This window comes from Rana temporaria, chromosome 9, assembly GCF_905171775.1.
Source record: "Rana temporaria chromosome 9, aRanTem1.1, whole genome shotgun sequence".
Lineage (NCBI taxonomy): Eukaryota > Metazoa > Chordata > Amphibia > Anura > Ranidae > Rana > Rana temporaria.
The window spans coordinates 39,614,832-39,903,189 of NC_053497.1; the positions used below are offsets into that span (position 1 = coordinate 39,614,832).

Below are 288,358 nucleotides of genomic sequence, written 5' to 3' on the forward strand. Positions count from 1 at the left end.
AACTCAACGAGGAAAAAAGAGAACAAGTTCTCTTTTTCCTCGACGGGAGACTCAATTTCCTCGTCGTGTTCCTCGTCGGGCTGGTTTCCGACGAGAAACACGTTCGTGTGTATGCTTAGAAACTCGCACATGCTCAGAATAAAGTATGAGACAGGAGCGCACCTACGGTAAAAGTAGCGTTCGTAATAGAGATAGCACATTCGTTACGCTGTAACAGACTGAAAAGTGCAAATTGTCTCTTACCAAACTTTTACTTAACACGCAGTAACATGAGATTAGCAAAAGCAGCCCTAAGGGTTGTGCCAGTGGAATCGAACTTCCCCTGCCGTAGTATGTGTTGTACGTCACCGCGTTTGAGAACGACGAGATTTGGTCTTGACAGTGTGTACGCAAAGAAAGCTTGTCAAGTTTCTCGACAAGCCTAACAAGGAACTCGTCGAGGAAAACGATGTGTCTTTTCCGACGAGTTCCTCGTGGTCTCTGTACGAGGCCTTACACAGCACAAAGGAACAGATCTAAGGTTGTCAATTACAGGTGGTGTGCTGAAGCTCCCTCCCAGTCACCTTTTGTATCTCTTGGTGTCAAGAGAATGTTGCAGAAGTGATTAAAAAAAAATCAGACCGCAGACAAAAATGACACTGAGGCCTCGTACACACAACCGAACATGTCCGATAAAAACGGTCCGCGGACCGTTTTCATCGGACATGTCTGCTGGGAGGTTTTGGTCTGATGTGTGTACACACCATCAGACCAAAATCCCCGCGGACAGAGAACGCGGTGACGTAGAAGACACCGACGTTCTCTGACACGGAAGTTCAATGCTTCCACGCATGCGTCAAATCAATTTCGGGGCGCTGGTTATACGTCATAACCAGCGGACATGTCCGATGAGTCGTACTAACCATCGGACATGTCCGACGGACATGGTTCCAGCGGGCAAGTTTCTTAGCATGCTAAGAAACTTTTGTCCGCTGGAAACCGGTCCGCTAGGCCGTACACACGGTCGGACATGTCCGCGGAAACTGGTCCGCGGACCAGTTTCAGCAGACTTGTTCGGCCGTGTGTACGAGGCCTAAGTGCTCTTGTAGCGCCCTCTACTATAGGTAGGTATAGAGGTAAGGTTTTTTTTGTGATAGCTGGCAGGCAGGTACATTTAGGCAGGCCTATTATGCATGCTAGGCCTGCTTGTTTTGATCTGGGGGGCAGGGAGTGGTTAGTGTAGCAGTGGGTGTGACCACCTGTCCTTTAGTTCTGCTGTTCCGTGATAGGCGGAAAACACTCGGTTTCCCAGAAAACATTGTGTTCAGTGTTCCGCCTATCACGATCACCCTCTCGTTCGTGATAGACGAGAGGACGAAATGGCGATAGTGATAGATGGAAAACTGAACACAGTGTTTTCTGGGAAACCGAGTGTTCCTCCTGTGTTAAGTGTCCGCCTATCACGATCTCCCTCTCGTTCTCTCGCCTATCACGAACGAGAGGGCGATCGTAATAGGCAGAACACTGAAGACAGTGTTTTCTGGGAAACCGAGTGTTCTGCCTATCGCGGAACAGCACAAGGAGGAGCGTGATTTTTTAAAACTGTATACTATAGTATGGTCTATGTCATAGACTTGGGTACACAGATCGGATTCTGCAATGGGCACGGTGAGGTGAGGCTGCAATTGGCACAGTGAGGTGAGGCTGCAATGGGCAAGGTGAGGTCAGGCTGCAATGGGCACAGTGAGGTCAGGCTGCAAAAGGGCACAGTGAGATCAGGCTGCAAATGGGCACAGTGAGGTGAGGCTGCAAATGGGAACAGTGAGGTCAGGTTGCAAATGGGCACAGTGAGGTCAGGCTGCAAATGGGCACGGTGAGGTCAGGCTGCAAATGGGCACAGTAAGGTCAGGCTACAAATGGGCACGGTGAGGTCAGGCTGCAAATGGGCACAGTAAGGTCAGGCTACAAATGGGCACGGTGAGGTCAGGCTGCAAATGGGGACGGTGAGGTCAGGCTGCAAATGGGCACAGTGAAGTCAGGCTGCAAATGGGCACGGTGAGGTCAGGCTGCAAATGGGCACAGTAAGGTCAGGCTACAAATAGGCACGGTGAGGTCAGGCTGCAAATGGGCACGGTGAGGTCAGGCTGCAAATGGGCACAGTGAGTCCAGGCTGCAAATGGGCATTGTTGACCCTTATTTCCGCTTACAGTAGCTGCTGCATTCTCACCCTCGGCTTATACTCGAGTCAAAGGGTTTTCCCAGTTTTTTGGTGGTAAAATTAGGTCCTCGGCTTATACTCGAGTATATATACGGTAAGTAGCTGGCGTACACACTATAGAGGGATAAATATCCTGCTCTGTTTTTTCATTATTATTATAGTTAGATAAAAGTGGAAAAATATTATAACAGTATGGGTATTGAGAAGCATAGACCTCCTTCCATTTCAGAGTGCTAAGATCTGCGCTGTCACGCTGGTAAGGATAGCATATGGGGGTCGAGGAGGAAGCCTTCTGTAGAAACACTTTAACATGGCCAAGGTAACAAGGCCTCTTTAAGCAATCATTGTGGCCACAACTTTTTTGCTTAACATGAACAATTTCCCTTCCAAGAAATCCGTGTCCTCTGCCTAGGAATTGCTGGGCATTATCGCAATTGGGTGTAACTGTTGTTTTACAGTCTGAAGTGACGTTCTAAAGCTGGATTGCTGACCCACCCGAATGACATAAGGGAGACCCTTGCACAGAATTAACCCTGTCCCAGCTCGGTCATTATATACCAGACAGGGACAGCTGTCATTTAACTGAGATCACCATCCTGTGAACATCAGAAGACATCTTTGTGATACTACAGCTTTCCAATCCATATGTGGTGGTTGCATTAGCTTTCTTTCTACAGTCTGAGAACATGTGTACTAGGTACAGAAAATACTGCTGATCCTTCCAGAAGTGCAGTGTCCATAGCCGCTCACTGTATCACTCGGCGCGCAGCGTCACTGGATGTAATTGACAGCAGCGCCAGCCAATAGCTGCGCTGCTCTTAATGCATCCGCTCTAGCCAATCAGCGGCCAGGCTGAGCGGCGAAGAGGATCTCGTGACCGAGCGCGGGAATTTCGAGGGGTCAGGTAAGTATATCAGGGGGGGGGGGGGGGGGGCGGCGGCAGCATCAGATGTTTTTTCACCTTAATGCATAGATTGCATTAAGGTGAAAACATTTTTTACTTTACAACTCCTTTAACGTAAAACTTTTTTAGAGAGGAGAGGGATTAGAATCTCTTAGCTAGATTCAGATAGACTTAGGCTGGCGTATCAGTAGATACACCAGCCTAAGTCAGAATCTGCGCCCACGCAAATTTAAGCGTATTCTGGTAACCAGATACGCTTAAATTAGGCTAAGATACGAGCGGCGTAAGTGTCTTACACCGTTGTATCTTAAAGTGTAATTTTTAGACTGGCCGCTAGGTGGCTCTTCCATTGCGGTCGGCGTAGAATATGTAAATCACTAGATACGCCTATTCACGAACGTACGCCCGGCCGACGCAGTAAAGATACGCCGTTTCCATAAGAGATAGGCCGCCTGAAGATAAACATGCCCCCTAGGTGGCGTAGCCAATGTTAAGTATGGCCGTCGTTTGCGTAAGTCGTCCGTGAATAGGGCTGGACGTAATTTACGTCCACATCGAAACCAATACGTCCTTGCGGCGTACTTTGCCGCAATGCACAATTGGATATGTACACGGACGGCGCAATCACGTCAGGCCACACCCCATTAACATAAAACACGCCCTCTCAGCCAAATTTGAATTAGGCGCGCTTACGCCCGCCGCATTTACGCTACACCGCCGTAACTTAGCAGGCAAGTACTTTGTGAATCATGTACTTGCCTCGCTAACTTACGGCAGCGTAGTGTAAATGCCATACGCTACGCCACCGCAACTATGCGCCCGCCATCCTGAATCTAGCTATCTGTCAGTTTTTATTGCAGTCTGTGTCCCCGTTAAGGAGATTCACTCTCTCAATTTGTCCTGTTTACCATTATCATCGAAAGTGAAAGTAAAAGAAAATGCCAAATGGTGGGTTGTCCCCAGAAAAGTAATAGAGGGGAAATCTTCCAGTGGGGACACTAGTTCTGGTGACCTTGTGGCCCCCAAGGAATTCCCCTAATTTGCAGGGATTTCCTCTCACTTCCGATTTGGCTATGGGACTGGAAATGAAGGGAAATCTCTGCAATGGGACACTGATGGAGAGAAATGCCTAGATTCACGTACGTTGCCGCAACTTTGCGGCGGCGTAGCCTAAGGCATTTAAGCTACGCCGCCGTAAGTTAGCGAGGCAAGTACATGATTCACAATGTACTTGCCTGCTATGTTACGGCGGCGTAGCCTAAAGCGGGCAGGCGTAAGGGTGCCAAATTCAAATGTGTGTAAGGGGGGCGTGTTTTATGTTAATAAGGCTTGACCTTACGCTTTTGAAGTTTTTCTTTACTGCGCATGCGCCAGGCGCCTACACTTCCCAGTGTGCATTGCGGCTAAGTACGCCGCACGGGCCTATTGATTTTGACGTGGACGTAAACAACGTAAATCCAGATTCACGGACGACTTACGCAAACGACGTAAAAATTTTGAATTTTGACGCGGGAACGGCGGCCATACTTAACATTACTATTCCATGTAGGGCTAGGCTCTAACTTTAGGCGGCCTATCTCTAACGTAAACGGCGTAAAAGTACTGCGTCAGCCAGGCGTACGTTCGTGAATCGGCGGATCTACACATTTACATATTCTACGCCAACCGCAATGGAAGTGCCACCTAGCGGCCATCTGAAATATTGCAATCTAAGATAGGACGGCGCAAGCTGTCGTATCTTAGATATGTTTAAGCGTATCTCTGTTTGAGCATACACTTAAACATAAGTCGGCGTAGATTCTGAGTTAGGTCGGCTTATCTACTGATAAGCCGGCCTAACTCTTACAGAATCTACCTAAATAAGTCTGACAGGGGTTAAAATGAACAAAAAAAAAATGTTGCCAATAGTTTATTTTTCTATTGTTGAGTCATGGAATGTTTTGGAAGAATTTTTGGAGCTCTAGTCTCATTATTGTTGAGAACCACTGGCCTAGAGATAGACTAATTATTTTAGGTATATTTTGGTTTGTTACGTACTGTAATTTTATCATTTCTTGTCTCCGCAAAATACACTGAATGCACTTTTTTTTCCTTATCCCCTGTAATCTGGTGTTTGGTTTCTGTTTGAGAGGTAAATCAGTGAAAACTAAATCTGTTCCTGCTAAAACACTGGGCTGTTTACCTTGGTTACTGATACTGAGTGCTCCGGGGAGAAAAAGCATGACGTACAGTAGCGGGAATTCGGTGCGCTGTATATTGATTTATGTGTAAAGGTGTACAAAGAGGTCATGTAATGATGTAGTAGTGTGTATTCTGGGTTCTGTGTATGCAGTTCAGGGTATTGTGACATTTGGGACTTGGGCTCTGTGGCCCAGATTCATGTAGATTCGCCTATCTTTAGGCGGGCGTAGCGTATCTCAGATACACTATGCCGCCGTAACTTAGAGCGGCAGGTCCTGTATTCTCAAAGAACTTGCGCTTTAAGTTACGCCGGCGTAGTGTAACTGGCCCGGCATAGGCCCGTCTAATTCAAATGTGGAAGTGGTAGGCGTGTTTTATGGAAATCAATCGTGACCCCACGTAATTGACGCTTTTAACGAACGGCGCATGCGCCGTCCATGGATGTATCCCAGTGCGCATGCTCCAAATTACGCCGCAACTACTCAATGCTTTCGACGTGAACGTAACTTCCGCACAGCCCCATTCAAGGACGACTTACGCAAACTACGTCAAATGTGAAAAATTCTACGCTGTTCCGACGTCCATACCTAACATTGGTACGCCTCATCTACGCCTCATAGAGCAGGGGTAACTTTACGCTCCAAAAAAGCCTTACGTAAATGACTTAAAAAAATGCGCCGGGAGCACGTACGTTTGAGAATCAGCGTATCTAGCTCATTACCATATTCGACTTGTAAATCGACGGAAGCGCCACCTAGCGGCCAGCGTAAATATGCAACTTAGATACGACGGCGTAAGAGACTTACGCCGGTCGGATCTAAGACAAATCTATGCGTAACTGATTCTAAGAATCAGGTGCATAGATACGTCGTCGTAACTCTGAGTGTGAGGCGTCGTATCTGGAGATACGCCGGCGAAACTCCTTTGAGAATCTGGGCCTGTGTATATAGGACATGCTGTAGTAGCGTGTATACTGGTTTGGATGTAGTAGTACTCTATGTACTGTATACTGGATTTGGGCTATGTATATACAGGAGATGGTGTAGAAGTGTGTGTAGTGGGCCTGAGTCATTTGAATACACGTCTTCGTGTTTTAGTCTATAGTATGTTTTGGATCTGGTGTGTGTATATGACAGCCTTTCTCAACCATGGCTCCGTGGAACTCTAGGGTTCCTCCAAAGGTTTCAAGGACTTCCAATATCTGCCTCCCAGATAAGTAAGAACTGACACCAATTATTTTTTGATATCTGTATATGGGCATTCTTCCCACTGACCACCAGTGTACAAAGCTTTCTCCCCACTGACCACCGATGTAAGAAGCATTCTTCCCATTGACCACCAAGGTAGGGGCATTCTTTCCACTGACCACCAAGGTAAGGGGCATTCTTTCCACTGACCACCGAGGTAAGGGGCATTTTTCCCACTGACCACCAAGGTAAGGGGCATTTTTCCCACTGACCACCAAGGTAAGGGGCATTTTTCCCACTGACCACCAAGGTAAGGGGCATTCTTCCCACTGACCACCAAAGTAAGAGAACCTATCTTCCTATTGACCCCCAATGTAAGGATCATTCTGGCCACTTACTGCCAATGTAAGAAGCATTTTTCAACTATCTACCAATGTAAGGTGAATTATTTCCACTGATCGCCAATGTAAAGAGTGTTCTTTCCACTGACCACCAATGTAAAGAGTACTCTTCCCATTGATCACAAGTATAATGTGAACCATCTATCTTTGACCACTAGTGTACGGAGGTCCTTTTCCCACAATGTAAGTGACACTTTCCCAATGGGTAATGGGTTCTTCATTGACCTTGAATGTAAGGCCCCGGACACACGAGGAGACATGTCCGATAAAAAAAGGCCCGCGGACCGTTTTCATCGGACATGTCTCCTGGGAGCTTTTGGTCTGATGTGTGTACACACCATCAGACCAAAATCCCAGCGGACAGAGAACGCGGTGATGTAGAAGACACCGACGTTCTCAAACACGGAAGTGCAATGCTTACACGCATGCGTCAAATCAATTCGACGCATGCGCGGGATTTCGGGACGCTGGTTACACGTCATAACCAGCGGACATGTCCGACTAGGTGTACTAACCATCGGACATGTCCGACGGACATGTTTCCAGCGGACAAGTTTCTTAGCTTGCTAAGAAACTTTTGTCCGCTGGAAACCTGTCCGCTAGGCCGCACACACGGTCGGACATGTCCGCGGACCAGTTTCAGTGGACATGTTCGACCGTGTGTACGCGGCCTGAGACGTAACTTTTCCACTAACCACCAAGGTAAGAGGGTCCTTCTCCTACTGATGGCTGATCTAAGGGGCCCTTCTCTGGTTTATAAGGGGGCTCTTCACTGACCTCCAATGTAAGGGGGTACTTTTCTATTTACTACCAGGAGTATTAATCCTCTGGCCACCAATGTGAAAAACAATACAATTTTCACTGCAGTTCCTTTCTGGCCATTTGTAAAATATTTGTATCATATAGAGCAACCATGGGTGTTAAACATGTGAAGAATGCCACATTCCATATTCATTATTTATTTGCTACTTACTATTCACTGTGATATACCATGAGATGTAGATATAATTATTTGCAGGAATTCTAAATCTGAAAGTTATTTTAAGGGTTCCTCTGTGTTAGGAATGTAGCTGGCTGCTGTTAAGAGTGGGTTGCGCATTCTTGTGCCCAATCTCCTGCTTTACCCCCCGCTTTCCTGATTGGCTGCCATGTTACAGAGCAGCTTGTGTGAGATCTTGTCCGCTTTTTCTGTTTCTCTCTCTGCCAGGCTGCTTTCATTACAGAGCGGTTGGAGGAACAGGCTGTGTCCCTCTCACCCCATGCTTCGTGAGCACTGAGACTTCTGGGACAACTGAGTTGCAAGCATATGGGGCGGACCTGTTGCATGCCAGTAGTAGCGAGTGGAACTACAAAGCTTAATCCTTTGCTGCACACAGATAATGCAATAGAGACTGCTCCTTACTAGCAGCCCATCAGACATCCATTACACACTCTTAAAGGGACAGCTTAACGTGTACCACCTTACAGAAGGGCCCCAATACAAGACAGCTAATACTGACAATTAGGCACCGGGTACTTTGCAGCCACCCACAGGGGTATCCCTTTGTCAAGAACGCATTCATCCACCCACTATTGGGGTTGTATGCGTAGTGGGCACACAGGACCTTTATTTTTTGGGGGGGTTAGTTAATAACAATATGCTTAACCCTGTTTGCACCAGTTATAATTTGGTTTAGCATCACTACAGTTCAGTGCCATTCTATGGGTCAGTGTGCACATTATCTAGTACAGCATCTTTACGCGTGTTAAATTGCTTGTTTATTAGTTCATGCATTGTGTAACTGCATTGCCATAATACATCCTTTCAATCTACCATGCAGTTGTTGTGGCCTATTTTCTGTGCATTATTAAAGAGCGGTAGCATCATCTAAGTTACACAGGTGTGTCAGTGGGGACCAAGCAGCTTAAAGGAACACTAAAGGTTTGTTTTTTTATTAGATCAATTGATTGCTGTAAGCTAGAGCATTTAAATATCACTTACCTTGTTTTTCCTTTTTGACCTCCAAAATACAGTAATCCAGGTTTGAAAATGCCATTTCCTGTCTCTCCTCTTCTTGCTTTCCACCAGCATCTGAGCTGTTTTGCATGGTGGAAAGCAGAATGTGCTCACCCCCTCCCTATGACTACAGCCCTGCATGAAGATGCTCTCTTATCCCTCACAGGCATGGAGGCTAAGCCTAATGGGAACTGTAGTTCCCATTAGGCCGTTATGTATCAAGAATGAATGCGCACCGCAAACCAGGAAGTCAGTGAGAATAATGATTCAGGAGTGCTGGATGTGAATAAAACAGCTTGATTTCAACAGGTATCAAACTAGTTATAATGCAAAACATTACTTTTTACTTTATCAGCTACTGTCAGACTTTAATTTAAGAGGAAAATATTTTTGTCTTTACAACCCCTTTAAAGAGTTGGGCAGAACTGGGTTCCCCACTCCTTCACAGCCAGGCAAAAAATATGTAAATAATTATAAATAATTATAACAAATAATAATATAATTATAATAAAAATTATTCAATAATGTAATCAACTCAAAATCTCTGAAATGTTCTCAGTTGCAGAATTGTCGCTGTCATTACTTTTATTTTTTTATGACGAATTTCCCCACAAATCGCTATCGCACAATTCTGCAAGTGATTATAATTTATTATCGCTGTTTTCTAGCTGCTCTAAAACCATTTTTGACATAAAGGGACACTTTTGGTTGCTATGAACAATATATAGTTTGCAGGCAGAAAGAACAGTTTTTATTATATAAAAGAACATGTAGGACACTGGGCAGACCACTAGGGACAAGGGGGGTGTGCATTTTTTACATACAGTACTGTAATCTATAAGATTACAGTATACTGTATGCAATGTGTTTGTTTATGTTTTTGAATTTGGCGCCGTTCTCCGCCCCCGTGCGTCATAACGTTGCAGGGAACGGAGATCGGCGGCACACAGAGGCACTGTGTGAATCGAGCGAGCACCCGCTCGCTCACACAGCGCGGTGGCATCGCTGGATCCAGGGAAAACGTAAGTAAACACTGCCTGTGGATTCAGCGAGGCAAGCCCGAGTCTGACTCAGGGTTACCGATCGCAGCAAAAAAATGTAACCCTGAGTCAGACTCTGGAACACCGCCAGGGGGGTTAAGTATGCAGATCAACCCTCCTGGCCTCCCCCCTCTAGTTTCTAGAAATGTCTTCAAACTTCCAGAACCAGGGGGAGACACCAGACCCTGCCTGTATGGCCCCGTACACACGTCCGAGGAACTCGACATGCCAAACACATCGAGTTCCTCGTCGAGTTCAGTGTTGAAGCCGCCGAGGATCTCGGTGGGCCGACTTTCCTCATTGAACAACGAGGAAATAGAGAACATGTTCTCTATTTGGCCCGACGAGTTCCTCATCGGCTTCCTCGCTGAAAAGTGTACACACGACCGAGTTTCTTGGTAGAATCCAGCTCCGATCGAGTTTCTGGCTGAATTCTGCTGAGAAACTCGGTCGTGTGTACGGGGCCTTTGAGTCATTCAGCCTGACCTGAAGGAAACCCATGACCCAATTTAGACTCACAAGTTAAAGTGTTACTAAATCCACAACAGTAAAGTCTGTCAGTATATGCAGCATAGCATGCTTGTTATACTCACTTTGGAACTTAAGGGGTTAATCCTCTGCATTGTGTAAAAAGGCTTTTTTTTATCCCATATGCACAGATCCTTCCCTCCTGCACTGTCTATCTGGGGAAAGCCAACTAACACAGGCACTCAGGCACTCAGTTGTGTCTTTTATGCTGGAGAGAATATTTTCTTTCCTTTTTGATCAGAGCTAGCCAGGTCACATGATATTGACATCACACATGTGGGCATGTATACAGGCTGAAGTGGAAATCTCCTCCTACCTGAACTCTCAGCACTGGAGAAACTGTGCAGTTTATCACTGAATGTGGTATATAGATCAGCCGAAAAGGTATATAATGGCAAATTATTAATGTAAAAAAAAAGATTTATAAGCTGTGGGCTCTGTTTTGGGCAGATGAACTATTTTCATATTACTGGGTTTAGTAACACTTTAACTACGAGCAAAAACATACATTTTCCTACACTTACACTAGTAGCATACTAGAGGGCGCGACATAATAATTATAGGGCCCGCAGCGCACCGGCGTAAAAAAAGAGTGCTCATTCAGAGTTCGATTTGAGATCCCACGTCCTCTGACAAACAAATAAGGACAAATATTTAGCAAGGGCATGAAAATACACCCTTCCATTACATACCCGACACTCACACACACACATGCAGGATATACAGTATATATACATAATCATAACCATGCTGCAAATGAAAAAAACATATACATAAACACATACACTGCATTCATCCATGTACATGAATGGGCACACAACTCTCACAAAACAGACACACTAGGGTTAATTTACTAAACGCAAATAGACTGGCCCGGATTCAGAAAGAAGATACGACGGCGTATCTCCTGATAAGCTGTCGTATCTCTGAGTCCGGCCGTTGTATCTATGCGCCTGATTCATAGAATCAGGTTACGCATAGATATCCCTAAGATCCGACAGGTGTAAGTGACTTACACCGTCGGATCTTAGGCTGCAATTCCAGGCCGGCCGCTAGGTGGCGCTTCCGTATTATTACGCGAGGAATATGCAAATGAGGACTCACGCCGATTCAGAAACGGACGACCGCCCGGCGCTTTTTTTTTACGTCGTTTGCGTTCAGCTTTTTCCGGCGTATAGTTACCCCTGCTATATGAGGCGTAGCTAATGTTAAGTATGGCCGTCGTTCCCGCGCCGAGTTTTGAAATTTTACGTTGTTTGCGTAAGTCGTTCGCGAATACAGATGGACGTAATTTACGTTCCCGTCGATACCAATAACGTCCTTGCGACATCATTTAGAGCAATGCACTCTGGGATTTTTTTGGGACAGCGCATGCGCAGTTCGGTCGGCGCGGGGGCGCGCTTAATTTAAAGGATACACGCCCCCTACCCGCCGAATTTGAATTCCGCCAGGGGATTTACGATACGCCGCTGCAACTTTACAGGCAAGTGCTTTGTGAATAAAGCACTTGCCTGAAAAACTTGCGACGGCGTAACGTAAATCAGATAGGTTACTTGGATCTAAAGATCCGCTCACCTATCTGAATCTAGCCCACTGTGTACTTTGCAAAGTGCAGTTGCACTCTACAAGAGAATTGTCTCCAGAGCTTAATAAATGAGGTGAAGCTTCACTTTGCAAAAGAAAAGAAAAAAAAAACAACATTTTTCTTGCACGTGATTAGATAATGGAAGTCAACAGAGTTTCCCCTCATTTACTATGCACTAGTGTAAATTACCTTTGCAGGGTGCAACTGCAATTGCAAAGTCTATTTACCTTTAGTATATCAACCCTATTGCACTCATGTTTGATACACACACACACTGTGACATGTACCCCATACACACAACATATACACTGACATATACACCACCCATGTATACATACACATGTACACACAGCGCACTGTTTCCCTCTGGCCTCCCTCCCCGCTCGGCCCCCTGCTTCTTTATTCCAGGCTTTTTTTTCTCATACTCTCCCAACACACTGAGGAATTTCTAGGTCAGATCCGTGCGTCTCGCTGAGTTCTCAAACCCTGTGTTATTATCCTTCCCCCCTCCCTCCCCTTCTTCCCACCGGCCTCCACCCTGTGTGTGTCTGCCCTCCTCTTTGTTTACCTACTCCCATGCCCATCAATCCTGCTTCTTGTATTCCTAGTAGCCCTATTTACCCCCCTGATTATCCCCTGAGCCTTCTTCTCACATCAGTCACAAATGGGGGGAAGGGGGGGTACACAATTAAAGACGCAAAGCGCTGCATATGTGAATAAGGCGCTGCTTTTGAGGTGCGTTACCACTGAACGCCATATAAAGTGCTTTTTCAAAGATGCAGCAAACAGGATTGTAACGCACAGCGCCTGGATTCCACCTAAGATGTACAGATGTGAAAGGTTGGGGCCTAAAAGGCCAGAGAACCACCTCCATGGAGAGCAATGCAAATATGATGTGTGTACTTGATGCCTCACTTTGAATACAAATAGACACAATCCTGCTGGTTCACACAGCTTACACTTTGTTGTAGTTTACATCAAAATCATGCATCTTTTGAGCCACTTTGTAGGAAATATGACGTGAGTGTGAATACATCACCATCTCTTCCCAACTATGTTTGTGTGTATACCGTGTTTCCCCGAAAATAAGGCCGGGTCTTATATTAATTTTAGTCCAAAAAAACACACTAGGGCTTATTTTCAGGGTAGGGCTTATTTATTTACGCTATGTACATTAAACAAAATGTAAACAACATTTATTCAAATACCGGTACATTTCCCTTTGAACCATTGGTCCTAATCTCTCATTTACAGCAATACATGGTACGGTAGCTCTCCCTAAACAACATTTATTCAATTACAATCATGTCATCCTCTTCTGGAATATCATCAATACTCTCCAAACCCCGATTGCCATCCTAAAAATTCTGTGTCCTGTCCTCCCCCCCCCCCCCCCCCCCCCTTATCAGGTCAGGAGTCCGTTTTTTAGATAATTTATTCTGGTACTGTGGTTCAGTGTAGTTTTATACTGGTATGGTATAAGGGTAAAAGTACCTGTTTACAGCTTTTACCAGTATTCTCTCTTCTCTGATGAATAGAAGAAGTTCGGCTGTGATGACGTCAGCGCGCTCGTAAGCCCGCTCCGTGCACTAGAGAGGGAGGGGGCGCAGACGTCCGCGGGAGGAGAGGAGGAAAAAGAAGAGCCAGTGCACTGGTGGGAGGAGGGGAGGAAACAGAATAGCCGAGATCCCTGGCTGACGCTGACGCGAGATCTCGGCACAAAAGGAAGCAGCAGCAGACATCAGCCGGGAGGAGAGAAGAGGACCTCCGGCGGGGCAGCGGTGGGTGCAAACATGTTTGTCTTACCATAGCAGCAAAAGGGAAACATTAACAAGCATTTAAATAGTTATTTTTCGGAGATTGCCTAGGTCTTATTTTCGGGGTTGGGCTTATATTACAGACTGCCCCGATAATCCAGCTAGGGCTTATTTTCGGGGTAGGGTGTATTTTCGGGGAAACACGGTATGCAGGGAATGCATTTTTTTTGTGCAAAAAGTACACAACTATGCAATGTGAATGGCAGCAGGTCTTCTGTAGTTATTTGTCCCTTAGACCCCTTTTACACTGAGGCATTTTTTAGGTGTTTTAGCGGTAAAAATAGCGCCTGTATCCACCATATCTAAGGCTCTACTACCATCAATCATACCTCCCAACTTTCTGAGATGGGAATGAGGGACACCAATCAGCAAAAGTATGCAGGCATAGGACATACCCCTTGGCCACGCCCCCTTAATGGAGAATTGTACAAAAACAATCAAGATTGGTTAAACCCACAAATACTTGAAATCACTATTGTATTGTTGACCTTATAGTTAAAATATTGCTTCACGCTAGAATTTTGAATTTATTTATCACTTATTATAAATAGCGCCCCCTTATTACTATACACCCCCCCCCCTCTCTGCCCGTCACCATCCGCCTCACAGCCTATCAAGTCTCACTCTCTGGGCCCCGGCTACTACTGGGTGGGGAGCAGAGGAAGATCACTCCGCCAAGGGAGGCAAGGAGATAAGCAGGCAGGCGGCTGGCCGGGACTTGAGCCAAGGCAGAAGAACATGTGAGTGGAGCTGGATGGGCATGCACCTGAAACTGAAGAAATATTCCCTCCGCTCCGACCAGCACATGATCATCAGAAAGGGGCACGGATAATGGAAAAAAATACCCCCCCCCCCCCCTAAGCTAGTAGGAGCGGTGGAACTGGGGTGTGTAATTCACCTTTTTTTTCTTTTTTATTCTACACTGACTGTCTTTGAAATTGCCCCAGCCCCTGTTTAAAAACCAATCCGGGGACAAATCCCAGGGACAAACTTGGTCGGGGACAGTGGGGGTAATCCACAAAGATCCGGCGTAACTTAATTTTTTCCATTAAAGTTACACTGCCTTAAAATTTCTACCTAAGTGCCCGATCCACAAAGCACTTACCTAGAAATTTTGGGCTGTGTAACTTAAATTCCGCCAGCGCAAGGCGTTCCTATTTTCATGGGGGCGATTCCCATAGCGCGAAATTACGTTATGCCAAGCTTTGTGGATTGCGACGGGTCAATAAAGTTGCGTCGGGAAAAAAAAAAGATACGGCGCGAAAAAAAAATTCAAAATTAAAATAAAATCGCGTCGCTGGACAGAAAGGTATGTTTTTACAAGGTGTAAACAGTTTACACTTTGTAAAAGCAGCCCTAATTTTGCGTTTGCAAACTAAAACTTACGGAGAAAAAACGAAGCTAAAAAGCTTTGTGGATCTCCGTAAGTGCTAATTTGCATATCCGAGGCGGCATTTCGACACGAAATGCCCCCAGCGGCGGATGCGGTACTGCATCCTAAGATCCGGCAGTGTAAGTCCCTTACACATGCCGGATCTTCGTCCTAACTATGGAAAACCGATTCTGTGGATCAGTTCCATAGTTAGGAACAGGGATACGACGGCGTAACAGCAGTTACTCCGTCGTATCTCTTTTGAGGATCTGGCCCAGTGTCCTCAATCCAGGAACTGTCCCTGAAAACCGGGGATGTCTGGTCACTATAAGTGATTATATCAGTGACTGTGTTTCCCAGTAGGTTTGGTGTACAAACTGTCTTAAACCCTGTACACACTCTCGGTTATCTCAGAGGTAAAAAGTCCTCCGAGAAAACATAGGGGAAAGCCGAGAACCCGTCAGGAAAACTGCCATGGAGCTTTGCCTCGCAGTCTTTCCCATAGGCAAGTAGTAGATCTGGCGAAAAAAGAACGCCGGGAATCCCGACGAAATTTGAGAGCTGCCTATTGAACTTCATTTTTTCTGGCTCGTTGTATGTCACCGTGTTCTTGACGTTCGGAATTTCCGACAACATTTGTTTCCACTTTTTACATTGAAATAAATAGACATTGCTTCCGAAGCGCCCGCAAAAGCGCTTCAGCAGCGGGTGCTTTTAACCTTTTCTTTGGCTGCTAGCGGGGGTTAAAAGCACCCTGCCAGTGGCCGAAATGCGCTGCTAAAACTACAGTAAAGCGCCTCTAAAACTAGCGGTGCTTTACCACTAATGTGGAGCGGCTACAGTGTGAAATTGGCCTTATTTACATTTTTCTTTATTTTTCAAAGAATATTTAGACTTGAGGCTGAGCTTTTTCCTCTCACCAACAGAACCACCCCCTTAAAGGAGTTGTAAAGAAAAAAAAAATTCACCTTAATGCAATCTAGTTCATTTGCATGTAAAGGGAGGTGTCCCAATACTTTTGGTAATCTAATGTATGTGCTGTTGTGCTTTGCATTAATGTGCACGTTACCACAGCGCATAGATGTGCAGGGGACATAAGGTAGCCAGTTAGAGTACAAAATACTTTTGGTTTAACTGCTTGCCGACCAGCGCACGACTATATACGTCAACAGCTTGGCGCAGACAGGTAGAAGGACGTATATATACGCCCCCTTTAAGATTGCGGTATTGTGGACGCGCGCCCTCCGCAAGCTCCGTGAGCCCAACCGCCGGTCCCGTGAACTCCATCGCCGCAGGGATACCCGCAATCGTCTCTTGGTGAGGAAGAACGGGGAGATGCCAATGTAAACAAGCATCTCCCCGCTCTGCCTAGTGACAATGACAGTGATCACCGCTTCCTGTAATCGGAAGCAGTAATTACTGTTTTGTCACACATAGCACATCCCCCCTACTGTAAGGTTCACTCACTAGGGCACACTTAACCCCTACATTGCCACCTAGTGGTTAACCCCTTCACTGCCAGGGTCATTTTCACAGTAATCAGTGCATATTTATAGCACTGATCGCTGTAAAAATGACAATGGTCCCAAAAATGTGTCAAAAGTGTCCGATGTGTCCACCATAATGTCGCAGTCATGATAAAAATCGCGGATCGCCGATAATTACTAGTAAAAAAAAAATATTAATAAAAATGCCATAAAACTATCCCCTATTTTGTAGACGCTATAACTTTTGCGCAAACCGATCAATAAATGTTTATTGCGATTTTTTTTTATCAAAAATATGTAGAAGAATACGTATCGGCCTAAACTGAGGAATACATTTTTTTATATATTTTTGGAGGATATTTATTATAGCAAAAAGTAAAAAATATTGTTTTTTTTTTCCAAATTGTCGCTCTATTTTTGTTTATAGTGCAAAAAATAAAAACCGCAGAGGTGATCAAATACCACCAAAAGAAAGCTCTATTTGTGGGGGAAAAGGGACGTCAAATTTGTTTGGAAGCCACGTCGCACGACCACGCAATTGTCAGCTAAATTGACGCAGTGCCGAATCGCAAAAAGTGGTCCGGTCATTTAGCAATAAAATGGTCCGGGGCTGAAGTGGTTAATAATTTTTTTGGTCTTATTAACCACTTGTTTACTGGGCACATATACCCCCTTCCTGCCCAGGCGAGATTTCAGCTTTCAGCACTGCGTCGCTTTAAATTAAAACTGCGCGGTCGTACGACGTGCCTCCCAAACAAAATTTACGTCCTTTTTTTCCCACAAATAGAGCTTTCTTTTGGTGGTATTTAATCACCTCTGGGGTTTTTCTTTTTTGCGCTATAAACAAAAAAATGGCGACAATTTTGAAAAAAAAACACAATATTTTTTACTTTTTGCTGTAATAAATATCCCATAAAAAAAAAACATTTTTTTTTCTCAGTTTAGACCGATACGCACTGTACATATTTTTGGTAAAAAAGGAAATAAGCGTATAGTGATTGGTTTGCGCAAAAGTTATAGTGGCTACAAAATAGGGGATAGAATTCTGGCAGTGGCCGGAGGACGCAAGGACGTCAAAAGACGGCGTCCCGGATTTATAGAGCCACCTGGACGCCGTCTTTTGACTATATGCCGGGTCTCAAGTAGTTAAGTATTGATCATCTTCTGGAGGTGTATGGCAAAGGTGTGTCGCGTTTTGACCCTGTTCCTAACTCAATGGAGTTGGGAGGTAGGTCATACCAATTTGTTGAGCTGCAGAATATTTCTCCAGAAGAGAAAGGTTGATCTCCACGTTGTAAGCTTGCACTCAGCTTTATATAAGACCTGAGATGCCTCTTGGAAAGGATCTCTGCGTTGGAATGCCACAGTTAATTCATCCCACCAGTGATAATAAGATTTAATGCGACCTAATGTCTGCAGCAGCTGGCTGATCCTCCCAACAATTCCAAACAATGTCTAGAGACAGGGTGGTCCTCACTCTAGCTGCTGTTTATGACAAGTGTAAAGGTGACCGCGCATTTGAAGATTTGTGATGCACCCAAATTTGATTATATGGAGAAATTATAATATGTGTGATTTATTCCAACTCCATCCTATGCATTAAGGTGAAAAAACATCCGACGGTACCGCCCCCCACTGAACCCCCGTTTTACTTACCTGACCCCTCGAAAGTCCCGCTCGCACCCACGTGATCCCCTTCAGCTCGCATTAAGGTGGAAAGCTTTTGCGAGGAGGAGCCGAGACAGCCGCCGAGGGACCCCAGAAGACAGGGTTAGGGGACACTCTGTGCAAAACGAGCTGCACAGTGGAGGTAAGTATAACATGTTTGTTATTAAAAAAAAAAAAAAAAAGTTTGCCTTTAGTGACCCTTTAACCTGTTAGTGGTCATAACGTTATGGCTGATCAATGTATACATGCACATTTTGTAGCTATTGAATATTATTGCTGCATATTTATAAGCTTCTTTTATATCATGGATGTGTATATTTATGTTTAGTTATTGGAGTACATTTACTGTAGCACTTTAATGATATAAATGACCTTAAAGCGGGGGTTCACCCTAAAACATCGATATACAGTTACATCCAGCATACTGATGACATCAACAGTATGCTGGATTTTTTTTTTTTTTTCAGCTGTACTTACGTTTTTTTGCGTTCTATTCACCCGGCTTCCGGGTTCTCGCTCCCCCGGGGAGTAGGCGTTCCCAATACGACGCATAGATGATTGACGTGCGGGTAAAGCGCGTCACCGCCTTCCGAAAATATCCGAGGGGGACTCGGCACTTTACGGCGCCTGCGCAGTCAGCTCTACACGGCAGGCGCTGTATAGCGCAGTAAAGAGCCGAGTCCCCGTCGGATATTTTCGGAAGGCGATGACGCGCTTTACCCGCACGTCAATCGTCTCTTGGGAGGATCAACACTCACTCCCAGGAGACATTGCGCAGAGCTCCCCGTCGGGGAAAAGGAGCGACACGCCCACTCCCCGCAAGGAAGAAGACCCGGAAGTGAGGCTGAAGACAGGTAAGTTTACACATTAAAAAAAAAAAATTACAACGCTACAAGCCTTTATTAAGGCTGGAGATAGGTTAGGTAAAAAGTTAATTTTGAGGGTGAACCTCCGCTTTAACCACAGCTCTGGAAGGTTTTACCCCCTTCATGACTAGGCCATTGTTTGCTATTTAGCACTGCGCTATTTTAACTGGTATTTGATTGATCATGCAACGCTGTACCCAAACAACATTTATACACAAATAGATCTTTCTTTTGGTGGTGTTTGATTACTAATGTTTTTGTTGTTGTTGTTTATTATACAAACAAAAAAAAAAGTTCTACTATAAAACATAAACAATAATTAAAATAAATGCATACATGACTTCATAAACTTTGGACAAAATGTATTCTGCTACTTGTTTTTTATAAAAGAAAAATCCCAATGAGTGTATATTGATTGTTTTTTTTTTGTATCTTGTTTGGGGATAGATATAGCAAAAAGTAAAAAATATTGCATTGTTTTCAAAATTGTCGCTCTATTTTTGTTTATAGCGCAAAAAATAAAAACCGCAGAGGTGATCAAATACCACTAAAAGAAAGCTCTATTTGTGGGAAAAAAAGGACGTAAATTTTGTTTGGGAGCCACGTCGCACGACCGCGCGATTGTCATTTAAAGTGTTGCTGTGCTGAATCGCAAAAAGTGGCCTGGTCATTTAGCAACAAAATGGTCTGGGGCTGAAGTGGTTAAAAGACATCTCTCTCTCTTTTCTGTAGTGTTGCGATAATGTCCCTGCCTGTGGGAAAATGTGTTAGCACACAGAATGGGCAGCGCTGTTCCTTTGACTGCAGTCCGTGGCATTGTCCCAGCCAGCACACATCCAGGAAAGCTGAGTCAGAGGAGACGCGTGTGAACCACCGCCGAGTCACCCTTCTCCTTTCACCCCACAGCCAGCCATGGCCTTTGTCTATTGTTCTCCATGCCCACAATTCACCTGAATGTCAGAGGAGCAGCTTCACCATCCATCTCTCCGCTCTCCCTGCTCCTCACCCCCCAGGATAATAACTCACCAAGTCACTCGCAATTCCCGACACTCAAAGCCTTATAAAACCCAAAAGCAAAGATTTATTACAATGCAGCTTACCAAATCTTAAATGTGATTGCTGCATTTGTTTTCTTTTTTTTTAGGCTTTCTTTCTTCTATTTTTATCTGGTGATCCAGTAGCCAGTCTGTTGATTTTCAGAAGAACAAGTTCTCTTGCAGTTAGAGGGACTAAGAATTTACCACTGACAGGGTTAATTATAATGATCAGCTTTTGTTTATTTGCGTAAAAACCTTTATCCCAATAAAATAAAATAAAATTGTTGTTGTATCGAGAAATGCCCCTTGTCGAAAAATGGCTCCGATAGGTCTGTGTGTGCGCAGTACGCAACGTCACATGTCAATCAGCTTGCGTGGCGTCAACACTGCGCATGCGCAGATCGTCGGAAGTAGTATCTGACGACAGTGGCGACCCATCCATTAGGGGTGCCGCCACCCCTTATATGCAGTGGATATGCCGCGGTCGCCCCCGATTCATGTGTCCGGCCCCTTTCAGTTTGCCGGGCGCAAAAATACCAGCAGACGTTTTTATTTTAAGCACCTGATTAGAGCCAGAAGCTCTAATAGGCTTCAAAATAGGGTGGGCAGAGAATGCGTCCGGAGCCCACCCAGCTGTGTTGCAACAGCGAATGAATATTCGGTGTTGCAACACTGATCCTCCTCCCGACCAATCGGGAAGCAGGTATGAAACCCGTTTCCCGATTGGCCAAAACGTCAGGCCAGGGCCATCCTAATGCAAGGGCACTCCTGGGCACTACCCAGGGTCCCCAGGTACATGGGAGCCCCACAATAATCTTGCATTACATCATGCTTGCCAACTGTCCCGGGTTTGCTATGACAGTCACACATTTTACTAAACTGTCCTGAGAAGCTTCCCAGAACCTTTACTGTGCCCTCCTGATCCCAGTATTGTGCCCTCCTGACCCCCTCTGTACCAGGGGAGGATCCAGAGTCTATTCTCGGGAGAGGCACTACCAGAAAATATTTTTTTGGGGGGGCAATTTATCAGGGAAATGACTGGTATCAGCGCTTCAATGATCACAGTACCATGGTTGTTATGATGTCAGGATGATTGAAGCGCATTATTTCTATTATTACATTGTAATATAAAATTAAATGGTTCAACTCACCATAATGCAGAATCAGTGGGAGTCCTGAGTGTGTCACTTGCCACATCCCCTGCCACACATTGTGGATTGTCACTTGCCACACGTTACAGATTGTCACTTGCCACGTCGCCTGCCACCTGTTGTGGATTGTCACTTGTCACACATTGCAGATTGTCACTTGCCACACATTGTGGATTGTCACTTGCCACACGTTGTGGATTGTCACTTGCCACACGTTGTGGATTGTCACTTGCCACACGTTGTGGATTGTCACTTGCCACACGTTGTGGATTGTCACTTGCCACACGTTGTGGATTGTCACTTGTCACACATTGCAGATTGTCACTTGCCAGACATTGTGGATTGTCACTTGTCACACGTTGCTGATTGTCACTTGCCATGTCACCTGCCACAAGTTGCGGAATGTCACTTGCCTGCCACCAGATGCAGATTGTCACTTGCCACATCACTTGACACATGTTGCGGATTGTCACTTGCCACGTCACCTACCACAAGTTGCGGATTGTCACTTGCCCCGTCACCTACCACAAGTTGTGGATTGTCACTTGCCCCGTCACCTACCACAAGTTGCGGATTGTCACTTGCCCCGTCACCTACCACAAGTTGTGGAATGTCACTTCCCTGCCACCAGATGCAGATTGTCACTTGCCACATCTTGCAGATTGTCACTTACCACCTCACCTGCCACACCTTGTGGATTGTCACGTGCTAAGGTGGTGTTTTGCTTGTCAGAGTCAGGCAGCAGAGAGATGATGTAATCTCCCTGCTGCCTGCACAGTGAGGGCGGAAGTTACTGCAGGGATGCAGGGCGGGCGCAGGGCGGTGAGAGATGATGTCATCTCTCTGCTCCCCCGGCCGCCGACTCATTGACTGTTTAGCCGCCCGCTCACCCACAGAGCTGCCCAGCTGACTGCCCACTCTCTGACTCACTTGCTGCAATGCCAAGGCCGCCCTGCCCGCCCACACACCGAGGCACACTGCAGCCCAAGCTGTCACCCGCCCGTGGAGCCGTTCACTCTGTCACTCGCCCACCGAGCCGCCCTCTCAGACTCTCAGCCACCCGCAACTAAAACTAATTTCTCGGGGGTGGCAATTGCCCCGTTGCCCCCACTGGATCCGTCCCTGCCCTGTACTGTGCGCTTCAGCATTCCCCCCTGTACTGTGCCCTTTTGTGTTGACTAGTCTTTGATTTATGGAATGTTTTCCTTTTGTAAAATAGATTTTATTGAAAGTACTAATGAATATATGTGTAATTCTATCAACTATTTATTTTTATTTCTTGAAAGTAGGTGTGTAAATTGGGGCAGGGTAGTAGGGGCCCCAGGGCATTACCTATTGGGCGTCTAGAGCCCAGGAGGAGCAGAGAGGAGACACACTGCGGAAGCAGCTCCAGGAGAGGACAACACCGAAGCAGCTTTCCCCTGAGCCCGCCACGCTTAAGGACAGGGCTGGAAGATGGCGGCATCCAGGACAGGTAAGTGTCCATTTATTAAAAGTCAGCAGCTGCAGTATTTGTAGCTGCTGGCTTTCAATATTTTTTTTACGGTGGAGCTCCGCTTTAAGGTGGCCATACACTCTACAATCGGCTTGTACATTTTCCTTTAGATTCTCCATCGACTATGTAGTATAAGGCCCCGCGGAGGATCTTAGGGCTTGTCCTACGTCACTGTGTCTTCTTGTGAATAAGCTGCGCTGCCTTCTGGGAAATGTGTGTATCCCATTCACAAAGCGCCGTGCGAGTCGTGCATGCGCAGTAGGAAACGGGCAGTGAAGCCGTAAGGATTCACTACCTGTTTCCCTTAGTAAGGACAGAGGCGCCAGGACCGAGCAATCGCCAGCGACAGGGACCGACATCGTGGGCGACTAGGACAGGTAAGTGTCCTTATTGAATCCTGCTTTAAGTTCCACATTAAAAGGTTAAATGTTTCCTCCGTTTCCTCCGTTCTCTCCATCCCATCACTGCAGTCTTGGTAAAGTTGGCATACACTGTAAAATCATAATGTGCAATCCCCAACTCCAAAACTATGTAACATATGGACACACTATTGTGAAAAGTATTGTGTTTACACTCACATGAAATTTAATATGGCATCCCAGTCTTGAGAAAGGTACTACCGTAAAACCTTGGTTTGCAAGCATAATTCGTTCCAGAAACATGCTTGTAATCCAAAGCACTTGTATATCAAAGCATTTTTTTTACAGGATACAAAAGAGAAGAGAGGCGCCTCTAAGTGTAGCAATAAGTTGCTAAACGTTGTACCTTCATTAAATGTAATCATATTGCTACACTTAGAGGCTCCTCTCTTCTTTTTTATACTTAGTTGTGACATGAGGCTACTCTTATATCAAGACATCGCTTGTATATCAAGGCAACATTTATTAAAACATTTTGCTTGTCTTGCAAAATGCTCTTAAACCAAGTTAGGCTGCGTACACACGATCGGTCAAAACCGATGAAAACGGACTGAAGGACAGTTTTCATTGGTCCAAACTGATCGTGTGTGGGTTCCATCGGTCAGTTAACCTTCGGTCAAAAAAATGAGAACTTGCTTTAAAATTTAACCGATGGACGCCTAACTGATAGGTCAAAACCGATCGTTATTATGCAAAAGCATTGGTTAAAAACCCGCGCATGCTCAGAATCAAGTCGACGAATGCTTGGAAGCATTGAACTTCGTTTTTTCAGCACGTCGTTGTGTTTTACGTCACCGCGTTCTGACACGATCGATTATTTAACCAATGGTGTGTAGGCACGACGGACCATCAGTCAGCTTTATCGGTTAACCGATGACAACGGTCCTTCGGACCGTGATCATTGCATGGACTGATCGTGTGTACGCGGCTTTAGGCCCTGTACACACGATAGAACATGTCCGATGAAAACGGTCCGCGAACCGTTTTCATCGGACATGTCCGCTGGGAGATTTTGGTCTGATGGCTGTACACACCATCAAACCGAAATCCCCACGGACAGACAGCGCGGTGACATGGCGGTGACGTTGACGCCGCCACGTCACCAAACCAGGAAGTAAAATACTTCCACGCATGCGTCGAATCCATTCGACGCATGTGGGAGATTTCTGTCCGCTGGTTAGGTGTACTAAACAGCGGACATGTCGGACGAACGGGTTTCCAGCCGACAAGTTTTAAAGCATGCTTTATAACTTTTGTCTGCTGGAAACCTGTCTGCTAGGCTGTACACACGGTCGGATCTGTCCGCTGAAACTGGTCTGCGGACCAGTTTCAGCAGACATGTTTGATCGTGTGTACAGGGCCTCAATCAGGTGTTTTATCGGGTTGAGGTCAGGACTCTGTGCAGGCCAGTCAAGTTCTTCCACCCAAAATGTGATCATCCATGTCTTTATGGACCTTGCTTTGTGCACTGGTGCGCAGTCATGTTGGAACAGGAAGGGGCCATCCCCAAACTGTTCCCACAAAGTTGGGAGCATGACATTGTCCAAAATTTCTTGGTATGCTGACACCAGTAAAGTTCCTCCACCCCAAACTTGCTCATCCTTCTTTGTACATTGGTCCAAATCATTTGATGAAGGGGTGATTATGGTGTCTATTTACCTGGCTTAACATCACCTCCCCCAGTCACCCCCCTCCCCCCACACAGTTAGAACACACCTAGGATACACATTTAACCCCTTCCTCACCCCCTAGTGTTAACCCCTTCACTGCCAGTCACATTTATACAGTAATTAGTGCATTTTTATAGCACTGATCGCTGTATAAATGTGAATGGTCCCAAATTTGTGTCAAAAGGGTCCGATACGTCCGTCGCAATATCGCAGTCCCAATAAAAATTGCAGATCGCCGCCATTACTAGTAAAAAAAAAAGAAAAAGTCATAATTCTGTCCCCTATTTTGTAGGCGCTATAACTTTTTTACAAACTTTTTTAAATTGGGATATTTATTATAGCAACAAGTAAAAAATATATATATATTTTTTTAAATTGTCGCTCTTTTTTTGTTTATAGCGCAAAAAATAAAAACCGCAGAGGTGATCAAATACCACCAAAATAAAGCTCTATTTGTGGGGAAAAAAGGACGTCAATTTTGTTTGGGAGCCACGTCGCACGACCGCGCAAATGTCAGTTAAAGCGACGCAGTGCCGGAAGCTGAAATTTCGCCTGGGCACGAAGGGGGTTTATGTGCCCAGTAAGCAAGTGGTTAAATCACGGGGAGAGGGATACCAACAAAGAGAATGAATGGACGACACATTCCATGCATTGTATCTGTCTGAATTGTATTGATCAGTTTGATTCCTAATGACTAACAGACCTTTCTTGTCAGACGAGTTGGAGGATTAAGTCCTCAGAGTGCCACACATGATGTCCCCTCACTCATTAGCTAGTTAGGAGATTGAATAACTGAGATGCCTCTTCACTTCCAGCCTGGACACTGGCTCCCCTCTACCTCCAGGGACTGCATCAAAGGTTCTTCCTTGCTGCAGGCATCTTTCACACCCTTTGCTAAGGGAGTTAATCATGTTTTTGTAACCTACAGGGTCAAGAGATCAGTGTCACCTGGTGAGAGGGTCTGTCCAGAGACAGCCACATAGCGTTATGTTTAATAGATTAACTTCACTTTTTAACTTGGACATTCAGGACACATGCTGGCCATACACAATCACATTTTCATTGGCCTATTAAACCAATTTGTACCAGCAACTGTTCAAAAATAAGCTTGTCCTGCTGGACCTAACTTGACGTGTTGCCTAAACAATATAGGGCAAAGCAATATGTTTACTGTACGGTAATGGTGGTCCCACTAGAAGCTCTCCTTCCCTTTGCTTCCCCACCGCTAGGAGAGAAGATATAACCAGTACTTCTGGAAATGATGCCGATGCAACTGTCCCTTCCTATGTGATGGCTCTGGTGCTTGGTGTTTGGCCAGTTATGCACCCAGCACTGTCACATGGAGGCAGTGAGAAGGTACTTAGTCCTGTGTATCCCCAAAATCAAGACTTGGGAGCTAAATGGGGTAACCCTTTTCTGTTCTGGTGGCCAAATGTGGTGGTGCAGGGGCGGACTGACCATTCGGGCACTTGGGCACTGCCCGAGGGCCCCATGTCACTAGGGTGCCCCATCAGGGTTGCCAGCTTCAGTAAAATCAGGGACAGTATGTAAAAATCTGTGTTTTTTTAAATATGCCAAGATTATAGCTGCCCCGCCTCTCCAGTACCTTTTCAGTGTGTGTATGTGTATTCTGTGTGTATGTATACTGTATATGTGTATATTGTGTATGTATACTGTATGTGTGTGTATACTGTGTATGTATACTGTATGTGTGTGTGTGTGTGTATTACTGTGTGGCCCCATATTCTATTGCCCGGGGGCCCATAATCTCCAATTGCCTGGGACCCCCATGAGTTGTCAGTCTGCCCCTGTGGTGGTGGGATGTGAAAGAAAGGTGAGTATAAGTTGCTCGGCCCGACCTAATGAAAGCTGTGATAGCAGGCTGCCAGCCCAACAAACTGTGGCCATTAAACTCCCTGCAGCCATATGTAAGAGACAGGGATGCTGGCCGATAGCATAATCAGAATATGGCCATATTTCAACAATATCATTGACTAAATATGATCATGTGGCCATGTTAGGTCAATGATGTTACTAGCATCCCGCCACTTTGTTCCCCATGCTGTGGGGTGGGGAACTCTATGGCTGAAGCTGGTTGGGTCAGTGGCCTGCTATTATCTAAGGCCCCGTACACACGACCGAGTTTCTCGGCAGAATTCAGCCAGAAACTCGATGGGAGCTGTATTCTGCCGAGAAACCCGGTCGTGTGTACACTTTTGGCCGAGGAAACCGACGAGGAACTCGTCAAGCCAAATAGAGAACATGTTCTCTATTTCCTCGTTAGTCAATGAGGAAACTTGGCTCGCCGAGATCCTCCGCGGCTTCACAAGGAACTCGACGAGCAAAACGATGTGTTTTGCCCGTCGAGTTTCTCGGACGTGTGTACAGGGCCTGGCAGTTTCCCATGGGTTTGGCCTGAACGTTGGTGCATCACTTTTCCTGATCTCTGAAAAATGCTAACTCCTGGCTTTCACGCTTATCCATTGGATTCCTTCTTTGGCACAGACCTGGAACAAGTATGCATATCAGAATATCAGAAGCTCTAGCTTCCCTCAGTTTCTATGCTTAGATGGGATCAGTAACTGTGAAAACATTAAAGCAAAGGCAGAACTACCAGAGTTGCAAAGGTCACGTTCTGCCACTACGGGGAGGGGGGGGCAAAGTCATGTGGCTTGCTTGTGACTTTCTGGCGACTTTGTGACTTAACGTTGCAGTCTATGGCACTCAAATCACACAAATGTCGCAGGGGCTTATAAAGGGCACTGCAATGGGAATAAAGGGCCCCGGGATCAATGGGTAGGGTCCCGGGCCCAGAAGGAAGGTCCCAAAGCTTGGAGGAAAGGGCCGGGTTCAGAAGAAGGGGCAGTGGGACCGATGTAAAGGGCCCCGGCGGTCAGGGGGCGTTTATTGTTTCTTGCACCGGGGGGGCCTTAAATGTTCTAGTTACACCGATATATTAAAGGAAACCCTTCCAGTGAAAACCATGCAAATGTCTATTGCCTGGGCATCATCTTGACCCTTTGGCTTCAGTACTTTGAATCACAGGCCAGGAACAAGCATGCAGGTCAACAATTCTAACTCTGTAGGCAAAAGGGAAGGACTGATCATCAATCTGAAAACCAGCTTGTAAGTGGAAGTCCCTTGAGCTGGTATAGAGATGATTTGAAAAGGGGAAGAAGGACGATTAGGAAAAACAAGTTGCATGAATGAATTTCATTTTCCTCTCAGGATATTTCACAACTCATTCATTGAGTTCTCTAAATACAGAAATAATGTAAATTACGTACCTCCTAACTTTTTGAGATGACAAAGAACAACACCCTTCTGTAAAATGTATGTAGGCAAATGACACATCCCTACCCCACCCCTAATTTTGTAGACCAAGAAGAGTTCATCCGTAAAAAACAATAAATACAATAATTTAGAGGTTGGATATGTAGCACTACCCCCTGAGGAGCTGCTGAAATTTTGGGCGGCGTGTTACCTCGTGGCTCCTCCGAAATTCCTAGGGGTGATTGATGTATAGTACAGGGACAAGGAATGTCCAGACAGGTGCTCTTTGCTGTGCTCTTTATTACCCAGCCGGGTAAAAACAGTAAACTTGTGGTGAGGAAAGTAAAGCTGAAGAAGAAGGACAATTGCAGATTCAGGCGTAATCATAGGAAACAGTCCTGCTCCCAAACGTAACCCTTCTTAGCACCGCTCCCGCCGGAGTGGGTCTAGCGTACCCGGACAGGCCTCTCTCACTGACCAGGCAGCCGGAGTATCACTCGGACAATTGTAGGAATAAGTCTCTGCCACAGACCCTCCTTGGTGAACTTGAACTTGGGAGAAAGTCTCTACCACAGACCCCTCTCAAAGAGCCTCAGAAGATACCTCTGCCACAGGTCCCCTCTGGGTTGAATTCCTGGAGATATGCCTCCTTACTTGAGTTACGTCTGGATCTCCTTCAGCTTGTCGCCCAGGTACCGACTGACAGATGATCAATCCCTCAGTGTCCGGCTACCTGTGATTCCCGGTGGTTTCATCCAAGACATATTGGACCGCCTGCCTCTCAATGGCGCTCCTCAGACCGACTCCCCACCGAACAGAACCCAGCTTGGGATCTTCAAAAGAGGGAACCCAGTCGCTCACTGGATCCCCATTGCTGGTTCAGATGCTCCGGGCCATTATGGTCCCGGAACCAGGAACACCGCGTGGCACGCACGCCCCGGCCGGGTAGGCCATGGCGCCAGGGCGCTGTAATGTGGCCACCCTAAAGGTGGGTGCCACACTCGACGAAGAAGACCCAGAACCAATGGCGTCTGCCCCATAAATACCCCTCCCAGCATGCACAGCGAGGACAAACCCTTGTGATTGGCTGCTGGGAAAGAGCACCCAAATCTTGACTCCACTACTGCCACCTGCAGCACCAGGGCTCGAAAAACACCCCGATACAGCAGAATGGGCTCACAGCACAGCCAAGCTGAGACAGAGACTGCATAATTGCTCTAACAATCAGGATCAGAGTTTAAAGGGGTGTTCCAGTCATTTTTTATGTTTATTAAAAGTCAGCAGCTACAAAAAGTGTAGCTGCTGGCATTTAATAAACATACACTCACCTGCTCCACGTTCCAGCAAAGCACCGGCTGGGGCTCCGCTCCTCTCTCCCCCTCTCCGGCCGGCGTCTTCATTCTAAGTGTGGGCACCCGGCCGTGACAGCTTTCGGCTTTTACGGCCGGGCACCCACTGCGCATGCGCGAGCGGCGCTGCGCCATCCAATTGGACAGGTGATCGCCTGGGACCTGTCACGTGTCCCAGGCGATCGCCTACAGGGAGAGGCTGCAGAAAGGCGATTAGGCTATTCGCCTTAGCAGCCCCTCGGCAGAAGGAGGAAGTGGGACGGGAAGTCCCACTCCTCCTAAAGCCCCCACTCCCCCCCCAAAAAAAATTACATGCCAAATGTGGCATGTGAGGAGTGGATTAAGCGGAAGTTCCACTTTTGGGTGGAACTCCGCTTTAACTACACTCTGATCTACACATAAATTTAGATAGCACCAGTACTATATAGTACATAGGCGCTACAGATAAAAAATATTAGTGCAGGATTTTTTTTTATAGAGTTCTATACAGCAGACCAAAAAGAGAGACAACCGAGGAGAAAAGTGAGACGAAGAATGAAGATGAAGAGATGAAGAATCTGGTGTGAAAAGATGGGACAGTGAGGTTGATTTACTAAAACTAGAGAGTGCAAAATCTGGTGCAGCTCTGCATGATGGCCAATCAGCTTCTAATTTGGGCTAATTCAATTAAGCTTTGACAAAATAAAAACTGGAAGCTGATTGGTTTCTATGCAGAGCTGCACCAGATTTTAGTAAATTAACCCCATTCTCTTCAAATAAGGAGCAATTAGAGCTATGAAAGTATAAATTCAACTGATTAGGAGTCTAATGCCACGTACACACGACCGTTTTTCATGACGAGAAAAATGCAATTTTTTTAATTAGTCATTAAAAATGATCGCGTGTAGGCTCCAGATTTTTTTGCTCGACGAGAAAAATGGGCATTAAAAATGTAGAATTTGCTCCATTTTTTCTCGTCGTTTTTCACGTTGTCGGGAAAAACGGTCGAGTGTAGGCTTTATCGACGGGAAAAACGTGCGTGCTCAGAAGCAAGTTATGAGAAGGGAAATTTGCATAATCAGCCCAAAGGGTCGCACCATTCGAATGAAACTTTCCCTTTATAGTGCTGTTGTACGTGTTGTACGTCACCACGCTTTACTTGAGCATTTTTTTTCACGATCGTGTGTGTGTGCAAGGCAGGCTTGACAAAAATCATGTCGAGAACAACTTAGTTTTTTTCCATTACATGAAAGTCGGTTGTGTGTATGCGGCATTAGAACGGCAGATTTATTATAGTGCAAAAACACTATAGAAACACTGTAGCTGCTGACTTTTAATAAGCACACTTACCTGTCCAGGTTGCCCGCAATGTCGGTCACCCGAGGCAGATCCGTCCCTCAGACCAGGTCTAGGCGCTGCCATCCTCACTAAGGGAAACAGGCAGTGAAGCCTTACAGCTTCACTGCGTATGCGCGAGATGTGCAGGCTATTTGTGAATGGGAACACCGTCCTGTGTGTCCCAGAAGGCAGCGCGCCTCCATTTCCCAGGAGGCAACGGCGAGGAGAACACAGAACCTCACCGCGGAAGAGTAAGAGGCAGATTAGGAAGATCTGCCTAGTAACAGCAATTTGTGATAAGTATAAAAAAATATATATATATATATTTTGCCTATTTAGCAAATTTTTTTTTTTAGGGTGGACCTCCACTTTAACCACTTAACGACCGCCGCATGTATTTGTCCGAGGGGGGCCCCCCCCCCCCCCCCGGTACATGCGGCAGTCGGAAACCCGCGGGGAGCGATCCGGGACAAGGGCGGGGCTATTCGTTTCTAGCCGCCCCCTCGCGATCGCTCCCCGGAGCTGAAGAACGGGGAGAGCCGTATGTAAACTCGGCTTCTCCGTGCTTCACTGTGGCGGCTGTATCGATCGAGTCATCCCTTTTATAGGGAGACTCGATCGATGATGTCAGACCTACAGCCACACCCCCCTACAGTTGTAAACACACACTAGGTGAACCCTAACTCCTTCAGCGCCCCCTGTGGTTAACTCCCAAACTGCAACTGTCATTTTCACAATAAACAATGCAATTTAAATGCATTTTTTGCTGTGAAAATGACAATGGTCCCAAAAATGTGTCAAAATTGTCGGAAGTGTCCTCCATAATGTCGCAGTCACGAAAAAAATCGTAGTAAACAAAAAAAACTATCACCTATTTTGTAAACGCTATAAATTTTGCGCAAACCAATCGATAAACGCTTATTGTGATTTTTTTTACCAAAAATAGGTAGAAGAATGCGTATCAGCCTAAACTGAGGGAAAAAAAACTATTTTATATATGTTTTTGGGGGATATTTATTATAGCAAAAAGTAAAAAATATTGCATTTTTTTCAAAATTGTCGCTCTATTTTTGTTTATAGCGCAAAAAATAAAAACCGCAGAGGTGATCAAATACCACCAAAAGAAAGCTCTATTTGTGGGAAAAAAAGGACGCCAATTTTGTTTGGAAGCCACTTCGCACGACCGTGCAATTGTCAGTTAAAGCGACGCAGTGCCGAATCGCAAAACCTGGCCTGGGCATTTAGCTGCCCAAAGGTCCAGGGCTTAAGTGGTTAAACTTTAACAATAAAACCTGGAAGCTGATTGGTTTCTATTCATAGCTGCACTTGATTTTGTATTTTAGTAAATCTTCCCCTATGTAACATGGAAAACACTGTGCATGTGTTTCTGATTCAGATTAAAAACGCACTGAACAGCATCTGGTGTGAACCAGCCCTAATGTTTTACATATTCCATAAAGCACAGTGTAAAATTTAGGTGACATGCTCATATGGGAAATACATTTAGTCCTCCTGGACTCTCTGACAGGTGTAAGAGTCACCGCCGTGTCATAATTGCATCACGATGGCAGTTCAAGTGCAGATCATATGAGTGCTCCAGAGCCTAAACTTCCCAAATCTGACACTTTGAAAACTGTAAATCACTTTGCAAAATGCACAGCTGCCTCTAAAACACATTGGTGTGACTGTAGAATGGTATGTTGTGCCTCTCTGATCTCCTGTGTTCTACTCATTCCTCAGCCTCCTCCCTCCCCTCTTCAGCTTCTACATAGGAATGCTTCCTTTGCTATTGTACAAAATCTTCCAGTGGGTGTGTGTGACTCACAAATGGAAGGGCAGACTCCAATGAGCATAGACAATCCTCCCTTCTCCCTCGCCCTCCCCATCTAACGTGCACTCCCCAACTCACTTTCCACAACTTCTCAGCTATTGGAGACAGGGAGAATGTCCCCTTTCATCGTTAAAAGTTAACTTTGTCATTTCTTGTGGCCATTTAAAAGCTTTGACCTGGTGCTTTAGTCGCTGGTGGCTTTTCAGACCTGCTGTGATTTGGATTTACAAACCTTCCTGGAGACTTTAACACTCGCTTCTGGTTTGTTGTGGATTTTGGGGCATATTTGAGTTCATTGAATACATCGTTTTTGGAGAACTTTTTGGATTTTTGTCTTCGATGAGGAGTTAACGTCTGCTGAGCCATACGGGGACTTACAAAGGGAGAACGCCTCGTCTCCGGGATGGGGTTAACGTTTGGGGTGCTCTTTCTCCTGGGAATTCTCAGGGCTGTGTTGGCACAGAGTGGTGAGTACAAACAAAGCCATTGTGTGCTGATTAGAGGACCAGTGACAGGGAGACAGTGTGAAGAATGTGTTGTCTGAAGTCTAGACAGATAAAAAAGAATGCTTTATGTTCCAAAACTTCTACCTGCTTCTTGTATACTGACTTCAGGTCACAAAGCTGTCACTTGCTTACGTACAGACAGACAGACATAGACGTCCTACAGGTGGGAAAATTGGGCCACCCTTTCTCAACAAAGGGTTTAGTGATGGCCAATCTGACAGATGTGGGCAGTCCACTCAGGTGATGACTTCCAATAGCTTGAGATTGGTTATGCCACATATATTCACCCATACAATCCTTGAAAGATCTTTCATCACATTGAACAATAATATCTAATTGTTGACTCATCATTATAGATAACTTAAACATGTGTGTACATCTCCTTAGTCAACCAGGGTTCTGTGGAAAACTGTGGTTTCTCCAGAGGTTGCTAGGGGCTCCTTGAGAAGTGACAGATTGATTTCATGCCTACACTGACCACCAATGTAAGGGGGACTTGTACATTGACCACCAATGTAAGGGGGACTTGTACATTGACCACCAATGTAAGGGGGACTTGTACATTGACCACCAATGTAAGGGGTCCCTTCTACATTGACCACCAATGGAAGGGGTCCCTTCTACATTGGCCACCAATGGAAGGGGTCCCTTCTACATTGACCACCAATGGAAGGGGTCCCTTCTACATTGGCCACCAATGTAAGGGGTCCCTTCTACATTGACCACCAATGTAAGGGGTCCCTTCTACATTGACCACCAATGTAAGAGGGACTTCTACATTGACCACCAATGGAAGGGGTCCTTTCTACATTGACCACCAATGGAAGGGGGACGTCTACATTGACCACCAATGTAAGGGGGACTTCTACATTAACCACCAAGGTAAGGGGTCCCTTCTACATTGACCACCAATGGAAGGGGTCTCTTCTACATTGGCCACCAATGGAAGGGGTCCCTTCTACATTGACCACCAATGGAAGGGGTCCCTTCTACATTGGCCACCAATGGAAGGGGTCCCTTCTACATTGACCACCAATGGAAGGGGTCCCTTCTACATTGGCCACCAATGTAAGGGGTCCCTTCTACATTGACCACCAATGTAAGGGGGACTTCTACATTGACCACCAATGGAAGGGGGATGTCTACATTGACCACCAATGTAAGAGGTCACTTCTACATTGACCACCAATGGAAGGGGTCTCTTCTACATTGGCCACCAATGTAAGGGGTCCCTTCTACATTGACCACCAATGTAAGAGGGACTTCTACATTGACCACCAATGGAAGGGGTCCCTTCTACTTTAAAAAGATATTGATAAGATAGAGCGAGTCCAGGCGCGGGTAAAAAAAACGGTGAAAGGTCTGAGGGATAAAATATGTCAGAAGAGAATTCAGGTAATTAATATATAAAGTCTGGAGGAAAGAAGGGAAGGGGGAGACATGACCACCAATGTAAGGGGGACTTCTATACTGACCACCAATATATGGGGGGCTTCCACACTGACCACCAATGTAAGGGGTACTTTTACACTGACCCCAATGTAAGGGGGCTTCTACACTGACCACTAATGTAAGGTGGACTTCTACACTGACCACCAATGTAAGGGGGCTTCTACACTGACCACTAATGTAAGGGGGACTTCTACACTGACCACCAATGTAAGGGGGATTCTACACTGACCACTAATGTAAGGGGGTCTTCTACACTGACCACCAATGTAAGGGGTACTTCTACACTGACCACTAATGTAAGGGGTACTTCTACACTGACCACTAATGTAAGGGGGACTTCTACACTGACCACTAATGTAAGGGGGACTTCTACACTGACCACTAATGTAAGGGGGACTTCTACACTGACCACCAATGTAAGGGGGCTTCTACACTGACCACCAATGTAAGGGGGTCTTCTACACTGACCACCAATGCAAGGGGTCACTTCTACACTAACCACCAATGTAAGGGTTACTTCTAAACTGACCACTAATGTAAGGGTCACTTCTACACTGACCACCAATAGAAGGGGTGACTTCTACACTCATCACTAATGGAAGGGGCCACTTCTACACTGACCACCAATGTAAGGGGTCACTTCTACACTGACCACCAATGTAAGGGGTCGCTTCTACACTGATCACCAATGAAAGGGGTCACTTCTACACTGGCAACCAATGTAAGGGGGGACTTCTACACTAACCACCAATGCAAGGGGTCACTTTAAAATATATTGATAAGAAAGAGCGAGTCCAGAGACAGTAACAAAAATGATAAAAGGTCTGAGGGATAAAATAGATCAAGAGAGACTTCAGGAACCTAATACACACAGTCTGGAGGAAAGGGGCATGATTGAAACCTTTAAATACATCAAGGGGGTGAATAAGGTTTAGGCACATCACCTTAAACTAGCAGGAGGAAAGTTAAAAACTAATCTTAGAAGGTATTATTTTATCGAAAGGGTAGTTAAAGCTTGGAATGGACTTCCAGCAGAGGTAATGAGCAGAGGTAAGTGGATTCAAACATGCTTGGGACAAACATAGATCAATGCAAACCAAATTAACAAACAACATAAGAATACAAAAACATGTATAAATAACAAAAATAAATAAAAATAAAGGGCAGACTTGATGGACCACTTGGCCATTTTTTCTTCTGTCACTTTCCTATGTTTCTACACTGACCACCAACGTCTGAGTCACTTCTACGCTGATTACCAATGTAAGGGGTCAATTTTATACTAATCACCAGGGCCAGTACAATTTTTACTCTGTGAAGTTGATTTACTAAAACTAGAGAGTGCAAAATCTGGTGCAGCTCTGCATAGAAACCAATCAGCTTCTATGTTTTATTGTCAATTTGTTGCCGTAGAGCCGGTTCACACTACCGCGACCTAGTTGAAGTTAGAAGCTGATTGGCGGAAAAGCACAGCTGCACCAGATTTTGCACTCTCCAGTTTTAGCAAATTAACTCCTATGTGTTTCTTTTCTGGCTATTATTATTATTAATACTAATAATTTAATTTAATTTAATAATTACTTTTATTTAAGACTTCCCTACTGAAGGCACTTACGTGCCATGAGCTGTAAGGCTAATATTTTTAGTGGGAGATGCCTGAGAATGAGACCTAATGTACATTTGTATCAAAAGAATCTGAGGCATTTCACAGAACTTTTCAGGCAACATAGTGATTGACAAGCAGCAAAGGGCGCCTTTCTCACATAACCCCTTTCCTGAGGAAATTGTCTGTGTTCCACCAAAACATTGATTGTCATTTAAATCACCACTTCTTCACCTTACAAGTTCTGTGAGGAGCTCAGATTCCTTCATACCATGAGAGTTACACCCAGGCTGCTGCTATTCAGCTTTGTGTCAGTGCCTATTCATCAATGTTATTGCATCTAAGTCCATGTGTTTACATCTATATAGTAAAGAAAAGTAGCCTTGTAGCAAAAAAAACAAACACAAAAAAGTAATTAAAAATGAAGCTTGCTCATACTTCAATCTTGCTTACAGTGCCAGGATTTGCCGCTGAAGGCCCCAAAAAAATTCCCATGCAAATTCCAACTTACCCTTACAGGGTTTAAAAAGCTACCCCAGTGTGTCTGTGTTTGGATCTAGGAATTGGCTATTCAGTCAAAAAGTGTTACATTGTGGGAGGTCGTACACACATACCGCCATACTTCGAAGTACCAAGTGTCTGTGGAGGCTCTGGTGGCAGATCTTGTTGGCATGGGAGCAAGACAAAGCCACCTCATCCCCTTTCCCTTTAAACCCGCACATATGAATTACACAGGTTCTTTTTCTTTTCTTTGCTGAATTACTTTAACCACTTAACCCCCGGACCATATTGCTGCCCAAAGACCAGTGCACTTATTGCGATTCGGCACTGCGTCGCTTTAACTGACAATTGCGCGGTCGTGCGACGTGGCTCCCAAACAAAATTGGCGTCCTTTTTTTCCCACAAATAGAGCTTTCTTTTGTGGTATTTGATCACCTCTGCGGTTTTTAGTTTTTGCCTCTATAAACAAAAATAGAGCGACAATTTTGAAAAAAATGAATATTTTTTAGTTTTTGCTATAATAAATATCCCCCAAAAATATATAAAAAAAACGTTTTTTTCCCTCCGTTTAGGCCGATACGTATTCTTCTACATATTTTTCATAAAAAAATATCGCAATAAGCGTTTATTGATTGGTTTGCGCAAATGTTATAGCGTTTACAAAATAGGGGGTAGTTTTATGGCAATTTTATTAATATTTTTTTCTTACTAGTAATGGCGGTGATCAGTGTTTTTTTTCCGGTACTGCGACATTATGGCGGACACTTCGGACACTTTTGACACATTTTTGGGACCATTGGCATTTTTATAGCGATCAGTGCTATAAAAATGCATTGGATTACTATAAAAATGCCACTGGCAGGGAAAGGGTTAACACTAGGGGGCGGGGAAGGGGTTAAGTATGTCCCTGGGTGTGTTCTAACTGTAGGGGGGTGGCCTCACTAGGGGAAATGACCGATCTTCTGTTCATACATTGTATGAACAAAAGATCAGCATTTCCCCCCCTGACAGGACCGGGAGCTGTGTGTTTACACACACAGCTCCCCGTCCCTGCTCTGTAACGAGCAATCGCGTGTGCCCGGCGGCGATCGTGCCCGCCGGGCACGTGCACGGGAGCCGGAGGCGAGCGGGGGGTGTGCGCGCGCGCCCCTAGTGGCCTGCGCGAGAGCCGACGTAGAGCTACGGGCTCTCGCGCAGGGGAGCCGACTTGCCGCCGTAATATGAAGGCTTCATGCAACAGCCGTGCCTTGATCAGCAATTGTTCCTTTTACGTTTCGCCATATATATGCTGCATCACGAAATGAGAAGAACAGTGTTTGTCTCTTGGCCTAGTGTTATTTTTAAAGGGGTTGTAAAGGTTCATTTTTTATTTTCTAAACAGGTTCCTTTAAGCTAGTGCATTGTTGGTTCACTTACCTTTTGCTTTGATTTCCCTTTTAAATGTTGTTTTTCTTTGTCTGAATTTCTCACTTCCTGTTCCTCCTCAGTAAGCTTGCCCCCATCATCCGAGCCGTTCTGGCTGGGGGTTAGTCAGAGTGCTCGCCCCCCTTCCTTGGGACTACATCCCTGCGGGGAGACGCTGTGCTCTTTCTTTGATGCTGTTTTCTTTCTTTGTCTGAATTTCTCACTTCCTGTTCCTCCTCAGTAAGCTTGCCCCCATCATCCGAGCCGTTCTGGCTGGGGGTTAGTCAGCGTTCTTGCCCCCTCTCCTGGGACTACATTCCTGTGTTCACAGCGTCACCGCACAGGGATGTAGTCCCAAGGGAGGGGGCGAGCACGATGAGTTGACTAACCCCCAGCCAGAACGGCTCGTATGACGGGGACAAGCTTACTGAGGAGGAACAGGAAGTGAGAAACTCAGACAAAGAAAGAAAACATTTAGAAGGGAAATCAAAGGAAAAAGTAAGTGAACCAACAATGCACTAGCTTAAGCACTAGCTTAAAGCGGAGCTCCACCCTAAAGTGGAACTTCCGCTGATCGGAACCCTCCCCCCCTCCGGTGTCAAATTTGACACCTTTCAGGGGGAGGGGGGTGCAGATACCTGTCTAAAGACAGGTATTTGCACCCACTTCTGGGCACACAGTCTCGGGCAGACTGCGGGCATGACGTCACCTCCCATCCCCCCACCCCTTGTGTTCTGGGAACATTCGGCTCCCAGTACACAGCGGGAGCCAACCGGCAGGCGTAGCGCGACTCGCGCATGCGCCGTAGGGAACCGGGCAGTGAAGCCGGAGCTCTTCACTTCCTGGTTCTCTCACCGAGGATGGCGGGGGGCAGCAGAGTGACGAGCGATTGCTCGTCCTCTGCTGCAGACGGCGCTGGACTCCAGGACAGGTAAGTGTCCTAATATTAAAAGTCAGCAGCTGCAGTATTTGTAGCTGCTGGCTTTTAAAGCGGGAGTTCACCTGAAACATTTTTTTTAACATTAGATTGATGCTCATTTTGCCAAGGGGAATCGGGTATTTTTTTTTAAATCAAAGCAGTACTTACCGTTTTAGAGAGCGATCTTCTCCGCCGCTTCCGGGTATGGTCTTCGGGACTGGGCGTTCCTACTTGATTGACAGGCTTCCGACAGGCTTCCGACGGTCGCATACATCCCGTCACGAGTAGCCGAAAGAAGCCAAACGTCGGTGCGGCTCTATACGGCGCTTGCGCACCGACGCTCGGCTACTTTCGGAAAATCGTGACGCGATGTATGCGACCGTCGGAAGCCTGTCAATCAAGTAGGAATGAGCATCAATCTAATGTTAAAAATTAACTTTTCGGGTGAACCTCCACTTGAATTTTTTTTTTTCAGCGGACATCCGCTTTAAAGGAACCTATTTAGAAAATAAAAACAAACCTTTACAACCCCTTTAATGAAACGGGCAGATTTCTCTTTGCTTGCAAGTCTTGATAGGAATTCTGCCAGCCATAGAATAGGCATACAGCAACCAATATTTGCAAGTGATTCAAGCATTGCCGTTTGTGATCGTTGTCAGTCTGCTCTAGACACCATCATGTGCATTAGAAGCACTTGTTGCCTCGGGCAATTTTCCAGCAGGTTGGGAAATCGGAGATCATGAGTGATTGTTATTCTGTTTCTACAGAAGTAGGAAAACACTCCCTGTTTGGTTTCTGGATTGTCTCAAGAACTAAAGGTGAATGCTTTACCACGGCCTGGTCAAAGCCTTGAACTCAGACCAACTGAGAATCGGTGGTACTCTTCGGTAACGTTGGTGCACAAGCATCATCTACATAACCCTCTTTCTTCTCTAAGAATCATCTACATAACCCTCTTTCTTCTCTAAGAATCATCTACATAACCCTTTTTCTTCTCTAAGAATCATCTACAATAACTTGAAAAACCTGTAACAAATCTGCCAGGAAGAACAGATCAGAATCGCTCCTGGACAATGTAGAGTTAATACATATGTAACATGAGTGACAGCTTCAGCACTCCTCTACCTCTAATACATATTGATGGTATACAGGTAGACCTCCCATCGACAATAGATGGGAAAAAACGATTCAGTCTCAGGTCACTCAAGAAGACACACGTGGGGACTCAATGAGGTTGGACGCGAATCGTTTTAACCATAAGCGAAATGGGGGTTTCTATACTGTTATCCCCTGTACACACGATCGGATTTTCCGCCGAAAAAATCTTGGATGGTTTTTCCGACAGAATTCTGCTCAAGCTTGGCTTGCATACACACGGTCACACGAAAGTTCTCTGAACTGTCGACCGTCAAGAACGCGTTGGCGTAGAACACTATGACGAGCCGAGAAAATAACCTTCAATGCTTCCGAGCATGCGTTGAATAGTTTCCAAGCATGTGTCGGAATTTTGCATGTCAGAATTGCTACAGGCGATCGGATTTTCCGATAGGAATTTCTTCTGTAGGAAAATTTGAAAACCAACTCGGAAATTCCGCCAGCAAAAGTCAAGAGCATACACAAGGGCGGAATTTCTGTTCAAAAGTTCACATCAGACTTTTGCTGATCGTGTGTGCGGGGTATGAGGCCTCGTACACACGACCGAGTTTCTCGGCAAAAAACAGCAAGAAACTTGCTGTTTTGTTTTTTTTTGCCGAGGAAACTGGTTGTGTGTACATTTTTCGACGAGGAAACTGTCGATGAAATCGACGAGCCAACAAGAGAGAATGTTCTCTTTTTCCTCGACGGGGTTTGTTGGGGTTTCCTTGCTCTCCGTGTCTTCCTGCTCCATTGATACCCTGGTGTTGGAAGGAATGGAAGTTAGGTGAAATCTCCCCACAGACAGCTATAAAAACAATGCGAAGGTTCTGACTAGTGTTGAGCAGAATACGCCATATTCGATTTCGCGATATATCACGAATATATAGCCGAATATTCGAGAAATATTCGCTAAATTCGAATATTCGTGATATTTTATCGAAATAAAATGTTTGCGAAATTTCGCTATTGCGAATGCGAAAATAATTGCGGAATTTCGACAACTGCGGTAGGAGCCCTCTGATTGGCTCAGAATATTCGTGATATTTTATCGAAATTTCGCAAAATGCGAATGCGATATTTATTGCGGAATTTCGACAGCTGCGGTAGGAGCCCTCTGATTGGCTCAGAATATTCGTGATATTTTATCGAAATTTCGCAAAATGCGAATGCGATATTTATTGCGGAATTTCGACAGCTGCGGTAGGAGCCCTATGATTGGCTCAGAATATTTGTGATATTTTGTCGAAATTTCGCAAAATGCGAATGCGATATTTAATGCGGAATTTCGACAACTGCGGTAGGAGCCCTCTGATTGGCTCAGAATATTCGTGATATTTTATCGAAATTTCGCAAAATGCGAATGCGATATTTATTGCGGAATTTCGACAACTGCGGTAGAAGCCCTCTGATTGGCTCAGAATATTAGTGATATTTTATCGAAATTTCGCAAAATGCGAATGCGATATTTATTGCGGAATTTCGACAGCTGCGGTAGGAGCCCTCTGATTGGCTCAGAATATTCGTGATATTTTATCGAAATTTCGCAAAATGCGAATGCGATATTTATTGCGGAATTTCGACAACTGCGGTAGGAGCCCTCTGATTGGCTCAGAATATTCGTGATATTTTATCGAAATTTCGCAAAATGCGAATACGATATTTATTGCGGAATTTCGACAACTGTGGTAGGAGAACTCTGATTGGCTCTGATGCAAAAGAAGGGCGGAGAAAATAATCGCGCGATATTCCGATTGCCGAATAATCGCATTGCGATTTTTCGGCAAGATAAAATGATCGCTTCAGCTACTCGGCCCAAGGTCTCTAATCATACCAGCAATGCTTTTAGACGTCGATGGAGATCTCTAGGATGTGATCTGTTCTAAAAATAAAATTGAAAAAATTTGAATATTCGGAATAGCGAATATTCACCGCGAAATTCGAAATATATCGCGAATACTCGAATATGCCATATTCGAGCCGAATATTCGCAATACGAATATTCGTGAGCAACACTAGTTCTGACGATTACTACTGAAAATAAATAAATTAAAAAGTTTGGCATCAGATTTGGATGGACTAATCCTTTAAATATACAAAACCAAAAGAATCGTTTTCATGGAATTCCACTTGAACTGTTTCATTACTTTTTTTGATAAAGGTCCCTTTATCCAACAAATGTAACGACACCTTCTAATATTCTCTGGTTTAGATTTTTTTTTATAATAAAACCTTCATCTAATACAATGTCCTACTGTAGCAGTACAAAAATAGAAAGTGCGTTTTCATGGCCAGCTGGTGTCTTTGTACCTTGTTAGCACGCTCTTAGTGGTCAAACTGTAACAAAAGATAGGCATAGCGAGATGTGGGGGGTCCTTGGCCTTGGAATTGTTTCAACATTACTAAATATTTCTGGAGAAAAGTATGCTGGAAGATTGGCACACATTTGCAGATGCCTGTAGAAATAAAGTTGCTAATACACTTAAAGGGGTTGTAAAGGTAAAAAAAAAAATCCCATAATAGCTTCCTTTACCTTAGTGCAGTCCTCCTTCACTTACCTCATCCTTCCATTTTGCTTTTAAATGTCCTTATTTCTTATGAGAAATCCTCACTTCCTGTTCTTCTGTCTGTAACTACACACAGTAATGCGAGGCTTTCTCCCTGGTGTGGAGAAAGCCTCTTGAGGGGGGAGGGGGTGAGCAGGAAAGTCAGGACACTCTCTACTTTGCAGATAGAGAAAGGAGCTGTGTGTTAGTGGGCGTCCTGACACTCCTGCTCGCCCCCTCCCCCTCAAGAGGCTTTCTCCACACCAGGGAGAAAGCCTTGCATCACTGTGTGGAGTTACAGACAGAAGAACAGGAAGTGAGGATTTCTCAGAAGAAATAAGGACATTTAAAAGCAAAATGGAAGGATGAGGTAAGTAAAGGAGGACTGCACTGAGGTAAAGGAAGCTATTTAGGGAAAACACATTTTTTTCCTTTACAACCCCTTTAATGTCTAAACCGCTGGCAACAAAAGTGAGTACTAAAGGCAAATCCACTTTGCACTAGAGAACGATCTGAATACAAACATAAAAATATATGGCCAGATTCAGAGAGAGCGCCGCAACTTTAAGACGGCGTATCGTATCGTATTTACGCTACGCTGCCTTAAGTCAGAGAGGCAAGTACTGTATTCACAAAGTACTTGCCTCCTAACTTACGGCGGCGTAGCGTAAATGGGGCCGGCGTAAGCGCGCCTAATTCAAATGAGGATGGGGGGCGTGTTTTATGTAAATTACTCGTGACCCGACGTGATTGACGTTTTTTACGAACGGCGCATGCGCCGTCCGTGTACATATCCCAGTGTGCATTGCTCCAAAGTACGCCGCAAGGACGTATTGGTTTCGACGTGGACGTAAATTACGTCCAGCCCTATTCACGGACGACTTACGCGAACGACGTAAAATTTTCAAATTTCGACGCAGGAACGACGGCCATACTTAACATTGACTAGGCCAGCTATTTTTTCATGGAATAACTTTACGCTGGAAAACGCCTTACGTAAACGGCGTATCTTTACTGCGAGGGGCGCACGTACGTTCGTGAATCGGCGTATCTAGGCATTTACATATTCTACGCCGAACTCAACGGAAGCGTCACCTAGTGGCCAGCGTAAATATTGCACCCTAAGATACGACGGCGCAGGCTGTCGTATCTTAGCTAGGTTTAAGTGTATCTCAGTTTGAGAATACACTTAAACTTAGGACGGTGCAGATTCAGAGTTACGTTAGCGTATCTACTGATACGCCGGCGTAACTCTCTCTGAATCTGGTCAATAGCACAGAAAAATGTAAAAGTTACAGTAAAAACTACTTTCAGATGACTTTTACAATAGTAACCTATAAAGCGCGCTCACTAAACATACATTGTATCCCCCGTTATGGATGATCTAATGCCTAAAGCTAGTTACTGTGAATGGACACCTAAATGTATATACTGTACACCCATTTCACAGTCGGCCATTTCCCTATCAATTCATTGCTCGAGAAAGGCAACAATCTCCCCAAACTAACAATCCATTCAACTCGAGTTCTGTTAATAATCACTCAGCTTTGTAAAATGATACAAGATACAAACTGGTTTGGTGACATGACAAGCTGGTGACATGACACAGAATAAAGGACAAAGGGGAAAAAAAGACAAATTCATAACTTTGCTAAACTCAACAGTTTACTACAAGTTGAAAACATGCTGCAGTTTGCTTTGATCATCCCGGATGGAAATGCATTGGTGAAGTTTCATCGGTCATGAACTTTTCTTGCAACCTTAGAACAATCTTCCCTTGTATGGCGCATGAATGGTGATGCTGGCGGGTCACAGAAGTTGGCAGGGATGTGGCGGGTTGGACTTTTTCAGCCAACTTTGTAAATATCTGTATTAATAAAGTAGAATGGAATGCTTAGCCCAGTTCCCACTACACCAATAGAAGATGCAGAGAGTTCCTAACATTGACCAAATAACAGATGTCAGGTGGACTGACTGCCAGGGGGCTTTTCTGACCAATCATATCAGATCCTGAAAGTCCACTTGAAGTCTTACTTATTTTTACTTTATACTTGTAATTCAGATCTTTCTCTAGTGGCTGATCTGCATATCAGTCATGCGCTCAGTATCTGTGCCAAATATCTGCTAATCCAAAATATAAAGAAGTACCGTATTTATCGGGGTATTGCGCGCTCCGCATTCCTGTGGAAAAAAGATTTTAGTACTTACAGTTTTGGTGTCTTGCGCGGCGTCCATCGGCGGCCTCGTCGGGTCCGGTGTCCGTCTGCGGCTTCGGGTGTCCTCTTCGGCGGGTCCGGCATCCTTCTGTGGTGTCCAACCCGCTCGATCCCCGCTTTCCCGCGCCGAGTTTGAATACTGCGCCGGCATTTACCGAGCGCAGTACACTCGTGTATAGTCGGGCAGGCTCGGCTACTCTTGTGCTCACGTCCTGTACGTCCAGGACGTGAGCGCGAGAGGAGCCGAGCCTGCCCGACTATACACGAGTGTACTGCGCTCGGTATATGTCGGCGCAGTATTCAAACTCGCTGCGGGTATCGGCGTATATCGCGCACCCACGATTTTGCCCTGAAAATTTTCAGGGCAAAAAAGTGCGTGATATACGCCGATAAATACGGGTACGTTTTCTCCTTCACTGATGGGCACTGATGAGCAAGGATTAGGTGGCACCAATGAGGTGGCACTGATATGCAGCACTGATGGGCACTGATATGCGGCACTGATGGGCACTAATAGGCGGCACCAGGGCAAAAAAGTGTGCGGTATACGCAGATAAATACGGTATGTTATTTCCAGTTATATAAGTTAGACTGATATACGAAATCTGGACATGCAGGGCTTGATTTACTAACGGCAAATAGACTGTGCACTTTGCTCCAAAGCTTAGTAAATGATGTACACCTTCACTTTGCAAAGAATACCCAATCACGTGCATTTTGTGCTTGCACATGATTGGATGATGGAAGTCTGCAGAACTTCTGCTCATTTACTAAGCTCTGGAGGAACTGTACTTTGCAAAGTGTACAGTCTATTTCCCTTTAGTAAATCAACCCCCGCTGCAAATTCCCTGATGAGCTAGCTAAAATGTACTCTATGGGTGGTCCTGACAGCACCCTCCCATACAACATCCTTTGATTAACCACTTGATGCCCGCCATATAGTAAAATGACGGCGGCAAAGTGGTAGTGTAGTATGATGTGTAGTATGATCGGATTTCATATGACGGCGATCGTTTTTGCGGCGTGTCACTCCGCAACTCCGATCTAGGTAAAGAGTCTCTGACGGAGACTTTTTACCACGTGATCAGCCGTGTCCAATCACGGCTGATCACGATGTAAACAGGAAGACCTGTTAATCGGCTTTTCCTCACTCACGTCTGACAGACGCGAGTAGAGGAGAGCCGATCGGCTGCTCTCCTGACAGGGGGGGTCTGTGCCGATTGCTTATCAGCACAGACCACCCCACAGATGCCCACCCAGGACCATCAGGGATGCCACCAGAACTACCAGGAATGGCCACCACTGATAACCACCTGGTATGGCATCCCTGGTGGCCGTGGGTGGCAATGTGTGCCCACACATGATGCCAATCAGTGCCCACCAGCAATACCAGCAATCAGAGGTGGCTGGAACTCTACTTTAAGGTTACCGCATTCAAACAGATATGTATACACATAACTTTAAAAAGATAATAGTTTGCTTTCATATCTATGGTTATCTTTAGATCACAGCATATACCCCTAGCTAAGCATTGTCATGGGTGATAAAGTTTATCAGCAATATTTTTTTTTTTTAAGTAGATCTCTGCAGGGGTTTGCAAAAACCCCACAGTGGATGTGTTTGGGAATAGATCTACTCCTGCCCTGCATCAAAGGTAAGGATTCTCAGGTCACCAAGGAGGCCAAGGGAATATCCACTCCCAAAAATGGGAAAACGTTTTGCTTTAAAGATAAAAAATAAAGCAGATTCTCTGTAATCCTTGTGCGCATCAGTTGGGAAAAGTTTCCTATGACAGAAAGGGTATTATATTTCTTTCTCTGAATATCGTGGACCTGAGAACCACCAACATCAGATAAAGCAGAGGTGCCTGTACCATATAATTATTGGCTAAGAGGGTTGTCTCCGTACAATCCATTACACCAAAAGAAAGCAAAAATTGGAAATAAAATCTTCTTGTGGCTACTGCAAATGTATTAATCATATATATAAAAGTACCCTTCCCCAAAGAGGAGGAAACCCCCTCTAAAGATGTAAAGACTTGAAGTGCTGTGCTCCCCGCCCCACCCCCCCTTAGACAGAAATTCCTCTGAGTCTCTAATCCCCCTCAGCCTTCAATGTCTCCCAAGGAAAACCCTGGCTGGACCGTGGGACCTGAATGAAAAATGCTTATGCAGGGGAAAGCAACAATGGGGGGTTTCCTCCTCTTTGGGGAAAGGTACTTTTCCAGGGGGGCATAGGGAAGGGTTTATGGGTGACACTGATGTGTGCCAGTGTGTGTTTTATACTATTTATACGTATCACCCCTTGTGTACATAGTGCAGATGAATTTAGTTGGGCTCCACTGTAACCAGAGGAGCCAGGGTTAAATTATTGTTGTTAGCTGACAGGCTATGAGGGCTAGGTCTCTGCTGCCTCCCTCTGGCTTCTGGAACTTCGGAAAGTTCTGGAACTAAGAGGGTGGAGAGACAGGGATATGGCCTGAATATGCATGGGGTCTCTTCCAATCCCTGGGTGAGGATGACCCAGAAGGAGGAGAGATGACCCTTAAGTATTGTGGAGCCTGGCCATGTGGGAGCAGAGTCCAGGATCCAGAGGTCTGGAGGGGACCCCTGTGCTGGGGGGCTCTACCTCCAGGAAGAAGGGGCCAGACAGGAAGAGACTGAGAGAGAGAGAAGGCAGCAGAGGAATCTTCACACCATTCAGCTAGGCTTAGCTGAGCCACTCTGGGAGCCATTGGGACCTGTCCAGCAGGAGGTCTACTCAGAAGTCACCATATGTGCTACATGATCTTTACAAGGGACTGATGGGGGACCAAAATCCAGAGGCCCCTAAGGGGGTAGTGCTACATATACTACCCCCTTAGGTAATGTAATTACCAAAAGTATTGGGATGCCTGCCCTTACACGCACATGAACTTTAATGGCATTCCAGTCTTAGTCTGTAGGATTCAATATTAAGTTGGCCCACCCGTTGCCGTTATAACAGCTTCAACTCTGAAGAGTTGAAGCTGTTATAACGGCAATGGGTGGGCCAACTCAATATTGAACCCTACAGGCTAAGACTGGGATTCCATTAAAGTTCTTGTGTGTGTAAAGGCAGGTGTCCCAATAGTTTTGGTAATATAGTGTATATTTTCTATATGATGAAAAAAATTGTGGTAGATACAAGAAGGTGTAATTTTCAAATTTTTGCTTTATTTTGTTTTATGATACTTACTTCCCCAGTTGCCTGTGCCTTCTACTCTTTCCGTCCTTTTCAATGCTACACACTCTTCAACGTGTATTAGTTTCAGGAGTGTTGGGTGCCCATGTTCTGTGCCGCACATTGTGGTTCCATCATCCAACCCCACCTACATCATTATAGAGTAGAACAGTGATGTAGGGGTATGGGGACTCAGGATGTAGTGGGGGACACAGCCATCCGATCCGACACTCTTGGAAGTGTCAAATGCTGAAGATTCTATTAGAGGCTGCAGTGCTGGAATGGAACAAAGGTAGGAGACGCTGGTTGCCTGAGAGGTACTAATTCTTGTGTTAGGGAAACAAATACATCGCTTCCCTAACACTGACCCGCCTCTCAGCCAATCAGGTTGCTCAGGTCTGGTTACCTGTCACCTGATTGGTTGAAACAACAGGTGCCGCAATTGGATGCCCGATTGGAGGAGAGGATGGGAGAAGTGTAGGAGACATGAAGGACACCGGCGAGCGGGCGGGGGGCACTCTCACACTGGCAGCATTTGGCACAGTGGCAGCATTTGATGGGCCCACTGGCAGCGTTTGATGAGCACAGTTGCAGCATAAAATCGCACAGCCGCAGCATTTGATGGGCACAGTTGTAGCGTTTGATGGCACAGTCGCAGCATTTGATGGGCACACTGGCAGCGTTTGATGGCACAGTCGCAGCATTTGATGGCACAGTGGCTGCAATTGATGGCGCAGTCGCAGCATTTGATGGGCACACTGGCAGGGTTTGATGGCACAGTTGCAGCATTTGATGGCACAGTCGCAGCATTTGATGGCACAGTGGCTGCAATTGATGGCGCAGTCGCAGCATTTGATGGGCACACTGGCAGCGTTTGATGGCACAGTTACAGCATTTGATGGCACAGTCACAGCATTTGATGGTACAGTGTCAGCTTTTGATGGCACAGTGGCTGCATTTGATGGCACAGTGGCTGCAATTGATGGCACAGTGGGAGCATTTGATGGCACAGTGGCAGCGTTTGATGGGCACAGTTACAGCATTTGATGGCACAGTGGCAGCGTTTAATGGCACAGTGGCTGCAATTGATGGCACAGTGGCTGCAATTGATGGCACAGTGGCAGTGTTTGATGGGCACAGTCACCGAATTTGATGGCACAGTGGCAGCGTTTGATGGCACAGTGGCAGCATTTGATGGCACAGTGGCAGCATTTGATGGCACAGTGGCTGCAATTGATGTGTTTTTTTTTTTTTTAGTTTGTTTGCGCCCCCCCCAAAATGTTTTAGTACCAGCTGCCACTGCCCCCTGCATAGGGTTATTGAATAGATTCACAGACTTTTCTGCAGTGCAGTGTCCTTTGTTTGGAGAATACAGTTGTGTATTACCACACAGCAGATTCATCCCATTAATGAAGACTGTCTCATTCAGCTGCACGCTCTCCCACACTTTGTGTACAGATGGCATTATCGCAGAAATCTTAGTCATTTTTTTAGTAATGCAAACAAGCTGAATGAGTGTGCTGCCATGGATCTGAGTCATTTCCCAACATCTCCAGTTCAAAGCTCCTTCACGGTTTAGGGGAACTCCAAGTCAATCTAACAAAAGAAGACTTTCTACCTTATAGGGTACTGAGCGTTTTGCTTTTCTGTGTTATGTGCCAGAAATCACTGAATAGTAAATGTGAAGAAGAATGTTATATAATCTCTGCAAGATTATTCATTCAGAAGCTGGAAACTGAACAGAACTATGTTCACTTTTACGGCATAATTATTGGTGAACGTTGACCGAAAATAGGCATATCTACTGATAAGCAGCCCATAGAATAGATGACTCGATTTTCTTTCCTTCCACCCAGAAAGATAATCGCTTGATTTCCCCACCAACACAATTATGCTGCGTACACACGATCGGACATTCCGACAACAAAACCGTGGATACATTTCCAACAGATGTTGGCTCGTCTTGCATACACACGGTCACACAAATGTTGTCGGAAATTCCAAACGTCAAGAACGCGGGGACGTACAACACTTTGACGAGTCGAGAAAAATGAAGTTTCAATAATTCTGAGAATGCGCCAAATTGATTCCGAGAATGCGTAGAATTTTTGTGCGTTGAATTGTGTACACACGGTTGGAATTTCCGACAACAACTTTTGCTGTCGAAAAATTTGAGAACCAGCTCTCAAATTTTTGTTGTCGGAAATTCCAACAGCAAATGTCCGATGGAGCATACACACAGTTGGATTTTCCAACAACAGGCTCACATTAAACATTTGTTGTCCGAAATTCTGACCGTGTGTACGCGGCATTAGTGTTCAATGGGAATGCCTCCCCCAGCACTATTGTGTTTTATTGTGTTGGCCGGCAGAGCACAATAATTACTGGTAGCGGCTATAGCCAGCCGCAGTAGTGAAATGTAAAAAATCCGGCACACTGCTTGTACTCAAGTCAATAGATGGTTTGGGTACAATCAGCTTGCCCTTACATGGATCAAATACTGGCTAAACCAGCCGAATTTCAATCCATGTATTGCTGGCTTTATAAGAGATGCCAACTCCACATGGGCAATAGTCAAGCTGTAATTCACTGCTACATACAGTAAGAAATGTCCTCAGAGGCGGCTCTAGGTTTTGTGAGGCCTTAGGCCTCACACTATAGAGGGATATGCTTTGTTCATATTTCATGTCTGAGGCCCCGTACACACGTCCGAGGAACTCGACGGGCAAAACACATCGTTTTGCCCGTCGAGTTCCTTGTGAAGCCGCCGAGGATCTCGGCGAGCCGAAATTTGCCATTGAACAACGAGGAAATAGAGAACATGTTCTCTATTTCCTCGCCGAGGTCCTCGTCGGCTTCCTCGGCCGAAAGTGTACACACGGCCGGGTTTCTCGGCAGAATTCAGCTCCGACCGAGTTTCTGGCTGAATTCTGCCGAGAAACTCGGTCGTGTGTACGGGGCCTCAGGCATACAAACACTTTAAATAAATAAAGGTAATAAAGATAGAGAATTAAATAATCAAAGGTAGAGAATAAGGTACCCCTAGTGATATAATGGTTGGCTCTGAGAACAATTGTACTGTATGTCTATGGGCTATAGCTATGCAGCCACCTCCGTTCTGAGAAATCTGGGGAAAAAACTTGTTAACAAGAATAAATTTCCCAGGAGATCATTATTATTGCTGAGATAAGACTCAGTCCAGGGATGTGCACAGACGGCAACGATGTGTAAACTTGGCTGGTGTCCAGAACAATACACAAGGTCCAGCAATCTGAAACTTAAACCGCCTTATATCTAATGGTATTTTAACTTTTACCTGCAGTGAGTTTTCTTGTAAATTTAACCTACATTCACCCAAGAGCAATTGTGATCTTCAAGAAAATCCTCTCTAAAAAGCCTTATGCCTTGTACACACGATCGGAATTTCAGATTAAAAAAGTCAGACTGACTTTTTCCGTCGGAAATTCCGACCGTGTGTATGCCCATCAGAGTTTTTCCATTGGAAATTCTGAGGAATTTCATCGGAGTTTACATAGAGAACATTGCCCCAGACGAAGACACGTTATCCCGTTTCGTAACGCGTAGGGATTGGACGGGAGGACGTACACCTGGAGTGACGTATGCTGGCGCTGTGAACGCCGCTCGTTTTAAAATTTTTGCTGCACTGATTTCTTGTATTTAATGGAGGACTGGCTGAGATCATCTACAGAGGACTGTCAGTGAGATCTATAGTGGATGCACCTAACCATTGGCTTGGAGGTAAGAGTCCCGGGAGCCCAGGGAGGGATTATTACATCCATCTGTCAACACTTCTTATCTTTTTTTTTTTTTTTTTCCAAATTCCTTTATTATATTTTTTCTAGACATTACAGTAAATACAACATAAAATCAACATATAGACTAACAACATACATGGTCTCGATTAGGTACCCCTTACACTAATATAGATAAAAGAGATAAAAGGGGAGACATCTTCAGACGGTATTTCTTCTAGGATATTCCTTACCACTTTGCCTCTAGATCTAATTTTTCCCATTGCATTCTTTATGAGGAGCACCGGGTGAGAGGGCTCCAAAGCCCCTAATGGAGGGGGGGCGGGATAGGTGGGGGAGATGGGGGCGTGGGGTAACGAGGCATTAGAGAGATAAAATAATAAAAACAAAAACAAAGATGGATGAAAGAAAGAAGAAAAAAAAAAAAAAAAAAAAGAAAGGAAATATACATATATACCCATATATGCACACACACATACACACATATATATATATATATATATATATATATATACATATACATACACATATACGTATACATACACATACACACATACTTACACACATACCATTCACACACATACCCAAACTAACATACATTCCAGTTCCTTCTCCTTCCATACCCCCCTCCCCTAGATCATGAAAGGTAAGTGCTTAGACAAGAATATACTATGGGGGATATTTCCCCTTGTTGTGTCAATACATTAAATGTGAGAGAAAAAAAAAAAAAAAAGAAAGAAAAAATATGTAAAGACAAATTAAAGGAAAAAATATATCTAATAAGAAGGGGAGTAGAAAAAAAAGGCAATTCCCCTATTAGTGCTAGACAAAAAAGAACATAATTAATCTAATTAACACATGGGGGGATAATTCCCCTTAATTGTGTATACTCTACTAGAAGGGGGGAAAAAATAAATAAATAAATAAATAGATAAATAAATAAAAAGAGGCAAAACAAAAGGAAAAAAAAAGAAAAGGGGAGAGAAGGAGTTTAATTATCTTCCTCCCCCCTTTCTTTTAAGGGAAGCCGAGTTTCCCTACATTGTGAAAGGTGTGAGGGAGAAAAAAAAATACAAAAATTATTCCTAGGGGGAAGAATTTCCGCCTATTGTGTATTAGGGGTGAGGTGGGGGAAGGGACCAATCCATTATATGATATAATAATCATTATTGTGTATATCATCAATATTATTAGAGTGCAAACACACATATAGGGGTAATAAAAAAAGGAAGAAAAATTCCCCTATATTGTGAGAGGTAAATAAGAAAAAATATTATATGGGGCATAGTCCCCTTGTTGTGTATATTCTCGTGTAGGAGAGAAGGAAGGGAGGTGGAGAAAAAAAAAAAAAAGAAGGAGAAAGAGAGAGGAAAAAAAAAGGAAAAGAAGAAGAGGAGAGAGAAAGAAAAAAAAAAAAAAAGGAAAAGGGGGGGGGGCCCGAGAAGGAGGACAATATCTACCCCTCTCCCTCCCCCCTCCTCTACTCCCCACCACTCCCTCCCTCCCCATCACCCCCTCTCCCAGCCCTATACTCCCTCCATCTCCTCCAGATCACTTCATGTCTTGATCTTAAATCCACATGGAAGGACCACAATTCCTCCATCAGTTTCATTTTATCAATTTCTTGAAACCACTCTCCAATCGAGGGTGCTTCTTTTTTCCTCCAGTTTCTGGGGATTAGTGCCTTGGCTCCATTCAATAAGAATGGGACCAAGGAACCTCTATACTTTATCCTGGGCAGACTCGTAGTATGAAACAGACATTCCCATGGATCATACCTTATTTCATATCCACTTATTTTTTTAACCAACGCCAATATCTCCCTCCAATATACCTGTATGAGGGGGCACTGCCACCATATGTGGGCATGGGTTCCCTCCATCCCACACTCCCTCCAGCATAGGGAAGAGGCCTCACTACTCATTCTGTGTAATTTCATTGGAACAAAATACCATTTAGTAAGTAACTTATAGTTGGTTTCTTTTACTTTTGCATCCATCGATGTGGCCTGGACATAGTCTAATACCTGTCTCCTCTTTTCATTGGATATCGTTTGATTAAGTTCTATTTCCCAGTTCTCTATTATTTTCAGTCTCCCTAGTTCTATCTTGGTTGTCAGCATTTTGTAGATACCTGATATTCCCTGTCTTCCCAATTCTCCTTGGGTCATATATTTTTCCCATTGATTTAATTCATTCATAGCTCGCAGGGGTTTTGGCAAAGTACCCACAAAATGCTGGACTTGTCTGTACCTCCACCTGTCCCCTAGGGACAGACCGTATCTCTCTTGGAGTTCTGCCAACGAGCAGAGTACATTACCCTTCAATACATCCTTCAGTTTTAGAGTGTCCGAGGTTGCCCACTTCAAGTACATCCCCCCTCCCTTGCCCGGTGGGAAGAAGTCTGTACCCGTAAGCGGCAACAGCGGGCTATTATACAGCCATTTTTTTGTCCTACAGACCTTATCCCAAATTCTAAGAGTTTCTTTTGTTATTACAGGAATATCCTGAGGCAGTCCTCTGAATTGCCGCGGTACCCATATTGTATCTCCAAGCTCTTTTTTACTTAAACTCTCTTCGACTTCCACCCACTTTTTTTTACTTCCACCCTCGGCCTGGGCCCAGTCTGTAATCCTCCTTAATACCGCCGCCTCATAGTACCTTTTAAAGTCCGGCAGCTGCATTCCTCCTTCCTCTTTAGGTCTAATCAGGGTCTCTGCTGCTATACGGGGCTTTTCCCCCTCCATATAAAACCCCTTATTATCCTTTCTAGGACTTTAAAATAAGTTTCTGGTATTTTTATCGGAAGTGTTTGAAAAACATATAGAACTTTAGGTAGAATCATCATCTTTATGGTATTAATCCTTCCCCACCAAGATACTCTGTCTATACTATATCCTTTTAACTCTGATTTTACTTTATTCAATAATAATATATAGTTGTCTTCATAGAGATATCTTTCTGTGCTGGACAGGAAGATACCTAGATATTTCATCCTCCTCTGCTTCCATTTAAATGGATAGAGGACTTCAAGTTCCCTGCGATCTTGTGGGCTTAATGATATACTCAAAATCTCAGTTTTTTCTTTATTAATTTTAAGGTTCGAGATCTCGCCATATTGTTCATATTCCGACATTATCCTGGGCAGTGTCTTCCTAGGATTAGATACAAATAGCATCATGTCATCCGCAAATGCAGATATCTTATGCTCTCTTCTCTCCAGTCCTATCCCTTCTATTTCCTGGTTCATCCGTATTGTTTCCAATAATGGCTCTAATGATAGGACGAATAAGAGGGGCGATAGCGGACATCCTTGCCGGGTCCCATTAAAAAGTGGGAAGCTGTCTGACAGGGTGCCATTCACCCTCACCTGGGCAGAGGGTTGTGAATACAAGGCCCCTATCCACCTCAGCATACTTGGGCCCAATCCTATATGGGATAGGTTCGCTAACATGAATTGCCAATCCAACCTGTCAAACGCCTTTTCGGCATCTAAAGACAGGAATACTACTGGATCTTTATTCTTTTTCACTTTCTGTATCAAAAATATCACTCTTAAAATATTTTCTCTCGTTTCTCTCCCAGGTATGAACCCTGCCTGGTCATTGTCTATTAGACCTGCTAGGAGTGGTCTTATTCTCTCGGCAAGGATTTTTGAATAGATTTTTATATCCACATTTATCAAAGATATGGGCCTATAACTGGCACAGAGGGAGGGATCCTTGTCCTCCTTCCCTATCAAGGTTATGTGCGCATTCAGAGCCTCCTTACGTATTGCCAAGCCCTCCCCTATAGAATTCATGTATTTCTGAAAGAATGGAGCTAATATCCCCCCAAATCTTTTATAATATAGTGACGTATACCCATCTGGGCCAGGACTCTTTCCCATTTTAATACTCCTGATCGTTTGGGTTATTTCCTCTTTTGTTATTTCTTTCTCTAGATTACTTATTACTTCCTCTGCTAGGTCTGGGGTTTTAACCTTTTCTAAATATTGTTTAATTTTCTCCCTTTTATTCTGAGCTTCTGTGGCCCCTTGTCCTTTGTTCACATTATATAGATTTTGGTAATATTCATAGAATATTTTGGTTATTTCACTAGTGGAGTGTCTCACAACCCCATTTATATCTTTTATTTTCAGTATAGAGTTCTGTGTGTTTCTTGGTTTTATGGTCCTTGCTAGCAGTCTCCCCGGTTTATTACCTAGGGCATAAAATTTGTTATTCATGTTGTTAAATATCCATTTTGTTTCCTGTTCCAAGAGGTCACGAAGTTCTTCTCTCTTTTTAGTTAGTACCTTTAGAACTTGCTCTTCCTGAAATTCTTTGTGCTTCCGTTCGAGGGCCTGAATTTCTTCTAGTAATGTTTGTTTCCGTGCCTGCCTAATCTTCCTCCTCTTGGCTTTTTCTGCTATCAGCCTCCCTCTCATGTATACCTTGTGCGTTTCCCAGAGCGTGGATGGGGCGATATTTTCAATATCGTTTTCTTTAAAGAATACAGACATGTCCTTTTCTAGGTCCTCGGCTGTTTTACTGTTGTTGATTAGGGACTCATCTAGTCTCCACACTGTCTGTCCAGCCGGGATCTCCCCTGAATCCAGGGACATCACCACTGGGGCATGGTCAGACAGCGTTATCGATTTTATTTCTATCTTTATCAGTCCTTCAAGCAGCCGATGATCTAGCAGGACATGGTCGATTCTTGAATATGACTCATGAACCGATGAGAAATATGTAAAATCCTTGTCTTTTGGGTGGAAGATTCTCCAAGCCTCCACCAACTGCATCTGATATAGTTTATGTTTAATCATTCTAAGGTATTTCCCTTCTGACCTCAATGACACCGGCTGGGTATCTAGTAATGGATCGAATACAAAATTTAGGTCGCCAGCTAGGATCACCATACCCTCTCTAAATCCTTCTAATTTGTTCAAAATTTTTCTCAGATATACGGCCGGCCTTACATTGGGGCAATATACATTTACCAATGTATATCTCATATTCAATAAAGTACCCTTGACAAATAAGTATCTTCCATCAGGATCAATTTCTTATCTGAACAATTGGATATTTAGTAACATCAGCAGCTCCACCTCGGCAGCTTCTTTATTTAATCATTTTATGACTGTTTTGCACAGTGTCACTCTAGCATTTGCTAATGGTGGCATTTTTCACTCATTCATTTAATATTTTATTTATTTATTTTTTGGACTCTTTGCACTTTAATTGTCGGTTTGTCCGTATATTGAGCTTGTGAGCTCTCTTATGTATATCATTTACTGTGTTTTTTTCACGTATTTGCATTTTTCACTTACCATGTGTGTGTGATAGGTTGCGCAGAATCCCATTTTATCTTACATAGAGAACATGTTCTCTTTTCCTCCGATGGAATTCCGATGTGAGTTTGGTCGGGCAAAAGCCTGATCGTGTGTACGAGGCATTAAACGTGTGACAGGGTCAGATAATTTCTCATTTATTTCATGGTGCAGCCATCAACTCAGGAATTTCCATGCCGAAGTTATCAGGTTCAGGCATCAGAAGCTCCCATGTGGCCTTGTCCTTTGTCCAACAAGACCAGTTTGACAAGCCCTATTCCTTGGGGGAGTCTGAAAAGTTTTATGTGCACCAGACAACTTTCATATATTCTGCTGACAGGACGGAGATAAGCCATTGTTTGGGGTCTGTATTCTCCCATTAGAAGATTGGCAGGTAAAGTGCAAGGAAACAAAAAAACCTTTTACCTTAATTTGCAAAAAGTCAGCCGGAGAAAAGTACTACTAACGAAACTGACAAAATTGTGCAAGACATACTTCTTCTTTCTGTTTTTTTATAGATGTTGTTTTTCTAGTTTTTAACCTCAAAATTTCATGTGACTGTTTCCACTAAGTTGACTCTATATGCAATTATGGGTTTTCTGTGCATGAACTACACTATATTACCAAAAGTATTGTGACACCTGTGTTTACATGCACATGAACTTTAATGGCATCCCAGTCTTAGTTTGTAGGGTTCAATATTGAGTTGGTCCACCCTTTGCAGCTATAACAGCTTCAACTCTTCTGGGTAGGCTGACCACAAGGTTTAGGAGTGTGTCTATGGGAATGTTTGATCATTCTTCCAGAAGCACATTTGTGAGGTCAGGCACTAATATGGCATGTGAAGGCCTGACTCGCATTCTCTGCTCTAGCTTATCCCAAAGGTGTTCTATCTGGTTGAGGTTAGGAATCTGTGCAAACTAGTCAAATTCCTCCACCCCAAACTCGCTCATCCATGTCTTTATGGCCCTTGCTTTGAGCATTTTGGGGATGGCCCCTTCCTGTTCCAACATGATTGCGCACTAGTGCACAAAGCAAGGTCCATAAACATTCCCATAGACAGACTCCTAAGCCTTGTGGACAGCCTTGCCAGAAAAGTTGAAGCTGTTATAGCTGCAAAGGGTGGGCCAACTCAATATTGAACCGTACGGACTAAGACTAGGATGCCATTAAAGTTCATGTGCACGTAAAGGCAGGAGTCCCCTTTTGGTAATATAGTTTATATATATAATACCATTGTAAACTTTTCAGAGTAAAAATTGTATACTTGCCATCATGAGAGATACACAAGAGCTGGTTGACCTCCTTCTGAAAATGCTATTTACTGACTGCTGTATTCATCCTTAGGTGTGTCAGTTTTTGCATAGTTGCACTGATCCAGTATGGACCAATGTAAGTATGCATGTTCCATACCTGTGGGATTCCATTAGAACAGGGGTCTCCAAACTTTTTAGTACATGGGCCACATATATTTTACAAATATTCGCTATCCAAACAAATCAGTTCCCTACTTTCATATTAGAAGTCCCCTCATCACATTAGAATCATCCTTCACATCAGATGTGATATGGTGCACAATGGCTACGTTGTTAGTGCTTCCACCGAGCAGTACTAGGGTTAGTTTGAATCCCAACCATGGCACTAACTTTGCAGCGTTCTCCCTGTGCCTGCATGGGTTTCCTCCCACCCTCTGGAGACATTCTGGTAGGTTAATTGGCTCCTGTCTAGATTGGCCTTAGTATGTGTATGTATGAATGTCGGTTAGGGATCTTAGATTGTAAGCTCCTTGGGCGCAGGGACTGATGTGAATGTACAATATATGTAAAGCGCTACAAGTTCCCACTGACACTATTCATCAATCAGCTTTGGGTGCAGGCGCCGTCATTGTTAGTAAGGGTTTCCTACTGCGCATTCGCGAGTCACTCTGCGCTTTCTAAATGGGTGAAGAAATGTCCTCAGCACACCAAGGATTCCTCAGAAGGGTCCAAAGCTTTATTCACACAATACATATACAGCAGGGCTCTAGTCCTGCGGAAACGCGTGGGAACGGAGTTCCTGCACTTTTTTCACAGCAGGAACGCAGTTCCCTTTTGCAGGACTAGAGCAGCCGAGAGCAGCCGAGCCACCCGAGCCAATCCTTCACTAAGTGGCGATGCCCAGCTCGAGTCACTGTCAAGGGAAAGCGAACCTTAGTAATCCTGTATGTTACTGGCCGCTTCCTGTATATGGATTCATTGGGTAGTGTGTGGGTATTCCGTCACTTCCTCGATGCCGCAATGTCTCCTGGGAGCTTTTGTCATTGTTCCCAGGAGACATTCCAGAGGTCTGCCGCGAGTTATCGCGGGATTTAGAAAGAACTTGCTTAAAAAAACATGCGGTTTAGTAATTATGCATATGAGCGTATCATTTTTTTTTTTTTGGTGGGGGTGTGGATCTTGGGTGGGATTTCCCACACTTTTCCCCCCAGGACTTGACCCCTGATTTACAGCCGTATATGTACTTTGTGTACTTTGTGTATAAAGCTTTGGACCCTTTCAAGGAATCCTTGGTGTGCTGATGACATTTCTTCACCCTGATTATCTACAGTTTCCAGCTGGTGGTCATTACAGCACCCAGCATCACTACAGGCATTTCCAAGAATGTGTGCACTGGGAATATTGTGTTTGTGCTTTTTGAATGGTCATGCCATCTTCTGGGACCTATGTGTGTCCCAAAAGGCAGCGGGGGGAAGGAGGAGGAGCCGAAAATGTTGTAGATCACCGATCGGCGACCTTGCCTGGAAATGGGACTGGGTACCGTTCAAAACCAGGTACCTGCTTCCCCCTAAAAAGTGCTAAATGTGGCAGTCGAGGGAGGGAGGGTGCAAACAAGAGAAGCTGTGCTTTAAGGAGCATTTTTGTTTGCACCCTTTTGGGTGGAGATTTGCTTTAAGGAGCATTCTTCCCAATGACCATCACACTAATGTATCATGAGTTGTATATATGAATGAATGAATGACTTGTATAGCGCTACACATGCAAACTGAATCGCCTCTAGGCGCTTTTTCCAGCCAGTGTCTGCTTGGCCTGTGATACTATATACAGTATAGTATCACAGGGCAGCACAGTGGTGTAGTGGTTAGCACTTTTGCTTAGCAGCAAAAGAGGCACTGGTTTGAATCCCAACCACAACACTACCTGCCAGAGTTATCACGTTCTCCCTGTGCCTGCATGGGTTTCTTCAGGGTATTTAGGTTCCCTCCCTCAGTCCAAAGACATGCTGGTAGGTTAATTGGCTCCTGTCTAAATTGGCCCTAGTATATGAATGTGAGTTAGGGACATTAGATTGTAAGCCATACCTCCCAACTGTGCGGGACTTTCCCGTAATGACAACTGTTTCCCGCATACCCGCAAGAGAGTATATTTTCCCGCATAGGAGGAGGAGGAAGAGGGGGTCTGAGGTCCCCCACCCCCGCTCCTGAACTTCAGCACAGGAGGAGGAAAAGGCAATTAACGATGGGGTAAGAATTTTGGCACCCCCCCCCGCTCCACAAATTTATTGTCAGTTAAAAATAATTTTGGCATCCCGCGGCAAGATTCCCCCCAACCCCCCCCCCCCCCCCGGGCCAAACAACATTACTGTCCCGCAGCTCAGTTCAATAAGATGGGAGGTATGTTGTAAGGGACTAATGTGAATATGCAATATGTAAAGCGTACGAGAAATAAATCATTTTTAGCAGGGGTTCCCTGAGACCAGAAAATGATTTCAAAGGGTTCCTTTATGAAAGGTTGAAAGAGGCCGATCTATACAGTGATAACAATCAAAACTTTTCCTAAGTCATTATCTTTATAGTGATAAGATTGCACCATATTGTATAGTAGTAGGAGTTATCTGTGCTGATAATCATCACTCTGTTCTATGTATTAACAAGATAATAAGAGCCTATTGAATGTCCCAACAAACACGTTGCTTCGTAACACAATGGAAAGTCTTTGGATCTGTTGAGCTCGTAGTAATCTTTCCTAAGGTAGAATTGTGTGGAAATTATTAGACAATCAGCTTGCAGTCTATGTTGAATGAGTCAGTAGGTCTTTGGCAAGGCTCACCCAAGCCAGTACATGAGGAAAGCCATTCATTATCACAGAGAAAAGAGTGATTCAACTACACAGAGTTATCGGTCAAAGGCTCCGGCTCTCTTCACAAAGTTACTCCGGGACAATGACATCTCTACACACAATGTCCTCACAGCGAGCCTGCTGCTAGAAGTTCATATGAGTACAAGACAAAAGAATATGAATGGAAACATTCCGAATACGTTAAACCCAAGTCTTATTGGTGGAAACTTTAATGTTCAGTTCAGTAAGCACTGATTAATTATTAGAATTTTTTTTTTTTTTTGGAGAAACAGTTTTGGATTAATTTTCCTTTCATTACACTTTTTAAAATTAATACATTTTTAAAATGATGTATTATATCTTCAAATAGCATCGTTAAAGATACAAAATAAAGTAGATTCAAACACAATTACTAAAATTTCCTACAAGCACTAACATTTTCTTTAGTTTCAAACGTTTATTTTTCTTTTTTTTAATCTGCAATTTTTATTACAAAAATTAAATAATAAGGGTATTCTGTGCTCTACCAAACTATACCCACTATAATAGCTTCTGTATCAATATCACTGATGATATTAACAAATTAATGAATACATAAATAAATTATTCTCGGTCGTTTACTAATATGTTATTTATTCACTTAATATATAAAATAAGTTTTATTTATTTATGTTATTTAAAGTGCTAATAAAGTCCTATAACAAAAGATTGGGCCCCCAGTCAGTTTTTTTGGATTCATACTTACCTCGGTGGATGGAGCATCAGACCAATGCTCCATCTGTCCCCCGGCGTCTGTACACTGAGAATCGAGCCACGAACATTGCTGCTGGCTCGGTTCTCACAGATCCCCGAGATGAAAGAGGCTGACTGTCAGTCAGCTCCTTTCCTCTCTGCTTCTCCACTCTCATTGGAGCGCTGAGCCGTGGAGGGGCGGGGAGAGGCTGTCTCAGTGTCTCAGTGGCTCGCTGATACTGGCAGATCCCGTCTTGGGAAGTTGTGATGACGTCCTGCCCTGACTGATGGCAGTGACGTCAGCAGAGAGAGGACTTCAGACCGCTCTCTGCTGAAAACGGGTCACAGGAGTGCAAAACTCCCGTGACCATTATGCCGTACACACGATCAGTCCATCCGATGATAACGGACCGATGGACCGTTTTCATCGGTTAACCGATGAAGCTGACTGATGGTCCGTCGCGCCTACACACCATTGGTTAAAAATCCGATCGTGTCCAACGCGGTGACGTAAAACACAACGACGTGCTGAGAAAAATGAAGTTCAATGCTTCAGAGCATGCGTCGACTTTATTCTGAGTATGCGTGGATTTTTAACCGATGGTTGTGCCTACTAACGATCGTTTTTTTTACCATCGGTTAGGAATCCATTGGTTAAATTTAAAACAAGTTGGCTTTTTTTTAACCGACGGTTAAATAACCGATGTCGCTCACACACGATCGGTTTGAACCAATGAAAACGGTCCATCAGACCATTCTCATCGGTTTAACCAATCGTGTGTATGCGGCATTAGGAGAAGCCCAGCCTAAAAAGCTCAAGCTGGACTTCTCCTTTAAGTCATAAAGTGTTATGCCGCGTACACACGATCGGAAATTCCGACAAGAAAAGTCCGATGTGCGCTTTTGGTCGGAAATTCCGACTGTGTGTATGTCACTGTCACTGCTGTCAGTGCTTCTATCTTCTCCGGTCTTTTTTCCAGGTTCTCACTCTCTAGCCATTTGAATAGCCAGGCTGCGATTATATCACTTGCGCATGCGCACATGAGTCACAGTCATGGAACAGTGCTCTCAATGGATGGCATACGTTCAGTCCACCTGAAACCTAGACAATATTCAGACACTAATGTGGCTCAGGACAGAACTTGACAGGAGGGTGAGGGGGCACTATGTGTGTCACATTACTATTCTCTTTGGCGTTCCCAAAGGTGTCCCAGGTCTGTTACAATCCTATACTTTATACAAAAAAAAAAAGTACCTAGTATGTGGGTGTTTAGACTGACTGACTGGAATTTTATGCATACATTTTGTGTCCCTGGAAATCCCAAATTATAATAACATTGCCTAAACATCTATTCACCAAACAGTTCATTGACATTCAGATAATGTTTTGGTTGAACTACATGGACCAATATCATAAATCTATCTATCTCTCCATTTCTCTATTCTAGATATCTATTTCACAATGAATCCACTGAATGTCACCTCCTCACTTGGGAAGGATATTGTTCTTCGATGTACTGTAAGTGGAGAAATGGAGCCACCTCCAGATGTGGAATGGCTGAGGGATGGACTAACTTTGGCCTTTGCCGACACTAACCAGATCCAGATGCCAGAAGATGATGACAAATGGCTGCTCATCAGTGAATTGAGGTAGGTGGAATGCTTAACACTGGTGCCGGGTCAGTCATCCTGGTGAAAATCTGGTGATGAGTGACGAGAGGTGGCTAAACAACCTGTCACTTTTCTAAAACATGTCTAATAAACTACCAGTCTTGGATTTTGGAAGATCCTTCCCTACATTAAAAATAAGCTACGTGTGTTTATAGACTGTGCACTTTTAGCAACCGATAACTTTAGGGGTTCATTTAGTGTTAGGGTTAGGTTAGAGGAAATTTATAGCATAACAATGATTCTTGATCTGCTACTAAATCTGCCAATACTAGTTGCCTGGCTGCCATGCTAAGCATTTTGCTTCTGCATTTTCAGTCATATAAGGACTTCTGAGTTTACTGATTTGAATATCTGTACAGTGTCCTCGACACAGAAGGCGATGAAGCCATTAGGTTAATGCAAAAGCTAGGTTACTAAAAGCTAAATAAATGTATTTAGTTAATCCCGAAATTCGTTTTTATTTATTTTGTTTCGTAAAAAAATGCATTCGTCCGAAAATCCGAATTAATTAGGGTCAAATCTGTCATTGAAGGCTTATGGTGTCTGTTGAATGTTCTGAGAAGATTCGACGGAGCAGCTAAACTGTACGATGCCGTAATCGTACATTTCCGGTTGAATGTTCCGCCTACAAGCTATAGAAGAATTCTAATGTTGTATGACACTAGTAATAATTATATTTATAAATTATTATTACTAGTCAACCAAAATTAGAATTCTTCTATAGCCTATGGGTCGAGCATCTGACCAGAAATGTATGATTGTGGCGTCGTACAGTTTAGCTGCTCCGTCGAATCTTCTTAGAACTTTCGACAGACCCCATAAGCCTTCAATGACAGATTTGACGTTTGTATGTTTTTCACCACTTCGTCGAATCTTCGTCGTTCATGTCGAATGGTCTACCCCAACACTGTCTCTATAATGTCAAATCTTTCCTCTCTATGTAGAATAATCTTGGACTAATAGAGTTAGGTTAGGCACATTCGACCGCAGATTCGATAGACGCAGATTGTTATTCTCAGCGTCATGTCGAATCTCCTATCCATATCAAACTGTTGTAGCAACGAAAAGAAAGTATTTTTTATGTCGGATATTTCGGATTTCGGATTCTGCGCGTTCGCTTTAGTTTGTTAAAACGATAACGAAAATACCCGAAATTCGGACGAAAATGCATTCGGACGAAAACGAATGCACAGGTCTAGTAACTAGTATCTTCAGAAATTGGCCAGCAATGGAAGTTTGTGATATAATGGTTTCAGTATTCTTTGAGTCACAGTCAAATCTCTTGATTGGCACACTCACTTGAAAACAATCAAAGCCAGTGGAGCACTTGGCAGCCAAGCAGCTAGGGTTTTTAAAGTGCAAGGCCAGGAATGACTGCCTGCATATTGCTCTTTGATTAGGCTTCCTTAAAGTGTAACCTTCCTCAGGGCCTCTGAGGAAGAGGGTACTACCCATAAAACACATAAGCCAGTTGGGTCTAGGAGATGTCCTCCAAAGCCTAGGAGCATTTGGAGTGGACAGAACAACGTTGATACTTTGATGAGCCTTGTTTGTTTTATAGTCTGTAAGTAGATATAGGCTGAATGGTTATTGGGATAATGCACTAGGCTGGTGCACTCTTATGCCGTGTACACACGATCGGATTTTCCGTCAGAAAAACCTTGGATGTTTTTTCCGACGGAATTCCGCTCAAGCTTGGCTTGCATACACACGGTCATACAAAAGTTCTCTGAACTTTCGACCGCCAAGAACGCGGTGACCTACAACACTACGACGAGCCGAGAAAATTAAGTTCAATGCTTCCGAACTTGTGTCGAATAGTTTCCCAGCATGCGTCGGCAGAGCTTTTTTTCTCAGAAAATAGGTGCAGGAACTCAACCACGACCCCGTTCAGATTTCACAAACAGTAGAGTGGTCTTAAAGAGGCATTAAATACCAGGATTGCATTACACACAGAGTGCAGAGTTCAGGGGGGGTTACATACAGAGTGCAGAGCTGTCACTTGTAAACACAGAAACCAGACTTCTGTGTTTACAAGTGATTTTGGTGAGCAGGCACCAAAGGGTCTGAGCCAAACTGAGTTCCCCCAAGTTCCCCCTGAAAAAAAGCCCTGTGCGTCGGAATTTTGCATGTCAGAATTGCTACAGACGATCGGATTTTCCGATAGGAATTTTTTCCATCTGAAAATTTGAGAACCAGCTCTCAATCTTTTGTTGGTGGAAATTCCAACAGCAAAAGTCTGATGGAGCATACACACGGTCAGAATTTCCGTTCAAAAGCTCACATCAGACTTTTGTTGTCGGAATTTCCGCTCAAAAGCTCAAATCGGACTTTTGTTGTCGGAATTTCCATTCGAAAGCTCACATCGGACTTTTGTTGTCGGAATTTCTTGTGGTGTGTACGGGGCATTACTTTCTTAGGTACTTCCTGTCCTAGGCCTGTTCTAAGGTAACAATGCTTACCCAATGGGGTGTGCTTGGATTAGCAATGTTTTCATCCTAGAACCGTAAGTATGTTAGACCTACAAAATACCTCTCCCTCATCTCCATTACATAGAGATGCAGTGTTCTTTAGATCTCAGAAGATAGCTGGGAAAGCTGATAACATTGTTTGAAATATTAGTTCAGGTCACAGGAAGTTTCAAAGACACTGCAATTTTTTGGGTGGGATCAATGAGTATTTGTACTGTAGACTTTGTATTTGCAGAAATTGTTCTTAGCCTGATGAAAAAGAACCAATGCAGTCACCATATCTTAGGAGGCTAGGACCAATAGGCTGCAATATATAAAGCTTTCATTCTTGGGTTTTATATATCCTGTAAGTCCAGCCTGCATACCATAAATAAAATAAAATAACCATATCAACTTTCATAAAAAATAAAATAAACAAGTGCAAGCCAGAGGTAATTAAAGGATATCTATTTAAATATTTAAAAACTCATGAAAATCATCTTTGATGTCTTTTTATTTCCTGGGTGAAAAGGTCGAGTGTCAGAAATATCATTTAATATCTTGTTAGGGCAACTATCCTAGTGACGGGCACATAGCATGCTATAAATATCAACCTGACCAGTCATCACAATAAGCTGTATGTTATGTGGAAATTCTCTAAGCCGGTACTGGAATGCAAGTATTAACATATCTAAGTGCGGGGAATTTCAGTTCTGTAAACATAAATGGTTTGGGTAATATGTTGGAGGGACTTGGATTTCAGAGAAAGTAAAGGACACGAGGTCAGAGCAGAATGTGGAAGGAAAATGAAGTAAGTCTATGTGAATGAAGCAATGGGAATAGCTGAGTCTGGGCTGGTCCTACCATACACTTTTGACCCCATGATTCTCTTCTATTCTTACGTCTAAACTCGCACTGTCCAGATTTTATATTTCCTTCCACGTTAATGGTTGTACAACCCAATCAAAACATTGTCACTGTACTCAAAAGCGGCACTGCAGATATGCCTGTACTAGAACACGCCTGGTTTTTATTGTCTTATATGGCCAGAGGTTTTTAATTAACTACTTTGATGTATTGTGGGCTTCCGTGGTCAGATGATCCTGAGATTTTATTGGATGTAGCATAGCTTTTATTAGGACCTAGTATCAAACAAAGTCACCAAACACTACCCCCTTCCCAATTCAATTAGTGTTTGTACAAACACCTATAAATTTTGAATATGTATCTTTTTACCCACCCTTTAAGGCCCCGTACACACGGTCGGACCGAACCGATGAGAATGAACCGAAGTTCAGTTTCATCGAACCAAACCGACCGTGTGTATAGGCCATCGATCTGTTTTCCTTCGGTCCAAAATTTTAAAACATGCTTCAAAACCGAACCGATGGACCGCTGCCCCATCGGACCAAACCGATGGTTAGTACAGAAAAGCATTGGTTCAAAACCCGCGCATGCTCAGAATCAAGTCAACGCATGCTTGGAAGCATTGAACTTCGTTTTATTCAGCATGTCGTGTGTTTGACGTCACCGCGTTCTGACCCGATCGGATTTTGGACTGACGGTGTGTACACATATCAGGCCGTACGGCCACTTCAGAGGTGAACCGATGAAAACGGTCCGACGGACCAGTCACATCGATTTGGTCCGACCGTGTGGACAAGGCCTAAGACATCAAAATAGAGCCTCGGCATGATCAACATCTAGTATGTAGCGCCCTGCTCCCAATGACCAGGAGCTATGTTAAATTTAGAGGGTGTCTGAGCTGGTAGTTTAGCTCAGACTTTGTTAATTGGGGTTAAATCAGCCTCTGTCCTGGCTATGGCTATGCCTGGAGGGATTTTCCTTTGTTTGCCTGTAGGTGGAGGTACCACCACAGGCCACTGTTGGAACTAAGGCAGGTCAAGGTATTGGGTGTCTTTCCTCGGGAACAGCCCAGTTGGAGTGGTGTCCCTGCTGGGCATGCTGGGGAAGGAAACTTAAGGGGCTATACTATACGACGCCGCAATCGTACATTTCTGGTCGAATGCTCTGCCCACAAGCTATAGGAAAATTCTAATGTTGTATGACTAGTAATAATTATATTTATTAATTATTATTACTAGTCAGCCAACATTAGAATTCTTCTATAGCCTAATGGAGGAGCATTTGACAATAAATGTCCGCTCGCGGTGATCGTATGTTTTTAGCTGCTTCGTCGAATCTTCATGTCTCTATAATGTCAAATCTTTTCTCTCTATGTCGAATCTTTATGTCTCTATAATGTCGAATCTTCGCTCTCTATTTCGAATAATCTCGGACTAATAGAGTTAAGGTTAGGCACATTCAACCGCAGATTTGATCGACACAGATCGCTATTGTCACCGTTATGTCGAATCTTCTATCTATATAGAACAAAACGCAAATAAAGCATTTTTTATGTCGGATTTTGGACTCTGAACATTCGTTATCGTTTGTTAAAACTAATTTGAAAATCCCCAAAATTCGGACGAAAATGCATTCGGATGAAAACGAATGCACATGTCTACTGTTTTCTTCCCTAACATGTGTAAAGAATTCTGAGTTTACTGAAATCTTACTATTTGGTGCATTCAAAAATCTGTGTACAGTAATTATACACTAATGGTCTTCTGTCAGTGTCAATCCTCTTCTATAAAAGCAGCAAAGTCTCAGAGGTCATTTGGCCTTTCACATCTTGCTCGCGTCCCTGGCTGGCCTTCATATACTTCTATTGTTAGATTAAGAGCTAAACTACATTTGCAATTGTAATCTCACGATTCAGAGTTTTGGCAATGACCTCATCTGCATCACATTGAGTTTCATATGTTGCTAATTAAATGTTTGCTAAAAACAGGTTTAATCTCACAGTAGTGAGAGATTAATAACTCTTTTAGTTTTGCCTTTGTGCTAAATGACCTGCTATATGCTGGCATCATTTTGTAGTGTTACTCTAGTTTTTATTATTGTTACTGCTTTTTTCTTTTTTTGGTTACGCTCCAATTTTTTATTGTGCCATACCCATGGCTGTTGATTTTTGTGACAACACTTTACATACAATCATAGGTGTGCGCAGCCTTTGGCATTAGGGTGTGCACCCCAAAGCTCAAATACACTCTACCGATCACTTACAATGTTCATTCAGAAAGGGAAGGGGCCTGTAAATGGCATATTTACTGGCCCCTTCCCCCACTCATAGTAAAACATCCACAGCAACAACCAGTGGGAGAGGAGGTGTTACGTACCTGGTATGTTTAGAGTCTGGTTGTAGGAGGCCTCTCTTACGGCTCTGGTTCACGAGCCACTGAAGTGGGAACAGCGGACTCGGAGCACAGCGGGGTAGGAGTGCCGATGCAGTGATGAATAGATGTAGGTGGCTGAGTCTCTCTGGCGGGAAGGTGCAGACGGCACTGAGGCAGAAGAGGGGGTCAGCGACCCTGACAGGTGATACGACTGCAATGGCAACAAGCTGATGAAGAAAGCAGATAAATAGGAAGCAAGAAACAGCTGGGTCAGGCAAGCCGGGTCACAAGGGATAATCAGATGGTTCAGATGCAGGTAACTGAAGCGTAGTCGTGGTGCAAGCAGGTGGGTCTGGCAACGGTGGGTCCAATCAGAAGGGTAGTCAAACAAGCCGGAGTCAGGGATTAGAGAGATACGGATAGTCAACAAGCCGGGTCAAGGTTCAGTCAGTAATTCAGGATCAGGTTTCAGGATCAGGTTTCAAGTGTAAGTTCACTCCAAAACTGCAGATCAGGCAGCAATGTGTTTGAGTCCAGCAATGGCTTTTAAAGTGTGCTTTGGCGCCAAAAACGTGCACACGCGCGCTCCCGCTATCGTGCATGCGCAGGCGTGCGGGAAGTGCAGCGGTGTGTCAACATGGAGGAACCCTGTTGTTTCCTCAGAAACGAGGATGGATGAGGCTGGGAGGTAAGTCCCTGACAGGAGGGAAGCCGGCAGTGCTGTGGGGGGAAGGAGCCAGGTCAGTGGGGGAATCTGTTCTGCAAAGGGTGATTAGGGTGTGCCTGGGCACACCTGGCACACCCTGTGCGCACGCCTATGCATACAATGCTCCTCATATATAATATATTAACCTAATCTCCAATTGTAATAAATTGTTTATATTGATTGCATTCTTGGTGCTGTATCCCTCACACTGCTGTGCTTTCTCTCTGCGCCTCCATATTGAATTGGCTGTTAGATTTGACCATACGACGTCTATAGTGGTTCCTCCATCCTGTTATCAAAATAAATCTATAATTGTATAACACCTTTTCTTTTTATTGAAGCTATTTCATTTGTTCTTTTTCAGTATTCACTCTCTTGCGCTGTCAGACTCAGGCTGGTATCAGTGTTCTGTCTCCGATGGGCAAAAAGCAGTGCTGTCTGATGCAGCGTTTTTGCAGCTAGAAGGTAAGACGGCACCTGGGGTCTGTTTAAAGTACACAGTACACAGTCTACACAGGAGCTAAATCTAGGTACTATATGATGAACAAACCTAATGAAGCCTTGAGGCGATTCAGTTCGCATGTGTAGCGCTATATAAGTTATTCACTCACTCACTCACTGACTCATGAATTGAGCAAATAACTTCCTTTACCTCCCATAACTGAGCCAAATCCTCCTTCGTTTATGTATCACACTCCCTCCCTCCCAGACACTGCAGCTCACAGTGGGAGGGTTTTAGCAACAGAGGCAGTCCAGAAAGCAGTTGGTGGGACAAGGTATGGCCAGATTCTGATTGGCAAGCTACAGGTTTGTCAGTTAGCAGTGACAATGCTGAAAGCCACCGATGTAACTTTTTTCTTCTGAGTGTAGTACAAGATACAGCCTACATGAGAGCAAAAACTCTGCACTGAATTTAGGAGCAGTGCAGCATCATTGCCACTGCATTAGGTGGAGTTCACTGGAAGGATCAACAGTTGTTTTTTGGAATTTGCAGGAGACTAAAGCCTAGTACACACAACTCGTTTTTTTGATTGACAGTTCAGGTTGGAGCCGTTGTACTAACAATCTAATATTAGTACAGTATTCTCCCCTGCTGTACTATTGTCTTCTGACAGGCGGACGCCCCCTCCAGAACACTCATCCATTGGCTGAGAGCACTTTTCCGGAGCTGGTTGGCAGGCCTTTTTCAGTCATGACTGGGCACATGTCGACCGGTTTCTATTGAACCAGCCGATTCCGTCCAACATTTGGCCCGTGTGTATTAAGCTTAAGAGACAACTGTTATGGGTGCAGCAAATATTGTTTTTTCTATGGGAGGCCATAGTTCTATTTTAATCAGAAGTAAAGTGGATCCAACAATGAGCCTTAGGCCTCATGCACGCTAGATGTTATAATAACTTAATTAAAACACCAGTAGATTTGCAGTGAGTTTTTCAATGTTTTCAACATTTTTGCAATAACTTTTTTGGCGTTTTTCAGTGTTTTTTAGCGTTTTTTTTTTCAACGGGATCAAATACATTTAAAAAAGCTGACGAGCCGCGTTTTTACGCATTTGTCTGCGTTTTTACGCATTTTTAGACGTTAAAGCATTTTTACAGCTGAAAAACTCCTCTCAGAACCCATTAGTTGTTTTTTTTTTTTTTTTTTTTTATGTCCAAAAACGTCCAGTGTGTATGAGGCCTTACAGTTACACAATGACAGGAAGAAACAATAAACTACCTAGCAAACAGCTCCCTGGTAGTTTATTGAGAACTTTGAGCCGACAGCTGCAAAGAATGTCAGTATTTGTAGTTCACCCATTCACATCACTCTGAATGAATTAATTGTAACAGCGAGTGTGGGGAGAAGAATCTTGTCTCACTGTCACTAGGGGAGGCAAGTCGGGGAGAGGCTGCAGCTGTGAAAACATGTTACATGCTCCACCCTAAAAATGGGTGGAACATGTAAAATGTTCCCAAGGGTGAACTTATCCTTTAAGGAAGAACTGCCTGCTGTACTGCTCTCCGCAACAGAACACATGTTAACACGTATACGTTGGTGCACCACAACACATTGCAATAGTGTGAATCCAGCCCTAGGAAGGGCGTGAAAACAATCTGGTTTAGTATAGAATTATAATAAAGTGATTTAATACTTTAAGGATGTTTATACTGAATTCTGTTCTAAAATTAGGTGTCCTGAGACTCTTACACACGATCGGATATCTAATGGAATCTAATCCGATGGATTTTTTCATCGGATATCCGATGAAGCTGACTTTTATCAGTCTTGTCTACACACCATCGGTCAAAAATCCGACCGTGTCCAACGCGGTGACGTAAAACACTACGACGTGCTGAAAAAAATGTTCAATGCTTCTGAGCATGCGTCGACTTGATTCTGAGCAGGCGTGGATTTTTGACCAATGGACTTCCACACAGTCAATCGTTTTTTTCTATCATTTTTTTATCCATAAGAAAAATTTTAAAGCATGTTCTATTTTTTTTTACCGATGGAAAACAAACCAATGGGGCCCACGCACGATCGGTTTGTCCGATGAAAACGGTCCATCGGTCCCAATGCATGAGGCTCTGTTTAGGGTAAGCAGTAGCAGTAACATTTACAACACCCTTAGTAATCTAACATGGACATCTGCATCACTATTTAATGGCCTTAAAATATTTTTGGGTGTGATTGTATTGAGACGGGGAGAGCTTAGTTCATAGGAAGAGTGACTGATTGGGAATTAATAGTCTGACAAAAATACCTTATAATTTAGTTGCTCTTTATCTTATTAATTTTGTGTTAAAATACTTAGGCCTTGTACACACGGTCAGTCAAAACCGGTGGAAACGGACTGAAGGTCTGTTTCACCAGTCCAAACCGATGGTGTGTAGGCCCCATCGGTCAGTTATCCTTCAGTCGAAAAATTTAGAACTTGCTTTAAAATTCAACCGATGGACGCCTAACTGAACGGTCAAAACCGACGGTTAGTATGCAAAAGCATCGGTTATAAGCCGGCGCATGCTCAGAATCAAGTCGACGCATGCTTGGAAGCATTGAACTTAATTTTTCTCAGCACGTCGTTGTGTTTGGGTCACCGCGTTGGACTCGATAGTTTTTTTAACTGATGGTGTGTAGGCACATCAGATCATCAGTCAGCTTCATCGGTTAACCGATGAAACGGTCCTTCAGTTCGTTCTCATCGGATGGACTGATCGTGTGTACAGGGCTTTAGATATTTGTTTTAAAGAACTATGCATCCATAAAGCAAAGTACTACAGCTATAATATTATCACAATTTGGTTCACCCAGGTTTGCCAATGTTCATCGATGAACCAGAGGACATGCATGTCTACTCCGATCTGCACTTTAATCTGAGCTGTGATGCTCATGGACCTCCTGACCCTGTGCGGGTAATATGGCTGCAGAATGGTGCGCCTCTCAACTCTTTGACTGATGAGCTTGCATTGACACCTTCATTGCTTCGAGTGAGAGGTAAGAGGCCTGAAGAACAAGTCTGATCATAAATGTAATGAAGTCTGTCTAGTTGTGTATGGCAGTGGTACAGTCTTGAACTGGGGTAGTCATTGAGTAATGCATAAAGCTTGGAGTTGAATGATACTCATTATTGGCTAACATAACTTATTAAATGTGCAAGCTTTCAGGACATATTAGATCCCTATCATCAGGCGTCATTAAATTCTGGAAATGGTTCTGAAGCTTATATATTTATACACTGAGTTCTCTTCCGTTTGTAACTGTGCATGAATTGAATATGTGGTTTTCAGGACCATTTTTAGAATTGTATGAAGATTAAAGAATGGAACTGTTATGAGTGTCACAGACAGAAGGCCATCGCCATTTGGTGGCAGACTCTCACTCACCAAACATACATAAGTGGTATATTAAGTGAATTTGGTGCAGAGTTATTCACTTTAAGGTTATCACAGATAAGGGGGCACTCCCAACATCTGAAAGAAAAGAGATTTAGCCTCCAAATATGGAAAGGCTTCATCACAGTAAGAGCTGTGAACATGTTGAATAGACTCCCTCAAGAGCTGATTCTGGTCAGTTCAGTAGATTGTTTTAAAAAATGCCTGGATTCTTTCCTAAATGCACAAAATATAACTGGGTACTAACATTTATTTCTGGGAAAATCCAATTGCCTCTTGGTTGATCAGGAAGGATTTTTTATAATTGGATCATGCTTTATTCTTTCTTTTTGCCTTCCTCTTTATCAACTCTATAGCAAAAGTGAGAGTCCTTAGAAGGGTGGAACTGAAGGGTCTAAAGAGCCACCTGGCCTTCACCAAAGCTCCTGATGGTGGAGATGGGTTTGGCTGCTGACAACTCCCAGGTTGCGGCCCTCTGACCCACCCAAGCAAGCAGGTTTCTGGAGGCTGAGTATGATAAGGCAGGGACCAGTTTCCTGTAAGCACAGATATTCTATTCTTTTCATGACGAGAAATATGCAATTTTTTAAATTGGTCGTGAAAAACGGTCGTGTGTAGGCTACAGAGCATTTTTCTCAACGAGACAAATGGCCTAAAAAAATTTAGAACATGCTCTATTTATTCTCGTCGTTTTCCACGTCGTTCTTTTTCATGTCGTGGAAACCGGCTGTGGTGCTGGTTGAAGCAGGAAGCCACCGGCTGTACAGGGAGGGCAATAGCCGGCTCTAGAGCATGGCACAGGAGTGTGAAATGATGCAGTGGATCCTTGCATCTGCCCACCGCAGTACGAGAATATACTTCCTCTGTTTGTGTGGTGATATCTGAATAATGCCTGCAGCTACAGGCATCATTCATATATGACCGTCTTCAGCCAGCGATTCTGTGCACAATAAGAATGATCAGAGCGGCAGTTCCGCCGCTTGATCGTTCTTATAGGCAGCGGGAGCGGACTCCCCCCCTCCCGCCGCCATCCGGTGCTTCTCCGGGCTCTCCCGTGCCATCGGGGTCCGGAGAGCGAATCGGCCAGCGCTCGCTGCAGAACCATAGAGATGACTGGTGACCAGGCGGTCACAGTCATCTCTATGACCGTCGGAGGCCCGGGCGCAACGTTATGACGTCACACCCGTTACCCGGAAGTAAACAAAGCCGCAATCGCGGCTGTCGGTGTGAGATCGGTGAATGTGTTTTCACCGATTTCATGATTGTAAGCCTGGAGGAGAGATGTGAGGTCTTATTGACCCCACATCTCTCCATAAAGAGGACCTGTCACACTGATTCCTATTACAAGGGATGTTTACATTCCTTGTAATAGGAATAAAAGTGATCAAAAAAAAAATGTAAAAAAAAAAAAAATGAAGTAAAATAAAAATAAAATGAATTTTTTTTTTTTTTTTATAAAACGCCCCTATCCCCGGTAGCTTGCGTGCAGAAGCGAATACGCATGCAAGTCCCGCCCACATATGTAAACGCCGTTCAAACCCCACATATGAGGTATCGTCGCATGCGTTAGAGTGTGTGCAATAATTATAGCACTAGACCTCCTCTGTAACTCGAAAATAGTAACCTGTAAAAAAATTAAAGCGTCGCCTATGGAGATTTTGAAGTACCGAAGTTTGGCGGCATTCCATGAGTGTACGCAATTTTAAAGCGTGACATGTTAGGTATCTATTTACTCGGCGTAACATCATCTTTCACATTATACAAACAAATTGGGCTAACTTTACTGTTTTGTTATTTTTGAATTCATGAAACCGTTTTTTTTTTCCCCAAAAAAGGTGTTTGAAAAATTATTGCGCAAATACTGTGCGAGAAAAAAAGTTGCAATGACTGCCATTTTATTCTCTAGGATGTCTGCTAAAAAAAATATATATAATGTTTGGGGGTTCTGATTAATTTTCTAGCAAAAAAATTGTGATTTTTACATGAAGGAGAGAAGTGCCAAAATAGGCCCGGTGGTCAAGTGGTTAATAACTTAGGTTACCCAATAAACAGTATCGCTCAAACTCCAAATTTTCTGGTGGTGTATAGAAAATAATATGAGTATTTTTAGCTTTAGGATTGTGACAAATATTTTCCATTTTAAGAAAACAGTGAAATGATGGATTTATTTTTGGTAATAATGTTGGACACTCTTTGTGTATTCACATACCATGAAAGTCGATAGTGTGTTAAGGTCTGATAGTTTGCCATCATTCCATTATGCCTTGTAGGAACATGTCATGGCATTTAAATAGACAATAGCAAACTAATTAGTGATCTCATGTACACTGGCTTACAACAGATTTGCTTCAAGCAACGTATTGTCAAAAGGAACTGTGAGCGTTCAACAATCACGTTATTGTTACGTATGCATAAAGGAAATGTTGTTTTAACATGTCTTAATTATTACGATATATAGTCGAGGTTATAAAGTCATTTCCCTTGCTATTTCCGAAGTTTCTTACTGTAAGTTAGCAAACACACGGCAGTGCTTTGGTTGCTGACAAAGAAACAATTATTTTGACACAATACACACATTCTATAGAACTTCTTGTTATTTTATTATATTTCAGTATGAGTTATTACATAATTTAAAGTAGATTAAAGTAGAGCTCCTGCTTTCTTTTTAGTTTAGGGTAGAGCGGGAAAAGATTAGAACAACTGCCATGTTTTTACAGCTTGCATAGAATAATAGGATGTTTGTAAGGCTGTAAGGGATCTAGACAACTTTCATAAGCAGGCTTCTAACTATAGAACATAGAATTAAAATCCAGGATTATGCACCTATCTTGATTGCTCTTGCAATATAAATCTAAGCCTTGATGAAGGGGGTTTGTGCATAGCCCCAAAATTCATTGGTTGTCAGATCTTGATACACATTGCAAAAAAAAATCATATCTGGAACATTCCTTACAAAAGGCACTCTCAGGCCTTGTACACACGACCCGACATGTTCGATGAAAACGGTCCGAGGACCGTTTTCATCAGACATGTCTGCTGTCAGAATTTGGTCTGATGTGTGTACACACCATCAGACCAAATTCCCCACGGACAGAAAACGCGGTGACGTGGCGGCGACGATGACGCGGCGACGTGCGCGAACCCGGAAGTTCAATGCTTCCACGCATGCGTCAAATCACTTCGATGCATGCACGGTATTTCGGGCCAGCGGACATGTCCGATGAGTCGTACTGACCATCGGACATGTCCAACGGACAGCTTTCCAGCGGACATGTTTCTTAGCATGCTAAGAAATTTTTGTCCGCTGGAAACCTGTCTGCTCGGCCAGGAATCCGGTCCGCTAGGCCCTACACACGGTCGGACATGTCCGCGGAAACTGGTCCGCGGACCAGTTTCAGCAGACATGTTCGGTCGTGTGTACAAGGCCTAATCCTTTTACTCCATACAAGATGGCTCTCCAAGCAACCCCTTTGGGGCTCCACTGGGCAATAGAGAGTCAATGTACCATAACAAGCATTTGGTTTATCCATGACTTGGAGTTTACCACACCACCACCCAAAATCCTGTTTTTTTACTCCTGACCATGTTCTGTGAAACGGGAAGAGAGGGGAGGTTCCCCGAATGTGGATGAAAGCTGTATTAAAAACTGGCAGAAATTCTAACTCTTCTACACTTAAAAATTATTTATTTGGTGTGTTCGACCCCCCTTAGGCCCTTTTCCTACGGGTGTCTCAGCAGTTGATCCTGGATTGATCCTGGACTGATTACCTGCTATGTCAATATGGAAATGGATGCCACATATGTTTTTCCAACGTTTCTCCATCTTGTGATGGAGGAAAAAGAGACCTATGAAATCCCAAATGGTGGCTGGATGTAAGCAGATGTTGGTCTGCTTATATTTGGTTAGACCACTAAAAGCAACCCTGGACACAAACTTATGAGCTGACCTGAACACACCTAGATATGGGCGGATATAGGTGGACACACATCCACTTACCTCAGGCCACCCATACAGATATATTGCAGTCTGTTTTTGATCTGTGTAATTACAGGTTGAAAACAGACTACCAAAATGTCCATGTGAAAGGGACCTTTCTTTCTGATCTTGCAAAGGAGCAAGAAGTGAAAGTTTCCCCAAGCGGACAGAGTTTTTGACCCTTGTCAATGCTATTCACAACTTAGGGGCCTGTGCCGATAGTAATTGGCTTGTGTTGATTGGGAAATGTAGCTCTTAAATAGGCTCTTACCTGTTATGGGTTATAGGACTTCTGGGATCCAATGCTTCCTCTTGGGCCATTTTCAAGTCTTTCACTACCTTGACATCTTGATGTTGGCTTATTGCCCCCTTATTGCCTATCCATATATACATTCTTTTTCCTTATGCATAACATGGTTGGAAGAATGAAATCACTTCTACTTGACTTTGTAAGTGCCATATCTAGGACAGGCAAAAACAAGACCAGACAAGGAGATTTCAATACTAGACCAACACTAGAGTTTCCCGGAGTTCTACGAAGATGGTGCATTACTCTACTCACTTTTTTCACCCAAAGTTAAAAGAGTTCTATTTCGTTAAAATAATGTGAATATGAAACATTATCTCCTAAGTACACTGGCAGAGGCCCGTGGAAAGGGTCCATAAGAGTTGATGACTGAAAAAGGCAGAATCATTTTGGCAGACCCTTTGAGCGCCTTAGTGATGTAATTTCCTGCTTAGCATTGATCAGCTGGAATTATCTAACTGACCGATTCCATCACTTTCCTGGGGGATTTACTAAATCATGACCTGCTGGAGGTACTTCTAAAGGGCTGAGATCCAGAGAGATGCTAACAATTAGGATGGTCAGGGAGGACAGGAGAGCGAGCCTTTCGTTCTCTGCTCAAGTTACTTCTTCCTTGTCGTGACTGCCTTCCAGGGACTTTTCAGTCTTATCCTATTCTTAGAGCTCTTATTTCTTTGTCTGTTTTTTGGGGGAAATTCACAATTTCCACTGACATCTGTCTTCAGGGAATAAGGAAAGCACAAAATCTGCAGAGCTGGCAAGGGGGAGGGAGAAAAAACCCAAATGTAAACCAAAAGCACATTGACTGTCCAGAGGATGAGACACGTCAATGTACTCTAAATCAATTTATTTACTAGCACTTTACCTTGTTTGTTATGGTGATGAGCAGTTTGTACCATTAACAAGAACGCCTGAGTCATTCCAGACTTTATTAATACATGCAATGTTTACTGGGACAGACCATTGTGTAACCAGCGACCAGCAAACAATTGCAAGCTGACTTAAATAAGACATCCAGAACTTACAAACATGTATATTCTCGTCCTAATAAAGCTTACAAGAACAATAGAGTAGTAATTAATCACAGCCATTTAGAAATTAGCTTTTCTTATTTTATTAATTTGCTAAAAATTGCATTCTTGATTGGTCTGATAGTCTATATGATGGTAATAGCCAATGGCAACACAAATGCATTCTGTGCAGGACAAAGGCCTACCATAAATGTAAACCCTTTATTCATTTATTCATAGTGACTGGCCTCGGGTAATTCAATAATAATACAGTAATAAACAAATCCTCTTACATAAGTTGTACTTGTTCGTGTGCGGCCCCCTCTTTCCTACATGCATTCAAAGTCCAGAATTTATAAAGCCTATCTGAGCTGTAAAAAAAAAGGAACTAAAGTTACACTCTGCAGAGCTTAGTGAGAAGAGCTCTGAGAGCTGATTGAAGGGAGGGGACACACCCCCTTCACACAGCACACACATAGCTGGGGCTGTCAATCAACTCTCTCCCCCAGTGCTGGGACAAGGTCATCTGGAGCCCAGGATCAACATGCCAATTTGCAATCTGCAAGCTCATCCCCTAAGCATAAATGCCCCCTCCTACAAATCTGCCACTGCTGAAATCCCGCACCCTCCGCCCCCAGCTCATGTCCTCTCAAAAACCCCCAATTATCCCTACTAACACAAACCCCCCCCCCCCCAAAAAAAAAATATATATATATATATATATATATATATATATATATATATATATATATGTATATATATATATATATATATATATTTCCCCTCTACCATATTACTTTTATAGCACAACCCCCCCCCTCCCCCAAATCAGCACCAAATTTGCCCTCTTAAAAAAAAATGTACTCCCTGCCGCTTCCCAAATTTCCCTTCTCAAGGCAGATCCCCTCGCACCAATCTCATTGTGGTAACCCTCCCCATCTCACATGATACCACAATGCCCAGGGCAGCTGCTTCTTCTGCCCCCCCCCCCCCCCCTGTCCCTGCCCTGCCCATCCTGCCACCTTTTTTCTCTTGATTTGAGGAAAATGTGTCAGACGTGACTTAAAGTGGATGTAAACCCATTTTTTTTTTTTTTATGTCACAATGTAGAGAATACGATTTCCTATCATCTATGCCCAGTCTTGCCACACAGCGTTAACCCAGCTCTGAGAAATCCTCTTTTTATTGTTCAGTGAAAATTAACAGACTTCCAGATAAAAACCTGTCTAAATAAAAATTTCTTTCCGTCCCCTTGCTTCGAGTGACATACATTACCTCTCACAATGAACTGTGGATCACCCCCCATATTATAATAAACATCCAGGAATGTGCATGTGTCCAAGCTAGTGCACGAGATATGTAAAAACCCTGTCACTTGAAGCAAGAGGACGGAAAGGACTTTTGGGTTTACATCCACTTTAAGCTGATAGTAGAGGAACAAAACAGCAGACAGAAATGACACTTAGGCCGCGTACACACGGACGGACTGTCCGCTGAAATCGGTCCGCCGGACCGTTTTCAGCAGACATGTCCACCCGGAGATTTCTGTCTGATGGTTGTACACACCATCAGACAGAAATCCGCGCGTACACGATATGCGGTGACGTGGCCGCGCCGTCGCCGTGACGATTACGCGGCGACGTGCACGGCCCTGGAAGGTCAATGCTTCCACGCATGCGTCGAATCACTTCGACGCATGCGAGGGATGGCGGCCGAGCGGACATATCCGGTGAGTCTGTACAGACGACCGAACATGTCCGACGGACAGGCTTCCAGCGGACATGTTTCTTAGCATGCTAAGAAACATTTGTCCGCTGGAAAACGGTCGGCTGGACAAATGTCCGCTGGAAACCTGTCCGGTCGGCCGTACACACGACCGAACATGTCTGCTGAAACTGGTCCGCGGACCAGTTTCAGCAGACATGTTCGGTCGTGTGTACAAGGCCTGAGGCCGCGTACACACGGTCGGTCCAAACCAATGAAAACGGCCTGAAGTCCAGTTTCATCGGTCCAAACCGACTGTGTGTACGGCCCATCGGTCTGTTGTCCTTCGGACAAAAATTTGAGAACTTGCTTTAAAATCGAACCGATGGACGGCTGACCATCGGTCCAAACCGAAGGTTAGTACGCAAAAGCATTGTTTCAAAACGCGCGCATGCTCAGAATCAAGTCGACGCATGCTTGGAAGCATTGAACTTCGTTTTTTTTCAGCACGTCGTGTGTTTTACGTCACCGCGTTCTGACACGATCGGTTTTTGAACTGATGGTGTGTTGGCACATCAGACCATCAGTCTTCTTCAGTGGTGAACCGATGAAAACGGTGCGTCGGACCATTCTCATCGGATGGACCGGTCGTGTGTACGAGGCCTTAGTGGTCTTATTAAAACAAGTACACACTATAGAGGAATGTTCTTTGTTCATATTTCATGTCTGAGGTGTACAACCACTTTTAACCACTTAACCACCAGCCGCCGTCTACAAACGGCGGCAAGGTGGTTGCTTAACTGGGGGTCGCCGTTCTGAAACGGCGCCCACCAGAAGCAGTAATGCGCGCCGCCTCGGGCGCGCACACAGAAAATTCTGTGCGCGCCGGGTCTATGAGACCCGGCGCTACACAGATCACGGTAATTGACCGGCAACGGCGGTCTTTTACCATGTGATCGCGCCGTCCAATGACGGCGCGATCACAGGTAAACAAACCGGCGTCATTTGATGACGCCGGTTCCTCCCTCCTCTCGCTGTACCGATCGGTACAGTGTGAGAGGAGAGCGCGGATGGCAGCAGCAGTGTGGGATGGATCTGTGACTATTGCAGTCACAGATCCATCCATCCCTGCTCAGCCATCCCTGCATTAACCCCTGCAATACTCTGCCTTCCCTGTGCAATACTCTGCATTAACCCCCTGCAATACTCTGCCTTCCCTGTGCAATACTCTGCATTAACCCCTGCAATACTCTGCCTTCCCTGTGCAATACTCTGCATTAACCCCTGCAATACTCTGCCTTCCCTGTGCAATACTCTGCATTAACCCCTGCAATACTCTGCCTTCCCTGCGCAATACTCTGCAATGCTCTGCCTTCCCTGCGCAATTACTCTGCAAAACACCCGCGCAATACTCTGCAAAACACCCGCGCAATACTCTGCAAAACACCCGCGCAATACTCTGCAAAACACCCGCGCAATACTCTGCAAAACACCCGCGCAATACTCTGCAAAACACCCGCGCAATACTCTGCAAAACACCCGCGCAATACTCTGCAATACCCCCGCGCAATACTCTGCAATACCCCCGCGCAATACTCTGCAATACCCCCGCGCAATACTCTGCAATACCCCCGCGCAATACTCTGCAATACCTCCGCGCAATACTCTGCAATACCCCCGCGCAATACTCTGCAGTACCCCCTGCCAGTACTCTGCAGTACCCCCTGCCAGTACTCTGCAGTACCCCTTGCGCAATACTCTGCAGTACCCCCGCACAATACTCTGCAATACCCCCGCGCAATACTCTGCAATACCCACGCACAATACTCTGCAATACCCCACGCACAATACTCTGCAATACCCCCCGCACAATACTCTGCAATACCCCCCACACAATACTCTGCAATACCCCCGCACCATACTCTGCAATACCCCCCACACAATACTCTGCAATACCCCCCACACAATACTCTGCAATACCCCCCACACAATACTCTGCAATACCCCCGCACCAATACTCTGCAATACCCCCCACACAATACTCTGCAATACCCCCGCACCATACTCTGCAATACCCCCGCACCAATACTCTGCAATACCCCCCACACAATACTCTGCAATACCCCCCACACAATACTCTGCAATACCCCCGCACCAATACTCTGCAATACCCCCGCACCAATACTCTGCAATACCCCCGCACCAATACAATGCAATACCCCCGCACCAATACTCTGCAATACCCCCGCACCAATACTCTGCAATACCCCCGCACCATACTCTGCAATACCCCCGCACCAATACTTTGCAATACCCCGGCCAATACTTTGCAATACCCAGAAAATACTCTGGGGAAAAAAATTTGTTTTAACCACTTCCCGCCCACGTCATATGAGGTCCTTGACTTTGTGCAGGGATATCTAAATGATGCCTGCAGCTACAGGCATCATTCAGATATCATTTTTTTCAGCCGGCGATTCTCTACACCATAAGAACAATCATGGCGGCTGTTCCGCCTCTTGATCGTTCTTACGGGAGGCAAAAAGGGACGTCCCCACTCCCTTCGCCCTCCGGTGCTTCTTCTGACTCACCGCTGCGATCGAAGCCAGGATCGTTTTTTTTCTAGTTTTTTTTCAGGCTTCCCAGCCTAGAGGTGAGATGTGGGGTCTTATTGACCCCATATCTCACTGTAAAGAGGACCTGTCATGCTATATTCCTATTACAAGGGATGTTTCCATTCCTTGTAATTGGAATAAAAGTGATCAAAACATTTATTTTTGGGGAAAAACGTGTCAAACTAAAATAAATTAAGTAAAATGAACAATAAAAATAAAAAAAAATATTTAAAGCGCCCCTGTTCCCGCGTGCTCGTATACAGAAGCGAATGTGTACGTAAGTCCCGCCCACATATGAAAACGGTGTTCAAACCACACATGTGGGGTATCGCTGCGAACGTTAGAGCGAGAGCAATCATTTTGGCCCCAGACCTCCTCTGTAACTAAAAACATGTAACCAGTAAAAACATTTAAAACGTCACCTATGGGGATTTTTAAGTAGCGAAGTTTGGCGCCATTCCACAAGCGTGTGCAATATTGAAGGGTGACATGTTGGGTATCTATTTACTCGGCGTAACTTCGTCTTTCATATTATGCAAAAACATTGGGCTAACTTTAATGTTTTTTTTTTTAAAAAGCACAAAACTGTTTTATTTCCCAAAAAAATGCGTTCGAAAAATTGCTGTGCAAATACCATGCGCGATAAAAAGTTGCAACGACCGCCATTGTATTCTCTAGGGTCTTTGCTAAAAAAGCATATATAATGTTTTGGGGTTCTATGTAATTTTCTAGCAAATAAATGATGATTTTTCCATGTAGGAGAGAAATGTCAGAATTGGTCTGGGTGTTCCAGAACGCCTGATGGTGCTCCCTGCATGTCGGGCCTCTGTATGTGACCACGCTGTATAAAAGTCTCACACATGTGGTATCGCCATACTCGGGAGGAATAGCAGAATGTATTTTGGGGTGTAATTTGTGGTATGCATATGCTGTGTGTGAGAAATAACCTGCTAATATGAAACTTTTGTGGGAAAAAAAAAAAAAAAAAAAAAAAAAAACCTTGATTTTGCAAAGAATTGTGGGAAAAAATGACAACTTCAAAAAACTCACCATGCCTCTTTCTAAATACCTTGGAATGTCTTCTTTCCAAAAAGGGGTCATTTAGGGGGTATTTGTACTTTTCTGGCATGTTAGGGTCTCAAGAAATGAGATAGGCCGTCAGTACATCAGATGTGATCAAATTGATCAATTTTCAGTAATTGGTACCATAGCTTGTAGACCCTATAACTTTCACCCAGACTAAATAATAACCAAATTTTTATTTTTATTTTTACCAAAGATATGTAGCAGTATACATTTTAGGCCAAATTTATGAAGAAAAATTCATTTTTTGCAAAATCTTATAATAGAAATGAAGAAAAATTCATTTTTTTACAAAATTTTCGTTCTTTTTTCATTTATAGCGAAAAAAATAAAAACCGCAGAGGTGATCAAATACCACCAAAAGAAAGCTCTATTTGTGGGAAAAAAAGGACAAAAATTTCATTTGGTTACAGTGTTGTATGACTGAGTTATTGTCATTCAAAATGTGAGAGCACCGAAAGCTGAAAATTGGTCTGGTTATTAAGTGGGTTTAAGTGCCCAGTTGTCAAGTGGTTAAAGAAATAATAAAAACAAACTGCAAGACAAAGGCATAATGAGCTAGTATGCACTGCTAGTAAATAGAGTCCACCTGTGTGCAATTTAATCTCAGTATAATTACAGCTGTTCTGTGAAGCCCTCCAAGTTTTTTTAGAGAACAAACAGCTTCATGAAGGTCAAGGAACACACTAGGGAGGGATAAAGTTGTGGAGAAGTTAAAAGCAGGGTTAGATTATAAAAAAAAAATATCCCAAGCTTTGAACATCTCACAGAGCACTGTTCAATCCATCATCCGAAAATGGAAAGAGTATGTTCATTGTCATTTTCACAGTAATCAGTGCATTTTTATAGCACTGATCGCTGTAAAAATGACAGTGGTCCCAAAAATGTGTTAAAAGCGTCCGATGTGTCCGCCATAATGTCGCAGTCATGATAAAAATTGCTGATCGCCGCCATTACTAGTAAAACAAAAATTATTAATAAAAATGCTAAAAAACAATTCCCTATTTTGTAGACGCTATAACTTTTGCGCAAAGCAATCAATAAATGCTTATTGCGATTTTTTTTACCAAAAATATTTAGAAGAATACGTATCGGCCTAAACTGAGGGATATTTTTGGGGGATTATAGAAAAAAGTTAAAAATATTGCATTTATTTCAAAATTGTCGCTCTATTTTTGTTTATAGCGCAAGAAATTAAAACCGCAGAGATGATGAAATACCACCAATAGAAATCTCTATTTGTGGGAAAAAAGGGGCATCTATTTTGTCAGTTAAAGCGACGCAGTGCCGAATCGCAAAAAGACCTCCGGCCTTTAAAGGGGTTGTAAAAAAAAAAATTCCCTGAATAGCTTCCTTTACCTGCAGTCCTCCTTCACTTACCCCATCCTTCCATTTTGCTTTTAAATGTCCTTTTTTCTTCAGATAAATCCTCACTTCCTGTTCTTCTGTCTGTAACTCAACACAGTAATGTAAGGCTTTCTCCCTGGTGTGGAGAAAGCCTCTTGAGGGGGCGAGCAGGAGGGTCAGGACGCTCACTAACACACAGCTCCTTTCTCTATCTGCAAAGCAGAGAGTGTCCTGACACTCCTGCTCGCCCCCCCCCCCCCTTTAAAAGGCTTTCTCCACACCAGGGAGAAAGCCTCACATTACTGTGTGGAGTTACAGACAGAAGAACAGAAAGTGAGGATTTCTCAGAAGAAATAAGGAAATTTAAAAGCAAAATGGAAGGATGAGGTAAGTGAAGGAGGACTGAAAGGTAAAGGAAGCTATTTAGGGAAAACATTTTTTACCTTTACAAACCCTTTAAAGCGGAGGTTCACCCTAATTTGAAAGTTAGCATTAAACACAAGTGTATGTATTGAAATGTATTCGCTGTTCAAAAAAATTAAAATCGATTCCATACCTTTGTTCTCTCCTTTGAACCAGGCACTTCCTGGTTTGGCTCCCGCGGGACTGGGCGTGTCCCTTCGGCTGCGATCACCGCATTGATTCCTGGGATACACACACTTACCTTTTCATCAGCTGCTCAGTGCACGTTCTGAGCTATCGCTGATAGAAAAGATGTTGTGTATGTCGTCACAACGGGGCGTGTCCTTTACAGGACGCCGGCCGTTGTGATGGCAACTGTGTAGTGTTGACGGCGCCGCTCGCCGCCAACACTGAAAATGCACGGGATAGAGCAGTGAATGCTGGGACATCAGCATTCACCGCATCCCGGAAGGATTTGCTCGTGGGCTTCAGAGTGCCCACAAGCAAGATGGAAGCCTCCATCCTATATTTTTATAAATCATCTTTTGCGGCTGAATCAGAATGCTGGCGGCTATAATATTAGGACATTCGAGTACCCTATTATCTAAGGCAAGAGCGCCAGAAGCATCTGAAAAAAATATATATATTTCCGCGGAACCCCCGCTTTAAGCTGACAAATGGTCCAGGGCTTAAGTAATTAAAGGAGCCTATTTAGAAAAAAAAAAAACCTTTACAACCCCTTTAAGTGTGGAGAAACTCAGGTGTCCGGCACATATCCCTGACCTCAATGCTACTGAACACCTTTGGGATGAATTGTAATGCTGAATGCAGGCCAGGTCTTCTTATCCAACACCAATGCCCGGCCTCACAAGTGTTCTTTTTGCTGAATGGGCACAAATGACGACAGACACCCTGAAAAATCGAATGAAAAGCCTTCACAGAAAAATGGAGGCTGGTATACCTGCAAAGGTGGGCCAACTCCATACTAGTGCTGATGATTTTGAAATGGGATGTCCAACAAAGTCACGTAGCTGTCCTCAAACATTTACTCTACATTTAGATCTATGCTAAATTTATTTTCTGACCGGCAAAAATTGTTCAGCCCTTTAAATGGTAGACAGGCCAACAATATCATATGAGGAAAAAATGTAGCGCTGTGATACCATAGAGACACTGGGCCAGATTCACAGTGGAGATACGACGGCGTATCTGCTGATACGCCGTCGTATCTCTGTTTCTATCTATGCGACTGATTCATAGAATCAGTTACGCATAGATAGCCAGAAGATCCGACAGGTGTAATTGTTTTACACTGTTGGATCTTAGGATGCAATACCGCGGCCGCCGCTGGGGGGAGTTTGCGTCGTAAACCAGCGTCAGCTATGCAAATTAGAAGTTACGGCGATTCACGACGGATTTTCGCGTTCGCTACGTCGCCGCTAGTCTAGTTTCCCCGTCGCAAAGTTAGTCGTCGTTTTAGGTGCCCTAACTTTAGTCAGCAAGCGTATTGCTGTCTAAAGTATGGCCGTCGTTCCCGCGTCAAAATTAAAAAATCGGAATTACGCTACGCGCGTCGCCGTTCGAAAAAATGACGTCACGGCGCGCAATGCACGACGGGAGTTCTGAAACGGAGCATGCGCGGTAGGTCCGGCGCGGGAGCGCGCCTAATTTAAATGGCACACGCCCATTTAAATTGGCCCGCCTTGCGCCGGAGGCCGCCGGCGTAGATTTTCATCGCAAGTGCTTGGTGAATCAGGCACTTGCGATGAAAAATTGCGGCGGTGTAACGTATCTACGATACGTTACGCCGCCGCTCTTCTATGTGAATCTGGCCCAATGATTTCTCTTGGAGAATACTAAATCAATAGTCACTGTACTAAAACAGTGATAAAGTGCCAAAAACAAACAAATAATGGTGAAAAAAGTGAATGAGCTGGTGTTAAAAGATACAACCAAAAATAATATAAAATTAGAAAGTCCATCCAAAACTAGTGAGATGAAATAGATGATAGAATGACCACGTGGATCCTCAGAGACAAAATATCACTTTCTAAATGAAGATAAAATTGCGCTTACCAGAAAGCGTGGATCTGCCTGTCAGCGACAGCAGATCAATAAGGCATGAACAATCACGGGGCATACTCTGCTCGGCTTCCTGAGACTGGATCGAAGGTAGAAAGGATCTTCAGTGGAGGGCCATGGATGCACGTATCCCGGATAGATGTCCTGATTATCCCAAGATGTCCGCTCTCAAGAGTAGATAAGGGAAGGTAGTGGTGAACCCCTTGAGGGGTAAGATGGAGTGGAATGGAAAACTCCAAACAGCATGTGGGGAAGAGAAGGAAAACGCAGCCCCAATGGTGCAGGTCAAAAAATATAGGTTTTATTTGAATAAAACCAGCCTATACATTAAAAGTGATCACAAAATATAAAAGGGGCAATATGAGAAATGGTAAAAAAAACAAGTCCTACGCGTTTCGTCCTAAAGGGACTTCAACTGGGGCATGATGCACTTACAGGCAGATCCACGCTTTCTGGTAAGCGCAATTTTATCTTCATTTAGAAAGTGATATTTTGTCTCTGAGGATCCACGTGGTCATTCTACCATCTATTTCATCTCTCTAGTTTTGGATGGACTTTCTAGTTTTATATTATTTTTGGTTGTGTCTTTTAACACCAGCTCATTCACTTTTTGCACCATTATTTGTTTGTTTTTGGCACTTTATCACTGTTTTAGTACAGTGACTATTGATTTAGTATTCTCCAAGAGAAATCAATGGCCCAGATTCAAGTAGCAATTGCGCCTGTGTAACCATAGGTTACACAGCGCAATTGCTTACTTGCTCCGGCGTTACGAATGCTCCTGATTCAGGAACATCGTAACGCCGACTGCAGCCTAAAATCTGCGTGGCATAAGGCTCTTATGCCACGCATATTTTAGGCTGCATTCTTGCGATGGCCGCTAGGGGGCGCTCCCATTGTGCTCAGTGTATAGTATGCAAATTGCATACTAACACCGATTCACAATGTTGCGCGAGCCCTGCGTACGCAAGTTACGTCGTTTCCGTACGGCGTGTTTAGCGTAAGGCTGCCCCTTCTAATAGTCGTTCCCGCGTCGCGATATTTGAATGTTACGTCGTTTGCGTAAGTGATTCGTGAATGGCGCTGGACGCCATTCACGTTCACTCTGAAGCAAATGACGTCCTTGCGACGTCATTTGCCGCAATGCACGTCGGCAAAGTTTCCCGACGGAGCATGCGCTCTACGCTCGGCGCGGGAGCGCGCCTAACTTAAATGATTCCCGCCCCCTACGGGATCATTTAAATTGCGTGCTCTAGCGCCGGGCAATTTTGCCGGCGCGCCCTCGCAATTTACGGAGCTACTGCTCCGTGAATCGAGAGCAGCGGAGCAAATTTGCGGGGGGGCGCAGGGCAAAATCGTTGCCCTGCACCTCCGCAAAAAAAGCGCAATTCTCTTTGAATCCGGGCCATTGTCTCTATGGTATCACAGCGCTACATTTTTTCCTCACATCACTGCTCAATGTTTGTCATATTGTAGTGTGGCTGCTTTAGTTTACATTTTTTTGGTTAGCGCAATATTTCAATATTTCAATATTATATAGTAGAGGGGTGCTGGGAGTTCTCCTCCCTGTGTGACGTAACTGATCTGACCACAAGGCAGCTGTGTTGTTGTCGCCATCCATTGCTCTGCCTAGGGAAGGGAGGGGGGGGTAAACCAAGGTCTGATCAATTCCAGATGTTCCAGTTTCTCTGCAACACATCTGGCAGAATGTAGAGAATCTGGTACCCAGCTGATTGGCGGGTGGGGGGGGTTGTATGTTAGGAGTCCTAAGTCCAGTAAAGGTGATAGGAAGGGTGTGAGTGAGGCCTGCTGTGTGTCTTCCTTCTGCCTCTTCCCGTTCTGTATCCCTTCTCTCCATCACTCTACGCTCCCTGCATTCATCTTCAGTCATTGTCTGATCCGCATTCCTCTCTCTGTGGTATTTTCCCTTTCTCAATCTCACGCTCTCTGGGCACAGTTATTATTAAAAGCATTTCCTCCCAGCTAAAAATACACGCAGACAATTGCTGTTTATTATGAAAAGCGTAAAAACGCTCTCATTAACCCAAAATATTCCACATGGCAATAATAATGTAACAATACAAAGTACAGACAATGTTCACATACCACCACAGCAACGCTATAGCGACAGACTTATTTACTTTTTTCCGTCAGAGTTTAGAAATAGAACATGTTTTATTTTCCGATCGTCTGTGTGGAAATCAGAATCAAGTCGACGCATGCTCGGAAGCATTGAATTTTTCTCGGCTCGTCGTAGTGTTTTACGTCACCGTGTTTCGGGCGGTCGGAATTTGGTCTGATAGTGTATATGCAAGACAGCTTAAACGAAATTCCGATGGAAAATTCCATCGGATTTTATCCCACCTGAAATTCCGATCGTGTGTACAGGGCATAAGTGTATTTTTTTAAAGAGGAAGTCTACATTATTTTTGTATTACAGTGTTCCATTCCCCATGGGACAAAGTCCCATCTTTCTATGCATTGTGGAAAGCTAGCTATGTGATGAGGCAGAACACCACCCCCCTCCCCTTCTTCCATGGCCATTCGACAACGCAGCTACCAAGGAGATGGCTGCATTGATAGCGGGCGCTTATTTTCAGCTCCAAGGACTTGCTCAAGACAATGGCCAAGGGGAATGCAGAAGGAAGGTGGATGTGTCAATCTCTAGTTCCTCTTCATTCCTCTTGCCTTGCCTTGGGCATGTGCTTGGAACCAGAGATAAGCGCTAGCTATCAATGCGGCCTTCTCCTTGCTAGCTGCATTGTTGGATGGCCATAGGGATAAGGGGCAGTTCTGTCTGACTACATAGCTAGCCTTCCACAGCACATAGAAATGGTATAAAGCAGTAGTCATCAACCCTGTACTCAGGGCCCACTAACAGGCCAGGTTTTATGTATTATGTTGGGGAGATGCAGACTAGAATACTGCAATCACTGAGCAGCAAATGATATCACCTGTGATGTATTTCAGTTATCTTGAAAACCTGGCCTGTTAGTGGGCCCTGAGGACAGGGTTGATGACCACTGGTATAAAGTACTACCAAGTACCTGTTTGCATGGCTTTCCTCCGAAAAGCCAAATTGTAATGTCAAGTAAAGTGGAACCTGACTGAAACCATACTATTGCTAAGGTAATGACGGTTCCCTCATTGTGTCTGCAACATGTGTTAGTCTTCCAATCAGCCTTGTATGCCTGTGGAACTCCTTGTATTGTAGACACAGGTTTGAGGATACTTGACCCTGACTTCCCTACAAATAGGGTCTGTAGTCAGCGGATCGCACCATCTGCTGCGCCTACTACGCCGACTCACCCCTTTTATCCCGAAAGAGGACATTGCAGTAGTGGTGGGAACAATCATCAATTCCAGACTAGACTACGCAAATGCCCTCTATCTAGGACTCCCCAAATACCAAATCACTCGTCTGCAAGTCGTTCAAAACACGGCCGCTCGATTAGTGACTGGCAAAAAAACATGGGAATCAATCTCACCTTCGCTGAGATCCCTTCATTGGCTGCCAGTAAAAGACAGAATCACTTTCAAGGCACTCTGCCTAACGCATAAGTGTATTCACGGAAACGCCCCCCAATACCTATGCAAAAAAATAAAAGCCCATAACCCAAATCGCATTCTGCGATCCACAAATCAAAACCTACTCCAAATACCCAAAGCCAGATACAAGTCCAAAGGAGATCGAAGATTTGCAGTCCAAGGACCTTGGCTGTGGAATGCGCTACCAACTACCATCCGACTGGAGTCGGACCACTTGGCCTTCAGGAGAAAGATTAAAACCCATCTCTTCTGAGGTCAAGTGGGGTTCCTTCCCCATGGAATGGAAACAGCGCCCAGAGGCGATTCAGTTCGCATGTGCTGCGCTTTACAAGTTTTTCACTCACTCACTCACTCACTTCTGCCCAACAGTGATGAGCTTGGATTCGGGTTTCTGTTCAGTCCAAATCCAAGTTTGACCAAACCCAGAAGCTGTCATTGTTGGGCCAGTGAGGTGCAGCAGAGGATTCCTCACTCTGCAGATGAAAAACACAAAGAGGCGACAATGCTTGCACATGGCTGTAGGCAGATGCAGGCTGAAGTATATCCTCCAACCTAAAGGTGGGATCACGCTGTCTCTTCATGTTGGTAGGAATCCAATTAGGAGGAAATGTCCCCTATATTGGGCTCTGGACAGCCATCTTGAGGTGGATAGTGATCCGGGTGGATGCTGAAGTCCCACAAGATCTGGGAGGCCATATTGATGTAGGAGCCCTATACACATAGGGGGCCAACATCATTTGAATCTAGCAACAGTTAACACTAACACCACCCTTCAATGAAGCACTCTTCTGACTTTTATCATTCAGAAGTACAGTCTACCTTCTTACCAGTATTCTGCAGGCAAGGAAACCGTGTTACTCACAGCTTCTGTGGTGCCAAGACTATAATTGACTGTTGTGCCCTTGTGGCTAACTATTTAATTTGTTCATCTCTAATCATTAAAAACAGTGCCAAGCCAACCTGTCTCCTGGTTCTTCCATAAGTCTTGTACACCACCTAGGCCTTGCCTACATGGTTATATTATGTCAATGATGTCACAGGCATCCCTACCCCTGCGGCAGCTGCGGAATAGAGAACATTCCACTTGCCGCCCATTGGTCCAGCAATGATCAATAACTCTCTGGTTCAGAATGAACCCAAGCTCATCCCTACTGCTTAACTCAAGATGGAGCACCACACTTTCTGGTACCACATCCTTTCTCCCCCATCAAATTCTGAGAATCTACTGCTCACTAATTTTCTGCCATTTACCAGCTTAATGATGGGATGGGGTATAATATTGACTTGGGTAGAAGTTGGGGGCCCCAAGTTTAACAAAGTTCATGGGTCTAAGGAGTTCCACAAAAGATTGAGGATTTATTTCAACACTCAAACTGGGATCTAGGGGGCACCAAACGGTACTTACACCATGGCACTGTTGCTGCCATAGAATTTTTTAAAGCCAGATCAGGTTGTGTTTAATTTTCTTCTATCCAAACTGAGGCAGGGATGGATGTAATTGTTTTTTTATTGTCTGTAAAGTCCTGTAGAAAAGTGCCACTGCCATATAAAAGAATAAAATAAATTAGAAGAGAAGGGTGATTTATTTTTAATAAAGACTTGGCATTGATATTCATTATTTGTTACACTTTAAGCCTAAGCAATCATAGATTAAAGTTATGTTAAAGTATATTTACACAAGACAAACAGTCATGCTTGTGATTCCTTTACGCCTCAACGGTTAATAGCAGAAAGAGAATTGAGCAATGAAGAATTAATAGAAAACAAAGGATTTGTTGATCCCCATCTTGGTATACAGGGAACATAACTAGGTGACTACTGGGCCATACCACGTTGCCATACCAAGCACCCTTGATGGTCAGAGGAACTAAGGGCCTGATCCTCAAAAGGGATACGCCGGCGTATCTACTGATACGCCGTCGTATCCCTGTTTCTATCTATGGAACTGATCGACAGAATCAGTTTCACATAGATAGGCAGAAGATCCGGCATGTGTAAGGGACTTACACTGTCAGATCTTAGGATGCAGTACCGCAGCCGCCGCTGGGGGCATTTCTCGTCGAAATGCCGCTTCGGGTATGCAAATTAGCACTTACCGAGATCCAGAAAGCTTTTACGCTTCGTTTTTTCTCCGTAAGTATTAGTTTGCTGTCGCAAAATTAGGGCTACTTTTACAAGGCCTAAACTGTTTACATCTTGTAAAAGTAGACCCTTCTACCCCGCGTCGCTGTAATTTTTTTTTAAAAAAAAATGTTTTCCCGCCGCAACTCGTTATTTTTTTTTTACGCCCGTCGCGATTCTCAAAACCCAGCGCAATGTAAAACCGCGCAAAGCACGTCGGGAGTGGGAGCGCAGTACGTCCGGCGTGGGAGCGCGCCTAATTTAAATGGGACTCGCCCCATTAAATTAGGAACGCCTTGTGCCGGACGGATTTAAGTTACACCGCTCAAAATTTCTAGGTAAGTGCTTTGTGGATCGGGCACTTAGGTAGAAATTTTGCGGCGGTGTAACTTAAATAGGAAAAAATACGTTGCGCCGGGTTTTTGTGGATTAGGCCCTAACTGAAGATTTCCCAACTTGTTTAGATCTAATGCTAATAAAAAAGCAAACTACATATTCTGTGCATGCTCTGCATTCTCTCCCGAAGATGCTAGGAGCTGTGCTGTGCAGTTAGGAGCATTCAGTTAGTTTATTAGTTTGAGAATCACCATAGCAACAATTACATTTCAAAATTGTGAGGAGCCAGAAGAACAAAACAGTTACGTAAAGGTGGAAAGAAATTGAATTAAAAGGAAAAAATGAAAAATGTCACAGCTAAAACTTCTCAGAAAAGAAGACCTTGTGCAGCGGCTTGACCAATACTCCTCCTTTACCTCACCCAAGCAACACATAAGATATCAAAACAGGAGTTTAAGGGTGAAAGCAGCCTTTTATTAAACCAAATGGTATAAATCACATATACAAAACATACAAACAACAGTCAGTACAGTCTGAAAATTCAGAGCACCAAGGTCCTTATAGGTACCACTACTTCAAGTATCTGTAACCAAAAGTAACCAAAAGCAGGGCTTTTTTTCAGCGGGAATGTGGGGGAACGCAGTTCCGGCACCTCCAGCACTGAATGTATGTACTGGAAAAGGGTGCTGGAGGGTTTATTGATGCTGGCTGCTGGGGTACCTTTTGTCACTGGTGGGGATCTGTTTTGGGGTGGGGGTCCATTTTTGCTTGGTAAATCTACTGTTGCTGGTGGGGAGGGTCTTATCTTGCTGGAGGGTCAATTATTGCTAGGTGGGATCTACTGTTGAGGAAGAGGTCTATTGTTGCTAGAGAGTCTATTGATGCCGGGTGCCAATAAATCTGTTATTTCTGCTAGGGGTCTATTGTTTCTGGGGTGGTATAGTGTTGTGGGGAGTCCATTGTCGCTGGAAAGTCTTTTGTTGTGTGGGGGTCCATTGTTGCTGGGGTGGAGTTTGCAAGGTATCTGTTTTACTAGCTTTATTGTTTTCATTACCAAAATCCATAGAAATTACTGAGTAGCACAAAATACTTGGTTCTGTATTCTCTAAAAGGTGCTGTACTGGAAGGTGGGTAGGGGGTGGAACCAAGGTGTGGTGGTGCTAAGAGATGGGTAGGGGGTGGAACCAAGGTGTGGTGGTGTTAAGAGATGGGTAGGGGGTGGAGACCAAGGGTAATTCGGAAGGGTGGAGTTCCTGCACCTATTCTCTGAGAAAAAAAGCCCTCACCAAAAGTAACCAAAAGTAACCAAACTTAGTCCTCCAGCCACAAAACACTGACTCGGAAACAACACCACTACTAGCAGATACAACCCAAACAAACTACAGGGAGCCGTACTCAAGACGGGTATCTAATAATGTACATTCATCAAGCACATACAAGTACCTTGTACTCCAACAGCCGCAATAACAGGCCACCAAGGGAACTAGCCCAAATATATATACCCAAGAACTTAACCACAAAAGGGGAAGGGAGGGTGGAAAGTTGTCCCGACGTAATCTCTCTCCTGAGTGAAGACCTCACTAGGATCCTCCTACTGGTTGACCCCTCTCATTTCCTCCCTTCCACCAATCTGGCAAGTGTCCCCTTACTGTTCACTTTAAAACCTACCTAAAATCTCCTACCGGTCCAAACCCCCCTTTTAACCCTGTCATGTCGGCCCTCCATATAGGTTTGTTTCTCTAACCCCGAGTCTTACTTTATAAGTCTCTGACCTAGACCAAGCATGCAACCAAAGAAGAACTCCTGCTCTGTATACTTTCTAGGTCAGTCACTCAGATAGCAATAAATCCATTAGATAAGTATGACAGCCAAGCAACTAGCAGCTTCATAAGGGGGCTGAGATTGAAGCCATTGGAGAAAAATCACAGCCAGGCAACTAGAAGTTTCATAAGGAAGTCAGCTATTTGAAGCCAATGGATATGACCCACAACTGGGCAACTAGCATATTTATAAGAAGGTCAGCTTTTGAAACCATTGCATTAGAATGATAGACAACTGACAGTTTAATAACGCGGCCAGCTATTGAAGCCATTGGATAATAATCACAGCCAGACAACTATCTTTTTATAGGGAAGCCAGTTATTGAATCCTACATCTTCTCAGCACAGGATTCCTTTAAGGTTTTCTTATGTGTTTGGTTCAGGTTTTGCACGCCTGGTCCTCCCCATTCCTTGCTGTGGAGGCTGATATAGCCGGTGACGTACTAGTAGTTTGTCTTTGAATGTTTCAGCTATTAGATCATATTGAATGGAACAGTTAGACTTGCCCTCCTAGTGAAAGATTTGGAAACTATATTCCTTCCCGAGTAGACCTTATATTTTCATCACAAGCCAAAACTAATACTCATTCAGAGAGCAGGGCAAGGAAAGGTGCCAATTGTGCCATCCTCCCACATAAAGAAACATACAGAGGTGATGTAACTGGCTCTGAGGCCCCAGTGCTCCTAGTAAATGATATGGATGTGATTTGGGATCTCAGTGCTTGTCGCCATTGTATCCATTTTCTGCACATGATCATGTCTCTCGGGTTTGGTAAAAAAATATATCAAGAAAAGAGTTATTTTATATATGCTTTTTATGTGCAAAAAAAATACCTGTTGATTCTGCCAGAAATCTTATAAACTGTAATGCGAACAGAAGAAACAACATGCCAAATAGACAATTCAAAGTTCACATAATCTTTATTCTTGAGAATAGTGTCACAACCGATAAAAAAAACAGTAGCCAACACCTTTCAGGAGCCAACAAAAAATCCCCCTTCAGGGATAATGTATGGATTATGTAATTTGTGCTTTAGCCCCAAAAAAGGGGAATATTTTGGCCCCCAAAATGCATTGGATACTTTTTTCTATTGGTTGTGACACCATTCTCAAGATTAAAGGTTATATGGACTTTTGAACAGATTAATTGGTGCTTTGTTTCTTTTGTTTATAAGTGTATAAGGAAAATGAATGCAGCAACCACATCCAAGGACTGATAAACTGCAATATTCTACATGTTTATTCTTGGGTTTAAATGAGATTGATGAGATGAGTATGGGTGTATATTCCGGAAATGCTTTCATACCTGTGCAGTCCTGTGAGTTCTCAGTACGAAAGGCCTGTAAGATGGGCATCTTTGGAGGTTGAAAAAACAAAGGGATTTGAGTCCAAAATGGGGACTTTCCATTCGTGAAACTGAAGCCTCATACACACGACTGTTTTTCCCGGCAGGAAAACTGCCAGGAGAGCTTTTGGCAGGGAAAACCGGACGTGTGTATGCTTCCTCGCAGTTTTCCCATCAGGAAAACAGCTGGGAATTAGACATGTGCACAGAATTTTTTTTCGTTTTTTTTTGTTCTGTTTCGTATCGTTCCGTAGGTTCGTTCCCGTTCGTTTTTCGTAAGACGCCCGTTTTCCTGTTCGTTCCCGTTCGTTTTTCGTACGACGCAATTTTTTCGTATTCCGATCGTTTCGTATTTTGGTTACCGTTTTATTTTCGTACATGCGGGATGGTTCGTTATTCTGTTTAATTCATGTTCGTTACTTGTTAGACAATCATTTTCGTGATTTTTCGTCATTTTGTACTTTCGTAAATATATTGCGGGATTCGCGGCACTTTCAACACGCGGCTCATCCATATTAACTATTGTTAAGCCCCATACACTTGGTCAGACTTTTTTACCACAACAAACATAAAAATGATCGTTTTACCGAACGTTCGTTCGTTTTTAAACTCCATCAGAAAACCATTTTTGGGTTCCAGGTTCAAAAGTCTGGCCAACTGATCTCTCCCTTTAGACGAAAATCCACAGAAAAGTTTATTTGGCTTTACTGTACTACTGTACTCAGCACAAAAGAGAAGCTGCTTCACTAACTAACTACACTCACTGCCCATTCAAAAAAACGAAAATGACATCTTATAACAAAAGATTTGCATTCTGTATTTTGAAAACAAATTACGAACAGAAAAAAGGAATTCAGAATACAGAATACAAATCTTTTGTTATAAGATGTCATATGAACATACAAACAGAAAAAGGATTCAAACAAAATACAGAATGAAAATCTTTTGTTAGAGGTCATATGAACAATGAACATACGACTGAAAATCAAAATACGAACAGAACAAGGATTCAAACAAAATAAAGAATGCAAGTCTTTTGTTATAGATGTCATATTCGTTCTTTTGCCGTTTTCGTTTTGTCATATTTTATTATTTATTATAGTATTTGTCATACATCGTTCATTCGTAATCCCGTCGTTTTCGTATTTTGGTGCTTAAATTTTTTCGTATGTACACATTATTCTGCGGGTACGAAAATGAAAATTTTCGTACGAAAATAACATTCGTACGAACGGGAATGCACATATCTACTGGGAATCCCGTCGGGAAAATAGAGAACCTGCTCTCTATTTTCCCGTCGGTATTCCCGGCGTTTTTTTTTTTCACCAGATCTACTACTTACCTATGGGAAAGACTGCGAGACAATGCCGATGGAGCATACACATGGCCGGGATTCCCGGCCAAAGCTCCATGGCAGTTTTCCTGCCCGGTTCTCGGCATTCCTCTCGGTTTTCTCGGCTGACTTTTTACCGCAGAGAAAACCAAGCGTTTGTACAGGGCTTGTTAGTTGGAAGTTTGTGATAGTGAATACCGGTACCTTGCAGTATTTTAAAATACCCATTCTCTTCTCTCTAGGTATGAATAAAACATCCCAATTTTCCTGTGAAGCTCATAATGGAAAAGGTGTGACCACATCCAGGACTGCAACAATTAAAGGTATACTATATAGGCTAATGGAAGGTTAGACAATGGATCATACTGTATAAAAGTTACAGTGGTAGATAATTCACATAATGGGAGACAAAACAGACCGAGTGGCTGAGATCTGTTATTTTATAGAATGTCCAATAAGGATCAAATCCTGGATAGACAATGGCCCAGATTCAAGAAGCTATTGCGCCCGCGCAACCATAGGTTGCGCGGCGCAATAGCTGTTTTGCTCCCGCGTAGCGAATGCCCCTGATTCAGGAACATCGCTACGCAGACTGCAGCCTAGGATATGACAGACATAAGCCTCCTTATGCCTTCATATCTCAGGCTGCATACTTGCGTTGTCCGCTAGGGGGCGCGGCCATTGTGATCGGCGTATAGTATGCAAATTGCATACTACCACCGATTCACAAAAGTTGCGCGGGCCCTGCGCACGCAAGGTACGGAGTTTCCGTACGGCGACTTTAGCGCAAGGTTGCTCCTGCTATAGCAGGGGCAGCCAATGCTAAAGTATAGCCGCCCTTCCCGCTCGTGAAATTTAAATTTCACGTCGTTTACGTAAGTGATTCGTGAATGGCGCTGGACGCCATTCACGTTCACTTAGAAGCAAATGACGTCCTTGCGACGTCATTTGCCGCAATGCACGTCGGGAAAGTTTCCCAACGGAGCATGCGCTGTTCGCTCGGCGCGGGAGCGCGCCTAATTTAAATGATTCCCCGTCCCCGGCGGGATCATTTACATTAGGCGCCCTTACGCCGGGCTATTTAGCATAGCGCCCGCGCAATTTACGGAGCTACTGCTCCGTGAATCGCGGGCATATCAAAATATTTGCGTGGGCGCAGAGCAAAAATCGTTGCCCTTTGCCCACGCAAATATTGCGCGGATCTACCTGAATCTGGGCCAGTGTGAGTGGGTGGAAATCAGATTATGTATAGTACAGTGTGTGAGCATGGGGGGGCTGGGGTAGTTGTGGCTATATCTTGTTTTAGTCTTGTGTGTATGGGGCAGATTCTGTAATGTACAGTTTTCATGGGGAAATTCCTATATTGTATACGTTGTTTATGGGGGAAGTTGTGTGTTGTTCAGTATGCATGTTATACTGTCAGAACCAGTACAATGGTTAGCTGGGGGGCATTAGACCACAAACTGTTTAGGCAAGGGTGTTAGATTCTGTATATTACAGACTTGGTGGGGATTGGGTAAAGTTGGGTCATTTCCTGTATTGTATAGTGTGGGTGGGCAGGTGGTGGCATGAGATCCTACTTGCACAGCGTGGGTGAAAAAGAGTGAAGTTGGGTTATATTCCACCAGTGTTTGGGGGTAGGTGGTGACTATAGATCCTATATTGTATAGTGTAGATAAGTAGATATGTAGGTTGCGAAATTCGATCATATATTGTACAGTGTGAGTAGGTAGGGATGAAGTTGAGTCATGTCTCTTATTGTACAGAGTGGTGGGTAAGTGTTGAAGATAGGTCCTACCTGAATAGAGTGGATGGTGAGTGGATGGGGGTGAAGTTGGGTTATATCCCTTATTATTGTACAGTGTGTGTGGGTAGGTGGTGACATTAGATCCTATATTGTATAGTGTAGCTATGTAGGTTGCGGCATAAGATCATATATTGTATAATGTGGGTAGGTAGGGATAAAGTTGAGTCATGTCCCTTATTGTAAAGAGTGTGTGGGTAAGTGTTGGAGATATATCTTTCTTTTACAGTGTGGGTGGATGGGGATGAAGTTGGGTTATATCCATAGGTGTGTGCAGCTTTTGGCATTAGGGTGTGCACCCCAAAGCTCAAACACACCATACTGATCGCTCACGATGTTGATTCAGAAAGGGAAGGGACCGTAAACTACATACTTAATGGCCTCTTCCCACATTCATCCTAAAACATCCCCGCAGCAACAACCGGCGGGAGAGGAGGGAAGCCAGCAGCACTGCAGGGGGAAGGGGGGAAGCCAAGGCAGTAGGGTGAATCTGTGCTGCACAGGGTGATTAGGGTGTGCCTGGGCACACCTTGCACACCATGTGCGCATGCCTATGGTTATATCCCTTATTGTACAGTAAGGATGGGTAGGTGGTTGCACTAGATCCTATATTGTATAGCAAAGGTTGATAGTTTGTGACATTAGATCATATGTTGTACAGTGTGGGTAGGTAGGGATGAAGTTGGGTCATGTCCCTTATTGTACAAGGTGGGTGGGTAAGTGGTGAAAATAGATCCTATTTGTACAGTGTGGGTTGGTGGGGGTGAAGTTGGGTTATATCCTGTATTGTACAGTGTGGGTGAGTGGGGGTGATGTTGGATCATGTCTCATATTGTATAGTGTGTGTGGGAAGGTCCTTGTGTTTAATCCTATATTGTACAGTGTGTGTAGGTGGGGGTGAAGATGGATTGTGTCCTGTATTGCATAGTGTGGGAGGGGAGTTGATGGCGTTAGATACTATATTCTACATCTTGGATGGAAGGGGGTAAAGTAAGGTTATATCCCTTATTGTACAGTGTGAGTGGGTAGGTGGTCATGTTTGATCCCATATTGTAGTGTTGGTGGGGTTGAAGTTAGATCATGCTGTATATTGTATAGCATTGGTGGGGAGTTGATGTTTTTAGATCTTATATTGTACATCTTGGATGGATAGGGGGGGGTTTGGGTTATATCCCTTATTGTACAGTGTGGATGGGTAGGCAGTGATGTTAGATCCTATATTGTATAGTGTGGGTGGGGTTGATGTTGGCTTAGGTCCCATATTGTTTAGTGTGGGCGGGTAGGTGGTCGTTTTTGATTCCATGTTGTACAGTGTGGGTGGGGTTGAAGTTGAAGCATGTCGTGTATTGTATAGTATGGGTGGGGAGTTGGTGGTATTGGATCTTATATTGTATATCTTGGATGGATAGGGGTGAATTTGGGTTATACTCCTTATTGTACAGTATGGATGGGTAGGCTGTGATGACGTTAGATCCTATATTGTATAGTGTGGGTGGGGCTGATGTTGGATTATGTCCCATATTGTATAGTGTGGGCGGGGTTGATGTTGGCTTAGGTCCCATATTGTATAGTGTGAGCGGGTAGGTGGTCGTGTTTGATCCCATATTGTACAGTGTGGGTGGGGTTGATGTTGGCTTAGGTCCCATATTGTATAGTGTGGGTGAGTAGGTGGTCGTGTTTGATCCCATATTGTACAGTGTGGGTGGGGTTAAAGTTGGATCATGTCGTGTATTGTATAGTATGGGCGGGGAGTTGGTGGTATTAGATCTTATATTGTACATCCTGGGTGGATAGGGGTGTATTTGGGTTATACTCCTTATTGTACAGTGTGAGTGGGTAGCAGGTGTTGTTGGATCCAGTATTGTACAGTTTGGATGGGTAGGGGTGGAGTTGAGTTACACTATTTTCCTTATTGCACAGTGTGGGTGGCTAGATGGCGGTGTTAAATTGTGTAATGTACAGAGGGTGGGGGGTGAAGTTGGGTATAATCTTGTATTGTATAGTGGGGGAATCAGATCCTGGATTTTGCAGGGTGTGGTGGTGGGGTTTATTTCCCCCCCTCTCTGTCAGAAGGTAAAAGGTACGTCTGCCCCAGAGTTGGGCATTAAATGATAGGGTTGCTCTCACCGTGTCTGTATCTTAATACAGGCCTGATTGTGCAGATGAGTTCCTGAACCTTACATTATGGAGGGATATTAGTCAGGGTCCAGTTATGGTGGGGCAGACCGAACCCTTTTGTATGAAGGGTTACACAGTAAGGTGCCGGTATAAAGACCGTTTCATGAACCCACGACCTGCGGCTTCACGCTAATCATTCCCACCTGTCAGCAGAGCTGGTGACACATCCTTGTGGAAGATTCTTGCTGGAAGAATGTGGCTGATTCATTTGTTTAGATCCAGCATGGTCTGACACAGTGCCCACTAACTCCGTTGGCATCCGCGGGAGGAAAGGAAGGGGGGACCAGGCTTATGTGAACTTCTACATATCTGCAGTGATTCATTGTATCACAATTTCCTTTCAATAAGTATTTGTCTCAAACCATAACACGCTCCTTCCCCACCTGCTGTCTCCAAGCTTTGAAATATATTTGTATAACAGAACCATCAGAAGAACGGGATTGACTTCACTGGCTGCAGTGTCAAATATTTTTACACCAGTCAGAGAAGAAGAATCTATCAAAAAATGTAACCTTGGCAAATCATATTAAATAATTCATAATTAGAACAATATGAGGGTGTGTCTCGCTATCTGAATATATTAGATGTTAGTGCAAAACTCAAATTTTAATAAAACTTTCCATTTTGCAGCTTTGGGGATATTGGACTAACAATGTGGCACAAAGTGCAGCAAGTTATTGCAACCAATTAAAATTCTTCATAGAAACATGTTACAAGTAAAACACAAAGACTGTCATTGAGATCTTCTGCAAATGCTGGTTGGATGGCAGTCATGCTGATCCTCTGCTTTGAAATTTTTGAGTCACTAACCTAGAACAGTGTTTCTCAATCCCCTGTTGGGCCTCCCTCCTTCCGACCCTCCGGGCAGTTATGGATTACCTAACATCCCACAGTCCCTCCCAGCTCCCATAGTGCCCCCTAACCTTCCATAGTGGTTTGCAGTGACCCTTAACCTTCCACAGTACCCCTGACCTCCTTAGATCCCTCTGAGCCCCACTGCTCCCCAACCACCCACAATGCCACCCAGCAACCTGCAGTTCCCCTTAGCTTTCTGCAGAGCCCCCCGTAGTTCCCCCAATCTCCAACAGTTTCCACCAACCAACCCACACCCTCAGGGCTTTATAGTCCCCCACAATTACCCCCAGAAACCTCAACCCCCTAAATCACTTTAGAACACCCATTTCCTTACAATGACTCCCCAACCACCCACAATGCCACCCAACACCCTGAAGTGCTCCGTAGCTTGCTGCAAAGCCACCTGCCCCCCTACCTCATGGTTACCCCATTTCCAACCCCCCCCCCCCCCCCAGGGTCCTGCAGTGTCCCCACAGATATCCACAGCTCCCTCCAGAAACCTCATGCCTTTGAGGCCACAAAATCTGCTGCAGCGTTCCCTAACTAACTCCAGAGCCCCAATTTTCATTTCCCCATTTGGCTCTCTTGCTCCCCTCTCAATACTTCACCTAATCTCCAAGAGTGTCCGCCATCCCTCTTGGGGCCCTACAGTCCCCTACAGTTACCCCCAGCTCCCTACAGAATTTGTATCCCCTACAACGTCACAAAGTCTGCTGCACTATCCCCTAACTTCCTCCAGAACCCTTATTTCCCCACAGTGACACCCAGCCTATTCTCAGCCTTCTAGCATATAAACTCATATCTTTTATTCCCATACTTTTATAGTGGGTGTATAAACTTTTTTTTGGAAGAATTTACTGAGCACTGGTCTCAATAAGTCAGAGAACCACTGACGTAGAACATGTATGCAGATAAGCACTTTTGATCCTCCTGACTTTCTTGATCTACATGCTTGTTCCAGGTTAGCGGGGCCAGTGGATCAGATAAGTCACCCATAAACTGGTATTTTCAGAAGGACATCAGCCATCGTAGCATCCCCTGCCCCATGCTTCTTCCATTTCACTGATTTAATGGTGTAGTGCTACTCCCATTGGAGCCTCTGGGATTTTGCCCAGGTTCGTTCCCAGTGGATTGCCCTGCATGAAAAAAATGGGCATTATTGCCTATAGCAACCAGAATTATTTTTTTTAAAAGACTCCATAAAATGAAACATCGTGGCACTTGATTGGCAGCTATGGGCAAAAATTTCACTTTTCTCTCAGTTCCCTTTCTCTATCAGACACATTGGGCCAGATTCACAAAAGAGATACGACGGCGTATCTCCTGATATGCCGTCGTATCTCTGTTTTAGGGCCGTTCTAACTATGCGACTGATTCATAGCATAGCTAGCCCTAAGATCCAACAAATGTAATTGAATTACACCGTCGGATCCTAGGATGCAATACATCGGCCGCCGCTGGGGGGAGTTTGCGTCGTAAACCAGCATCGGGTATGCAAATTAGCAGTTACGGCGATCCACAAAGGTTTTTCCCGTCGTTACGTCGTCGCAAGTTTTAGATTCCCGTCGCAAAGATAGGGCTGCTATTAACATGGTGTAAAATTACTCCACCATGTTAAAGTATGCCCGTCTTTCCCGCGTCGCTTTTGAATTTTTTTGTTTTCCCGGCGTAAGTACGTTACGCACGTTGCGATTCTCAACACGACGGCGCGTCGTAATTTTGCGCAAAGCACGTTGGGAAACTTGCGACCGGAGCATGCGAAGTATGTCCGGCGCGGGAGCGCGCCTAATTTAAATGGTACCCGCCCCATTTGAATTGGACCGCCTTGCGCCGGACGTGTTTACGATACACCGCCGCAAGTTTCCAGGTAAGTGCTTTGTGGATCGGGCACTTAGACTGAAAATTTGCGGCGGTGTAACGTAAACGGGTTACGTTACGCTGCGCCGCAAGTACGAGAATCTGGCCCATTGTCCCTAGCATTGTTTTATCTAAATGGTGAGATTATATTGTGCCAGTGATGTTTTCTATTAATGATGTTTCATTGTTACTAAGCAATTAACCATGTATCTGCCGATTGCAGTTCTACCAAGGAAACCGGTGGACCTAAAACTGGTGACACAGAATACAACAGAGCTGGAGATATCATGGCTTCCTGGAGAGAGTGGAGCCCACCAGGTGTATGTGTGTACAGTGCAGGTAGGGGACACATCGTTACAGAAGCTATATTGATCTAATATTCATTAACATGCTATAAAATATTTTCAATGGTATGGATATTTTTACAAAGTTACATTGATCCAGCTTGGACCGATGTAACTATGTACAGTGAAAAGAAACCCCACCACCACACCACAGTTTTTGTTTTATACAGCTGTATTTACAAATGCAACTTATAACATCCAAGTGAATGATATAACACCAACATGTAAAAAAAAAACAGGATCACTGAGTTGGAAAAAGGATCACCCCCCTTGTGTTAGTATTTTGTTGGACCACATTTTGCTTTTATGACAGCCTTTAGTCTGTTGGGATATGTCTCTACTAGCTTTGCACATCTACAAAGCTAGTATATTTGCCCCCTCTTCTTTGCAGAATTGTTCAGCTAAATTTGATGGTGACTGTTTGTGAACTGCTGTCTTCAAACCATTCCACAGATTTTCAATGGGGTTTAAGTCTAGTCCCTGCCTAGGCCATTCACCTTTTTCTACTTTAACCACTTAAGTCCCGGCCATATTGCTGGTCAAAGACCAGGCCACTTTTTGCGATTCGGCACTGTGTTGCTTTAACTGACAATTGCGCGGTCGTGCGACGTGGCTCCCAAACAAAATTGGCGTCCTTTTTTCCCACAAATAGAGCTTTCTTTTGGTGGTATTTGATCACCTCTGTGGTTTTTAATTTTTGCGCTATAAACAAAAATAGAGCGTCAATTTTGAAAAAAAATAATATTTTTTACTTTTTGCTATAATAAATATCCCCCAAAAATATATAAAAAAACTATTTTTTCCTCAGTTTAGGCCGATACATATTCTTCTACATATTTTTCGTAATTTTTTTTGCAATAACAGTTTATTGACTGGTTTGTGCAAACGTTTTGGCGTTTACAAAATAGGGGATAGTTTTATGGAATTTTTTGCGGCACTCCACTCTTACAGTATTTTCTAACAATCAATGAATTGACTGCATAGAGCAATGTCTCCACATAAAAACCAACCTTCCCTGATGCTTTTTACCACTTGCTCACACCAATAGGTTGTTCTTTCATATTTTCAATGGAGAGTGGAGACAGACTATCATGGCCAGTGCCAAGTTGTTCATGTCCCATAGATGCCAGTTTTTAGATCTATGTCTAGATCCAGTCTATGGACCTGTGTGTGTTTCTAGTTCAAGGTCCATGAGATGAATAGGAGTAGACTAGAAATAATTGAAATACAATGTGGAAATGAATAAAGAAGTTTACATTTCGACCATAGATACGCTTTAACGTTTTTCAGATCCCTCTTAAATCTGAAGCATGCTGGAGTTCTAGGATAGTGACAGTTTAATGGGTCAATACTTCCTGCAAACAGAGTTGGCTAATTCCATCAACTGACCTGCCATTAAAATGAATAACCTTTGCCTTTTCCACTTCACACATCTGTACTGAGTATGTGCTTGCCACATAATGGGAGGTAATGGCATTGTCACATTCCTTGAGATACGTTTCTGGAGAGCAGTGAGGGATAATGTTGGTCAGACATGGGACATCATTACTCACTGGTAACAATAGTGCCTGCTGAGAGTCCGGAATACCTTTAGGCGATCTGTCTTTTATCACAATCCATGCAATGTGTAGAGGGAGGGCGATGAAGTACTTGCAGACTGGCATGTTTAGTAAGTAGCAGTGGGATGAGTGTGATGAGTGTAGCCTGAAGGATCTTTACCTACCAATACAAACGTTGAGTAGGGCAATTATTTTGGATACATCAAGTTCGTTATTTTAGTTGCTAATAACTATTATGTCTGAGCAACAAGCTTCTTAGGAGTCATGCACACTGGATGTGTTTATCGTTGCTCCTAGGGGCGTCTGGTACTTGTTTTGTTTTTTTGCATCTGAATGCCCCTGCATGTTAGCCTAGGGCAGTGATGGCGAACCTTGGCACCCCAGATGTTTTGGAACTACATTTCCCATGATGCTCAACTACACTGCAGCGTGCAGGAGCATCATGGGAAATGTAGTTCCAAAACATCTGGGGTGCCAAGGTTTGCCATCACTGGCCTAGGGGGTTAATTTACTACAGGCAAGTAGACTGTGCATTTTTTAAAGTGCAGTTGCTCCAGAGCTTAAAGTAGTGCAGTGCCACGTCCTGACTGTAGTAGGAAAATTAATGTTGGAGGAAAACAAAAGTGGACTTTATAGGCACTAATCCTTGAAACAAAGGTATGTTTTATTGACGCAATCCCAAAAAGGCTATTGAATCAACATTACAGTGGATATTTATAAAATACATTAAAAACAAGAAAATAATTCTCACAAAAATGCCTCCTCTTCCTTACATACCGTGTTTCCCCGAAAATAAGCCCGGGTCTTATATTGATTTTGGCAACAAAAGACACAGTAGGGCTTATTTTTGGGGTAGGTCTTACTATGTAATGTGCTGTCTTCTCTTCCCCTATCTCTACCTGCCTGTTAGGAATCCCCAGTGTGAACTTAGTTAAAATGCTTGTAAAATCTTGTAATCCACTCTATTACTGTAGTATATAATGTACAATGTGTGTGTTTCTGTAATATAATTGTGCCAAATACCTTCATTATAGCACCGCTCTGCGCTTTTGTGACCTGCCGGAGCTCTCTTGCCTGCATTTATATTACAGAAACACACACATTGGTACATTGTGTACTACTGTAATAGAGTGGGTTATAGGATTTTACAAGCATTTTAAACTAGGGCTTATTTTCGGGGTAGGGCTTATATTGCAGTCCTCCTGGAAAATTACACTTGGTCTTATTTTAGGGGTAGGTTTTATTTTCGGGGAAACAGGGTATTTAGAATTTATTTTCGAAACCTTATGGGATAACTGTCCCTCTTACTTGAACACGCTGCTTGATGCTTGCAACATCCTTATTGACCAAAGAATCTGACCAGCATATTTACCTTTTGGCGCCTGTTTGGATAGATTCCCAACTGCCTTATCACCAGGACCGTCCGACAAAACAGGTACTTGATCTACCATAAACAGTACCTCCTACCAGGTTCCATATCTAACCTTATCCATTACCGTGGATGAAATATCAATAGCTCCTGAAGAAGCGATCAACCGCGAAACATGTAGAGCTTGTTTGAAACCTACCGATACACATGTTAGCTATCAACAGTTGTTGATGTCTCCTTTGGACCAGTATTGGTTTAATATTAATGCTTTGTGAAATTATTACAAATTTTTTTGTGACAATTATTTTCTTGTTTTTAATGTATTTTATAAATATCCACTGTAATGTTGATTCAATAGCCCTTTTGGGATTGCGTCAATAAAACATACCTTTGTTTCAACGATTAGTGCCTATAAAGTCTGCTTTTGTTTTCCTCCAACATTAATTTTCCTAAATTAGTAAAGTTGTTGACTTCATAGGGACATAGGTCCTCAATGTGTAAACAGACAATGAAAGAGGAAATGTTTATTGCTGAATGCAACTTCTTACTTCTGCATTCATTCAGGACATGTATAGAAAAACGAAACTATTTTTGGGTATTGTTTTTAAGAAAACTTTTTGTGTAATGTGTCACAGAAGTGCTTTCTGTTTAGGTTCACTTAAGGTGGAACATTTCCTTTAGACTATTATGAAATTTGAAAATGTGCAATACAGTCAAATCATGTGGACTGGTCATGTAATGTCATAGATCAGGGGGTCTGCAAACCTTCTAAACAAAGAGTCAGTCCTTCAGATTCAGGATAAAGGCAAGCGAAGGTCCACATCCGGCCCCTGGGCCCCAGTTTGGAGACCACTGTTATAGATGTAATGTCTATTTAAAATGTAACATATTTGTAATTGGCCAGTTCATATTAAAGGAGTAATATATTAATGTCTATATAGGATATAATATAATTATATTAGGATCATGTGCAGTGGTAAAGTCATAGTGGAGATGTAATGTTCTATGTCTTTAAAGGACAAAATAGAACAGTACACTTTGCAAGTGCAGTTGCTCAAGAACTTAGTGTAGCGCCAGGTTACTTCCAAGTACCGGTGCTGACAAAATTTAAGGGATAATCAGAGTATAAGTGGCTCTGATTTCGATTTCAATTCTAGAAGGGGCATCTGTTTCGGCTTGGCTGTGCTGTGGGCCCATTCTGTTGTTGCTGGGGTGTTATACCACCCCGAGGCAACAGGTGGCACCAGTGGAGTCGAGGTTTGGGTGCCTCTTGCCAGCAGCCAATGAGGAGAGAGTGTTCTCTCGCAGGGCATGCTGGGAGAGGGTACTTCTGGAACAGACGCCTTTGAGGCGGGGGTCTTCTTCCGGTGTGGCGCCCACCTTCAGGGTGTCCACACCTCACGGCTCTCTGCGAAATGGCCCACCAGGCCAAGGTGTGCGTGCCACGCGGTGCTCCTGGTTCCGTGACCATGATGGTTCGGAACGTTTAAGCTGTGGCGGGGCCCCAGTGATCGACTGGGTCCCCAATCCTGAGAAGATCCCAAGCGTTGTTCCTTTGAGGGAAAGCTGTTCGGTGGGGAGTCCGCCTGAGGAGAGCCAAGAGAGACTGGCCTTCCAATAGGGCCTCGACAATCCACCGGGGATCAAGGTATCCAAACACTGAGAGGGTGGACGTTGGTCACCTGTCAGTCAGTACCTAACTGCAAACTACCTGAAGGAGATCCAGGCACAAAGTCTACTGGGGAGAATTGTTCTCCATGATCTAAGTTATAGGGAGGGTCTGTGGCAGAGACTTTCTTCCCTCAAGGTTCCAAGTGATACTCTGGCTGCCAGGTCGGTGAAAGAGGCCTGTCCAGGTACACTAAACCCACTCTGGCGAGAGTGGCGACGAAGAAACAAAGTGGTTGGAAGCAGGACTGTTTCCATATCGTTATACCTGAGTCTGCTATTTCTCCTTTTTCTACATCTTTACCCTCCACTGAAAGTTTTATTGTTTTACCTTGTTGGGTAAATAAAAGTGCAAGAGAAAGACACCTGCTATGTGGACATTCCATTACTATGGCTCTCATCAACTACCCTAGACGGCAGAGTCACAGAGGTAACAGGCCAACCCATTCAATAACCGGCGGCTCCTTCGGGGGTGAACGCTACATTAGTATATGAAGAGAAGCTCTGCTGACTGATGTAGCACCCTGATGTTTAGGCAGGGCTGCTGTTAATTTTTTTTGCCAGGCGATAATTGCCTTGGCCAATTGTTAGGAGATCAATTGATTTCCCCCTAATTCTGGAATTGCTGCACATCTCTCTTCTGTCACTAGGTGGCCTGGTATCTGGTGACATTGGATAAGACAAGGGCATAGCAAGGACAGATTAGGCATGAATGGTGTGTCTCAGCCAATGGGCATGGATTTTCTTAGCTCCCTTAGCCTGCTGGGAGAGCCTATTTATTTGGGTGGAGTCAGGTGATCAGGGCTCTGTTCCACCTGGACGGCTGTTGCCCTGGGCTGCTAGGCCGTAACCCTTAGGCCTATCCCAGGACAATCTGTCTGCTAGGCTGTCTGAGGGCCTATCCATAAGTAGGAGAGCAGCATAGGGTTGGGACTGTGGGCTTGTAGTCCAACCAGAAGTAACGGTTCCGCCAGCCGGGGAAACAGTTGTGGTCGGAGGTAAAGGGGAAGTGCCAAGTCAGGGACTCAGCGGGACAGCATAGGTGACGCTTGTGGTGCATCTGTGAGGGCCAAGCCAGGGACCCAGCGGTGAAGTGGGGGTGACGCTTGAGTAAAATACTGAGTGCTAACAGTGGAAGAGCTCAGGGCATCCAGTGTCTATTGGATCTGAAGTCTAGTGAGAGAGACTGGGAGCTCATTGAGTGAAGACCCACAGTGAGTGATTGTGGAGTAAGCTGAGAACTGTTCATGTTGCAAATAGTTGGATACAATTTACAGTTAGTAATTTTACAAGACTGTTGCCATGGGGGACAGTGTCCTACCTATACAGAAGGGGTGTCCAGCTGGAGTCCTTCACCTATATAGTTGTTTGCCTATAGAAGTCTCTGAGTCTGCCAATTAACATTGCATCTATCTAAGGGTGTCCTGGCCCTAACCCTCTCTCCCACTGTTCTGTCAAGAGACAATCAGGGGCGAACTGACCATTGAGGCACTCGGGCACTGCCGAGAATATGTAAATGACGTAGATACGCCTATTCACGAACGTACGCTCGCCCGTCGCATGTAAGATACGCCGTTTACATAAGGCGTTTTCAGGCGTAAAGATAAACCACCAAAAAGATGGCGCAGCCAATGTTAAGTATGGACGTCGGACAGCCTTCGAATTTCACATCGTTTACGTCGTTTTCGTAAGTCGATTCAGAATGGGGCTGGGCGTAGGTTACGTTCACGTCGAAAGCAAGGAGTATTTGCAAAATGATACTGAGCATACGCGCGCATGCGCCGTACGATCGGCGCTTCATTTACATGTATGGTAATGAATCGTGAATTCATTACCATACAACACGCCCCCTACCTGCCTATTTTGAATTAGGCGGGGTTACGCCGGGCCATTTGCGCTACGCCGACGTAACTTAGGAGGCAAGTGCTTTGTGAATACAGTACTTGCCTCACTATCTTACGTCGGCGTAGTGCAAATGGGATGCACTACGCCTACCTAAAGATAGGCGGCTGTACATGAATCTACCTAAATCAGTTTTGGAGAATTGAATTCCACTTGCAAGTTTTGATTTCCTTTGCCTCTCGTGTTTCCTCATTTGCTGAACCACCGCGGTTTCTCCGGGGCTTTACACGAATTTATCTGGATGAGGAAGAGTGACAACAATTACTTTGTATTCTAATCATAGGGAACTGTCAGTGAAACGTTGTGGTTTAATGACATCATTAATACAAAAATATACAACATTAATTATAAAATATGTGTTGAAGCGGTATATTTATATGTGACTTTCACCAAACATTCACTGGTAGTGAATCAATCACTGTCATTTAACCACTTCATCATGTCCTGCCTTAGCACATAATCGGCTGGATGGGAGCAGCACCAATGGGGCGTACCCATACGTCCTCCCGCATTGCTTAGCGACAGGAACTGTGACCCGCTGTCAGACGAACGCTGATTGTTGTATGCGGTCGCTGTGCGTAATCCTGGTGCCATTGTGATCGCACAATGCTGGCATTTTTTACTACTGTATGAGATCTGTTATTGGTCACAGTGATCACATGGTACCAGAGCCAATCACAGTGGCCCTGTACCATGTCATAGCTGTGACCAATCACAAGGATTGATGATTGAAACCTCTGTGCAATCTTTTAACGATTGCCTAGTGATCATCACTGTAATAAGCAATCACATAACAAAATCCTGATCACCCCCGCAAAGTAGTACAGAGTCACTATGATAACACTGCACTGCTCTGGTGACAGTATGTAAAAATATATATATATTTATTGTAAATTCTATTAGCCTGATTCACAAAGAGTTACGCCGGCGTATCAGTAGATACGCCATCGTAACTAGTAATCTAAGCCGTCGTAAGTTTAAGTGTATGCTCAAACTGAGATACACGTAAGCCTAACTAAGATACGACGGCCTACACCGTCGTATCTTAGGGTGCAATATTTCCGCTGGCCACTAGGTGGCGCTTCCGTTGAGTTTGGCATAGAATATGCAAATGAGTAGATATGCCGATTCACGAACGTACGCTTGCCCGTCACAGTAAAGATACGCCGTTTACGTAAGGCGATTCCCGGCGTAAAGTTAGTCGAACAAATAGTTAGCCTACTCAATGTTAAGTATGGCCGTCGTTCTCGCGTCAAAATTTGAAAAATTTACGTTGTTTGCGTAAGTCGTCCGTGAATGGGGCTGGAAGTCATTTACGTTCACGTCGAAACCAATACGTCCTTGCGGCGTACTTTGGAGCAATGCACACTGGGATATGTACACGGACGGCGCATGCGCCGCTCGTAAAAAACGTCAATCACTTCGGGTCACGAGTAATTTACATAAAACACGCCCCCCTCATCCTCATTTGAATTAGGCGCGCTTACGCCGGCCTATTGATGCTACGCCGCCGTAACTTAGAAGGCAAGTGCTTTGTGAATACAGCACTTGCCTCACTTACTTACGGCGGGGTAGCGTATATGCGATACGCTACGCCGCCGCAAAAGTAAGCCGTCCTACCTGAATCTGGCTATATAACTTTTACATGGACTGAAAATGATACACTGATTTGGGTTATGTTTAGAAATGTAGCAGAATACATTTAGAAAACTGTAAAAAAAAGATTATTTGTTTGCACAATTTTATAATAGATATAAAAATATTTAATTTTCAGTATTTTTCTTTTCTTTATATAGCAAAAAATAAATAAATCAATAAATAAAAAACCCAGTGGTGGTAAATACCACAAAGGGAAATCTCTATATTTCTAAAAAAAAAAAATGATAAAAATGTAATTTGGGTATAGTGTTGCATGACTGTGTAATTGTCATTCAAACTGTCACAGCGTTGAAAGCTGAAAATTGGCCTGGACTAGAAGGGGGTGAAAGCGCTCCTTCTCTCTCAATGGCAAAGGTCGGCAGGATAAATGGAGGAGAGAATCTTACCAGCTGGGACACATTAATAAAAAACTGGCAAAGGCTCTAACCTCTTCTATTGTATATTCTTTAAAGTTCAAATCCAGGTAATAATTGTTTAATAAAATACAGTGAAAACTCAGATTGGGAGTAACGCGGTTAACAAGCGTTTTGCAATACGAGCACTGTTTTTTTTTTTAAATCCTGACTCAGTTTGCGAGTGTTGCCTCGCAACACAAGCAGGATTCAAGCCACAGCAGTGTGCAGTACCACATTTGGCCTGAGGTGGAGGGGTTCCGTAGCTGAGCGGAGCCGCTCAGAAATACTCGAAAAACCTCAGAAATACTCAGTCCCCAAGCCTTTCCAAGGCTTTCCGAGTTCAGCCGAGCTGTCCTCGGGCCTTTCCGAGTGTTTCCGAAGCTCTCCGGCGCCCCCCACCTCTGGCCACATGTGGTATTGCATGCAATTGAAGTCAATGCAGAACAAATTATCTTCGTTTCCATTGACTTCTATGGGGAAACTCGCTTTGATATGCGAGTGCTTTGGATTACGAGCATTCTCCTGGAACGAATTATGCTCGTAATCCAAGGTTCCACTGTATGGTAATAAGGGCTCCTTCACATGGGTGGCTGGGCCCAGGTGGTTGAGCCATGGTTTTACCGCTTCCAAATACCCTTCTGAATAAGGCAATGCAGACACTCAGGGCTCTACACATGCAACAGCCACAATGCTTTGCTTCACAGCCACATCAAAAATGAAACAGCATGTCGCTTTCGGCAGGCAATAACATTGACAAATGTTACCCATTGAAGTGAATGGGGCTCGCTGCAACTGCCCTACAACAGTGTGCAACGCTCGGGTTTGCATTTTCAGGTTTAAAACAGGTAGTAAGGAGGTGACATATCGCCTCCTTACCGCCTGTCAAATACCCTCTAAAAAAGCAATCCACCACTGATCACTTTTCAGAGGGGTGGCAATAATAGAGGCACATTTGAACGTCTTAATATGAATGAATATCTTCATACGTATATTTGTAGTACTCATCAAAAAATCAAATATGCAGCCAAAAGAATACTGCTATTTTCTTCACAAAGTTATTTAAAAAAAAAATGATCTGTACAACATTGCATGTGGCATGTATCTAACTCTTGGTATTATTTCCTTAGGCTACCACACCTCACAACCATCTTGGCCTGGTGCCCCACCACAAGATCTATAACCAGAACATCAATGTGCCCCCTTATAGCCACGTGATCAGTGGCCTGGCTCCCTATACAATATATGATGTCCGTGTGGCCTGTCTGAACAGTGAAGGGGTGTCCCACTGGACTGAATGGGTTGCTATGGAAACCATGGAAGGAGGTATGAAGGAGTGGCCTATGCTGAAAAATATATGCAGTGGAATTCAATAAAGCATCTATTGCATTTTCCTGGTTGTATTGGCCTTTTAAAACATCCTGTTAGGTTGCTAGGTAGTTAGACATATTTCGTTTTTGGCTCCTCTGTAATCAGTGGAGCAACTGTTGATTGCTTTTGGTTGTTCTGGGTTACACAGGCTGCAGGCTGTCCCCTGAAACCGGGGATGTCTGGTCACCCTACTTTAAGTATCGTTGCTTGTGCTGACTTTTTTATTTTATTTGAACTAAACCTAGACTTTAAATATTATTTTTTCATTGGTTTCACGGCTTATTTTAAAATCAGCAACTTTTATTGAAATTACAGCTGCTTCTATAAGTGTACCAGCTTCTCGGTGTACCACGTCAACATTCTTTCCAAGTATCTCTGTGTTGTCTGTAGTTTTTTTCTTTTTTCTGTCTCTGTTTCAACCATCATGTAATTCTGTTTTCTCTGTGTCTGTGTTTCTCCTGGCAGAGGAAGGAAAGCAACTGAACCTTTCAGAGGGGCTCCTATTCAGCTCGGGCCCCCAGGTTAATTAGTATACAAGACACAAGCATTTCTGTCTGTGTCAGCACCCTTGCCACAATTCCGGTAGTGGTGGGCCCAGCGTCTCTCCACTTCTCCTTCTGATATGTTCATTTATTTCACTTCACTTTTTTTTTTTTTTTACCACTTTTCTTTGTCTGAATGTCTTTGCCTTTCCACAGCTCCAGAGTTGTCATTGCGTGACTAGAAAGTAAAATGGAAATAAGTGATTATTATGATACACAATGCAGGGAATTCCATAAAAAGGTCTCAGGGAGTTGAAGAGGGTTTAACCCCCCCCCCCCCGTAAAGTTTGGCTGGAGTCCTTGGCCAAGGCAGGATTCCCCACCTGTTGTGCTTTAGTATATTTTGATGTGAAATAGGGACATGTGCTAAGTTTAGAAGCACACCTAATTACAATATATGTCAACCTCATACTTGGCAGATTCGCTGAGTGGTTTTGGCTTTCACGATGACGCATGTGAATTTTAGCGCATTGGTTTATTTGATAAGGCAGTGAGAGGAGTAATGCTAAATATGTAAAGCAGGGGGGTCAAGCTCAATTTCAGTGCAGGCTGCATCAGCATTATGGTTGCCCTCATAGGGCTGGTTGTATCTGTAAGACTATATAAATGTATCTACTCTTTATCATTAAAAATAATTGCCTCTGCATTCGATTATTATTGGTTTTAGTAATAACTTAAGACTTAAAGCGGTTCTCCACCCTAAAGTGGAGTCCCGCTGATCGGAACCCGCCCCCCCTCCGGTGTCACATTTGACACCTTTCAGGGGGGAGGGGGGTGCAGATACCTGTCTAAAGACAGGTATCTGCACCCACTTCCGGCCCGGCATTCTCGGGCAAAAGACGGGCATTCCGTCATATCCCGTCGCCCCCCCGTTGTGTGCTGGGAACACACAGCGGGAGCCAATCTGCGGGCGCGGCGCGACTCGCGCATGCGCCGTAGGGAACCGGGCAGTGAAGCCGCAGTGCTTCACTTCCTGGTTCCCTCAGCGTGGATGGCGGGGGGAGCAGCAGAGAGACGAGCGATCGTTCGTCCTCTGCTGCGATCGACCCTGGACTCCAGGACAGGTAAGTGTCCTAATATTAAAAGTCAGCAGCTGCAGTATTTGTAGCTGCTGGCTTTTAATATTGTTTTCCCATGGCACATCCGTTTTAAGCTGTGAAGGAAAGATGCAGCCCACCACAGAGCCCACTCACACAACTGTAGCAGATGATGCAAGTCTGAAAAGGAGGGTCGCACTCGCACACCTTTGGTATCATCCACAAGAAACTTAATTGGTGATTGAAAGACAGAATGTCGTTCTGCCATTGTGTTCTGTCTGAGCAGTCTCCAATAAAGTTTCTAGTGGGTGATACCAGCAGTGTGCAATCATCCTTTTCAACTAGCAGAGAATTGTATTAATCACATAATAATTATAAGCATGTGTCCAGAGCAGCCCCCCTTCCTTATATCAGATGCCAAGAGCCCTCCCACCATCAGAAGTCAAGTATCCCCTGCCCTTCCTTACATCACAGTGCACCCCCTTTACCTTGTGCTTCTGCAGGAAAGAAGCTGGGGGTGTCACTGGGAAGCAGAAAGTGCAGGGTCTGTAGAAGACCAGAGGAGGACTGGAGTAAGCTGCCAGAGACTGCTGAATGCTGAGACCAGGAGAGGCAGAGACGAGAGGGTGGCCAACTTGTACCAATATGTGCATCACTTCACCACGTGCTAAAATGTACTGCACTCACCAGAAATAGTTGACTTCTTGTTTACACAAAAAAGTTAAATAGAGTCTTTTATTGTATACACCTCCAGAAGTAGGACCAGTACTGTGATGCAGAAACCATATGCTCAATCAGGTAAGTATCCTTAGGTAATTACTGGCCGCCAACTCTGCTTGTCTCCAAAGTCCTCCAAGAACCATCCAGTGTTGACAAAAAAGAACATCAAGGAGAAGGGAGGCCTCCTATAGTGAAATACTGTTTATTAAGACCTTAAAATAAGGTACAATTACAATAGGTTAAAATGTGTTGGGCATTCATACAAGTGTACCAAGTAGCACTGCTGGCGATCCAGCGTGCGTTTCACCCTACCAGAAATGATATAACCAGAAGTCGCATCCACCGCATTTCATCACACAGATGCAAAATTTGCTTTTACTTGTAACCTTTTGTTGGTTTCTTACAGCATCTGCACTTATAGTAGAATAGGGGTTTCACATATACATTTATTCACTGGATGTTTTTTGCTTTATAGATGGGTGGATGTCTGCCCAACCTGTCAAGTGTTGGAACCCATGTTAATTTGTCCACCAGACACCATTTTGCTGGATACACACTATACAATTTTCTGTAGATTTTTTTTCTTTATAATATGAGGTCAAACCTTAAAGGGGAGTTCCAGGCGTTTTTAGTGTTTATTAAAAGTCAGCAGCTACAAAAAGTGTAGCTGCTGGCATTTAATAAACATGCACTCACCTGTTCCAGGGTCCAGCGACGTGCCGGCCGGAGCTCCGTTCCTTTCCCCCCCCCTCTCCGGCCACTGTCCTTCTTGTTAGTGTGGGAACCTAGCCGTGACAGCTTTTGGCTTCATGGCCGGGCACTCACTGTGCATGCGTGAGCGGCGCTGCGCACTGTGAGTGGTCAGGCGATCGCCTGGGACCTGTCACGTGTCCCAGGCGTTCGCCTACAGGGAGGGGCCGCCAAAAGGCGATATGACATATCGCCTTAGCGATCCCTGGGTGGAAGGAGGAAGTGGGACAGGATGTCCCACTCCTCCTGAAGCCACCACTCCCCCCCCCCCAAAAAAAATGACCTGCCAAATGTGGCATGTAAGGAGGCAAGAAGTGGATTAAGCGGAAGTTCCACTTTTGGGTGGAACTCCGCTTTAAGAGTTTCAATTTGTATGCAATCAGGCAGGCCCTTGCACTACATGGTTTTGGTAAATCTAAAGGAAATTAGACTACACAAGTTGTATAGTGTGTATGGGGTCTGACTCTGTACTTGAGTAGAAACGAATTGGGAGCATTTTGGGGATTTACTAGTTGTTGAATCTAACTAATGTAGCAATCTGTGCATTATGTTAACTGCTAATTCAACCTAATCATTTAGAAGCTCACAGTAATTTTGCAGACTATGACCACGTTATCTGTACAATTGCAGAGATGTCCACATTACAATCAGTAGGTTAATCCATTATACAATCCAATCCAATCCAATCCAAAATTGCCTTTATGTGACTGAATGTTCTTTGTCAAGATCCCTCATTCATAGTAGACTTTTGTTCATTCCTGTAGTTCCATCTGGTCCACCTGAAAATGTCACAGCAATAAAGAATGAAACTGTTACCGTTGTGACGTGGAGGGAGCCAAGACCCCCCCTAAATGGTGTATTGAGAGGGTACAAGCTGGCATACCAACCAAAGGACCAACCAGAGGTATCAGTACTGTTCTGTGTGTGTATTTGACTTGTGCTACTACAGTATACCTGGCTACCTGTTTACCTAACCCGCACGTAATGTTCTATTTTAGGTTGTGATGGATGCTGGGCTTAACAGTGAGGTGACCTTGGAGATTGTCCATGAGGTGCATAATCTGACAGTGAGGGTTTCTGCCTATACAGTTGCTGGTGATGGCCCATGGAGTGATCCTGTTATTGCCACTTTCAAAAATGATGGTAAATATTAGCTATAAAAGATTGGTCTATGATCGTTTTATGCTTTACAGATTCTTATGTATTATTTTGTTTTTCTTACAGATGCATATTCTCCTCAAGGTGAGAGACACAGCAAGCTTGGAATGTGTTTTCTGTGTAGGCTTTAACGTTGTATCATTGTCATTTTGTCTTGCTGCTGAGGGTAGGATAGACCTCTTTTATTTGAGTCACCCTGCAATTCAGGGCTCAAGTCCTGCGGGAACGTGTGGGAACGGAGTTCCTGCACTTTTTTCACAGCAGGAACGCAGTTCCCTTTGCAGGACTAGAGCAGCCGAGAGCAGCCAAGCCGCCCGAGCCAATCCTTCACTAAGCGGCGATGCCCAGCTCGAGTCACTGTCAGGGGCAGGCGAACCTTAGTAATCCTTTGTTACTGGCCGCTTCCTGTATATGGATTCATCGGGTAGTGTGCGGGTATTCCGTCACTTCCTCGATGCCGCAAAAGCTCCCAGGAGATATTGCGGCATCGAGGAAGTGACAGAATACCCGCACACTACCTGATGAATCCATATACAGGAAGTAACATAAAGGATTACTAAGGTACAGTGGATCGAAAAACAAAAACATGTGGTTTAGTAATTATGCATATGAGCGTATGATTTATTTTTTTGGTGGGGGAGTGGATCTTGGGTGGGAGTTCCCACACTTTTTTCCCCAGGACTTGACCCCTGCTGCAATTGACGATTCAGACTTCATGCCTCATAGTTTCCTTCTGTCTGTGTCCCCCTTCCATTAGAAGGGACAGGCTCCATGTGTCTTAGCTTTCTTCTGTCTGTGTCACCCCCCATTGGGGGAACAGAGTCCATTTGCCAAAACACGATCCCATTCATGTCACCCTGCAATCGGTGGGATAAACTTAATTTTCTATAGTTTCTTTCTGTCTGTATCACACTGTCTTGAAAGGATAGACTGTCTTTAATACTGTAGCTCTCTTGTATCTTTATCACTCTTCAAAGGAAGAGACATAGCTCATATCCCATGGCTTCATAAAACATTTCTCTTTCCACACAGCAGTCAGAGATATGGCGTCCTCTGCTTTTTCCTGGCACTGGTGGTATGTGGTTCTGGTAGTTGCGGTGGCAATATTTGGCGCTATCATGCTTGCTATCTTCCTTGCTCGGCTTCGAAGGAAGGAAACCCGATATGGGTAAGTGCTAATGCTTTTGGGTATAAATGTATGAAGGATGTTTGACTGAAATATATATTCCTGATGTTCTTTCTGTGTATCTATAGAGAGGCCTTTGAACCAACTGTAGAACAAGGAGAATTTGTTGTCCGATACCGAGTGAAGAAGTCATATAGCCGACGAACCACAGAAGCTACCTGTAAGTCAGCCATATATCACCATCTAAAAAGTTATTGCCAAATCATCCCAGAGGGTGAAAAACAAAGTATTATCCGAAGGCATGTATTTGTAGTGGTACCCCCGTAGAGGCTTCTAAATAATTGTAGATTGTCTGTCACCCTGCCCATCCCTGCATTCACTTCAGGCACTCTGAGGCCTCGTACACACGACCGAACATGTCTGCTGAAACTGGTCCGCAGACCAGTTTCAGCAGACATGTTCGGTCGTGTGTACGGCCGACCGGACAGGTTTCCAGCGGACATTTGTCCAGCCGACCGTTTTGCAGCGGAAAAATGTTTCTTAGCATGCTAAGAAACATGTCCGCTGGAAGCCTGTCCGTCGGACATGTTCGGTCGTCTGTACAGACTCACCGTACATGTCCGATCGGCCGCCATCCCTCGCATGCGTTGAAGTGATTCGACGCATGCGTGGAAGCTTTGAACTTCCAGGGCCACGCACGTCGCCGCGTCATCGTCACGGCAACGGCGCGGCCACATCACCGCGGATCGTGTACGCGCGGATTTCTGTCTGATAGTGTGTACAACCATCAGACAGAAATCTCCGGCCGGACATGTCCGCTGAAAACGGTCCGGCGGACCGTTTTCAGCGGACTGTCCGGTTGTCTGTACGAGGCCTGAGTCATGAATCAGCTATAACTTGGATGGGAATGGGAAATATGGGATGCCCAACGTGAATAAAAGCATTTAGTTTTGGGACCAACTATGTACACTCCCTGTACATACTCCTTCAGCTTCCTCCTGCACTTCACTTCCTCTTTAATCTTCTAGTCTTTCTCCTCCTGCACATCGCTTCCTCTCTAATTTTCAGGTCTTTCTCCTCCTGCACATCGCTTCCTCTCTAATCTTCAGGTCTTTCGCCTCCTGCACATCGCTTCCTCTCTAATCTTCAGGTCTTTCTCCTCCTGCACATCGCTTCCTCTCTAATCTTCAGGTACAGCTAGCATAAAGTTGTTAAGCCTGACACTGACTCAGCAAGGCCTTAGCAATTGCCTTTTGCAGGCAGTGATCCCAGACCCCTATGGTATAGCAAAATAGAAAGTTTCTGGTGCTAGCTGTCTTACGTTCCACTACTGATCCCAGTAAGCCATCTTCAGGCCCTACCATACCTCCTGGCTGCAGCTGCCTCTTTCCACTACCCTTTGCACCACAGTCCACACTTCTGGTTCTGCACCCATCTCAGGCTGCAAGCTCCCAGTCCTCTCAGGCGTGCCTCTCCAGTCCTCCTGACTGTGCCTGACTCACCAGCCCTCTTGGCTATGACCAGTTGTCCACCCTGGAGTCTCTTAGTAGTGCTCTCTCTTACTGTCCTCTCCTTGCTCTCTCTTGTGCCTCCAGGACCTCTTCATGCATTCCTGAAGGTGGTCCCGACTTAACCCGAGCCCAGGCCCAAGGTCACCCCCCAGACTGGGGAGCTCCCTCAAGGGCCAGACAGCCTCCACACTCTCTCACTCCAGCTCTGCCCCTGCCAATCCAGGTTGGGGATTGGTCAGAGCTCCCCTAAACTCCCCAGACAGCCCCACTTCTCCTGCCCTCTTCTCTTTCCAGATCTTTCTAGCAAGCTCTAGAAAGAGGAGGGAGGTCTCAGTAAAGCTGCCTGTGAGTCACCAGATGCTATCCTGAGCCACTCCCAGCCCAGATCAATACAAAACAAACAGGCTTAACTGCAAGCTAGGCCTTCCTAAATGTACCTGTCCTAACAAAAATCCTACCTCTAGCACCTACCTACCTAGAGGGCGCTACATATTTTTCTGGGGGTGGTTGCATACAATATACAGGAATCACTCTTGAGGTAGGGTTCAGTATCAATAAGGAGGACTGGATCAAACCATAAAAAGGACACCTTTGCTTCATGGTTTAATTTGCTGTGCCTCAACCACTGATTGAGAGCAGTCATAAGCCATCCACTTTTTAGAAAGTGTGCTTTACTAGCAGATGGGTACCCACTTCAGACCTTGTAACAATGGCAATACAAAAATGTAGTATTTGACTGCATGCCTCATGTATGCTTACTTGACATGGAATGGTACGAGAAGATCTATATACTCAGTAAAGTGTTGAGTATATTGAGTAGAAGTGTTGAGTAAATATGTCAGCACTATTCATATGTTTTGCTGAAAATTTTCCAGCAGGCTCCTTCAACAGAAATCAATTAAACATTTAACTTTTGTCAAACAGAGTGGGGCAGGCAAGGCCACCCACTGAGTACATTTTGCCCAGTTCACTCACTGTATTGCCAGGTTAAAGTGTAAGTAAAGTTTTTTTTGTTCACTTGTACCTACAGATAAGTCTTTCCTGTAGGTACAGTGAATATCACCTAAACTTGCACTGTTTCAGAGATATTCACACTGCTTCAGCCGGTGACGTCACTGGCACATGCACTCTTAAAGTGGTTGTAAACCCACAAAAAAGACATAGCATAGCATACTAGCTCATTATGAATTACTTACCTTAGATCAAAGCCCCTGCAGCGGTCCTCGTACATACATTGTCAGTTATAACAATCTGGCATTAACATAAAAATTAACATTATGATATGACAACACAATATGAATACAGAGCAATAACAAAGAAAAAAATAAGAGGTAACTTGCCAAACATGTTTTTTTTTTTTGTGTACAATTACTGCCACCTGCAGTAATCATTGTAGTCTGGTGGCGGGTAAACCTAATGCTGTCAGAATACAATAGCATAGCAGGAGGGATTCCCCCATAAAAACAGACTGTATTGATGGGAGAATCAAGTTGTTTTTATTCATTCAACCCGTGATTGAAGATGGAAGTGGATGTAAAGCCACTCTCATCCTTTCTAAACTACTGCCATAGTGCTGATCTATAAGGATATACATGCCTCCTGCATGTATCCTTACCTGCCAAATGTTTCCCCTCTGTCTGTTATAAGAACTGAAAAAACTGCAGATTCTGTGGGTGGGTCTGTTGTCTGGAGCTCTGTGGGTGGAGTTGTGATGTCAGTAGACTCCCCCCCCCTCCTCTACACTCCCCTTGTCAACATGCATTTTTTTCTGTGTATTTCTTACACTCAATTCTGCTATGATCACTAACATCCAGTCAAAATCAATCCAGAAAAGTAACCAGATGACTTCAGAAAAGGAGTGGGGGTGGAAATTAAAAAATAATACCTGTCTGAGGCTGTTCATAAGATATGTAAATAACCTGTCACTGACAGCAAGGGGGTGGAACGGACTAAGGTTTTTCTCTGTAAGTCCGTTTTATTTCACTGAACAATAAAAGAGGATTGTTCAGAGCTGGATTAACTCTGTGTGGAAAGACTGGGCACAGATGATAGGAAATCTTATACTGTACAGTGTGACATAAAAAAAATAAAACATTTTTTTGGGGTTTACATCCACTTTAACCACTTAAGGACCGCCTCCTGCACATATACGTCGGCAGAATGGCACGGCTGGACACAAGCACGTACAGGTACGTCCTCTTTAAGTGCCCGCGACCCGGTCCGAAGCTCCGTGACCGCGGGACCCGTGGACCCAATCGCCGCTGGAGTCCCACGATTGGTCCCCGGAGCTGAAGAACGGGGAGAGCTGTGTGTAAACACAGCTTCCCCGTTCTTCACTATGGCGCCGTCATCGATCGTGTGTTCCCTTATATAGGGAACCACGATCAAGGACATCACACCTACAGCCACACCCCCTACAGTTAGAAACACAAATGAGGTCACACATAACCCCTTCAGCGCTCCCTTGTGGTTAACCCCCAATTTAAATGCATTTTTTGCTGTGAAAATTACAATGGTCCCAAAAATGTGTCAAAATTGTCGGAAGTGTCCACCATAATGTCGCAGTCACTAAAAAAAACACCGATCACCGCCATTAGTAGTAAAACTATTTTTTTTTTATAAAAATGCAATAAAACTATCCCCTATTTTGTAAACGCTATAAATTTTGCACAAACCAATCGATAAACGCTTATTACGATTTTTTTTACCAAAAATAGGTAGAAGAATACGTATAGGCCTAAACTGAGGATTTTTTTTATATATATATATATTTTTGGGGGATATTTATTATAGCAAAAAATAAAAAATATTGCATTTTTTTCAAAATTGTCGCTCTATTTTTGTTTATAGCGCAAAAAATAAAAACCGCAGAGGTGATCAAATACCACCAAAAGAAAGCTCTATTTGTGGGGAAAAAAAGGACGCCAATTTTGTTTGGGAGCCACGTCACACGACCGCGCAATTGTCAGTTAAAGCAACGCAGTACAGAATCGCAAAAACTGGCCGGGTCCTTTAGCTGCATAAAGGTCCGGGTCTTAAGTGGTTAATGTATGGACAGCCTTAGTTCCAATAAGTAGCCCATTCTTCTAATTGGTCTCCCTAAATGGGCATCTATAGATTGAGTGAAATGGTGAGGAAAACTGAGAAAAAAAAGAGAGGGTGAAGAATAGTTGGGGACAAGAGATAAAGGCATACATGGGGTGCTGGCTAGAAAGGGAAGACACGGGGCTCAACATGAGGGTTGCAATTTTTCCCCAATCCCCCTGCCCACTTCTTCCTGACAGGTTCATTTTAATTATGGTTCCCTTTCCCTAACCATAACAATTAGGATTGATTGAAGGAAAGTCAGATGGTAAGCAGTGTACCAGTAGTACAGGGCTGAATTTTCTGGACGACGTGTGTCCTTGTTAATTGTCAAGTCTCCGATTACTGCTGTACTGGCGTGTAGCCTAAATACCTTCAAGGATGAAGTCAGCTACTTACAGATAGCCTCCAAAAAGTCAGAAAAACACTGAGAACATTTTGTTTATTTCTAACAAAATACATTTCAATATTGAGCTTAATGCTGTCTTATGTAAGATATGAATATTTTACGGCTGCTGACTGCTCTTGGTCATTGGCAGATGTCAAGAATAGGCCCCTGAGTGTATTTGGAGGAGAAGGACAGAATTACGGAGAAGGTAGCTGTGGGATAGGTGGGGTGCCCAATGGACCAGATATATGTCCAAAAGATTTGAAGGGGTCTGCAGGGAATCTGTCTGCACTTGGGCCATTTGGCTGAACATCAGGAAATTCCTGCTCATGTTTTGTGTTTAATAGAAAAGGACAGAGACAGCTCCATAGTTACTGCGCAACCCTCCTCCCGGCTATGGTCACCCCGTTACTCCAGTGAACATCTGTTGTGGCTTCTTAAAAGCCAGAAAACTGGGTTTCTAGGAATTAAATACTGTAAACCAAGAAGCTATTGGGGTTTTGTGCATAAATAAAAAGCTATTTTGCTATAGTCATTTTCCAGATGTTAAAGAGAGACTTAAGCCTCGTACACACGACCGAGTTTCTCGGCAAAAACCAGCAAGAAACTTGCTGGGGTTTTTTTTTTGCCGAGGAAACCGGTCGTGTGTACACTTTTCGACAAGGAAACAGTCGAGGATCTCGTCGAGCCAAAAAGAGAGCATGTCTTCTTTTTCCTCGACTGGAATGGGGAAATTTGGTTTGCCGAGATCCTCGACAGCCTAACAACGATGTGTTTCGCCCGTCGAGTTTCTCGGTCGTGTGTACTAGGCTTCATGCCCTGTACACACGACTGGTTTTTCCATCGGAATAAACTCGGGTGGTTTTTCTGACCGAATTCCGACGGAATTCCACTCAAGCTATCTTGCATACACACGCTTACACCAAATTCCGACTGTCAAGAACGACGTACAACACTACGACGAGCTCAGAAAAATGAAGTTCAATGCTTCCGAGCATGCGTCGACTTGATTCCGAGCAAAACAGATTATAGCGCACACATGCAAAAATTACATTTATACTGCAAGGCTAGTTAAAAACACCTGAACATATTCAAAAATACGGGGGTTTGGTCACACTATATGGTCATATAGTGCTAAGCCCACTTACTGCGACAAAGTACCCCGAATTAGTGGGTCCTAACCTGTTAATAGAATGGAAGAACCTAGTGTATCAACTTTAGGAAATAAACTCCTCTATATGGGAGAACTGAAGGGATTCCTCCTATGTACTGGTGGCCACTAATAAGAGGTAATGAAGAGGGGGAGGGGTGCTCCAGTCCAAGAGACCTGGTCAGGGTCTATACAACATACAAAAACATACTTAGGGGGCACACCGTAAAAATGCTATACATCTAATGCCGCGTACACACGATCAGTCCATCCAATGAGAACGGACCGATGGACCGTTTTCATCGGTTAACCGATGATGCTGACTGATGGTCTGTCGCACCTACACACCATCAGTTAAAAAAACGATTGTGTCAGAACGTGGTGACGTAAAACACAACGACGTGCTGAAAAAAACGAAGTTCAATGCTTCCAAGCATGCGTCGACTTGATTCTGAGCATACGTGGATTTTTAACCGATGGTTGTGCCTACTAACGATCGTTTTTTTCCCATCGGTTAGGAATCCATCGGTTAAACTTAAAACAAGTTGGCTTTTTTTTTAACCGATGGAGCCCACACACGATCGGTTTTGACCGATGAAAACGGTCCATCAGACCATTCTCGTCGGTTTAACCGATCGTGTGTACGCGGCATAAGATGGTGCTGCTATAAGACCAGAGACAGTACAAAACAGATTATAGCGCACACATGCAAAGTGGCTAGCTAAAAACACCTGAACATATTCAAAAATACAGGGGTTTGGTCACACTTCATTCCGAGAATGCGTGTTTTTTAGTGAGTCGGAATTCCATACAGACGAACGGATTTTCCGATTTTTTTTCCATCGGAAAAATAGAGAACCTGCCCTCTATCTAATTCCGCGTACACACGATCGTACCTGTACACACGACCAAAAGCACATCAGAATTCCGACTAAATTCCATAAAGTAAAATAGAACATGTTCTATATTTAAACTCCAATGGGATTCATCAGAATTTCCGATGGAATTTCTCCGATGGGGCATACACACAGTGTTTTTCCGATGTCCGAAGTCAGACGGACTTTTTCCATCGGAAATTCCGATCGTGTGTACGCGGCATTAGTCCATCGGAAATTCCGACGGAAAAAGTCAGATGGGGCATACACACAGTCGGAATATCCGATGAAAAGCTCCCATCGGAAATTCCGACCGTGTGTACGCAGCATAAGAAGGTATGGTTAATCTACATCAGAGGTGTGCAGCCATAAGTATAGCTCGCCTCCTATCCTGATGTCAAATATCAATCAGGATACCCCCAATTCACCTTATTAAAAGGCAATGCCATTCAAAATTAAATGGATCTGTATACATTGTAAATGATGCATAATTGAATTGATTTACCAAAGGCTAAAAGGCTGTTCTCTTTGCAAGGGAAGTTGCACTTTGCAAGGGAATTTTCCCAAGAGATTAGTGAATGAGGTGAAGCTTTGCTGACTTCCATCATCCAATCATGTGCAAGTAAAATGCTGCGCACACACGACCGTTTTTCATGACGAGAAAATTTTAATTTTTTAAATTGGTCGTGAAAAACAGTCGTGTGTAAGGTCATTCTGCAAAAGAAGAAACTTTCTTGCACAAAACATGTGCCTGAGTTTTTGTAAAACATTTACTGGACGCTGCTATGAAATATGAAGGGCTTCTGGAAAACTAATTATATAGATGAATAACTTGTTAATGTTCTTTGCATTTTTTTATATACATTTGAGAAAAAAAAAGCCTGGTGTCTGTTAAAGAGTTTCTGAATTGGATTACGACTGTAAGGCCATAGTCCAGGGCAGACCTTGAAATTAGATCATTACACTTCTATACAACATTTCATTTGAAATATATATTTATTTTTAAAAATATCTTTATTAACTGCTTAAGGACCGGCTTACGCATATATACATCGACACAATGCCTCCTGTGGGCAGATCAACGTGTATATACGTCCCCTTTAAGGTGTGGCATTGTGGGCGTGCTGCCAGCTGCGCCCGCCGCAAGCTCTGTGACTCCGACCACGGGTCCCACGGACTCGATGTCTGCGGGGATACCCACGATCGTCTCACGGAGAGAAAAGATGGGGAAATGCTGATGTAAACAAGCATTTCCCCATTATTCCTAGTGACAGGACACTGATTACAGCTCCTTGTAATCGGGAGTGGTGATCAGTGTCATGTCACACATAGCCCATTCCCCCTACTCTTAGAAGCACTCCCTAGGACACACTTAACCCCTTCAGCACCCCCTACTGGTTAACCCCTCCACTGCCAGTATAATTTTTACAGTAATCAGTGCATTTTTATAGCACTGATCGCTGTATCAATGACAATGGTCCCAAAATGACGTCAAAAGTGTCCGATGTGTTCGCCATAATGTCGCAGTCACGATAAAATATCGCTGATCGCCGCCATTACCATTAAAAAAAATAATAATAATAGAAATGCCATAAAACTATGCCCTATTTTGTAGACGCTATAACCTTTGTGCAAACCAATCAATAAACGCTTATTGCAATTTTTGTTTTACCAAAAATATGTAGAATACGTATCGGCCTAAACCTAAATAATTTTATGGAATATTTTTGATAGCAAAAAGTAAAAAAAATATAGCTTTTAAAAACTGCAGAGGTGATCAAATACCACCAAAAGAAAGCTCTATTTGTGGGGAAAAAAAGGATGTCAATTTTGTTTGGAAGCCACGTCGCGCAATTGTCAGTTAAAGCAACACAGTGCCGAATCGCAAAAAGCGCTTTGGTCTTTGGCCAGCCAAATGGTCCAGGGCTTAAGTGGTTAAAAAGCTTGTCTTTTGTTCCTCTGCTGAAATATCTGTTGTCAAGTTAAAACATCTACACATTAACTGTTTGTTTAACCCTCAGTAAACCGGCTTGGAATCAGTGATGACCTGAAAGAGAAGCTCCGGGATGTTATGGTGGACCGGCACAAACTCACCCTTGGAAAGACCCTGGGAGAAGGTTGGTAAAGCCACTAATAGTAAATGTTCTCCTCATTACCGGAAATATCCATAAAGCTATAAGGAATGTCTTGAGTTCTTCAAAAGCACGTGCATTCAGATTTTGAGCTTAGTGTCCCCTAAGCCCCTTCGGTAGAGACCATGTGGACAGTGCTTTGGCATTGGTCGTGTGACCAGCCACTGTAGACAACATTGGGCATTCCAGGAAAACTGGTAAACATAACTTTAAAGTAACCACTTATAGGTTTGGGTCTAACTATACTCTGAGGCCTCGTACACACGACGTTTTCCTCGTCGAGTTCTTGTTAGGCTTGTCGAGGAACTCGACGAGCCAATTTTCTCTATTCCCGTCGAGGAAAAAGAGAACATGCTCTCTTTTTGGCTCGACGAGTTCCTCGACAGTTTCCTCGCTGAAAAATGTACACACGACCGGTTTCCTCGGCAAAAAAAATCTCCCACCAAGTTTCTTGATGGATTCTGCCGAGGAAACCGGTCGTGTGTACGAGGCCTTAAAGTATGATATACGTAGATGAGTAACATTTAAAAAATCATTCTTATACTTGATTTATACATGTGTAAAATGGGGCAAAAGTTGGAGCTTACTTATCTGATTCGTATGGTAACTAGAGCAATTCAATATTAGCCCCTGCCTGTAGGGACTTTGTGAGAGGTCAAGCCTGAATACTGATATATCTATAAGCTTTTGTTTTCATCACATGATCAGCTGCCTTTGGTTGACAGCTGATCACGTGGAAAAGGGCCGGGATCGGCCCCTTACTCGGATCTGTGATCACCTGAGTCTCAGTGACTTGGGTGATCACAGTGCGCGCCGTGCACGCCCTGCAGGTGTGCACGGGGAGGACGTCTATTGACGTCCTCCCGGCATTTGGGCTCCGCGCTGTAGCCGTCATTCGGTTATAGCGCGGGCGCCAAGTGTTTAATAAACTATTTTCCTAATTATTTGTTTGTACCTACATTTGGTTGCCTCTAAAAGTCCTGACCCTCTTTGGGGGACCCCCCTTTTTCAGTTTTTCAGTAAAACTGCTTTTCACATCTCCTGGACTCAAACAAACATTTAAAGTGGAGGTTCACCCGAAAAACTATTTTTAACATTAGGTTGAGGCTCATTTTGTCAAGGGGAATCGGGTGTTTTTTTTTAAATCGAAGCAGTACTTACCGTTTTATAGATAGATCTTCTCCGCCGCTTCCGGGTATGGTCTTCGGGACTGGGCGTTCCTATTTGATTGACAGGCTTCCGACAGGCTTCCGACGGTCGCATACATCGCGTCACGAGTAGCCGAAAGAAGCCGAACGTCGGTGCGGCTCTATACGGCGTTTGCGCACCGACGTTCGGCTACTTTCGGAAAATCGTGACGCGATGTATGCGACCGTCGAAAGCCTGTCAATCAAATAGGAACGCCCAGTCCCGCAGCCCATACCCGGAAGTGGCGGAGAAGGTCGCTCTCTAAAATGGTAAGTACTGCTTCGATTTAAAAAAAAATTACCCGATTCCCCTTCACAAAATGAGCCTCAATCTAATGTTAAAAATTAAGTTTTCGGGTGAACCTCCACTTTAACTCTTGTAGTGCAGGGGCAGCTTTGCCTGGAGTTTGGCTTTCAATTTTCATAATTGCCTTACAAAGAAAAGCAAACTTTTTTTTATTTTTTGCATAATGAACAAAGAAAATATATACAGAACATTACATTCTTCATAATCCCCTGTGCAACCTGTCTGATTAAAGCGTTAGAGCCGCTTGGAGTAATCTCTACAGAGACTGGCCTCCAGCATTTCAGACTTCCTCTAGGAATTGACATTGACTTTGTATTTAATGAGATGAGTCCCTCCTGTCTGTTGCATGTTTTCCTATGTGTGGGAACAGTCGCACAGTAACACGAGCCTCGCAAGCTCCATTTCCGTTCTCTGTCTTATCCTACACAGTCTGGAAAAGCAATCAGAAAACAGTCCTTGTTCTAATGGCTTCCTCTGTCTCCCTCCTGGGATCATGGACTCCAGGCAGGCCTGGCCCTCTTATTCCTGCAGGGCAGCTTGTTAACCCAAGGGCTGCTGACTTTTTATGTATCCCAAGGAAGGAACAACTTCTGTTATGTGTATCAGTCCCAGCTAACATAAGTCTGCACCATATGTATTAGACATCAGGTATGTTTAGTGCCTGTGAAGAGTATAGGTCCCTCGGGGTCAATTTATGGCAATATAATCTGAGACTGAGAGTAGAATAAAAATGTGTTTTAAAGGAAATTGTGTCTTTTTTATTACTTACTGTATAAGTATGTACTGTATGTATGGATATGTGATTGGCTTACTTTATTGTCGATCATCTATCGCATTTGTGTGTGTGGCAAAACGCAGCTGCTCCTCTACGTTCTGTAGCCAAGTGTGCGTTTCAAGCGGTGGAAATGAGGTCATCAACCAGAAGTTGATACAATTTATTGTGACACACATATGATGATTATTATTTATGCACAGAGCACGTTGGGAGAATTATTACATTCATTGTACTTTATTAAAGGGGATGCAAAGGTTAGTTTTTTATTTTCTAAATAGGTTCCTTTACGCTAGTGCATTGTTGGTTCACTTACCTTTTCCTTCGAAATTCCCTTCTAAATTTTTTTTTTCTTTGTCTGAATTTCTCACTTCCTGTTCCTCCTCAGTAAGCTTGCCCCCATCATCCGAGCTGTTCTGGCTGGGGGTTAGTCAGCCAGAACAGCTTACTGAGGAGGAGCAGGAATTGAGAAATTCAGACAAAGAAAACAAGGAAAAAAAAAAACATGTAGGGCTAGATTCAAGTAGGGGCACGCATTGTTACGGCGGCGTAGCATATCATATTTACGCTACGCCGCCTTAAGTCAGAGAGGCAAGTGCTGTATTCACAAAGCACTTGCCTCCTAACTTACGGCGGCGTAGCGTAAATGGGGCCTGCGTAAGCGCGCCTAATTCAAATGAGGATGAGGGGGGCGTGTTTTATGTAAATGATTGGTGACCCGACGTGATTGACGTTTTTTATGAACGGCGCATGCGCCGTCCGTGTACATATCCCAGTGTGCATTGCTCCAAAGTACGCCGCAAGGACGTATTGGTTTAGACGTGAACGTAAATTACGTCCAGCCCCATTCACGGACAACTTACGCAAACAACGTAAAACTTTCAAATTTCGACGCGGGAACAACGGCCATACATAACATTGGCTACTCCACCTAGGGGGCAGCTTTATCTTTACGTGGCGTATCTCTTACGGAAACAGCGTATCTTTACTGCGACGAGCAAGCGTACGTTCGTGAATCGGCGTATCCAGTCATTTACATATTCTACGCCGAAATCAACGGAAGCGCCACCTAGCGGCCAGCGGAAAAATTGCACCCTAAGATACGACGGCGCAGGCCGTCGTATCTTAGCTAGGTTTAAGTGTATCTCAGTTTGAGCATACACTTAAACTTACGACGGGCTTAGATTCCGAGTTACGTCGGCGTATTTACTGATACGCCGGCGTAACTCTTTGTGAATCTAGCCCTTAGAAGGGAAATCAAAGGAAAAGGTAAATGAACCAACAATGCACTAGCTTAAAGGAACCTATTTAGAAAATAAAAAACAAACCTTTACAACCCCTTTAAGCCTCATAGATAAGCCCCATATATGCAAAGTTTATTCACTATTACTCTGCACTTTATTTACTTATTTTTAGGTAGCACTGCTCTCTTTGTCTTGTTTAGTTCAAATAAATAAAACAGTGCAGCGCTAAATGAATAAATGTCCATATGCGGGAACATTAGCCCCAATATTATGTGTTCATTAGGGATGAGCTTTGAGTTGAACCCATGTTCGACTCGAACATCGGCTGTTCGGCCTTTCGCCAAATTTCGAACATTATGGGCCGTTCGTGCCAAATTCGAGTGGCGTGTCACGGCCCATAATTCCCTGATGATTGGCCAAGCATGCACTATGACCTGCATGCTTTGGCCAATCACAGCGCAGAAAAAACAGAGAGCCATAATTGGCCAAAGCCAGGGTGGTTTTGGCCAATTATGTCTTAGGGGGTTTAGTACACACCCCACATTATAAAATGCTGCCTGTGTCGCGGCCTTGTGTAGTGTGTTGCGGCGGTGGTTAAAGACAGAGAGAGAGAGAGAGTGTCATTTAATTTGAGTTAGATAGAGCAGGCAGGCGAGTCAGTTAGCTTCAGTTACAGTGTGTAGAGGATATATATGCATCCCAGGTGTTGTATAAATATTTATACACTGTATTCAGTTTAGCTAGATCCGTTCCTGTATGCTTTTCCTAATATACTGACAGGCAGGCAGGTGATTGTGCTAGCTGCAGTATTTTCACTTAGTGTACTGTGTCCTTTGCACCTAAAGCTACCTGAATACAATTGCTGGTGTTCTCATACTAATACAGGCAGGGACCTTCAGTATTTTGATTTATTGTCCTTTGCACAGGACCAGACATTACATTAAAGCCGCAAGCAGTTTTAAACTACCCTTTTTCCTATAGAAATGTCATTTTGTGCAGGAACAGTTCTAAACACGGGAAACATGTGCCACTTCACAGGCATAATATAGACACCCAGCAGGTACGATATTTAAAAAATATTTCACTTTTCTGTTCACTTTAAGCATCATTAAAATCACTTGCATTGATAGATGTCCCCTGGGGCAGGACCCAGTCCCCTGACCCTTTTTAAGACAATAACTTGCATATTAGCCTTTAAAATTATCACTTTTGATTTCGAACATCGCCTGGGGTTGTAAAGATCACGCAAACTTTTGGTCCGTTTGCAGGTTCTGGTGCGAACCGAATTGAGGGGTGTTTGGCTCATCCCTAGTGTTCAGAATTATGCTAATAAAATCCATGACTAAGACAGATGCAAACTGACCATTGACCCCCTACACCTACCATAATATTGTATGCCATATTAAATAACCAGACAACGCCCTTTTTTGGAGTAAAATTGAGGCGATTAAGTTCGCATTTGTTGCGCTATACAAATTACTCACTCACTCACTCAAAATTGGCCATAATAAAATTATTAGCAAATAACCATAAACATTTTATTTACAAACAATAATCTCCCATATAGATCTTAACCACTTAAGGATCAGGCCTGTTTTTCAGACTCAGTGTTTACACGTTAAAAAACTATTTTTTTTTGCTAAAAAATTACTTAGAACCCACAAACATTATCCATTTTTTTTTCTAACACCCTAAAATGGTGGTCATTGCAATACTTTTTGTCACACTGTATTTGCGCAGCGGTCATGGAATGGCATCAAACTTTTACCCTTAAAACTCTCCATGTTTTAAATTACAGAGGAGGTCTAGGGCTAGAATTATTGCCATCTTGCCTCACTCGTATGCATGCCCAGCACAAGAAAGGACCCGATCGCCTCCGCCGACGGCGGAGGGCACGGGAGAGCAACGGGCGGGGGGCCCCTCTCCCGCCACCGATAACGGTGATCTTGCGGCGAATCCGCCACAGAGACCACCATTATTGTTTACAGGACCGCCGCCTGGAGAGATGGATACTGGATTGTGGCAGCAGCTGTGGAGGATGTATATAGTCATGCGGCAGTCCTTAAGTGGTTAACCATGTTCTTGATCTTTTAAGGCACGTGACCACACAAGGTCCCAAGTCGCAACACACCAACTCGAGGATGATACCAACACTCCGCCTTCCAACACTGATACCCATATCCAAATGCCCACTTAAACCTTGGTTAACTGGCATTTTACTAAGGACCCCATAGTCCCAACCACCACACCACTAAAATATTCACTGCCAATCGTCCATTCCACAAAAAAGGTCCGGGAAGCTGATTCCTCGTCCGATGACCTCCAACTGACCACCGGACACTTGGCACCTCCCTATCTAACCTGCAAAACCCCTCCTGGCCACCCCCACCAAACTGACCAACTCAAAACACTGGGTTAACCCCTTGTGTCCTAATTGCCCTGCTTCCCTGTCATGCCACACCTACGCCTATTTCTGATTCTTTTTTGCTACGAGCTTCTCTTGCAAGTGATTCCGTGAGAGACCTTCACCACTAATAGTGCTAGCAGCTCACCTCCCAGCGTGGACCCCTGAGACCAGGGTCACAGGCGTATTCCCCAACGGGGTATTAATGGCTGAAGATAACACGGGGCAGTGCTGACATAAACAGATCCCTCTCACTGTGCTCCAATGGACTCCAGGCAAAATGGCAAAAGATGTCCGATTTCATAAATATAACATGGAAAAAAAAATGTACATAGTGCTCTCTGCCATATATAGATTTACTGAATACAAGAGAGAGTAGCACTTACAAACAGGGCACTGAATCCCAGTGCCTGGTGTTCAAGCGTGTGTTTGTATGGATGCTATCAGCACAACTATAGACACATAATATTGGTGCTAATGTTCCCGCATATGGACATTTATTCATTTAGCGCTGCACTGTTTATTGGATACCTAAACACCAGGGTGCTCCACTGATAAGAATGGTTTAGTATATTCTGCGAAGGTCAGGAAATGTGTTTTCACTCTGCTTGCTATCCGAGAATTTTTGTACTTATTCTGATCACTTGTGCTAAAATGTGAGTTGCTTTTTAGGGGAGCAATTAAGATTGAAAAGGCAGTTTGGTAGGTTCACAAGACTCTTGATTATTTCAGAGATACTTTGTGGCCCAAATACATAAAGAAAATGTATTTTATTCCTCAGGAGAGTTTGGTTCGGTCATGGAGGGTCAACTAAACCAAGATGACTACATCCTCAAGGTGGCTGTGAAGACCATGAAGAGTAAGTACTGTAGTAGTGGCTGTGTGTCACCCATCATTGGTAGAGTCAGGCGCCATCTCTCATAGCTTCCTTCTGTCTTTGGCCTCATGCGCACTGGGCGTACAGGTGCACCATCCAGTTCCGCTGCCGGCAGCCTGTCAAACTGAGAGGCTGACAGCTCCTGTGGCTGAAATGTCCCTTGTGGTATTCTTTCTTCAAAAACCTACTAGCGTATGGCCAGCTTTAGGTAGAACTTACTGAGTGGCATACAGTCAGTTGGCAAAAAGATTGACAGTCTATTAAGATATATTTAGCATTTCATGATTTCACTTAATGCAGGTTTAGGTCTCATTGTTCCCTCTTTCTGTACATCGCTATACTGTAAAGTAATGGTTGCAACAATGCCACAATGGGCTTTTTGATCTTGTCTTACAGTTGCCATCTGCACCCGCACTGAGATGGAAGACTTTTTAAGTGAAGCTGTCTGTATGAAAGAATTTGATCACCCCAACGTCATGCGTCTCCTTGGTGAGTGGTGTGGTTTCGATCCATAACTTATTTTGACATCTATAAGGCACATGTATTAAACATGTATTAAATCATAGATAGGTGGAAGCAGAAAATGACCAAGCGGTTTACTGAGGGGAATCAGGACCACCTTCATTCTGTTACTGTTCCCTCTAGTGATCCCTCTAAAGATCTATATAGTGGAATCAGGACCTCCTTCCTCCAGTTTCCACTGCTGTCACCAATCTTTTGGCCACGCCAAATCATGTTCAATGTTACAGACACCTCCAGGAATATAAACGCTATTACCAGGGGCAGACTGACCATTCAGACACTCGGGCACTGCCAGAGGGCCCCATGCCACTAGGGGGCCCCATTAGGGTTGCCAGCCTCAGTAAATGCAGGGACAGTATGTAAAAATCTGTGTTTTAAAAAAAAAATCCCAATATTATAGTTGCCCTGCCTCAACAGTACCTTTTCAGTGTGTGTATGTGTATTCTGTGTGTGTATATTGTGTGTCTGTGTATACTGTGTATGTATACTGTGTGTGTGTGTACTGTATGTGTGTGTGTGTACTGTGTGGCCCCATAATCTATTGTCTGGGGGGCCCCATAATCTCCTATTGCCCGGGGGGCCCCATGAGTTGTCAGTCCGCCCCTGGCTATTGCCAATCTTTGTGTCATCATCACCTAAAAGTCATACCTTGCCCAACAAACCTTGAAAATACTTTATTATGACCACTAGATGGAGCAGAAAAGCATTTCCCTCATTCACGCATTCGATCTGCAGAGAATGTAGCCTAAGAACATTTATTTTTTCACCATTTGTACAGAAAAAGCTATGCAAATTTTTTTCATAAACACACTCCATAATTTCAGCTTCCAATATCTCTAGATTTCTAGGTCTATTTATTTACTAACGATAACTTCTGATTTTTTTTTTATTATCTTCTCAATTTGAATTGCCCAGATTTGTGACAGGTTTAGTTTAAACAAGGCTCATTGCATTAAAGGGTAACTCCACTTTTGTGGGGGAAAAAAAATAGCAAAAAGTTATAATAGAGCATACATTACTAATAAGCATCAGAAATAATGTTATGCAGAATCTGACATAACAAAAATGTAAAATATCAAATATCTATAAGTCAGACAGAAATCTTTATTGGATGCCAAAAAAAGACAGCAAATCCCACTGACTTCTAGTAGAGAAAATGAATCACATGAACACATATTGCGGAGTCTTCTCATTTCTGAAAGACTAAATTTCACAGATGACTTCACTGATCTGTGTGTTCCTGAGATACATTTCCAGGAACGCTGTGTACTGTGATTGTACAAAAACAACAAAAATCTATTTTTATTGCTCTTATGTCAGTGGAAAGTGATAAACACAGAAAGTTTCATATTTATTGCCAGGATCCCAATCTGGTAGGATTTTTGCCTTGCAGCGTCACAAGGGAACTCGATGATATATAGGGTGACCACATTTCCAAACTACCAATCAGGGACACCCTCCCTTCCCAAAAATCAGCTTGTGCTGTAACGAATCACAGCACAGTGATTGGACGCAAGAGGCGGGATTTATGATTTCTCCAATCACAAGCAGGGGGCAGGATTGTGCTCTTCCAGGCATTCCTGGCCAGGGCAAGTACTGTCAGTGAGTAAAGAGGTGATGTGGCGGCCTTTTTTGGGGGCATTAATTTGGCTTGGGGGGTGGCTGTGCCAGTTTCATTCTGGGACATTGTATTGTCCTGGAATGAATGTGCCCGGGACAGACCTGCAAAATGCGGGACTGTCCCGGGCAATCCAGGACACGTGGTCACCCTAATGATATAGTGGCGTCACTTTGATTATCACTTACAGGATGTCTTATTACATGTAAACCTTGTGTAAAATGAATGCATTGTTTTAAGTGGTTTTAAAGTAGTACAGTAGTAAACCCCTCAGCGATTTTTAGCTTAACCCATTGAAAACAATAAAATCAAAGGTTGATATAGCTGATTTAATTTTAGATACCTTACTTCCATCTAAATGGAGCCTCATTGGGGAATCTGCGCCGCACAGGGTGATTAGGGTGTGCCCAGGCACACCCCCTGCGCACGCCATTGCCCACACTGCATGTTAGGTATCAATCCGATTTAAATCCAACATGTTCAGATAATAAAGCTACTTTTTTTTATCTTGTTATCTGTTAACATGACTAAAACTTATGGTAAATGATTATGCATAGGAATGAGTGGTTAGATTAGCGGTAAAGCCCTACAAAATGCGAAGCCACTGATGTATGATTCATTTTGGGACACTCGGTTAGGGGAGGCAAGAGCCTAGAAAACTGTGTCCTTTGTTGCCATCTAGTGACAGAAGTTGTGTACTACGCTATACTTCATCATCTATCGGAGGATTTAGCCCAGTCCACCCTCCTTCTCAAAGCAATCTATCATTTACTACAGCAGATCCCCAGATTCTACTGAAATATTTTTCTCTGGTTAAAGCCATCTGATTTTGGGTGGGTCTGCATTACCAAAGTGTTTTTCAGTCTGAGCCAGGATGTGTTTTTATTACAACATCGTTTTACGCAGAAACTGTACCCGTCCCAGTACAAAATGATTAGTAATAAAGTGATGAATAGGTTGTAAAACAGCTGTGCTATATCATGTAAAAAAAAAAGATAAATGGCCACAATATTTTTTAAAAGGTTGCAAAACAGTAAGAGCCGGTTCACACTGGGGCAACTCGTCATGCGACTCAGCCGCCTGACAAGTCGCGTTCCGCTCTATTCAATCGAACCGTTCTAATAAGAGCGACGCAAGTCGCTCCGACTTAGAAAAAGGTTCCTGTACGACTTTGGGGGCGACTTGCATTGACTTCATGATGTCGTCTTGAGATCGCCTTGCAGGGTCGCCCCCAAAGTCGTGCCACCCCTGTGTGAACCGGCTCTCAAGTGTTTCCTATACAAATAAGCACTCTTTTTTAACAAACAATGAAAAAGGGCGCTCCTTGACAACTCAAACAATTATGAATAGCAGTGATAAAAACCAACCAGCGACCCCTTTAAGGCTATTTTCACACTGAGGCGGTTTTCAGGCGTTTTAAAGCTAGAAATAGCCTCTGAAAAGTGCCTCCCATTCATTTCAGTGTGACTTTTCACTTGTGGGGCGTTATGAAAAGTTCCCAAAACACCCTTTCCATTGCAATGAATGGGCAGCGCTTCCAAAGTGACTTAAAAGAGATTTGAAAGCTCCACAAAACGAGAGTTTTTACCCTTTTCTTTTGGGTAAAAACCGGCCCACTAGCAGCCGAAAAGCGACGCTAAAATAGCGCTAAAGTGCCGCATAAACGAGGAGCGTTTTTGTGCTAACAGATGGGCATTCCAGTGAGAAAGTAACCTAAGGCCCCGTACACACGACCAGTTTCCTCGGCAGAATTCAGCTTCCGACCGAGTTTCTGGCTGAATTCTGCCGAGGAAACTGGTCGTGTGTACACTTTCGGCCGAGGAAGCCGACGAGGAGCTCGACGAGGAAATAGAGAACATGTTCTCTATTTCCTCGTTGTTCTATGGGAGCTCTCGTCCCGCCGAGCTCCTCGGCGGCTTCAGGGCTGAACTGGCCGAGGAACTCGATGTGTTTGGCACGTCGAGTTCCTCGGCCGTGTGTACGAGGCCTAAGACCCCTCTCACACTGCCTTACTTTCTGCTTTCAAGCAATGCATCCAGCTTCTTCCCAGCAGCAGCATAAGGAAAGGGGGTGCACTGTGATGTAAGGGAGAGTGGGAGACTCAACTTCTGATGGTGGTGGGGGGGGGGTTGACATCTAATGTAAGGGGAGGGGATGCGCTGGACATCTAATATTACAGATACAACCAACCCTTTTGAGGGCAATCATAATGCTGATGTGGCCCACAATGAAATTGAGTTTGACACCCCTGTCCTAGGGTGACAACGGCAATCCCCTATAGTTACAGTACAGCATAGGCGTGTGCAGGGGGTGTGCCAGGTGTGCCTGGGCACACCCTGATCACTCTGTGCAGTGCCAATGCACTAATCAATATGTCATTCACCAGCCCCTTCCTTTTCTAAATAAAAACAGTTAACTTAAAAGCTTTGGGGTGCACACCCTAATGCAATAGGCTATGCATACCCATGCAGTACAATGAGAGTTGTCACCTTAGGACAGTATATGTGTTACTGGCAGGATCATCAGGTGAAAATAAAGAGAAAAACTAATGCAGAAACCACATCTAAGAACTGGTAAGCTTCAATATAGTTGATTTAATTTTTGTGTTTAGATACACTTCAGTGCAGGTCAGTAAGTCTATAAATGAAATGATTTTCACGTTTTCCTTATGATTGCACAGGCTTTATGAGTATCCATTTGCTTGTTGATATTGGCACAGCAAGTTAAGCCCCGTAACACACGGGCAGAATGTCGGGAGACATTTGCCGGTATAAAAAATAACGGCCGACATTCTGCCCGTGTGTATGTCTATCTGTCTGACGGACGTGCTGGAAAACCAGCAACTGACCGACCCAGGATCAGCGATTTCAGCCAATGACAGAGAGCGCTGATCGGAGTGTCCTATCAGGGTGGGGCGTCCCCCTGTCAGAACACAACAAGCTCAGTGTGGGAGATCACTGAACTAAACTTGCCTGGTTAGTAGAGTCTCTCCGACCGGAGCTGACAGTTATTTTTTTCATGCAATCCGCGGGGTTGCGTGAAAAATAAACTGTAGTGTGTACCCGGCTTTGGAGCTGTCTACACGTACTATAAGTAAATGCAATCATTTATCAATCACAAGTACCAACAAGACACGTAGACGTATCTCACTTGGTAGAACAAGCCCTTTAGGAGCTTTAAAGTATAAAAGTGTTAAAAATAGGGTTGTCCAGATACCGATACTAGTATCGGGACCGATACCGAGTATTTGCGGGAGTACTTGTACTCGCGCAAATGCTCCCGATGCCTGAATAGAATACTTTTTTTGTATTTATCAACATGTTCTATGAAAATTCTTTGAGTTTTTTACTACTGCGTGACAAGAAAACAAAACATTTTTATTCATTTTTACTCATTTTTATTCTTTTATAATGTCTTGAGTTAGAGTTCTTCATAATTCTAAAGAAAATATCCTTAGTCTGTATTGTGGTTTGAAAACTGTCACATGACATTTAAAAAAAGTATCGGTATTCGGTATCGGCGAGTACATGAAAAAAAGTATCGGTACTTGTACTCGGTCCTAAAAAAGTGGTATCGGGACAACCCTAGTTAAAAACACTGTTTGTTGATCTGTGCTCCTGTCTGTCTCGTTGTCATAGGTGTGTGTCTGCAGAATACAGAGAATGAGGGTTACCCGTCTCCGGTGGTCATTCTGCCATTCATGAAGCATGGAGATCTGCACAGCTTTCTGCTGTACTCACGGCTGGGTGATGCCCCACTGGTAGGTATATGGCCTGACACCTTCCTTCAGACTTTAAAAACATTTAGCCAGATTCAGTAAGACCGGCGCATCTTTAGTTCAGTGTAGCGCATCCCATTTGCACTACGGCGACGTAACATTGTGAGGCAAGTACTGTATTCACAAAGCACTTGCCTCCTAAGTTACGTCGGTGTAGCGCAAATGGCCCGGCGTAACCCCGCCTAATTCAAATTAGGCAGGTAGGGGGTGTGCTCCATGTAAATTACCCGTGACCCCATGTAAATGAGGGCCGTTGGTACGGCGCATGCTCAGAATCACGTCGCAAATACTCCTTGCTTTTGACGTGAACGTAACCTACACCCAGTCCCATTCACGTACGCTTACGCAAACAACGTAAAATACGACGGCTGTTCCGTTGTCTATACCTTGCATGGGCTGCGCCATCTTTTTGGTGGTTTATCTTTACGCCGGAAAAACACCTTACGTAAACAGCGTATCGGGCGCAAGTACGTTTGTGAATAGGCGTATCTTGCTCATTTGCATATTCTAGGCGTAAATCCACGTACACGCCCCTAGCGGCCAGCGTAAATATGCAGCTAACATACGGCGGCGTAGGAGACTTACGCCGGTCGTATCTTAGCAACATTTAAGCGTATCTCAGTTTGAGAATACGCTTAAAGATACGACGGTGCAGATTCTGACTTACGACGGCGTATCTACTGATATGCCGTCGTAAGTCTTACTGAATCTGGCTAACTGTGTATAGCCTGGGGCTAGTATACAAGGGCCTTTCAGGATGCAGGGCGCATTCTATGGCGGTTTTTTTTTATTTATTTTTTAATCACCTGAATAGAGCCAGAGGCTCTAATAGGCTTCAAAATAGGGTGGGCTCGGAAGGGGGGGGCAGAGAATTGCGTCTGGAGCCCACCCAGGTGTGTTGCGAATGAATATTTGCTATTGTAACACTGATCCTCCTCCTGGCCAATCGGTAAGCGGGTCTGATACCCGCCACCGATTGGCTAAAAGGACAGGCAATCCTATTGGTTGCCTAGGAGGAGGAGACAGACAACAGAAGTGAGGAGAAGACACAGGAGCCGCTGCCCTGATAATACATTAAGGTAAAAAAAAAAACGTTAGGCTTTAGAACCACTTTAATGAGTGCAGTTGTATTTTGGATGACCTCTTAACCACTTCCATACCGTAGGACATCATATGACGTCCTGGACTTTAGTGGGTAATATCTGAATGATGCCTGCAGCTACTCGTCACGCTCGGGTACCTGGAAGTAAACAAAGCCGCTATCGCGGCTGTCGGCATGAGATCTGTGAATTGTGTTTCCCAATCTCATGCTTTCCGGCCTGGAGGAGAGATGTGGGGTCTTATTGACTCCGCATCTCTCCCATAAAGAGGACCTGTCACGATATATATATGCCTATTACAAGGGATGTTTACATTCCTTGTAATAGGAATAAAAGTGATCCAATTTTTTTTTTTTTAAAGTGTAAAAATAAAAAAAAATAAGTAAAAAAATAAAATAATAATAAAAAAATCTCTGTATGTGGTCGCTGTAATTGACATGTTTTATGCAATTCTTTATGATTTAATAAATATGTATTCTTATTTTTACCTCCACAATGTTTACAAGCCTCATTTAAAGTCCCAAACTTCCTGCTTGATAAAAAAAAAAAAAAATTAAAACGCCCCTATCCCCGGTAGCTCGCACTCAGAAGAAAACACACACGTAAGTCCCGCCCACATATTTAAATGCCGTTCAAACCACACATGTAAGGTATCGCCGCGTGTGTTAGAGCGAGAGAAATAATTCTAGCGCTGGACCTCCTCTGTAACTCTAAACTGGTAACCTGTAAAAAGATTTAAAGCGTCGCCTATGGAGATTTTTAAGTACCAAAGTTTGCCACCATTCCATGAGTGTGTGCAATTTTAAAGCGTGACAAGTTAGGTATCTATTTACTCGGCGTAACATCTTCTTTCACATTATACAAAAAAATTGGGCTAACTTTACTGTTTTGTTATTTTTTTAATATATGAAACCGTTTTTTTTTCTCCAAAAAAAAGCCTTTGAAAAAATTATTGCTCAAATACCGTGCGAGATAAAAAGTTGCAATGACCGCCACTTTATTCCCTAGGATGTCTGCTAATATATATAAACATTTTATATATATAAACATATATATAAAATGTTTGGAGAGAAGTGCCAGAATAGGCGCGGTATGGAAGTGGTTAAATACCATTATGGTCATATTACGAGATATATGTATGCTCTATATCTATACTGACCCCGTATATACTCTATTAGGCAGATTCAGAAAGCTTTAGGCCGGCGTATCAGTAGATACACCGGCCTAAGTCAGAATCTGCGCCAACGCAAATGTAAGCGTATTCTGGAAACCAGATACGCTTAAATTAGGCTCAGATACGAGCGGCGTAAGTGTCTTACACCGTCGTATCCTAAAGTGTAATTTTTAGGCTGACCGCTAGGTGGCGCTTCCATTGCGGTCGGCCTAGAATATGTAAATGAGTAGTTACGCCGATTCACAAACATACGCTTGCCCGACGCAGTACAGATACGCCGTTTACGTAACGCACTTTCAGGCCTAAAGTTATTCCATCAAATAGCTGGAATAGTAATGTTAAGTATGGCCGTCGTTCCCGCGTCGAAATTCGAAAATTTTACGTTGTTTGCGTAAGTCGTCCGTGAATAGGGATTTACTTCATTTACGTCCACATCGAAACCAATAGTACCGTGAGGCGTACTTTGCCGCAATGCACACTGGGATATGTAGGCGGACGGCGCATGCGCCGTTCGTAAAATACGTCAATCACGTAAGGTCACCCCCATTACCATAAAACACGCCCCCTCAGCCTAATTTGAATTAGGCGCCATTATGCCCGCCCGATTTACGCTACGCCGCCGTAACTTAGCAGGCAAGTACTTTGTGAATCATGTACTTGCCTCGCTAACTTACGGCGGCGTAGTGTAAACACGATACACTACGCCGCCGCAACGATAAGCCTGCCTACCTGAATCTAGCTATATATCTATACTGACCCCATCTTAATTATCATTCAACAGTTCCTTCCAACACAGACGCTAGTGAAGTTCATGACGGATATAGCGAGCGGCATGGAGTACCTGAGCAGCAAGAACTTCATCCACAGAGACCTGGCGGCCAGAAACTGCATGTAAGGACCTAGAGGAGGGAGGGAGTGTTTGTTCTGGGCTACCAGTGCTAGACCGGGACTAGAAGGTTTCTTTAAATGTTACCAACGTGCCTAAAAAAGGAAATGTCTTTGCCGTTGCCTGGAAAATGACCACTGTCTTCCCTTCATTCCTCAACTATAGTCCATTCTAGGGTTAACTCTAATTGGTTTATATGATACAGATCATTTTTTTTTTAATACATTGATGGAACCCAGTGGTTTTCCATCTCAGCATGGTCTACTAAAGCAAGGAAGCACACAAAGACTGTCATCCCCATCAGTCCCTATGGGCAATTATATTTTCCAGTGTGTTCCTGTAGACCAGGCTTGTTTCCCATGGTTCCGCTCTACTTTTCTTACATGACGCCTTATTTTTAACCATTTCATATCCCCTCCCGGAGGCAATTTATCCGGGTTTTAATATAGGGTGGTCACTGTGATTGGCTATCACAGTGGTCTGTACTACTGTCTCCTGTTCATAAACAGAGCTGTCTGTGGCAGCGTGGTCACTGTGGTGGGAGTGAGTGAATGAGCTCTCAGCATAGAAAGCTTATCTGCCATGGACACATATATGTGTGGTATGTAGCCGTTAAGCCCCACCCTCCTTGCCACGGCACATATGAGTTACGCGATTGGCAAGAGGTTATCTTGCTTCTTCTACTCTTCTGTATATAATGGTTTGATGGTCTCCACTATATTGTACTTATTTGTTGTGTCTTCACAGCTTCTCATTCATTATTTTCCCTTCTCATCCATCACCCATTAAGAGTTACTGCTAAAAATACAATTTGCCCATTCACAGTGGAGTCAGCCATTTTGCAGGCTAAAATAGAATGACAAAGTAACTTGCTGTACAGTAAAACCTTGGTTTGAGAGTAACTTGGTTTTAGAGCGTTTTGCAAGGCAAGCAAAATGTTTAAATAAATGTTGCTTTGATATACAAGTGATGTCTTGATATAAGAGGAGCGTCATGTCACAACTGAGTATAAAATAGAAGGGAGGAGCCTCTAAGTGTAGCAATATGGTTACATTTAATGAAGGTACAACATTTAGCAACTTATTGCTACAATTAGAGGCGCCTCTCTGCTCTTTTATACTCTGTAAAAAAAATGCTTTGATATACAAGTGCTTTGGATTACAAGCATGTTTCTGGAAGGAATTATGCTCGCAAACCAAGGTTTTACTGTATTAGTATTTCTTGTTACTAGGAAAATAATCGGCTCCATCGTTCTGTTAACTGATTAAACCATATAAATGACACTTTATTACTTTAGTACTTTATTACTAATCCCAAACTTCTTACATGTCTTCAGCGTCACGTCTCATTAGTCTTATTGCCTCCACCCAGGTTGAATGAGAACATGAATGTTTGTGTGGCAGACTTCGGCCTGTCTAAGAAAATCTACAATGGAGATTATTATCGCCAAGGCCGGATTGCCAAAATGCCAGTCAAATGGATTGCCATAGAAAGTCTAGCAGACCGTGTCTACACCACCAAGAGTGATGTGGTGAGTATGGCATTCTGATAGGGCAGGAGCCTAGGTCTTTGCAGGGACCATGTGAGTGAAAATATTGGGCAGCCTATGGTTCTGGTTCTAACTACGGTATAGTTTGGGATTAGGGTTGCCACCTTTTCTTCAAGCCAAACCCAAACACTTTAGCGATACACAGCAAGGGGGAACATTCTGGTCTCTGTTGTAGAGAGGAACTGTGATGCTCACCAAAGCCCCCCTTACATCTGAGTCCCTCTTGCCTTAAGGCGGCCATACACGGTTCAAATTTTCGAAATCATTTTCTTTCGAAAATCGTATCAAACAATTTTCGTACGAATTTCGCACCTTTAGTAGGCTGCAGCCGATTTTTGTGCGGCAAAAAAATTTGAGAAATCCGACATGTTGATAATTTTTTTGAAAAACAAACGATTTTCTGATCAATGATGGGAGAATCGTGCGAGAAATGTAATAGAAAAAAAACCCGCGCATGTGCAAGAAAAGAATATTCCCGGAGAGAAACAAATATTCCCAGAGAGAAACGAATATTCCCGGAGAGAAACGAATATTCCCAGAGAAAAAAGAATATTCCCAGAGAGAAACAAATATTCCCGGAGAGAAACGAATATTCCCGGCAACATGAATATTTTGTCGGCCAAATTTAGAAAATCAATGGTGGCATCATAGCATCACAAAAAAAACGAACTTTCTGATTTTGAAAAGAAAATTTGTTCGAAATTCGACCATGTATGGCCTGCTTTAGTGTACTCACTTAAGTAAGAGAGAGAAGGCAGGGAAGATTAAAACTTAAGTCAAAGACAGTGGAATCTTGAGCTCACTCACCCGAGGATAGAGGCTCAGACATCGTCACCTTTGATCCACCATGTACTGTATTTTCTAGCTGCTGGGCTTCAAATGTTCTGCCCTCACAGAGACAGACACAGAGGGGTAGGGGCAGAACCAGGAGGAGCAGATCGAGCCCTCTCTTCTTTCCTGTAAAGAGTGTAAGGCCTTGTACACACAACCGAACATGTCCGCTGAAACTGGTCCGTCGGACCAGTTTCCGCGGACATGTCCGACCGTGTGTAGGGCCTACTGGAAGCCTGTCCGTCGGACATGTCCGATGGTCAGTACGACTCATCGGACATGTCCGCTGGCCCGAAATCCCGTGCATGCGTCGAAGTGATTCGACGCATGCGTGGAAGCATTGAACTTCCGGGTTCGCGCATGTCGCCGCGTCATCGTCGCCGCCACGTCGCCGCCACGTCACCGCGTATTCTGTCCGCGGGGAATTTGGTCTGATGGTGTGTACACACATCAGACCAAAATCACCCAGCAGACATGTCCAATGAAAACAGTCCGCGGACTGTTTTCATTGGACATGTCTGGTCGTGTGTACGAGGCCTCAACCACGCTAACCCAAAAAGCATGTGTGTTATGTGTTGCAGCGTATACACACAAGATATGTATTAAATACACAAACTAATGTGAAACTGGCGTGAAATTAAATAAATGAAAAGGTGCTGCAATTAGTTAATAGTTTGAATAGAGAACTAAGTGATAATGTGAAAAGAATAAATGTTAATGCGCAACCTAAAGTCGCATATCCCAGCGACTAAAACCAAACAAAAAATGGTATGTAAATGGTGTATCTTATATGTGTTTAAACCATAAAATACAAATAATAAAAAGTGATTCCTGAAATAAAAAACGTTATCAACGCAGGATCTGACCCTCAGAGATCGTAATTATGCAAGTCCATACAAAGGTGGCTTAATTACATAGGGTACTGAAGGAAACAAGGTGACAGTCCAAACAAAGTAGCAAAAAGCAATAAAAGAAGAAAGATGAAGTCCGTGAAGGGTACACCACTCTGACAGCTAGGTTGCAGACAGTCGCTACAAATCTTCAGAAACTAGACACTTCTCCTATATAGATAAGGTGGCAGCTTACCGGAACGCTGATAAAAATCAGCTCAGCACAGGATAATTCATCTGGCTCCACTCCTCTGTCGGGGAACGCCTTTGATTGTAGTCCCGGGACCTTCAGGATGGATCACTGGAATCCTGCGTACACTGGCGCCGTCTCCTCTCAACAGAGGGGGTTTATTTAGTAAGCCACAGGTGAAGTGTTGCAAAAAAGAGAAGAAACTTCATGGTGCAGTAAAAAGGGGCTTGCTCTTTATTATTGAGCAGGTATTACGCATCAAAAAAGTTTACAAAACACGATCTTCAAAAAACAAACAGAAAACACTGCTAGTGCCTCAGCTCACGCCTAAACTAGCAGGTGTGTAACGTCTGAATCCTTAGCTCCACCTGACGCTGCGTTTCTCCTGTATGAGGCGTCCATTGGGAAAGGAGGCCTCCTTTCCAAGTGGACACCTCATAAAGTTGCATACAGGAAATAATTCAAGCAAGAAAAATGGTTGCAGAAATTGTAGGCATCAAGCACATAGGTGATCAGCGCCACTTCCAGGGCACCCTCCTCACCCATCAGACATATTCAGCCAATGCTAAAGGGGGGAGAGAGGGGGAGGTGAGAAAGACAGAGGGGTAATAGAGAGATCCGATGATGCCGACATTAGTACTAATTGCAGGCAAATTAGGCGGCCGCGAGGCCTCTGTAAGTGTGAGGCCTTTGGCGACCGCCTAATTTGCCTAATTAGAGAGCTGCCTCTGCATAGATTTACTATTGCGTAGCAAAATGGACAAACAATATACCACAAGTACAGTGCTAATACCACCCATCAGCGGATACTGAAACAAAAATTCCAGGCTCAGAGGGGCAGAGATGTGCAAAAGAACAGACAGATGTCTCACCAGCCAAGGCTCAGCAAGAAATCTGCCCACCGCTGGCTGACCTAAGTATGTGATGATGTCATGAGGTCTGGAACTCTTCAACTTTAGTGGAAAGAGAGATAAACATGTTTCCTGCAGCCAATCAGATATATTTGTGCAATGTATAATATTTCCAAAATTGCTGCATTTATCAGTGAGATCATATGACTTCAGATTGCACAGGATTTTTATAGCTGCTTCTTGTTATTTTAACCCAGTACAAAGGGTCCTCAATTCCCTTCAAGACAGGGTTCTAAAAGTCACATGTAATTCAATTTCTGCTTAATATAAAATTGTTTCTTGAACAGCATGAAAATGTCGTAATGAGGTACCCTACTTATACTAAGGCTCCATGCACACTGGAAGCTAAAAAAATAACTATAAAAAACGCCAGTAGCTTTGCAGGGAGTCTTTCAACGTTTTTTAGCGTTTTTGCAATAGCGTTTGTTAGAGTTTTTCAGTGTAGCGACTTTCAGCTTTTTTTTTCAATGGATAAAAAACCGCAAAAAAACGCTAGCGAGCAGCGTTTTTGAGCGCTTTTAAGCGTTTATTCAAGTTTTTCTGCGTTTTGCGTTTTTTAGCGGGGTTTTTTTTTGCCAAAAAACGGCACCTTGAATGCAAATTTCTGTCGTTCAGAAAAAAGCCCATAAACTCCATTGCTCATTAACAATAAAAAATGTCCAGTTTATGGGCTTTTAAAAAAAAAAGCCAAAACGCCAATAAACTACAGTTTATCAATAGGGATGAGCCGAACACCCCCCCCTCCCTTCGGTTCGCATCAGAACCTTCGAATGGACCGAACGTTCGCGCGAACATTTAGAACCCTATTGACGTCTCGAAAGTTCGAATTCAAAAGTGCTCATTTTAAAGCCTAATACGCAAGTTATTGTCGTAAAACGTCTTTGAGAACCCGGGTCTTGCCCCAGGGAACATGTATCAATGGAAAAAAAGTTTTAAAAACGGTCGTTTTTTTCAGGACTCCTGAAAAAACGACCGTTTTTAAAACTTTTTTTCCATTGATACATGTTCTCTCAGGCAAGACCCGGGTTCTCAAAGACGTTTTCACAGGCATACTATAGACACCCAGCAGGTACAATATTTAAAGGAATTTTTTTTTTTTTCAATTTAAGCATCATTAAAATCACTGCTCCTGAATCTTTAGGTGCAAACTACAGAGGACATGGCCAGTACACACCAAGTAGCTTTAGATGCAAACTACAGAGGACACAGGCAATAAACCACGTAAGAATACTGCAGCTAGCACAATCACCTGCCTGCCAGTAAATTAGGAAGAACTGATCTAGCTAAACTATACAGTGTATAAATATATGTACAACACCTGGGATGTATATATATCCTCTACACACTGTAACATTAACTGACTAGCCTGCCTGCCTGCTCTATCTACCTGCAAAAAAATGACACTATCTCGCTGTCTCTCTCTGGCCCCGTACACATGACCAGTTTCCTCGGCAGAATTCAGCTTCCGACCGAGTTTCTGGCTGAATTCTGCCGAGAAACCCGGCCGTGTGTACACTTTCGGCCGAGGAAGCCGACGAGGACCTCGGCGAGGAAATAGAGAACATGTTCTCTATTTCCTCGTTGTTCTATGGGAGAACTCGGCCCACCGAGCTCCTCGGCGGCTTCCACACTGAACACGCCGAGGAACTCGATGTGTTTGGCACGTCGAGTTCCTCGGCCGTGTGTACGGGGCCTGAGTCTTAACCACCGCAACACACTACACAAGGCCGACTTTTATAGTGTGGGGCGTGTACTAAACCTGGCTTTGGCCAATTATGGCTCTCTGTTTTTTGCAAGCTGTGATTGGCCAAGCATGTGGGTCATAGTGCATGCTTGGCCAATCATCAGCCAGCGATGCCGCAGTGAATTATGGTCTGTGAAACGTAACTCAAATTTGGTGCGAACGACCCGTTTTGTTCGTATTTCGACAAACGATCGAACATACGATGTTCGAGTCGAACATGAGTTCGACTCGAATACGAAGCTCATCCCTACTGCCTATTAATGGTTAAAATCTCAGCTGGTTCCTGCTGAACCGGCCAACATTCAAACTGTCTATGGTCAGCCTCAGGCCCCGTACACACGTCCGAGAAACTCGACGGGCAAAACACATCGTTTTGCTCGTCGAGTTCCTTGTGAAGCTGCCGAGGATCTCGGCGAGCCGAAATTTCCCATTGAACAACAACGAGGAAATAGAGAACATGTTCTCTATTTGGCCCGACGAGATCCTCGTCGGCTTCCTCGGCCAAAAGTGTACACACGACCGGGTTTCTCGGCAGAATACGGCTCTGATCGAGTTCCTGGCTGAATTCTGCCGAGAAACTCGGTCGTGTGTACGGGGCCTTATAATTTGCCACAACCCCTATAACTGTCACATTTGTTGGGCAGCTTGCTTTGCATGTAAAGTATATAAACAAAGGTAGGTGGAACAAAAATACTGAAAATATATATCGAATGTCATCATTACATATATTGACTGCATTGTTTTATGCCCCATACACACGAACGGAAACTCCGCTTGCAAAAGTCCGATGTGAGCTTTTGAACGGAAATTCCGACCGTGTGTAGGCTCCATCGGACATTTGCTGTGGGAATTTCCACCAACAAAAGATTGAGAGCTGGTTCTCAAATTTTCAGACGGAAAAAATTCCTATCGGAAAATCCGATCGTCTGTAGCAATTCCGACGCACAAAATTCTGACGCATGCTTGGAAACAATTCGACGCATGCTCAGTAGCATTGAACTTAATTTTCTCGGCTCGTCGTAGTGTTGTACGTCACCGCGTTCTTGACAGACGAAAGCTCAGAGAACTTTTGTGTGACCGTGTGTATGCAAGCCAAGCTTCAGCAGAATTCCGTCGGAAAATCCATCCAAGGTTTTTCAGATGGAAAATCCGATCGTGTGTATTAGAATATAAGTGAGTGTGGACCTTCTAAATTTGTGTAAATCGGTATCCCTGTTTAAACTGACCGACCTGAATGTCTTTTTTTTTTAGTGGTCCTTTGGTGTCACCATGTGGGAGATTGCCACAAGGGGCCAAACACCTTATCCTGGGGTGGAGAACAGTGAAATTTATGACTACTTAAGACAAGGGAACCGGCTGAAGCAACCTCCGGATTGCCTGGACGGATTGTAAGTGATATATTGCTGTACTACTTCCAATTCTGAAATAAAACTCTGGCCAAAATTGTTGCAGGTTTGGAGGATTTCCATCAACATTTCTCCAAAAAGGGATCATGCTGCGGATTTTATTGTTACCCAATCAAGCAGCCAAACATTCAGAATTGCTGTGGAAATCAATCCACCACCTTTGACAGCCAAAATTTTCAAGTGGCAATTTGGCAACTCAGAATTGGTAAACGATTGAAGAAGCTGGGAGTACAATGATAGGGATCATTCAGTTACATTTAACCTCTTTGCTTTTACAATTGCTGATAAATTGCCATATGTATGGCTGGTGCAAGGGGCGAATTATTCTTGAAAGGAACAAGTATCTAATAAAGAGTGTGTACAGGAAAGTGAAGCCATTGGGGTTGATTACCTAAAACTGGAGAGTGCAGAATCTGGTGCAGCTCTGCATAGGAACCAATTAGCTTCCAGTTTTTTTTTGCCAAAGCTTAACCGCTTGCCGACCGTATAATGTAAATATATGGCAGCAAGGCGGCTCACCTGTGCCAGATCACGTACTAGGTATGTGATCTGGCACATACCTAGGGGGCGGGCGTGCGCCACCGGCGACCCGGGTGTGCTGTGATTAAACACAGATGCCGATCAGCGGGTGCCGACCAATGAATGACTGCCGGCACCCGCCAATCATCAGGAATTCATACAGGACAGAGCCCTGCCTATGTAAACAAGGCAGAGCCCTGCCCTGTCCGTGGGGAAGTAATGCATTTTTTTTCCCTGCAGGGAATAAAATACATTACTTCCCTTAGTAAAAGCAGCACATATAGTAAACACAAATACTAGCTAGGCACACATTAACCTCTTTGATCGCCCCTGATGCTTAACCCCTTCCTAGCCAGTGTTTTCAGTACAGTGACAGTGCAAATTTGTAGCATGGAATAAAGTCATTGTTTCCCAAAAAGTGTCAGAATGCCCACCGCAATATCACAGTCCTGTTATAAATCGCTGATCGCCACCATTACTAGTAAAAAAAATTGAAAAAATTAAATTCCGGTATTTATACCATAGTTTGTAGACACTATGGCCCGGATTCACAGACAGCGGCGCACATTTATGTCGCCGTATCGTATCTCCTTTACGCTATGCCAACGCAGCGCAGAGAGGCAAGCACTGAATTCACAAAGCCAGTGCTGCCAAATCTGCGCTGGGTTTCCTAGGCGTAAGCCGGCGTAGGTGGAAGTGGGCGCGAGCCATGCAAATGAGGCGTGACCCCATGCAAATGATGGGCCGAGCGCCAGACAGATACGTAAAATGAACGGCGCATGCGCCGTCCCGTGGACGCATCCCAGTGCGCATGCTCAGAAATACGTCGGAACTACTCCCTAAGATACGTCGGATCACTGCCTACGGCGTGAACGTAACCTACGCCTAGTCATATTCACGTCCTACGTAAACTACGTAAAATACGTCGGCTTGTGTTCCCTGGTGCAGCCCTTTGCATGGATGCTGCTCCTTTATGGGGCATAACTTTACGCCGGGCGTATGACTTTACGCGCACTGCGTCGGACGGACGTATGTTCGTGAATCGGCGTATCTCCCTCATTTCCATATGTGATTAGAAAATCAATGGGAGCTCCAAATACGTCCAGCATAAATATGCGCCCACTCTACGCCGACGTAGGCAAGTTACGTCGGTCGGATGAAGCCTATTTTCAGGCGTATCTTAGTTTCTGAGTCCGGCGCATAGATACGACGGCGCATATTTGCACTTACACGGCGTATCTGGAGATACGTCGACGCAAGTGCTTTGTGAATCCAGCCCTATAACTTTCAGGCCCCGTACACACGGCCGAGGAACTCGACGTGCCAAACACATCGAGTTCCTAGGCCAGTTCAGCCCTGAAGCCGCCGAGGAGCTCGGCGGGCCGAGTTCTCCCATAGAACAACGAGGAAATAGAGAACATGTTCTCTATTTCCTCGTCGAGCTCCTCGTCGGCTTCCTCGGCCGAAAGTGTACACACGGCCGGGTTTCTCGGCAGAATTCAGCCAGAAACTCGGTCGGAAGCTGAATTCTGCCGAGGAAACTGGTCGTGTGTACGAGGCCTCACACAAACCAATATACGCGTATTGGGATTTTTTTTTACCAAACCCATGTAGCAGAATATAGTACATATTGGCCTAAATTTATGAAGAAATTCGATTTTTTTTGTATTGGGTGTGTTTTATAGCAGAAAATAATAACGTTTTTATTTTCAAAGTTGTTGCCCTTTTTTTGTTTATAGCGCAAAAATTAAAAAAACTCAGAGGTGATCCAAAACCACCAAAAGAAAGCTCTAATTGGGGGGAAAAAATGACATACTTATTATTTCACAAAGGCGCATCAAAGTCCTGTATGCTGCATCTCTTTTTCATAAATTGCACATTCTAATATAGTTTAATTGCAGGGCACCTAAAAACACACGTAAAACGCACATAAAAATGCAAAACAGAAAAATGTTACTGTACTGATGTGATGCGGGCCTAAAGGAAGTTGGAAAACTAAACTTAATTGACAGATCGCCAGGTGAAAATATAAGAAAAAAAGCCTAACAAAGAAAACAAATGCAGTCACCACATTTAAAGATTGGTAAGCTGCAACATAATACATTTTTTGGGGGGGTTAGATACACTTTAAGTCACATGGAACAAGCATGCATTTGCCAAAGCCAGCAATGAATTAAAGCTGTTGAGTTGCATATGGGCAAAGCAGCCAAGCAATTAGCATTTAAGAAAGAAAAAAAATCAGTAATAGCAGCATATTTTTAGCATAGGGGTCCTTTGAGAAGGAATACTTATACAGTAAAACCTTGATTTGCAAGCATAATTCGTTCCAGAAACATGCTTGTAATCCAAAGCACTTGTATATCAAAGCATTTTTTTTACAGGGTATAAAAGAGAAGAGAGGCACCTCCTAAGTGTAGCAATATGTTGCTAAATGTTGTGCCTTCATTAAATGTAACCATATTGCTACACTTAGAGGCTCCTCTCCTTTTTTATATTCAGTTGTGACATGACGCTACTCTTATATCAAGACATCGCTTGTATATCAAGGCAAAATGTATTAAAACATTTGCTTGTCTTGCAAAAAGCTCTCAAACCAAGTTACTCTCAAACCAAGGTTTTACTGTTAATACTGTATATATAAAAAAAAGTTAAAGCTCAGTAGAATGGCTTGTTGCTGACACCCAGTGGGCATAAGGGGTACTACGTTTGTTTGGATGGCTCCCAATGTTGACGAAGCCCATGATAGCAGCATAGATTGCTATGAAGTTGTATCTTTGTATGCAAGAACAGCAAGGACAGGTAATCATGCATTGTTTATATATAGTTAGTAAATACACTCTAGAAAATCTTAAAAGAGGGTTACATACAATTTTTTTTTATTATAGCCCCCATGCACACTGGGTGTTTAGTCCTGGGTCATGGGGTTCCAGCGTTTACATGCGCCCATTGCCAGAATCTTTATAAGTAACTTTAGTATAATATAAGCATAAATTGGATGCTAAGAATAACTAATGTTGCAGTACATTGGCACATTAACCACTCTATCATATGGGTTCAATCGGTGTAGATTTTTGGTACAGCCATTGTGGCATTTGTATAAATAAATGGTGATTCTGCGCAACATATCACACTAATGGAATAGTGATATCACATAAGCAAGATAAATGTAAGAGCTGACAAATAATCAGCATATAGTATTAAATGCAAAGAGAATAGTGAGTCCAAATATAAATATATATATACTCAAATAGTGAATAGTGAGTCCAAAATATATAATACTCATAAGGCGAATGTGCAAAAATATATAAAGAATATTGTGCAAAAAAAACCGGAATGGAAGTTCAATCCCAATAGTAAACACAAATCAGCTGTCAGGGCAGATATTCTGAATGCACTGGATGAAGGTGAGCACCAGCTCTATGGTGTGAGTGCACGGCCGTGCGATAGAAGATAAACCAGATCCCTGGCTGAGCTCCCGGGACTCTTACCTCTCAGCCCTCCTAAATGGGCATTGATGTACAGGTCACTCGCAGCCTTCTATGGGTGGTCCCTGATGTTTCCTCTCTTGATCTGATGGATCCTTCCTTAATTGGGACAGATGCTCCTCAAAACCAGATGGATGATGTGGGTTATAAGAGAGAGAGAGAGGGGACTCCCATAGTGAGGTAACGTTTGGTGCAGGTAAAATATGTTTATTGAGGAAAAACCTGCACTTACATTAAAAGAAAAATAAAAGTGCAACGAGGAAACAAACAAGCGGCGTTTGAATCGCCAGCTTACGTCACTCCGGGTGTACGTCCTCCAATTCCTACGCGTTACGACACCACGTGTCTTCGTCTGGGGTGACGAAGACACGTGGTGTCGTAACGCGTAGGAATTGGAGGACGTACACCCGGAGTGACGTAAGCTGGCGATTCAAACGCCGCTTGTTTGTTTCCTCGTTGCACTTTTATTTTTCTTTTAATGTAAGTGCAGGTTTTTCCTCAATAAACATATTTTACCTGCACCAAACGTTACCTCACTATGGGAGTCCCCTCTCTCTCTCTCTTATAACCCACATCATCCATCTGGTTTTGAGGAGCATCTGTCCCAATTAAGGAAGGATCCACCAGATCAAGAGAGGAAACATCAGGGACCACCCATAGAAGGCTGCGAGTGACCTGTACATCAATGCCCATTTAGGAGGGCTGAGAGGTAAGAGTCCCGGGAGCTCAGCCAGGGATCTGGTTTATCTTCTATCGCACGGCCGTGCACTCACACCATAGAGCTGGTGCTCACCTTCATCCAGTGCATTCAGAATATCTGCCCTGACAGCTGATTTGTGTTTACTATTGGGATTGAACTTCCATTCCGGTTTTTTTGCACAATATTCTTTATATATTTTTGCACATTTGCCTTATGAGTATTATATATTTTGGACTCACTATTCACTATTTGAGTATATATATATTTATATTTGGACTCACTATTCTCTTTGCATTTAATACTATATGCTGATTATTTGTCAGCTCTTACATTTATCTTGCTTATGTGATATCACTATTCCATTAGTGTGATATGTTGCGCAGAATCACCATTTATTTATATTCCTGTTTTATGTCATGTAAACATAATTAGGTTTTGCTGCACTATATATTTTTGGTGGATTCACTCATTTAGGATCCATTTTAGCGCAAAAGCACTTGTCACTTTATCCATTGTGGCATTTGTGTATATTTACTACAGCATACAATTATATATAAATATATATATATATATATAGTATATGAACTATTCCCAAAGGTATTCCAATCTCTGTATCTTTTGGATACATGTTCCATGAGAATAATCTCTGTGGCATTGATGGTTACAGTAAGCATGACTTTTAATACATTTTCATATAGTTTTGTCTTAGATGAAGGTGACAGCTCACTCACCTAGACACCTATGTTGGAAATTTGATAAATGTTCGAGTTTAGGAATGCTCACAATATTTCATAGTATGAGATTGTTATGTATGATTCTACATACTGATAGCTGTGCCATAATTGATATCAGATGGGTCAGATCTACAAGTGCCATCTGCAGTGGGTCAGAGCCAGCTGATGACATTTTCCATTCCTGGTCTGAAAGTCATTAGACCACATCCTGTTCTTATGCTGGGAAGAAGCTGACAAGAGTTTGCCTGCATAATTTTTTGGAAGTCCAGGCCACATGTTTACCAGTAGTAATTGCATACATTGATGCAGTGGTTTTATCCACATTAAAGCTTGCTGTCATCATTTTCTCAATGTTATCCATAGTGAATCACCCAAAGCCACAGCATCTTTAAAGCTGTGGTTGGCAGAGGTCTGAACATGGTAGACTAATTGTACTTTGGAAACAAACTTGTGGGTGCACCTGCTGGAACCTCAGACAGACTTTAGTCCTCGCCTAGTTCAAGAATTATCCTTACTGGGTTTCTAAGCACATTAAAATAGAACCACTGCCAGGTTATAATTTATGTCTGCACCCACATTGAGGGGATTATAATTTGGAGGTTCTGGGACAGAAAACCGAGAAAAATTCAAAAGTTTACCATTTTAACCAGATTATGTAAACTAGGGGTAAAACAGTAGAGGTAAATCCTCCAATGGCGACACCTGTTTTGTTGACATCAGGGTGAGGTTTAGCCCTGGTTCACACTGGTGCGTTTTGACATGCGATTTGACATGTCAAATCGCATGTCAAAACGGCGGCAGTTGCCGGAAATTGCACAGTCCTAATCGGTGCGACGCCGCATCTGCGGCGCTGCACCGATTTCAAAAAGTAGTTTCGGTACTACTTTTTTTGATTTCGGCCCACGATTGACATCTCTGCAGAAAAATCCACAGATGTCCCTGTAATCACGGACAAAATTTGAGGTGAAATCGTGCGAGTTCGGCTGAACTCGCATGGCTTCACTCCTGCAGCCCAGTGTGAACTTTGATAGCTATGATTAAGCATTGACACTCAATGCGAAACGCGTCAGCTGTTTATCCCACTGTGTGCTGATATCTGTAGTGCATTTTTTCCTGTACCCAATAAAGGGCACGTCTTTTTTCAAGTTACTGGAGTGCGGCTGTCCATATCCTTATTGCTTTTGCACATCCTGTGCATTGCCAGCACCCATCTGCTTCTGAGTGGACATCAATTACCCTAGTGAGCTCACCTGGAGCGGCAGCTCTCTTACCTGTTAGAAAAATATCCTTCCACTTGTATTCATGCCTTGTGTTGGGCAGTCCAAAAGGTGGACAGAGATTTAAATAAACTTAAAAGGTTTTGACCTTTTTTCTGGCTTCTGATAGGCCTTGGATACAACAATGGTGAGATCTTCCATCATAGCTGCTGACATTGTTCTCCCCCACCTCTTATTTGTGGATGGAATTATCCATTCAGAATATTTTCACTCTTCCTATAGTATTTTTCAGAGTATAAAATACCACTCCAACAGAGAAAGCCCTTATGAAGTCCATATTAGGTATGCAGACCCAAAAACTCAAGCAAAAGTATCTCAGAAATAGTTATCCAGATTCAGAGAGGTTTACGCCAGCGTATCAGTAGATACGCCGTCATAACTCTGAATCTGTGCCGTCCTAAATTTAAGTGTATTCTCAAATTGAGATACACTTAAATCTAGCTAAGATACGACGGCGGGTGCTGTCGTATCTTAGCTATCTATAGGCCGGTCGCTAGGGGCGTGTACGCTGATTTACGCCTAGAACGCGTAAATCAGCGAGATACGCCTATTCACGAACGTATGCTTGCCCGTCGCAGTAAAGATACGCTGTTTACGTAAGGCGTTTTCAGGCGTAAAGTTAGTCCAACAAAAAGCTGGCCTAGCCAATGTTAAGTATGGACATCGTTCCCGCGTCGAATTTTGAAATGTTTACGTTGTTTGCGTAAGTCGTCCGTGAATGGGGCTGGGCGTCATTTACGTTCACGTTGAAACCAAAAAGTCTTTGCGGCGTAATTTGGAGCATGCGCACTGGGATATGTCCACGGACGGCGCATGCGCCGTTCGTAAAAAACGTCAATCACGTCGGGTCACGATCATTAGCATAAAACACGCCCACCCCTTCACAATTTGAATTAGGCGCGCTTAGGCCGGCACATTTACGCTACGCCGCCGTAACTTAGGACGCAAGGGCTTTGTGAATACAGCACTTGCCTCTCTTACTTACGGCGGCATATCGTATATGAGATACGCTACGCCGGAACAAAGAAGCGCCGCTCTACCTGAATCCGGCTAAGTGTCTGCAAAAATTACAAGAAACTGGGTTGTTTAACACTCTAACATCCAGCAAACTTTAGCTTAGGGTGTAATGTCCAATGTAAGGGACCAAACAAAATGTTGCATCAATGCTTTTCATTTCTGTTATTCACTTACCACTGCTATGTACATTATATGGAACGACTAGTCAAATTGCATCTAATGCAAGAACTATTTTTTGTTATTTCCTCAAGGTATGAATTAATGTCCAGTTGTTGGCAGCTGAATTCTAAAGACCGCCCCTTATTTGAGACCCTTTACAGGGAATTGGAGAAAATCCTCAAGAATTTGCCCCCAGCCAAAGATCCTGAAGAGATTCTCTATGTCAACATGGAGAAGCCTTATTCGTCTTCCATCACTGAAGATGGGGAACTTGGAGCTGTGGGTGGTCTGGATGCAAAGGATTTCGGGGATGACATTTTCTCAAAGCCTAGCGCAGTCACTGCAGAGATTCACCAGCCTGAGAATACCAACCGTTATGTTATGTGCCCAGGACATGAAGCCACACGTTTGGTTACAACAATGGATCATCCACGCTACAGTTCAACTGTGGAAGAAGGGACATTGGAAGAGTTATTGGCTGGTCACGGATTCAGATAATACACTGAAACCTGACAAAGTCTATTTTTACAAGACTCAGAATATTGACGCTATGTTTCTAACATCATTTTCATGGAGATTTAGCCTTGTCATAGAGTACTTACTTTTTAACCAGCCATCCTCAATCCACAGAAGCATTACGTAGCAAAATGTCACACTGGTCTTCCAACTATAGTGTCTTTATATAACCACTATTGTCGAAAAAAGGAAATATAATACCTTAATGGTTTCTACGGACAGAGACATGCGACCAAAGTCCAAGTGTGACGTCTATGATGGTGCTCTCATGGCAACTCTTTATAATGTGGTACGAAGAACCATGTAAGGGAATATGTATAAAGCTGAAACAATTAAGAGACTCAAGCATTCCATTAAGTTAGTGTTTCATAATTCCAGAACTGAAACAAAACAGGTACAGAGCATTACAATTTCCAGCACACAAAAATGAACTGAATATCCTCCTAATGGAGCTTCTGATTTGGTGATCCAAATGGGTTTACCAATTCAAAGTTGGTAGTGATTTTTTTAAGGCACTTCATTGTTGTACCATTAGTTTTGTGGTGTTCAGTTTCCATTCATTTGTTTTGAAGGAAGTAGTTTAGTTTGTGAATTGGTTGAAAGGCCAATATTTCAAAAAAGTGTTTGCCCAGTTATACAAGTCTACTTATAGAAGCTTTCCACCGTCAGTTATTCAAGGCTACAAGGCTGTACAATCAATATTGAAATCCCAGTTTCCTTATAAAAACAAAAGTCCTTTCACTGTGTGTGCTTGATAAATACGGCAGTTGGAGGGGGGGGGGGTTTAATTATTGGGACAAGTACATGTGTGGCTGTCAGAAAACACCTAGACCGATCTCTGTTCTTATGTCAACATTGATCATGTATATACCCTTAGCCACATAATCTCTGTAGAATATAAAGGATCTTAGAGACATAGTAGAACTTACACAGAGTTAAAGGGTTTAAAGTGTGTCACTTTCCTAAATGACATCTGTGAGCACAATAATAATCAGTATTATGATCACAATCTACACTGAGAATGAAATTGCACTATTTGTTCTCTTTCTACCATGGCAATAAACGAATGCAGTCAGGGAATGACAGTTAAGAAAATGGATCTATTTTTATATTGCTTCTACTGTTGGTGGAACAGATTTAACGCATCTTTCTCCGTCTACATGTCACGTTACAATGGGAGGGAAAAATCACCATTTCTCATAACACCCCTGGTGTTACCCTAGATTGGGATGGCCAGTCTTCATGTATCCTAATTCTCGCCTATGCCACCTTGCACAAGAAGGCGTAGATTACCTTTCTCCATCTATGTTGCCTTGGTTTGGGAAGAATTTTTTTTTTTCTTTTAAATGTTTGTGTTCTGTTTCCACGTTTTTGTATTTGAGTTACACAGGCAAAACCAGCTAAATGACACTGCCATATACCTATAATCTGTTTGGTTTTCGGTGTTCCCTTTTTTATTTGATTCCTTGGTCCTCAGTCAGGATTATAAAGTTTACAACAGTTATGGGCTACCTGTAGGCCTTCAAATACGGAGGAACCTAAAGTTCCAGAAACTCATTGTAGTGAGTAGACTTACAAGTGTATTCACTTAGCTTTTTAAAAAAGTTTGATTTATTAAACCTGGAAGAAAAAGATTCAACTAAACTTCCTAGTCACTAAACATGCCCCAATCAGATGTACCCCAGTATGTCTACTTTAATACAAACCTATAACTTGTTCAATAGCACCATCTCTTTTGTTGTCCAGAAATGTAAAACAGTTTGGACGTATGACTATAAATTCTATGTGTACTCCTGCAGTATCCATCATTGAATGGGAGAGGTAAAGTCCTCTTGGTGCTGTATAGGGAATAGCACTATGTCTGACATAATGGACTTTACACTTTACTATCCTCCCTTTCAGAATGCCACTTACTATTAATGACAAGTCCACCAGAACTGATATTTGAGTTTGAATGGGCACCAGTGGGTTTAAAGGGCAACCATCATCTGACATCCCTTTGAGAAGCTATTGGCAAATCTCCTGGTTGTTTATATCTGCAATGTAGGTGTATTTGTTTATTCTCTGTTAATAAGAATCCATTTGGGAAACTTAACATTTTACTTTGCCTTAGTACCATCGCCAATTACGTTTTATGTTTGGCACCCGAACATAAAGTACCAGAGCTAAGTGTCTTATTCTCTGTACACACGATCAGGCTTTTGCCCGGCCAAACTCACTTCGGAATTCCGACGGAATTCCATCAGAGTAAAATAGAACATGTAACTCTATGTAAACTCTGATGGAATTCCTCGGAATATCCAATGGAAAAACTCAGATGGGCATACACACGGTCGGAATTTCCGATGGAAAAAGTCTGTCTGACTTTTTTCATCGGAAATTCCGATCGTGTGTACGAGGCATTAGAAACATGCCTTGTGTAACACTGGAGAAGGGGACAAGTGTAGGATCAATTAGATTTTAACTTCAGTTTACTAATCTTCACTAGAAAAGTGGTATTTGAAATCTTTTGGTGATAGTAAAGAACTCCTCAATTCTCAATATTTTCATGGTTTACACGTTGCAGATTATTTATTGGTCCCGTAATGTTGTAGATCACTAGTCAGTTGGCTGAATTTTAATATTATTCTTTTCAGCTGTCAAAATGCCTGATATTTAAGGTATTGGTGGGCTCTGTTGGGCTGAATCACTCACTGGCTACTTATGGTTCTCATGAACATTTTAGCAAAGTGTTGATTCCTGCTATATTCTTCTCCAAAAAAACAATGGCTTGAAAAAAATCTTAAAGGAATATAGGCAATCAAGTACAGGGGTCTCATCAATGGTGCACAAAAATATAAAAGCCAATAGAGGTCAGCCCACCAGAGTCCTTCCAAAACTGAATGATGACTATTGAGTGACTAATTCACAATATAATTAATGGCATGAGTGCAATTTGATTGTTACCATGTTAATGAAAATATATGCGTGCAGAGAAACCTCTTTTTGGGACAAAGTGACATACGTTACAGATAAAATTATTCAAAAGTAGAACATTTTGTTACTTTTTTACAAGCAGTTTTGTAATAATGTACTGTATATACCTATGTTTTTGTATATTAAATGAAATATATATTTCTGTACACTTAGAAAAGCTTAAAACATCAAATAAATGCGTATTTTTCATCAGCTTACGTTATAATTGGTATTTATTTAAAAAAAACCTGGCAAATGTATTGGTGTTAATGCCCATAATCAGTAAAGAAAGTGCTTTTATTTATTTCACAGAGCTTTATTTATATTTTAACCAACTTAACATACAGGGCATACAGTGCCTTGAGAAATTATTCATGCACCTTGAAATTTTCCACACTCTGATACCACTAACTAAAATCTAGTGGAAACAGTTGTCTTCAGAAGTCACCTAATTAGTAAATAGTCTACCTGTGTGTAATTTAATCTCAGTATAAATACAGCTGTTCTGTGAAGCCCTTAGAGGTTTGTTAGAGAACTTTAGTGAGCAAACCGCATCATGAAGGCCAAGGAGCACACACCAGACAGGTCAGGGATAACGTTGTGGAGAAGTATAAAGCAGGGTTAGGTTATAAAAAATATCCCAAGCTTTGAACATCTCACAGAGCACTGTTTAATCCATCATCCGAAAATAGAAAGAGTATGGCACAACTGTAAAACTACCAAGACATGGCCGTCCCCCTAAACTGACAGGCGGGGCAAGGAGGGCATTAATCAGAGAAGCAGCCAAAAGACCCATGGTAACTCTGGAGGAGCTGCAGAGAGCCACAGCTCAGGTGGGAGAATCTGTACACAGGACAATTATTATGCACTCCACAAATCTGGTCTTTATAGAAGAGTGGCAAGAAGAAAGTCATAAGAAGTCCTGTTTACAGTTTACGAGAAGCCATGTGGGGGACACAGCAAACATGTGGAAGAAGGTGCTCTGGTCAGATGAGACCGATATTAAACTTTTTGGCCTAAAAGCAAAGCGCTATGTGTGACGGAAAACAAACACTGCACATCACCCTGAACACATCATCCCGACCGTGAAACATGGTGGTGGCAGCATCATGTTGTGGGGATGTTTCTCTTAAGCAGGGGCAGGGAAGCTGGTCAGAGTTGATGGGAAGATGGATGGAGCCAAATACAGGGCAATCTTAGAATAAAACCTGTTGAAGACTGCAAAAGACTTGAGACTGGGGTGGAAGTTCACCTTCCAGCATGGCAGCGATCCTAAACATACAGCCAGAGCTACAATGGAATGGTTTAGATCAGGGGTCTCCAAACTGCGGCCCGAGGGCCAGATGTGGCCCTTTGCTAGCCTTTATCCGGCCCTTGGGGCACTATTCCTCCCACTGACACAAACAATGGGGCACTATGTTTTTCACTGATACTAACGATGGGATACTATTCCTCCTACTAATACCAATAATGGGGCACTACTCCTCCTACTGACCACCAACCCCTGAGGCCATATTTATTCTCACTGATGCTGGGCTTAGTAATGGCGGCGATCTGCAATTTTTATCATGACTAAATTGTCCTGTCTAACAGTTCACCTTAAAAACAGGGGTTTCGTTTGCATGCATTTGCAAATACATGTGTAAGCTGCAGAGGCTGCGACAAGACACTCCACTCCACCCCTTCATCAAATAACACACGGTACAAACAATCAGCAACTGCCCCAACCTAGGACTGGCCTTAACAGTAAGGAGCACATGGAAGGGATATTCATTTTGAGTAAGACCTGCAAGGCCAAGTAGTTAGCAGTTAGCTTTGCAGTACTGGGACCATGGCTTTAATTTTCTCCAGGTGTTATATCTGCTTAGAGTTTGCATGTCCTTCCTGTTATTTTGTTGGTTCCACTAGGTCAGGCATGTCCAAAGTCCGGCCCGCGGGCCAATGGCAGCCCGCGTTCTGGTTTAATACGGCCCCCCTGGTGATTTGCATATATATATATATTTTGTGGCCACAAAAGATATATACCGTATTTATTGGCGCTGCCTTGGAGGGGGCGGGCGAGTGCCGTCAGATTACATACAGGAGAATCTCCTGTTTACTCAGCGGCGTCTGTAATAGGAAGTCCCGTCTTCTGGGCTGGCGTTGGGTGACTGTTCTGTCTATCATAGGAGACATGACTTTGTATTAAAGGGGCCCTGGGGAAAACCGGAGATTCTAATTTATGTAATCTGTTGGTGTTCGTTCTGCCCCCTCACTTTCCCCTCTGAGGCTGGAGATGGGCATCCATCAGGTTGCACTGATGGCTACGGTGAGGCTGCATTCATTGCAACGGTGAGGCTGCATTCATGGCAATAGTGAGGCTACATTGATTGCAATGGTAAGGCTGCATTGATTGCAATGGTAAGGCTGCATTGATTGCAATTGTAAGGCTGCATTGATTGCAATGGTGAGGCTGCATTGATTGCAATAATGAGGCTACATTGATGGCAATGGTAAGGCTGCATTCATGAAAATGGTGAGGCTGCATTGATGCCAATGGTGGCGCTGCAGATGGGCACTGATTAGGCTGCATTGATGGGCACTGATCCTTATTTTTCTGATGAACGTGATGGTTAAGCACTGGACAGCGATGATCCCCTTACTGCCTCCAATGATCCAACCACACTGGGCAAATAACATTGGGATAGATTTACTAAAACAAATAGATCCCGTTACAGGTGCAGTTGAACTCATTTTCCCCAGAGCTCAGTAAATGTGGTAAAGTTCTGCTGATTTCCATTATTTAATCATGTGTAAAGTGAAGCGTCACCACATTTACTAAGTTCTGGTAAAAATGCACAGTCTGTTTTCCGGTAGTAAATCCACCCTATTTCTTCCAGTATTATACAGGAATCTTTTACCCAACTGTGGGTTTTGTAGCTCAGTGGTAGTGCCAAAACAGTGAGTTTACTCCTTGCCAGGAGTACTTTTCAGGGCTTTCCTGCCCACTTTTATTTAAAAGAAAGTTCAATGTTTTTATACAGGTATGTCTTCTTACGCAGGGGGCTCTCACCATCAGTCAAAACATAATACTTAGACTCCTGGCTTTCTTGGCAACTTTGCTGCTCGAATTAGTACCCTTTGGTCTTTCTGGCCATCAAACATTTCTACATGTACCTCAGCTCTGTGTCTTTCCTTGCAGCTCCCTGCTGCTTTGCCTCTCATTGACTCTCTCAGGCTCGAGCTTTGGCCGTTCCTGACCTGGGCGGCACAGTGCAGATGTGCACCTTTCACCGCTCCCTTCACACGCTGACCCCCTCTTGAGAGTGGGGTCCTGACCTCTAATTCTGTTACTCATATGAAGCCAACACACACCTGTGCCATTAGTGTTTGCAGAAATAAAAATGGATCCGTATCCTCTCAGAGAAACCCAGGTGTCGGCAATGCACAAAGCAACTGTAGAAAGAAATGTTTGGACAGCCGCACTCTGGAAAAACCTTCTCGGTTGCCTTTTATTGGTAAAAGTATTCAAACACCACACATCACAGCAAAGACAGGGGCATACAGCTGACGTTTCGCACTATCAATCAGTGCTTACTCATGAGTAAGCACTGATTGATAGTGCGAAATTTCAGCTGTATGCCCCTGTCTTTGCTGTGATGTGTGGTGTTTGAATACTTTTACCAATAAAAGGCAACCGAGAAGGTTTTTCCAGAGTGCGGCTGTCCAAACATTTCTTTCTACAATTGCTTTGTGCATTGCCGACACCTGGGTTTCTCTGAGAGGATACGGATCCATCCACATACCTTATTGGAGCGGTGACTATCATCTCTCTGTGCCATTAGTGTGCTTGTTTCCTACAAAATCTGGCCCAAACCACCATATTAAACAGTAGAATGGGTTGGAGCTGCCACACAAGTTTCATTTATCTGCCAGAGCTATTAGCAAGCAATTTTTTTTTGGTGCCGGACTCATTTAGGGCTTGTTTACACAAGTGTTGGTCCTCTTAAGAACGATCCGAGGTAGAAAGATGTTCATTTTGACAAGCAGTGAGGAGGCTTTATGTCATCTCCTCACCTCCAGTTTAAACCCCTAAAATAAGGTGACCAGATATTTAAAATGAAATCTGGGGACTTATTTTTTTTTACTAGTAATGGTGGCAATCAGCGACTCTCGGCCCGTTGAGGCCCGCCGCACAGCCTGTCAAGTTTTACTCTCCGGGCCCCCGGCTACTACTGGGTGGGGTGTGGAGGAAGATCCCTCTGCCAGGAAAGGCAAGAAGATAGGCAGGCAGGCAGGCGGCTGGCCGGGACTTGAGCCAAGGCAAAAGAACATGCGAGCGGAGATGAATGGGCATGCACCCGAAACTGAAGAAATATTCGCTCCGACCAGCACATGATCATCAGATAATGGAAAAAAATACACCCCCTAAGCTAGTAGGAGCGGTGGGGTGGAGGTGTGTAATTCAGATTTTTTTCTGCACTGACTGTCTTTGCCCCAGCCCCTTTTCAAATCCAATCCGGGGACAAAACCGGGGACAGTGTCCTCAATCCGGGGACTGTGCCCTGAAACCGGGGATGTCTGGTCACCCTACCCTAAAACCCTGCACCACCCCATTGCAACTGCACATGTAGGTGGGGCCTAGGCCCAGGGTATCCAATAAGGGGGAGACCACACACACACACTTGATGTTGTAATTAACCTTGTAGAATATACTGTATACAGTTTAGCTGTAATGAAGAAAGAAAGTTTTGTTGTAGGCACTTTAATAAGGCAATATAGTAGTTGGTATTTATACAGCTTGGACCTGTATTACTGCAGGACGGCTTCTGCTGGTGGGGGTGGCAGTTTAAGGTGTACTGGGGCGGCACCATAATGCTGCTGAGACGAGCCCCACATTTCTGGTCTGGATACCGGAATGTTTCCTGAACTCAGGCATTGTCTCTGAGCTGTCCCTACTCACCAGGAGCCTCTGCTGCACATGTACTTTCCCTCATCAGCAGGTCTCCTTGACCTACCACTCATTCCAGGCATGCCCAAATGACACAGAAGACTTTATATATAAGGTTCCTGGGCAGGGCCTCCAAAGGTTTCAGCTTAACCCAAACATAGCATGCAAATCTCATTGAAGTCAATAAAGGGCAAATTCTCCTGCATAGGTGTACGCAGCCTATTGCATTAGGGTGTGCACCCCAAATGTATTAAAACATTGACGGTGTTAGTAGGGCAGGGGATAGTGTCAGTAGAGCAGTGGACTTGTCAGTAGGGCAGAAGTTGGTGTCAGTAGTTTTTTATTTTTACTTTTTAAATATTTTTAAAAAAAAATTAGGATCTCCATTGGGGGGCTTTGGTGAAATATCAGTAGGGGGAATCTGTGCCACAGGAGGTGATTATGGTGTGCCCAGGCACACCAGCAAACACCCTCTGCGCACTCTATGTGCTCCTATTAAATTCTGGTAATTTTTGCAGCCAATAGGCAAACTATTGTCATAAAATAGCATAGGAAGCTGGTCATTGCAATAGGGGACATCAGAACAAAAAATAATGTATTTTAAATTACTGTACAGCAGGGAAGAGGGTCCTTTTAATGCGACTTTGAGAATGACATGGAAAAAACTTACATACTTGGGAGATGCTTTCAAGCTGTATGTGGTGCTACGGAATAGTACTCACTAACCAGGGTGAGATCCTCATAGATGTGCTCACATTTCAAAATCTGCAGCCCGCTGCCTAGCCACTCTCTGCTCTGCCTGTGTCTCTTTTGCCGGGCAATACAGAAAACATCCCCTCTGCTCTCATTGGTCAGCCACAGTGGCGCCTTTGCAAAGCATCCTCGTTGCTAAGCAGCAGGTCGACTCTGTCAGGTTAGCCTTTTCAGTATTGATTAGGGATGAGCCAAATGTACCTGGATCAGAGAGTTTACAAAACACAACAAAGGTCCAGATGCTGTATCCAAATTTCATTGAAGTCAATGGGAGTCAAATGTTAATAAATAATAATGGCCATTTTCTAGGCTAATAGGCAAGGCATTTTCAAGTAATTCACATGGTTTGTACCCCTTATCTCCAGGAGGCATAGTGGTATGACCAGAGACACGGTGTGCAATAGTGGGCTTTGAACTGATGGGCATCAGTGAATTTAAGGTATAACAGAAGGAGTTTATTGCTCACAGTCAGAGAAAGGTGGTAAGGTCACAGAAAATACCTGAAATAGCAGACTAGCAGACTTCACTGAAAAGGGAACAAAAGTTCTCACAGTCTTCACAGATTCTTGGCATCTGCCACCTGGAGCTGCAAAAAAAAAAAAAAAAAAGCTGCAAAAAAAGCTACACTATAACCACTCTCAGTACAGCAACCCCAATGTTGACAGTGTTGAACTGGACCGCACTGTCTAGCCACTAAACAATATGTGTGGCTATTGTCTCTCAAATGTTACATTCTAATTTCCCTTTCAAGACAAAGCATGTATTGTCTCTCCCTCTCATATTGTGACCTAACCAAGCTGCTTAAATACTACTCATCCACCGCCAAACACAGTATTAGTGGCAATTTTCTTTTAGTTAGTACACTTAAATTTTTATTGCAAGATAAAACTTGCCTTGTCCCTTTCTATTTGCTCTTAGTCAAGTGTTTGGGTACTGTCCTGATGCTAACTAATTTCTATTACACAGATTCCGGAAGTCTATACAATATTTGGTTTAATTTGGGAATAATTGAGGATGCAGGGATGGGAGTGGGGTTTGGGAATGTGGGGTTGTGGTTTGAAGTGCTTCTGTGTACTGTTTTTACATTTTTATTAAAGACATTGCAGATTGACACTGTGTTACAAGAAGAACACAGACTATACTAATAAAGTATTTTGTCACTGGCCAATTAGTGTAAAGTTGAGGACTTTTTTTTCTGTTGGGTAAACTTTTCCAGTAGCGTTTAGATCTGTTGTGGCTGCTTCTTCCATTGGTCAAGTAGTTCAGGTCTATTACCTACTGATAAAAAAATAGGTGTTGCAGCCAAAACTATCAAAAAAGGTATTTTATTTTAGGTTGAGATGAATCAGATTTGATTTCACATCCAAAATAAGTGATAAAAGATCTCTATTGCTGTCCGTGATATTCATACTGTTTTATAGCACCACATACAGCTTAAAGGAGTTGTAAAGGAATTTTTTTTTTGCCTAAAATTAATGTCTGCAAGGTAGACAGACAGAATAGTGTAATGATTCTGTTAAAAAAACGAGTAAATACCTATTAAATTCCTTCATCTATGTTACCTCCGACGTTCTAGTTTATGTTCTCTCATTCACTTCCTGGTTTGCGGCGCTAATTCATGTAAGAACTACATTTCCCAGTATGAATTTCGCCCAGTAATTCACACCTCCTTGAAGTCTCTAACACGTAGAGAGCATCCTACCGCACAGATGTAGTTCCCAGGAGAGGGTGAGCACGTTACTGACCACCGCAGTAAAGCCTCCCTTCATGGTGGTGAGTAACAATCAGACAAGCAGGAAGTGAACAGAACAGAGAAGAAATAGAGCAACTTCTGAGCAAAAACGATCAATGAGGAAGTGAAAAGAGGAATGTCTGCAGGTAAAGGATGCTTATTATGAAGGAAAAAAATATCCTTTACAACCTCTTTAAAGGCATCTCCAAAGTATGACGTATGATTGTTTTTTCCATGTCACCCTTGAAGTTGCAATACATGGACCCTCTCCTCGCTGTATTGTATTTTGAATTTTTTATTTGTTTTGCTTTGGTAGATGTCCCCCTGTAGCAGTGTTCAGCTCAGCGTGCCCTTTTTGGCAATATCTTGCCTATTGGCCTTAAAAACTGTCAAGCCTTGTACACACGACCGAGTTTCTCGGCAAAAACCAGCAAGAAACTTGGATCGTTTTAACTGACAATTGTGCGGTCGTGCGACGTGGCTCCTAAACAAAATTGGCATCCTTTTTTCCCCACAAATAGAGCTTTCTTTTGGTGGTATTTGATCACCTCTGCGGTTTTTAGTTTTTGCGCTATAAACAAAAATAATGCGACAATTTTGAAAAAAAAATAATATTTTTTACTTTTTGCTATAATAAATATCCCCCAAAAATATATAAAAAACTTTTTTTTTCCTCAGTTTAGGCCGATACGTATTCTTCTACATATTTTTCATCAAAAAAAATCGCAATAAGCGTTTATTGATTGGTTTGCGCAAAAGTTATAGCGTTTACAAAATAGGGGGTATTTTTATGGCATTTTTATTAATATTTTTTTTTTACTAGTAAAGAGGTTGAAGAGGTTAAGTATGTTCCCTGGGTGTGTTCTAACTGTAGGGGGGGGTGGCCTCACTAGGGGAAATTACTGATCTTCTGTTCATACATTGTATGAACAGAAGATCAGCATTCCCCCCCCCCCTGACAGGACCGGGAGCTGTGTGTTTACACACACTGCTCCCGGTCCCCACTCTGTAACAAGCGATCGCGTGTGCCCGGCGGCGATCGCGCCCGCCAGGCACACGGACAGGAGTCAGGGGCGGGCCTAGTGGCCTGCGCGAGAGCCGACGTTATATTAACCGGCGATACCCGGAAGACACGCCGGAGCAAGATGACATCTCGCTCGCTGTGAACCAGGTAAGTGTTCCTCACCTCGATCCGAGGTAAGTATTTCATAATCAGCCAGTATGCGGTGCATACTGGCTGATTATGCCTTTTGCCTTGCAGGTTTAAAAAAAAAAAAAAAAAGTTTATGCGGTTTACAACCGCTTTAATAGTTTGCATAGTTGGGGGTGTGGCAGGGGTGTGCCCATTGCCTAAATACATTGTGCTAGAAGGTATAAGGAAATTGGAAGGTTTTCTTTAAGGGCCCTTTCACACGTACGGACCGTATGTCCGCATTTTCATCCGTCCGTTTGCGGATGAAAACGGGACATACATTGGTCCCTATGTGATTACGGGTGTCAGCGGATGAACATCGCCTCCACATCGGATCCCCGCTGAGCTTTGTGGACACACGGAGCAGATCATTACTGATCCGCTCCGTGTGAAAGGGCCCTAACTGTTGATTCAATATTATCAGCCACACATGGGGGTTTATTTACAGAAACTGGAGAGTGCAAAATCGGGTGCAGCTGTTCATGGTAGCCAGTCAGCTTGCCTTGTAACCGCTTGTTCAGTTAAGCTTTGACAAAAATACCTGGAAGCTGATTGGTTTCTATACAACGCTGCACCCGATTTTGTGCTCTCCAATTTTAGTAAAGCAACCCCACTGTGTGCATTGTTTCATTGTTTGCATCTGCATTGTGAGAAGTACAATAAAGCACACCCAAGTTGCAGCAAAATGCACAGTCTGCATATATAAATAGCAAATATGACTGCGGACTGCCATGGTACACATTTATAAATACATTATATATTTTGGAAAGAAGTCTTGTGGTTCCCAGGTACAAACATGTGGGATTTACACTACTGCTGCTGATGCCTATTAGCAGTTGATAGGATGCATGTGGGTGTCAGGGGACTTTAGCTTGATTACAACAGTGCAGGTTACATTGAAAAATGTCTTGCCGCAGATCTGAGTTAAAAACGGAGCTGGGGATATTTTGTACTCTTCTCCTTTTATTTGGTCCCTGTGAGGTTGATTTACTAAAGGCAAATAGACTGTGCAGTTTGCAAATTGCAGTTGCCTTCTGCAAGTTCAGTTGCTCCAGAGTTTAGTAAATGAGGTAAAGTTTCACTTTGCATAGAGTATCACAATAACGTGCCAGGGGAAAAAAAGCATTTTTGCTTCTACATGATTGGATTATAGAAGCCAGCAGAGCTTCTGCTCATTTATTAAGCTCTGGTGCAACTGCAGAGTGCAAATGCGCTTTGCAAAGTTCATAGCCTTTTTGCCTTTAGTAAATCAACCCCAGTGTGTCCTCACATGGAGGGTGAACCAGAGAAGTAAAAATTTGCCCCCAGACCCCTAGATAACCCGTTCTCGTTGTCCTATTCCCCATTGCATGTGAGCATGACTGATATGCGCCTACCAAAAAAATATATAGAAATATAATGCATGGGCAGCCTAGAGTGATATACAACGTTTTTATTAGTATACACACAAAAAAATCCAATTTGTACAGTATAATGCTCCTGCATTACAAATGACTTTTTTGGCGAACAAACGTTTTTTCAGTGTTCTGACATACAGTAGAAACAAAATACAGTAGGCCTTTTACATTACATTTAATGAATCTGTTAATATTTAACATTAATGGGTCAAACCACAGCCACATATGTGAAAGCCCAGAACAGAGTGGCATTACACTGGATTTACTATGTTTATGTCTTTATGCCCAAATCACGGCAGATCATGCAAATCTGTCAAGGGAATTTGTAGAGACAGCAATGAAAGGCCTCGTACACACGACCCAGGAACTCGTCGTAAATGAAACATCGTTTTCCTCGACGAGCTCCTTGTTAGGCTTGTCGAGAATCTTGACAAGCTTTCTTTGCGTACACACAGTCAATACCAAATCTCCTCGTTCTCAAACACGGTGACGTTCAACACGTATACGACGGCAGGGGAAGTTCGATTCCACTGGCACAACCCTTAGGGCTGCTTTTGCTAATCTCATGTTACTGCGTGTTAAGTAAAAGTTTGGTAAGAGACGATTTGCACTTTTCAGTCTGCTACAGCGTGACAAATGCGCTATCTCCATTACAAACGCTACTTTTACCGAAGGTGCGCTCCCGTCTCATACTTTATTCTGAGCATGCGCGGGTTTCTAAGCATACACACGATCGTGTTTCTCGTCGAAAACCAGCCCGACGAGGAACACGATGAGGAAAAAGAGAACTTGTTCTCTTTTTTTCTCGTCGAGTTCCTCAACAGTTTTCTCGATGAAAAACATACACACGGCCGTTTTCCTCTGCAAAAAAGCTCTGCCACCAAGTTTCTTGATGGATTCTGTCGAGGAAAACGGTCGTGTGTACGAGGCCTAAGAGTTGACATTTCTGACAGGTATAAAGTGCAGACACCTAGAGGTTTTTCAGTCTACTTGGTCATACAGTTCTGATCAGGCAAAGCACTTCCTGTTTGCCATCTCTCTTGTACCCCTTAAATTCCTGTTGACTCATCATTATGATGGGCAGCTCCAATGGCAAATAGGGGAGGGAGCAAGCACTAAGAAAAGAGGAGTTGATATAGGGCAATTGATACCTATCAGCAGCTTTTTTTTCCCCAAGTACAGGCAATGGGGTGTTTAACATGACACTGACTTTGCTATCTAGTGAGCAACTTACCTAAGGTTCAGACTTTTCTGAATTCGCTGGTTGCAGGTCTATGACTTACTAGCTAGCAATGCCAGGATCAGATTGACAACCTCAGAGTCTGCACCTTCAGAAAACAAGTCAGCAATAGCAATTTCCATATTTCTGTCCTCATACTAAAAAGATTCAAATGATTACCTAGAGTTCTCACTTGCAGGCAAATCATTTCAAGACAATTACCTTCCATAGATTTGTGTCATGTCCTACATTGATTTTCTACTTATTTTACATTGCAATCATGTTGACTCAGATGCCATCTGCCCAAAACCCAGTAAAGGTTTTATGAAGGCTAATTTCTCGTACACACAATCGGAATTTCCGATGAAAAAAGTCAGACAGACTTTTTCCATCTGAAATTCCGACCGTGTGCCCATCGGAAATTCAGAGGAATTCCATCAGAATTCCAATGTGAGTTTGGTTGGGCAAAAGCCTGTTCGTGTGTACGAGGCATTACATTTTAATTAGTCATGGGAAATGTTATGTAGGTTTTTCTTGTGGCTTGAAGGTAAGATCATAGTTAACCAAATACCCATCATTGTACATATAGAGCTTGTGATCGTTGGGGTTGTAACTCACACTCTGTACATTTTCCATCATCTTGTCAAGGACAATGCTGACTTGCCCCTCTTTATTTGTATTGGTGTCATACATATAGAATATTTCTTCCTTTCGTGTATTAAGGGTTCTAGTTGCATACAGGACACCACAAACCATGAAAGCATTGGTGACAGCAGGTTTATACTGGTCAGTAGACCAAGTTTTCTCCACAGTCAGAGTGTTTGAGTTAAGCTTACTGATGAGCATATTTCCAGAATTCTGCTCTGTAGAGTAGATGACCCAAAGATTATATTCATCGCTAGCGAGGTCAATGTCTTGCCAGGTAGTTGATGCGTAGGAGAAGCGGTTGTTGAAGGTGGCATCTGTGAGTGTCTTCCTCTCCAAAGCACCAGTGTCTACTTTATATTTGCAGATGTCCCTGGTGTTGTAGCAGTTGTAATACATGGAGTTGTTGAACAAGACCATACCACCACCTTGACCACAGGCAGAATAGTCGATATTGTTGTAGGCCAGAGTCTTGGTGAGGACCTTATCTGTAGGTTTCTTGTAGAGCAAGAGGTCATCATAAGTGGGGTAATATCGGAACATATTCATCATACGGCTGTCTGTGGTTAGAGGGGCCACCCAATGTGTATCCTGCTCAGCACCTACGAAGGAGTCCTTTCCCCAACCTCCAAATTTGTAGTTGAAGCCTTGCCAGTTCAACTGCACCACAAATGGCTTGCTGATGTTTTTAAGACCACCATGATTACAGGTGCCTGAGGATTTAAAAGGGAAATAAATGTATGTATACTTGATTTATTAATTTAATTAATGTAATTAATTTATTTCATATATCTAGATTTCTCAAAAAGAAAAAGCATAATAAATAAATTAAATCATATCTAGTAAAGTCTAAAGCCTCATACACACGACCGAGGAACTGGACGGGCGAAACACATCGTTTTCCTCGTCGAGTTCCTTGTTAGGCTGTCAAGGAACTCGATAAGGCAAGTTTCTCCATTCCCGTCGAGGAAAAGGAAGACATGCTCTCCTTTTGGCTCGATGGGATCCTCGGCAGTTTCCTTGTCGAAAAATGTACACACGACGGGTTTCCTCGGCAAAAAAAAAATCCCAGCAAGTTTCTTGCTGGTTTTTGCCGAGAAACTCGGTCGTGTGTACGAGGCCTGAGTGATATGAATAAGAAATTTGAAAGATTATATAATCACATTGTAAGATTATAAATCAGGAGTTCTCAAACTTTCTAAACAAAAGACCAGTTTAAAGCGGAGTTCCACCCTAAAAACAAACTTTTTATTAACAGCTTGCTTTTAATGTAAAAAATAAAAAAATCTTAATTGTTTTTTTTACTCACTTGTATATATAGCTGTTACTAGACAGATTTCATAATCTGCCTAGTTTCTAGTCTGCGGTGGTTCAACTTCCTGTCCTAAGACCCCATTGCCTCCTGGGAAATGATGACACTCATTTCCCAGGAGTCTCTGGGCATTACTGCACCTAAAAATCCCAGCATGCACTTCTCTAAGGAAATCCAGGAAATGGCCACAAGATCGCTGAGCAGGTATCAGGTAAGTGTTTACACTGTTTTATGTACTAATCATGTTTTTTTGATAATTATAAAAGAATATTGAATTTAATGTATTGTGGATTGCAAAAAAAAAAACTATGCTCAGAATCCCGCTTTAATGTTCTACTGTTCCTGTGAGCCCAGCACCCTCCACACTATACTCCTGCCATTACTGTGAGTCCAGTATTCCAAGCTTTCCCAGATCTTTGTCTCTTGTGCTTCCATGTACCTGATCAGCTTTACCCTCTCATGGAGGATCCAAAATCCCCAACCTTATGCTGGTGTCGGTTGGAGAATTAGTGCCCCAGGGGCTGGTTAAAGGCAAGAAAAAGGGCTGGCTCGGGCCCATGGGCAGCAGTTTGGTGGTTCCCTTTATTTTTTCTGGTGATCTGGTTGTTAACACGCTTTCTCTCTTAGGGTGACAACGCTCACTCACTGTACTGTATCTATGAAGGAGCAGTGTTGTCACCCCAGGACAGGTAGTGTGTTAGTGTGAACTCGTCTCCATTTTGTGGAGGGGGGAGGGGGGTCCAGAGTTAATCTGAGCAGGGCTTATCAGACTTATCAGACTCCTTGGGATATCAATGTAGTTGGGGTCCTATGTTTTTAGCTCACTATAGTAAAATACAAACTCACTGGATTTCTGGCAGCATCAACAAATGCTTTTCAAATGTATTGAACAGAGAGAATAACAATTTTTTCAATTGTATGTTTAACCACTTCAAGTACGTAATACATACTGTATATATACATTGTGGCTTACCGGTATTATAGCTGAAGAAATCAACCATAATCCCAGATTGTTTTTTTACAGTCAGCAGCTGGCTTTCTCATGAAATCATTCCGAGCAGCTCATGAGCCACTGGAACGCTTCCAGAAGTGGCGGGAGGGGACGTCCCCTCACTGCTCATCGCTGCTTCTCTGGCTTACCGTTTCCGCCAGTTCGCCCGAGAAACGATCTGATGGTGCGGCCGGCTAGTCCCAGAGGCGATCAAAGAGTAGATCCTCTTTGATTGCCTCTATGGCCTTGGAAGATCGGAGGAATGTCATGATGTCACTTCCGGTCCAGGCAATTTTTTTTAAAAGCAAAACGGCAGAAACATTTTTTTTTTGATCTTTTGCTTTTAACCGTAAAGGAGAGATTAAAGGGATAATATAAAAAAAAAAAAAAGAAAAGAAAAATATTTTTTTTAAAGCGCCCCTTCCCTCCGTCAGGGTTTATGTCTGCATAGAGATACAGACTGGCCAAACTGATTTTAGCTACTGTAATTCAAGTCAGATATGTAAAACATTTTATCTGAAGGTCATTAAAAAGTTTAGCCTCTCACTTACCAAAACTGACTGGTGGAGATAGAGCAGGAGCACCCGGATTTTTCTCGCACTCCTCTAGCTTCTTACGCAGAAAAGCAATTTCCCGCCTTACCGCCAAAACATTATTTTTGTCGTATGACTCCAGCTGGTTCACCATAACTGAGATGTTGTGGATCTGGGAGAAGAAGAAAGCAAAAAAGAAGGGAGATATATTAAAGGAAATAACAATTAAAAACAGCACAGTAAGGCATAAGAGGATAGAAGTACCATATTTTTACTCAATATTTTAAATCTGGGGAAAAAAACAACAAAATTGATTTCAGTCGATAATTAAAGGAGCTATAAAGGTTTGTTTTTTATTTTCTAAATTGGTTGCTTTAAGCTAGTGCATTGTTGGTTCACTTATCTTTTCCTTCAATTTCCCTTCTAAATGTTTTTTTATTTGTCTAAATTTCTCACTTCCTGTTCCTCCTCAGTAAGCTTGCCCCCATGTTCTGGCTGGGGGTTAGTCAGCCAGAACAGCTTACCGAGGAGTAACAGCAAGTAAGAAATTCAGACAAAGAAAACATTTAGAAGGGAAATCAAAGGAAAGGGTAAGTGAACCAACAATGCACTAGCTTAAAAAAAAAAAAAAAAACCTTTACAACCCGTTTAGAGTACAATTGTGTCTTACGATCTTAAATTATTGATCACGTCCCTGTTTCCGCCATGTAATCTCATATTCTAATTGATTGAAATGCGATCATATTCATGAAAAAAATATCTCAGTGCTGCCAATTGATGCAAAACAATTAATCATTTTCCACCCTGGCTGATTGACTAAGTTTGACCAAATGTAATTGAAAGGTAATCTAAGAAAAGTTATGACTTTTCGATTGTTTGCAGATTTGATCATTTTAATTGAATTGCACATTGATCGGATAAACAAATCAAAACTTTTGCGGCCACCATGAGAGAGATCTGCATGTTTCAGTGACCAGATTGGGAAATCTCAAAGGAAATACAGACAATATAATCCAGGCAGATGTTCTGATCTTTTCCTCTACCTGGAAAAAAAAGGGGTTTAATCTCCCTGGCGGTATGATTCTTTCTGGTTTTAGATGCTAAAAGCGGTACAATTATTTTGCATGAAAATTTGGCGTTTTACATTGTAGGCCTGTAATTCTTAGGAATAACTCACTTAAATCTGTCCAAACAAGAGTCTATTAGACATCTCGGGTATGATAAAGTTTGAAAAACAAAATCATAAATTATAATATAATAAATAACTATAAATAATTATAACAAATAATAATGTAATTATAATAAAAATTATTCAATAATGTAATCAAATCAAAAACACTGAAATTTGCTCAGTTGCAGAATTGTCGCTGTTATTACTTTTATTTTTTTGACGGATTTCCCCACAAATCGCTATCGCTCAATTCTGCAAGTGATTATAATTTATTATCGCTGTTTTCTAGCTGCTCTAAAACCACTTTTGACATAAAGGGACACGAAGATCGGCGGCACAGGGGGACACTGTGTGAATCGAGTGAGGACGCCGCTCGCTCACACAGCGCGGGACAAGGTAAGTAACTTTGTCTCTGGCTGCAGCAAGGCGAGCCCGAGTCTGGCTCGGGGATACCGCTCTTGGTATAAAAATCTTACCCCGAGCCAGACTCGGGAATACCGCCAGGAGGGTTAACAGATTAAAGAGGAACTACAGTCTGCTTACATTATTTGTAATAAAAACATCTTTGCCATTCTGAAGCTTCCCTCAAACACCTTTGCATATTATTTGATATATGCTGCGATTCTGTACTTGTCAAATATGCTGCAGAAATCTCCCTCTACTAAGTCTGGCTGCAAACATTTTAACTGTGGACAGCTGAACCTGTTGCCTGTTCACTTCCTGGATTTACACAGACACACAGAGGCACACCTCCATCTCTCATTGGCCCTCTTATGACTCACCCCTCCTCCCTTCCTGGCAAACTCTCAGAAATATGAGAGAGAAAGCTGTTCATGATGTTTTAAGCCTAGGCTAATGAACAGCAAGTGGGCTGTATAAGGTATTTACTGGCAAAAAAATAATGATTTACTATCCAAAGTTAAAGCAACAAGGGCAGAAGATTTAACAGATGGTAAGTTGAAAAAATGATTGAAGGCCCACTTTCAGGATTTTATATTTTAAACATGCAGCTGAAAAACATAACAATTGTTAGTTTACCTCCACAAAGAGTGATTCCACCAAGGTGCTAGACCCATTGATGGACTGTTTGAGCCTGATCACCAACGACTCCATTTCTCTGATCTCCAGTTTAAGTAACTCAAAGTCCAGTTCAGTGTAAGAGATACCACCCAGCTCAACGATCTCCACACGTCGAGTCAGGTTCTTCAGCTTATGTATGTACTCAGTCAACGTGGCTTGATAATTTTGTATCTAGGGAAGAAAAATATTTGCTCTATATAATCGAAGATAGAACTTTCTAGTAAGAAACGTTAAAAAAATGGACAATCAGTTTTATTAAAGTATCATTAAAGTAATTGTAAGAGCTAATTCTAATCCTCCTCTTCTCAGGGCCCCCACTGGCTCTCCTGGCTCCTTCTCCCTGCTGACTGCTCCATAGCAAGCCACTTGCTTTGGGAGCACTTGTGTGGGCTTTCTCCGAGCCCCGCTCTGTGTGTCAATTGCCTCGGCTCCGCCCCACCCCCCGCTCCCTCCTCACTGGCTGTGATTGACAACACCAGGAACCAATGGCTCTTGCGACTGTCTCTGAGCTAATGAGGAAGGAGAGAGCTGAGAGACACTGCTTTGATGCACATCACTGGATGGAGATTGGGCTCAGGTAAATATAAGGGGGTCTGGAGGTGGAGCTGCAAGCAGAAGGTTTTTAAGGTTTTTGTGTGCAAATGTTTGTACAAATGAATACTCCACCTCTAAGCAATTGTTAAAACCTTTCCTTAGTGCTAAACCTTTCCTTGGTGCAGCTTTTAATTTTTTGTAAATACCTGGTTGATCATTCCATTTCATGTACCTCCCTGTTGTCAGTGTCTCCGCCATAGCAGTCAATTTATTTAACTCTTCTAGCCTCTGCAATCTACCTCACATGATAAGAACGTCACTGAAGGGCGGGACCAGCAAGGAATGATTGACAGAGAGTTCCCCCTCAGTGCATTTGGAAGGTATACTTTAGGCTTCGCTTCTCTTGAGTGACCAAGGCCCTGGCCCCCATGGAGGGACATCTATTCCGCAAGCCTACATGAAATCTATAGGTTAAGTCAGGGATCCTCAAACTACGGCCCTCCATCTGTTGTAGAACTACACATCCCATAAAGGCATTGTAACACACTGACATTCACAGACATGACTAGGCATGATGGGAATTGTAGTTCCTGAACAACTGCAGGGCCGTAGTTTGAAGACCCCTGGGTTAAGTGGTGGCATGTTATGGGATTCTATTTTTACAGTTTATGTAAGGAACCAGTGTAAGTATACAAAGGTCTGAATTCCTGTGCAAATAAAAAAATGGCAGTTATGGTTGGTGGGTGGCAATCAGTAGATAAGCCGACCTAACTCTGAATCTACGCCGACTTATGTTTAAGTGTATTCTCAATCAGAGATACACTTAAACATATCTAAGATACGACGGCTTGCGCCGTCCTATCTTAGGTTGCAATATTTTGGATGGCCGCTAGGTCGCTTCCATTGCGGTCGGCGTAGAATATGTAAATTAGTAGATACGCCGATTCACAAACGTACGCCCGGCCGACGCAGTACTTTTACGCCGTTTACGTAAGAGATAGGCCGCGTAAAGTTAGAGCTAGGCCCTAGTTGGAATAGTAATGTTAAGTATGGCCGCCGTTCCCGCGTCGAAATTCGAATTTTGTTACGCAAGTTGTCCGTGAATCGGGATTTACGTAGTTTACGTCCACGTCGAAATCAATAGGCCGGTGCGGCGTACTTAGCCGCAATGCACACTGGGAAATGTAGGCGCCCGGCGCATGCGCAGTTTAAGAAAAAAACGTAAAAAATGTAAGGTCAAGCCCCATTAACATAAAACACGCACCCTTACACACATTTGAATTAGGCGCGCTTACGCCCGCCCGCTTAAGGCTACGCCGCCGTAACTTAGCAGGCAAGTACATTGTGAATCATGTACTTGCCTCGCTAACTTACGGCGGCGTAGCCTAAATGCCTTAAGGCACGCCGCCGCAAAGTTGCAGCAACGTACCTGAATCTAGGCACTAATGTGTAAACACATTTGTAAATAAAAAATGACCTTATTTTCCCTCAGTCCTTACCCTGGTGATCTCCTGGTTGACACTGATGCTCAGTTTCTGGTTGGATATCTCGATAGCTTCCAGACGATCTGCTGGGAATGTATTGTCGGGAAGGATGACAGAACATTGGCATACTTCTTGTTCATTCACTGTGCCTGTGCTGTTTACCTGTGCAGGAAAGTGGAAAAGAGTAAGTCAAAAACATTTACCAAACAGATTGTTATTTCTTCTAAAGCCAATGGGTATCTAGCACAGTCTACTATGAACATCATCAACCAATATGACCGTACACACAATAGGAATTTCAGATGGATTTTCCATCGGATTTTCCGATCGTGTGTAGCCCCATCTGAGTTTTTTCATCGGAAATTCCGATGAATTCCATTGGAGTTTAGATATAGAACATGTTCTATATTTTTCTGATGGAATTCCGTCGGAATTCTGATGTGATTTGGCCGTGCAAAAGCCTGATCGTGTGTACGCGGCATAAGGGTCATCATTGAAGTAATCATCTTATGGAGTTAATTTACTAAGAAATTGTCAAAGCTGAAATTAGAAGCTGATTGTCTACCATGTACACAAGATTTTGCAATCTACAATTTTAGTAAATCAAACTCCAGTGTTTTTGCATGTACATAATTGAATGATTTTAGTAAGCACGACTTCACCTTAGACAAATCAACATTAACTTTGTTAAGTGTGCATTTATTTTGCTAAGTAAAGTTTGTACTCCTTTAGTAAAGCACCCCAATGTCTTCTGGGTACTTTTTAATAGAAAGCTCTGCTATTAAATGTAAAAGCAGCAAAATCAAGATGAAAACATTATTGTCTGCCGCTGTCGAAAATGCCAGAGGGAGCCTGGAGTTATTATAGATTAGATACTTTCTTATTAGGTAGTTTTAATGGCTAAAATGTTGAAATTTTTACTGAATTTAAACAAAACCTTTCATGTGTCTAAATTGTTCAAATTTAGAGAAAGCGAGATCAATTTGAGAGTATCAGTATGCATGCAATATGGTGTAATTTTAATTTAAGATACACTAGTTGTTTTATGTATGATGAAATAAAAGGGGATGACTTTCTAAAACTGGAGAGTGCAAAATCAGGTGCAGCTCTGCATAGAAGCCAATCAGCTTCCATTTTTTTTTTTGTGTCAAAGCTTAATTGAACAAGCTGAAGTTAGAACCTGATTGGCTATCATGCACAGCTGCACCAGATTTTGCATGCTCCTGTTTTAGTAAATCAATCCCAAAGAGTTCTAATGTAATAAACAAAGTGAATATAGTGCCTTATAATAAAAACTGATTTGTTTAGGTATTGAAAAGTTTATTGCATTATTATATATCAGTGTTGCCAACCGTCCGTATTTTTACGGACAGTTTGTAAAAACGGGCACTTTTTCCTGCGTTCGTAAATGTCTGTGGTTGCGGGAATGTGCCAGTAAAAATAGCCGAGATCGGTTCAGCTTGGAACTGCGCATGGAGATTGGAGGCAGGGGGTGATGGGTGATAGTGGCTACGGTGGCACCGCAGAGGGGGCAATGGAGGTAGGGGGAGATTGGAGGCAGGGGGTGTTAGTGGCAGGGGGTGATTGGAGACAGGGGTTGTTGCTGGCACCGCAGAGGGGGGTGGAGACAGGGGACGATGGAGGCAGGGGGGCCTGGGGGAGATTGGAGGCAGGGGGAGATTGTGGCACCGCAGAGGGGGGTGAAGGCAGGGGGTGTTGGTGGCAGAGGGGGATGGAGACAGGGGGTGACGTGACTAAATAATTTGCCCTTATTATTTTGAAAATAAGAAAATGTTTTTTTACCTTAATATCTACCTTAAATCACATTGCTATTAGCCTAGCGTACTTGTTTGTAACCTAAATACTGAAATTTGCCCCTAAACATGTAATTTAGTAACTTTTGTGAAATGCCAGTAAAAACTTGGCTGCGCCAGTAAATTTCGGGTGTCGTGCCAGTAAATTTCAATCTGGTAGGTTGGCAACACTGTTATATATATTTTTTAAAGATTATAACTAAGCGGATAAAATGTGCTTACAAAATGTAATTGCATTTAACACCTATGTATTCCAATAGGCATGCAAATTAACATCAGTAAATATTATTTCTAACTGGGAGGATACTGATTTCAGTGTTCTGCAGTGTAGCTGCTACGTCAGGTTTTGTGAAACGTAATCCCATTCCATATCCCCAACAATGTGGCAAACTGGAGAATTTTTGTTCAATGTATCATACGCCCCCCCCCCCCCAATAAAAAAAAATAATAATAATAATTCCCTGCCTGTTTGCCCTGGTAGAAAATTTAACCATTCCCTAAAAATATAAGTTTTATTCATGGAAAATTCGCTTTAAATTCTCATTGAAAGAGACGCACTGTAGCTTTCCCCATTAGTACACTGAGATTAAATTAAGAGGTAAAAATGCTAAAGGACAAAACGAAACTACATTTCAAGAGAGAAAAATCTGAATTTGCAAGAAAAAATTGCTATGCATCTAGTGTACCTATACAGTATTATTTCAACAAAACTTGCTACATAGCAAATTTAAAATAGGACTTTTTCCTGTGTTTGTGCCTTTTGCACTTTAGAATGCAAAACAATGAATGAGGAACACGTTACCCAAATGAAGCTGTCCACATCTTTGTGCAGCATTGCAAAAAATTAGGCTTTCTGTTGTTCTATGCATTTTCATGCACTGTAAGGCTTTTAGAAAAAAAATGAAATGCATGTATAGAGAGTTTGCATGCGTTTTCATGCATTTCCAGCCCCTGTAAGTAGATCCTTCCAAAGTCCACAATAGTGACATCAGAATCATCACTGGCCAAACCAAAAATGCATGAAAACAAGAATTAACACATTAAAAATGCACTCCAATTCATATTTAAAATGCATGTCAACGCACTACATTTCAAATTAAGTAAAACACTTAAAAATAAATAAAAAATAAGGCAGAAACAGGCATGAATAGATGTGTACCTAGTCTAGGCTCCATGCCCACTAGCATTTTTTTTCCCAGCAAAAAAAAAACTGTGGGAAAAATCCTGGATAAAAAAGGCTAATAATAGCTTTTTGTAGTAGAGTTTTTAGCAGCGTTTTAGGAGTAACATTTTATTAGCATTGTTGCAGTAAAAACGCTATTGCCTAAAGTAGTGTGCATGGAGACAGGATAGGATAACACTTATTAGCTTCTAGGAGCAGAAAAAAAAATGTTAATAACAGCTTCTATGAACTTCTAGTGGAGGCTGTTTTCAGGCACTTTAGCGCTAGAAATAGCCTCTAAATAACGCCTGTAAACTGCCTCCCATTCGTACTTGTGTGACTTTTCACACGAGGCGGTGCGCTTGCGGGACGTTAGGAAAAGTCCTACAAGCAGCATATTTGGGGTGGTTTGAAAGCAGTGTATACAGCGCTCCCAAAGTGCTCAACCGATTAAAATGAATGGGCAGCGCTTCCAAAGCGTCTGAAAAGCGACATGGGCACTTTTAACTCTTTCTTTGGGCTTAAAAGCGTCCCGCTAGCGGCTGAAAAGCGCCACTAAAACTACGGCAAAACTCTGCTAAAATGCTTTACCGCTAACGCTCGGGCCACCTCGGCGAGAAAATGGCCTATGGTCAGTCCATCTAAAATCGATATTTAATTATTATACTCTAATGAGCTTGTGGAGCACCTAGTGGATACGGGACCGGGGTCTCCAGCAGTGAGATCTCCATGCCATAGTTCCTAGCTTTGTTCCTGACCCCTTCAGATGAATAAGAAATGAGACAGGGATAAAGGGATCTACTCAGAACTCTATGGCAGGAATGCAGAACAAGGGACTCAAGTGAAGAACTATAAAACCATTAGATTTTTTTAATACCAAGGGCTGGATTCAGATACATTGCAGTATCTTTCAGCGGGGCGTAACGTATCTCAGATATGTTACGCCTCCGTAAATTAGGGCGCAAGTTCCGTATTCAGAAAGAACTTGCGCCCTAAGTTACGGCGGCGTAACGTATGTGGTCCGGCGTAAGCCCGCCTAATTCAAATGTGGATGATGTGGGCGTGTTTTATTTAAATTCACTGTGACCCCACGTATTTGACGTATTTTACGAACAGCGCATGCGCCGTTCGTGAAAAAATCCCAGTGCGCATGCTCAAAATTACGCAGCAAGTCGTCAATGCTTTAGACGTGAACGTAACTTACATACAGCCCTATTCACGAACGACTTACGCAAACGACATAAAATTTTCAAAATTCGACACGGGAACGACGTCCATACTTAACATAGGATACCCCTCATATAGCAGGGGTAACTTTACGCCGGAAAAAGCCTAACGTAAACGACGTAAAAAAATGCGCCGGGCGGACTTACGTTTCTGAATCGGCGTAACTACCTAATTTGCATATTCCTCGTGGAAATCTACGGAAGCGCCACCTAGCGGCCAGCGTAAATATGCAGCCTAAGATACGACGGTGTAAGAGCCTTACGCCAGCCGTATCTTAGTAAAATTCTGGCGTATGTTGCTTTCTGAATACAGAAAGAAGATACGCCGACACTTCGTAGCACTTACGCGGCGTATCAATAGATACGCCGATGTAAAGGCTATCTGAATCCGGCCCCAAGAGTTTAAATAAAAGTTTTGATTGGACTGACCCCTTGTATATTTCAGATGCCTATAATGGAAAAAGACAGATAATGATATTGTAAAGTGTTGGCGCTATATAAAATCCTGTATAATAATAATCAAAATGACGGTTAGAAAGCTATAACGAGTGTTTCGGGTAGAGATGAGATGCTGGATACTCACCAGGGAGACTGCATGACTCTGAAGCAAGCCCACAGCGAAAATCAGGAGTGAAAGCATCTTGTCCCTTCCTTGGTCCTGGCTGTTGTCCCTGTCTTGTGATGAGACACTGTCAGCTCTATTTATGAGGACAATTTTGGGAGGAGTGACCACTAGGAATTTCCACATTCCCTTGAGTTGTACATCAACCACCCCCCCCCCCTCCACCCCACTGTTCCTTTCAAAGAAAGACACGCCCTGTTTTGTGCCCAGGTCTTGCGAAATCATGATGTTGACATAGGTGTAGTAATGTCCTTCCAAATCTGCATATGAAATCTCCTGTGCTGTAGAGGAATTTAAATCATTGACTTAGGCGCCTTTCACACGGGCGGCTGTTTTGCCGCAGATAAAAGCATGTTTATGTTTTGCTGGAATTCAAGACTCCAGGCACAGCGCTCAGCTGCATTTATACAGTGCTTTTAGCTGCGGTTGCGTTTAGCCGCGGCACCATATTGAACGGGGATCCGTCTTGGATCCCTCCCAAAACCAAGCACTGTGTCTGGTATGAATCTTGAGGGGGAACTCCACGCCAAATTTCAAATAAAAAACCGGCATGGGTTCCCCCTACAGGAGCATACCAGGCCCTTGAGTCTGCTATGGATTTTAAGGAGAACACCCTACGCCGAAAAAACGGCTTGGGGTTCCCCCACATTCCATACCAGACCCGTATCCGAGCAGCAGCCCGGCCGGTCAGGAAAGGGGGTGGGGACGAGCGAGCCCCCCCCTCCTTAACCGTGCCAGGCAGCATGCCCTCAACATGGGGGGGTAGGTGCTTTGGGGCAGAGGGGACGCCCTGTGGCCCCCCCACCCCAAAGCACCTGTCCCCATGTTGATGAGGACAGGGCCTCTTCCCAACAACCCTGGCCGTTGGTTGTCGGGGTATGCGGGAGGGGAGCTTATCGGAATCTGGGAGCCCCCTTTAATAAGGGGGCCCCCAGATCCCGGCCCCCCACCCTAGGTGAATGAGTATGGGGTACATCTTACACAGGGTTTTTAAAGTAATTTATTAGTCAGCTCCGGGGCCCCCTCTCTTCTTTAGCTCTTTTACGAGGGGGGCTTCTTCGATGTCTTCTGCGGGGGTCCCGTTCTTCACCGCCATCTGGTTCTCTTCCGCGGGGGGGAAGGAGCGCTTTCTTCATCAGCTCTTTTACAGCGGCCCCCCTCCCGGGCTTCTTCGACGTCTTCTGCAGGGGGGGTCCCGGTCTTCACCGCCGTCTGGTTCTCTTCCGCTTTCTTCTTTAGCTGTTTTACAGCGGCCCCCTCCCGGGCTTCTGTCGCCTTCTGCCTTCCGATCTGATCTGCTCCGCTAAAACCAGATGGATGCAAACCCTATTTTCCATCCATCTGGCGGATCAGATCGGATGAAAACGGACAGGCGGATCTGTTTTTATCCGATCCCCCATACGGAGAGCCGGGCTCTGACAGGTCTGTCTCTGCACAGTGAGCAAAGATGGACCTGTCATCCGCAGGCTCAGCGGGGATCAACGGAGCAAGCAGAGTCTGTGAAACCAGGCATGAAGGTGTGAAAGAGCCATTAGTGTACCAAAAAATACATAACAAATAAAAAGCACAAGCATACATTTTTGATACACATGGTCATTTTAAAGAGCACCTGTCACTTTTTTTTTTTATCATATATGGACTGATTACGGTATATCATGGTTTTATGGATACATATTCTAAGATTTTCTGTGGTTCAAAGAACTGCCTGACCTTGGCTTGTATCAAAGGAGCCCCTAATTTTCCACTTCTTAATAAATGATTAAACAGTACTGACTGGCATATTCAAGGCTTTGAATATCTTTTTCTATCATTTTCTATCTCTGTAAAGTTTCATTACCTTGTTACGCAGGTCTTTTGATTGTTCTTTTCTACCTCCTCATGGCTCAGTGTCTAGCCTGCTTAGTGTATCCATGTGAGAGATAACAAACTCATTGACTATTTATACACAGACACTAATTGTGGTTTAAAAAGCCTTAAATGTGGGAAATTAACCTTTAATTGGCACCTGTGTCTGTACCATGGCCAAACATTCCAGGGTATGTAAACTTTTTATCAGGGCCTTTTATCAGAGCCATTTGGGTGTTTTCTATTATCATTATGATTTAAAAGGGATCCAAAAAACGATGTGATCATAAATGGCTTCTTGTGATTGCTATCCTTAAAAAAAGACTGTTTTTTGGCATGATCAGTCATATTTCCAATAATAATGGCAACATTTCAATTTCTGCCAGGGTATGCAAACTTTTAAACATGACTGTATATGGACTATTATTTGATTTAATTTATTGATTGTTATTGTATTTTTGGATATATAGGGCCAGATTCATGTACCTGCGCTTCGGCGTAACGTAACTCATTTACGTTACACCGCCGCAACTTTTCATCGCAAGTGCCTGATTTACCAAGCACTTGCGTGTAAACTTACGGCGGTGTAACGTAAAGCCGTCCGGCGCAAGCCCGCCTAATTTAAATGGGGCATGTACCATTTAAATTAGGCGCGCTCCCGCGCCGAACGTTCTGCGCATGCTCCGTGTGAAAATTTCCCGCCGTGCTTTGCGTGAAATTACGGTGCCCGACGTGTTTTTTGAACGCGACGTGCGTAACGTACTTTCGTATTCCCGGACGTCTTACGCAAAAAAAAAAAAATTTTAATTCAACGTGGGAACGACGGCCATACTTTAACATGGCTGGTCTAAATCTAAGCCATGAAATAGCAGGCTTAAGATTGCGACCGGAAAAACCGACTAGCGACGACGTAAGAGAATGCGACGAACGCGCGTACCTTTGTGGATCGCCGTAAACAGCTAATTTGCATACCCGACACTGGAAAACGACGCAAACTCCACCCATCGGCCGCCGGAGAATTACACCTACGATCCGAAGGCGTACGAAGCCGTACGCCTGTCGGATCTATGCCAAAAGCCATCGTATCTTGGTTTGAGGATTCCAAATCAAGATACGACGCGGCAAATTTGAAAATACGCCGGCGTATCAGTAGATACGCCGGCGTATTTCTGCTGTGAATCTGGCCCATTGTTTGCATATCACTGGCCAGAACCCTGCATGTGGGACAGTCAAGGTCCATATCAATGTTATTTTGCACATTGTCTTTGTTTGCACTTGTATGTATTAACCACTTCCCAGGTCATTTTCAGCTTTCAGCGCTCTCGCACTTTCAATGAGAATTGCGCAGTCATGCAACACTGTACCCAAATTAAATTGTTATCATTCTGTTCACACAAATAGAATTTTTTTTTGGTGGTATTAATTCACGACACGTTTTTTCTTTTTTTTTTTTTTTTGAGATATAAGCGAAAAAAGAGCGAAAATTTTGAAAAAAACAATATGTTTTACTTTCTGTTTTAAAAGAAATCCAATAAAATCGAATTTTGTCATAAGTTTAAGCCAAAATGTATTCTTTACATGTCTTTGGTAAAACAAATCCTGTTAAAGCGGTAGTAAACCCGCAGATTTTTTGTTTATTTTTTTAAACCTGTAAGGCAACAGGCATATTGAGCTAGTATGCACTGCTAGTATGCACCGCATACTTACCTTACCTTACCTTAGAACGAGGCGTCAGCAGGTGATCTCGGTCCACGCCGAGGGAGCGGACATTTTCCCTCGGCGTGTCTTCCGGGTTTTGCGAGAGTGGTCGGAGCCGCAATGTCGTCACTCCCACACATGCGCGCGGGAGACTGCCGGACCTTCAGCCGAGAAACTCAGAGCGCATGCGCTGCTGAAGTCAGCGGCTGCATGCAAGGGGAATATCTCCTAAACCTTACAGGTTTAGGAAATATTCTTTTTACCTGCAGGTAAGCCTTATTATAGGCTTACCTGTAGGTCAAAGTTAAAAAAAAAAATCACTTTACTACTGCTTTAAGTGTATAATTATTGGTTTGTGTGATCATGGACAGATGTATGCAAATGATCATGTACAGATTTACGCAGGTGATCACGGACATATGTGTGCAGATGATCACTGGGATATATGATTTTACTGTTACATATGTGGGGGGACAGGTGTTTTTTATTGTGTGGGGACATGCGTGGGGGCATGTATGGGGACATGTGTGTGTGTGGGGACAGTGTTTTGGGGACATTATTTTGGTGACTTGTGTGTTTACATTGTGTGGGGACATAAAAAACAGCTCATACTCACTGATCACTGGCTGTCTGCAGCGATCTGCTCTCCTCTCCTCAATGAAAACTTCTGTGTGAGAGGAGAGCCAATCACCAAGCAACCGGCTCTCTATTTACATCACATGACGGCTGTGATTGGACAAAGCCATCATGTGATCAGGAGGGCCAATCACAGAGCCCTCCTACTGATCGGAGACGAGCGCATCGGGATCGCGCCGTTACGTGGGCACACGCGTGCGATCCCCCTCCTTCTGAGGGACGTTCCTGAACGTCCACTCAGACGGAGTAAGCACCCACCCGGCCGTATATCTACAGTGGCCGGGTGGGAGGTGGTTAATTATAATGAAAGATGTATTTTTAAAGGAACAACTCACTATTTTTTTTAGGATTTGTAAGAAAGTACTTTTATATATATATATCATTATTTTTCTTATATAGATTAAAGGAGAAAAGAGGACAAACAGGAGTACCAAATTAATCAGCGTATAACACGGACCTCAATTTTAAGAGGGAAGTTTCAGGAAAAAAATGAAATTTTAAATAAAGAACGTTGAAGCAAAATAAGGGTCATTATTGCAGCCTTAATAGTGCCCATCTGCACCCACGCCATTGCCCATTAATGCAGCCTGATCGGTGCCCATCTGCAGCCTCGCCATTACCCATCATTGCAGCCTGATCAGTGCCCATCTGCAGCCTCGCCATTACCCATCATTGCAGCCTGATCAGTGCCCATCTGAAGCTTCTCCATTGCCCTTCATTGCAGCCTGATCAGTGCCCATCTGCAGCCTCACCATTGCCTGTCAATGCAGCCTCACCAGTGCTGCATTACATAGATTCTGGAACTCCTGCTTACTCGGCGCTCACAGTCACACACAGTCCCACCTCCTGGACCAGCTCCTATGATAGACAGAACACCGTTTTATTGCCGGGACATGTGACTTCTATCATAGGAGCCATCCAGGAGGCAGGACTGTGTGTGTGTGACTGCGAGTGTCGAGTAAACGGGAGATCCCAAATCTGTGTAATCCGACGGCACCCGTCCCCACCTTACCCTCCGAGGCAGCCAGGTAACATATCGGCGTATAACACGCACCCATGATTTGCCCTCTATTTTCAGGGGGAAAAAGTGTTATATGCCGAGAAATACGGTAATTCATTGTTAGGGTTTCTAAACACTTTAATTGGCAGATGCAGCAGTCATTTTTAGTATTATGGGTCAGGTGACAAGCTAAAACTACCTATAATGTACAGTATATTAGAGCAAAAAGTGATTGAACAAGGAAGGGAAGCCTTATGTGATCACTATTGTACTCCTATTGATGTGGCTGCACACATTTGCACCATGCCCCCCACCCCTCCTCTCGCTCAGGACATTCACAAAGGTTGCATTGGAAGCAAAACTCCACTGGAAATTTCCAGATTTCAACACTGATGTTTTTTTCCTTTGATGTACGGTGATTATTGCAGCTCAGCAGGAGAGCATTATTGATAATGGGAAGAGGCTTTGCTTGTATCCGGATAACATACACCGATCAGCCATAACATTATGACCACTGACAGGTAAAGGGAATATCTCGTCACAATGGCGTCTGAAAATTGGTGGGATATTTTAGATAGCAAGAGAACATGTTGTACTTGAATTTGATGTGGTCAAAGCAGAAAAAAAATGGGAATCGCAGTTTGTTGTGTATGGGGCTTTGAAGCCCATGGTGACTAGGGATGAGCCCGCGGTTCGAGTCGAACGTAAGTTTGATTTGAACTTCCGGTGTTTGCTCACAAACGAACCTAACATATGGGGCGTTCACAGGAAATTTGAGCGCCGTGGAACGCCCCATAATGCACTGTGAGATCACAGGTTAGTTAGTGGTGTGCAGGCAGTGTATTTAATATTTATATACAGTCTAGTGAATATATATACATTCTTCGATTTTGCTTTTAAATGTCCTTATTTCTTCTGAGAAATGCTCACTTCCTGTTCTTCTGTCTGTAACTCACCACTGTAATGCGAGGCTTTCTTCCTGGTGTGGAGAAAGCCTCTTAAGTGGGGAGGGGGCGAGCAGGAGTGTCAGGACGCCCACTAACACACAGCTCCTCCCCCCTCAAGAGGCTTTCTCCACACCAGGAAGAAAGCCTCGCATTACTGTGTGGAGTTACAGACAGAAGAACAGGAAGGGAGCATTTCTCAGAAGAAATAAGGACATTTAAAAGCAAAATGGAAGGATGAGGTAAGTGAAGGAGGACTACACTAAGGTAAAGGAAGCCATTTAGGGAAACATTTTTTTTTCCTTTACAACCCCTTTAAGGGTTAGACTCCTGTCTGTTTATTTCTTACTGTCTATGTCCCATTGGGCAGAGGCTGTGTGACGGGCCTACTCGAGGTGAGTGATGATGTCATGGCACATTCCCACCACATCGCGCCAGAAGCGGAACAGAGAAGCTGAAGCCCTGTTGTGAGTGGGAGTCTGTGCTGCTGCACACTGCTAATGCGCCTATGCAAGGCGCAGTTTTATGATAATTTCAGTGTTATAGTTTATGGAGCATTTATTTCTCATGCCTGGTAGAATGGTATCTGCTGATTTCATGGCTCTGGAAAGAGATGAAAGGTACTGGTATGGGTAGGTTGAGAGAGTGCCTGGTTTTACTGCATAGAAAGCAGTTACCATACGAGCAGCAGTGCCTGGTGAGGTTTAAAAGTATCACAGATTTCCACAATCTCTGGCTACCTCCTGTATCCTGTCTGCAACCTCTAACCAATTAAAGTATCCTGTCCGCAGTTTCTAACCACCTCCCATATCCTGTCCACAGCCTTTAACCACCTCCTGTATACTGTCCGCAGCCTCTAACCACCTCCCATATCCTGTCCACAGCCTCTAACCACCTCCTGTATAATGTCCGCAGCCTCTAACCACCTCCCATATCATGTTCACACAGCATTAAACCAATTCTTGTATCATGTCTGCAATCTCTCAATATCTCTTGTACCATGTCCACAGCCTCTAACCCTCTCTTGTACCATGTCTGCCACCTCTTACCATCTCTTGTATCATGTCCGCAGCCTCTAACCATCTCTTGTATCATGTCTGCAGTCTCTAACCGTCTCTTGTGTCATGTCTGCAGCCTCTAACCGTCTCCTGTGTCATGTCTGCAATCTGCAATCTCTGACCATCTCTTGTCTTGTATCATGTCTGCAGTCTCTGAGGGGGAGCCTCGAGAGGAGTCAAGAGTGAGAGCGCCACCAGGATGGGGGTCACGGGAGGAGACAGATGTGTGTGGACTGTGGTAAGGAGACTATAGGATAAACTCAGAGCCACCAAGCTGAAGCCTGGAGAGGACCGCCTGACTAAGCCCTGCACAGTGAACCTGAGAGGAGGTCAGTGTCAGTGCTGCAGGCCAGTTTAAGGTGGGAGTGAATACAATAACGTAAAAAGGGACTGATATATTGTAAGGGTTCCCCTCATATTAGTAACCACCCCCCCCAACTTAGCATATTCACTCTGCGAAAGGTGGTCTCTGGTCACCAGCCACCCCCCCCCCCCCTCCCCACACACACACATAAGAATTCCCTGCATTCTCATTAACTTTTCTAGTGCAAGGGGGAACTCTAAAGGACAATGCTGCAGACCCTAATGCAAGTGGGAACTCTAAAGGGGAAACTATAAGGCCTCGTACACATGACCGAGTTTCTCGGCAAAAACCAGCAAGAACCTTGCTGGGAGATTTTTTTTGCAGAGGAAACCGGTCATGTGTACATTTTCGTCGAGGAAACTGTTGAGAACCTCGATGAGCCAAAAGGAGAGCAAGTTCTCTATTTCCTCGACGGAAGTCTGATTTGGCTCGTCGAGTTTTTGGTCGGGCTGGTTTTCGACGAGAAACTCGAACGTCTGTATGCTAAGAAACCCGCGCTTGCTCAGATTAAAGTATGAGACGGGAGTAAAAGTAGCATTTGTAATGGAGATAACACATTTTTAAAGCTGTAACAGACTGAAAAGTGCAAATCGTCTCTTACCAAACTTTTATTTAACACGCAAACACATGAAATTAGCAAAAGCAGCCCCAAGAGTTTAGCCAGTGGAATCGAACTTCCCCTGCCGTTGTATGTGTTGTATGTCACCGCGTTTGAGAACGAGGAGATTTTGACTTGACAGTGTGTACGCAAAGCAAGCTTGTCGAGTTCCTCGACAAGCCTAACAAGGAACTCGACGAGGAAAACGATGTGTTTCGCCCGTCGAGTTTCTCGTCGTGTGTACGAGGCCTAAGAGTTTCCCCTTTAGATCATGATCTGCAGTGCTCCTCTTTACATCAGAGTTCGCCCTGCACTGTAAAGGGGTATCCTGCAGACTCTGATATATGGGGGAACCCTGTGCTGACTGGGTTATATTAACCTGACCTTCATGTAAATGGAGAAATATGTTTTTTGACTATTGTTTTAACTTGAACACATCTTCCTACTGTAACCCATCCACCTCCTGATCCTTCTGTGTATGACCTGTACATTTAATATATTTAGTGCGATATTGCCAAGCTCCATATAACCCCCTCAATACCAGCATGTTTCTTCATTTCCAAAAATGTATGGTAAAAAATTTGGTCACCTGGAGGGATAAGGGATTATTTTGGTTGTTTTGTACTGTCCTGGCATTTTTTATTATGTTTTATAAAGGAAACTGTTTTTTATTTATTTTTTGTTAGTTTTTTTCCATATATATTAAAAAAAAAAAAAAAAAAAAATGCTGTTATTAAAATGGTTGTAAAAGTTAAACTTGTTTTAGTTTGGATTGAATCACATGAATAGGATTTGTTTATTGTGGCCACGTCTTATTGGCTTACTCATATTTACTAATAGCAGACTATATTGTTCTATAGCAGATACATTGTCACACCCTTAATACATTTTTATTTAGTATTTTTGCTTTTAAATGTATTATATTTATTATCTCCCTGATTAGGCAGACATAAGCTTGCTTATCTGCTACTTAATTTAGGAGACATACCAAACCATACAATAGATTATTAGCATTGTTCAGTACTAATACAAAACAAACACACCACATTAATGTTGATCCCATTATCTATGGTCATTTTTTTTCATTATATAATGATGATCATAAGACAATTCAAGTGGATTCCACAACTACAAAAAAAGTGAACAGCATTGCTACTTGTCCGCTTGCTGACTATTTGCAGTACAGAGATGTCCCAATTGGAATCTCTAATAATTCACAGTGATATTTGTTTTTCATTATGACTCATGATTCATGAAGAATCGTTCTTACCAGAAAAATCTATTAACCATCTATGAAGAAGTGATCTGCCATCTACAGGGTGGGCCATTTATATGGATACACCTTAATAAAATGGGAATGGTTGGTGATATTAACTTCCTGTTTGTGGCACATTAGTATATGTAGGGGGGAACTTTTCAAGATGGGTGGTGACCATGGTGGCCATTTTGAAGTCGGCCATTTTGAATCCAACTTTTGTTTTTGGTGTATCCATATAAATGGCCCACCCTGTAGATTAAGGCCTGTAGATGTGGCGTATCTGGATTTTGCAAAGGCATTTAATACAGTTCCCCACAAACATTTACTGTACAAACTAAGATATGTAGGCATGGATCAAAGGGTGAGTACCTGGAATGAAAACTGGCTACAGCCCTCCTGTTCGCGGTAGCAGTCGAAACCCTGTCTGTTGCGATCAGACTCCATCCAGATATCCAGGGTGTCCTTTGCGGTCAAACTATGCACAAATGTGCTTTGTTCGCAGATGACATTCTCCTTTTTATTACGTCAACCCTTATCTCGACCCCTAATGTGATCCAACTTCTTCAAGACTTTAGCGGTGTCTCTGGCTTAACAGTCAACATGTCTAAATCGGTGGCCCTCAATATTTCAACCCCCCAAGTCCTGGTAGATAGATTGAAACACCACTTCCCCTTCTCCTGGAATTCAACCTCCATTCCCTACTTAGGGATCAACCTCACCTCACGAATTGACCTACTCCACAAACATAATTACCCTCCTATGGTTAAAAAACTTACGGAAGACCTCCATCAATGGTCCCTTTACAAGCTATCTTGGCACGGTCGATTTAACGCAGTCAAGATGACCCTCCTTCCCAGAATTCTGTATTTGTTCCGCTCCCTGCCTTTTCCAGTCACGCATACATCAATACCCTTCAATCCGCAATCATCCGCTTTATTTGGGACAAAAAGGGACATCGTCTTTCAAAGTCCATTCTATTTAGACCTAGATTGAAAGGAGGCCTGGGCTTACCCAACCTCTGGTGGTATTACCAGGCGGCCCAACTCAGTCAGTTTTCGGTAATCTACCTGAAAGGGCCTAAACCTGACTGGGTAAACATGGAAAGAGAAGCGACCCCAGGTTATACTTTGGACTTCTTGCTATAGAACCTCCCTAAACGACGACCCCCAATTCTAGCTCCCACTTTTTCCCACTCCATGGCGTTATGTGACTCTCTTCACAAGCTGAAACACCTAACATCTCACTGGTACCCACTTGCCCACATCTTCCACAATCCTCAGTTTCCTCCAGGGTTAGATATTAAAGCCTTTCAATGGTGGCTCGATAAAGGCTTGTACAGAATTGGTCACTTTTTCAACTCTAATGGGCCCCTCACTCTAGGCTACTGCATTTCTAAACTCAAAATGCCCCCTTCTGAGAAATGTAGGTTCTTCCAACTTTCCCACTTCCTACACCAGATTAAGAAAGTTAGCGTTACTTCTCCCTCAGTAACCCCTTACGAGCATTGGTGCTCCACAGCCATGGACACGAGAGGGGGTATCTCCCTCATTTACTCGGCTTTAGCCGAGCCGGTGGAGAAAGCGCCTTTTATGAAGAGATGGGACCAGGATCTTGACCTTGACTGGAATATGGAATCTTGGCATTCTAATTTTGCACGATCTTATAAGGGTATTTTGAATGTCTCATTGGCTGAAGCAAGCCTGAAAGTTTTGACTCGTTGGTATCTTGTTCCCACCCGCCTTATAAAATATTATCCACAGTCCTCACCCCTTTGCTTTCGGGGTTGTGGCCATTTAGGTTCCCTCCTCCACATTTTATGGGAATGCCCTAGAATCAGATCTTTTTGGTCCAAAATTTTTACCCTCATTCGAAAGGTCACGGGAGTAGGAGTAGCTCAAGATCCGGCTATCGCCTTACTTAACAAACTAATTCCCAAAACCCCCAAGTTTACTCTGGCTTTGATACACTTCATCCTACCTGGTGCCAAGTTGACTATTGCCAGGGCCTGGAAGTCCCCGTCTGTCTCCTTCCAAATGGCCAAAAGAAAGATTTCATGGATTATGTCTAATGAAAGGATTTCCAACATTATCCTCGATTCTGAAGCGAAATTTAAACTTATTTGGGAACCCTGGGCTTTACATATTGGAGACCCTCTCTGATCCTGTACTGATGCAAGTCCCCACCTTTATCGCTAGCCTTCCGTGTACGTTCTCCTCTCCTACCTTTCTCTCCCTTTTCTGTCTCCCCTACTCTCTCTCCTTGGCTGTCCTAACTCTTCTCTTCTAATTTTTGAGTCATCTCTTGTTCCAGACTTTGGCTCTTCAATTCTATGCCCACCTGACCACTTCTTTGATGTATTCGTTGGAGCATCCGATGTTATAGGGGTGGCCCGGTCCGCTCTTCCTCTGCACAGCTTGATCCCCTATGGGGTGCGGAGGAGGAGTGGGGTGGGTTCTCTTGGTTTTCTTGTTAGACATTGAATTCCCTGCTCTGTTGAACTCTCTTGTCCAGGGTCACGTGACCTCACATGTATGTTCTGGTCATTGTTTGCTTTATTTTGTATTCTTTGTGCAAATTTCCAATAAAAACTATAAAAGAAACCATAAAAAAAAGAAAACTGGCTAAAAGTGAAAGTTCAAAGGGTGGGGATAAATAGCGAGTATTAGGAATGGTCCGGTGTGGTAAGTGGGGTCCCCCAAGGATCTGTCCTGGGGCCAATCCTATTTAATGTATTCATAAACGATCTAGAGGATGGGATAAACAGCTCAATCTCAGTATTGGCGAACACTACAAAGCTAAGCAGGGCAATAACTTCTCTGCAGGATGTGGAAACCTTACAAGAAGACCTAAACAAAATAATGGGGTGGGTAACTACATGGCAAATGAGGTTTAGCCTAGGTTCACACTGCTGCGAATTCAAAATCGCGGTAAAATGCGCGATTTTACCGCGATTTCGCGGCTGCGATTTTGCCGCGATTTTGCCGCGATTTCGGCCGCAATTTAATGTAAATCGCGGCCCGAAATCGCAAAAAGTAGTACAGGAACTACTTTTTGAAATCGCAGATGCGGCGTCGCACTGATTAGGACAGTGCCATTGCCGACAATTGCCGCCGATTTGAGATGCGATTTGACATGTCAAATCGCATCTCAAATCGTTCCAAATCGTACCCAGTGTGAACCAGGGCTAACTGTTGAAAAATGTAAGGTAATGCATTTGGGTGCCAAAAATACAAACGCAAGTTACTCGCTAGGGGGAGAACCTCTGGGGGAATCTAGAATGGAAAAGGATCTGGGGGTCATAGTAGATGACAGGCTCAGAAATGGCATGTAATGGCAGGCTGCTGCAAGCAAAGCCAACAGAATATTGGCATGCAACAAAAAGGGGATTTACTCCAGAGATAAAATGATAATTCTCCCATGCTACAAGACTCTAGTCCAGCTGCGTCTTGAGTATGCCGTCCAGTTCTGGGCACCAGTCCCCAAGAAGGAACTGTAGAGAATCCAGAGAAGGGAAACTAAGCTAATAAATGGACTGGAGGACCTCAGCTATGGCGAAAGACTACAAGCATTGAACTTATTCTCTCTGGAGAGAAGACGCCTGAGAGGGGATATGATATAAATGAACAAATACCATAATGGCGACCCTAGCATAGGGGAAAAAAAATTCAGTGAAAGGGAATTTAAAAAGACATGCAGCCATTCACTAAAATTGGAAGAGAAGCACTTTAACCTCAAACTGCGTAAAGGGTGCTTTACTGTCAGAGCGGTAAGGATGTGGAATCCAACAACATACAGGGATCTACCATGTACTATTGACATAAACGCATACACACACACATCATAGGTTGAACTGGATGAACTGGTGTCTTTTTTCAACCTCACCAACTATCTAACTATGTAACTGTTATAAGTACTAGCTCGGGGAAGACTTACATATAGAAGTGTCACCTTTAACAAGGGTGGGCTTTCTTCTAAAGGTGTGACCACCTATGCTTAGTTTGAGTGATATTATCTAGACTACACTGGCTTGTTGTAAGTGAAACTATAGTAAAAAATAAGTAAAGTACATACAACCCCACTAATCAACGTTTTTGACTCATGTTGCCCTATGGAGACAACTACAGTAGAGTCTATATTCTTCTTATCTTCTCGTAAGTTGACAGAGGTTGATTATCAACAAGAGGGTTTAGCATAGCAGGCTGAGTCCCGTTGTCTGTGTCAATGGATACAGACAGTGAGGCTTGTAAGCGAGCCTGCATAAGTGCCCCTATATTAAGTGACTGCCTATGGGGGGCACTTAGTGGGGGAAAGATTCACAAGCACCGGGGGAAGACCCGAGAAGAACAGGTTTGGGGCCATTCTGCATGAGTAAAGTTTGAGGGCCTATCAGAAAGTGTTGCTTGAGGGCCTTTACACAGGCTTATGATCAAAGATAGATGGTTTTTAGACCACTGGTTGAGCATGTAGGTTTTGGCAAGGAAGAACAGGGAGAGAGAGGGATGATAAAGGGGAGTTTATAGTGAAGACTAGTAGGGATAAGGGCACAGTAGAAACTCTGGAAGGAGGGGAGGGATCAAAAAAAATTGTAGGAGGTAAGGAGGTAATAAGTTAAAGGATCACTAAAGGAATTTTTTTTTTTAGTTAAATAGCTTCCTTTACCTTACTGCAGTACTGGTTTCATGTCCTCATTGTTCGTTTTTGCTTTGAAGTAGCTGTAATTCTGCTGTGATCTCCACACTTCCTGGTTGCCTGTTTCCTTATAACCACAGTACTGGGAGATTTTCACGGTGGTCTAAGCTGTCATTATTGTGTGTCTAAAACTTAACAGAACCAATCAGATTCATTTTAAAAACAAAACACTGCCCTGGATTTGTTTGTTTTTGTTCTGTGTGTCTCTCTAGTTCACAGGAACATGAAACCAGTTTAAAAGTGAAACTAACCTGCAGGCACATTATATGATTGATTTTTATCTATTTGTAATCATTTTTAAAAGGAATCAGTTAACTTGTATGTCTCTAAACTCTCTAAAGGGTCCTTTAGTGACCCTTTAAGGGAAGAGGTCGGAGACCTATAGGGATAGAAGAGAGATAAGGATGTATCCCTCGCTTTTAAATATACTGTATCAGAAGAGTATTGTACAATGTTATACATCAATGACAGCCAGAGATTTTGTGTTAAATTGATACATTGGCTAACTCAGTAGACTCCAAATGCAAACATCTTGAAATATTGCATTTTCAATATATTAGGTTACTATTATTTTTACATTTTTTTTTAACTCTACCCATTTTTATATTTTAGCGCTGGCATGTTAATTCCAATGCTGCAGAATGTTATAGATTTTCTGAAATGTGCTTTCCCCATTAACCAGACCACTACATATATACACACACAATTTAAAAAATGTTGGGAAAATTGTATTTGTTCAACTCACGGGAAACAGTAAAACTTCAAAAGCAAGCTAAACAATAGAAACAATAATATCATTTAATTTGTGAGACATTAGGCTTTGGCATGTATATTTACATTGCAACCATTCACTGATTAATTATACACTCAATGATCTGAAACAATATCACCACCTGTAAGACCTACAGGTACTTGTAAGACCTTGAAAAGGCTAAACCAGTTTGATCCAGATCTTAGACAAAAAAGTTGTAAAGGATATTGATGTAAAAACATCAGTTAAACTATTAACTCTACTGCAAATAGTAATAGAGACATGGAAATTGATGGGACAGGAAACAGTGACTAGGTTATTAGTACTGTTGGCAATAGTATATTTTAAATAGTTAAGTTTGAAAGGAGATAATTGACAGAAAGATAAAAGGACACCTAGTCCCAGGGTTCTTGGTAATTATTTGTAGAAAAGGAGTTGTTGGATATATTGTCAAGCTTCAAGACAATAGGAATGATATACTAAAGGTAATGGGGAATTTTCCCTTAGGCTAGCCATACCTATTAGGATTTCCTTTAGTCCCACAGGCTGAATGAGAAAAATCACTCAACGCCCCCATCCTCAAAAAACAGTATAGATGAAGGAATCTCCTCTGCTGGCTGCTGTATACAGACAGCATTGGCATCTGTGACTGCACAAATATCTATCAGTGACTATATCTGATTGGATTTAGTCACCATTCAGCTGACAATTTTTCAGCTGGCTCCTTTAATTTTTCAATTGAAGTTTGTCAAGTTGCGTTGGGCCAAGAAGGCCTCCCATGACTTGAAAATTGGCAATGGCATCTCTATGCGGGTGCAGACCGCACCTGGGTGACACCCGCCAGAGGGGTCAGAACCAAACTGTGGTGCCACTGTCATTCTCTCTGGCAGGCTCCATCTGCTGGAGGCAGGACAGCTCAGGTTAGAAGGCAGGGTTGCCCGAGTTAACAGCTGGTGATTGGTTGTTTGGATTCAGGGCGGCCCTAGCAACCAATCATCAGCTTGCAGCTCCCGCTGTGTGTCCAGCCGTCTGGACTGTGTATGTAAGGTGAGACAGGAGTTGGAGCGATGAGGGGGCAATGTGGGGTGGGGGGAGCTGAGGACAGCAATGAGGGATGGGGAGGATCGGGGTAGCTAAGGACATTAATGGGGCACAGGGGTGGGGGTAACTGAGGACAGTAATGGGGCACTGGGGTTGGGAACCTAAGGACAATAATGGGGCACTGTGAGGGAGGCTGAGGACAGTAATAGGGCACAGGGGGTGGGAACCAAGGACAGTAATGGGACGCTGTGAGGAGGGGCTGAGGACAGTAATATGGCACTGGGGAATCTGAGGACAGTAATGGGGCACTGTAGAGGGGCTGAGAACAGTAATGGGGTCACTAAGGACATTAATTTAGGGGACTGAGGTCATTATTGGGGGGGGTCTGAGGACAGTAATCGGGGGCCTAAGGACCGTAATTGGCTCATTGAGGACATTAACCTCCCTGGCGGTAATCCCAGGTGTGATTCGGGGTGAATTTTCATTACCAAAAGTGGTAATCCCGAGCCAGACTCGGGATCGCATTGCAGTATCCAGGGAAAGTTACTTTCCTTGTCCCCAGGATGCTGCGATGTCCTCCCGCTGTGTCCACGGGCTGTGCACTCTGCTCGATGTACTTTGTGCCGGGCTCCGTTCCCTGTGAGCGTCACAACACATGGGGACAGAGCCCGGTGCCAAATTCAAAAAGTGCAAAAAACATAACACATACAGATTACATTACTGTATCAAATCATTTCATTTCCCTTTTGTCCCTAATGCTTTGTCCAGTTCCCTACATGCAGTTTTATATTATATATACTGTTCTTTCTGCCTGGAAACTGGAGATTGTTTATGGTAACCAAAAAGCGTCCCTTTGAGGCAAAAGCAGTTTTAGACCAACTAGAAAACAGCACTAGTAAATAAGAATCACTTGCAGAATTATTGAATAAATTGTATTATTATTATTATGATATTAATTGGGGGACTGAGTACAGTAATTGGGGTGCTGAAGACATTATTGGGGGGCTGGGGACATTGTTGGGGGGACTAAGGACAGTAATAGGACAGGAATTTGGTCACTGAGGACAATAATGGGGGGAGAGCCTCGCCAATGTGCTACTGTGCCCTACTGGGTGGAGGGGGGGGGGGGGGGGGGGTGACACCATGTTTTATCTACCGGTTGACACCAGCCCTAGTGATGCCACTGTAGCATGGCCAGCTTTAGCATAGTGAATTTGATGAAAGTTCACTTTGCAAAGCGCACACAATCACATGCAAGACAAAAGAACCCCAAAAAAATGTATATTTGCTTGGATGATAGAAGTCAGCAGAGATTCACTTTATTCACTAAGCTAAGAGAGAATTCCCTTTCAAGGTGAACAGCCAATTTCTACCAGTTTCTGTTCTGGTGACAGCCACTATGTCAGGAATTAAAGGGGTTGTAAAGGTTTGTTTTTTATTTTCTAAATAGGTTCCTTTAAGCCAGTGCATTGTTGGTTCACTTACCTTTTCCTTCAATTTCCCTTCTAAATGTTTTTTTTTCTTTGTCTGAATTTCTCACTTCCTGTTCCTCCTCAGTAAGCTTGCCCCCATCATCCGAACCAAAGAAAGAAAAAAACAAAAACAAGAAGGGAGATCGAAGGAAACGGTGAGTGAACCGACAATGCACTTAAAGGAACCTATTTAGAAAATAAAAAACTAACCTTTACAACACCTTTAACCACTTCGTTACCGGGCCTATTTTGGCACTTCTCTCCTTCATGTAAAAATCACAATTTTTTTGCTAGAAAATTAATCAGAACCCCCAAACATTATATATTTTTTTTTAGCAGACACCCTAGGGAATAAAATGGCGGTCATTGCAACTTTTTTTCTCACATGGTATTTGTGCAATAATTTTTCAAACGCCTTTTTTTAGGGAAAAAAACAGTTTCATGAATTAAAAAATAACAAAACAGTAAAGTTAGCCCAATTTTTTTGTATAATGTGAAAGACGATGTTACGCCGAGTAAATAGATACCTAACATGTCACGCTTTAAAATTGCGCACACTCATGGAATGGCGCCAAACTTCGGTTCTCAAAAATCTCCATAGGCAACGCTTTAATTTTTTTTACAGGTTACTATTTTTGAGTTACAGAGTAGGTCTAGTGCTAGAATTGTTGCACACGCTTTAACGCACGCGATGATACCTCACATGTGGGGTTTGAACGGTGTTTACATATGTGGGCGGGACTTGCATGTGCGTTCGCTTCTGCACGCGAGCGACCGAGACAGGGGCGTTTTAAATTTTTTTTTTTATTATTTTATTTTATTTTTTTACTTCATTTTTTTATTTTTACACTTTTTTTGTAATTTTTTTTTTTTTTGATCACTTTTATTCCTATTACAAGGATTACATGCCGACAGCTGCGATAGCGGCTTTGTTTACTTCTGGGTACCGGGCGTGATGTCATAACGTCGCGCCCGGCCCTCCGACGGTCATAGAGATGACTGTGACCGTCTGGTCACCAGTCATCTCTATGGTTCAACAACGAGCGCTGGCCGATTCGCTCTCCGGGCCCCCGATGGCACGGGAGAGCCCGGAGAAGCACCAGATGGCGGTGGGAGGGGGGGACGTCCCCTCCCGCTGCCTAGAAGAACGATCGAGCGGCGGAACCGCCGCTTTGATCGTTCTTCTGGTGCACAGAATCGCCAGCTGAAGACAGCGATATCTGAAAGCTGCAGGCATCATTCAGATATCACCGCTCAAAGTCCAGGACGTCCCAGGACGTCCTACGGATCTGAAGTGGTTAAGGCTGCTTTCACATTGGGCAGCGGAGGTGCGGTGACGGTATAGTTCCGCTATTTTTAGCGCCGCTATACCGTCGTATTTACTGCAATATTCGGGCGCTAGCGGTGAGGTTTTAACCCCCGCTAGCGGCCGAAAAAGGGTTAATACCACCCGCATTGCGGTTTCCCATTGATTTCAATGGGAAGGCGCGGTATAGGAGCGGTAAACACCCTGCTCCTATACCGCTCCAAAGATGCGGCTAGCAGGACTTTTGGAGCGGTCCTGCTAGCGCACCACTTCAGTGTGAAAGCCTTTGGGCTTTCACATTGAAGCCTGCAGGGCACGATTTTTTTTATGCGGTATAGCAGCACTATTTTTAGCGATGTACCGCATTAAAAACGCCTCAATGTGAAAGGGGTCTAAGAGTAAGGTCATCCCCTAGAGAAAATGTATTTTGCATAATACAGTAAATAAGAAATCAACAGTTTGGTGTATATATAGGTCTTTACTCATCATGGATACCCAGCAGTGCTAATTCAGGTGTACAAAGGAGAGACAACGATAGATGGCAGTTGATGGAGTCCAAAACATATGAAAGTAAGTTCCCCTAAGCTGTATGACATCAAGTACAGTCCAAGGAATGCTGCGGATAGATTCTGTGGCGTGAAGCACACTCTGTGAAGAAATTTTGTTTGAATGAATTTGTCTTCAGACACTATTATGAGCCTGGAGCTATCCTCAAAGCATTCCTCCCATATATCCCTATCAAATGCATGAATATCTTCGTGCCACTGTTCCCAAAGCCTATCTATCTTAGGTGACTGCACATTGAGAAGAGCCAGATAGAGTGCGGATAAGGGCTTAGGCAATGACTCTTGCGCCAAAAGCTCCTCTATCGGGTCAGTCCCAAGTGTAGGGGGATTTGAAAATTGGGAATGTATAGAATGTTGCAGTTGGAGGAAATGGAAGTACATCCAACGAGGTAGTATAAAATTAGCCGATAATGTCCCAAAGGATAAAAGCGTTCCTGTGGGCATGATGTCCCTCAGTCTCCGAACACCAAATCTAGCCCAGACCCGTGGGTCAGGAAGCATTCATGATGTGTGGAAAGGAGGGATTACCCCACAGAGGTTGAAAAGGGGACCAAAGATCAGGCTTGGTAAATCGAGCCCTGGCAGCTATCCACACCCTCAACGTCTTTCTAGTAGGAAATGAAAGAGATGGGTAGGCCTCTGACCCTCTGTATATCAGATTACCAAATTATGTAAGTGATCTCAGGAAAGCCGCCTCCAGGCAGACCGCTGCATTTGTTCTAGAACCCAAAAACCACCAGTGGACTGTAACGAGTACATCCGCCCAGAAGTGGACTTGATAGTTAGGAAGGGCCAACCCACCACAACTAACCGGGAGCTGGAGGGTGGACCTCACCAGACATGGAGCTGCACCTGCCCATAAGAAAGAACTTACTCAACCATCCACCTTCCTAAAGAAGAACCTTTTTAACTATGTGGGACAATTACAGGAAACATATAAATTTAGGAAGGAAAAATATTTATAGTATATTAATGCCAGCCAAAACATTTAGCGGTAAGTTACTAAAGGAGGTACATCTGTCTTTCAATTGTAATAGTATGGTATGGATATTCAGGTCCTAGAACTTATTCAAATCCCTGTACCTTAATACCCATATACTTAAATTCCTCAACCCATACCAAAGGAGGAGGCGAAGCTGAGCCCCTGGCATCTAAATCCAGTGGAAACAAAACTTGATACCCAAAAAGTGCCCAAACTCATCAAAGATAGCAAGAATGACCTGCAAAGAGGAGTTTGCATTCCTTAGATACAACAGGGTATCATCCACACAAAGCATAATCTTCTCCTCCAGGGGGCCGATCCACCAACCCTCGACAAGCCAGGAGTTTCGCACAAGGATGGCCAATGGCTCAAGTGCTAGAGCAAATAAGCTCGGCGACAAATGGCATCCTTGCCGAGTGACCAGGGGGAATGGCGCTGAGATGTGGTCATTAGTGCAGACTCTGGCTTGGGGGTTTTACACAACATTCCCAACCACTGTAGAAATCCGGGGCCAACGCCAAACCTATGTAACATGCTCCAGATAAAGGGCACGCGACCGAATCAAATGCCTTTTCCGCGTCCAACGAGGCCACCACCCTTGTACCAGCACTGTCATGATTAGCCGAGAGGCTGAGAAAAAGGCAACGGATATTTATGTCAGTGCCGTTCCCCAGCATGAAACCAGTCTGATCTACTTGTCTGTATAAGTTGTTCAATCACCGTAGTGAGGCGGAGGGCCAACATTTTTGCTAGCAACTTAGCATCCGCATTGATCAGAGAGATATGCCAGGTGCCTGTGTAAGAGGAGAGCACTCAGAATCATTCTGTATGGCCATGTTGGATACATGTCTCAATGGTGGAGAAGGTGTAAGAGCTGGATCCAAAAGTCGAGCAGCGTTGGGGGGAAACCGCAGCCTCTTCCACCTCTGAGAGCGCCCGGAAGATTTGGAAGGCATGCAGAGGTGAGTGTGCTCAGCAGGGTTTAAAAGTCGGCATCAGGATAAATGGTAGAAAGTTCTCTAGCAGAGCTTTGGGAAGCACGTCTGCTCAGGTCGCCATCTTGGCCACGCCCCCAGATCTTACTTATTTTAGAAGGAAAAGTATGCACAACACCCCTGCCGCTCATGTTTCAATATGTTTGGACCCTTTTTATCAGTACTCTTCCAATTTTGGCTGCTAACCAAGGGGAATGATTGCTACAACCTCAGTGCCCCCCTCTCAGTTCTAAGAAGGAGAACACTTCCTGGGCATGAAGGGAGGCAGGGGTACCCACATGTGTCTATATATGAGGTCTTTAGGATGCATCTTGACAAATTGGCTGTTCACCAGCAATGCACTGGCTTAAAGGAACCTATTTAGAAAATAAAAAACAAACCTTTACAACCCCTTTAATTCCTGACATAGTGGCTGTCACCAGAACAGAAACTGGTAGAAATTGGCTGTTCACCTTGAAAGGGAATTCTCTCTTAGCTTAGTGAATAAAGTGAATCTCTGCTGACTTCTATCATCCAAGCAAATATACATTTTTTGGGGGTTCTTTTCAATAGGGGATACAATGATGATTAAAAAAAAATGAAGTTGGTGACAAAATGGTAATTTCAGTACTTGTATTTACACCATAATATTGTAATCAGAAACCCCATGATGAAATAAGACCTGAGCAAACAACCTGTTGCCTGTGGCTTTTAAGATAAACACACCTAGCAGGCTGTTATTATGTGTTGAACAATGCTTAAGACTTTCACAGAGGTAATTGGTCTCTGTTATTTCTACCCTGCAGACAGAATGCCATTCTGAAAACAGTAGGGCATTACAGACTCCTGTCCACTTTCCAGGAAAGATAGCCAACAGGGATAATAGTCATTAAACACTTGTGTACGTGCAATAGGCCTCATGCACACTGGACAGTATAAAAAAAAAAAAAAAAAATAGCTGTAGAATGAGTTTATCAGCGTTTTTGCAGGAGCGTTTTTTAGCGTTTGTTTTGCATTTATTAGCAAAATTAAAATCCCACAAAAGCTTATGGCTCAAAAACACTTATAAATGCTGAATAGTAGCGTGTTTTTTTTGGGGGGCATTTTAAAGCTTTTTTTCAGAGTTATGCCGAGTACACACGATCGGATATTCCGACAAGAAAAGCTTGATGTGAGCTTTGATCCGACCATGTGTATACTCCATCGGACTTTTGCTGTCGGAATTTCCGCCAACAAAAGATTGAGAGCAGGTTCTCTATTTTTCAGATGTAAAAAGTTCCTATCGGAAAATCCACTCATCTGTATGCAATTCCGACGTGCAAAAAAACACGTATGCTCAGAATCAAGCAGAAGAGCCAAACTGCCTATTGAACGTCATTGATCTCGGCTCGTTGTGCGTCTTGTACGTCACCGCGTTCTTGACAGTCAGAATTTCCAACAAGATTTGTTTGACCGTGTGTGCACCACAAGTTTCAGCCAACATTCCGTCAGAAAAAATCCACGGTTTTCTTGTCGGAATTTCTGATCGTGTGTACGTGGCATAAAAGCGTATTTACAGCTGAAAACTCCTCTCAAAAACCATTAGTTCTGGGGGTTTTTTTCCAGCCAAAAAACGCCCCTGTCAAAAGCTGCTGAAACAGTCTGTGAGCATATAACGTGCTGGAGAGTTTGTTGGCTGCAGAAAAAAAAGTCTGAAGCCAAAAACTGCAGCTGTATAAAGTCCAAAAACTTTCAGTGTGCATGAGACCTTAAAGTGGAGTTCCACCCATTTTTTTATGTTTGTCTGTGCTGCATGCTCTAATCTCATAGTGTTCAGAATGGACAATTTTTATTTAATTTGTTGCTTGTAAATACCTTTATTTTGTAGTCCTTCATTACTTCCTCCTACTTATTTGCCTAGGCTATTTGCAAGGGTTTCTGGGATAGGCATCATGGTTCCCAGTAGTCCTTGCAAACCTGACTGAAACCTATTACATTGCTTGTGCACTGAGCATGTGCGAGATATGCAAAGCTGAAATCCAGGAAGTCATACAGTCTGGCTTCCTGATGTCCACACTTAAGATGGCCACGGTCTATTTCTAGATTATAAACTATCTAAATGCTGTAACAACCTAACAAAACGGACCTTAGTTTACAGACTAACTTTACTAGAATACATTAAGCTTGTGTATTACAGGGGTATTTATATTTAAAAAGTGAAATTGTGGGTGGAACTCCCCTTTAATATGGCTGGCAACATTAAGCAGTGTACTCCAATGGCAGCCTTCTCCCAATAATTTGGAGCTCAAGGACCACACAATCTTAAAATTAAAATGTTCAAATTTCAATTTTGGATAGAGGTGAAGTCACTCCGTTCATTTCCATTTCTCTGCTAATAATTGCCATGTGTTTGGCCTGCAGTCAACTTTCTCATCAGTGTCCACTCTGGGATGCTGGATAGAAATGTAATTGTTCAAGCGCAATTTTTGTACTTATATGGACCACTTTGGTTTTTTAGTTTCACTCCATATGACATACTGTAGGGGCTTGGCACCTGGCTAGACTACCCATCTCTTAAGCCGGCCAAACATGGATCAAAATTCGGCCAGTTTAGCAGGGACTGGCTTAATTTTGATCCATATATGTGCTAGCTGGTTTACACAAGTAAATATCAACCTACTTGTGTACAACCAGACTCAGGTTTTTCCCGAACGATTAGTGCAACAAGCTATAGCTGGAAACACTGATCATTGTAGCAAAAATTCGAAGTAATTGAGCAGATAAACTCAAAATTAAAAAGCCGCTGGCAGAAAAACAATATGGATAAACAATATGGATAAGACTGTAAGCAACATGTACAGAGAATTGACACCCTAATAAAACAAAGCCCCATAAGTGTTAAAGTCTAATTAAAGGTGATACAGTCTAATCTTGAGACTAGCAGATCACTTCAAGGGAGATGTGAAGAATTCAACATATATGAAAGTAACCTTGACAGTGAATATCATACAAAATAGTAAAAAAAAACAAGTGCACCTCTGCCATATGATATGAGATGGGCACTTATCAGAGAAAATGGACTTAAGCCTTGTACACACGCTCGGTTTACTCGGCAAGAACCAGCAAGAAAACTGCTGGCAGAGCTTTCTTGCCAAGTATACCGAGCGTGTGTATGATGCTGTCAGGTTTCTCGTCAAGAAAACTGCCTAAAATCTTGATGAGAAAAATAGAGAACCTGCTCTCTATTTTCTTGTTGTGATTCTCGGCAGTGTTTTCCTGCCGATATTGGTTTCGGCATGAATTACTTAAATTACGTCCAGCCCTATTCACGGACGACTTACGCACACAACGTAACATTTTCAAATTTCGACGCGGGAACGACGGCCAGCTATTTGATGGAATAACTTTACGCCTGAAAACGCCTTACGTAAATGGCGTATCTTTACTGCGACGGGCGCACGTACGTTCGTGAATAGGCGTATCCAGTCATTTACATATTCTACGCCGAACTCAACGGAAACGCCACCTAGCGGCCAGCCTAAATATTGCACCCTAAGATACGACGGTGTAGGCTGTCGTATCTTAGCTAGGTTTAAGTGTATCTCAGTTTGAGAATACACTTAAACTTAGGACGGCGCAGATTCCGAGTTAGGTCGGCATATCTAATGATACACTGGCCTAACTCTCTCTGAATCTAGCTAAAAGTTTTTTTTCCTGACGAGATTCTGGCCCATGTGTTTGAAGCTTAAGTTATAAGAGTCAAGAATGCAGTATGATAGAAAACCCTTCAGATAGGAGTCATCAACCGACTTTCCTTTGCAGCAAACCAGGAGACCTCAATATCTTTCCTTTGGTAAAAAATGGGAACACTCACACAGGGAATAATAGATGGTTCACCGACAGATCATGCATGTAAGATGAATCAAAGAAACTCCCATAGTGTAAAACTGTATACAATTTATTAAAGAGAAAATATACCAACTACTCATTTAAAGGCAGTTAAAAAGGAGCATATATATGCAATGTGTATCCATCCCGGGATTCAAGCCAACAGACTCATGGGATCGGCGGATGTGGTGACGTCACAAGCATGATCGTGAAAGGCCACGTCAACTCTGTTAATTATATTTTGATGGCAGGGAAGGTTTCCAACCCCTGGCACAATACAATAGCACAACGGGATGAACCCCCCCCCCCCCATTCGTATCGAATGCGTGGATGGGGGATTTGGCCCATTTGTTTTTTGTTCAACCCACTGGTTGAACGGAAAAAAATAATCATGGGCCGCCTTAGTTGACGAAGTGAAAGACAAGTTTTAGTGTGGTTAGCACAATATACAATTTTCCCAAAATGTTTACATTTAGGAAATTAATAGACATTTTTAACCACTTCTATTAATCCAATAAAACTTTAGTGCAAGAATTAATTCCTGCCATTTGTGAATATTTTTATAGTCACAAATGGTAGGAATTATTTCTTGCACAAATTTTGGAAGTTTTTACACAAAGTTTTAATTGGAAAAATGTTGTCAAATTTGAGACTAACTTAATGTAACTATACAGATGATCACATTATAATACTACTTATTTCCGGATGTCAAGCCTTTACTGAGTATTATGCAACACGCGAACATTAAGAAAAAGATGATTCTAGAAAGAGTTTATGAATAATAGGGCAAAAAATGAGAAGTTAAACTTACTTAATTTTCTCAAAATATCCAAACATGCGCCTAGAACAGGAACTGGTGATCTGAACATTACACTATAGGCGTGTAAACTACCCACAGTTTTTAGATGAAACCAAAGGTGTCCAGGAAAACCGGAACAATCGGCAGAAGTGAAAATTGTGAAATTAATACAAAAAAAAGGGTAGTGGAAATAGCGATGGGTGGGTAAGACAATTCATGGGGTTGGTTTGACATAATTCTTAAAGGAGTTGTAAAGGAAAACATTTTTTTGCCTAAAATTAATGTCTGCAAGGTAGACAGACAGAATAGTGTAATGATTCTGTTAAAAAAACGAGTAAATACCTATTAAATTCCTTCATCTATATCACCTCCGGCGTTCTAGTTTCTGTTCTCTCATTCACTTCCTAGTTTGCATTGTTCGTTCATGTAAGAACTACATTTCCCAGTATGAATTGCGGCACGCCCAGTAATTCACACCTCCTTGAAGTCTCTAACACGTAGAGAGCGTCCTGCCGCACAGATGTAGTTCCCAGGAGGGGGTGAGCATGTTACTGACCACCGCAGTAAACCCTCCCATCACGGTGGTCAGTAAAATCAGACAAGCAGGAAGTGAACAGAACAGAGAAGAAATAGAGCAACTTCTGAGCAAAAACGAACAATGAAGAAGTGAAAAGAAGAATGTCTGCAGGTAAAGAATGCTTATTATGAAAAAAAATAATTACTTTACAACCCCTTTAAGATCACTTTGGTGCCATCACAGATGATGGTTTTACTTGTCCCCCTTACATCATTGAAATCATAGGACAGAATGGCACATTACTTACCATAGCTGGATAAGGAGGAAGCTATAAGGGGACCGTGCATCCATGGGCGTCCACTGAAATTTTTTCAGAGGGGGGCGCTTCCGCAGCGGTGATACACATTTAACCCTTTCTTCAAACGCTAGCAGGTGTTAAAAGCGTCCCACTAGCGGCTGAATATCGCAGCTAAAACGATGGTAAAGCGGCGCTTTACCGATAACGCGGCCAGTCTGCAGTGTGAAATAGCTATTGAGATAATTCAGCTTCACTCCATGCCCATATAAATATAGCCTAGAGAATGTACAGACCCCCCTTCAGCACAGACCCCACCTTCAGCACAGACCCCTCCATTCAGCACAGACCCCCCATTCTGCACGGACCCCTCCATTCAGCACAGATGGACCCCCCTTCAGCACAGCCCCCCATTCCGCACAGACCCCTCCATTCAGCACAGACCCCCCCTTCAGCACAGATGGACCCCCATTCAGCACAGATGGACCTCCCCTCCCCCATCTCATTCAGTACCTCAGATCAGCCATCAGCATGGCTGGGTCACAGCAGGTTCCCTCCCCTGTGTACACATAAACACTGGAGGGGGAGGCAGCTTCACTCTGCTCGCTGTGTCTGTGTGACATCCGGCCCGGGACCGCTCAGACAGCCCACGGCCGCAAGACTCTTCAACGCCTTCTTGATTTTCCAGGGGGGGGGGTCAATTGCCACCCCTTGCCCTATGGAGCGGACGCCCATGCGTGCATCTAAATCTACCTCTCCTCTGAAGCCCATTCAGTGTTCAGAGGTGATTGACAGCTGGTTAGAAGGTGTCTGTTTTAACCCCATTTTGTCATGAGAAATAAGCCGCAACCAGGGTTGCCAACCGCCAGTAAATTTATTGACAGTTTGTATAAATCAGCAATTTTTTTTACAACTGCCAGTAAATATTAGGGGCTGATCATTTCATGCTGTGTTGACTTTTTAAGTGTAAATCAAGTAAATTACTTTGTTAAAGGGGAATTGTCAGTGTTTCCATATCATGTTTATACTGTTTAAATATTCACTGTGTTATGCCTCGTACACATGATCGGAGTTTCCGACAACAAATGTTCGATGTGAGCTTTTGGTCGAATATTCCGACCGTGTGTACGCTCCATCGGACATTTGCTGTCGTAATTTCCGAAAAAAAAAAATAGAAAATAAAGCAAGCTTGCAAGCAGCTACATGAAAGCATCTGCTCTACTATGACTTGTGGCAGCTTTATAAGGTAAGATTTGTCCACACATCTACTCCAGTTGTAAAGTAAAGTTTAATCTGCAAAGGCTATTTAGGATCACTACAAATGGATCGCAAGACTTGACTGAACAGAACTGCAAACATTTTGGCAGATTGAACTGTTCACACATGTGTATTTCTTCTCTGTGTTTAGCCCAGAGTTTAGTAATCTTTGTTAGAGTGAGAAAAGGTTAAAACTTCTTTGGGTATTTTATTGCTGTCTGTGTTCTCGTTATAACAAAAATAAAACCTGATATAGGTTTGTCTAGCCTTTACTCACACTAATGCCAAACAAAAGTGCTTTAATTGGTAATTTTGCCTATTTTGAGGATTTTTTTCTCACTTCCTGATGGGGTGACAGTATTGACTGACTGGTGTGATTTGTTCCTTGGAATTGCTCTATTAGGCTTTTGGTTGTAGCTAGATGTACACCTTACTGTATTGTCAAAAGTATGACACCTGCTTTTACACGCACATGAACTTTAATGGCATTCCAGTCCAGTGTGGTTCAATATTGAGTTGGCCCACCCTTTGCAGCTATAACAGCTTCAACTCTTCTGGGGTTGAGGTCAGGACTCTGCAGGCCAGTCAAGTTCCTCCACCCCAAACTCGCTCATCCAAGTCTATATGGACCTTGCTTTGTGCTCTGGTGCACAGTCATGTTGGAACAGAAAGGGGCCATCCCCAAACTGTTCCCACAAAGTTGGGAGCATGAAAATGTCCAAAATGTCTTAGTATGCTGAGGTCTTAAGAGTTCCCTTTACTGGAACTAAGGGACCAAGCCCAACCCCTGAAAAAACAACCCCACACCATAATCCCCCCTCCACCAAATGATTTGGACCAGTGCACAATGCACGGTCCATAAAGAAATTGATGACCAAGTTTGGGGTGGAAGAACTTGTCCTGACCTCAACCCGATAGAACACCTTTGGGATGAATTAGAGTGGAGACTGCGAGCCAGGCCAGTGCCTGAACTCACAAATGCACTTCTGGAAGAAGGATCAAACATTCCCATAGGCACACTCCTAAATCTTGTGGACAGTCGTCCCAGAAGAGTCGAAGCTGTTAAAGCTGCAAAGGGTGGGCCAACTCAATATTGAACCCTACGGACTAAGACGTCATTAAAATTCCTGTGTGTGTAAAGGCACTTTTAACAATATAGTGTATGTATAATAGGTATCAACCTGCCTTGTATTACATTTTCTGGTGTAAAGCATGTATGGAAAATTATATGAAATAATTTTTAATGAAAATACATAATTGACCAGCACTGGAATGTCTTACCACATTGCCACATTAATGCTGCAACTGATTCTGTAATCTGTAGCTGACCTCTACATACTGTAACAGGAAGTTGTGGCTTACCAGTCTTGTTATTGTGACAGCATTATTTAATCTGTGTTTGCTAATAGTGACAGGTATTTCTTAAGAGTATTTCCATGTGTTATGAAACCTCGTGAAGAGAACACAGTAGTTATATTAATATAGTCAGTTCATCTAAAGGAACATAATGAAATTATATATAAAGTACCTACTGTATTTGCCGGCGTATAAGACGACTGGGCGTATAAGACGACCCCCTATTTTTCCAGGAAAAATTTTGGTTTTGGGATATACTCGCCATATAAGACTACTAGTCTGTCTGGAAGCTGAGGGGTAGCCAGAACAACCGCTGACAGGAACAACCGCTGACAGAAACAGGCATTTTTCAAATCTCACTGTGCCATTCCATTACATGCCTCACTGTGCCATTCCATTACATGCCCCACTGTGCCATTCCATTACATGCCCCACTGTGCCATTCCATTACATCCCCCTCTGTGCCGTGCCATTCCATGCCCCCACTGTGCCATTACATGCCCCCACTGTGCCATTCCATGCCCCCACTGAGCCATTCCATGCCTCCACTGTGCCGTTCCATGCATCCACTGTGCCATTCCATGCCTCCACTGTGCCACCCATGTGATCAAGGCCTAATTGTTATATGGGTCAGATAGCAAGAAAGAGGAGATGTCAGGAATCTAATATATTTGTCACACAACCTGTCTCTCTGCTCCTGTTTGGCTCACCCTCCAGGGCCCAGACAGGCTCTACCTGAGTCTAGGCTTAAGGTCCAGGCTCTTTCTCTCTGATTTCAGCAGGGCCTCCAAGCTCTCTTTCTCTCCTTGTCTGGGGCCTTCAGGCACCCCCTCACTTAGTCCAGGGGCTCTAGGTAGCCTCTTTCTTTGTCCAGGGCCTCCAGACACCCACCGTCCTTGTCCAGGGCCTCCAGACACCCACTGTTCTAGTCCAGGGCCTCCAGGCACCCCTCTCCTAGTCTGGGGCCTCCAGACACCCACTGTTCTAGTCCAGGGCCTCCAGGCACCCCTCTCCTAGTCTGGGGCCTCCAGGCACCCCCTGATTACAATAACAGGTGGAAAGGGTTCCATCAAAGTACATTTTTAAAAAATTTCATTCTGAGTACATGAATAACACAATAACATATAAAAATTCATACAATACATACAATTTGCATTCTGTCTTTACCCAAGAGTACTGCCCGGAAGAATTTTTTTAAGAATAGAGTTTATTCTTGTTAAAGGAAACAGATAACTTTCTGAAAAAATATATCATTATACGTGGAAATACAATATCCTCTTTATCTGTGTCAAAGAAGAAAAGACTAAAACCTGTATATTCTTTATGTGCTGCCGTACAAAGGTTAATAATCCTGATACATTGGGGTTGATTTATTAATGACAAATAGACTGTGCCCTCTGCAAGTGCAGTTGCACCAGAGCTTAAAAAATTAGGTTACGCTTCACTTTGCAAAGAATACCCAATCACGTACAAGGAAAAAAAATGCTTTTTTGGGGGGCACATGATTGGATGATTAAAGTCAGCAGAGCTTCTGCTCATTTAATAAGCTCTGGAGCAGCTGCTCTTAGAGAGTGCAACTGCAACTGCACTTTGCAAAGTGCACAGTCTATTTGCCTTTAGTAAATCAACACCATTGCCTTCTATAAATCATAAATCATTCTTTTTTTTTTTTTTCATATAACGATTACAATAACAGGTGGCATGGGTTCCATTGCCTTTGCACACACATGAACTCTAATGGCTTCCCAGTCTTGGTCTATAGGGTTCAATTTTGAGTTGGCCCTCCCTTTGCAGCTAGAACAGCATCAACTCTTCTGGGGAAGGCTGTCCACAAGGTTTAGGAGTGTGTCTATGGGAATGTTTGACCATTCTTCCAGAAGTGCATTTTGTGAGGGTCAGGCACAAATGCTAAAGAGGCCTGGTTTGCATCTCTGCTCTAAGGCCAGTCAAGTTCCTCCCCCCCAAACTCGCTCATCCATGTCTTTATGGACCTTGCTTTGTGCACTGGTCCAAATCATTTGGTGGAGGAGGGATTATGGTGTGGGAATGTTTTTCAGTGGATGCGCTTGGCCCCTAGTTCCAGTGAAGGAACCCTTTCACACCAGCGGACGAACGGTCTGCTTTTCATAAGTCCGTTTACAGACTTACAATGGTTACCTATGGGATCACGGCCGTTAGCGGATGGAGCATCCGCTAACGTCCGTAATCACCCGCCTCCGTCAGGATCCGGTTTTTCAGATGGAAGAAAACCCTATTTTTCTTCCGTCTGACGGATCGGATCAGAGGAATATGGACAGACGGTCCGTATTCATCCGATTCCCCATAGGGGAGAGCGGAGGAGAGACAGGGCGGTCTCTGCACTGTGTGCAGGGACCGCCCTGTCCGCCGACAGCTCAGCGGGGATTAACGTGAGGAATCCCCGCTGAGCCAAACGGGCTAACGGAGCGGATTAATACGGATCCGCTCCGTGTGAAAGAGCCCTTAAGGTGTCAGCATACCAAGAGATTTTGGACAATTTTATGCTCCCAACTTTGTAACAACAGTTTGGGGATGGCCTCTTCATGTTCCAAATGACTGCTCACCGGTGCACAAAGCACGGTCCATATAGACATGTAAAAGCAAGTTTGGGGTGGATGAACTTGACTGGCCTGCACAGAGTCCTGACCTCAACCCAATAGAACACCTTTGGGATGAATTAGAGCCTGCGGGCCAGGCCTTCTCCTCTTACATCAGTGCCGACCTTACAAATGCGCTTCTGGAAAAATAGTCAAACATTCTCATAGAAGCACTCTTAAACCTTGTGGGCAGCCTTTCCAAAATAGTTGAAGCTGTTCTAGCTGCAAAGCGTGGGCTAACTCAATATTGAACCCTACGTTCTAAGACTTGGATGCCATTAAAGTTTGTGTGCATGTAAAGGCAGGTGTCCCAATACTTTTGACAATATAGTGCATATCAGAGGCACAACTAGAACCTTAGGTATTAAATAAACAATATCCCACACCTGCGCAAATGTAATTGGTGGAAATTTTGTGTAGCAAATATATATTGTGACAAGTACATAAACAAAAATGAATTAGCAAATCCAAAAAATTGTTAAAGTATATATTGAGTGTTATAACAGAATTAATGTGTGTGTTGTGTTGGGAGCTGCTCGTTTTAAGACTAATACAGTCTAAAGGCTTATAGTATAGTGAGTTAATAACCATGCTCTCACATTCCCATAATAATTCTGTATATCAACATGAACCATACACAAATTGTGTAAAATGTTTACAGATTCCAACACCAGGAGAATTATTAGTGCTTAATCTCACCACCCAAAAACTCTGCGCTGCTGACGAAACGCTGCTGACGAAACGCTGCTGACGAAACGCTGCTGAAACGCGTTGAGTGTGACTTCTGGGACACGTCACTTCCGCAGTTTGGAACGCAGGTGGATCGCAAATCGTCGTTTTCACTTTCATTTTATTGCTTGAATCGTTTTACTGATTGTAATTGTAGAGAGATTCCTCTTTTCTTCTCTACATGATTGAGCCATATGCAGAGTATATTTAAAGGTGCAGAAGCGCCTTATTAATACATCTGGGTGTGCACCTTCAAGTATCCTCTGGCCCCTGACTGGGGCACTTCCCACTGATCCTGGGACCTTTTTCTCCCATTGTTGGACCCTTTATTACAGTCCCACAGCGGGTCACTTTCCTGTTTTCTTGAGGTCCCGCCCCCCCCCATGGTGGTGGAATGCCGGAGCCCAGTTGCAAGTGTGACTATTGCAACCCCAGTAGTTCTGCCACTGGTATCAGTATTTTTTTTTTTACCATTTATTTTTATTTTTACAATTGTATTTTTTTAGGACTCTTGTTAAGGGGCATTGGTGAAATATCAGGGGACTAAACAAACCCCTGATGTCTCACTTTTGAGATAGAGGGACTGAGGACATATTCATCAGCCCTTTTCTCTGCAACCTTAGCTGCACAGAATGAATGAACAGGAATAGCTCTGTATAGTTCTGTACCGAACTTCCTGTACATTCATAATCACAGTAAACACAGTTTATTATGCCTCAGATATCAATGAACAAAAATCTGTACTGATCACTGACTCTATTCATTAACCACTTAACATCATCAAATGACATCCACAGATGGGATCTCCCATCATGGGTGGACGTCATATGATGTCCTGGGCTTCCCGGCTGTCTAGGGGGCGTGCGAGCTGCCGAGGGCGTGCGTGTGTCCGTGGCATTGCTCGTCACGCGATGTGCATGCCTGGCGGCTGCGATGTCTGCCGGTCACCCGCGATTGCCCGCAATCACAGCAGGACCGTGGATCTGTGTGTGTAAACGCACCGATCCATGTCCTGTCAGCGTTGAGGAGACCAATGGTGTGTTCCCAGTACAGAGGAACACAGATCGGTCTCCTCCCATTGTGAGTCCCCTCCCCCTACAGTTAGAATCACTCACTAGGGAACACACTCAACCCCTTCAGCGCCCCCTAGTGTTAACCCCTTCCCTGCCAGTTACATTTACACAGTAATCAGTGCTGTTTTATAGCACTAATCCCTGTATTATTATTATACAGGATTTATATAGCACCAACAGTCTGCGCAGCATTTACATCAGGGAAGACAGTACAGTCACAATACGAATCAATACAGGAGGGATCAGAGGGCCTTGCTCGTTAGAGCTTAAAATCTAGAAGTAAAAATGTGAATGGTCCCAAAAATATTTCAAAAGTGTCTGATATGTCCGTCGCAATGTCACGGTCACAATAGATAGCAGATCGCCAATATTACTAGTAAAAACAATTAAATAAATAAAAATGCAATAAATCTATCCCCTATTTTGTAGACGCTATAACTTTTGCGCTTATTGCAATTTTTTTACCAAAAATATGTAGAAGAATAAGTATCGGCCTAAACTGTAGATTTTTGGGGGATATTTGTTATAGAAAAAAAGTAAACAATAAAGCATTTTTTCCCAAATTGTCGCTCTATTTTTGTTTATAGCGCAAAAAATAAAAATTGCAGAGGTGATCAAATTCCACCAAAAGAAAGCTCTATTTGTGGTAAAAAAATGGACGTCAATTTTGTTTGGAAAACCATGTCGCGCGACTGCGCAATTGTCGGTTAAAGCGACACAGTGCCGAATCGCAAAAAGTGCTCTGGTAAGGAAGGGGGTAAATTCTTCTGGGGCTGAAGTGGTTAAGACAAGGAAAGGCCGGTAAATTACACGATTCCGAATCCTTCCCCGTTCTCCATCCGACAGACATCCCCCACAGCCGGCCAATTTCAAAAAAAACTGTAAAATATGGGGGTGTCTCTGAAACTAGTAGAATATACCTAAAAGAAAATTCAAACCCTAAGGCCTGTCACTAGGAAAGACACGACGAGGGTACTATAGGTCAATTCTGGCTCTCATGATAGCCTGATCACCACCATAGCTCCCAACTGTCCCTGATTTTCGAGGGACTGTCCCCTGATTCTGGAGCACATGTCCTTCTGTCCCTCATTCCTCCTCATCTGTCTCTCATTTTGGTCTAAACTATATAGATTTGTATTTATCAAAAAGTGTTTTCCAGCACTAAACCTTTCATCTGATTTCTAAATTGTTGCTTTTGTAAATTCTAAAAGCCAATATAAAGGAATAGTAGTGGCAAAAAAACTTGTGGGTTTGCCCAATCTTGTTTTTTGTACAATTCTCCTTTAAGGGGGCGTGGCAATGGAGTGTGTCATATGCCTGCATACTTTTGCTGATAGACGTCCCTCATTCCCATCTCAAAAAGTTGGGAGATATACACCACTCAATCACATGCAGATATTTGAGTAACCCACAGAAGGAACCAATTAAAGTTTAAAGGGTCACTAAAGGAAAAAACATTTTTTGCTGAAATGACTGTTTACAGGGTATAGAGACATACAAGTTAACTGATTCCTTTTAAAAATGATTAAAAATAGATTAAATCCAATCATATAATGTGCCTGTAGTTTCACTTTCGGTTTTAAACTGGTTTCATGTTTATGTGAAGTAAAGAGACCCACAGAACAAAAAACAAACAAATCCAGGGCAGTGTTTTGTTTTTAAAATTAATCTGATTGGTTCTGAGGAGTTTTAGACACACAGCTTAGACCACAGTAAAAAGCTGCAATGAGATTTTTCATAAGGAGCCAGACAACCAGGAAGTGTGGAGATCACAGCAGAATTACAGCTACTTCAAAGCAAAAACGAACAATGAGGACATGAAACCAGTACTGCAGTAAGGTAAAGGAAGCTATTTAGCTAAAAAAATAAAATTCTTTAGTGATCCTTTAACCTCCCTGGCGGTATTCCCGAGTGTGGCTTGGGGTGAATTTTCATTACCAAAAGCGGTAACCCCGAGCCACACTCGGGATGCATCACATGATCCAGGCAAAGTTACTTACCTTGTCCCCTGGATCTTGCGGTGTCCTCCGGCTATGTGTGTGGGCCGTGTACTCCACTCGATCTATCACAGTGCCGAGCTCCATTCCCTGCGAGCATCGCGACGCATGGGGACGCAGCTCGGCGCTAAATTCAAAAACGTAAAAACACAGTATATATACAGTACACTGTAATCTTACAGATTACATTACTGTATCAAATGATTTCACCTCCCTTTTGTCCCCAGTGCTTTGTCCAGTGCCCTGCATGCGGTTTTATATTATATATATTGTTCTTTCTGCCTGGAAACTTGAGATTGTCCATAGCAACCAATAAGTGTCCGTTTACGTCAAAAGTGCTTTTAGAGCAGTTAGAAAACAGCGATAATAAATTAAGAATAACTTGCAGGATTGAGTGATAGTGATTGGTGGTGAAATTTGTCATCAAACACTAAAAGTAACAACAGTGACAATTCTGCAAATTTCAGTGCTTTTGATTTGATTATATTATTGAATCATTTTTATTATTATTATATTATTATTTGTTATAATTATTTATAGTTATTTATTACATCATAATTTATGATTTTGTGTTTCAATCTTTATCATACCTGGGATGTCTTCTAGACTCTTGTTTGGACAGATTTAAGTGAGTTATTCCTAAGAATTACAGGCCTACAATGTAAAACGCCAAATTTCCTTGGACAACATTGTACCGCTTTCAGCATAAAAAATCTGACATGATCATACCGCGATAAAAAAAAAAAATAACACTCAATACATTAACCTCCCTGGTGGTATGATTCTGTCTGGAATTTTGTACCAAAAGCGGTACAATTATTTTGCATGGAAATTTGCATGGAAATTTGGCATTTTATATTGTAGGCCTGTAATTCTTAGGAATAACTCACTTAAATCTGTCCAAACAAGAGTCTAGTAGACATCCCGGGTATGATAAAGTTTGAAACATAAAATCATAAATTATAATATAATAAATAACTATAAAAATTATTCAATAATGTAATCAAATCAAAATCACTGAAATTTAGTAAGTTGCAGAATTGTCGCTGTCATTACTTTTATTTTTTTATGACGAATTTCCCCACAAATTCGCTATCGCTCAATTCTGAAAGTGATTATAATTTATTATCGCTGTTTTCTAGCTGCTCTAAAACCATTTTTGACATAAAGGGACACTTTTGGTTGCTATGGACAATCTACAGTTTCCAGGCAGAAAGAACAGTTTTTATTGTATAAAAGTACATGGAGAACACTGGGCAGACCACTAGGGACAAAGGGGGTGTTTTTTTTTTCACGATCTCATGCTTTCCAGCCTGGAGGAGAGATGTGGGGTATTTTTGACCCCACATCTCTCCATAAAGAGTACCTGTCACACATTATTCCTATTACAAGGGATGTTTACATTCCTTGTAATAGGAATAAAAGTGATAAAAAAAAAATGTAAAAAAAAGTGTAAAAATTAAAAAATAAATAAAAAAAAAAAAAAAAATAATAATAAAAAAAAATTAAATGCCCCTGTCCCCAGTAGCTCGCGCTCATAAGCGAACGCACACGTAAGTCCTGCCCACGTATGTAAACGCCGTTCAAACCACACATGTGAGGTTTTGCCTGGTGCATTAGAGCGTGTGCAACAATTCTAGCACTAGACCTTCTCTGTAACTCTAAACTGGTAACCTGTAAACATTTTCAAAGCGTCGCCTATGGAGATTTTTAAGTAACAAAGTTTGGCGCCATTCCATTAGTGTGCGCAATTTTAAAGCGTGACATGTTAGGTAATTACTCCGCGTCACATCATCTTTCATATTTTACCCAAAAATTGGGCTAACTTTACTGTTTTGTTATTTTTTTAATTCATGAAACCATTTTTTTCCAAAAAAAGGCGTTTGAAAAATTATTGCGCAAATACCGTGCAAAAATAAAAAGTTGCAATGACCGCCATTTTATTCTCTAGGGTGTCTTCTAAAAAAACATATATAACGTTTGGGGGTTCTGATTAATTTTCTAGCAAAAGAATGATGATTTGTACATGTAGGAGAGAAGTGCCAGAATAGGCCCGGTATGGAGGTAAGTATAAAAGCCCTGTATTGAAGGGGTTAAAACGATCGTGTGTAGGCTCCAGAGCATTTTTCTCAACGTTGTAGGCTTTAACGATGTGAAAAAAATGCGCATGCTCAGAAGCAAGTGAGACTGGAGCACTCGTTCTGGTAAAACTAGCGTTTGTAATGGAGATAGCACATTTGTCACGCTGTAACGGACTGAAAAGCACGAAGACTGAAAAGCGCGAATCGTCTCTCACCAAACTTTTACAAACACGAAATCAGCAAAAGCAGCCCCAAGGGTGGCGCTATCTGAATGGAACTTCCCCTTTATAGTGCCGTCGTACGTCACCGCGCTTTGCTCCAGCATTTTTGTTTTACGATTGTGTGTATGCAAGGCAGGCTTGACAAGAATCACATTGGAAAAAAAAAGTTTTTCTAGGACATTAAAAATGGTCGTGTGTACGCGGCTTAAGTCAATGTCTTTTGCTTTACTAACTATACTATGATGATGATAATGATGTTATGTGGTGAATATCACAAAAATCCACTACATCCAAAAATCTAATTACTAAAGTACTAATGATGTGCTTTAGGTAAACTCAACTAGGGATGAGCTTCGTATTCGAGTTGAACTCATGTTCGACTCGAACATCGTATGTTCGATCGTTCGTCGAAATACGAACAAAGCGAGTCGTTCGCGCAAAATTCGAGTTACGTTTTACAGACCATAATTCACTGCGGCATCGCTGGCTGATGATTGGCCAAGCATGCACTATGACCCGCATGCTTGGCCAATCACAGCTTGCAAAAAACGGAGAGCCATAATTGGCTAAAGCCAGGGTGGCTTTGGCCAATTATGGCTCAGGGGGTTTAGTACACATCCCACACTATAAAAGGCCGCCTGCAGGTCGGCATTGTGTAGTGTGTTGCGGTGGTTATAAGAGGACAGAGAGTGTCATTTTTTGCAGGTAGATAGAGACAGGCAGGCTAGTCAGTTAATGTTACAGTGTGTAGAGGATATATATACATTCCAGGTGTTGTACATATATTTATACACTGTATAGTTTAGCTAGATCAGTTCTTCCCAATTTACTGGCAGGCAGGTGATTGTGCTAGCTGCAGTATTCTGACGTGGTTTATTGCCTGTGTCCTCTGTAGTTTGCACCTAAAGCTACTTGGTGTGTACTGGCCGTGTGCTCTGTAGTTTGCACCTAAAGATTCAGGAGCAGTGATTTTAATGATGCTTAAATTAAAAAGAAAAAAAAAGGAAAAATTCCTTTAATTTTTGTACCTGCTGGGTGTCTATAGTATGCCTGTGAAAACGTCTTTGAGAACCCGGGTCTTGCCCGAGGGAACATTTATCAATGGAAAACATGTTTTAAAAACGGTCGTTTTTTTTCAGGAGTCAACCGTTTTTAAAACTTTTTTTCCATTGATACATGTTCCCTGGGGCAAGACCCGGGTTCTCAAAGACGTTTTACGACAATAACTTGCATATTAGGCTTTAAAATGAGCACTTTTGAATTCGAACGTTCGAGTCCCATAGACGTCAATGGGGTTCTAAATGTGCGCGCGAACGTTCGGTCCGTTCGAAGGTTCTGGTGCGAACCGAACGGGGGGGGTGTTCAGCTTATCCCTAAACTCAACGTGTTTCCGCCATCAGTTTACAGAGCTCTCAGTCTGTTAAAAAGAATGTTTTGTCCAGTAGGCTTTGTCAGGTGAAACAGGTAAGCAGTTAATGCAGTTCTAGATATGATAAGATTACGTATAAAAGCTAAAAGTAGTTTAAACAGTTAAAACAATGTAAAAGCAAGCTGTGTTTAATAATAAGCAAAATTCCCATCAAAATGTTTATCTTGCATGCAGGTATAACGTAGAATGAGATCATGTATTGTATAGGTGGAAGCTTATGTCTATTGATTGCACAATCTGGATGAGCGCAGTACAAGTACAGGACGAATGACAACATTGTTAGTCACTGTTTATCTTGGCCTTTCTGAAGCAGATCTTTAGAGCCAGTTCACACTGGGGCGACTCGTCAGGTGGCTCAGCCGTCTGACGAGTCGCGTACCATTCTATGCAATAGAACCGTTCTAATAGGAGCGATGCAAGTCGCTCCGACTTAGAAAAAGGTTCTTGTACGACTTCGGGGGCGGCTCGGGGCGATTTTCATTGACTTCTATACAGAAGTCATTTTGCTAATCGCCTCTGAAGTCGCCTTCAGGACGACTTGCAGAGTCGCCCCCGAAGTCGTGCCGCCGCAGTGTGAACCGGCTCTTAAAGTATAACTACACTTTCATGGAAATGAAAATATATAGCAATACAATAAATAAAAAAATATACCATACAGAATTTCTACACATGCCATGTTGTAATTTAAAGCAGAACTTCACCCAAAAGGCAAAGTGCTTCTTGTCTTCCCCCCTCTTTAAGTTTTGGCACTTAAAGCGGAGTTCCAACCACAATTAGCAGTTTTTTAAATTTAAGTCTTTTCATCCTGCGTTTTTATAATATAAATCCGGTCACTTACTATTTTACAATCCGCCGCCGATCCGCATAGATATTCAAAAAAGATTGTTTATAAAACTATATCTACACCGTTGTCATTTTGCTTGTGGGCATTTTGAAGCCTACAGGCACTTACTTCCTGGAAGTCTTAGATGGGGAGTGATAATTGGACAGCGCACTGCATCCTGGGAAATGATGACACACATTTCCCAGGAGCATTAGAGGGAGATGATGTCAGAATCCTAGGTGGTTTTAAAGGCAGATTTCGTGGGACCGCATAGCAACAGGCATTTCCAGATGAGTAAAAAAATTAATTTATTTCTTTTTTCTTTTTTAGTCGTAAGCTACAGTTTAAAGCAAAATTGTTTTTTTGATGGAACCTTCCCTATACGTTCTTTTGGGGGGGAGAGTGTACCTAGTTTTAACAAGTATCTGCTCCCGTATCGGATCACCGAAACAATCTGAGCGGGAGTTCGCCACCCCCCCATTCCCCTGCTGCCTTGTGGGACACGTCACAAGTAACAAAAAGCTGTGGAACCATTCACAAAGCACAGCGCAGCTTGCGCATGCACAGTGGGAAGCCAAGTGTGAACCCGCAAGCAGTCACAGCTGGAGTGCATGGACCCCAAGAGGGCTGAAGAACAGGCTTGGGTGGGGGACAGCGATGGATCCCTGGACAGTTGAGTATTCTATTATTAAAAGTCAGTAGCTTAATTTTTCATTTCTAGGCTGTTTAACCGCCTCCCGCCCACCATATAGACAAATGACAGCGGGATTCCTTTCCGTTCTGGGCTGACGTCATAGGGGCGTGCTGTGTCCCTGGGACACGGCGCCACCCCGATCTCGGTAAAGAGCCAATGACGCATCTTTTTACCCATGTGATCGTGAGATGATCACATGTAAACAGGGAAGTGCCGGTAATCATCTCTCCTTGCCTCTCAGTGACAGAGTTTGAGGAGAGGACAGATAATCGGGGAACTGTTTATCAGTGAAGCCTCAACAGTGCCCAGCAGGGATGCCAGTCTGTGCCAATCGGTAATACAGTATACACACGCTCGGGTTTCTCGGCACTGCCGAGAATCACAGAGAGAAAATAGAGAGTCGGTTCTCTATTTTTCTCGTCTAGATTTGGGGCAGTTTTCTCGACAAGAAACCTCCAAAGCCTCGAACACACGCATGGTATACTCGGCAAGAAAGCTCTGCCAGCAGTTTTCTTGCTGGTTCTTGCTGAGAAAACCGAGCATGTGTACAAGGCTTTAGGCTGCAAATTTGTGGGAATTTTCAACTCAATTAATACATTGTAAAAAGCCTTTTTTTAATTGTATTTAAAGTACAGTAAAACCTTGGATTGCAAGCATAATTTGTTGTGGAAGCATGCTTGTAATCCAAAGCACTTGTATATCAAAGCAAACTTCCCCATAAGAAATGATGGAAACTTAAATGATTTGTTCCACAACCATTTATTCATAGGTCCTTCAGTTTATAGTCCATATAAAAAGATTATAGCAATGTTATAGGTTGTGTAACCATAAAATGTCCATCCACAAATGGAAGCCTCCACAAGGACATGTTCGGTCGTCTGTACGTCCGACCGGACACTTTTTTCCCGGCGGATCGGACAGGTTTCCAGCGGACAAATGTTTCTTAGCATGCTAAGAAACATGTCCGCTGGAAGCCTGTCCGTCGGACATGTTCGGTCGTCTGTACGTCCGACCGGACACTTTTTTCCCGGCGGATCGGACAGGTTTCCAGCGGACAAATGTTTCTTAGCATGCTAAGAAACATGTCCGCTGGAAGCCTGTCCGTCGGACATGTTCGGTCGTCTGTACAGACTCACCGGACATGTCCGCTCGGCCGAAAGCCCCTCGCATGCGTCGAAGTGATTAGACGCATGCATGGAAGCATTGACCTTCCAGGGGCGCGCACGCGGCCACGTCATCGGCGCGGCGACGGCGCGGCCACGTCACCGCGTATCGTGTCCGCGCGGATTTCTGTTTGATGGTGTGTACAACCATCAGACAGAAATCCGGCAGCGGACATGTCCGATGAAAACGGTCCGGCGGACCGTTTTCATCGGACAGTCCGTCCGTGTGTACGAGGCCTAAGTGTAGCAATATGGTTACATTTAATGAAGGTACAACATTTAGCAACTCACATGGTTTATGATTAAAAGAGGCACATCTAAGTATGCAGGCATCAGGGGTAAAGCTGTCTGCAATCGTGACCGGGAAGACTACCCTGCAGTAGAGCGTTCTGAAAGCGAGGCTTGAACCGCAGCTTGGAAAGGACAATGTCAATGGCAGTTAGGAGGATGGTCTATGTGGACAGCTAAATGTTGTACCTTCATTAAATGTAATTGTATTGCTACACTAATGAAAGATAAAGTGATGAGCGCAATAATAGTGACTATGTATCAAAATGTTGGTCAGTGAATCAAACTTGATTCACTGACCAACATTTTGATACATAGTCACTATTATTGCGCTCATCACTTTATCTTTCATCACTCTACTGTATTTATTCATATTTATACATTATTAGATTGAGCAGCAATATAACTTATCACATTATTTTATTTTTCATCTCAAGTTTTATTTGGTAGGCGCGAGAGCACCCCCACACTTCTATTGCTACACTAATGCCTTGTACACACGATCGGAATTTCCGATGAAAAAAGTCAGACGGAATTTTTTTATCGGATATTCCGACTGTGTGTGGGCCCCATCTGACTTTTTTTCCGTCGGAGTTTAGAAATAGAACATGTTTTATTTTTTTCCGATAGTCAAAAATCTTATCGGAAATTCTGATCATCTGTGTGGAACTCCGACGGAGAAAAAAACACACATGCTCAGAATCAAGTCGACACATGCTCGGAAGCATCGTGGTGTTTTATGTCACTGCGTTTTGGACGGTCGGAATTTGGTGTGACAGTGTGTATGCAAGACAGCTTGAACGGGATTCAATCCATCCAAATTCCATCAGGTTTTATCCCATCAGAAATTCCGATCGTGTGTACAGGGTATTAGAGGCGCCTTTCTTCTCTTTTATACTCATACTTGTGACATGACGCTACTTGTATATCAAGACATCGCTTGTATATCAAGTCAAAATGTATTAAAAAATGTTGCTTGTCTTGCAAAACGATCTCAAACCAAGTTACTCTCAAACCAAGGTTTTACTGTATATATTTTTTTAAGTAAATAAATATGTACATATTTATTGCTGTTCAATTAAATGCATGTATTCCATAAGTTTGTACGTTACATAGCCTTTGGTATATATTTTCTAACCATCAGCCTTAGTACTTATACAGCTAGACATAATCCAACTCTATTGTATGAACCCTCGTCATGTCGGTTGATGGAGAAACTGGCCTTCTTCTTCAGGAGAAACACAGAGGTAATTGTCAGCAACATAAATTATAATCTGAGAATGTGATCCATTATATTCATATATACTGTATACAACACTTCAACTTCATTTGTATAACAATTATTGTGTTACATCCAGTATCCTGCACCAAGAAGCAAGTCATAAGAGGGGGGGGGGGGACAAAAGGCAGAAGCAGATCAAGCCTCAAAAAGTGGTCCACAAAATAATTAGTGAAAAAGAGGGAAATATACCCAAACAGATAAACTGAATAAGTATATAGACACAGTCCCAAATGTAGTGATACAAGAAAGTCCCAAAGTGTTGAATGAATCCACAGCGTCGTGATGACTGACGTCAAAGCGCCGCCTCCCAACGCTTTGACGTCACCGCGTTGCACATGTGAGGACCCGGATATCCTGGGCACACGCTTCATACACAGACCGGCCGGCTGTGTTTTTTATATGCCTATTGTTATTGGACCAATGTAAGTGCAATACTTTGTTTTTTAAATACATTTTTATGCAGTATTATGCTATGAGTCCCTTTTGATCTCTTTTCACATACGCTGGAGTATTAATTCGGGCTGCTAATAGAGAGAACCACCAGTGGATGGATGAGTGATTCTGTTTCCCCAGTGGAGAGTGGATATCGTTGTTGCTGTTTTTTATTTGCTCTGTGGTAAGAGTCAGTGTTACCCGTTGGTGGAGGTCTCCTGTCTGTCAGTCATCACGACGCTGTGGATTCATTCAACACTTTGGGACTTTCTTTTATCACTACATTTGGGACTGTGTCTATATACTTATTCAGTTTATCTGTTTGGGTATATTTCCCTCTTTTTCACTAATTATTTTGTGGACCACTTTTTGAGGCTTGATCTGTTATGATTATCTCGGTTCATGCTTTCCAGATTTGCACATAATTATTCACTTGTTATTATTCATATGCAATTTTCAATCACTTAGCGCGACTCCTTTTTTGTTTTATGTTTGTTTGATGTTATATAACATTTGAGACGCAGCTGTTACACATTTACTTTGGTATGTGCAATATTTTTTCTGTTTTTTGATATACAAGTGCTTTGGATTACAAGCATGTTTCTGGAACGAATTATGCTTGCAAACCAAGGTTTTACTGTGTGTGTGTGTATAGCGCAATGTACAGATGCAATACCGCTTTGCAGCCAGTAGATGGGACTATGCAACACATGATAAATAGCCAATGTTCACTTTGCTGCAGAAAAATATATAACCACAAGATAGAATGAATAAATGAATTATAAAAAAAAGCCGGTTATTGAAAAAAACTTTTTTTATAATTCATTTACACACTTATTAACAACATTTCTTTTCTATGTAAAAATTCATTACAGCACAAATAGCGTCTGGTAACACTACCCCACCAGACCACCCCCCCCCCCCCCCCCCAGTTATTAAAAAAAAAACTTTTTTTATACTTATTGCTAAATTGAATCAAATATAAAAGATAAACTGTTAATAAGCTTAATATATTTAACTAATATTAAATCTAAAAAAAAAACATTGATTGGGGGGGGGGGTGTTGCCTGGCATTATTTTTGCTGAATATTAAATATAAAAAAATATATAAAAAAAAATGGTAAAAAAAAAATTGGATTAAGCGGGAGGGGGGGGGGCTTTACGGTGGATGCATATTAAATGTTATATTTTTTAAAAAATAAGAGGTGGGTAGGGGGGGCCGCCGAATATTGTATAAAAAAAAAAAATTAAATGCGCAGGGGGGGGGTGGGGGGATTTGACAGCGGCCGAATAAGAAAAAACTTTGTGGAACTCGGTTAGATGCTGCTGTATAGCAGGGTGTTGTGTTGTGGAGTGGCCGCCGATGCTTAGAGACAGGCAGGCTTACCTGTTCCTCGGTCGGGCGCACTGAGCTCGAGCTGTCCCGACGTCACTTCCTGTTTTTCAAGTGACGTCGGAACGAGCACAGAGACGGGCGGGTGCACACAGACAGTGTATGCACCCGCCCGGCCATAACAATACACTCCATCGCGCCGGAAACAGGTGGCGCGATGGAGAACGCCACAAAGCCAGATTTTTTGTGCCAATGTAGCGCCGCGTCTGCAATCCCGTGATTGCACAGACGTGGCGCTACTCCTACAGCGCTGTGCCCGGCGTCCGGCGCGCGGACACAGTGCACATAAGGCCCTTTTTTGAAATTTTTTTTCTTAAAGGGACAGATATAAAAAAAAAAAAAAAAAAAAATTTCTGACTGGGGGATGGGGGGCGGCGCCCGGGCGCGCCTATGGACGGGCCGCCACTGTATGAGAAACAAAAAACGTACCAGTCCCCAAGTCCCCAACAGTGGAGTCATAGCCTGGCAGTCCCTCCACCTGCTCCAGCGCTAGACTCTGAGAGATGACCTCCTCCTCCGGATTGAGTCACACAGAACAGGCTGGTCCTTCTCCGGTGCCCCTGCTGTGTTTTTTAATGAGGACAATTTTGTCCCGGACGCGACGCCACATGTCCGTGAACTTTTTCTGGATGTCCATCCAAGTTCCGGTCCTCAAAGCCCAGGGCATTGATGTCTAAGGTTATCGCCTCAAATATTGCCCTCCTTTGGGCTACGGTAGTATTTTGGCGTTCAGAGCCATAAAGAACACCAGTATGGCGCGTCAGTGCCTCCAGCTTTTTTTTTTGGCCGGGAGGTGCCATCTCGCAGCAAAGGGCAAAATTACCTTGCTCAGGGGGGGTGGAACAAGCAGGATGTAATTTTGCACAGTACCTGCGCAGGTCTGACCCTATTTATTTGCTCAGTGCAAGCAGGTGGGCAAAATTTGCCCTGAAAATAGGTGCAAACCACTGCTGAGTGGAAAAAAGATCATTTGCATAGGGCACACCCACTTTCACTTGCGCTGCCTTATGCCCTTATTTTTGCCTTACAAAGGAGCAAATTAGCAGACAAAAGGAATCCTGAATCAGGTGGCAATCTTTCCAATTTGCCCCAGCGAAGAGCAAATCACCTGCTCTTCACATGTGCAACTAAAGGGCAAATCTACCTGAATCTGGGCCACTGAGTGTACTTTCACACAGGCATTGGAAATAATCATTTGGGTTGTGTTTTAATTGCATCCTGACCACCTATCAACGTCACTCAAAATTGTTAAAATAGGGAGCGGATGGGAGTGTTCACACGGCAGCATTATTGCCTCATGTCGACACAAAATTAACGCTGCTTACAGATTTCGACCGGTGTTGATGCTTTGCAACCGCATTCATTCACTTCTATTGAACAATAGGTGGGGATCATGTTTAAGAAGCTTGAGATTATTTTGAAAGCTGGGGAAGAAACAGTAGCTGGTGTGGATTTGTGGAGAGGGTAGAACATTATGCATTATGAGTCTGTACACATCCACTTGATTTTTTTTGTTTTGTTATATCTACTGGATATATGAAGCAAGAGTGATTGCATCATTGTATTATGAATTGTTGTTTTTAATGTATTTTTTTTTATGAGGTATAGTGCTGGTTATACTCTCTATGTTATATTATAATGTGTTATAATATGGATAAAGACTGCCGTTTGCAGATAAAGAAGGAACTCAGTTCCCTCCGGTGGCAGTTGTTATCATAGCCACCTCTTGTTGGTTTTACCCTGGTACAGCAGTGAATGCTGGGAATTGAAGTGCAGGGAGATAAAGACTCCATTGCCCTGGTCAGTGGACAGACTACAATGTCCAGAGTGCAACCGTGCAATCCCAAAATACTTTGGGCCCGCACAGCCTGTTGGGTGAAGGAATTTAAGGAGGAGGACGTCCTTGGCTCTCTCTGGACCGCCTCTCCAAGCAAGAAGGAGACCTGTGTTGAGGCTTGTCTCCTGGAGCCTAGGCCTGAGAAGCCTGGGCCTACACTCGCCTATGCGGATCGCCCATCCTGCAAGGGGGATTCTTGACGGAGTGACCGCACCGTGTCCAAGAGCAGCTGGTGACCTGTTCGCTCAGCAGTGTGTGACGGCCGCGTGGAAGACCGGGAACTGTCGGCGACGGAAATGGCCGAGTATCGGAGTTCTGCAGACGAAGCAATCTAGAAATGCCAGGCCTGGTTGGGTGAGATGGGCACCTGCCCAATAATACTTGGATTACAAATTACTTAATGTGCACCACCACATGCCAGCTAAAATACGCGCAAACTGTTGAGAACGATCGTATTGAGGCTTGGTCTGATAAACCAAACCTTCCTAGTGAGACACATGTTCTAAAGACTGCCTGTTAGGAAGAGTCAGTTGCTGATATACATATATACATATAAGCCCAGATTCACAAAGCACGTACGCCGACGTATAACACGTTACGCTGACGTAAGTGCAAATGTGCGCCGGCGTATGTGTGCGGCAGACCCACAAACCAACATGCGCCTAAAAACAGGCTACACCCCGCCAATGTAGCTTGCACACGCCGGCGTAGGGTGGGCGCACATATGGGCTGGGCGCATGGTGCTGCTCCCACTGATTAGTCATTCAAACATGCAAATGAGGGAAATACGCCGATTCACGAACGTGCGTTTGCCCGGCGCATGCTACGCGAGATGCGCGTAAGTTGTACGTCCAGCGTAAAGTTATTCCCCATAAATGAGGTGCAACCCGGCAACAGACATGCACAGGTCTGCACCAGGGAACACAAGCCGGCGTATTGTGCGTTGGACGTGTGTCTGGCTGGGCGTACGTTATGTTCACGGCGTACGCAGTGATCCGGCGTAGCTTAGGCTGTTGTGCCGGCGTGGTTGTGAGCAGGCGAGGGGGGGGACTGTGCATGCGTCCACGTCACGGCGCATGCGCAGTTCGTGATATGTACCTGTCTGGCGCTCGGCCCATCATTTGCATGGGGTCACGCCTCATTTGCATGGGTTCACGCCCACTTCCACCTACGCCGGCGTGCCCCTTCGAAACCCACGCCACACTGGTGCAGCGTTGGGAGCACTGGCTTGCTGAATGCAATGCTTGCCTCTCCGCGCTACGTTGGCGTAGCGTACAGTGTTTGCTCTACGGCGGCGTAATGTGCGCCTTGCTCTCTGTGAATCTGGGCAATACTCTTGTCTATAATATTTGGTTATATTAAGATGCACAGTGTTGCTGTTAGTAAGAGCTGGGTGAAGCCTGATGAAGAGGTGCTTCAGTATTAGACATACCTTACTGAAGGAACCCCTTTGCTGTGTGCTTACACAGGTCTGTCTTAAGTGCTATAATTAAACCTGTATTTATTTTTTATAACCATTGACTCTTACGGGGCCCTGTAAGCAGTCCACTAACTGTTTTACTTTGTTCTTTTACTTAAATTGCTTACCAAGTAAAGTTTCCATGGTTAAGTTTAAACCTGTGTGCTGTCTATCTATTATCCTGTGTGACCAGTACAACACAAGGTAACAGTTTATTTACAAATTTTACTGTGGTGTGACAGAATTGTGTTTCCCTAACAGCCAGTGGGATCCACAATCCTTACCAATACCAGTTGTGCCAAGGGAGGGTTCAAGCCAGTTTAAGAGGTTGATAGCCAGAGTACAGATACCAAAACAGACCAGCAGCTCCTTCGGGGGTAGTGCTACACTTGGGGGCTCGTCCGGGATTGGCTGTTACCTCTGGCGACCTCTCGCAATGGAGCTAAGATTTTATTTCGCCATTGAGAGTTTGAAATTTTTCGAGGTTTTGGACTGTGCTTGTGAAGAAGGTGTTAAGGTCAGGCCATTTGCTAAAGGTGTTGGCCGCACGTGCAACAGAGTGACGTGTTCAATCAACGTGCCCAGAAAAAACTCAAGGTGGGAGGAGTTACCCACCCCTGCGTGAGATGTAGGTGAGTTTGGCACCAAGAGACAGTGTGATTTGCCCGTTCTGGAGAGAGGATCGTGTGCAAGTAAGTCGGTGTATTCAATGCCATCCGAGAGGCTGAGGCCTATTATGTCTTTTTATAAAAAATATCAGAATTTATCCGAAGATAGTACTGATCCAAGCGCTCTATGGATATAGTGTGATATCTGAGATATGTGAAGTGGTAGTTTTTGACAGAATAGCAGCTATTATAAAAGAAATGCTAGAAATGAGGAAAGGTGTCTCTATTTGGAAACACTAACAGCGCTCAGGTAAAAGAAAAAAATCTAAAATTACCCCTCTGCTTATGGTGATAGATAATCACCCTTGGTGAGAGCAATTGTCACTCCAAATCAATCATATACCATGAGTGAAAAAGAAGAGCACAAAACCTCACTGAAATGATAATGGTTGAAATTGCAAAAGAAACAATGATACAAAGTCCATTTACCAAAAAAACTCATTGGCATAAAAAAGTCTCTAAAATCATTGTAATTCCTGTGCGTTGTTATACTCCTGAAGTGTCCACACAAAGATCTTCACATACAGGTCTCCCTTAGGAGTTCTACTCACCAGATGCCTATGGTGTAATCAGCCTTGAGAACTCCTGTGATCCTGCTGGGCTCCTTCAAATGGTATGCCTAGGATGTATCCTGGAAGACTCTAAATATCTTTCCTCCTATTACCAGCGTCTCTCGGTGGAGTGGATGGGTAATCAAGGGCAGAGTATGATCATGGAAAATAAGCTTAGGAAAGGAACATAGTGTGATATTGCTTTTTATTCAAACCAAGCCCCTCACAAAATGTTATGCTTACAATGTAATAGAAAAATACATGACTAGGGCAGCCGGATAACTTACCGCACCAACCAATACAAGCATATACCCCTTAACATTAAACCTTTCCCAATAATCACACTGACACCTGCTGGATTTAAAATGGCCTGGTAGGCCTTTATTAACAAATACAAAAACTGTATATATATATATATATACACAATCATATACATATATATATCACCCAACTTTAAATATTTAACCTATTCCTCAATTGTTAAACCTTTTAACCATCCTTGGTTGTCAGTCCCCCTGACAACCCCTGATCACTCTTTTGGGCCTGTGGTACCCTCTTAGCTAACGACATGTCCCCAGTCGCGACTACCGACTCGAAGACCTAGCTGACCACAGACCCACCCACTTCTCCTCTGGTGGTCCAGACTGACACCAGACCACCAAGGCAGACACCATCCCTGTAACTATGCCCCCCCACCGTTTTTACCTAACCACCGTCTATTTCTACCAAACGGCAGGGGAACCCACCGCCATCCTGTACTGTCAAAACCACCTAACTCCTATAATTAGGGCGGGAGGGTGGGACTTCTCTCCTTGCTTCTTCCCCCGGACTGACGCTGCCCCTCCTCCAGCATCACCTAGCTAACTGAACTCTCCTCCCCCTCTCCTCACCTCCTCCAATAGTTAATTTCTAGGATCCTATTAACCACCCCCTCTAACTTTAACCCTTTCTTCACCTAAGTTCCCTACACCCTGTCATGCTGTCCTCCGCCTCCATTGCATTGCAGCTACGAACTTGTCTTGACTAGGGCAACCGGATAACTTACCGCACCAACCAATACAAGCATATACCCCTTAACATTAAACCTTTCCCAATAATCACACTGACACCTGCTGGATTTAAAATGGCCTGGTAGGCCTTTATTAACAAATACAAAAACTGTATATATATATATATATATATATACACAATCATATACATATATATATCACCCAACTTTAAATATTTAACCTATTCCTCAATTGTTAAACCTTTTAACCATCCTTGGTTGTCAGTCCCCCTGACAACCCCTGATCACTCTTTTGGGCCTGTGGTACCCTCTTAGCTAACGACATGTCCCCAGTCGCGACTACCGACTCGAAGACCTAGCTGACCACAGACCCACCCACTTCTCCCCTGGTGGTCCAGACTGACACCAGACCACCAAGGCAGACACCATCCCTGTAACTATGCCCCCCCACCGTTTTTACCTAACCACCGTCTATTTCTACCAAACGGCAGGGGAACCCACCGCCACCGCGGCACAAGTGGGACCACCTCACACTTGGGCCCGCCGCCACACCAGGAAAGCCCTCCTAACGCCCTCCTCCAATCCCAGAGCCCAAAGATCGATCCCGATCGGGTTGAGATGAACCCCGTTCCCCCTCAGGTACCTCCAAGTCTCAACTTCTAAATCTGAATGGCGAACCGCTATCCCACCTTGCTGAACCACAAACCTGCCCACTTCTCTGTTCACCTTTATCCGGGCCTTATCCAAACGCTCCAATGACCTGGCCTCCCTCCAGGCCATGCGAGCCACAATATCTGACCAAACAATGATCAGGTCAGGGAAAGAGGCCCGCAGTCGGCGTATATCCCATTGTATGTCTTTGATCACCTGGCGCATCGGCCGGACGCTCAAATCATTCCCCCCCGCATGTATCACCAAAATGTACGGGGCCCTGTCTAAGCTAGCCCCCCTGTGAACTTCAGGTAACACCTTCTGCCACATGAGACCCCTAATCCCTATCCATCGTACCCTTCCTTCCTCCCTGGGCACCCCCAGCTGTCTCCCCCCGGGCTTGACATCCGCCCTTCTTGCCCCCCAAAACACAAATGAATGTCCTAGGATCCAAATCAGACAACCTTGGGGATCTGTAAAGACATAAAAGAGAAAAACAATACCCAGCAGGACCAAAAACAACCCCCCCGAAAACATTAACATCAGCATTGTCAACCACCGATACCTCATTGTTTACAACAAATGAGGCTGTACATACAGTTTATATCTATTAGACTCCCATCTGCCAATCCGCTTTACAGAATCTGCAGGCAGGCCTCCCCTTGCCGCTTCCGTTGCTGCCCCTATTTGAAACGAATGCGCCGAATATTCCCCCGGGACTAGACCCCCCTCCTTCAGACATTTCCGGAACACCGCCGTAAACTGGAACCTAGACAAACATTCCCCTTTTTGATGGATGAACAGAGCCTCCCCCCCTTTTGGGCGAACGCCCAAAAACCGTCTTACCACCTCAACCGGGCATGTTAGTGGACAATTCCCCCGGAACAACTCTATTTTTACGCCCCTACCTAGTTGATCCGTCTTCGAACGCCTAAGCCAAATCACCACCGATTCCTCCAGGCACTTAACGTCCTGCATTTGTAGTCCTCCCCCCACCAACTTGGAGGGGGAAACTAATTCCCCCACCCTGAACGCCCCAAAAAAGGCCAGAACGAAAACAGCCCGAAAAAGTATCTGCTCATAAAGCGATGCGCAAACCTTTCCCAAATTCCCCAATACCGTACCCAGGACCGCGAACGACACCGGACGCCTGGAATCCCGTGTAGTACTGCCCTTCCTGTATCCCTTTAACACCCTGCGCACCACAAAGGATTTTGTAAAATCCCTGAGGCCCGCCATCTGAAATAAAAAAGCCAATGCCGCCATCTTTTTGCTAATGGCGCCACCCGAGGTTCCCCTCTCGTAATTGCAGCACACAAAGTATAAGACCAACGCCTGCAGGTCTTCTGGATCTTCCGACCCTCCTACCTCCTCCCTCAGTGCGGACCATTCCTGCCACACCTTAGAGTAAGCTCGCCACGTTCCCTCGCTGATCGATTGCCGAATCAATCCTGCGGCGACTCCAGTGCAATGTCCCACAACTTCTGAGGGCAGGGTTCCTCCTGCCCCTCTGCCCCTGGCGCCAGGATCCGGAATTCCGCCCACTGGAAACGAGATAAAGCATCCGCCAATCTGTTATCCACCCCAGGAATGTGCACCGCATATATCAAGGCATTCACTTTGAGACACTTAAGTACCAAGTACCGCAGTAACCTAATCACCGGGGGCGAGGATGCCGATATGCTGTTGATCGCCCACACCACCCCCATGTTGTCGCAATTGAAGCGCACCTTTTTATTCCTGAAGAACTCCCCCCACAATTCCATCGCCACCACGATGGGGAACAACTCCAGCAGCACCAGGTTCCGGAGGAACCCTGCTGCCCTCCAAGACTCCGGCCAGGGCTCCGCGCTCCACCGTCCGTGGAAATAGGCCCCATAGCCCACTGACCCTGCCGCATCGGTAAATAGAGCCAGGTCGGCGTTGCTGACCGGCCCCGTCTGCCACATCGAACGACCATTGAAAGAGTCCAGGAACGTTCCCCAAACCCTCAGATCGTCTCTCAGTTCATTGGTCAGGCGCACAAAATGGTTCGGCACCCGGACCCCGGCCGTGGCCCCTGAAAGCCTTCGGCTGAAAATGCGTCCCATGGGAATAATCCGACACGCGAAATTTAACTTCCCCAACAAGGATTGGAGCTCCTTCAATCGAATCTTCCGCTTCACCCGGGCCTCACTGACCTCCCTCCTCAAAGCCAACACCTTATCCTCTGGTAGCCTACATTCCATCGCCACCGAGTCAATGGTGATCCCCAAGAACACCAGCTCAGACGCAGGGCCCTCCGTTTTGTCGGGGGCCAATGGGATCCCAAAACGTTCCGCCAAATACTGTACCGTACCTAACAGAACCCCGCAACAGCGGGAGTCCGGGGGTCCTATGCACAGGAAGTCATCCAAATAGTGGATGACGGAATTCACCCCCGCCACTTCCCTGACCGCCCATTCAAAGAACGAGCTAAACGTCTCAAACAAAGCGCACGATATGGAACAATCCATCGGCAGGCAACGATCAACAAAATACTCCCCCTGCCAGTGGCACCCCAGCAAACGCAAACTATTGGGGTGCACCGGTAACAGCCTGAAGGCGGATTCCACATCCGTCTTTGCCATCAAAGCCCCTTTCCCGTACTTTCTAACCCAAGACACCGCCGCATCAAATGATGTATAGGTAACCGCACAACTCTGCGGATCAATACCATCGTTGACCGACCCCCATTTTGGGTGCGACAGATGATGTATCATCCGAACTGACCCACTTCCTTCTTCGGAACTACGCCCAACGGGGACACCACCAAACCCCCCACAGGTGGTTCCCGAAACGGGCCGGCCATCCGGCCGAGCGCCACCTCCTTGGCCAGCTTAGCCGACACCACCCCCGGATGTCGCAGAGCTGACCGCAAATTGTCCGCCACCGGAGGGACCTCCGCCAACGAACTCGGAATCATGAAACCCTCCCCGAACCCCTGCTCTAGCAAACGCGCCGCCGCCCTGTCCGGATACTTACTTAGAAAAGGCAGCATCCTTTCCAGTCTCACCGGCGTCATTCCCTTTTCCAGCGCCATCTCCGGCCCGCTTCCCCTGTTTGAAACACCTATTGAACGCGTGCGACCCACCACACCCTGAGCACTCGTGCTTGAAGCGGCATGATCCTCCAAAACGACAGGTTCCGTCGTTGAACTGCCAGCACACCCCTTTCTTTTTGAGGGCCGGCGATCCCGCGGAGGAAGCGCCGCCGGCCCCCCCAGGAAAGGACTGGCCCGCCGCCCTGGTCGAGGTCATCAACCTCATCCACAGGCTAATGTCCTTATGGTCCCAGCGGATGGAGGGACGCACTGCCTTGCGCTGACGAAACTGTTCGTCATACCTCAACCACGCCAAACCCCCGTACACCCTATGCGCTTCGTGAATGGCATCAAGGTAACAGAATAGGGCCGTGCAGTTCTCGGGGGCCTTTTCCCCGATCACGCTAGCCAGAATCGCAAACGCCTGAAGCCAATTCGTCAACGTCCGCGGAATGAGCCTATACCGACGTTTTTCTTCCTCATCCTTTTTGCTCTCGTCCGGCTTCACCCGGTCGAGGTGAAATTTTTCCAACGGGAGCAGGGAAAATATTTCCACAAACTCGTCCTTCTGAATTTTTTCCCTCACCTCTGGCTTAAGATGGGCACCCAACGGCCCTTCAAAGCAAATGTAAATTTCCCCCCTAGCCGCGTCATCCAGCCGCACCTTGTCCCCGTCCTTGTCCTTGTCTTTGTCCTTGCGTTCCGCCGCCGTTCCCACGCCGTCCTTGTCCGTCTGTGTCCCTGCCACGCCCGTCCCTGGATTCGCCGGCACCGGGGGAGGGACAACTACCGCTGTCAGCGCCTGAACGGCGGGGGCAGGAACCGAGGGGGGGGGGGGACTGGAACCGGGGGGACCCAAGGACCCAGCGGGCTCGCAACCTGAGGAGCACCCCCATCTAGCCTACGTAACAATTCCCGTAAGGCATCCCACACACCCCCCTCCCCTGAGGGACTAAGCACCGCCACCCCCCCACTAATGTCCTGCGCACTAACTCCACCCCTACCCCCCGTAACCACTTTAGATGTAGTCTTACCGGTTCGGCGCGGCCGTGAAGGTCCTCCAGCCGACAGGTTCCCATAACGTCCATCCTCCGCGGGGTCCTCCGGCAGCTCCCCCTCTTCACTGCTGCTGGAACCGGTCGCCGCCTGCCCGTGTGGTCGTTGACGAACCTCCTCACTCCTTCCCCGACCTCTGGACACAGCTGGCGTTGTGACAGGTATGGGAGCCACCACCCCCCGAGGGCTCTCGTCTCCATCGCTGCTGAACTCTTCAATCAGATCATCCCTCAGCACTGCGGCTGCAGCCTGAGCACCACTGCCCCTCCGGTCAACCCTCCCAGACTCCGAACGGTGCCTGGAGGCGGGACCTCCCGACTGACGTGACTGGCCTGGTGTCGCTCCATCTGCATCACTGAACGCATCCCCACCGCGCGCGAGGCCACCGCCTGTGCCCCGAGCTAGGCCGGCGCCTGTCTGAGGGTCCTTCCCACGCCGGGCCGCCCCCCCGACCGGAACATCGCCACCGGGGACAGCCATGTGAATCTGGGCCTGCACCAACACAGGGGAGGTAGGCCTGGGCACCCGAGAGGCTCCCCCGCGCTGCGCGCTTCCCGCCCCCCCGCCCCCCGCCCGTGCAGTGGCCGACTGAGATTGCTTGGCGGGGGGGCCCGACGGGGGCCTACTGGGACTCCGCACCCGACGCTGTGACCTGGGGGTGTTATCAGGGCTGAAGCGCTCCGGCGGAATCGACCCCCTCGCGCGCGTTGAAGCAGGCCTGGAACCGACCGGGGCCTGCTGTACCCCCCGCAGAGTGGCGGTGATCTGGCTTTGCAGCCAGTCCGCGCCGTGGACCTCTGCAACAGCTTGAAGCTGCGCTAGCAACCCGGCTACCTCTGACATCTTTACCCTTCCTTGCCTTTCCACAGATGGCCTAGAGACGCTGACCCGATACACAGACACTTCTCTCCTTGCTTCTTCCCCCGGACTGACGCTGCCCCTCCTCCAGCATCACCTAGCTAACTGAACTCTCCTCCCCCTCTCCTCACCTCCTCCAATAGTTAATTTCTAGGATCCTATTAACCACCCCCTCTAACTTTAACCCTTTCTTCACCTAAGTTCCCTACACCCTGTCATGCTGTCCTCCGCCTCCATTGCATTGCAGCTACGAACTTGTCTGGCACATCATATGTTAGGACTATTAGCTCACGTAGCTATGTTGCTTGTCAGCTCAGCTCCAGCTGACAAGTTGCTCGTTCTATACAACTGCTGTCTGTATGGGTGTAGACTCGTTGTGCAATGCTTCCATGGGACATTGTGGAGATGTTTGGTGACCCAGGTGGTAGTGTTGCTTGCCGGTGCAGTGTCATATTCTGCTCCCTATCGCAGAATGCTGCGGAAGTCACGTGGCGGCCAACTGTGCATGCGCAATGCGTTCCAACGGCAAGAGACATACAGATGTAATGAGAACCATACACATAGCGGGGGGGGGGGCGGCAGAGAAAGAGACACACAGATGTAATGAGAACCATACTGTATCTGCATGTCTCTTTATCTCCCCCCCCCCCGCTCCGTGTATGGTTCTCATTACATGTGCATGTCTCTTTTTTTCCCACCCCCGGCTCTTTGTATGGTTCTCATTACATCTGTATGTCTCTTTCTCTCCCGCCCTATCCCCCCCCCCCCCCGCTCTGTGTATGGTTCCTCATCACTTCCGTCACAAATTGTGATGGGTTCACTGAAGGGTAGTGTCGTAAATCCCCTGGAACGCATAGCATTTGGCGTTGGAACGCATTGCGCATGCGCAGTTCGACGCCACGTGACTTAGGCTGCATTCTGCAATAGGGAGCAAACGGTGACACTACACCGGTCCTCTAATTGCGGGGTGGCAGGTGGCACTGTCACTACAGAGGTGGATTAAGAGGCCGAGAGGCCCGAGACTGAAGCAGAAGAGGAAGCAGGAGGAGCCAGAGACCTTTCTTGGTTTTTGAGGTGTGTACTCCACTTACTACACTTAGATGCCTGGTCATGCAGGTTGTGCTCAGGTTGAGAACGTTTATGCCTCGCTTCAGCCTCTGATTGCACAGCGTGCAAACCACTCGTGTCTTGTCATCAGCACATTGTGTGAAGAACTGCCACGCTAGGGAACTCCTTGGACCTGGCTTTGGTGTGCTCGGTCCCTTGCTGCGTTGGGCAGTAGCAGGCGTACTGTCTAGGGGACGGACGCTCCGCTTTGGCACCCTGCTCCCTCTTCTGCTGTGCTGGTGGCTCTGTGCGACCACCGCCTCTTCCTCCGAACTACATGGGTCACCTGCATGAGGTTGATTCCATGTGGGGTCGAGGACCTCATCGTCCACCACATCTTCATCACTGCCCTCCTTGTCGGTCTGCACAATTGCAAAAGCAGCAGCAGTTGGCAACTGTGTTTCATCATCATCCGAGACGTGCTGTGATGGTCCCCCCATGAACTCATCTTGAAACATAAGTGGTTGGGCATCGGTGCACTCAATCTCTTCCACTTCTGGGGCAGGGCTAGGTGGATGGCCCTGGGAAAACATGGTAACAGACTCATCAAAAAGCTGAAGAGACTGCTGCATGATTTGGGGCTCAGACTGCTTGGCTGATTTGCAAGGGGGTGAGGTGAAAGACTGATGGACATCGGCTGCAGGCGCCAAGTCTGAGCTTTCAGCACAAGATTGGTTGGGAGACAATGTGAAGGAACTGGAGGCACTGTCAGTAACCCAATCTACTATTGCCTGTTCTGCTCCTGGCTTCAACATTCGTAGAGCCGGATTAGGCCCGACCAAATACCTCTGCAGGCTCTGTCGCCTACTCGCACCTGAGAAAGGTGTTTCACTTGTGCGTGTCGACCGCGTCCTCTCCCTGCAACAGGAGCTCCACCAGCAGCACCGCGACCGCGACCACGTCCCTTATTTGATGTTCTCATATTTCAAAAAATGTAGGATCTTGCCCTAAATGGGTGTTTTTTGAATAGAACAATAGAAGAACACTAGCTAAACTGTTTATCTCACACCTACAGATATGCAGGAAACGCACCAAAAAAACAATTATTTGCCCAAAATATATATATTTTTTGAATAGCACTATAGAAAACAGTATGTAAAGTGTGTATCTCACACGTACAGATATGCAGGCAAGACTGCAAACACTGGAGGAAAAACTGTAAAATATATTTTTTTGCCCAAAATGGGTGTTTTTTAATAGAACAATAGAAGAACACTAGCTAAAGTGTTTATCTCACACTTACAGATATGGAGGAAACACGGCAAACACTGGAGGAAACACTGCAAAATATGTTTTTTGCACCAAACTGGGTGTTTTTTGAATAGAACAACAGAAGAACAGTAGCTAAAGTGTTTATCTCACACTTACAGATATGGAGGAAACACGGCAAACACTGGAGGAAACACTGCAAAAATATATTTGTTTGCCCTAAATGGATTTTTTTTGAATAGCACAATAGAAGAAAAGTATATACAGGGTGTATCTCACAGGAACATATGCAGTGCTGGTGCAATATGCAGAGTATCTCATAGGAACAGATGCAGTGCAGCTGCAATTTGATTTGTGAACCAGGACTGACTCCTATATAATTCTCTCCCTATAAGAACAAGCAGGAACCTTGCCCTAAACTATCTAATGCAGAGTATCTCACAGAAAGAAATGCAGTGCTGCTGCAATTTGCAGAGTACCTCACAGGAACAGATGCAGTGCAGCTGCAATTTGATTTGTGAACCAGGACTGACTCCTATATAATTCTCTCCCTATAAGAACAAGCAGGAACCTTGCCCTAAACCATCTAATGCAGAGTATCTCACAGAAAGAAATGTACTGCTGCTGCAATTTGCAGAGAATCTCACAGGAACAGTTGCAGTGCAGCTGCAATTTGATTTGTGAACCAGGACTGACTCCTATATAATTCTCTCCCTATAAGAACAAGCAGGAACCTTGCCCTAAACTATCTAATGCAGAGTATCTCACAGAAAGAAATGCAGTGCTGCTGCAATTTGCAGAGTATCTCACAGGAACAGATGCAGTGCAGCTGCAATTTGATTTGTGAACCAGGACTGACTCCTATATAATTCTCTCCCTATAAGAACAAGCAGGAACCTTGCCCTATATTGCTGGTCAATGACTGGGCCCATTTTTGCGATTTGGCACTGCGTCGCTTTAAATGACAATTGCACGGTCACAAATTTTCCCACAAATAGAGCTTTCTTTTGGTGGTATTTGATCACCTCTGCTGTTTTTATTTTTTGCACTATAAACAAAAATTGAGTGACAATTTTGAAAAAAATTAATATTTTTTACTTTTTGCTGTAATAAATATCCCCAAAAATATTTAAAAAAAATATGTTTTTCCTCAGTTTAGGCCGATACGTATTCTTCTACATATTTTTCATTAAAAAAATCGCAATAAGCGTTTATTGATTGGTTTGCGCAAAAGTTATAGCGTCTACAAAATAGGGAATAGTTTTATGGCATTTTTTTTTTACTAGTAATGGCGGCGATCAGCGATTTTTGTCGGTACTGAGACCTAACACATCGGACACTTTTGACACATTTTTGGGACCATTGGCATTTTTATAGCGATCAGTGCTATAAAAATGCATTGATTACTATAAAAATGCCACTGGCAGGGAAGGGGTTAACACTAGGGGGCAGGGAAGGGATTCATTATGTTCCCTGTGTGTGTTCTAACTGAAGGGGGGGTGGAACTGACTTGGGGAAATGACTGATCGCTGTTCATACATTGTATGAACACACGATCCGTCATTTCTCCCCCTGACAGGACCGGGAGCTGTGTGTTTACACACACAGCTCCCGGTTCTCGCTCTGTAACGAGCGATCGCGGGTGCCCGGCGGTGATCACGCGCCCCTTTTGGCTGAAATGCGAGATGACGTATAGCTACGTGATCTCGCGCAGCCGAGCCGACCTGCCGCCGTATAACTGCGGCAGCTGGTCGGCTAGTGGTTAAATAGGAATTCCACTTTATATATTAAAACTGAACTTACAAATATCTTTAAAAATATTAATATTATCCCTTCCACAAGCAAAGTGTATCTTTTTTTGAAAAATAAAGTTTCTCAAACTGACTTTAATCTGTAGTCCTCTCCTTGGATTTTCAGGGCTGGAATGTAAGCAGTAAGTTGGCAATGTCCAAGAATAATCATCATGTAAAGACAATATATATATTCATAAAGTTGCATAACTGCTTGCAAACATTTCATTATAGTGCCATCTCCAAACCTGATTACAGATTTAATTAATAATTGTGAAGCAAGACAAGGGCAAGTGAGGGTGCGGCTGCATGAGGACAATGAGGTCTCTATAAAATAATGAACATTCTCAGCTTCCCTTTTTGCATATTCTGTATATATCACTCTTCCAAGAGGATATTTGTCTTGTGGTTGGTATATAGTTCATGACATTGTTTTTGTTCTAATAATTGAGACAAAAACAAGACAATGCATCTGCTCACTTTTTTACAGCCACGCGCGAGAGGATATACTGTATGGTATAATTCCATAACCATTTAGCTGCCGGGGCCATTTTTGCATTTTTTGCACAAGTTAAAAAAAAAATTTGGGCCTGAAGATTACTTAAATCTCCAAAACATATTTTTTTGTGAAAGCAGAGACCATTGAGAATAAAATAATTGTAGTGCTATGATTAGCGAAACAGTTTACTAAGTGTAACATTTTTGTTAAAGCGTTTGTTAACCTCAAAAAAAAAAAATATATATATATATAGATCCTGGTCCCTTAACCACCTCAGCCCGGAAGAATTGGCTGCTGAATGACCGGGCCATTTTTTTGCGATTCGGCACTGCGTTGCTTTAACTGACAATTGCGCTGTCGTGCGACATGGTACTCAAACAAAATTTACATATTTTTTTCCCCACAAATAGAGCTTTCTTTTGGTGGTATTTTATCTCCTCTGTGGTTTTTATTTTTTGTGCTATAAACAAAAAAAAGCGAAAATTTTGAAAAAAAAGCAATATTTTTAACTTTTTGCTATATCTATCCCCAAATGTTTTATTTTTTTCCCCCAGAGTTTAGGCCAATGTGTATATGTAATATGTAATTGTAATAAGTGTATATTGATTGGTTTGCGCAAAAGTTATAGGGCCAGATTCACAAAAGAGATACGGTGGCATATCTCCTGATACGCCTTTGTATCTCTGAGATACGACGGTCGTATCTATGCGCCTGATTCATAGAATCAGGTTACGCATAGATCTCCCTAAGATCCGACAGGTGTAAGTGACTTACACCGTCCGATCTTAGGCTGCAATTCTAGGCCGGCCGCTAGGTGCCGATTCAATTGCGGTCGGCGTAGAATATGCAAATGACTGGTTACGCCGATTCACGAACGTACGCTTTGCCCGTCGCTGTAAATTTACGTAGTTTCCGTCGAGATACGCGGCGTAAAGATAGGCATGCCCCCTAGGTGGTCTAGCCAATGTTAAGTATGGCCGTCGTTCCCGCTTCGAAATGTGAAATTTCACGTCGTTTGCTTAAGTCGTCCGTGAATGGCGCTGGACGCCATTTACGTTAACGTCGAAACCAATGACGTCCTTGCGACGTCATTTAGCGCAATGCACGTCGGGAAATTTTAGGGACGGAGCATGCGCAGTACGTTCAGCGCGGGAACGCGCCTAATTTAAATGGTCCCCGCCCCATTTGAATTAGGCGGGCTTGCACCGGACGGATTTACGCTACGCCGCCGCAACTTTACAGATAAAGATAGGCATGCCCCCTAGGTGGTCTAGCCAATGTTAAGTATGGCCGTTGTTCCCGCTTCGAAATGTGAAATTTCACGTCGTTTGCGTAAGTCGTCCGTGAATGGCGCTGGACGCTGGACGTGGTTAAATAGGAATTCCACTTTATATATTAAAACTGAACTTACAAATATCTTTAAAAATATTAATATTATCCCTTCCATAAGCAAAGTGTATCTTTTTTTGAAAAATAAAATTTCTCAAACTGACTTTAATCTGTACTCCTCTTCTTGGATTTTCAGGGCTGGAATGTGAGCAGTAAGTTGGCAATGTCCAAGAATAATCATCATGTAAAGACAATATATATATTCATAAAGTTGCATAACTGCTTGCAAACATTTCCTTATAGTGCCATCTCCAAACCTGATTACAGATTTAATTAATAATTGTGAAGCAAGACAAGGGCAAGTGAGGGTGCGGCTGCATGAGGACAATGAGGTCTCTATAAAATAATGAACATTCTCAGCTTCCCTTTTTGCATATTCTGTATATATCACTCTTCCAAGAGGATATTTGTCTTGTGGTTGGTATATAGTTCATGACATTGTTTTTGTTCTAATAATTGAGACAAAAACAAGACAATGCATCTGCTCACTTTTTTACAGCCACGCGCGAGAGGATATACTGTATGGTATAATTCCATAACCATTTAGCTGCCGGGGCCATTTTTGCATTGTTTGCACAAGTTAAAAAAAAAAAATTGGGCCTGAAGATTACTTAAATCTCCAAAACATATTTTTTTTTGAAAGCAGAGACCATTGAGAATAAAATAATTGTAGTGCTATGATTAGCGAAACAGTTTACTAAGTGTAACATTTCTATTAAAGCGTTTGTTAACCCCAAAAAAAAAATATATATATATATATATAGATCCTGGTACCTTAACCACAACAGCCCGGAAGATGCTGAATGACCGGGCCATTTTTTGCAATTCGGCACTGCGTCGTTTTAACTGGCAATTGCGCAGTCGAGCGACTTGGTACCCAAACAAAATTTACATCCTTTTTTCCCCACAAATAGAGCTTTCTTTTGGTGGTATTCCCCACAGTTTAGGCCAATGTGTATATGTAATATGTAATTGTAATAAGTGTATATTGATTGGTTTGCGCAAAAGTTATAGTGTCTACAAAATAGGGGATAGTTTTATGGCATTTTTATTAATAATAATTTTTTTACTAGTAATGGCGGCGATCTGCGATTTTTATCATGATTGCGACATTATGACAGACACATCGGACACTTTTGACGCTATTTTGCGACCATTGTCATTTATACAGCGATCAGTACTATAAAAATGCACTGATCACTGTGTAAATGACACTGGCAGGGAAGGGGTTAACCACTAGGGGGTGAGGAAGGGGTTAAGTGTATCATAGGGAGTGATTCTAACTGTGTAGGGGCTGGGCTACCTGTGACACGACATTGATCACTGCTCCCAATGACAGGGAGCAGTAGGCAGAACAGGGAAATGCCTTGTTTACACAGGTATTAGATATGTGCGTTCTTGTTCGTAACGAATGGATTTTCGTACGAATTTGTTAGTATTCGTAAATTCGGATCAATTCGAACATCCGAAAAGCTGAAAGAACCAAAATATGAAAATTACGGAATTACGAATAAGCAAAATAACGAACAAGCGAAAATAAGAACGTATGATTGGACAATCTTACTAAAATACGAAACACCGAAAAAGCAAAAGAACGAAAATTACATCTATAAGGAACGATTTGCATTCCCTATTTTAAATCCTTTGTCTGTTCGTATTTTCATTCGTATGTTCGTATTTTCATTCGTATGTTCGTATTTTCATTTGTGTGTTTTGAAATTCCGTTTCTTTGTCTGTTCGTAAATTTGTGTACTTGTATCGTTCTTTCGAATGGGCACTGAGCAGTGTAGTTAGTGAGTGATGTATCTTACTTAATATCTTAGCCAATCAGCTTATCTCTTTTGTGCTGAGTCACATTGTACAGTGTAAAGCCTCGTACACACAATCGGACTTCAAACAAACTTTTCCGTGGATTTTTGTCTGAAGGGAGTTGGTCAGACTTTTGAAACCGAAAAAGTTTGTCCGATGGAGCGTACACACGGTCGGATTTTTTGGAAAACGCTAATTTTGACGTTTGTTGGCAAAAAGTAAGACCGTGTGTACGGGGCTTAAGAGAAAGTATATCATAATATGGATTAGCCGCGTGTTGCTATGTATTTACGAAAGTACAAAATTACGAATCCATTAAACAAAAATTATCTAACAAAATTACGAATTTCGAAAATAAATTAGACCGAATTACGAATCATTCAGTATAAACGAAAATAAAACTGTTACAAAAATACGAACGGGTCCGAATAGGAAAACTTGCGTCTTACGAAATTACGAATCTTTACGAATCATTTTTTGAGGGGATTTGTGCTGGGAGGGGGGATTTAGAGTGGGGATGAGGATGTGTACTGGGAGGGGAAATTTGAGTCGTAGAGGATTTGTGCTAAGAGGTGTGGTTTTTTGGGGTGTCGATTTGTGGGTGGGGGAGTTGCTGAGAGAGAGGATTTGAGCAAAGATGCGGGGTGGGGGATCAAAGAGTTGTGCTGGGAGGAGATGTTGAATGCTAATGTTAAAAAATTACAGTAGTTGAAAGAATTGGACAAGAAGACATCTAATTAGTAGACTATGGGCTAGATTCAGAAAGAATTTACGTTGGCGTATCTATTGATACGCCGCGTAAGTTCTAGGATGCGCCGGCGTATCTGTTTTCTGTATTCAGAAAGCAAGATACGCCAAAATTTGTCTAAGATACGACCGACGTAAGTCTCTTACGCCGTCGTATCTTAGTTGCATATTTACGCTGGCCGCTAGGTGGCGCTTCCGTAGATTTACGCGTCGAATATGGTAATGAGCTAGATACGCAGATTCACGAACGTAGTTGCACCCGGCGTATCTATATATGTCGTTTGCGTAAGGTGTCGGACCGGCGTAAAGTTACCCCTGCTATATGAGGCGCAGGCAATGTTAAGTATGGACGTCGGGACAGCGTAAAATTTTCCGTCGTTTGCGTAAGTCGTACGCAAACGGGGTGGCGTAACTTACGTACACGTCGTAGGCAGTGTTCGGCGTATCTCTAGCCGACGTGATTTTGATGCATGCGCACTAAGATACGTCCACAGACAGCGCATGCGCCGTTCGTTCGGCGCCTCATTTACATGGGGTCACGGATCTTTATACTAAAACACGCCCACCTCCTTCCTATTTAGAATTAGGCGGGCTTACGCCGGCCCATATACGCTACGCCGCCGTAACTAAAGGCGCAAGTTCTTTCTGAATACAGTACTCGCCTTTCTAAGTTACGGCGGCGTAGCGCATATGAGTTGCGCTACGCCCGCCTAAAGATACACAAATGTATCTGAATCTAGCCCTATCTATTTAGCATCATTATCACTTCAACTTAAAGCGGTGGTTCCCCTAAAAATAAAATTTTGACATCGCATTTAGCAAATAAATTACAATTAGAATCGGCTTGTTTTATTTAAAAAATACCTCCGTACGTATCGTTTCCTATATTCGGTCCCACCGCCACTTCCGGGTACGATGCAGGCGGTGGGCGTTCCTAATTGATTGACAGGCATCCGATCGATGCATCCATCGTGTCACAATATGCCGAAAAAAGCCGAACGTCGGTGCGCATGCGCCGTATAGAGCTGCACCGACGTTCGGCTTTTTTCGGCATCTCGTGACGCGATGGATGCGTCGGTCGGATGCCTGTCAATCAATTAGGAACGCCCACCGCCTGCATCGTACCCGGAAGTGGCGGTGGGACCGAATATAGGAAACGATACGTACGGAGGTATTTTTTAAATAAAACAAGCCGATTCTAATTGTAATTTATTTGCTAAATGCGATGTCAAAATGTTATTTTTAGGGGAACCACCGCTTTAAGTATTTTATTTTGCAATAATTGCCTAAATAATATTTCTCTCTGAAGTCGAATTTAAAAAGTTGTTACATAACCCAACTTGTAAATTATGTTTATAGGCCATTAATATGTTTATAGCCAAATAAAAGCCAAACAATTCTAATGATCAGTGTATGAACCTTGTGCACCATTTCTAGATTTATATGAATAGATATGTTAGATAACAGTAAAATTTTTATTACAAAGTGTTCTCATGCCTTGGTATTGACGATTGGGTTACTTCCCCTAACCTGTTGGTTATCTTATCAGATGATGTATTAATTTGTGAGTCTTGGCAAATGAATCTGTTTTTGTTTGACTTTCCCATAGGTAACTTGCATGAGAACCATTTTCTGTTGATATCTATGGAGTCTGAACCAGTCACATCTTCTGGAATCAGCTGATATGAAGTAGTTAAATATTGGTTTGTTTGGACCTCTTCTATAAAAGGAGTCAAAAAAAGAATTGACTGAATTCCGCATATTCCGTAACCAACCACATTCCACCTTGCCCGGCATGGGTCACAGAATGAAAGGGATGTTACTGAATGTTTTGTACATCTCAGGCTTCTGTTATTTCTGAAATTTTCCTAAATGAGGTCTGTTCTCTAAGCACTTAAATTGCACTCATGCCCGGATTATGAACATTAAAGTATTTACTTGTAGTGCCACCCCCGTGAGGGCCACTGGAAGATGACTGACCCCAAAGGTTGCCTTGACCTTGGATGCCTCCCAACACCTCTGAGGCCGCGTACACACGGTCGTTCCAAACCGATGTGACTGGTCCGACGGGCCATTTCCATCGGTTTACCGCTGAAGTGGCCTGATGGTCTGATGTGTGTACACACCATCGTTCCAAAAACCGATCGGGTCAGAACGCGGTGACGTCAAACACACGACGTGCTGAATAAAACGAAGTTCAATGCTTCCAAGCATGCGTCGACTTGATTCTGAGCATGCGCGGGTTTTGAATCGATGCTTTCTGTACTAACCATCGGTTTGGACCGATCGGGCAGCGGGCCATCGGTTCGATTTTAAAGCATGTTTTAAAATTTTGGACCGAAGGACCGATGGGCTATACACACGGTCGTTTGGACTGATGAAACTGAACCTCGGTCCATTCTCATCGGTTTTGACCGACCGTGTGTACGCGGCCTGACACTCTGGGTTCCTACTTGTTTCAAAGTGATCCTGAAAGAACTTATAACCCCAGGTATGAAGAGAATTACCTTTTATGTCAAACTACCCCCTTCAAATCCTGATGCCATGAGCCCAAACAAACTTTGTGGCACAATTAAAAAACAACAAGTTACAATAAATGCACCACTAAATCTCTGAGTAGAGTCCCCCCTAATGTTTGCAGATATTGTGCACAGAGTCCTTTAAGTGGGGGGAGGAAGAGGAGAGTGGAGGAGTCATTGTGATGTAGATGTTCAGTGTGATTAGCTAGTTCAACAAGGGCCCAGAAGGATTACTTTGCAATGGCAACCAGGAAGAGAAAATAGCATGTGCAAATTGTTTGCCTTATGAGGCTTTAACCACTTAAGACCCGGACCTTTAGGCAGCTAAAGGACCCGGCCATTTTTTGCGATTGTGCGACGTGGATCCCAAACAAAATTGGTGTCCTTTTTTTCCCACCAATAGAGCTTTCTTTTGGTGGTATTTGATCAGCTCTGCGGTTTTTATTTTTTGCGCTATAAACAAAAATAGAGCGACAATTTTGAAAAAAAATCAATATTTTATTACTTTTTGCTATAATAAATATCCCCCAAAAATATATAAAAAAATTTTTTTTTTTCCTCAGTTTAGGCCGATACGTATTCTTCTACCTATTTTTGGTAAAAAAAATTCGCAATAAGCGTTTATCGGTTGGTTTGCGCAAAATTTATAGCGTTTACAAAATATTTTTTTTTTTACTACTAATGGCGGCGATCAGCGATTTTTTTTCGTGACTGCGACATTATGGAGGACACTTCGGACAATTTTGACACATTTTTGGGACCATTGTCATTTTCACAGCAAAAAATGCATTTAAAATGCATTGTTTACTGTGAAAATTACAATTGCAGTTTGGGAGTTAACCACAAGGGGGAGCTTTTGGGGTTATGTATGATCTCATCTGTGTTTCTAACTGTAGGGGGGTGTGGCTGTAGGTGTAACGTCATCGATTGTGATTCCCTATATAAGGGAACACACGATCGATCACGGCGCCACAGTGAAGAACAGGGAAGCTGTGTTTACACACAGCTCTCCCCGTTCTTCAGCTCCGGGGACCGATCGCGGGACTCCAGCGGCGATCGGGTCCGCGAGTTCCGCGGCCGTGGTCATGGAGCTTCGGACCGGGTCGCATGCACGTGCCCTCGGCACGCACGCGCGACCCCACGGCTGGGCTTAAAGGGCAACGTACATATACGTTGATGTGCCCAGCCGTGCCATTCTGCTGACGTAAATCGGCGTGAAGGGGTCCTTAAGTGGTTAATGTAAAGAGATGGGATAAAAGTGCCTGCATGCAGTGTCTTTGTGGTGTGCACACAGGGTGGGCTTCTGCCCACTTACTAATCCTGATGATTCCAAGGCTCAAGGGAATAGAATGTCCCAGAACAGGCTCTTGAAGAATCTGCAACCAATGAAGGGTGCCTGGCTGTGACCTGGCAACGCTGGTATTCTACTGTAACTGTACCGGGGACAATGAGAGTGACCCCCAACAGTCATTCGGCTGATAGGGAGCTGGCAATGGTGGATCTGCTTGCTCACTGGTGACTTTCTACGCTGTCTAGGCCACGGTACCTGCTTGCATCCCCCAGAGTGGCATGTCTCTGCTCTCAGCTGAAGACTCCAGATGGCAACCCCTCTTTTTTTTTATTTTTTTTTTATAAAAAATATATATTTTTTTCAATATATTTTTATTTTATTTTTTATTAAAGGGACAATTTTTTTTCTAGAGGTCCGGAGGTCCCCAGGGGCCCGGTGTCCCCCATGGCCCCGGACGGCAACCCCCCCCTTTTTTTATTTAATTTTTTTTTTTTAATATATATATTTATTTTATTTTTTATAAAAGGGCCAATTTTTTTTAGGGGTCCAGAGATCCCCAGGGGCCCGGAGATCCCCAGTGCCCGGGATGACAACCCCCCTTTTTTTATAATTTTTTATTTTTTATTTTTTTTTATATATTTTCTTATTTCTTTTATTTATATATATATATATATATATATATATATATATATATTTTTTTCTTCTTTTTTTTATAAATGTTTATTTTTTTATTTTTGTTTATATATATTTTTTCTTTTATTAAAGGGCCCAGAGGTCCCCAGGGCCCTGGATGGCAACCCTGGCCGTAGTCACAAGGGAAAGTCTCTTCCCCAGACCAGGCTATCCATGTCTCTCTCTCCCAGCCAGCTGCAGTAGTCTGGCTCCAATGCAAATCATGGCTCCTGGCTCCTGGCATGGCATGGCTCTCAGCTGTGGGCTCTGCTTGCCCTGAATTCAGGAGATGATGACACGGTGTGCAGGCTGAGTACTAGAGGGAAACAGGTCCACTGCAGCCAGTGTCACAAAATGTCCCGCGATGACACAGGCAAAGTTAGCCAGCACCTGGCTGCATACATATTTTTAACAAGCAGTAAAAGAGCTTTGTGTAGTTTACAACATTCATGGGCCAAAATCCCCATCAGAGTCCCTGTTAGATTCCCTTTTTCATCAGAAACCCCAACAGAATCCCCTTTACATCAGAATCCTCATAAGAATCTCCGCTCGTGTAGTGCTACCTAGTTAGGTAAGGAGATGCTGCAAACACGCTCAAACTCAGGTATTAGTATAATACCAACTTTCTTAAAATATAGGAAATAGGCACCAGGCTATGTAACAATATAAATAAGTGTGTTATCACCAAGCAAAATAAATGACAACACAGAAAACAGTGAACAAGTAAAAGAGTCTGTTCAAATGCAATAAACTGACGAGTATACTAGGCTATAATATGGCAGTTAATCTAGATTACTGTGGTACTAAGCAAACAAACCTAGTTTGTAAAGCACTGGTAAAGTACAGCATAAACAGTGAACAATAAAAACAATGAACAGCATAAACATTAAGGATTAGTCTTGCAGTACCCCTCTGCAACAAAATATCAAAAAGTGTTTTAAAGTGCACTCTGTGTATGTCCCTGAATGTAGTTGTGTGGATTGTATATCACCTTAAAAGGGGTGCCCTTGGGAGGTAATTGTACAGTAACTAGTGCCTGATTTGCAGGTTTACGCCGGCTAACAGTGGGGCCCATTCTTTACAGTGGCACACTGGACCACCTCCCACCCAGCCTATAGACCCAAACGATGGCCTGGCAGATGTGCTGCCATCCTGGGTGGACATCATATGATGTCCTCTCAGGATCTTAATGACCATGCTTTGGCACGATCTGTCACCCGCCGTGTCCACCGGACACAGTGGATGACAGGTCAGTGTGCTAAGCCACTGCCAGTACCATGTGATCGCTCTGACCAATCATGGCAGATCACATGGCAATTGTAAAAAGAGTCAAGAATGCTCTTTTAAGTGAAGTATTCAACCGTAATAACATAAGCGGTTAAAAAGATTTACAAGATCCTGGGGAAAACAGGCATATCAGTAAACAGGCATATATCAGTAAACTGAAACCAGTAAATGGTTTCAGTTCCTGGCTCTAACCAACACCTCCAGGAAGAGAAGCTGTCCAGCAGCTGCAGAGGGAGGGAGGAAGCAAGAAGGCAATATGGCCCTCTGACTTCTGGAATCATGGTGGAATGCATGGGCCGGAAGTGACATCAGGCAGGGGTGGGAATGCATTTTGGAGCATGCATAGATCGCTCCTTCGTAAGACCTCAGGTTGTCAGTACATTAGGTTTGATAGATTTTCAGATTTACAGTATATATCATAGTTTGTGGACTCTATAATTTTCACACATACTAAATAATATACACTGATGTGGGTTATTTTTTAAATTCATGAAGAAAGAGTATTTATTTGCAAAATTTTACAACGGAAACAAAAACACTTTTTTTTATTTCATATTTTTTGTTTATTTAGCAAAAACAAAAAAACAAAAAAAACAGTGGTGATTAAAGTGGATGTAAACCCAATTTTTTTTCGATGTCACAATGTAGAGTATAAGATTTCCTATCATCGGTGCCCAGTCTTGCCACACAGAGTTAATCCAGCTCTGAGCAATCCTCTTTTATTGTTCAGTGAAAATTAACAGACTTCCAGATAAAAACCTGTCCAATAAAAAGTCCATTCCTCTCTCCTTGCTTTGAGTGACAGGTTATTTACATATCTAGCTTGGACATGTTTATCATATGTTATGTTATGTTTATCATAATATGAGGTGATCCACAGTTCATTGTATATTACCAGGATGTGTTATGTGGGGGAGGGGTAGATTTCTCACTTTTTATACTGTGGATCACCTCATATTATGATAAACATAACATAACATATGATAAACATGTCCAAGCTAGATATGTAAATAACCTGTCACTCAAAGCAAGGAGAGAGGAAAGGACTTTTTATTTAGACAGGTTTTTATCTGGAAGTCTGTTAATTTTCACTGAACAATAAAAGAGGATTGCTCAGAGCTGGATTAACTCTGTGTGGCAAGACTGGGCATAGATGATAGGAAATCTTATACTCTACATTGTGACATAAAAAAATGGGTTTACATCCACTTTAAATACCACCAAAAGAAAGCTCTGTTGATGTGGAATTTTTTTTTTAATGATAATTTGGAGGAAAGACTCAGGCCCTGTACACACGACCGAACTTGTCTGCTGAAACTGGTCCGCAGACCAGTTTCAGCGGACATGTTCGGTCGTCTGTACGTCCGTCCGGACAATTTTCCGGCGGATCGGACAGGTTTCCAGCGGACAAATGTTTCTTAGCATGCTAAGAAACATGTCCGCTGGAAGCCTGTCCGTCGAACATGTTCGGTCGTCTGTACAGACTTACCGGACATGTCCGCCCGGCCGAAAGCCCTCGCATGCGTCGATCCGGCGGACCGTTTTCATCGGACAGTCCGTCCGTGTGTACGAGGCCTAAGGAAGAATTAAGTTTACATCAAACTGGAGAAATGTGAGTTTGAACAAACTCAGATCCAGTTCCTGGGATACATTCTCCAGAAGGAATGAGCATTGATCCCAATAAGATTAAAGCAGTGTAATTCCTTAATCTAAGGCCGCGTACACACGATCAGTCCATCCGATAAGAACGGTCCGAAGGACCGTTGTCATCGGTTAACCGATGAAGCTGACTGATGGTCTGATGTACCTACACACCATAGGTTAAATAACCGATCGTGTCAGAGCGCGGTGACGTAAAACACAACGACGTGCTGAAAAAAATGAAGTTCAATGCTTCCAAGCATGCGTCGACTTGATTCTGAGCATGCACGGGTTTTTAACCAATGCTTTTGCATACTAACGATCGGTTTTGACCTATCGGTTAGCAATCCATTGGTTAAATTTTAAAGCAAGTTCTCATTTTTTTGACCGATGGGGCCCACACACGATCGGTTTGGAGTGGACCGATGAAAACGGTCCTTCAGTCCGTTTTCATCGGTTTTGACCGATCGTGTGTACGCGGCCTAATCCTACTTTGGCTTCAATTCTTTCTTGCCTGCTTTATTTCCTTCTTCTTTTTCTTCTGTTCCTTTTTCTTCTTCTCATTTTCATGCATTTGTCCAGTGAGACAGAATTGATTTGCTTATATGTATATTCATACACTCCTGACTTGGCACCGGGAGAAGCAGGATCCCACATCGGATCTCATGGTTCCTTTTCGTAATGAATGAGGTTGGGCAGCCCTCAAAATTTCCACTCGCCTACTAGCATTTGGCGAGTGGATTTAAGCTGGGGGCGAGTGATGACAGGGCTGCATGACCAATGTCCCTTCAATCTGTGCCTACACTTAGAGCCCCGATGCGATTGGCGGCCGAAGAGGAAAGGTGCATGCTCGGGAAAAGTAGTCTGGTGAGCCGTGCACAGGCAGAGCAGTACACAGGTGCTCTCCTTACAATTCTCATTAAGCCATGGGACCTAACAGTATGACCTCTCTGAGCCTGCCCCCTCCCCCCGACCAATGTAGCTGGAGAGCAGAGAGCAGGGAGCAGGAAGTAATGAGTCAGATGGAGGATTGCGAAAATTACCACTCCGGGTGTCCCAGGTAGGCAGTGCAGCGCTCACTAAAGTTGCCCTGACATGAGAGTGGCAGCCTTCCAGTTTGTGCAGTTTTCTTCTCCTTGTGCTCCATTTAAGTGTCCACCAGTTCAGCCTGAGCACTGTGAGCAGACTGGTCTCAATGTGTGCTGTGCGGTGTCAATGTGCGCTGTGCTATGGTGTCAATGGCTGTGCAATTGTGTGGATCTCAGCGCTGGATTGTGCTCCCTCCCGCTGTGCTGCAGCTCCTCTCCTCACTGCCAGCCTGAATAAAAGGGGGAAGTGGGGACATGCAAGCGTGGAGCCGCACACACAGGCTCCTGATGATGAGATGAATAGGAGAGGGAGAGAGAGGATGGATGGATGGGAGTTGCAGAGGAGACAGCAAGAGAATGGGGAAGAGATCCAGTTCTAGTGCCCTGTCCCTCTGGTCTGCCCCCAGTGCCCTGTCCCTCTGGTCTGCCCCCAGTGCCCTGTCCCTCTGGTCTGTCCCCAGTGCCCTGCCCTATTTAATTGTGTAACTTGATTCTGCATAAAACATTTAACAGTGTCATTCCATGAGATAATCTACGAGGGTGTGTTTAGGGGCGCAATTAGGCGTGGAGCAGTGTATGAATTAGGTGGGGCAACTGGTGGCGAGTAACTCTTGAGGCCTGGCTAATAGCTCAGGGCTTGAAATTTTGAGCCCTGAGGTTGGGGTAGTAGGTGGTGGCGCCTCCTGTTACATACGTGAAAAAATATATATATGGATGTATATAAAAAATATGTAAAATGACAAAAACCAATGCTTAACCAATATATAGCTGTGATATAGGCTGCTAGTAATAATTAGCGTGATTTAAACTTTATAATAGAAATGTGCAAAATCCGTGTTATGACAAAAATTGTTAGGACAAAAAACATATATTATAGAAAAAAAAAAAAATGAATAAATAAAAGTGCTCTGTGCTATGCTGGTAATAAACCAATAACATGTGCTGATAACAACAGTCCATGCAAAAGGAAAAGGAGAAAGTGCTTCGTGCTTCGTATGATATGCAATTGGCAGGTGTTCACTCTGTGCTCCCTCTTCGCATGCTCTGGTAGTTCCCTCACTCACCAGATCCAGGTACCCTCAAGGGGTGTAAAGCCTTCACAGTGTTAGCCCTGTGTCGCTCTCTGGAAACCTCCACTTATGCTCATTCAGTCTGGGGTATGACTCAAAAGAGAGAGAGTGCCCACATGGTGTGATATCGTTTAACAAGTTTTTATTTTAAGGAAAGAAAAAATCCAGGTACTCACATTTGCCACATAAAATTCAAGCATGTCAGTATCTCATGAGTGTTTTCAACTGGAATCATCTGCTGCTCGACCGGTTTCGTCTAATGACATCATCTTTTCGTAATGTTGCTAAAGATAGCTGCTACTTGGCCACTAGCCTTCTTACCTTCTTACTCCCTTTTAACTGGTTTGGAGCTCCACTCTTCTCCGTTGTTTATTTTAGTTTTTACCCTTATACACTATCAAAGCCAGGAGACTTGCATTCTTACTAACATTGAGTTTAACTGCACTAGATAACAACAAGCAAACATCGGAAGATTACAAGTAGGATACTCATGCGTACGCAATCTTAAAATGTTACTCTACCTTTTTTTTCTTTTACTATAATGCTGCATTATACTTTACATTGTTGCCCTTTTCCCCTCACCACTTTATTTCAATTGCAGTTTGCTATACCCCTGGCACATCACTTCCCTTATGTATGGAATGCGTTGTATTTAATTTGCTGATTTGATCATCTTATATTGTTTTGACATTTGATTATCAATGTCACCATTTTGTATCTGTTTCCATGCGGAATTTAACTCTTAATGACATGATAGGAATAGATTAAAGCAGTGGTGGAATGACCTGCCCCTGGGAACATTACACAAATACAACAGTTTGTTGGATTTGCCTTTTTTTAACAGAAGATTCCTAAGGAATATCTCCAAGGTGATTGCTTTAATTACGCAGATGACGAAGAAGGGGGTGCCCATGTTGTGGTAACCAAAGTAAACTAAAGACTCTTTTCACTTCTGTACCATTACTGGTAAAGCCTGATCCTGAACTACCTTTCATTTGTGGAAGTGGATGTTTTGGATTCTGCTGTTGGAGCAGAGATAATTGGAGCATCTCCAACAGCAGAGATAATTGGAGAAATGATGCAGCTTCATCCGTGTGCTTATTTCTCTTGGTTAATGTCTTCAAGCTGAGAAGAATTATGACACTGGAAATAAGGAGTTGCTGGTAATTAAGGAAGCATTATCCAAGTGGAGGCATCTGATGGAAGCAGCAAAGCATTCGGTAACTGTACTTACTGGAATAAAAACCATAAAAATTTAGAATTTATTCATTCTGCCAAAAGATTTTCTTCTGGACAAGTATGGTGGACCCTATTCTTCTCCAGGTTCAGTTATGTTATTTCACATTACCCTGGATCCAGGATGGTAAGGCTGATGCCTTATTGTGGGTGTTTTCTTGGCCTCTCCAGGAAAGCAAATCTACATGTACAATCTCGCCTCAAAAATAATTTTTTATGGGCCACAAGACATATTTGAACTTCTCAATGAGAGGTTTAACAGTGACCCACTTCTCAATCATCCTCCAAAGGACATTAACCTTGATTAAAAGAATGGCTTTGAAGTCAAGTACATCATCTTCATGTGCCTAAAACGACCCTGGTAGAAATCCTCAGGTTGTTTCATTACTCTAAACTTGGTGAGTATTTTGGGGTTTCCAGGACAAAATAACTTTTATCATGTTCCTCTTGGCTGCCCGGTTACAAGAAAGTCTGAAGGACCGTTGTCCTAGTTAAACCGATGAAGCTGACTGATGGTCTCTCGCGCCTACACACCATAAATAACCGATCGTGTCAGAACGCGGTGACGTAAAGCACAACGACATGCTGAGAAAAACGAAGTTCAATGCTTCCAAGCATGCGTCGACTTGATTCTGAGCATGCATGGATTTTTAAGCGTGGATTTTTTTGGTTGTGCGTACTAACGATAGGCTTTGACCTATCGGTTAGCAATCCATCGGTTACATTTTAAAGCAAGTTGGCTTTTTTTTAACCGAAGGTTAACTAACTGTGAGGGGTTAGCTCGGTAGCGGGGTGTGTGACCCCTTGGATGGGTTCACCACACACTGAATTTATACAGACTGGCAGTCGAAGACGGTTGAAAACAAAGTTTTTGGTTTATTTTTCCATCTTGCTGGAAAACAATTGCAAGCATCCAAACAGCATAAACAAAATCAAACAGGAACCTATCTGTGAAGTCTAACACAGCCTACTGCTGGGTAGACAGTGCTGGTCATACAGCACAAACAATAGTCTTTTGATTTTTATCACACAGAAAAATCAATGGTCTCCTCACCTCCTCAGGAGACTTTCAGTACGCTGCTCTCCTACTCACAAAGCCTTAGGAATGATGCAGCACATTAGTGGTAATCCTCTGGGCTACTTATAGAGGCCTTAATGGCCTCATTCTGAACAGCTGAAGTTTTTCAACGGCCTTTAGCCTTTCTCTGGCTACGTTTGTAGCCGACGCCCAATAATCATCTGTGTATCGTCTAAACAAGGCAGAAATGTATGTCCCATCAGTGATAACACCCACAGATTAACCTGACTTCCTGTCACATAACCTATGGGGCCCACACACGATCGGTTTTGACCGATGAAAACGGTCCTTCAGACCGTTGTCCTCTGGTTAACCTATCGTGTGTACGAGGCCTAAGGTACCCAGATCTTCTCTTTTGAGTGTCCAGCCACTCCCTGTTCCATCAAAACTATAGGGAATACATTTTTATGGATTTTGTGGTTGATGTTCCTGCCTCAAAATAAATGACCACTATTTTGGTAGTCATAGACGTAAACCATCCCACTGATATATGACATTTTATACCAGCTAAGGAGGTATCTTCCCGCACCCTCATTGAGGTACAGGGTGAAAAATAAATTGTGGTTACCAATAATACTTGATTCCGGGATCTTTAGGAATAAATGACAATATCTAGTTCAATGGGAAGGATATGGACTAGAGAAAAATTCTTGGGAACTAGTTGACCTGCACTGAGATAGAGCAACATTAGTAAAGGCATAGACATATGTAACAGGAAACTGCTAAAAGTTACTTAAAGCCTCTCAAGGAAAACATATTTTTAATTCAAAAGGCATGCCCACCTAATATGTACTGTAGTTTCCTTATTAAAATTATTATTATTTATTATTCCTTAAAAGGGAACTTGAGCACCACAAATCGAAAACGCTATTTAATTTTTAGTATTCAAAGCAAACTCACTCATCTAACCATACCTCCATGCTTTATTTTATTGAAAAATGTATTTGAAAAGCATTTCTAGCTGCAGCCATCTTGAGTAAGGGCAGATTGTTCATTTAGCATTTATTTCATGGAATACATCTGCCCTTGATTTAGACATGCAGGCAGGAGGGTGTGCTTACCTGAGAAAGTCCCTACTCCTCTCCTCCAGAGAAAGGCAAAAAAAAAAAAGATGCCCATGAGATACTCCTAGGATGTAAGGCATAATTTTGGGCTAGGCTGGAAACCAGGAAGCAACTGAAGAAATGTAAAACAAGAAGTTTAAAACAAGTGAATATAATATACCCTCCAATCGATTTAATAATGCTAGCAGCATAAGGATTAAAATAGTTAAAGTGTTACTAAACCCACAACAGTAAAATCAGCCGGTATATGCAGGAAAGCATGCTTGTTATACTCACTGTGGGGTTAATCCTCTGCATTGTGTAAAAAGGCTGCTTTTTTTTTTTTTTTTTTCTTTAGGCTGCTTTTTGATCCTCTCCTCCTTCCACTCCTAATAATTTCCTGATAACACAGAGCCTATGGATAATAAAGAGGGGGTGAGTGGGGAGCGAGGGACCAGTAGCTGAAGTTGGACCCTGCGCCACCCACTCAATGGTTTGGGAGGGACTATCTCGGTACTGATGAAATTACATAAAACATAATGATGTAAAAAAGTTTATTAATGTATAAAAATTGCAAAACAAATAAAAACACTTCAATGATTGGTCAAACGTCGACTAGTTTCGCGGGGTTGCCGCTTCGTCAGGACTGCCAATCTATAGAGTAATGCAATAAAGATTTGTAACAAACATCAGCTATACAATAAACAAATAATAAAAACATTAATAATCGCTTACCAAATGAGTCAATTGATAATATGCGGAAACCAGGCGGCCCAGGGGGTTCCCCCCGCGGCGGACAAGGGGATGGTTGATTGTGGAGATCTGGGTGTAAATAAAAATGTGTATATATTTTGGGCCTGTTCAATTAAGTGGACTAGGTAGGATAAGGGCGGGGGGGAGGGTTTGAGTGGGAAGGGAGAAAGGGAATGGGGAAGGGGAGGAAAAGGGGGAAAAAACAAGGGGGGAGAAAAAGACAGGAGGGGAGGCAGAGGGGGATGAAAGGGAGGTAAAAATGGGGGGGAAGAAAAAGGGGGAGGAAAAAGGGCATGGGGACAAGGGTGGGATAAGTAAGAGGAAGAGAGGGACAGGAAAACGCGGGAAGAGGAAAAGAAGGGTAGGAGAGGAGGGGAAGGGGAAAAGAAAAGGGTCCACGAATTTATAGAAAGGGGGGGGGGGTTTGTTAAATAAATAGAACTTACCGCAGTAAAATCTCTTAAGGAATATAGCCAGGCCATAAGGAAACAAGAGCCTGGTGATATTTACCAGATGTGCCGGGCAAGGGGTGTAAGCAAGGCAGCAAGGTGGGGAAACTAAAGGCGCAATGGGTAAAAAAGGTCCAAAAATGCTGGTAAAACCAGTATTGTGTCATAAGAGGAATGTATCCATGTGAATGACAATTGCATGGTAATGCATGGACTGAGAGGTAAAGTGAACTGCGCCGAGGAAGAACCCCAATATACTGCCAAACACATCCTGTGATGGTCACGGCTATGCCATCGGACCGCCGATGGACAGATCCACATTACTTACCTGATGGCCGGTCGACCATTAAGTGAGCCATCCCAACCCGGAGACGCCGTAGGCGCCGCCTGACGGCCGCGTCATGACGTCACCGGGTCAGTCTCCCCACACAACGCAAGTGCGCGATTAGTGCTACTATGCGTGTGCGATCAACTCGAGCCAAGGGGCGGGGGGCCCCGAGCCGAGAGGAAGCAAGAGGGGGTGAGACATAGTGTCATCCCCGCCAGGGGAGATGCAAGTCCGCCGCGATTGGGAGGTGCAGGCAGCCGAACCGCATCAATATGACTCAGATGGCAATTGAATACAAGGGAAATAAAATTAAATAATAATAGTATAGTAAATTGTACTGAAAAGTAGAAGTTGGGGTATAATTCCCACAAGGGAGAATGCTAGTGATGGTGTCCTAGAATATTGGCATCTTGCTGATTGTGACAAAACAAAAAACGGCAAAGGTAGATATTTCTACTGGGCAGGGCAGAGAAGAAAAGCAAATAATGGGGAAACATAAGTGAGTGATAATAGAGACAATGAAGTGACATGGGAAGGAGTGAGAGTAAGATAATAAAATACAATAATTAAATAAAATCAACCTGTGATGGTGGGGTATCAGGAGGCCACCAATTAGGGGTGCCTCTTAGCCCTAAACCCGAGTACATGTGCAAGGATGATAAGTGAATAAAATGCTACCATAATTGTAGCCAAAGGTTGAGGTAAGGTGAGAAGTTATGTGTGTGCAGAGATTATATGTTGAGAAAGTGTGGTGGTGATAGAAGGTGAAGCCCGTAATTGGGCCGGGAATTAAGGATGTAAAGTGATAATGCCTGCAAGATGGTAAGAGAAAAGAAATTAAATAACGGAATAAACACGATACGTGTATGAGAGGGATTAACCGATACGGGTGTGCCCCAGTGGAGTTGAATTTCCAAAGCAGTAGGGGATAGGGGAGAATTCTGAAACAGCTGGAGCTACAAGTGTAGATAACACATAATAGTTCCTTTGCGGCAGGGGGGTAGCCCAGCAGCAGTGATACAGAACACTTGGTGAGGGTGAATGATTTTTAGATACATTCATCCTAAGGGGAAGTTTCAAACCATTCATGGGGTACAAGCCATATACATGCATTAAATCAATAATTTAATCAATGTCAAAACATATACTGGATCAATACATTACATTAGACCATTGGGGTCCAATCCTTCAATACCGAGAATGTCTATCAAACAATCAATCATGAAGACAACATCAAAATTGGGATCACCAAGCAAACTTGGATATGATAAATATTATGTAAAAAAGTTTACCAGTTAAAGGCACTCAGGGGAAGAGAGAAACGGGTGTGTTATCCACCCAATAGTATGAACAAGAATGGGGAGTATTGCCTCAAGTGTATAGATTAAAAATAGTACCTTTTCATCCCGATTATGCATAATAAAGAGGGGGTGAGTGGGGGGCGAGGGACCAGTAGCTGAAGTTGGACCCCGCGCCACCCACTCAATGGTTTGGGAGGGACTATCTCGGTACTGATGAAATTACATAAAACATAATGATGTAAAAAAGTTTATTAATGTATAAAAATTGCAAAACAAATAAAAACACTTCAATGATTGGTCAAACGTCGACTAGTTTCGCGGGGTTGCCGCTTCGTCAGGACTGCCAATCTATAGAGTAATGCAATAAAGATTTGTAACAAACATCAGCTATACAATAAACAAATAATAAAAACATTAATAATCGCTTACCAAATGAGTCAATTGATAATATGCGGAAACCAGGCGGCCCAGGGGGTTCCCCCCGCGGCGGACAAGGGGATGGTTGATTGTGGAGATCAGGGTGTAAATAAAAATGTGTATATATTTTGGGCCTGTTCAATTAAGTGGACTAGGTAGGATAAGGGCGGGGGGGGGAGGGTTTGAGTGGGAAGGGAGAAAGGGAATGGGGAAGGGGAGGAAAAGGGGGAAAAAACAAGGGGGGAGAAAAAGACAGGAGGGGAGGCAGAGGGGGATGAAAGGGAGGTAAAAAGGGGGGGGAAGAAAAAGGGGGAGGAAAAAGGGCATGGGGACAAGGGTGGGATAAGTAAGAGGAAGAGAGGGACAGGAAAATGCGGGAAGAGGAAAAGAAGGGTAGGAGAGGAGGGGAAGGGGAAAAGAAAAGGGTCCACGAATTTATAGAAAGGGGGGGTTTGTTAAATAAATAGAACTTACCGCAGTAAAATCTCTTAAGGAATATAGCCAGGCCATAAGGAAACAAGAGCCTGGTGATATTTACCAGATGTGCCGGGCAAGGGGTGTAAGCAAGGCAGCAAGGTGGGGAAACTAAAGGCGCAATGGGTAAAAAAGGTCCAAAAATGCTGGTAAAACCAGTATTGTGTCATAAGAGGAATGTATCCATGTGAATGACAATTGCATGGTAATGCATGGACTGAGAGGTAAAGTGAACTGCGCCGAGGAAGAACCCCAATATACTGCCAAACACATCCTGCGATGGTCACGGCTATGCCATCGGACCGCCGATGGACAGATCCACATTACTTACCTGATGGCCGGTCGACCATTAAGTGAGCCATCCCAACCCGGAGACGCCGTAGGTGCCGCCTGACGGCCGCGTCATGGCGTCACGGGGTCAGTCTCCCCACACAACGCAAGTGCGCGATTAGTGCTACTATGCGTGTGCGATCAATTCGAGCCAAGGGGCGGGGGGCCCCGAGCCGAGAGGAAGCAAGAGGGGGTGAGACATAGTGTCATCCCCGCCAGGGGAGACGCAAGTCTGCCGCGATTGGGAGGTGCAGGCAGCCGAACCGCATCAATATGACTCAGATGGCAATTGAATACAAGGGAAATAAAATTAAATAATAATAGTATAGTAAATTGTACTGAAAAGTAGAAGTGGGGGTATAATTCCCACAAGGGAGAATGCTAGTGATGGTGTCCTAGAATATTGGCATCTTGCTGATTGTGACAAAACAAAAAACGGCAAAGGTAGATCTGTTTCTCCCCCCTTGTTTTTTCCCCCTTTTCCTCCCCTTCCCCATTCCCTTTCTCCCTTCCCACTCAAACCCTCCCCCCCCCGCCCTTATCCTACCTAGTCCACTTAATTGAACAGGCCCAAAATATATACACATTTTTATTTACACCCAGATCTCCACAATCAACCATCCCCTTGTCCGCCGCGGGGGGAACCCCCTGGGCCGCCTGGTTTCCGCATATTATCAATTGACTCATTTGGTAAGCGATTATTAATGTTTTTATTCTTTGTTTATTGTATAGCTGATGTTTGTTACAAATCTTTATTGCATTACTCTATAGATTGGCAGTCCTGACGAAGCGGCAACCCCGCGAAACTAGTCGACGTTTGACCAATCATTGAAGTGTTTTTATTTGTTTTGCAATTTTTATACATTAATAAACTTTTTTACATCATTATGTTTTATGTAATTTCATCAGTACCGAGATAGTCCCTCCCAAACCATTGAGTGGGTGGCGCGGGGTCCAACTTCAGCTACTGGTCCCTCGCCCCCCACTCACCCCCTCTTTATTATGCATAATCGGGATGAAAAGGTACTATTTTTAATCTATACACTTGAGGCAATACTCCCCATTCTTGTACAGAGCCTATGGAGTCAGGCTGCACAAGCTCAGTTTGGTGTTTTGCTAGAGATTTTTCTTGGGAGAGTGCATGTGACCAGGGCCAATCAGCACTGTCCAGACAGAGGGTCAGGGGTCTTGCAGTCTCATAGGGCAGTGAGAAAACTCCTCCTACAAGCTTTAACCAGTGCTTGGCTGGACACTGATAGAAATCACAGGACTGCTATTTACTGCTGATGAGAAAAGGTATTTAGAAGTTTGTATTTAATAAAATAATTGCCTATGTTCTGTGTACTGTGGGAGATCAAATCTAGTGAATTCAGGACCCTGGGTTTAGTAACACCTTAATGTTGATTGAGAGAGTTTAGTTCCGCTTAAAGATCAGCACAGTTATCAGAATGACATGGTCCAGATTATCATCATCTCTTGATACATTTTTATAATTTTTTTATCTTTTATAGGTCATCACTTCCCAATTTGATTAATGAACAGCAATGAGAAGTAATGGGGTGGTGTTTAGGATATATATAATGGGACAGCAGAAGCTCATCAGTACAAACGTTCAGAGAGGCACCATGTACACCTTCTTCATTCTTCTGCTCACCATCTGGCAGACTCAGGCTGTCACTTTGGTAAGTCTTAACATTGATTTAAAGCAATTCTTTACTGTTTCCAGAAAAAGTTTCCTGGGGGATACAATGCACATTTCTTTTTTTTTATCCTCATTGGAAAGCACATACTGCAATTAAAGCGGGGTTCCAGTCACGTTTTTTTTGTTTTTTTTTGGCCATTTAAATGTTATGCTGATAAAAATCCCATTACACTGCATTAAACATACCACATCGATGTGTAAATTAATAAAAAACTTGCCTCCTTTGCTGTGCAGTACGATCTGGCTGTTTCCATCCTCTGTGTGGGCAATTGAAGCAAAGTAGATTTTTTTTACTATTCCCGACGAGATGTGCAAACAGCACCTGTACCGAAATCACGCACTTTTTCGGCACTTGGGAGCGCACAGACTCCTGGGAAATTATGACACTACATTTCCCAGGAGTCTGTGCGGTGTAGGCTAGAAAGCACAAGGACCTCGGTGCAGGAAGAAGGAAGATTAACAATTCTGCCTAGCAACAACCGTTTAAAGGCATGTAAAAAAAAAAAATTTGTTAGTGGATTAATGACATTTTTTTAAAACTACTGATGTAGAGTTTTATTTGAGGGTGGAGCTCCGCTTTAATATACATGGTAGATATATCGGTGGCTAGTGGCATTGATCTTTGTGGCTTTTTAAAGTGTTTTTTCTTTTTCAGGAGATACCTTTAAAGGTTAGGGTACATAGATATTTGTCATTTGGTTCTACTGCAACAAAATTTCCATCTTTAGCTTCAAAATACAATGTACAGGAAAACCTTGGATTGCGAGCATATTTCGTTCCAGAATGATGCTTGTAATTCAAAGCACTCGTATATCAAAGCACGTTTCCCCATAAGAAATAATGGAAACTCAGAGGATTCGTTCCACAACCATTTATTCATAAGTCCTTCCGTTTATAGTCCATATAAAAAGATTATAGCAATGTGATAGATTGTGTAACCATTAAATGTCCGTCCACAAATGGAAGCCTCCACAAGGGGATTAGAAGCAAAATCCAGCAGGAGCTACAGAGTATAAAAGAGAAGAGAAGCGCCTCCTATTGTAGCAATATGGTTACATTTAATGAAGGTACAACCTTTAGAAACTCACATGGTTGGTGATTAAAAGAGGCCCATCTAAGTATGCAGGGATCCGGGGCAAAAGCTGTCCCCATAGACTATTCTCCGCACCGCGACCCTCACCACTGTCATTTTTTTTTTTTTTTTTAATTATTATATATGAACAAATACTGTACAATGTTTGCAAAACGAAAATATAAATGCATGGAATTCTTAGGTGGCAAATAGTGTGTAGAATTATTGGGCAACTTATTTTCCTCATTCATTTGTTTATTTATTCTTAAAGTGGAGGTTCACCCGGAAATAAAAATTTTTAACCTTAGATTCATGCTCATTTTCTTTGGGGGAATCGGCTAGTTTTTTTAAAATCAAAGCTGTACTTACCGTTGTAGAGAGCGATCTTCTCCGCTGCTTCCAGGTATGGGCTGCGGGACTGGGCATTCCTATTTTGATTGACAGTCTTCCGACAGGCTTCCGACGGTCGCATCCTTTGCGTCACGATTTTCCGAAAGTAGCCAAACGTCGGTGCGCAGGCGCAGTATAGAGCCGCACCGACGTTCAGCTTCTTTCGGCTACTCGTGACGCGATGGATGCGACCGTCGGAAGACTGTCAATCAAAATAGGAACGCCCAGTCCCGAAGACCATACCCGGAAGCGGCGGAGAAGATCGCTCTCTAAAACGGTAAGTACAGCTACGATTTTAAAACAACTAGCCGATTCCCCTAGACTAAATGAGCATCAATCTAAAGGGTAAAAAAAATGTTATGGGTGAACTCCCGCTTTAAAGCTTATATAAACCCAGAAAGAAAATGTATTGTGTTGCAACTTATCAATCTTAGATGTGATGGCTGCATTTGTTTTCCTTTTTTAGGCTTCTGTTTTTATTTTCATTATGTGATCCAGCCAATAACTTCCTTTATTCCCTAGGGTGGCTATGCTCAGTCCTCCATTCTATCTCTGGAGGAACACCATATCCACCCTTGAATAGCAATTGTCAACCCACAGAGAAGGTTGTGTTAGATAGACGATTTAGATGGACTTTAAATAAGTGACTAACAAAATAAACTTAACTCCAGCTAAAACGTTTTAAGCAATTACAGAAATAGAATTTTTTTCATTTGGGATTAAAGTTTTAACTAAGTGAATAAAAAGACAATCATTGTAAGGCCTCCCAGTCAGCATTAAATGGGTTGTCTCACCCCTCTAACTGCCAGTTTTGCTGTACAGATTGGTCTGTTAAAGGAAGTTAAAACATATTGGACTTGCTTGCAGGATCATTCGGGGGAGTCTGAAAAATAAAGCCTGCTGAGTTAATGCTATTAACAAAGTGCAGCATATACTGTAGTGTATGTCATTATTTGTTTTTCCACGTTGGGCTTTGCAGTAAGTGTAACAAATAAGTGACATATAACACATACATTTTTTGGACTCAAAAATATTTAGTACCCAATATAGCCACCCTTGTTTTTGATAACTGCCATAAGCCTCCTGTCCATGTAGTCTGCAAGTTTCTTGATCTTTTCAAAATTAACTTTCCTTTTCCAAATTCTATCCAAATGTATGCATTGTCTTCCTTAATTATAAATGCCATGTTCAACAAGGGCCCGCACATTCTGAATAGGGTTAGTGACGGGAGCCACTTTTGGGCTCAGGGTGAATGAGAAAATATATCTTGGATTACTTAAACAGGGACAGTAATATTTATCCACAATATCTCCCAGGAGATATGTAAAGACTATTCTTGGTTTGTTTGATTCTAAACTCAACATGTTAATTGAAAGAGCTGATCACATTGGCCTCTGTACAATGTAGGAGTTGGGACGACTCCTACTGAAGCCCCTGCTATTGTGAGAATATGTCCTGCGTTTTTTTTACTTATGATAATGTATCATCTACTGTGTGAAGCTCGGTGACAACAAGGTTGACCTGAAGTGGAATCCTGATTTATCATAACAATGACCAGGCTGCTTAAAGGGATTAGTTAATTGGCTCATGTTAATTAGGTTTCTGGTCACAGGTGTGTTTTCAGAGTAATACGAGCAGGAGGTATACACCTCCTCTACTACTGTATTTAAGACTTGTAGTCTGGTGCTAATAAAGTCAGATTCTTGCTTGACCCAACACAGAGCCATGTCTCGTACTTGGGGGAGAATTATTCGTATTAGTTTCTTGTTCGGCTGATTGAAGTGTTCGGTAGCTGCCTTTGTGTTCGGGAAAGGAATGTCCTAAATGACTTTAACTCCTTTCATACTCGGGGTGTCGTTACAGGGTTTAAGTCAGATAATGCAATGTACTCCTAGTTGGGTTATTTTCTATCTAGCTATGAATGGATGTACTTGGCTGCATAAAGATTATAGATTTCTTGAGTGCTACTAAGTTCTTTCTGTGCCACTGCTTGAAGGAAGTATCTTCCAGAAACTAGCAGTATATAGTAGGTTTGGGAATTAATTTTCCATAATTTTAACCCAAAAAGGTCAAACAAGCTTTTCTTTATAATAGCAGCCCACAGCAGTACCCCTCCCCTACTTTGTTGTGCCTGACTAAAACTAGGGCCCTGTCTTCATTAGTGATCCTCCCACAGGTCCATCAATCTAGTCCATAAAGAGTCAATTACATCATGGTCCATAAAACCTTTGAAAAATCATTCTTTAGGGCATTTTGGCCCAATCTAGATGCTTTTACTTGTACATCGTAATCAGTCGGGGGTTATCTTTTAAACTTGTTAACCTGAATCCTGAATAATAATAATGTCATATTAAAAGAGGGCAACATTTTAAAAAAATTGCCAAGCATTGTATAAAAAAATAATTTTAGAGTTTTTAAAAGTTACACATTATAACAGAGTGACATCTCCTGCGCCTCCTGGAAGATCCAGTCAGAGACTAAGGTACATATTTTTTGGGAAGGGTAGAGCATTTTCCAAAGTTACACACAGTTCAGGAAGACATTTCGTGCACTTTGACTTCTTTGAAAACGCAGCATAGATGCCATATACTTATACATAAACTTAAAATGGCTTTTTCAAGCCATTTGTGTTGGAGGACAGGGGGTTGGGGGAAAAAAGCAGACCTTCCGTTTGACAAGGAAGATCCTCTTTAAAATTCAGACTTTCCCAATTTTAGAGAAACAATTCCTCTTAAATTCTAAAATCCCTCTGTGTACCTTTTACTTCACAGTTGTTTCTTTAATTGTGTATAACTATTTTCCAAATAATCGATAATCTTTAATAACTTAAAAATACATGATGAGTTTTCTTGTTAAAAATACATGATGAGTATATAAATATTTGAATGGACTCTAATGGTGTGTTATTTGTATATGTTTGTCTCTTTAAAGATGCAGAGTTTTATCTCGGAAACTGGCTCTGGACTCCTGGATGAGAATGGAGTCTGTTACTGCACCGTCAATCTTCCAGATACCACCTTCCCGGTTGACCGCTTTGAGAAGCTGGAGATAGCAAACCACAACCTGACAATCACTGTGGAGAAGGAAATCACTAAGGTATAGGTACTCCTATATATGAGTAATGCCCCGTACACACGATCGGAAAAGTCCGATGTGAGCATTTGAACGGAAATTCAGATCGTGTGTATGCTCCATCGGACTTTTGCTGTTGGAATTTCCGCCAGCAAAAGATTGAGAGCTGGTTCTCAAATTTTCAGATGGAAAAAATTCCTATCAGAGAATCCGATCATCTGTAGCAATTTTCGACGCATGCTTGGAATCACTTCAACGCGTGCTCGGAAGCATTGAACCTAATTTACTCGGCACGTTGTAGTGTTGTACGTCACCACGTTCTTGACAGGCGAAAGTTTAGAGAACTTTTGTGTGACTGTGTGTATGCAAGCCAAGCTTGAGCGGAATTCAGTCAGAAAAACCATCCAAGGTTTTTCCGACGAAAAATCTGATCGTGTGTTCGGGGCATAAGAACTGAAAGAAAGCTATTAAAAAAGGCCTCAAGCCTATCACTGCAATTTCAGCACTTGAAACCTAAAGTAGAGCCATCTGCAAGGGTTGTTGTTGCCATAAGGTGCAGTCAAACACCATATACTTGCACATTATGGAAACCCTCTTCCAGCTTTGACAGTTTAGTACTATCTCTCATCCCTCCATCTGCCATCTTTTCTGCAGCTTTTTCCAGGTCCAGTCTTTTCTCTCTTTGGCCATTGAGCAGTCACTAACCTTTCCTACTTCCCATCACTTTTTGACAAAAACTTGAAAAACATACCGACTAGCACATTTTGCACCAACAATCTCAAATATCACTGTAGCTCCTATTATGTACTAAAACAATTAGTATTTAAACTTCTTAAACAGTATCTAAAAATGCCAGCAACTGAAGTCAGTGGGGGGCAAAATAAACCCCATCATTGGTGTGGCGCCCCCCTGACCCCTAGAGAAGTGCTGGCGACCCCCAGAGACAGGGAGGGCTGACATTTCAACACAGAGTGCAGTTTGCTAGACATGGTGGGTGGTGGATTGTGTAGAAAAATGGATGCCAGTTAATTTTATGTTAAAAAAAAATGGTCAGGAATTCTCTGGATGTGGTAGTCTTGACGGTTTCCCAGGCTCTCCACAGATCCCCAGTCTTTGGCAGAGTAAATTTTGATACTTCATCTCAAGTCACCATCTTTTCCTAATGCCTCCAGACAACAAACAGGCTCTCACTGGCAGAGCCTCTAGCACATAGCTAGTTCTTAGGCTTCAGGCCTACCCAGAATGACAATTGTTCCTCACACATCCACACCAGACCGAGGTCTGGGTGGGAAGACCCTGATCACTTGACCTCCCCAAATATTTATACTATTTTCTAGCATGCTCAGTGGCCATGAAACTCCTGATTGGCTGAGAGAAGGATGCTTATTCATAAGCTAGCTTTACTGTAGCTCATCATGCTAATGTCAAAGGTAACAGTGCCACCTACTGACAGAAGGGAGGAACCACAGCTAAATCAGGCTTAGAAAAAAACTCAAACAATCAAAAAGACTAAAAATCAGCAAGGTTAACTACAACCTAGCATAGCTAAATATACTGGTAGCCCATATTTAAGACTAGGGTTCTACACTGGTGTACATCACAAATAAATTGAGTGAATGCAAACATAAATCCTGCCATTGGTGTGAGTGTGTGTCAAAATAATCTCTGCTATTGGTGTTAGTGGGCTGGTCAAAGTCAGAGTATGGAGGCTTTCATACAGCATTCAGACTGAATAATATATACTGATATGGGGTATTCAAAGAAATGTAGCAGAATACATTCTGTCCTAAATTTATGAAGAAAGATTATTTATTTGCAAACATTTTTAAACAGAAACAAAGAAAAGTATGTTTTTTTTTTTTTTTCAAGCCTCAGTTTCCTGTTCTTAGCTGAAAGGTGTAGCACCCAGTGTGGTCTTCTGCCGCTGTATCTCATCTGTTTCAAGGTTTGATTTCTTGTGCATTCAGAGATGGTATTCCTTGGTTGTAGCGAGTGGTTATTTGAGTTACTGTTGCCTTTTTATCATCTCAAGCCAGTCTGTCCATTCTCCTCTGACCTCTGACATCAACAATGCATTTTCGTCCACACAACACCCGCTCACTGGATATTTTCTCTTTTTTAAACCATTCTCTGTAAAACGAGATGGTTGTGCTTGTAAATCTCAGTAGATCAGCATTTTTTGAAATACTCAGACCAGCGTGCCTGGTGCCAACAACCATGCCATGTTCAAAATCACTTAAATGGCTGTAGATAAAATTGCAGATTTTTATCAATAATGGATCATGAAAATGCACTAAATCTAAAATAAGATGTCTATATTTTAGGACTTCTGTTTTCAGCAATATATACTAGCAGTATTAACTACACATTTGATATCTCTGTACAGATCTACATCTATCAGAGCACACTGACAAGGTATGTAGCACAGATGAAGAACCTGACGAAACGTGTGGAGATCATGGAGAGTGGAGGTGTCTCCTACACCGAGCTGGAGTTTGAGCTCATCAAGTTGGAGATCAAAGAGATGGAGTCTCTCATACTGCAGCTGAAAGTGTCATTTAATGGTTCCAATGTCATAATAGATACCCTGTACAAAGAGGTGAGACAAGAACTGTTACTATTACTTTTGTGATAGACATCTTTCTAAATCAACGGCAACACACATGAAAAAATAGAGAGCTTTGAGGAAAGGGTCAAATATTAGGACTTTGACACAAAATCGAACTGCTCAGGTCGCATTCTCAAAATGACATGCTAGGGACTTTTATTTACCTGACAATGAATATGGGGCAAATTTCCGAGTTCTGAAAATTCTGGGACGGAAGATACAAAAAAATTCAGCAGCACATATTTGGCTATAACAATAAAAATAGTACTGCTCAGATACCCCCCACACCTATATCAGTTGGATCAGCATGTGGATAGACTGGTGCAAGACAGGCTCCAGGAGACTTCAACAAAATGGCGGCCATCTGCACATAGACATCAACTCTGTTGTAAAAATGTGAGCGAAATGGATAAAAGATGGCTTCAGCTCCTGTTCTGCATTATTGAGAACTCCTCAGACGAGTTTCACCCTTTTCTGGGGCTTAATCGTAGAGGTCTCTACAAGTAAGTCCTGATAAGGACAAAACTTATCTGAGGAGTTCTTCACAAGTGGAGAACAGGAGCTGAAGCCATCTCCTATCCATTTCCTTCACATACAGTATATGCAACAGGAAGTTGGTGTCTGTTTGCAGACGACCGCCATTTTGTTGAAACATATTTGGCTATGTAACTGATTTACTTCCCATACAAATGCCTTGGCTTACTACAGCAGCATACCTAAATCTGATTAATTTTAATAAAAAAAAAAAAAAATATATATATATATATATATATATATATATATATATATATATATATATATACAGTATCTCACAAAAGTGAGTACACTCCTCACATTTTTGTAAATATTTTATTATCTTTTCATATGACAACAACGCTTGCAACAAAAGTGAGTACCTGTAGGCTATTTTCACATCGAGGTCTGGGGCACTTGCGCTTGTGATTGGACACTGCAGAAGCCAGTCAGCGGGTCCGGCGGACGCGATGGCTACCAGGACCCGCAGATCGCTAACTGGAGAGGCAGAATGGCGGTCTGCCTATGTAAACAAGGCAAACCGTCGTTCGGTCAGCGAGGAAGAGAGAGATCTTGCGTTACTGCTAATCAGGAACACAGACGTCTCTCTTCCTCCAGTCAGTCCATTCCACACACAGTTAGAAATCTCTCCCTAGGAGCACACTTAACCCTTTGATCACCCCTGGTGTTAACCCCTTCTCGTGTCATTTATACAGTAACATGTACTAAAAGATAGAAGATTGATAGTGTGTGTATGGCCTGGTCTGCCCAATCCAACAAACAAAAAAACAAACCTAGTGCTCATGGGCACAGCATAACCCCTCAGGATTTTTAGGACAGACCAGGTGAGTATTTAAAAAGTATTGTTTATTGGAAACATTTGATAATCTATACAGTAGAAAAAAGTAAAATCAATTGCAGTACAAAAATACAGGCATGAATGCCCTCTGGTATGAAGGGCTATTGCACGTAGCTGTAGAAGATTACGCCTGACATGTTTCAGGCACCTAGGTCCTTCTTCATAGGCTGAATGTCATCTAAAGCTTACATACGTCTATAAAATGAACATATTTAGACATTAGTATAATAGTACAATTTTAACATTGATAAACCTATTGCATGGAATAGAACATCCATGCAAGTACAAAAAATAGGCAGAATACATATTGACCTAAATAAATGAAGACGTTTTTTTTTTTTTTTATTATTATTGGATGTGTTTTATAGCAGAAAGTAAAAAAAAAAAAATATATATATATATATATATATATATTTAAAACTGTTGGTCTTTTTTTGTTGCGCAAATACCACCAAAAGAAATCTCTATTTGTGAGAAAAGGGCACATACATTTTATAGAAAGAAGGGAGGGTAGGGGCAAAAGAATAGTTGCTGAAGCTAGACTTGCCCACCTAAATGTTAGTGGACTATCTCGGTACTGATAAAGAACAATAGAAGTATTTAAAATACAATTTATTACAGATAAAAAAAGCAACAATCATACAAATCAAAGATTGGACGAAGTCTCTACTAGTTTCGCGGGTGTACCGCTTCTTCAGGAGAGCCAATCTATAAAATACATAACAGTGTAAAGTAGTAAAATACAGTTCAGCATAATTTAGAAAATAAATAGACAGAAGTATTGGTAGCTTACCCAGTGAGTAATAAAACAGGTGCAGAGGCAGGCCACCCACAAGATTCCCCCCGCGGCGGACATGGGGGATAATGCGCAATCTCTAGGTAAAGGATATATAGTCGATTAAAAACCATATATATGAAGTTAGGGTCGGGTGGGTAAGGGATGGTGGAAGGGAAGGGGAGGAAGAAGGAAAAAGGTGGTACGTTATTAAAACAATGACTCCCTTTTATATGTGGCTATACTCCCCCTTTTGGGCACATACATTTTGTTTGGGTACAATGTTGCACCAGTTAAAGCAATGCACTGCAAAAAATGGCCTGGTCATGAAGGGCGTGAAACCTTCCAGGGCTGAAGTGGTTAAGGAATTAAAGGTGGCCATAGACATGTGGGGTTATGATCTGCTCACCTCAGAGCATGTCTATTAGCTGCATATTCTATAAACTTGTATGTTAGTATATATATATTATAATGCATGGAGAAGAAGAGGGAACAGTGGCAAAAAAAACTGTTGGCGTTGAAACTTTAGGGATCAGAAAAAGAAACATCTGTTTAATTAGTCTCACTATTCTGGAGTTGTTGACGGTAGAATATTTGTTGCTCTATAGACATATTTTTGCTATGACATTTTATATTAATAGCATACTTAGAAAAATACAGATAAAACTAATTTTAAAACCATGCAACCCAAAGTAAGTATACAGTACATTTTTAGGAAAGTTAATCAATTGAGATATAAACAATCAGCCTTTGTGTTTTAGATCCATAACATTTCCATCATGGTGAATCAGCTGGAGATCTATGATAAGAACAATGTGCTGGTGATCAGACGGGAGATTGAAAGTCTGAAAAAACGCCTTGAGGATTGTGAGAACAATACAAAACCAGACTATCCTTCCCTTCCTCCACCAACCTATGGTAGGTTACAGGAGTCATTGCATGTCATTGTTCAAAATATACCTGTAATGCCCTGTACACACGATCGGTTCATCCGATGAAAATGGACCGATGGATTTTTTCATCAGTTATCCGATGAAGCTGACTTTCATCAGTCTTAGCTACACACCATCAGTTAAAAATCTGATCGTGTCCAACGCGGTGACGTAAAACACGACGACGTGCAGAGAAAAATGAAGTTCAATGCTTCTGAGTATGCGTCGACTTGATTCTGAGCATGCATGGATTTTTGACCGATGGATTTCCCCACAGACGATCGTTTTTTTCTATCGGTTTTTTAACCATCAGATAATTTTAAAACCGGTTCTAAGTTTTTTTACCGATGGGAAAAAAAACGATGGGGCCCACACACGATCGGTTCGTCCGATGAAAACGGTCCATCGGACCGTTTTCATCGGACGAACCGATCGTGTGTACAGGGCAAAATAGTTTCCCCAAAATATCTATTTATGAATCCTATGTATTTTTATATCTTGATTTCTTCAACATTCCAAAAACATACAGAGTAGTAGGTTAGTTAGTGGTATGTGAGTGCAAGTGTAAACTGGTATCAGTCCCGTTTTTCATGCTCTTGCATGGTAAACACCTCCATACATTAGCTTTATCACACAGTATGACAGTGACTAGGTAAAACTCTGACTTGGCTATGCCCTGAGACTTGCCATGCCACTGTCCAAAGCAATTCCCTTAGTAGTCACTTAAAATGGTTGTAAAGGTAAAGAAGGATTACTGCCAGCTCCTCTGTTCTATTAATCTCTCACTGTGTAATTGATTTTTTTTTAATGATGCCTGTAAATACCTTATCTTTGATCTTTTGTGACCGGTCACGTGACCCCCGGCCTCTCTCCTCCTCCAAACTACGTGCTACAAAGCGAGAGGCCGATATCCCCCTCTGACGTCAGCCGGGAGGTCACGTGACCACTGTGACCAGCTAGAAAAGATAAAAAATAAGGGCCAGATTCACAGCAGAGATACGACGGAGTATCTCAGATACTCCGTCGTATCTCTCAGAGTATCTATGCGACTGATTCATAGAATCAGTTACGCATAGATATCCCTAAGATCCGACAGGTGTAATTGTTTTACACTGTCGGATCTTAGGATGCAGTACCGTGGCCGCCGCTGGGGGGAGTTAGTGTCGTAAACCAGCGTCGGGTATGCAAATTAGGAGTTACGGCGATTCACGACGGATTTTCGCGTTCGCTACGTCGCCGCTAGTCTAGTTTCCCGTCGCAAAGTTAGTCGTCGTTTTTGGTGCCTTAACTTTACACAGCAATCATATTGCTGTATAAAGTATGGCCGTCGTTCCCGCGTCGAAATTTAAAAATGAACGTCGTTTGCATAAGCCGTCCGGGAATACGGAATTACGCTACGCGCGTCGCCGTTCGAAAAAATGACGTCCGACGCGCAAAGCACGACGGGAATTACGAAACTGAGCATGCGCAGTAGGTCCAGCGCGGGAGCGCGCCTAATTTAAATGGCACACGCCCATTTGAATTGGCCCGCCTTGCGCCGGAGGCCGCCGGCGTAGGTTTTCATCGCAAGTGCTTGGTGAATCAGGCACTTGCAATGAAAACTTGCGGCGGTGTAATGTATCTACGATACGTTACGCCGCCGCTCACCTACGTGAATCTGGCCCTAAGTTATTTGCAGGCTTCGTTTTACAAAAACATTTACATAGTGTAAGAGAGATTTCTATACCAGAGGAGCTGGCTGTAATTGTTCTTTACTTTTACTGCCAGCTACTAATAGCGGCAGGGGGGGGGGGGCTGAGAGGGGGAGAGACACACACATAGAGGAGAGCAGCGGGATGATGGAGGCACGTAAACGGACCACGATAATCAGGAATCAGCAGCCATGATTACCATTGTGGTCAGCACGCAGACACAGGAACAGGCAGGATCAACCAGGTTTTTTTACAGCTTAGAAAGGGGCAGATTAGACAGCACAGGCACTATGCTGTGTTTAATCTGCTATAAAGGAACAGGATCTCTGATTTATTTTTATTTTTTAGGGTTACAACCACTTTAAAGTGATTGTAAAGTCTTGCTTTGAATTTTTTTTAAATAACCAAGATGTTATACTTACCTGCCCTGTTGCAGTGGTTTTGCACAGAGCAGCCCGGATCCTCCTCTTCTCAGGTCCCTCTTTGCTGTTCCTTGCCCGTCCCTCCCGACAAGTGCCCCCATAGACCAGCAGCTTGCTAGGGGGGCACCCAAGCCGAGTCAGGGCTCTGTGTATCCATTCAGCAGGGCCGCCATCAGGGGGGTACAGGCAGTACACCTGTAAGGGGCCCTGAGGTCCCCAGGGGTCTGTGTGGCAACCCCCTATTTTTTTTTCACATTTTTTTTTCGTCAGTATACCTGTAAGGGGCTCGAAGGTCCCCAGGTGCCCGGATGGCAACCCCCTTTTTTTTAATCTTTTTTTTTCCATCAGTATACCAGTAAGGGGCCCGGATGGCAATCCCCTTTTCTTTTCTTTTTTTTGCGCGCCACCCCGCTTCTCAATTCGTGGGCGCCCTCCGTTTCTCAATTCGCAGTGGCACCCCTCCCCGCTTCTCAAACTGGGGGCCCATGCCTGAAGCTGTGTAAGGGGCCCCAAAATTCCTGATGGCGACCCTGCCATTCAGACACAGAGCTCTGACCCCTCTCTCCCCTTTTTGGCTTTGGCTCCTGCGGCTGTCAATCAAAATCGGTTAGCAAATCAGGAGGACAGTCCCAGATGGCCGAGGGAATCGTGGACATCGCTGGATATAGAAGGGGCTCAGGGAGAGTATTAGGGGGTGCTGGGGAGCCTGCTAAACACAAAAGGTGTTTTATATTAATGCATAGAATGCATTAAGATAAAAAAAACTTTTGCCTTTATAACTCCTTTAAGTGGTCTTACTGGATGGTGGAATGAAAATTGGGTAGAGCTTAGTTGTGATATCTGGGGAAGTTTGTCCCCATAACAAAGTAAATCTAAATAAGAAAGGAGTACATTTTTTGGTTAATCAAGCCAATAGCATGCCTCTTAAGCCGTGTCCATTTTTCATGTCATGGAAAAAAACAAAGTTTTTCTCTACGTGATTCTTGTCAAGCCTGCCTTGCATACACACGATCATGAAAAAAAATGCTCTAGCAAAGCGCGGTGACGTACAACACGTACAACGGCACTATAAAGGGGAAGTTCCATTAGAATGGCGCCACCCTTTGGGCTGATTATGCAAATTTCCCTTCTCATAACTTGCTTCTGAGCATGCCCGTTTTTTCCACATCGTTTTTATATATTTATTTGCGGATTTGCACAATCTTTGATTGCTCTTTTGCACCATTATTCATCAGCGCTGCAAAGTGTTATTGGTTATGTGATTACCATATATACTCGAGTATAAGCCGACACGGATATAAGCCGAGACACCTAATTTTACCACAAAAAAATGGGAAAACTTATTGTCTCAAGTATAAGCCTAGGGTGTCCATCTGCATGCCTCACTGTGTCCATGTGCATGCCTCACTGTGCCCATGCCTCACTGTGCCCATGCCTCACTGTGTCCATCTGCATGCCTTACTGTGCCGATGCCTCACTGTGCCCATGCCTTACTGTGTCCATGACTAGACGAGAGATCAGGCACGAAAAGGTGACTCGAGTATAAGCCGAGGGGGGCATTTTCAGCACAAAAAAATGTGCTGCAAAACTCGGCTTATACTCAAGTATATACGGTATATGTATTCTTAAGTTGTTTCAGATATTTATTTGTGGAGTTGCACAGTATTTGATCACCGTTATTTGCACCTTTATACACCAGCACTACTTAGCTTTTTTTCCACTTTATTTTACATAACATTCATACAGTATTATGCAATCACTCCAGCAGCGCAGCACCAATATTCCATACAAGTAACTTACTGTATCTAGTGCTTTATAATACTTCAGTGTAATAATTAATGCTTTAGTAAGCTACAGAAACATCGGTGTCGTGACCGTAGAATAATATGGCTGTACCTCAGTCAAAAATCTCTCTGCTTCAAGGGCACACATGTGGGTGCGCTCCCAAGCAGGCTGTGCTCATCCATAAAGTAGATACACACAGCATGGCTTGGTCACGCTCCCTCTACACTGGATTTGCTTGACAGCAGCCGGAGCCAATGGCTCCGGGTGCTATGAATCTGTCCTGATAGGGCAGTGAGAGACCATCACTGCTGCAGATGGGCACAGCACTGGATTGAGAGAGGGCTCAGGTAAGTATTGGCTGGGGGGGGGGGGGGGCAAACAGCAAGTGAAAGTTTTTTTTTTTTAACTTTAATGTAGTTAATGCATTAAGGTAAAAAAAAAACATTTTGACTTTAGAACCACTTTAAGGTTTCCTGACACTTTATGATGAAATCAAATGTGTTTTTTGCAGACACATATTAGTAGAATGGTGGTGTTTTTACAAGTTTGCATGTGATAAAATTCAAATGTAGCTGTCTCTTGTATCAGGAGACAGCCCAGGAGAAGTCTATAGGGATTGACTGGCCTAGGTAACCAGGGGAAAAAGGTATTGGATGGAGGCTCCTTTGATTCCTGTGGGCTGCAGCTGCCTAATTTAGGTAAGTATGCATCTGGAACAGGAAAGGGGGTTCATTTAGGTTGTGGGATAAGCCAAAAGTATTATTGCACTTTCTCTAAAAGTGTTTGGACCTGGTAACTTAAATAGAGTGATTTCACCAATAGTTTTCCTGAAATATCTTGGTGTCACATAGCATAGTCAGTGAACTGTCAAGTTGCAGAATGTAGTAAGATGATCTTCACTTGCTTGCCAACTGGTACGACTAATGGATAAGATTTCTGTTTTTACATACAGGCATACCCCACTGTATGCACTTTTTGGAATTAACACTGAAATTTACTCCCAGGCAGATATTAGAAAATTACTTTTCTATTTTTTCTAATTCCTTTTTATGTTGCATAGGTACTTGTGACCATGGACACATCGTAAATATCAGCAAGCCTTATCTAGTACAGCAGAATATATATGGTGCAAGCTACAAATGGGGAGGATGGGGAAAAGACTCATTATTAGGAGCTGATCAGAATACTTTTTGGGCTGCTCCACTAATGACCGATGAACGCTCAATGAATGTAGTCTTCACTTATGCTTCTT

The 288,358-nt window shown here is 43.5% G+C and overlaps 3 protein-coding genes across 4 annotated transcripts in view; 2 read left to right on the plus strand and 1 right to left on the minus strand.

The window, feature by feature from the left end:
• The first annotated feature begins 32,773 nt into the window (after window positions 1-32,773).
• On the plus strand, window positions 32,774-163,258 carry AXL (AXL receptor tyrosine kinase). Of its 2 annotated transcripts, XM_040323246.1 has the most exons (20): window positions 32,774-33,238; window positions 63,614-63,815; window positions 70,596-70,696; window positions 73,526-73,708; window positions 99,378-99,458; window positions 106,053-106,168; window positions 115,853-116,048; window positions 119,907-120,046; window positions 120,141-120,285; window positions 120,367-120,384; window positions 121,333-121,468; window positions 121,555-121,646; window positions 130,456-130,551; window positions 137,262-137,339; window positions 137,754-137,846; window positions 143,136-143,257; window positions 146,331-146,440; window positions 147,807-147,966; window positions 153,802-153,938; window positions 161,940-163,258. In XM_040323246.1, the coding sequence occupies exons 1-20, from the start codon at window positions 33,175-33,177 to the stop codon at window positions 162,343-162,345; spliced, it is 2,676 nt and encodes an 891-aa protein (XP_040179180.1). In that variant the 5' UTR covers window positions 32,774-33,174; the 3' UTR covers window positions 162,346-163,258. The 2 variants fall into 2 exon arrangements, with proteins under 2 accessions (XP_040179180.1, XP_040179179.1); XM_040323245.1 differs by lacking the exons at window positions 32,774-33,238; window positions 63,614-63,815; window positions 70,596-70,696; window positions 73,526-73,708 and having other exon boundaries at window positions 99,357-99,458; window positions 121,336-121,468.
• Window positions 163,259-177,004: 13,746 nt separating this feature from the next.
• Window positions 177,005-189,243, minus strand: LOC120913368 (olfactomedin-4-like). Its single transcript, XM_040323247.1, has 5 exons — window positions 189,077-189,243; window positions 184,307-184,453; window positions 182,232-182,444; window positions 180,041-180,194; window positions 177,005-177,899 (listed from the first exon to the last, which is right to left on the minus strand). The coding sequence occupies exons 1-5, from the start codon at window positions 189,239-189,241 to the stop codon at window positions 177,061-177,063; spliced, it is 1,518 nt and encodes a 505-aa protein (XP_040179181.1). The 5' UTR covers window positions 189,242-189,243; the 3' UTR covers window positions 177,005-177,060.
• Window positions 189,244-272,730: 83,487 nt separating this feature from the next.
• The window catches only part of LOC120913369 (olfactomedin-4-like), a 16,592-nt gene continuing 964 nt past the window's right edge, over window positions 272,731-288,358 (plus strand). Inside the window, exons 1-5 of the mRNA XM_040323249.1 lie at window positions 272,731-272,967; window positions 277,381-277,545; window positions 279,908-280,120; window positions 283,038-283,194; window positions 288,167-288,358. The exon at window positions 288,167-288,358 is cut by the window's right edge and continues 964 nt beyond it. Of these exons, the coding sequence (XP_040179183.1) occupies window positions 272,830-272,967; window positions 277,381-277,545; window positions 279,908-280,120; window positions 283,038-283,194; window positions 288,167-288,358 (865 nt within the window). The 5' untranslated portion in view covers window positions 272,731-272,829. The remainder of the gene's footprint in view (window positions 272,968-277,380; window positions 277,546-279,907; window positions 280,121-283,037; window positions 283,195-288,166) is intronic.

What these genes read in the sequence shown, in the direction of transcription:
- AXL (XM_040323246.1), top strand. Translation starts at nt 33,175, where the DNA reads ATGGGGTTAACGTTTGGGGTGCTCTTTCTCCTGGGAATTCTCAGGGCT. An exon ending in TTCATTGCTTCGAGTGAGAG is followed by an intron (nt 73,709 to 99,377) that starts GTAAGAGGCCTG and finishes TCTTCTCTCTAG; the next exon opens with GTATGAATAAAACATCCCAA. An exon ending in CAGGACTGCAACAATTAAAG is followed by an intron (nt 99,459 to 106,052) that starts GTATACTATATA and finishes TGCCGATTGCAG; the next exon opens with TTCTACCAAGGAAACCGGTG.
- LOC120913368 (XM_040323247.1), bottom strand. Translation starts at nt 189,241, where the DNA reads ATGTGGAAATTCCTAGTGGTCACTCCTCCCAAAATTGTCCTCATAAAT. An exon ending in AGAGTCATGCAGTCTCCCTG is followed by an intron (nt 184,454 to 189,076) that starts GTGAGTATCCAG and finishes TTTCCTGCACAG; the next exon opens with GTAAACAGCACAGGCACAGT. An exon ending in ATCTCCACCAGTCAGTTTTG is followed by an intron (nt 177,900 to 180,040) that starts GTAAGTGAGAGG and finishes TTAAATCCTCAG; the next exon opens with GCACCTGTAATCATGGTGGT.